Source organism: Lepidochelys kempii, chromosome 2 (assembly GCF_965140285.1).
Source record: "Lepidochelys kempii isolate rLepKem1 chromosome 2, rLepKem1.hap1, whole genome shotgun sequence".
NCBI classification, from domain to species: Eukaryota; Metazoa; Chordata; order Testudines; family Cheloniidae; genus Lepidochelys; species Lepidochelys kempii.
The window spans coordinates 195,985,917-196,274,274 of record NC_136381.1 but is presented as its reverse complement, the minus strand read 5'-3'; the positions used below and the strand labels follow the sequence as shown (position 1 = coordinate 196,274,274).

Below are 288,358 nucleotides of genomic sequence, written 5' to 3'. Positions count from 1 at the left end.
AGCAACTGAACGTGGTAGTGTGCTGTTTCTGACCTCAGGGAAAAAAAACTGACTGGTGGGATCACATCATTATGCAGTTATGTGATGATGAGCAGCGGCTCATTTTGAATGTGGAAGGCCACTTTCCAGGAACTTTGTGCAGAGCTTTCCACAGCCCTGAAGCACAGTAACACTAAAATGAGACCTGCTCTGACAGGGGAGAAGCAACTGGCAATTGCTCTGTGGGAGCTTGCAATGCCATATTGGTACCAGTCAGTGTGGAATCAATTTGGAGTTGTTAACCCACCATGGAAGCTGTTGTCATCCAAGTTTGCAGGGCCATTAATTGACTTCCACTAAGAAGGGTAGTGACTCTGGGAAATGTGCAGGACATAGTGGATGGTTTGCCACAGTAGGGTTCCCTAACTGTGGTGGGACAATAGATGGCATGCATATTCCTATCTTAGCACCAGACCACATTGCCAAAGAGTACAGAAACCAAAAGGGATACTTTTCAATGGTGTTGCAAGCGCTGGTGGATCACGTGGGGAGTTTCATCGACATAAGTGTGGGATGGTCAGAAAAGGTGGATGACGCACGCATCTTTAGGAGTACAGGCCTGTTCAGAAAGCTTCAATCAGTGACTTTCTTTCCAGATCACAAAATAACCATTGATGACGTAGAAGTGCCAATAGTGATTCTGGGAGACCCAGCCTACCCCTTCCTCCCATGGCTCATGAAGCCATAGATTGGCCACCTGTACAGCAGTAAAGAGCTGTTCAACAACAGGCTGAGCAAGTGCAGACTGATGGTGGAATGTGCCTTTGGATGTTTAAAGGGTCGCTGGCGCAGTTTGCTTACTAGGTTAGACCTCAATGAAAGCAATATCCCTATTGTTATCACTGCCTGCTGTCTGCTCCATATTATCTGTGAGGCAAAGGGAGACAAAAGTTTATGCAGGGGTGGGATGGGGAAGTGGATAGCCTGGAAGCTAATTTTGAGCAGCCAGATACCAGGGCCATAAAATGAGCCCAACAAGGAGTTCTGTATCTCTAGGAGGCTTTGAAACCCCATTTCAATAGTGAGCCAAAAGTAAAATGCACCACTTATCTGTGACGTGCCTTCCCATACCATCCCCTCCATCGCATCACTTTCTCTGTACCTCCTTTCTCCCCTCAACCCTCATGCTGGGAATAAATAAAGTGTTTCATTCTCTAAACATTGACTTTTTTAGACAAGCATAAAGAAACTGAAAGACCAGGAAAATAATTCAACCTTGGGCAATGGTGTGATACATCTGGGAAGGGAGAATCTAAGTCAGACTGTCTGTGTAAGCACAGAAATCTTGCCCATCAAAAGTCTTTGATTGGTAGCCTTTTGTTCCTAGTACCCTCCCCCAGTGCCTCCTGGGATACTGCACTTTCCCTCTCCCCTGCACTTCCTGGAATGTATGGGGGAAGGGGATTGGGAATACGGAAACATTTGCAAACCGTTCTGCAGGGGCTGCAGAGGGAGTCTAGCCTCAAACTCTTTTTCTTGAAGATCAACCAGATACCTCAACATGTCTGATTGGTCCTTCATAATCCACAGCATCTCATCCTGCACGGCATGCTCATGCTCCAGGGATGCTCTCCTGCTATCCATGTCTGTATCCAGTTTTTCAGACAATGAAATCCTCCAGGATCTTAGCTCCATGTCAGCTGTCCAAGAGGCGTTCATTATGTCATTGAATGTGTCATCACACATTCTCTTTTTCCGTCTTCTAATCTGCGAAAGCCTCTGCACTGGTGTGAAGGCTGTGCTGAAGGCCAAGCTTTCCACTGCAAAGCACAAACCTTTGTCTATGCATACCCTTGGTCTAGCTCCACGTCAGAAGCACAGGTGGGCAGGCAGACAATGCCCCCTTCCCTTGGTGACATGGATGGTGCTTGGAGACCAGGAACCAGAGTTAAGCCTCCCAAACTGTGGTCTTCATCCACAGTGGCTCTGTGGGGTGGGGTTTGTGGCCTCGAGAGAACACAAAATCACCACCCCCAATGCTGCTGGTTGGCCTGCAGATTCTGAGGTCAATGCCGATCCCTGTCACCCAACCCCCTGGCATGTTAGGGAAACCATAGTTGAGGGACCCATAAATTACCATGGGTGGGGGATCACATGCTGTATTGTTTGCAGTACGAACCCTTGTAATGAAAATGTCCACCATCTCCCCTAGGTGATCCTATGATATCAGTCTCCTGAGGGTAACAGAGCCAGCAAGAGAGCAGATGCTGCAAGCATCTGGGTATAGACCTGGTCCTTATGCTGCTATGCTGTGTACCACAATGATGCCAGCAGAGTTAATACTGGAGTGGCATGAGAAAGTGTCCTGCTATGGAGGAAGAAATAAGGCAGCCCTTTCCAGAAACCTTCTGCAAAGGATTGCAGAGTACCTCCATAAAAGTTTTCTGGAGTTTGCCAGGGAGGATTCCCAGGCCACCCCTGTGCACATAAACACTCTTTTCCAGGGGACACCCTCTGAATAGCTGGAATGGACACTGTGAATCAGATACCCACCGCACCTCACTTTTTCTTCATATTGAACATGAAATGTAGGCATTTATAACCCCTACAGTTTGATTGGAATTGCATACTCACCAGAGGTGCCTTCCCTGGCACCGCGCTCGGCCACAATGCTATCCTGAAACCGGCTGGATTGCTCCGGGGTTAAAAATAGCTCCTGGCTCTCAAGGAGAATGAATCCCCTGCTTTCCTGTCTCCCATTCTCCTCTTCCTCCTCTTCCTCATTCACAATGTCCTCCTCATTGTGGCTTGAGGTGGCCCTGCACTCAGACTCCTGGGAGGCAACCACCCTGTGTTTAGGGGTAGAGGTGGGGTCGCTGCCGAGAATCGCATGCAGCTCAGTGTAGATCTGTGATGCAGAACCAGAATGACTGTTTGCCTCCCTTGTTTTCTGGTACGCCTGCCATAGTTGTTTAATTTTCATGTGGCATTGCTGAGTGTCCCTGGTGTAGCCCTTCTCTACCTTGCCCTGCATGATCTTTTCGTAGATGTCAACATTTCTGTGGCTGGATCAGAGCTGTGCCTGCACAGACGCTTCTCCCCACAGCCCAATAAAATCCACCACCTCCTGTGTACTCCAGGCTGGAGCGCATTTGGGGCATTGAGTCTCCATGACTAGCTGGGCTGCTGAGCTCTCCACGCTGATCGAACAGGAAATGGAGATTCAAAAGTTCCTGGGGCTTTAAGAGGGGAGGGGCAGTTTCTTGTGTACCTAGCTGCCATGCAGCGGAGTTGAAAACACTCTCCAGAGTGGTCACAGTGGAGCACTGTGGGACACCTCCTGGAAGCCAACTCAGTCGACTTACACAACACTGTGTCTACACTGCCTCTCTGTCAACCCATCAGCATCAAATTAAGCACTATGCCTCTCATGGAGGTGGAGTAATTAAGTCAACGTAACAGGCAAGTTAGGTGGGTAAAAGGGACCTGGGAGTGTAGACACGTGCCTTATTAGGTTGACATAAGGCAGCTTCCGTCTACCTACGTTTCTAGTGTACTCCAGGCCTTAAAGTTCTGGTAGCTCGGCCTGGACCACTGCGGCAGAAGAGAAGATGAAGCAGAAAAAACTGGGTGGATTGTGATGCAACAGACAGACTGAAGTGATGGAGACAGACCAAGAATAGCCATGAATGAACTTTCACAATCTTAAAGCTGGCTTTGCTGTGAGGTTCTATCTGTATGATGACGTTTAGCATCTTATGGATCCCAACTTAATATTCCCTGAAGTTCCATTCAGAGAATTTCAGGGTATTAGATCTTAGATCTAAGTTTTCATAACTACTTCTGCAAAAAGGATTGTTCATGCATTTATTACAGTTCTTGTGCAATGTTGCTCATGATGGAAAAAATGGTTGTATTTTTAAAAGAATGAAATTGACATTGCAGGCATAAGTAAGTGGTTAAATGCACATGCAAAATTTAAAACCTATTTGAGTTCCTAACTGGCACAATTTGATTGACTAACTTCAGCAGCTAGAGCACGAAATACTGTATACAGAACTCAAGAGCATTTGTTCAGATAAAACTTGTTAGCCTGTTTCCCTGATGATTTGCATACATAAAAAATACTGATAATGCATTCTAGACAAACATCTCAAGTTGGTTTTAGAGATTGCTTTCCCAATAAAAAAAAATCATATTCTAATATCAAACATTTTAGACTCAAAGGGTAATGCAAAGACTTCCAAATGTCAAATACAGAACAGTTCACCACAAAAATTACCTCATGGTATTAAAATATACCTCCTACCTTAATTAATTTTATTATTGAATCTCCTATACAAAAATACAGAAAACAAGTTCTGGGCAAAAGAGTTCACAGTATCTAAACAAGATTTCCTCCCATGGAGTCAGAGTTCTGAACTTTACAGAATATCACAGCACTGCATATGTATTCTGTGCACTAAACCAACTATTTTAAAATACCATAGAGGCTTTTTAAAATATCTTGTTAAAGCAATAATTCTGCTAAAAATATTATTGTGCAACACAGTTATGTGATGGGTTTCTATGTTGTTCAAAAGAAGAAAGAAAATCGGATGAAGTAGAAGCCAAAACTCCAGAAAATTTATAGCAACTTTCTCTAGATGTCATGCAAAGAGAAATAAAGCACAGAGCAGGACAATACTAAGCTACACTGTGTAGGGCTATCATCACAGAGAGAATCATGTACGTCATTTGAAAACAGAGAAGATCCATTTAAAACTGGATCACTTCCCACTAAACAGCACACAGAGGGTACACAGTGGAGGCTGAGCTGCCTTACAAGCACCACCTCTGTAACCTACAGAGGGCACTCTGAATTTGCACAACTAGAATGAGAGTAAGGAGTGCACATTTTTGCAATTTAAAATTCCAGTTGCTTGTACAAAGAGCTTCCCATGGCCTCCTTCCACACATTTTGGTATTCTTGTAGATGCAAAGCACCCCCCCTCAATGTACAATGTATGAAAGATTGATGTAAATTAATGGCCACAATTAAGCAAATGCCAATAGACTGCTCTCATGTCACGCACAGTACTCCACAGAATTCATACTGTTGTCACATACATACTTTGTGTGTATAATGTCAGGAGCGGATTAATCTTTTGTGGGCCTGGCACCCAGACCATTGCCCTGCCCACTACTTCTCCCTGAGGTCCCTCCCCCACTTAGCCTCTTCCCCCTGAGGCCCTGCCCACCACTCACATGGAGGGAGGGGTTGGAGAGGAGCAAGTGGTGGGTGGGGCCTCAGGGGGAAGAGGCTGAGCAGGGCAGAGTCTCGGGGCAGAGTACAGGCGGAATGTGGGGTGGGGCCACAGTCTGAGAACCACGGCCCTTCTGCATGTGGGCCCAGAACCATGGCACCATTGTAAATCCGGTACTGTATAATGTATATACTTATATGCACATTTTTGGTGGATATTAGGCATATATTCTTGTGGGCAATCTTTTCACAATCAACCCTAAATACCAGCTCTGACTATTTTAAAAGAGTTTAAAAATGTTAAAGAAGACACTACCCTGTTGTTTTATAGCAGAAGAAGGTACGAGATGGATTATATAAAAATGTTAGATTAGTGCTGAGGCATGGAATTGCTGTGGCTCAATCTTGTGAGCCTTTTGCCTCATGATTAATGATTTGTGATTGATCCAACGCCCACTGAATTCCATGAGAGTCTTTCCACTAACTTGAGTAGAAGTTGGATGAAGCTGTAAGAGCCCAGCCTTGCTCCCATCGCAGTCAATGGGCAAAGCTCCATTGACTTTCTTTGGACAGAAAAAGGCCTATAGAGATATAAATATTTCAAGATGAAATTATAATCCACAGGATTTCTTTATAGCCGCACATAAAGCACAGTTGAGCCTAGTCCTGTGCCGTAGCTGGTAACAACAGATTTTTAAAGCTCATGAAATATCAAATTACACGTGGCAGATGGATTCACAACTACGGTGAGACAGAGTGAAATATTCATCAGAAAATTAAAAACACTTGAATTGTGCCCTGTTCTGAGCTGGTGGATGCTCCATGAAAACATGACATTGGCTCCATCTGTGTGTCAGCAAAAAGGCTAGTCCAGCTCTTCCTGGTGCCTTTTTGGTCTTGAAGCTGGATTTGTTGAGCGTCTTGGCATGATGGAAGTCTTAGTATTTCTTCTGGAGCTGATTAGCTGAGCCTATGCCCTATGTTTAAAATATGGTTTTTATTGACCCTCTTCTTTTTTTTCTCAGGTTCATGGGAGAGAATCAATGTGCACCAAAAGACAGAAGTGGAGGAATGAGCCTGCCATTACCAAAGACACTGGATGGGGACAGAGGACAATCACTACCTCCTTGTCCCAGAAATCAATCCCCGGTGACTGTTCGGAGCAAGGGTTTGTCTCAAGCCAGTTGTGAGGACAGTCTCACTTTTCTTGGTGAAAAGATATCAGAGTGATAGGCCTGTTATATGAACCGGAACAGAATAGAACACTGAAATCTTCAAAGTCAGGTTAAGTAGGATTTACAGTGTACGTAGACCTTGTAGTCACATTCTACACTGGGGTTTATGTCACCTCTGGTTTGTTCACATTATTCTCACTCCTTTACATAGCCCAGTACCTCATCTAACCACTATCCCACACTCCCTGCACTTACTTTAACATAACAAGGCCCATTCCTCATCCAAGGATCCCCAATTCTTGTACTCTTTGTCCTCACGTCCTCCATGACAGCTGCATTCAAAGCCTGCTTTCCACTCTCTTCCACTCTGTTCACTGCTTTTCCCCAGCCATCCCCTTCTCTGTCAAAAATGGTTTGTGTATGTTTATACAATATATGTGTGTGTGACAGGGTGTACTCACCTCACAATGGACAGGGAAGGGTTAACCCTGCACTGTGAGCTGAGGAAGCCATGCCCCTCCATCCCTGCTGGGCATGCTCCAACTGGGCACCAGTATAAAAGGGAGCAACTCAGCTCAGTCAGGGCTGGCTGCTGAGCAGGGAGGATGCACGTTGCTACCTCCAGCCCGGGAGCTGCTGAAGCCCCAGATTACAGAGGCCAGACCTGCCGAGACCCAGGCTGATACCCAGCTGCCTGAGAACGCCCGAGGGAGAGCAGAGCCGCAGAGAGCTGTACAGGCCAAGGAACCCAGAGACCTCAAAGATGCCCAGACTGCCACATCAAGAGCCAGGGTAGGAAGTAGCCCAAGGGAGACTATACATTGATCCGATTGTAGATGTGAGCGATAAGTCAGCGTGTTTTGGTAGGATCTCTGCTGACACAGTCATGAGTACACTTGCCGCTGACAGGGCCTTGGCCTGGGACCTCAGTGGAGTAGGGAGGGCCTGGGCCCCCCTATTCCAGCCCCCCCACCATGTGATGGCCCATCCTCCCTGCAGCCATTAAACCGCACCAATATTGACTCTGGCCATTAGGCCACACAGCCCTGAGGGAGAGGGCATCAATATTGACTCCAGCTGCTCGGCCACACAACCCTGTGAGAGAGGGCAACCATATTGAGTCTGGCCATTACGCTGCATAGCCCTGCAAGGGAGGGCAGCCAGATTGATTCAGAACACTAAGCCAGACTGCTCTGAGGCCAACGGTGGGCGGGTGGACTTAGTTGCAGGGCTGTAACACCCTCGCCCTGCCCCAAGAGGGTGACAGTGTACTTGCCCTGTGATAGTGAGTATTTTGTAAATAATGCTTTTTTCTCACCCTGCCTCTCCCTTCCACTCAAAGGACACATTGCACAGATGGCCACCATCCTATTTCTGTTTCTGCACAAAATGTTCTGAGAACAACAATGTCATATGAAAGTGGCCTTGCATGATTTTTTCCCCCTGAATCCATGTAAAAAGTATCTATTGTCCTGAAGAGCTGCTTGTTTAGGGGCATGAAATCTCATGCGATAGAGTGGAGACCATGTGTGTGTGTGCACGCATGCACAAAGTATCATGGGGAAAAACAGTATCCTTCCCTCCCTCACACAGCTCCATCTGAACCATTATCATGTATATACGCCTGTCAAGAGTCCAACCACTGCATACTGCTACAAACTGCAATGTCTCTGTGTTAGACTGACATGCTTTGAGCAGCTCTGAAAATTATAAACAGGAGTTTGAGCACATTCTGTGCCTCATCCCTATGGCTCAATTCCTGTCATCCATCAAGAATGTTTTAAAATAGTACACGTTTTTTGGTACTGCAAAGTCAACAGTGCTGGAAAGTTGGCAGGTATGCTTGTTTAAATAACGTTCCCAAGTAGTCTGTTGGCAGGTGTTTCCAGAAGACTTTAAGCACAATTCTTTGGATAGGATATGTGCCAATGTACATAGCAACAGGAAAAAAGTGTTTTCCTTTACCATAGTTGGGACACTGCAGGGTTTTAGATGCTAAACTGTATATTCATTTCAAGGGCTTATTTTGGCTTAAAGTCTGTCACCCTACAATGGTAAAATACAACATCTTCCTGCCTATATACCACGGGTGAGTTTCAGAATATGAGTAGGTTATCTTTTTGACAATGAGCCAGCAGCATGTTCAAGTTCATATGTTGTCATCTGTGAGTTTTAATTCTTTCAAGAGTAGTTCTCCCTTACCTGGGGTGTAAAGTTTTCTGAACTTCATGATAAAATGCTGTTTTTATATCTGGCCCAAAGATAAAAAAGATAGGGGGAGGTGAGCTGGGAGGCCCTGACTTCCTGGCTTTGATTTCTGTTATTGTTGAACCCAGTTTGCCTTAATTGAAACCTGTCCTGCAGATTTAAAAAAACCACATGACCGGTTTTATAATCCTTCTGGCATTCTGTCCACTGCTTTTCATTGCTGGATATGTGTTCTAGCCTTAAGATTCTCTCTGCATTATCTGGTATGGTTGGATGCATTCAGGCTCGCTCTCTGACCCCAAAATAGAAACGGTACCTGGAACAATAAACAAAGATCAAAGACTGAAGAAAACTGTAACTGAACGATATTCTATTTTAGTATTTGAAAATTAAATGTTTTTCTGTAATGTAGGCTATTTTGAGACCATGGGAGCAGCACATTTGCTTGTTAAACAAGCACTTAATAAATGAATATCAGGGCATCAAGTAGTCTGCAATTCTACAGGCATGGAATTTGCCACAGACTATGCCCCTTGCCACAGAACTGTGCTCCAGAATCTAAGCTTTCATTTAAAAATAATGTTACTAAGCCATGGTTATGAAGAAAAACACTTGAATCAAGTGTAGACCAATGCAAATGTAATTACTGAGTTTGCAGACAGGCTGAAACAATAGCTCTAAGAGGAGTGAACTGCTCCAATCCCCTCAGTGAAATCCTTATCCTGATCATCTTCTCCTTAGCCCATCAACTGGGGTCAGGTCATTGTGCAAGCATCTGCTATCTTCGTCTGTCCCAGGCAGTACTAAGGCCCACCTGCTTCTAATCTTTTTTGATGAAATCCAGCTCGGAATCTCAGATGACTATTGAAATAGTTAATGGTGTTGACATTTAATTTTAACAGAAATCAAGTTACTGTGTGTGTTGCACAAGCCCAGACTATGTTCCTCACCTTCTTAGGCCTGGTCTACATTAGGAAGTTTTACCAGCATAATTAAGTTAGTTCAGGGCATGAAAAAAATCACATCCCCAACTGGCATAGCTATGCTCGAAAAAACCCTAGTGTAGACAGTTATACTGGCAAAAAAATCCCTTGTGGTATAGCTTCCGTTCTGGGAACTGGTTTAAGCTGTATTGGGTGTGTCCACCAAGGAGTTTGCTGGTATAGCTCTACTTGTGCATCTGTACTTTTCAACCAGAGCCTTTTCAAGGCTCTCAGTTGCCAAAAGCCCCACATGCCCCTTAACCAGCTTGCAAAACTTTCAGCTTTCCCACTGGCAACTTGGCCACTTCTATGTTGCATTGCCAGTACAAAAACCTGAAAATATGGCCTAGCATAAAAAAATAGAGTTTAATATCATCGTATGATTGTACAAATCCTTTTCATATTTCATTCATTGAAAACCTACCTTTTTTCATTGAAATTAGCTGCCACATAATTTCCAGTCTGCTGCACTGGGATGTCACAGAATCCAGGAGGCATGGCTGCAGAGGATCCAGGGCCATGAAAAGCACCGTTCTCCCTATAGCCTGCCTGTGTAACTGACATCTAATGCATTGTGCTTGCTTGCCATCCTGAGGGGAACATCTGATTAGCAAAGGGACAGGGCTTCGTCAGTGCATGGGCATCCCTGAGAGTCTGCGGGAGACACTGTGGCTGATTTTCAGAACTAATTTCAAAACTGTTTTGGTCATTTTCTACGTGGCTATTTCACTTCCTCTTCTGCGCAGATTTTGTTTGGCCGGAAGGGAGGGGGCATTAGTTATTTGTCTTACCACAGCACCTAGGAGCCCGACTCTTGAAACAGGACCCCATTATGTTAAGTGCGATACAGAAATGGGGGGGATTTGGTCCCTACCCCCCAAAACTTACAATCTAAGTATAAGACAAGAGACAACAAATTTGTACAGAAAGAGGGGGTGCGCAATAATGAGACAGTATTGATCAGGATGGTAGGCAGTGATCTCGCCAGAGGTGACATGGTGGGGGGGGCATGTAAGGTGAAGTGTCCCATTCCTGCCCCCCACAGCTGCCCAGGCGGGGAGCAGAAGGGGTGGGTCCAGAGCCTCTGCCGGCTAATCTAGGATGCTGCCCGGTGCACTGCAACAGCTACTTGGGGGAGCACCTGGCTGCAGTGGCAGCGGGCTGCCTCCTGCCCAGGCTCGGCTTCCAGGGACCGCAGCCGAGTGAGCCAGAGGGCCCATGCCCTCCGGCATGCTCAGAGTTCGCCCCTGTCCCCAGAAGCCGAGCCTGGGCAGGGAGCAGGTTGCCGTTGCCACCCCTCTCCAGCCAGACACTCTCCCAGGCAGCTGGCTACGCTGCACGAAGCAGCGACCCCCCTGCCCCGGCCTGGCTGCCCTGGAGATCAGCCGAACATGCTGCGAGGGAGGCGGCACAGCGGGAGGACAGAGCGCCCCGCCCAGAGGTAATGGGCAGTGGGGAGAATGCGGGGAGCGGGGGTAGGGCAGGGAGGAGACATGTGGGGAGTTGTCTATGATCTCAGCACACCTGTGGCCTAACTCTTGCCAAGCTTTTTGGAGGCATTGTGGTAAAGGAAGATACAGAGGTAGCTTTGTGAATGTTCTTGGTGAGCTCTCCCACCCATGCAGGATTCTTCATAGTTGGGGCATTTGGCCGGTCTGACGATATTTAACTTATATATTTGGAATTTCTCCCAGTACCCTGCTTATAGATGTGTTCCTAATACATATTCACTGTTATTGAACAATGTAACTCCCAACATAGAGTTTAACTGAATCATTATTATCCCCACTTTAAAGAAGGGGAACTGAGGCACAAAGAGATTAAGGGACATGCCCAGGGTCACACAGGAAATCAGTGGCAGACTCAGGAGTAGCAATCAGGTCTCTTAAATCGCAGGCCAGTGCTTTAACTACCAGACCAACCTTCTCATCTAACTTTCATGCTTGTAAGAGTCAATCGTTCCAATACTCACAGAGGGTGAAATTCACTGTTGTGTTGGCTCTCTGCACAGGGATGAAACTCACCCAATAAGCAAGTAAAAAGTGGAAGCAAATTCATGTGTGAATATCTGTGGAAATGTTTGTAAATTTGCACAGTTTGGACCATTTAGATCAATAATAGGGTGAAAAATACTAGAACTGTTTTTTTAAAAACTTAATTCATAAGCGTTCTCCTAGTGTGACCCATTTCCAGGGGTTGCATGTGTTCTACAGTGCTATGCATGAAAACCCCTCCTCCTTCCCCATTTTATTTTAAATATCCAAATGAATGTGAAAGATACCTTGAAACTGGTTATTTGTTTTGCCTCAGAACAGGTGCATTCCCGTTCTCGCACTTCTGCTTTCCAGATCAGCCCCACAACAGTACTTCATTCCTGAACTAAAGGATTCTTTCTCGTTCTTCATGTTGATGAAATCTTTGCCTGCAGTTAATGGATTAAGACCACCACCAACATTCATTACTCATAGACCCAATTCCCTCCATTCAAGTCACTGAGTTTTGCCACTGACTTTATATGGGATCAATTCTGCTCACACTAAAGACTACCAATCTGCCATCAGGTGGTGGTGACATCTTTCCCTCACTACCAGCACAGGCCATATTTAAGCTCATGAACGGGTGCTGAAAAGCTCAGAACTACTTTATTAGTCCCCTGAGCCATCTGGTCCCCCTGAGAAAACGTGTCCCACACCACCTCCTCCAATCCTGAGGATTGGTCAGGCTGGGGCAGAGCTACTGTTCCCAGGAATGAGTGGCTTTTGTTTCCCTGAGAATTTGGGCCAGACACACAATCTCACCTTTCCTTCTAGAGTTGTATGCAATCCGCTTCTATTGAGGATGAGGGGGCAAAGTTGATTCTTCCTACTAGTAAGTGGTGGTGATTTTTTTCTTTGTACTTTTTTCATGCAAATTAAAAAGCAAGTCAATTTAAGAAACTTCATGTAGTTGCTTCATCTTGGTTGGGTGTAGGAAGTGGAGCTTTGGAGGGAGCTGAGGATCTTTTGAGAGAAGGAATTTCTTGGGATTTTGAATTCTTAATGGGACACTGATGTTTTCTTACAGATACTTTTCTAAAAGGAGAAGTATTCCTGGAAAGAGTTTCTCCCCCTAAGCATCTGGATTTTAAGAAACACTGACTGCAGGAGGCAAGGGTTGCACCAAAAACTTTCTGTAAATATGGTAAAACAATGTTTGTTCTGAAGAATCTGACAGGTAAAATGAGTATGAATACATTGAGCAATAGGGTGTATTGCTAAGCTCTCTGTCCTGTGATGGGCCATGCACCCACCACCAGCCATGATGGGATTGATGAAGGCCTGAGAGGACAATCAGGTTATCTGGTGTCACTCAGGAATGGGAAGGCCAAGGTTAGTTAAGAGTGAAGACCAGCTGGTGCAGCATTATAAAGCCAGGAGGCTGAAAGCAGAATGAGGCTGCAGGGGAAGGAAGCTTCAGGCATTCCTTGGGATGAGAGAGGTGATCAGGGACAAGGGGGAAGTCCAGGGAAAAAGTATACCTGAGATCCTGCCCTAGAGTAAGGAGTCTAACAAGAGGCTTGGAGGGGATAAAGTAGCCACAGGGAGTAGAGTGGACTCCTGTGATAAACTCAGAAACAGGCAAGGGAAGAGAAAGAGGCTGCGTAGAAAGGAACCCAGGAAATAGCAAAGGAAACGGGGACTGAGCAAACCTGGATTGCTGGTTATAGAATCCCTGGGCTCGTTCCCCTACCAGCCACTGGTATAAGGGCACAGAGCCTCGAGCTGGGGCTGGAGCTGAACACTATTTGCAGAAGGCATTTGGACTGTGGACTAAATGGGGTCTTCACCACAGGGCAAGTTTCCAGAAGAGAGACTATCGTAGAGAGCAGGCGGGCACCTGATGCTCTGAGAGCTACTTTCCCAGGACTAGACACATGGAGGCCCACTAGCAGCGAGGTGAGAACCATGTTACATGGCCCTTGTGCTCATCTGTGCACAGTCAGCTTGAGAAATTTGTGGGTATTTGTGAGCAGCAGCAGTATTGCTAAGTCACCAGTGGGAACGCAGTGTTAATGATCCTTTCGACTAGAAAGGAATTATTAAATCTTCTCGTCTATTAGGAGTTTTATGAAAAAAATGCAATACAGTGCAATAGCATCCTTCAGAAAAAAGATCACAAAAAGCTCTTGAGAGAAGAACGTGTCAGTCCTGGTTGAGTTCCCTTATGGATGGGACTCCTGTGCTGGACCCAGGCCTTTGGATCCCATGTGTTTTTAAGCCTAATAGGTCTGAGTAGCCTCCAGGACTATCTCCAAGTCCAGCCTCTGTCACACTCCTGGGGTAGAGATACAGTACCCTGTTCATTGGATGTGGGACCTTAGGGTCCTCTTGCCCAAGCTCCTAAGACCAGTGCTCACCCTCCAAGTCTTCCCAATATCTTAAGCACATTCTCCCTAGAGAGCCACCCTAGTCAGTATTCTGAATTGCTGCTTCACCCTTCAGGGACCTGTTAAAGCAAGGAACACACAGAACTTGAAAAATTTGTAAAACCAATCACCCTTTACACATAGACAGAGCACAGGAGATATACACATCTATGAAAAATAACTAACACCTGCATGCAAGACCCTCCCTCAGTATCCTCATCCCACTGGAGGGCCCTTTGGATCTTAGTCAATGTCCTTCCAGGGAGTCCATGATCCTCCTGTACTCCTTCTCCTCCTTCCCAGTCTTGTCTTCAGGTCCTGGTATCTACTTGCTAGAGAGAGTCTCCTTTTAACAGCAGTTTCTAACACCTTATGTCTTTCATTCTCCAGTCCTCTCTGGGGTGTGGCTTCCAACCCTCTGTTTTCCTTACAACAGATAAGTGTCATTAGCAAATTAATTGTCTTTGTCTGGTAGTCTCCATTGTCCTGCCTGAACAAGGTTATTCAATTGTTGATGGTCCTTCCCCATCCACGGACAAACACCTAGGTGCCAAACCCTTTCCCCTCCTCATAGCACAAGAAGGATGACATAATTCAACCTGACTGTTACATTAGATAGGGAAAGACATCACCAAGTGTATAATTGTACAGAGAGTCATACAATCAAACTGGAATTCATAGACATATAACAGAGAAATAAACTTTAACAGGTGCAATGACTCATACAAGTGAAAAGGGAAAATAATCTTTAGGGAAGGATCAGAAGACAGGAGGAATCTTAGACTACTAGGGCTCAACACACTGTAGTTCTTGGGAGTATCTTGTGGTATGCACTCATCTGAGCTTAGCAGTGGATCTCTGTTTACAGAAGATGATGAAATAGTCCTGCCAAAAGGTCCTTGACAACATGTAATTGTGAGGAATTTGCTTCCCCGTGCCCAAATCTGGAGCTCTGTTCAATCTTGTGCATGTGAGCAAGAATCTGGGTTATATGTCCAATCCCATGTACACTCTGAGATACCAATAGGAGCCAAGTCATTGTTCATATTTTTCCTGAAGAAAAATTGGGCACTTTAGAGCAAAGAAGATGCAAATCTTGCAAGTGTTTTTGTAAAACTTGTTGTTAGGGCTGAGTGAATCTCTCTGCTCCCTCCCAAATTTTGAAGGCGCTTCTACTGTGTTTGTGCCCTGTGCAGATTTGCATTTCAGAATATCCTAACAAATAAATTTACTATCCAGAACGTTCTCAGAACTGGTGAATTTTAAGTGAATATTTGCAGAAAGCAAATTTTGAACTCATAAGCAGTCATTAGTAACCTGTGTTTTAGAATTGTACCTATCCTATTAGGGAACAGGAAAATAATACCACATGTCCAATATGAGTCCAGTCAAAGCCACCCCACACTTCTTGAATTATGAATATTGAATGTTCTCACCCAGCTGCCTGCAAATGATCTATAGACTGAGAATTATTTGCTGAATTTAATCATTCAATAATTTTGAAAAGTGTATACACATTTGAGAAAATCACAATCTCTTCACAGACAATTCATGAACGGAAAGAAAAAAAGTACACTTAATTGATTGAATGATTTTCTGCAAAGGATATACCTAGCTCTACTCTTTACAGTGAGGCAGGAAAAGGATGCTCATCATAACAGCTAAATGGAAAAGTAAGAGGGGCTTAGAGTCAGCTGTAGATTAAAATGCAAAGGAAAATTACATACAAAGAACAGGATTCAAATGATGCGGCTAGGTACAGAGTATAATAGCTTTAGGTCACAGAGAAAGTTACAGCAAAGGGCTCATCATAAGGGCAGTACACATTTCAAATCCTTCTTGCTCTTCGTTGCAAAGCCTCCCCTGTTGGTGAAAGCAGAATGGTTGTACCATCATGGCAGTGTTCATCCTCTATGAATCACAGCTGCCTTCCTCCTGGCAGGATTTGAGTATAGCCACTGAAGAAACAATCGTCTCATTCCTGGATGGCGTGCAAAGGAAGAAAGGAAACAGTTTATCAGCAATAATGCATAATGGAGAACCACTTCCTATTAATTAAAAAAATAAAAATACAAAACTGTAACGTGAGCATTTCTGAGCTGGCTGATTTGCTAATGTGGAACACTGGCTGGAAAAAGGATGATAATGTGGAACACGAGGGCATGACTGCTGATCTAATAGAGAAAACATGCGGAAAATACCATGCAAAACACTGACCAAATGACTTCATGTGACTGGCAGGTTTCTTTTTCTGCAGCAGGCAGATTGTTCCCAAAAAACATTGGGCGTATACCTTTCTAATGGGTGAGGCAAATGTATAGGGTATCTTAGACCAAAAACACATAGTTTGTTTCCCATACTATAGCTGTCTCAGAGATACATAAGGCATAAATCCATTCTGGATGTGGAAGGGGACAAGGGTAACCAGGGCTTGATCCTGCAGTTGGATCCATGAAAGTGAACCCCGAATCTATGTGAAGCCCCACTGTAGGATTCCGTAGGTTTCTGCATGGGCACAGCACTTCACTTATGTGGGTTTGATTGCAAGATTGAGGCTTACCTGAGACATTTATTGTTCACACATTGCTTAAGGTGCTTGCAGGAGCTCTGTTTTACTCAAGTCCTGTTCCTTCCAACTGTCTGTGCACAGCAGTAAGAGCTGCACAGCACCCTACCCAGATTCTCTCTCTTAGAAGCTCAGCCCTTAAAGGCACAGGTCCCTCTATGTCACGCTACCCAATACTTAAAATCCATTTTTTTCTTTATTTTTCTATCTACCTACACACTGAGGGTAGATGCAGCTTGCTTACTCTATGCCTTGGTACTTGCACAGAACTCCTTGTAACCTATCATCACTTACATAGCTTGATCTTTACATCTAGTCCAACCCCCTTCACTTTTCATCTAGTCCAACCCCCTGCTCAAAGCAGGACCAACCCCAACTAAATCATCCCAGCCAGGGCTTTGTCAAGCCGGGCCTTAAAAAGCTCTATGGATGGAGATTGCACTACTGCCCTAGATAACCTATTCCAGTGCTTCACCCCCCTCCTAGTGAAATAGTTATTCCTAATATCCAACCTAGACCTCCCCTACTGCAACTTGAGACCATTGTTCCTTGTTCTGTCATCTGCCACCACTGAGAACAGCCAAGCTCCATCCTCTTTGGAATCCCCCTTCAGGCAGTTGAAAGCTGCTATCAAATCCCCCCCTCACTCTTCTCTTCTGCAGACTAAATAACCCCAGTTCCTTCAGCCTCTCCTCATAAGTCATGTGCCCCTGCTCCCTAATTGTGTTCGTTGCCCTCCACTGGACTCTCTCCAATTTGTCCACATCCTTTCTGTAGTGGGAGGCCCAAAACTGGACGCAGTACTCCAGATGTAGCCATAGAGGGGAATAATCACTTCCCTTGATCTGCTGGCAATGGTCCTACAAATGCAGCCCAATATGCTGTTAGCCTTCTTGGCAATAAGGGCACACTGCTGACACATATCCAGCTTCTCGCTCACTGTAATCCCCAGGTCCTTTTCTGCAGAACTGCCGCTTAGCCAGTCGGTCCCCAGCTTGTAGCAGTGCATGGGGACTGCTCACCCCCTTACTCATCTCTTTTCTAAACCAAACAGTCCCAGTCTTCTTAATCTCTTCTTGTTCCATACCTTTAATCATTTTTGCTGCCCTTCTCTGTACTTTTTCCAGTTGTAATATATCTTTTTTGTGATGGGGTGACCAGAACTGCACTCAGTCTTCAAGGTATGGGCATACCATGGATTTATATAGTGGTATTCTGAAGAAAATCCTGATTGAACCAATTTGTTTAACTGAAGTATAACAAGCATATATACACTAGTGGCCTGTGCTAGCTGCGGCAACAATATTATTAAGTTAACCACTGGGTTGACTCAGAAATGTCTTGTGGTTTTAAGAGTTGTAAGGTGTCTAGATGCTATGACAGTGGGCGCAATCCAAGTGGGGGGGAGAGAGAGAGAGCACATAGGCAGACCTACATACTAGTCTGGCATTGTGAAATGAGACCTTCGTCGTTTCCGTGTGTTTCACTGGAGTATATGCTGGCATGCATTTGGTCAGGCATATTTGCTCAGTCAGTCATTTTCTTAACATATTTTTTCACCAAGGCAGCATTTCTGTATAACTTCCAGCCTAGGGGGAAAAAATATTTGGCTTTAACGAAGATATTAAGTATCTGACTGGCTCATGCTGCTGGTCTAGTCCCTCCTGCTTTTATCTTCAGTGAACCACAGAAAAGACAACATAAGAGGTAAAGAGTAGGTTGGATGTCTGTCTCTTTCTATCCTGCACATAAGAAACATACAGTACATATTAAAAATTATTCTGAATAATAGTACCACCAGGAATATTGGAGCTACAATAATATACAGTTCTTGGCAAAATATCATGCTGGATCCACAGTCCAGCTATAATTATCTTGCATCGTAAATTTCATTTTCCCATTAGGCCCTGTTTTTTCACTCTTCCATGCTGGAAATATGCCATGTACCTTAATATAGGGTTGAAATCTTAATCCTAGTTTTATTAGGTCTATGAAACCCATATGTATTGTGCTATATGGGAATTAATCCCAGGTGACTGTTGGCGAACTGGTGTCTGTAGTTGTCAAGTATTAGTGTCCTTAAAGTAAGCATGTGATTTAGGTGGTTTTTTTGTTTGTTTGTTTTTGTTTATACTGCACACTCTGTTACATTTTTATGAGATAAAGACAAATGGAATGCTTGGCCTTAATCAGTTCAAATGCTAGTATTTCCTAACCCACATCACCAAGATAGTCTCACAGCTGCTCAGGCTTGTTCCAATAAGCTTTAAAATAATAATGGAAAGGTTTATAAATGAGAGAGACAATGTAGGTGAGGTAATAACTGCATTGGACCATCTTCTGTTAGTGACAAGTACAAGCTTTCAAGCTTCACAGAGTTCTTCTTCAAGTCTGTCAGTTCTGTGAATCTCTGTGTACTAGAAAATGGTCTAGTAAAAGATATTACTTCACCAACCTTGTCTCTCTCATATCCTGGGACCAACATGGCTACAACACTGCAAACAAGATATAAGAATAGTGGAAACCAACATGAGATTAGAGGCAACAGGCCCCAGTGTGTCCTAAACTAAACCTGTTGTAACTCTAGTCTCTTCATGGGGGTAACTCATGTCAGAATTTGGCCTATTAAACTGTTTTGGAGAAAATAATGCTAAAATGCGGAGGTGGGAGTGACTCTGTCTTTGTTTGCTCTTAAAGGACCCATGTCATTTTAATTTCGGTCTTCGGGAATAGGGTTGTGTGGTGCAGACAAAAAAAGTTCATGGCTTCTGAAATCTCAGACAACTTTTAAAAAGGAGGACGACATTACTGTGACCTGGGTACTTTTTCATTTACACAAGTAGTGTCCACAAGGGGGAGTTACAGAACAGCAGGCTAATGCATGCTGCGATTCACACCCTTGCAGTCACACCATATAGATCATCTATTTCGCTCAAACTCAGTTACAGTTAAACTCTGTCTACAAGGGCAAAAGCAAATCCTGCTGCCCTCCTGCAGCAAAGAGAGGGAGATTTTGGATGACTTCACAGGATGTGCAGAATCCAGAATAGCACAGGTTCACAGGGAATCCCTACCTGCTTGTGCAAAGATGAGTGAGGTACAGAGGGCAAAAGAAGATCCTTCTGCCTCATGAGGTGGTAGGGCTGTGGAGGCTGCTCCAGACATTGGGCTGGACTGGCCACCGTAGAGTGAGGCTGCTGTTGCTTCATGGCTTGTAGGGGAAGATTCCTTCCCCCAACACCATGGAGTTCTCCAGTGCCTGGCTGAGAAGCTGGGAGAGAGTATTGCCTCAGTGGAGAGAAAGTAGAGAATTCTTTCAGTGGACTTTCACTCCTCTTCTTCATTGATCATAGCTTCCCCCCCTTCCGCCCCAGAATATAGCAATAATGGTGGGGAAAGAGAAGAGAAATCGCCTCTGTCTTGGAAGAGGAAGATCAAGCAGCAACCCTTGCATTGTGATTTTTGCTGTAGATTATCCAGCAGGGAAGATAGAGGTGTCAGGCCAGTCTTGCTACTCCTGTTTCACCTTCAAAGTGAAAGTAGGGCCTCCCAGAGGCTGTACCAGAGCTGCCAACTCCCTCTGCCACTACACTGAAGATGTGCCACTTCTCCTGAGGTGCGGGACAGGGATCTTTTACTTCATAGGCCCTCTACTACTACAGTGATATTCTGCTTGCAGGGTGAAATTCAGCCCTGTGAAAAGGCCATCTGCAAGGCTTAGGCCTGAGGCCCAAAATGGTGCATCGGACTTGTTCTGGCTCTCTGCATTGTACCTCCAGTGACAATTTTCATGAGGAGGGGAGGGAAAAAGGCATAAGAAGATTCCATTGTATATCGGTCTCCTTCACTATAATTATTACTCACCCCTCCCCTTCTCCAGCCTACCCTAATGAGACAAAGATGAACAGAATTTAGGATTTCGAATCTGCCAGGTTTGAGAGAGTTCACACTTCCCCAGGCGGATTCCTACAATCTCTTTTTCATTATGCCTCTGTGGCTGTGTTGTGTTGGGGAGCAGGTGGGCAGCTACAGCTTGTTTTATTTCGCAGACTACCTGGCTTTATTTCCAGATTTGATTTTCTAGGAGATAAAGAACCTTTAATATTTTGCTAGAAAAGCTGATTGAGTGAGCTTAACAGAAGAATCAGGAGTGTTAATCAGAGGCTGCTCTACCTACAGGCAAGCTAGGCAGCTGTCTAAAGAGGCAGATTTGGCCCACAGACTGGGCTAAACCTGAGTGGCATTGTGATCCGCTGTGCCATGTCACAACATCACTCACTCAAGTTCGGCCTCGCTGTCCATCCATCACAACAGAGGGGAGGCTGGGCCAAACTGAAGTGTTATGGGAGGCGGCCTATGGAAGTGTTGCCTACAGCAGCAGATTGCCTTGAGTGGCCTCTGGTATTAACGAGAATAAATGGGGTTCTTTTTTAAAGCTCCAGTCATGCCTGTGTTGGCAACAAAGTGTGCCAAGAGGAGCTGCTTGTGAGGGATAATAAGGATATAGTGTACCAGTATTATCCTGTTATTCCTGTCACAGGATTACTGTACTGTGACTGTTCATTCACTGAATCCCATCACAATTTGTAATACAGTGTCATATAGTGGAATGTGAATCTCACTCAGATTAAATACCTCTAAAGGCCATGCCGTTCAGATTCTGAGTTTTAATGGAGTACTGGTATTTTTTGAAATGGAGAGTATGTCTGGAAATAATAGTTTCCCCCTTAAAATAACAGATGCTTGGTGACCTTTCCCTATGGGAAGTAAAAATCTGACACCAATAAGAATTCCTGTAAATGTGGTGAACTGTGCTGTTTAAAGAAAGTGACAATTAAAATGGAAAGGAATTTATTAAGCAATAGTTTCTCTTGCCAAGTTTCCTGCCTCTTGTCAACATTGTTTTACAGTCAGCCTGGGAAATTTGTGGGTGTTTACTAGCAGCCTCAGAATTGCCAAATTTCAAATGGGTATCTACCCATTTTAGCCTAACCTTTTACCTTGGCCAATATTTGATGCTGCAAATAAAAGCAAAATCCTTCAGAATGCATTTAGCCAAATGTACATGTGTTGTGTGTGAGAGAGAATTCCTTCCTGATCCTTGCATTGATCAACTTACACCCTGAAGCATATGATTTGATATCTTAGTGTGCATAACTAAAGTTATTTGGTAATACAATTATCCAGCTCTATTCAAAATCTAGCCACAGTATTTAATGCAAAGACCTCCTGTGGAAATGAATGAATTTAACAGGCTGACAACATGCCTCAGTAAAACAGCATTTCGTGTTATTTGTTTCATTGTTTGACCTCTTGTTGAGGTATTATGAGACATTAGAAAGCAAAAGCTCTTCAGTGGAGACATGAAGTCAAGCTTCTTTTTTTGGGAGGGGTTAGGGGTGGGAAACGGTTTATCACTCTATCAGATATTTTAAAGGCCAGTAACATATATTTGGTTCAAGCTAGGTGCCATGCTCCTTATTCCTTGATATATATTGTCTTCTAGTGAAAGGCAAATATGAGGAGGTTGAAAGAATTTTCTTTGAACTGACTATAACAAATCACCATGGATCAGACAAAGACTGCTGAGGCTAGAAAACAATATTCTGATGAAAACTAAGAAACAGACAACAGTGGAAAAAAATCTTATTGTTGCTTTGATTCCAATAGAAAATTTTTGAAACCATCTTCTGAACTCTCAAATTTCCTTTATGGGATAAACTATAAACCAGCTTTCTCTCTTTTTTAGAATAAGTATCCCACCCACCTCAGTTCCATTGACAATGGTTAAGAATCGACTCCATCTCTTTATCTGCACCCGCTAAAGAGCTGGGTAATATCATGCAGTAAAGAAATCTCTGTGCCATTGTTGTCCATTAATTGAAAATATTTTAAACGTCAGGTCACAAAGTGGTTTGCAGCATTTCGCACAGCTGGAGGAGTCATAAAACAGAAAGGGCAGCAGCTGTACAATTTCAAAGAATTACTGAGAAAGGAATTTTGGAAATGTAATGCAAGTATTTTCAGCTCTCCATCATCTGTCCTTTCTCTCTCTTGTGCCTACGCATGTTGAAACATTAAAAAATTACAGAGACTGTGTATCTATGTACATTTCCTGGCATTTAGAAAATTATGGGTTTTTTCATCTTTATATGGTGGATTTCCCAGCTCTGCTTTTGGTGCTAAATTGACCATTAAGAACCCAAAAGACTTCAGGGGCTTGATTCAAAAGAGAATTTAGGGGCCTAAATCCAACATTTAGGCACCACTTGTGGGGCCAGATCTGGTAGATGTGCTCTGAGCTCACCTAACCTGCACAAAAGGCTGCTGAAGAGAGAGTTTTCCCCCAACAGCCCAGTGGATAGAGTGCAGGTTCAAATCCAGGTTCAAATCTCTACTTTGCCTGATTTGGAACAGGACCTGGAACCAAGGTCTTTCATCTCCCATGTGAGCATCCTAACCACTAGGCTACAGGCTATTCTGTGGTTGGACCTTTCTCAGTCTGCCCTGTGAAAGTTGTTCCGCTTTGTATAAATAATTCAATATTTGTTGGGCCAAAGAGAATGAGAGTGACTGTGTTGTGAGATTGGGCTGACCTGGTTTAGGCACCTAACTCCAGGAGAGGGTTCACAACTGTGAATCCCGAGTGGAGGCAGGCACCTCCCTCAGGCCCATAGTTAGGCTCCTACCTTGCTTTGAGGAGTGTGACCTAACCCCTGCATGTCTCCTCAGCAATTCCTATTAGCTAGCCTAAGCGGCTCTCCACTCAGCATGCTGGCTTCTGTGAATCCCTGTTTTAGGCACCTACTCTCCTCATGCATTGCATGGGGAGCCTAGGTGCCTAACTCAAGGTTGTGGATTCCACTAGCAACAGGTGTCTAAATCCCCTTGTGAATCCAGCCCCAGATGCAAGGTGGGTATACCTGTTAAATCCTATAGTTCAGTCCACGCTGGGTAACCAAGGAAAGGCACAATCCTGTAAGCACTCCACCTACAGAACACCTATTGACTAGATCTTGTTACTTGAGCACCTGCTTATCTTAAGCATGCACTTAAGTTCATTGAAGGCAATGGGATTTAAGCGTATGCTTAAAGTTATGCACATGCTTAAATGCTTTATTGAATGAGGACCTTGAATGGGAGTTTCTTGAGTGAAGAACTCAGAGGCTATTGTGATTAATGCTACATAAATATGAACAAGGAATAGCTAAATAGAGGATAAAACAAAAGATGTGCAAAAGAAAATGGAATGGAAGTTAAGGAGTTTGGTAGCAACTAGAATAGTGATTTAGAAGCACATGCGAATCTGTCTTTGCTAAAATATGGACCTGTTTGGCTGAGACTTGGGAACGGGTCTGTTTTTTGCTCAATGAAATCCACATATCCTTGCACTTTTTTTTTTTTCACAAAAGTGGGCCCATTTTCAAGCTCAGAATAAAGTTCAAAGACAAAACCAAAAAAAAATCTGGTTTATTTAGTACATTTGTATTTTGCAACATATATTTCCCACACATCTACCCATTGCTGATGCTGCACAGAGGAGAACCAGCAACGGTATTATTTTTAAACTCTGCTTTTATTCATTATTCTGTTTGACAATTCTGCTAGCACTGCCAAGTGCTTAACTTCTGATCGTTTACAGGTACAACGTCTTTTGCAGTCTGTAGCAAAACTATTGACTTCAGTGGCAGCAGCAATGGATGCCAAGTATAATCAATCTAAGAGTATCAAACAAGTAGATAGACAACCGGGTTACTGCATAGGTGGCTGTGTTAGATTCACTATTAGTTTAAATTAGTTAAGCCACATTGCTGGGCAAGAATACACTTTAAACATGAATCAATATCATGTCAATTGCATGGGTAATATACTGGTGCAGTGGATAAAGGGATACCTTATGTTCTCTGACTCCCTTGCAAAAGCTCACAGGACAGGCCACAATCTGTCCCTTAATGAGTATATTATAAAGAAACTTAGGGTCAAATTTTCAGAAGGGCTCAGCACTCCCAACCAGGACCAGATTCTCAGAGGAGCTCAGCTGCTGTTCAGGCACTTAAATTAGTGACCTGATTTTCAAAAAAGTTTGACCAGATTTTCAAAAGTGCTCTGCACCCAGAGGCTCCTGTTGTTTTCAGTAGAAGCCGCTAGATGCTGAGGGGTTTTTTGTGATTTGTTTTTAAATTCTGGCCACTTAATTTAGGTTCCTAAATTGGAGGTGAGAGCTCTTGCAAATCTGGCCACAATTGTAGGTGCTGAACACTTCTGAAAATCTGGCACTCTCGGGGGAGGGAGGGGTGATTTTGCAAGGTGCTGAGCACCTCCTGTGAGGTGCTAACTGCCTGGGGTGAGTTGCTGAGCCTGGGGCCTGAGTGTGTCCAGCATTTCTATAGAATTTTATTAGCTTGTTTGTAAAACATATAAAGTGAAATCCTAGCCCTACTGAAGTCAGTGGGTGTTTTACCATTGGTTTATCAAATTTGGTAGGTTTCAGAGTTTAGACTAGTGCCTAGAGAACCTAATCAATTTTCTACAATTTTCATCTCTATTAAATTCCATAGACCTTTTCTGGAAGGGCACGAGGGACCAAGAGGGGAAAATATATTTTAAAGCAAAATGAACATGTTAGGCTTTCAGGTCTTTGATTTCTAAGCCTTCCCTTCTGTTGTGTCTCTGTTCTCTTTCCAAACACCTCCCTCAAATACATTTCTTTTCATCACAAAACTAATTTTGTGTTGTGATTAAACAAAATCTTGGCAACATGCCCAACATTTTCTTTCTGCAAACTTCATAGGACCAAAACTTACAAAAACACTGGTGAAAAGTGAAGAAAAATGGTTGTCAAAACAGTTGAAGCAAAACTGTGCATAGTAGTATGGAAATAATCAATGCCGCCTTCAGTGAAGTACACCTACCAAGCTCCTTAAAAATATTCAACGGTTCACCCAATCCTCGAGATGCCCACACTTGACCCTGAAGAGCTCTCAAATTATCATTCTGTCTCCAACCACCTGTTCCTGAGACAAATAACTGAGAAAGTAGTAACTTCCAAGCTCCAAAGACATGTGACATCAGCCAACATCCTGCATGCCTCACAATCAGGGTTCAGACTAGAGCACAGCACAGATGGCTCTAGCTCTACAGGATGACCTCCTCCTGGCCATGGACATGCTTACACTGCCAGGCCCCCTGTAGCCTTTGACACAGTGGACCAGAAGGTACTGCTAACCTGCCTATATCACATAGCAGGAGTAGCTGGCCCAGCACAACAGTGGCTTCAATCAATTCTCTCCAGCTGAACTCAGAGACTGGTAATGGGTATCTGTTCCTCTTCCCTGAAGGCCCTCACCTGCAAGGTCTCTTCGTGATCCATACTATCAACACTTCTTTTCAATCTCATTGGGAGAGATAGTGACATTCCATGGACTTCGCTGCCAACAATATGCTGATGACACAACTGTATATCTCATCCTCAACTGATGCTGCCACCACCACTACTAAAATGTCAGAATGCCAACAGGAAATTAGCTCTTAGATAAAGAGCAGCTGACTCAGGCTGAATCGAGGCAAGACCGAAGTGCTGGTCAAAAAGAGGAAATGCTTCAAAGAGCTGGCCAAGATGTTGTCCCCATCCCCATTCGCCAATGTGGTGGGAAGCCTGAGGGTCCTGGTTGACTCTTCACTGAACTTGGATGATCAGATACCATCTGTTTCCAGAAATTCCTTCGGTCATCTCCAGCAGGCTACGAAACTTCATTGCTTCCTCCAAGACAAGGACCTGGTCACAGTGATCCATCCATTTGTCACCTCCAGGCAGGATTACTGTCACTGAAGCTGGATGTGAGGATGATGCACAGGCAACATGGTACAAAATGTGGCTACCTGTCTTCTCCGTGGCTTAGGCTGTGCTCAAGTCCTGTGCTCAAGTCCCTCCACTGGCTCCCAGTCAGCTTCCAATCCCAGTTTAAGGCATGGGTCCTAATTTTCAAACTAGCACTGCCTGCCGCTCAGCAGCTCCCCTGCTGGCCACCTGCTACATCTCAGGAGAGGAAGGAATCACTCTGGCAAGTTCCCTTGCCTGCATCTCTGCCATGCGATGGGAACCTGAGGAGAGCAGGATAAGAGTACAGCTGGCTCTGTCCAAGCCTAAGGAAGTAGTTGATGTATTGATTGTGACTAGAGCTGGTTAGAGAATGAGAACATTTTTTGCAAAAACTTTCATGAAAAATGTGTCCCTTTTTTCCGTAGTAAACTTGAAATATGAGATTTTTTGACCAGTTCTTTTCTTAATCTTTTTGCAATAATGTGTTCAGCTCTGAAGAGGCTGGAGGCCACTGTTTTAGGGCTCAGACAACTTGATCAAATGTAATTACAGTGCCCATTCTCTCACAGCCAACCTTCCTCAGAGCTATTTTTTCCCCCACGTCTGCTACCCACTGTGACCCATGACACTTTAACAGTGAGCAACACTATTGATAATCCAGAGGTTCTAGTCTCCTATAAATAGCTACATAATGGGTAAGGGAAATTGTTAGGCCTTTGTGATTCTCTTTTTGTGGTTTGAGGTTTCAATTGTCTGCATTCATTTTTCAACTCTCTCCAGCCTGCCTTCAATTGTATATATCTCAATCTTAAAGGAGGTGATGGAACTTTTTAAGAATGTTGATTTTAAAATGAAGAGATTGTAGAAGTTCTTTCACTGATGCCTCTTTCAGTGAAGTGTCTTGATGACAACGCTGAAGTATGTTAATTTTCCTTTATGAATGCTGCTGTAATTGTAATCCTGGCAATGATTTTCATGACTGCTAATTCTCAGTCAGTGCAGGGAGCTACAGATTTTCTTCCTATGGCTATTTGTGCTGGATCTCAAACAATATTAAATTGCTTGAACACAAACTTATTTTTCCCCTTAAATTTGCAATTATTATGGCATCTGTTATGTTATATTTTGGATGTGACAGCAAAATTTTGTTTGAATTGGTCAGGGAAAGGTAACTATTTTGATTTGAAAATATTAAAAATGAAAACATTGAAAGGCATCATGGAAGAGGGAGGGAATCATAGAAATGAAGGGCTGGAAGGGACCTTGAAAAATCAAGTCCAGTCCCCTGTGTTTAGGCAGGACCAAGTAAACGTAGACCTTCCTTACAGGTGTGTGTCCAACCTATTCTTAAAAACCTCCAACTATGTGGAGTCCACATTCTCCCTTGGAAGCCTATTCCTATACCTTTATGTTAGAAAGTTTTTCCTAGTATGTAACCTACATCTCCCTTGCTGTAGATTAAGGCTGTTTCTTCTAGTCCTGCCTTCAGTGGCCATGGAAGGCAATTGATCACAGTCCTTTTTATAACAGTCCACCAGTCATGTTTTCTCAAGACTAAATGTGCCAAAATTTTAAAAAAACCTTTCCTCCTAGATCAGGTTTTTTAAACCCTTTATCTAAAACCTTTATCATTTTTTTTTTCTCTTCTGTGGACTCTCTCCAGTTTATCCACATCTTTCTTAAAGTGTGGCATCCAGAATTGGACACAGTGCTCCAGCTGAGGCCTCACCAGTGCCGAGTAGAGCAAGAGAATTACCTCCCGTCTCTTACATACATCACTCCTGTTAATATACCCCAGAATATTCAGCTATTTTGCAATTGCGTCACACTGTTGACAATTTGTGATCCACTTTAACCCAAGATCCTTGTCAGCAGTACTACGACCTAGCCAGTTACTTCTCATTTTGTAGTTGCGCATTTAATTTTTCCTTCCCAAGTGTAGTGCTTTGCACTTGTGTTTATTGAATTTCATCTTATTGATTTCAGACCAATTCTCCAATTTGTCAACGTCATTTTGAATTCTAATTCTGTAATTCAAAGTGCCTGCAAACCCTCCCAGCTTGATGTCATCTGCAGATTTTATAAGCATATTTTTCACTCCATTATCCAACTCATTAATGAAAATATTGAATGGTACTGGACCCATGACTGATCCCTATAGGACCCCACTTGATATGTCATCCCAATTTGACAGAGAACCATTGATAACTACTCTTCTGAGTATGGTCTTTCAACCAGTTGTGCACCTACCTTATAGTAATTTCATCTAGATCCTAATTTCCCTAGTTTTCTTATAAGAATGCCATGTGGAACTGTGTCAAAAGCCTTACTAAAAACAAGACGGATCATATCTACTGCTTCCCCCTATCCACTAGACCAGCAACCTTATCAAAGAAGGAAATTAGGTTGGTTTGGCTTTGTTCTGGAAAAATCTACACTGGTTCTTATCTGTAATCCTACTATTCTCTAGGTGCCTAAAAATGTATTGTTTAATAACTTGTTCCAGTATCTTTGCAGATATGAAAGTTAGGCTGATTGGCCTATAATTCCCAGAGCCCTCTTTGTTCTCCTTTTTAACAATAGGTACTATGTTTGCTCTTTTCCAGTCTTCTGGGACCTCACATGTCCTCCATGACGTCTCAAAGATAATTCTAATGGTTCCAAGATTGCTTCAGCTAGTTCTGTAAGTAACCTAGGATGACTTTTATCAGGCACTTCCAACTGAATACAGCTAACTTATCTAAATATTCTTTAACCTCTTCTTCCCCTATTTTGGCTTGTGTTCCTTCTCCATTGATGTTAATATTAATTATGGTGCATCTGGTCACCATTAACGTTTTTATTCAAGACTGATACAAAATAGTCATTAATTATCTCAATCTACTTGATGTCATAGTTACTAGCTCGCCTTCCTTGCTAAGAAGAGGACCTACACTTTCCTTCTTCTTTCTCTTGCTTCTAATATATTTAAAGTACCATACCTTTATGTCCCTTACTAATTGTAATTCATTTTGTGCCTTAGCCTTTCTGATTTTGTCTCCACATGCTTGTGCTAGCCTTTTGTACTCATCCTTAGCAATATGTCCACATTTCCAATTTTTGTAGGATTCACTTTTGATTTTCAAATCATTAAAGGGCTCATGGTGGAGCCATATTGGCCTCCTACTTGTCTTCCTATCTTTCCTTCCTATTGGGATAGTTTACAGTTGTGCCTCGAATATTGTCTCTTTGAGAAATTATTTTCTGAATTCCTTTATCGCTTGATTTTTTTTCCTGTGGGACCTTACCTACCACTTCTCTGAGTTTGTTAAAGTCTGCCATTTTGAAGTCCATTGTCCTTATTCTAATTGTCTCACTCCTTGCTTTCCTTCCAGCTTGCATTTTAAAATGTTGAAAGCTTAATAGTTAGGGTTATTTTGACAAGTAACTAAATCCAAAGAAGCATAGGTCAAACCACTGTAAAAAGGGAAGTATTCAAATGGTAGCAAAGAATGTGTCTAAAAACCTCTGACATACAGGAATATACCATCAAACATGCACATTATTCTTTGGAAAAATATATTATAAAGTGTGTGCAGTAGAATCCAGGGAGGCCAATGGGAAATGAGGATACTCAGACTCTCACTGCATTGGGCCCTACATCTCTGTGTCCTGTAAGAAGTAACCCAAGGAAAGGGCAGTTTTCAGTTCAGCAATATGACCAGCTGTTCACAGAGGTTACAGATAGGGAGAATGGTCAGATTGGGTACTGGGGTTTAAGTCAATGTAAAGGTTCAGAAAATTGTATAACTACAAAATCCTTTATACCCACCAAACTGAAATGATAGTAAACTACTGGATCTACCCAGTCCCTGCACTTCCTGAGTAAGTATTATTATTATTTACTATTTGTATTACTGTAGCATCTAGGAGCCGTAGTCATGGTCCAGGACCCTATTGTGTTAGGTGCTGTATAAACTAGAACAACGAGACAGTCCCCACCCAAGGGAGCTTACAATCTCAGAACTACAAGGCTGTAATCCTGTCCATTTCTCTTTACTTCAGCTGGAGGGAGAGAGCAAAATTTGTGAAAATGAGAGAGACAAGGAAGCACAGTGAAGGGGGGGAAGCGCTAAAAAAAGAGGGGAAATAAGCCAGGAGGAATGGCCAAAGGAACCTCTCCTTTCCAGCATGCATGAGCTAATGAGGGAAGAGCATTCCACCGCAAAACATCCACTAGATGCTGGATAATACTTATCCAGCATCTAGCACAATGTGGCCCTGGCCCATGACTAGGGCTCCTAGGCATTACGGTCATACAAATGCGTAATAGTAATAATAATGAAAGAAATAGGAGAGCCTTACATTTCAGCCATTTTATGACCATAATTGTCAGTTTCACTCTGCTGCTCCTCTCACTCACTTTAACAGAGTCATAGAGTTTAAGGACAGAAGGTCATCTAGTCTGACCTCGTGTCTATTACAAGCCATGAATTTCACCCGGTTACCACTGTTCTGAGCCCAATAGTTTGTGTTTGACTAAAACATACTTTGTGTTTGGTTAAAGCATAGCATACAAAACAGCATCCAGTCTTGATCTGAAGAGATCAAGATGGAGAATCTCCCACTTCTGTTGGTAGTTTGTTCCAATGGTCAGTTACCCTCCCTGTTAAAAATTTGTGCCTAATTTCTAATCTGAATTTTCCTGGCTTCAGTTTCTGGCCGTTGGTTCTTGTTATGTCTTTCTCTGCTAGATGAAAGAGCCTTTTAGTACCTTGTATTTTCTCCCCATGGTGTGCTTACATGTTGTATTTACTTACACATTGTAATCAGTTCATCTCTCAATCTGCTTTCTTCTGAGTCACATTCCTGTGGTGACTTGTTAGTTGGGCTTAAGCTTGGCATTCGCCTATTTAAGAGTGCCCACATAGGGGTTTGGATTGGTTTGGCTAAATCCAGTGGTGAGCTGGAGCCGGTTCAAACCAGTTCACGCGAACCAGTTGTTAAATTTTGAAGCCGGTTTAGAACTGGTTGTTAAAGGGGTGGGCAAACTCCAGCAGCCTGCGGGACCATCCTGTCCGTCCCGCCTGAGCTCTCAGCTGGGGAGGCCTCCCTGTGAATTTTTACTCACCCGGCGGCAATCCGAGCCTTCAGCAGCACTTTGGCGGCGGGTCCTTCACTCGCTCCGGGCCTTTGGCGGCAGGTCCTTCAGTGCTGCCGAAGACCCAGAGCGACTGAAGGATGTGCCGCCGAAGGCGCAGAGAGACTGAAGGAACCAGTTCTTTAGCTTCTGGTAGCTCATCACTGGCTAAATCAATTATAAAAGTGATTTTAATTAAACAGATCCAAGTTTTGTATGTTTGTCTAGAACACATAGGCCCTGCTTCTTGATTGGGGACCTCTAGGTGCTACTGCAATACAAACAATAAATAACACCTGATGTGTGACCATGGGCGAGTCACTCCTCTCACCACCTCTGTTTCCCCCTCACCCTTTACCCTGTCTTTTAGCCTGTAATCTTTTCAGGACAGGAACTGTCTTTCTGTATGTGTCTGTACAGCACCTACCACAATGGGTCAGATCTCAGTTTGGCTGTGTATGTTCCACTGTAATACAAGTAATAATAATTGGTAAAAAGTCTACACTGTAAACAAAGAAGAACAGCTACTGTTTGGTCTCAAAACATAGATCTTAAATGGATCAAATTGCTAATGACAGTGGGAAATAGACACAGCACTGGAGCTGGGATATCTCCCCAAATCCAATCAGCTAACCATGCCTTTTAAAATTGAATACCATTACTTTAACTGGATCTGCACAACATCAACAAGAAAAAAATGAACAAAGCAATTAAGTTAACCTGGCAAGAGGGTCTGTTATTTGCAACTATATGTAGCCCCACTTTATTCTTTGATTTAGTCTCCAACTTTAATTTCTATCACAACTACTTCTAACTGACAAGTCTTTTGAACTTTGCCACATACAAAAAAGGCACCATAATTCTTAAAGTTCCACACATTGCAAGTGCTACTAAGGCCTGATCTACACTTAAAATTAAGATTAACATAGCTACAGCGCTCAGGGGTGTGAAAAATCCATAGCTATGCTAACGTCTGGTGTAGATACAGCTAGGTCAATGGAAGACCTACCTACCATCACATAAAATCATTGAACCATGGGGAGATTGTGTTCCTAAAGCAACGGGAAAAAAAACCTTCCATCACTGTAGGCTGCATCTACATAACAGGGTTATGCAAATGTAGCTATACTGCTGTAATCGCTGAAGAGTAGGCATGGCCTGAGACTTACTAAGCCAAATAATTTAATGAAAGACTATAAAATTGTATTTTTGTTGAAAAAAAATCTCATTTTGAACATTTTAATGAGAATTTCTTTTTTTCAATTTTTTTCCCCAGGGAAATTTTTGTTTTTCTGGTTTTCCCTCTTTCCTTTCCCTCCCCACTCTCTCCATTTTTAGTAGCAAAATGGCAAAAGAAAAAAGGTGGGCTGGAGGAAAAGAGGAAGGGAATCAAAAAGTGAAAAACTGGAAATTATCTAGACTGAAATTTTCAAAAGGAAATTTTTAATGAAAAATTTGAGTAAATGAGACATTGTTCCCTATCAAAACAAGCAAAATGGAAATGATTCTGAAATTGTTCACAAAAATTTTTTACCAGTTTTCAACCTGCTCTAATTTAATAGATTAGGAGACTCCCTCAAGGAATACAAGACTAAACTGGTTAGCACAATAGATCCTAGCACACACTTTCCATGAAAAAGCACAGTTCTGTTGAAAGTCCAGTTAGATATAGTGATTTTGAATTTGGAAAATGGAGGGTAATTATCTAGGAAGATATTCATGAAGCAGTTAAACTTCAGTAGGGCAGTGGAGAAACCTCACATAGGTGAGCTAGCCACTGTCGCAGACACCCAAGACATGAAGGAAGCAACCAGTTGAGACCCTTACTAGAGCCTCATGTTTTCTGATGTTGTGAGTTAATTAGCTGATGGCCAGTTTTTCAGTGTATGCCCAATCTAGATATAAGCAGAAAAAACTGGACAAAGAGTTCATTGCTAACCACATGTAATGCCCCTCAAGGGAAACGAAAAGTCTCCACTCACTGTTTGGGATTCATTCAACCCAAAAAATTCTTCAAAAGGAAGGATGAGACCAAAGCATGGTTTTGTGAATGGCATATTAGTGTTAGGAGCTACTATGACAGAACCTAAAGAACTACACACTGCACTCCAAACTCTAGAAAACAGAGGCCAAGTTAAATCCAGAGCATGCATCATCTGAGCTGCTGAAATATTTGGAACATTCCTTTACCAAAGGAGGTCAAACTCAGCCCTGCAAAAGTATCAGCAATTACTGAAATCAGTGATCTGGAAATCAGTGATCTGGAAGAAAACATAAAATCATCATTGATAAACTTTGCAGATGACACAAAAATATGTGGAGTGGTAAATAAGGAAGAGGACATTGATACAGAGCAATCTGGATTGCTTGTGCCCAGTTTACCAAGCAAACAATATGCATTTCAATATGGCTACCTGTAAATGTATATCTCTAGAAACAAAGAATGGAGGCTATATTTACAGGATGGGGACTCTATCCTGGGAAGCAGTGATTCTGAAAAAGATTTGGGGTCATGGTGGATAGTCAGCTGAACATGAGCTCCCAGTGTGAGGCTGTGGCCAAAAGAGCTAATGAGGTCCTTGGATGCATAAACAGGGGAATCTTGAGTAGGAGTAGAAAGGTTATTTTTCCTCTATATTTGTCACAGGTGCAACTGCTGCTGGAATACTGTGCCCAGTTCTGGTGTCCATAACTCAAGAAGTACGTTGAAAAATTGGAGAGGGTTCAGAGAAGACCCACAAGAATGATAAAAGGATTAGAAAATCTGCCTTACTGTGATAGACTCCAAGAGCACAATCTACTTTAACAAAGAGAAAGTTAAGGGGTGACTTGATTACAATTTGTAAGTATCTACATGGGGAGCAAATATTTAGTTATAGGCTGTTCAATCTAGCAGAGAAAGGTATAACACAATCCAGTGGCTGGAAGTTGAAGCTAGACAAATTCTGACTAGAAATAAAGTGTAAATATTTAACCATGAGAGAAATTAACCATTGGGACAACTTACCAGGGGTCATGATGGATTTTCCATCATGTGCCATTTTTATATCAAGGTTGGATTTTTTTCCCTAAAAGATAAGCTCTGGGTATTATTTTGAAGAAGTTCTATGGCCTGTGTTATACAGTAGGTCAGACTACATGGTTACCATGATCCCTTCTGGCCTTGGAATCGTTCTCTAGAGTCCCAGTCTGGAGCTCTAGCTACTTGGCCACATTCACTCCCATGAGGGCACCAGGCTATCATGGTGAAGTGGAAAAGATATTGGGGAATGGTGATTTATCTTGCCAAATTTCTACCACACCTTGCAGAAATGTCACCACCACTAAGGAATCTACAGGAAGACCAGCAAAATGCAGCCTTCACCAATTATGAAGTGCTCAGTTGCTGGTGCAGATACATTGGTACAGTAGGACAGAAATAAAGAAGTAGCAATTCAGATGGATGCATCCAAATGAGGACTTGAGGCTCCGTAACTGAAGAAAGGGCAGCCAGTTCGTCATGCACCCAGGAGTCGCACACCATAGCAACAATCTGTCTGTGGATCAAAAAAGAGATGTGTGCAGTTGGATTTGGCTGTGAGCACTTTCAATATGTATTTAGGTATGTGGAAGGTTACAGGAGAGTCTGACCGATAACTTTTGGAGACAATTGTGGAAAAAAACCCCACCCCTTGCAGCCGCACCGCCAGCTTTACAAAGAATGAAATTGTGCCTGCAGAAATACAGTGTGGCTTAGCACAGATCAGGGAAAGATATTGCAGTCGCTGTTCCCCGAGTAGATATTTTCTGGCTGGCGTGGCAATGTTTGTCACCTGTGTCAGACAAGAAAATGACAGAACTAATGGTTGCAGCTAAGCAAGATTCCTGGTGACCCACAGTGCTGGCAAATATCATTGCTGGTTGGCCAAAAGAAAAAGTCTGAAAATGTTGTTTAAGCCTGTGATTCTCAACCAGAGGTACACGTACCCCCCGGGAGGAGGGGGGGGGCACACAGAGATCTTCCAGGGGATACTCAACTAATTTAGATCAGTGATTCTCAACCTGGGGTTTGCAGTCCCTGGGAGGTCACGGGACAGGTTGAGGGGGATCTCAAGTGCAGGGTCAGCATTAGGGGGTGGCAAGCAGGGCAACTGCTCATGGCCCCACGCCACAGCGGGCCCTCACAAAACTAAGTTATATGCTTGAGCCTCGCTGCCTGGGGCTCACGCTTCAGACCAGGCTCACAAGTGAAAAACAGCTTCAAGTGTCACACTGAAATGTAAGTACAATATTTATATCCCAATCAATTTATTTTATAATTATATGGTAAAAATGAGAAAGGAAACATTTTTTCAGTAATAGGGTGCACTGACACTTTTTTGTATTTTTATGTCTGATTTTGTAAGCAAGTAACTTTTAAGTGAGGTGAAACTTGGGATGTGCAAGACAAATCAGACTCCTGAAAGGGGTACAGTAGTCTGGGAAGGCTGAGAACTACTGCTTTAAGCTATGAGTGAGAGAATTCATGATATTCTGTGAAGATTTAACAGTTATGGATTATTTGATTTTTGTAAAGGTGAAAGACTTGTTGTTCCAAGGTGACTAAGATCAGAAATTACAAGATTGTTCAGAACACCTGAGAGTGGAGCTGCGCAAATAATGGATTTTTCAGTTTGCCAGCAATTCTGAAAAAAACTTGTCTTGGCTCAAACCAAACACCAATTTTTCTAAAAAAAAATTCAGCAAATCAAAATGTAGAAATAAAATAATTTTGGTTTGAACAAAAAGTTTCATGTTGACAAAATAGAAATATTTTGTTTTGATTTTTACTGGTTTTAAGCTTTTGATTGATTTTTTAAATAAAGTTAAAGGGAATTTTCAAATGAAGAGTTACTTTGAACCAAAAAATCAAAATGTTTCATTTCAGAAATGTCAAAATGAAATGTTTTGATTTTTTGGAATATTTTTAGGATTTTTTTCCGAACAGAAACAATTTGCTGAAACCGACACACATTCACAAAATGGTTCAATGTTGCCAACCCTATATTTTTTGCCGAAGATTTGGCTGAAAAATTTCACCCTGCAGTACATGGAGTAGAAAAGTGCAAGTACAGGGCAAGAGATTTGCTGTTATATCTTGGTATTAAAGACACAATGAAGAACAGGCTCACTGGTCCAAATATTAGAAAAGGAACACTACAGCCTTAACTCTTCTCCAGAAAGTAAAGACTGTCTGTGCCTAAAATCTTGATGGTAAACTGCAGCTTGGCACTGGCAAAGCCATATTCAACTCATAAGAACGGCCATACTGGGTCAGACCAAAAGTCCATCTAGCCCAGTATCTTGTCTTCCAACAGTGGCCAATGCCAGTGTCCCAGAGGAAACGAACAGAACAGATAATCATCAAGTGATCCATCCCCTGTCACTCATTCCCAGCTTCTGGCAAAAACTCAGAGTTCCAATTTGTTGCAGTCAGGGAGTGCAGGAAAGGACATAAGATACAGGGTTTAAATCACACAAAATTAATCCAGTTGGTCTTTATTGTCCCTCAAGAAGTTCCATTTCTGACCAGATACCAGTTTTGTTCAACGAAAAGGACTCAAATACTTTTGAACATATTATACATTTTTGGCAGAGTCCACAGAAAATCCAAGACACATAGTATTTTATCTCTGCTGATCACCTGAGCAGTTGAAATGCTAATTGCACTAAAATATTCATAAATGTAAACAACGCATTTCTGAAATTTTGCTTTGAGCAAATCTTGAGTTTATGGTTACAGTAAACTTGATACATTTTCTTCTTCAGTAAGAAGGGTGTGTCAAAATATTGAGACTTGCCAGATGATGCAATTACAGACTTGCTTACTAGTTCTGTTGATCGGAATGTATAAGCTGTTCATGCTTGAAGACATGCTTATTGTCAGCTGTGGGGCATTTCTTTTTCGTTTATCACCAGTAAAAATTGTTTTCCCTGCTTTAATCTCTCTAAGCAACATATTTAGGTGTATCTGCTGCTCATAGGTTTTGCCCCTGCAATTAAACAAAATATTATATGGCGCCAAAATATTATATGGCGCCAAAACATTACACTATGAAATCTTATATTTAACTCTATAAAAAAATCTTTGCATGATGAAAGATTATTTTTCCAGTTACTTTGGAGGTCTCTTCAGCAATCCCTTCACTTATGAAAACAATTCTATTGTGTATTATTTTCTCTCAGTCACATTTTCTCAAGTAAATAATATGTACCAAGAGTTTCAAAGAACATTTGGACAATGGAAAGAAAATAGGTTAAATGTGAAAAGCAATGAAGTGTGGTTGGTGAGAGGAACATGATCTCCAAATATCAGATGGTTCCCAAGGTCTCTCAAGGCTCACAAAACTTTTAAACTATAAATGCATTTTGTTTAAAGTTCTAGTGGTTGAAAGAATATTCTTCCATTAATTGCCTTCATTAATTGAAACCCAACAAGGGGAGTTGGTCTCAATGCCTAGCCCTAGCAGGAATGTCTATTTTTAGCCCCGTAGTATGAGCCTGAGTCAGGTGACCTGGGCTCTGAGACTCACTGCCGGGGTCAAAAAATGTTTGCAGTGTAGACATACCCTAAGTGAGTTGCTTATGGTTACACAGGAAGTCTGTGACAGAACTGAAAACAGAACTAAGGTTTCCTGAGTCACAATCCAATGCCTTAACCAAAAGATCATCCTCCCTCCATTTACAGACAAAGATAAATCCAGTGGAAACTTAATTTCACTGGTGGATTGTGCTGCCACATCCATAAATATCTCCTGTGCATGGGTTCAGATCTCAAAGGTCAACGTTTTGCCTTTATGACTTTTTCATAACTTATAAAACCAGAAGTCAGTGGATACAGTGTTTTAGGGCATAGAAATTAAATTACAGCTGTACAAAGTTTTACCTCTCACAGCATATTGTAGAACATCTTATTCACTGAACAGAAACCCCTGGCATGTCCCAGCTCCTGGGTGCACAATTAGAGCAGTCTTGCCCCAAGCCTGAGCACTGGTTTGTACACATGCTTTATACAATTTAATCCTATCCTCACTGGCCAGCTAAAGCTTGCTAGTATCGGAACCTCATTTGACAAGTGGTTTTTTAAACTTTGTTGTAAGGCCAATATAGATGGGACTTTACAGTACTAGCTCAACTGCAGACTTCCTTCACACACAAGTGTTAGACACATTTTTGTGGCACTCATCTAACACGTGAGAGTTTAGGAGACACCAAACAAGACAGATATTGGTAAATTTCACCTTAACAGATGTCAGAACACAAAAAAATCAGAGATCGTTGTAGACTTGGTGCCAGTTGTACACACAATTAGAATTTAGTGCAAACATACTTCTGCATGTACAAATTGAGCATTAATGTACTTTTGCATGTGTAATTTGTGTGTGCAGAAATTATACTGCACAAAATTAAACCCATTTGTGATTAGCACTCAACAAATGGAAACCAGGTTGACACACATCAGGTCAACATCCAACGTGTTTGGTGAGAGTTCCAGGGTCCCTAATTCTCTCTGTTCTCAGGACATTGAACAAGGAGGCGTTTGAGAGGAGTGAACAGAGATGTGAACATGGCCTCTTAGGGCTTCAGGTAAGTGATACTTTCTGAACATTTTGAAAATATCTGTCTTCTTACAAATAACCTTTATCACATTCCTTACAAACACAGGAAGTTGCCCAAAGGGTGTCTGGGCCGGAACAAGTTTGGAGCAGATTGGTGCTTCCATGCCACTCAGCAGGGACAGCCTGCTCAATTTAATTCAGTCCAAAAAAGGTAATTAATATGTTTTTTCTAAAAAAAATTCTCTTGAAGGAAGCGTATTTCCCGAACCCATTCCAAGATAGAGCTACATCCAAGAGCCATCCTAAAATCCACTATGTGAGAATGGGGAGTCTCTGCAAGAAACTCTGCCTGTCTAGGCCATTTCCTAGCTCTTCAGTCTCTGGAATTAATGATCCTGTGAGGTGTTGAGTGCCTTTTACAAGGTGCAGAACACCTTCAGACTACACCTGGTAAGATCAGGCTCTGGCTTTGCAAAGTAAGAAGAACATAAGAATTGTCATACTGGAATGGACTAATGATCCAGTCTGGTATCTAGTCTCTGACTGTGACCAGTGTTGAATCTATCAGAGGAAGGTGCAAAACCCCTAGCGGGCACTGCCTAATTGTGCAGCACCATACTAAATGGGGACTTCTTTCTGAAGTGTTTAGGAAAGTTAATAGTTAATAATTGTAAACCAACGGACAGATTTTTAAAGGTATTTAGGTGCCTAAAGGTGTAGGAGGGCACCTACTAGTATTTTCAGAAGTGTCTTAAGTGCCTAACTTCCCAATGAGACCTAACTTCCCAAATCCCAGGAGACCCTTATCTGTAGGCACCTAAATAGCTTAGAAAATGTTACCCTAAAAACCAAGTCCTGCTCTTTATGAAGTCAATGGCAAGAAAATAAGTCTCCCATTGACTTCAATGGGAGAAGACTCTGGCCTGGAATTTTAAAGGCACAGTACTTTTGAAAAAGACAAGAGATGAGCCAGAACTGAAACCTTGGTTCCAAATCCTAAAATTATGGAAAGGTTTTGATTGGAGGAGTAGATTTGCTGCTGGCATTTGATCCAAATGCCAAACCTTGGACACAAACTCCTCTGAACTTTGGGGAAAAATTGCATTTGGATCCAGAGCCAAACTTTACAGCTTGGGGGCCCTCTCTAAAAAGACGTAGACAACAGCCGGAAAATACTGATTGTAAAAGCAGATATGGTATTAATGAGTTCCCCAAACAGCTCTATGTACCATGCAAGTCAGGCCAGCAGTGCAGAACTCCTCAGACAGTGCCTGCTTCATTAGAGTTTCTATTTTAAAATCTTATGCTTGTTAAACTTTATTTCTATCAAACACTTGGAGCCCAAGTGAGAATCGTCCTTATACTGTGGTGTTGTGCAGCAGAAATAGGCATTACAATGGAGCCCGTGACTAGGAAGTGTCTGTGGTAAGCTGCCTCTTTTGCAAAAGCAGAAGGCACGACACATTCTTTATGGTGCCATAGCAGAGTGATATTCTGCAGCTACTGCAAAACCACCTATAACTCCTGTCTAGGGCTGAAAATGCAGTATCACCTCCTGAGCAGCTTCTGCAAAGTTAATTTTCAAAGCTGTACTCTCAGACTGACTCCTGCTTATCTAGTGTTTGCTACACACGCCGTTGGCTCTTGCCAGTTCTTTTCTGTTATCAGTCCTTTCACACCTGACAGATTAAATTGCCAGTCTATAATTGGCATCTGTTGGCATGGACTTTGACTCCATGGGTGATCTGGGGCTCAAGCACCCATGGAAAAAAAATAGGGGGTGCTCAGCACCCACCAACCACACTGGTTCCAGAGCATGCTGTACAAGGACTGGTTCCTTCAAAGTAACCAAGTCAATCCAAAAATGTATGATTTAATGTATAGCAAATGCAATGTAATGTATATAAAGGAGGAGGTTGTCTGTGTAACTTTGCATGTGTGGTATGCCCTATACCCACTCCCTACCCTTGATTCTGATCAACTCAGCATAGCTTTGCTGTATGCCAAATAAAGGAACGTGAGTAACAAAATCCAGATTTGAACTGACTGTGTTTTGGATCCCAGAGAACAGGATGAAGTGTTCTCCCAGAACTGGACAAGGTGTTCTGGATAAGCTGAGTGGAAAAGGTCTTGGAAAGAATCCCAACAATTATGGGTTGCAATGCAGAGGGGAGATCAGACTCCATGGAGCCTGATCTTTGCCATGCAGTGGGGACAGAGTGGGCAGACAGGGGCGAGGTTTGAGTGGAGCCTTGACTTTGCCCCCTAAATGTACCAGCCAAACCAGCATGGACTGGGAAGTCCTGGCACATTCCCCTTGTATCATGGATGGAATCAGGAACTGAATTTTGACTCTTGGGCAATACTCTCCTGGGATACTCTAAATAGCTCTGACACACATTGAGTTCTGCTACCCAGTATGTTTACAATCCAGAGTTTAAAGACACGTGCATGCACTGCATCTACTCATGATGATAATTTTCCCCATATCCCAAAACGAGAGCCTTTTTTACTTTAACAACATTGTCGTTTTATTATACCACTTTTCTTTTCTTTGTTTAAAGAGGGATAAACCTCTGGCTTGAAAGACTTCCTCTTGCATAGCATGGGGAAAGGTAAGGAAAAAACCTAATGCATTGCTTTTGTTGTCATAATTTATCACTGTGCTGGCCTTTTGCTTGAATGAATGCCATCTCCCTTGAAAGCAGTCTGTATTTGCAACAAATGGATGAGGGCAGAAGTTTGAACTCAGGGCAGAGCACAATGGGTTGCAGCAGGTTAGTTACATACAATAGGCCTGATTAATGACTGAAGATGTATCTGCACTACAATAAAAAGCCAGTGGCATCAAGTCTCAGAGCCCAGGTGAGTTGGCTTGGGCTCATGGAGCTTGGGCTGTGCAGCGAAAAATTGCAGTGTAGACATTCGGGTTTAGCCTGGAGCGCACACGTCTGTACTGCAATTTTTAGCCCCGCAGTCCAAGCCCTGTGAGCCTGAGCCAGCTGCCCAGGACAGCCACAGCTGTGCCACAGGCCCTTTATTGCAGTGTAGACATACCCGAAAAGACTGCTCTGACTCAGCACAGAAGGACTGGCCCTCGCACACAGCATCAGCAGGATGAGCGCAGTGCAAAGGTGAGCTTCAAAACCACCTTTGTGTGGCCTCAAACTTATGCTTTGGGTGTGCGGTTTGGCAAATGATCTGGCCCAATATTATGAGTTCTGGATGGGACCATAGTGTAAATCTCTGTAGATTACTCTCAGTGGGCTAAATTCATTGCTGATGTAACTCCATTAGAGTGCATGGAGTTGTGTAAGGGATGAATTAGGCCCAGTCTTAATTTGCCTCATACAAAATGCCTTTTTTAAATTTCAATAGTGTTGTGCTTTTATTTTTAAGAGAACAGAGAGGAGGAAATTATCTCATCACCACTCCAGATGCCAGTTCTTTCCCTTCCCTCTGGCTAGGTGATAACTGATAGCATTAAACTCAAATAAATCAAATTTATTAGGAAGTATTAATATATATTATTGGTTACATTTTAATAGACACTTGAGCCTTTCACCAGAGATCAGAGCCCCATCATGTGAGGCATTGTATAAACGTAGGCCTTGAGCCCACAGACCACATGACAGCAGACCCTCATGTCCCATTAATTTCAGTGAGACTCCATGCAGGTGTGATGCCTACTCATGAACATCTGAATGCAGGACTTGGGTCATTAGTGCTCCCAAGTGAACTAAGTTCTCATAGATAAGGCTACGAGTTTGTCACGGAGATCACAGAAGTCATGGATTCCATGACTTTCCGGGACCTCTGCAGCGGCTGGTGCGCCTGGCCCGGGGGCTGCCTGAGCCCTGGCTGTTGCTGGGGCAGTCTTGGGCCACTGCATCCTCCTCCCCAAGCAGCAGCAGGAGTTTGGGTATGGGAGGGGGCTCAGGGCTGGGGGTTGGGGCACGGGAGAGGGGGACAGCTCTGGGAAGTGCTTACCTCAGGGGCTCCCCAGAAGTGGCGACATGTCCTTCCCTCAGCTCCAAGGCAGAAGCGCTGCCACACGGCTCCGCGCACTGCCTCCACCTTCAGACACTGCCACTGCAGCTCCCACTGGCAGTGGTTCCCAGCCAATGGAAGTTGCAGAGCTGGCGCTTGGGGCAGAGGCAGCTTGTGGAGCCATCTGGTCACACCTTCACACAGGAGCTGAGGGAGGGACATACTGCCACTTCCGGGAGCCACACAGAGCTGGGTAGGGCGTCTGCCAGCCTGCCAACTCTTCATCCTCCCAGCACCAGCAGCGATCCCAGATCTGTGCCACCGCCCACCTCCCCCACCCAGAACCAGCGGGGGTCCCAGGCCGTCCCCCACGAGTACTCACGGCCCCCCCGGGCCACCCCCCTGAGCAGCTGTGCCCCTGGGCCACCCCTCCCCCCAAGATTTAGTCAGGGGTACATAGTACAAGTCATGGACTGTGAATTGTCACTGTGTGTGTCACTAGGACTTTGGGGGGTATATCCCATTGTTCTTTGTGCTCCAGTGAGCTGAACAGTTGAATGATTCTTTCTCAGTGAATTATGGGAGAATGTAGCTGTCCTTGTGGGTACACACAGGCAATTGTGGGTGGACACTGAAGGACTGTCAGCACTTGAGTGATTTAGCCTGTCTTCTCACTGCCAAATGGGCAGGTTACCAGTCTGAATGAAAGTGGAACTCAGGCTCTAACCCAGACCCCTCACTGTGCCAGCTAGCCTGGGTTGAAAGCCCCACTAAATTTGGGTGAGAGGATTTTGTGGGGGGAACTGAAGGGGATTAGGGGCAACACTTAAATAAGAACCAAGGTTAACTCTGCAGCGAAGACTTGCCCTGTTGAAGTTGCATCCGTAACTCCCCTAGTCCCTCCCTGCACATCCCTCCCGCCGCGGTGTATCTGTTAAACTGGTGTAAAAAGTGGCTTTTCTTACATGTGGTTTTCTTAGCACTCCCATCCCTCTCTCACTTTTATAGCTCATCAAAAATATGTTGTGTAGATTGTACTTTATCACGTCTATTCTATCTCAGTGTCAGACCTCTCACCTGCCCCTCAGTCTCCTCACTTTTATGTTTGAAAATGATTGACATAAAATAACATGAAACATAGGTTACATAAAGAGTCACCCCAAAGGGATTAATCTTTGTCAGTTTGTTCGCGTATAAAAAATATTCCTGCATCGCTCATTTTAGGTCTCTCCCACTCATTGTGTCTCACTTTGGGACCTTGGCATGTTCACTGTGCCAGTACTAGTGTATATACTTATATAGTGCTGGATTATGACTGACTCATATGCAACCACTTAATAGAGGGTGAGGGAAGGTAAGGAGCCTTCCCCCTTTGAAAGGCCCATGTAAGGGCTAGTCATAATTGTAGTCCCTGGTTTTCAGTGGGTGGGGTTGTTTTTGCAAAGCATAGGATCTGCTGTCAAGATGCTACCTACTTCCCTGGAAGCAGTGCTCTTGAAAGGGGGCAGGAAGGGGCAAGATTTAAACGGAGCTGTGGCTATACCCATTACCCACCTTACGGAGCGGCTAGTAGGACTTGCTTGAGTGGAACTGTACTGAATGCCTTAAAGGAGTTTCACAGTGTGTGCTCTCTGCAGTGCAAACAGAGAGCTCTAGAAGCTATTGTGCCTACCATGGGTCAGTGTGGCTCCACAGAGCCCCTTACTCTGGGTGTGACTAAATGTATGCCACAATCTAAACCAGAATGGATTTACAATAAACAAACTGTTGTTGTTGCTGTGTCCAAGTTAACAATCTAAAATTTCTGAATGAATGATTCACATACAACCATTACAGTAGAAGCAGTTTGTTCATCTTTCTCGCAGTGTGAGATTTTAAGGCAGATCAGAAATCTTAAAAAGGTAAAGGAGGGTTTTTTAGAAAAGAAAAAGCTAGCATCACACAGGGAGTCTGCCTCACTGTGAAAGCTCAAGTTAAGGAATTATTAAAGTTTCTCCTTCACTATGACTTCAACAGGCTCACTTGACTCCCTCATGACCATCCCTCCCCCATTCCTGGACAACGCCCCTCTCTTCTCAAGCTTTCTTAGCCCTGGTCTACACTAGGACTTTAGGTCAAATTTAGCAGCGTTAAATCGATGTAAACCTGCACCCGTCCACACGATGAAGCCCTTTAGTTCGACTTAAAGGGGTCTTAAAATCGATTTCCGTACTCCACCCCTGACAAGTGGATTAGCGCTTAAATCGGCCTTGCCGGGTCGAATTTGGGGTACTGTGGACACAATTCGACGGTATTGGCCTCCGGGAGCTATCCCAGAGTGCTCCATTGTGACCGCTCTGGACAGCACTCTCAACTCAGATGCACTGGCCAGGTAGACAGGAAAAGAACTGCGAACTTTTGAATCTCATTTCAGCGTGGCAAGCTGCAGGTGACCATGCAGAGCTCATCAGCAGAGGTGACCATGATGGAGTCCCAGAATCGCAAAAGAGCTCCAGCATGGACTAAACAGGAGGTAAGGGATCTGATCGCTGTATGGGGAGAGGAATCCGTGCTATCAGAACTCCATTCCAGTTTTCGAAATGCCAAAACCTTTGTCAAAATCTCCCAGGGCATGAAGGACAGAGGCCATAACAGGGATCCGAAGCAGTGCCGCGTGAAACTTAAGGAGCTGAGGCAAGCCTACCAGAAAACCAGAGGGGCGAACGGCCGCTCCGGGTCAGAGCCCCAAACATGCTGCTTCTATGATGAGCTGCATGCCATTTTAGGGGGTTCAGCCACCACTACCCCAGCCGTGTTGTTTGACTCCTTCAATGGAGATGGAGGCAACACGGAAGCAGGTTTTGGGGACGAAGAAGAAGAAGAAGAAGAAGAAGATGATGATGATGAGGTTGTAGATAGCTCACAGCAAGCAAACGGAGAAACCGGTTTTCCCGACAGCCAGGAACTGTTTCTCACCCTGGACTTGGAGCCAGTACCCCCCGAACCCACCCAAGGCTGCCTCCTGGACCCGGCAGGCGGAGAAGGGACCTCCGTTGAGTGTACCTTTTAAAATACTATACATGGTTTAAAAGCAAGCATGTGAAAGGATTAATTTGCCCTGGCATTCGCAGATCTCCTGGATGTACTCCCAAAGCCTTTGCAAAAGGTTTCTGGGGAGGGCAGCCTTATTGCGTCCTTCATGGTAGGACACTTTACCACTCCAGGCCAGTAACACGTACTCGGGAATCATTGTACAACAAAGCATTGCAGTGTATGTTTGCTGGCGTTCAAACAACATCTGTTCTTTATCTCTCTGTGTTATCCTCAGGAGAGTGAGATTTCATTCATGGTCTCCTGGTTGAAATAGGGTGCTTTTCTTCAGGGGACATTTAGAGGAGCCCGTTCCTGCTGAGCTGTTTGCCTGTGGCTGAACAGAAATGTTCCCCGCTGTTAGCCATGGGGAGGGGGGAGGGTTGAGGGGGCAGCTACGCGGTGGGGGGAGGCAAAATGCGGCCTTGTAACGAAAGCACATGTGCTATGTATGTAATGTTAACAGCAAGGTTTACCCTGAAAGACTGTAGCCACTGTTTTATAAAATGTGTCTTTTTAAATACCGCTGTCCCTTTTTTTTTCTCCACCAGCTGCATGTATTTCAATGATCACAGGATCTTCTCCTTCCCAGAGGCTAGTGAAGATTAGAAAGGAAAAAAAACGCACTCGTGATGAAATGTTCTCTGAGCTCATGCTGTCCTCCCACTCTGACAGAGCACAGACGAATGCGTGGAGGCAAATAATGTCAGAGTGCAGGAAAGCACAAAATGACCGGGAGGAGAGGTGGCAGGCTGAAGAGAGTAAGTGGCGGGCTGAAGACAGGGCTGAAGCTCAAATGTGGCGGCAGCATGATGAGAGGAGGCAGGATTCAATGCTGAGGCTGCTGCAGGACCAAACCAGTATGCTCCAGTGTATGGTTGAGCTGCAGCAAAGGCAGCTGGAGCACAGATTGCCACTGCAGCCCCTCTGTAACCAACCGCCCTCCTCCCCAAGTTCCATAGCCTCCACACCCAGATGCCCGAGAACGCAGTGGGGGGGCCACCAGCCAACTAGCCACTCCACCACAGAGGATTGCCCAAAAAAAAGAAGGCTGGCATTCAATAAATTTTAAAATTGTAAACTTTTAAAGCGCTGTGTTGCATTTTCCTTCCCTCCTCCACCACCCCTCCTGGGCTACCTTGATAGTCATCCCCCTATTTGTGTGATGAATGAATAAAGAATGCATGAATGTGAAGCAACAGTGACTTTATTGCCTCTGCAAGCAATGATTAAAGGGAGGAGGGGAGGGTGGTTAGCTTGCAGGGAAGTAGAGTGAACCAAGGGGCAGGGGGTTTCATCAAGGAGAAACAAAGAGAACTTTCACACCGTAGCCTGGCCAGTCATGAAACTGGTTTTCAAAGCTTCTCTGATGCATACCGCGCCCTCCTGTGCCCTTCTAACAGCCCTGGTGTCTGGCTGCACGTAACCAGCAGCCAGGCGATTTGCCTCAACCTCCCACCCCACCATAAACGTCTCCCCCTTACTCTCACAGATATTGTGGAGCACACAGCAAGCAGTAATAACAGTGGGAATATTGGTTTCGCTGAGGTCTAAGCGAGTCAGTAAACTGCGCCAGCGTGCCTTTAAACGTCCAAATGCACATTCTACCACCATTCTGCACTTGCTCAGCCTGTAGTTGAACAGCTCCTGACTACTGTCCAGGCTGCCTGTGTATGGTTTCATGGAGCCATGGCATTAAGGGGTAGGCTGGGTCCTTAAGGATACATATAGGCATTTCAACATCCCCAACAGTTATTTTCTGGTCTGGGAATAAAGTCCCTTCCTGCAGCTTTTGAAACAGACCAGAGTTCCTGAAGATGCGAGCGTCATGTTCCTTTCCCGGCCATCCCACGTTGATGTTGGTGAAACGTCCCTTGTGATCCACCAGAGCTTGCAGCACTATTGAAAAGTACACCTTGCGGTTTGTGTACTTGCCGGCTTGGTGCTCTGGTGCCAAGATAGGGATATGGGTTCCGTCTATGGCCCCACCACAGTTAGGGAATCCCATTGCAGCAAAGCCATCCACTATGACCTGCACATTTCCCAGGGTCACTACCCTTGATATCAGCAGATCTTTGATTGCGTGGGCTACTTGCATCACAGCAGCCCCAACAGTAGATTTGCCCACTCCAAATTGATTCCCAACTGACCGGTAGCTGTCTGGCGTTGCAAGCTTCCACAGGGCTATCGCCACTCGCTTCTCAACTGTGAGGGCTGCTCTCATCTTGGTATTCATGCGCTTCAGGGCAGGGGAAAGCAAGTCACAAAGTTCAATGAAAGTGCCCTTACGCATGCAAAAGTTTCGCAGCCACTGGGAATCGTCCCAGACCTGCAACACTATGCGGTCCCTCCATTCTGTGCTTGTTTCCCAAGCCCAGAATCGGCGTTCCACAGCATGAACCTGCCCCATTAGCTCCATGATGCATGCATTGGCAGGGCCCATGCTTTCAGAGAAATCTGTGTCCATGTCCTGATCATTCACGTGACCACGCTGACATCGCCTCCTCGCCCGGTATCGCTCTGCCAGGTTCTGGTGCTGCATATACTGCTGGATAATGCATGTGGTGTTTAATGTGCTCCTAATTGCCAAAGTGAGCTGAGTGGCCTCCATGTTTGCCTTGGTATGGTGTCCGCACAGAAAAAAGGCGCGGAATGATTGTCTGCCATTGCTCTGATGGAGGGAGGGGCGACTGACGACATGGCTTACAGGGTTGGCTTCAGGGAGCTAAAATCAATAAAGTGGGTGGCTTTGCATCAAGGAGTATTTCAGGCAGGACTTCACAGAGGGTTCCAATAAGAAATGGTGCACCTAAGTTATTGTTCTTATTGGAACAAGGAGGTTAGTCTGGCCTCTGATTGATTCATGGCTAGATTTACCTTGCTGCACCTTCTCTGTGAGTGACTGTAGTGTGACCTAGAGGAATGAGTCCCCTAGACCGGGGGGGTGGGGGTGGGGGGGGGTGGGGAAGCAAATGAATCTGGTCTATTTCTTGTTTTGATCCACTCCATCTATCTTTTACATCTTTGGCTGGCAGCAGACGGTGCAGAAGGACTGCATGCCATCCACATCTCATGGTTGCTCGGCAGAAGATGGTGCAATATGATTGTTATCCATCCTCATCTCTTGCCTGCCCGGCAGAAGATGGTACAGTACGACTGCTAGCAATCCGTATCGCTTGCCTGCTCACCATAAGACGGTTCAATAGGACTGACTGGTGGCCAGGAGCACCTCGGACATGACGATGACGGCTACCAGTCATACTGCACCGTCTGCTGCCAGAAGGCAATGGGTTGCTGCTACTGTGTAGCAATGCAGTACCGCGTCTGCCAGCACCCAGGAGACATAGGGTGACGGTTACCTGAGCGGGCTCCATGCTTGCCGTGGTATGGCGTCTGCACAGGTAACTCAGGAAAAAAGGAGCGAAACGATTGTCTGACCTTGCTTTCACGGAGGGAGGCAGGGAACGGGGGCCTGACGATATGTACCTCAAACCACCTGCGACAATGTTTTAGCCCCATTAGGCATTGGGATCTCAACCCAGAATTCCAATGGGCAGCGGAGACTGTGGGAACTGTGGGATAACTACCCACAGTGCAACACTCCGGAAGTCGATGCTTGCCTCGGTACTGTGGAAGCACTCCGCCGAGTTAATGCACTTAATGCACTTAGAGCATTTTCTGTGGGGACACACACACTCGAACATATAAAACCGACTTCTGGAAAACCGACTTCTGTAAATTCGACCTTATTCCGTAGTGTAGACATACCCTTACCTACTAAGACATTGGGCTATCTCACTGGTGGCACTCAGACTCCACAAAGGTTATACAGTTTTGTGGCATCAGGTGTGGCACAATGCCTCCACTAGGCCCCAGAACCATGCACAGTTTGAAGAGATCAGATTGTATGGAGATGTAGGCCTTCTCTACACTTGAAAGAGGTTTGCCAATACACCAGTAGAGCTATCCCAGCAACCGACACAGGGGAAACCATTTTTGTCCGTGTAGCTGTGTCTACACTAGAGTTTTGCCAGCATAGCTATGTGGATCAAGGCTGGGGGGAAAAGATACACACTCCTGATCAACATACCTATGCCAACAAAACTTTTAAGTGTAGACTAGGTCATAGACCAGCGGGCTCTTGCAATTAGATTTCATAGGTAACAGATCCTGAAGGGGAGAATCACAAGGATAGGGCTGGAGCTGTTGAAGTTGCAGGGGATGCAACAAACATCCACTCAACCCTTCATCCAAACTGGTCTTTTGCAGCAACCTCAATCACATCCCTACTTGTACCAAACTAGATAATTCCCAGATCAGTTTAGCCATCCAGAGTCAATGGGGCAAAACCCAGGGTGAGATTTTGTACACCTGTATATGGAGCACTAAGTAGGAGATAGAGATAGTCATTGCTGAGAGAAGCGCAGGTCATTCGTTTCCTAGTCACATTCAATCCATGGACACAGAGGAAAACTGACCTTATGAAGTTACAGCCCAGAAATGCCTCTTAATAGCAGATTGATAGTGTTATTTCTCTATATTTAATTAAACCGATCGTGCCTTCTTAATTATTTACAAGGGACCTGATTGTCAATAACACTGAGGCCCATTATACCACTCTGGCATTGTAAAAAGACCATAAAAGGGGCATAAATTACATTCATCCCTACTTTAATGGCTCTTTAGATTGTCAGTGGTGTAAAGAGGCCTAAGATTCAGGCCCAGTGATAAAATGGATGAGGATATCAACAACAAGAAAAGACGATGGCAAAACATGACTCTCAGGACAATTATTTACAAGATACAACTTCATTCCTGGTTCAGACTCCAATTCCAGTCACAACTGCTTCCAACTCCTATGTGGTTTTAACTCCGTCACACAGAATGCTTCAGACCATCAAAGCTCATTGACCATGCATGCACAATCACCACAGATCTTGAAGTACTTATAGGACTTAGGAAGAAGTATGCACCTCCTTTTAGAGATGAACAGCTGTGCTATTGTAAATATGCCTTTAAAAGCCCTCTACCATGAGATGACATCAGTTTCTCCGAGATCCTGGTCAGATGAGTCAGTTTAACATCATTGCTGTGTGCTACATTCCTGAATGAACATTGGGCAAGATATAACTTCTCTCTCCACAATAGTCGTGGGGGTTGAGAGGCTAGTTTCTAAAGATCAGCGCTTCACAAAGTATTGAGACACTTTCAGATTAGATTTAGGGATATGCACTCTCAATCCCCATATCCTCACAGCTTCCATTCGTTTCAGTGGTGACAGAACAGGAAAATCATGGCATGTTTTGTTAGAATATACTTAGATCCTCTGATTGCTGTGGAGGGCTGCAGAGACTCTGCAATCAACATTCAACTTACTTCTAATTAGAAACCTACAATAACAGACAACTTGATGACAAATAACACAAATACAGTGTAGCTTGCCCTTGGAACCACCGGGCAACTCCAAATTTTGAGCATCCACCTTAAAATACTCCTAAATTTTCCAGAATAATTTGGTTCAATATTTTTTAATCACTTAAACTAGGCTAACTGTTTTGTTGGTCACTTGTACAAATGCAAAGCAGTAGACTGTAAAGAAGAAATATATAAACATTTTTAGCTAGTGCTGTTAAAAGATTCCCAAAAGATTCGGGATTTTACCCAAACTCAGATATCATGGTCATGGGTGCAATCCAAGAGCCTGAAGAGAATAGAAGAGAATTCTCCAAACTCTTTGTTGCTGCAAATTTGGATTGGATTCTTCACTGAATAGGCCTTATTGTAAGATTATTTGTACTTTCTGCTTCTGGTCCTGCCAGAAATATTGCAAAAGTAATCTCTGGTATTTCAACATTTCTGTTTTCCCTGTTAGGGATCCTAATATGAAAATATTTTAAAAGAAGAGAAAGAAACTCAATGAATCTCAATTAGGTTTGGCTTGAGTTTGGATGAAAGTCACATGGGGATTTTAGAAGCCTCAATGCTTAAAAGTGTCATGTTAATTTTAATAACATTTCAAAACTTTATTTAGCAAAGTGACTTTCAGGAGTTTTGTCTGTGTACAGAAAGTATCAGTAAGATAAATCTTGAAGATAATGTAATTGTTGTTTCTTCTGATTTATTCAGGGATTGATAACACACTGATTGCCTCCTTGTGATAGGTGATTACACACAGAAGATGTTTTAATTTGATTATATCTGGGAGATAATGCTATGAGAAGTCCAAACACTTTGAATTAGTCCTTCATAAAACTTTGCAATTAGTGTAATCTTTTGTAAATGCCATTGCTTGAGGATGCACATTTTTACAGTGATGTATGAATTATTAGAAACAAGTCCACACTAGCAGAGATGATTACGCAAAGGAAAAAAGCTTGCATTTTAATAGGGGCTAAAACTCTGCACCCCCCTGATCACTTCAAAAAATGTAGCATGATTGTGATGATGTGGGATACAATCCAGACCAGTGAGGGAGCGTGTCACTGCCTGCTCTGTAAGCTTGGGTGCTTCACAATGCTTTGCTGCTGAAGCTCCCAACCTGGGACAATCACAGTCTGCCAGCATTTTGGTCACACCCTGAGTGTCTGTGTGCTAAACGGTCCTATTTCAGAAGCTCTGACCCCAGCAGCATGTCTACAGCCCCATGGTAGCATCCACAGCCTATGTTGATACTTAGAGTCACCCCAACATGCTCCCAGTCCCAAATTTTCCCAAAACTGTGTGCTTTGCAATGTCTGGCCTTCTCCTATTATTCAGAGAAATAATATGGTTAATTTGTTCCTCTAAACACAAACCCCAGAGTTCAATTACTTTGTTTCGAGAGGCAGGATGAAAAGTACAACCCAGACCAAGCTTCCCTCTCCTGCCCATGTGCGTTTCCCTAGCAGTAAGTGATGCAGCAGGCAGGCAGAGTTGTACGAAAGATCTTTAAGTGTGCTGAGTGGCCAGTGTTACATGCTCAGGCTTTAGATTCTGAAAGTTAGCAGGCTGGTATAAACCTGGATTCCGGATTAGAGCTGTGTGGAGGATGGATGTTCCATTTCACAAAGGGTTTTGAGATTTCAAAATTTGACTTTGTTTCAAGTTGGAATGAAAACTGAAAATTTAAAAATTATCTATGAAGGAGAATTCTGGAAAAAATATCATTAAGACCTTTTAAAATGTTGTAATTTAATATGTAGTACTAAATTAAAATTTTTCAACATGAGAAGTTGGTTCAAAACGAAAAATCAAAACGTTTCGTTCTGACAATGTCAAAACAGGACCTTTTGACATTGTCAGGATTTTTTACCCAGTGTTCTTCTGAAATGAAATTCTGGAAAAATCAACTATTTTGACTGAACGACATATTGAGGTTTCTCCAACCAGTTCTATGCCTGAGCCCCTGGGTCACACCAACTATGATCATGCTTGTTCTATTGATCTTTTTGATATTTATCAGTCAAGAAAATGTCATATATCTTAGATTGTACAACACACACAGATTTTAGAACGTTTCATCTTTGATGCTACCGCCAACACTACCTCGGCACAAACAATGTCTTGTGTAGGTGCAGTTGTACAGACATCTGGTTAACTTATTGTAACAGGATTCCTATCAAAAAGCTAATGAAAATACTGGCTTAGCTGGGTAATTTAGCAGCTCATCGGTGTGGGTGGGATGAGTTTGGGCTAAAAGTCTCACAGCACTATAAATACAGTTGTAACATTGATGTGGTGTCTTGTTGAAACTTGAGGAATGGGGATGCTAGAAAAACATTTCTTAAAGCCCTGGTCTACACTGGGGTGGGTCGATCTAAGTTAAGCAACTTCAGCTACGTTAATAACGTAGCTGAAGTCCATGTACTTAGATCCACTTACCGTGGTGTCTTCACCGTGGTGAGTCGACTGCTGCCGCTCCCCCGTCAACTCTGCCTGCGCCTCTCGTGATGGTGGAGTACAGGAGTCGACGGGAGAGCGCTCGGGGGTCGATTTATCGAATCTAGACTAGATGAGATAAATTGATCCCTGCTGGATTGATTGCTGCCTGCCGATCCAGCAGGTAGAGTAGACATACCCTGAGTGAGATTTGTGTAGTAGTTTGGTTGGCATGTGATAAGAATAAAATGGTATAAGAGGGTTGGGCTAGGAGAGAAAAACCCTTTTCCTGGGTAGTTTTTACTTGGATTCTTAAAATTATATAAAGTTTTAGCCTACACTGCAGTCAGAGATTATCCTGGAGTACTAGTCATTGTTTGTTTTGTTTTAATATAAGAACCTGAGTGATGTGAGGCATTAAGTTTATTTGTATTTTGGGTGCCTATCTGGATTAAGGCTAAGGAAGAAATTGGTCTCAAATATCTGGGTTCAACGTTTATTTATTATTATTTACTTATTTGAATTACCATCGTGCCTAGTCTTAAATCAGGACCCCAGGGAGCTAGGCACTGTACAAACACTGAAAAAAAAAAAGACAGTCCCTACCCCAAAGAGTTTACAATCTACAAAAAGCAAGACAATACATAACAACAAACTTACAGGGAAATAAAAGGAAACAATGAGACAATATTGGTCAGCATGGTAGGCAGTGACCTCACGTGGTCACCCCTGATCTTGTGTGGTCCTGACACTACTAGAGAGTAAAAGAGAAACTATAATATTTTAGGTTTCAGAGTGGTAGCCCCGTTAGTCTGTATCAGCAAAAACAATGAGGAGTCCTTGTGGCACCTTACAGACTAACACGTTTATTTGGGCATAAGCTTTTGTGGGCTAAAACCCACTTCATCAGATGCATGGAGTGAAAAATACAGTAAGCGGTATATATATATATATACACACACACACAGCACATGAAAAGATGGGAGTTGCCTTACCGGGGGAGGGTGCGGGGGCAGGGTCAGTGCTAACAAGGCCAATTCAATTAAAGGTGGAAGTGGCCTGTTCTCAACAGTTGACAAGAAGGGGTGAATATTGAGAGGGAAAATTACTTTTGTAGTGCTAATGAGGCCAATGCAATCAAGGTGGACGTCGGCCATTTCCAACAATTGACAAGAAGGTGAGAATATCAACAGAGGGAAAATTACTTTTTGTGGTGAACCATGCACTCTCAGTCTTTATTCAAGCCTAATTTGATGGTGTCCAGTTTGCAAATTAATTCCAGTTCTGCAGTTTTTCATTGAAGTCTGTTTTTGAAGTTTTTTTGTTGAAGAATTGCCACTTTTAAGTCTGTTACTGAGTGTCCAGGAAGATTGAAGTGCTCGCCTACTGGTTTTTTAATTTTACAATTCTTGATGTCTGATTTGTGTCCATTTATTCTTTTGCGTAGAGACTGTCCGGTTTGGCCAATGTACATGGCAGAGGGACATTGCTGGCACATGATGGCATATATCACATTGGTAGATGTGCAGGTGAATGAGCCCCTGATGGTGTGGCTGATGTGGTTAGGTCCTATGATGGTGTCCCTTGAATAGATATGCAGACAGAGTTGGCAACGGGGTTTGTTGCAGGGATTGGTTCCTGGGATAGTATTTTTGTTGTGCGGTGTGTAGTTGCTGGTGAGTATTTGCTTCAGGGTGGGGGGCTGCCTGTAAGCACGGACTGGCCTGTCTCCCAAGGTCTGTGAAAGTGAGGGATTGTCCTTCAGGATAGGTTGTAGATCCTTGATGACGCACTGGAGAGGTTTTAGTTGGGGGCTGTAGGTGACAGCTAGTGGCGTTCTGTTACTTTCTTTGTTGGACCTGTACTGTGGTAGGTGACTTCTGGGTACCCCCTTCTTGCTCTGTCAATCTGTTTCGTTCACTTCACCAGGTGGGTATTGTAGTTTTAAGAATGCTTGATAGAGATCTTGTAGGTGTTTGTTTCTGACTGAGGGATTGGTTGTATCTTAGAGCTTGGCTGTAGACAATGGATCATGTAATGTGGTCTGGATGAAAGCTGGAGGCATATAGATAAGTATAGTGGTCAGTAGGTTTTCGGTATAGGGTGGTGTTTATGTGACCATTGCTTATTTGCACTGTAGTGTCCAGGAAGTGGATCTCTTGTGTGGACTGGTCCAGGCTGAGGTTGATGGTGGGGTGGAAATTGTTGAAATCCTGGTGGCATTCCTCAAGGGTCTCCTTCCGATGGGTCCAGATGATGAAGATGTCATCAATGTAATGCAAGTAGAATAGGGGCGCTAGGGGATGAGAGCTGAGGAAGCGTTGTTCTAAGTCAGCCATAAAAATGTTGGCATACTGTGGGGCCATGTGGGTACCCATGGCAGTGCCGCTGACTTGAAGGTATACATTGTCCCCAAATCTGAAATAGTTGTGGGTGAGGACAAAGTCACAAAGTTCAGCCACCAGGTTTGCTCTGTCATTATCGGGGATACTGTTCCTGATGGCTTGTAGTCCATCTTTATGTGGAATGTTGGTGTAGAGAGCTTCTACATCCACAGTGGCTAGGATGGCACCATCAAATTAGGCCTGAATAAAGACTGGAAGTGGATGGGTCACTACAAAAAGCAATTTTCCCTCTCCTGATATTCACCCCTTCTTGTCAACTGTTGAGAATCGGCCACTTCCACATTAACTGAATTGGCCTAGTTAGCAGTGATCCTCCTCTTCGTAAGGCAACTCCCATCTTTTCATGTTCTCTCTCTCTCTATATATATACACACACACACACACACACACACAGAGCGTACTGTATTTTTCACTCCATGCATCTGATGAAGTGGGTTTTAGTCCACGAAAGCTTATACCCAAATAAATGTGTTAGTCTCTAAGGTGCCACAAGGACTCCTTGTTGTTTTTATAATGTTTTAGCAACTCATCAGCCCACAAGCCATATTTCCCCTTCCAGTGACAGATCCTGTCACAGCAAACTGTACAGATTTCATAATATACTGTACTTATTCTTAATTAGTACATACTGATGTTGCTATCTAAGGTATCAAAGAGTCACTGTAGTTTTCCTTTAAGAGGAGTTCAGACTTCATTACATATTATAACCTACTTCCCCCAAAACAACATACAAATATATTAATTTATAAGGTACAACATTTAAAAAAATATTCAGTTATGGCATTTTGTTCCTGTGCCATATAGCACCGTATATACAACAGTTGCAGAAAACAACAGCTGTGACCATTGAACAGAGATAATTATGAAAACTTCTTAAGCTTCTCTTCTGACTTCATCTGAGGTTTGCATTATTTGTTCTCCCTCACCTATATCCAACTGAAGTTAATTATTCACCATTTTGGGTTAGAAATAAATAGGCAACTTCAGTCTGTGAATAAGGAAATGGAAACTGTTCATAAGGAACTGGAACAAAGTAACCAGCTTTAGCATTGTTTTATATATTTTCAGTTGTCCAGGAAATCCTGACTAAACTGAGTTTGGGCCCAAGCATGGGAGCTTCGGGTGCTCAAGAAATGCAGAAACAGAGCCTTTGTGTGTAAGTATAACACAACTCAGGTACATCTTTGTGAAAGTACAACTGTGAATTGCACTTGTTTTTTGCTTCACCTCCTATGAAAGCTGGATCAGTTTTAGTCCAATTAGTTACTTTTCCTTTAGAGAGATCCAAGCAAGAATTCATTATGTTATGACAGGGATCCACAAGCTTTATCAAAGAGTTGCCCCCATCTTTTAAAAAAAAAAAAAAAAAAAAGTCTCACGGATCACCTGACCTACAACCATTCTTCCCCTCCCCTATTCATAACCATGCAACATTCCTTTGGCAACTATAGCAATTGCTTACATGGAAAAGTAACATTAGGAATGTATTTAATGAATTTATAGCTTCTTGTAATAATGCAAGTTGCACAAGGAAATAGACAAGAGCCTATGCCATGTGACTAACCAACTTTCCAGTCCACCAGCAAATGCTCTGTGATCCACAGTTAGAGTACTGCATTGCTATAATATAGATAATAAAAGGTATTAAATAATGTGTACTAAGTGACTAAAAATATGGCCAGTTTGCAGCACCGTGATGTTATGCTATTAATTGATAAAAATACCCCATATCTATACTCAAGTGTTACTGAGGCAAATTTCCCCCCAACTTCAAGAGGGCAGTTGTGTCTGAGGGAATCTTGAGTAAACAAAGCAAAATGAAGAAATGAAAAACCTCTTAGAAAAGTCTGAGAATTCACAACATAAACTGTGACGGCACTGTGCAAATATGTTTTTAAAACCAAAGTTACAAACAAACATGAGATTTTTGAAGCCAAAGATATTCACCAATTAAATATATTGTGTAAACCCTTCAAAGTCTATAAATAATTGATATGTGCATTTTGCATGAGCGCGCACTCTCTCTCTCCCCCCATTTTTGAAATACCTGGTTCTGCATCCATATCAAGTGCTGTAATCAAGACTCAGCTGAATCACCAAAATCACAACAAAGATCCTCAAATTATCTCCATGTGCAGCTGTTTATTTTCCAGTCCATACACAGCCGTATATGTGAGAGGAGAGTACAGCAGAACCTCAGAGTTATGAACACCAGAGTTACAAACTCACCACTGAACCACACACCTCATTTGGAACGGGAAGTAACAATCAGGCAGCAGCAGAAACCAAAATAAATTAAATAAATAAATAAAATTAAAGCCAGTACAGTACCGTGTTAAACGTAAGCTACTAAAAAATAAAGGGAAAACAGCATTTTTCTTCTGCATAGTAAAGTTTCAAAACTGTATTAAGTCAATGTTCAGTTGTAAACTTTTGAAACAACCATAATGTTTTGTTCAGAGTTACGAACATTTCAGAGTTACGAATACCTCCATTCCCGAGGTATTGGTAACTCTGAGGTTCTACTGTAATGTCAACAGCCCATGTACTAAAACTGAATATACTAAAAAAAGTTACTTCATATCTCATGGCAGTATTTTTAGTGACCTGCAGTGCCTATTCAGTGCAAACTTCCAGTAGATCTCATGGTTTGCAGTTGCTATATAGGCAGTGCAGAATCATTCCATTGCATTGATTCCATCCCTAGAATGTTATTTTCTGCTCACGCTGGTTCCTGCAAAAAAGCCTGGTTACTTGAGCTTGGTGAGGGAAGGAAGCTGATGAGTTTTACCCACCTTCTATATCCACAATGCATGTAAAACATCTCAAAGTCATGCCCCCTTACTGATGACGTAGTAGGTTCCTGAGACTGTTAAAGAAAAGTATGTGTGCAAGTGCACACATCAACACATCTTAAAGCTACCCACGCAACACATACGTCGCAGCTGGCAATCACTGCTTCATTGATCTTATTTAGAGAGTGTGTGTTCTAGGGTAGTGCCACATTTTGAAAAATTGTTCATGAACATATTTGTGAAAATGTTCACAATTTTCTTTCAGATGATTTTGCACCTGTGCATGTAGATTTTTGCATCAAAAAGACACAACAATGTGAATTTCTCCCTATTTTCATTGCTTCAAAAATTGCTTTAATTTCACGAGCAATTTGACCCCTTTTGCAGGCAAATTTTCATTCATTTCCTTTTGACAATTTTCTGCAACACATGCAGCCTCTTTTCAATTCTGGAACAAAATACCTGAGAGGCAGGTGACAAACTGTTATGACTGTGATTGCTGCTACCCACTAGCTTACTTCTAAAAATTGAGCACAAGCTAGTCTGTACTAACATTTCCTGTTATTACTGTCACTTCAACTTCCCTGCCCCATTATGTCACCTGCCTGCTATGTCTTCTCTTTCAGGCCCTGACTCAGCAATGTGAAACACACACCTGGAATGCCACCAGGGGAGACCTAGTGGAATCAACAAGCAGGCCTGTGTGCAGGGGAGCAGTCTGCCCACCTGAAACACATTGCAGGATCTGGATCCTAGCTTTTAAGTTCTTCAGGGCTGGGCCCATTTACTGTTTGTACAGCGCCCAGCACAAGGGAGCCCAATCTAGCTGCTGGCTATAGGCGCACCCAATAAACCAATAACAGGCTGCAAATGCAAGCCTTGATCATATGGCTGGGGGGAAACTCTCCCCTCTTTGCTTCCTAGGCAAGGCAACTACTTCTCTGCACGCAGCCATGCGGACAAGGCGCTGTGGCTGGCTGGAGGGTGTTTGCGGTGGCTCAGAGACCTGCGAGGGGCTGGCCCAGGGCAGCTGAGTGACAGGCGGCTGAGGAAGGGGGCGGGGAGCGAAGGGGGCGAAGGAACTCGTGTCGGAGCTAGCAAGTCCTGCCCAGCTGTTTGCGAAGTTTTAAGATTTCCTGTTTCCCTCGCGGCGCTGAAGCGAAGCGGAGTGAGTCAGCCCAGCCCAGCCGCGCGGCGTCCCGGAGCAGCCAGCCCAGCCACAGCTGCCGCCGCGGCGGCCTCGCCTCTCTCCCCGGCCGGCCCGGGGTGCAGCCCTCGCCCCCCCCCCCAGCAGAGGAGCCCCACTTCTTGCCTCGGCTTCCTATGCGGAGCGGGCTAGACCATGAGCCGGGATCTCCTCCGGAGCCTGTGGCTGCTGCTCGCTTGCTCGTGCTGGGCGCTCGTCGGCAGCACCGTCCCCCCTCAGGCGCGGGGCTCAGGTAAGTCGCAGTCCCGTCCCCCCTTCCCCTTCTTTGTCCGGGGCGGCGGCGACCCTCCAGGCGGCTGTGCAGCGGGCGATGCCGTTCGCTTGACAGCTGCAGGCGGCAGGGGAGCGGCGCTGGCGAGCCCCGGCTGGGGCTGCGGAGTTCGGGTGTTCGCCGAAAGGGGTTCGCCGGAGAGGCTGGGCGGGTCGGGGCTCGACCGAGGAGCCCTGGCCCGGGCGCTGGCAGGAAGCGCGCGGGGGGTTGCTCTGAGGCGAGCCTCGCCCGGGCCAAGCGTAGTTCGGAAGTTGGCTACTGCCTGTCCCGGGGTTATCGGGCGGCGCGCAGCGCAGCGGCAGCAGCAGCAGCAGCCTCCGCACCTGGCCCCAGGGTGAGCTCTGGGTGCTGGTGCCCCTCCGCAAAGGGGGCCGGGGGCCCTCCTCGCAGGAGCAAAGCGGACTCCCGCCCGCTGTCGTGCTTCTCGGGCTGTGTGTGGCAGTTGGATTAGGATTAACCCGCTCACCTGTGTGCTGCCCTCTGGGGCTGAAAAGCGCTTCTCTGAGCCCAGGCGGCACTGTTGTTCTAGGAACCTGACACCTGGGATGCAGGTAAAGGGCATTCAGAAAGTGGCGCTCAAACTGAGTTAATCTTAGATCCTATTAAAGCCCCCAGAGTATTATTAGGCTCCAGCACACACACACAGGCAGTGTGTATCCCTGATTTGCTGCCTGGGCCTTGCCATGGGTCTAGCTCTGTGTAAAGTGATCTTGCAAAGCATGCAGCAGTGTCTTAAAAGTTATTGAATTTTTTTTTGTACAGTCACTGCATGCAATTGAGAATTAAGCACTGGTTGTGAGTAGTTGCACTGAGAACTCTCAATTAATTTCCTGCCATTGCAGAGGCCTTGGGCATTGGTGGCACCTTGGTCTCTCCTGTATTCTGCCTATGGCACATACAGTTTAGTCTCCTGAGGACTGAAGTGCTTTGGTCTTTGGGCTTAATATAGGGGTATCTTAGTGAAATTTAATGGTCTGTGATATACAAGAGATCAGGCTAGATGAACTGATGGACCCTTTTGGCCTTAAACTCTATGAAACTTCAGGCATTCCTTCAGTATTCAAAGCATTCCTAAAAGTTAATGCCTGGTTTGTGTGGTTTTTCATTACACTTCACATCCCTGTGTTGGAAATTTTTAATTGCACTGTACATCTCTGGATATTTTTAAGGCCATGGCTCATATTACTGTTATTAATATATTTATTTATGTTGTGCAAAGAGAGAGCAAAGTGCCTTACAGACTTATGTGAAAACAAGGTTTGCTGGTCTGAAAACTTGCAAACTGGGGATCTAATCCCACAAACACTTATCCTGGTGAGATCTCAGCAGGACTACTCACATGTGTAAAGTTATCTGTAAGTGTCCAGAGGATTAGGCTCTAGAACATGTTATTGAAACTGGTGTTGCCTGTTAATTGTGAGGGGTCCATTAATAAAGGGATAAAAGACTTCAGATTGCTGCAGAACTGAATTCTAAATGTTTAGCTTCTAACTATTGATTTATCCTCCAAGGTGCATATTAGCACTAAACATCTATTCTTAGGTCTTTAAGATGTAATCACTGCACAGACTGTTTAGTGTTTCTGAGTCCTCAGATTCCTTCATTTGGTCTGTAGAGACCAGCAAAAACTTGAGAATTGTTCCATATTGATAAAATACACTACAAAGAGAACTACCATGTAAAGTCTCAATCCTACACATACTTTGGCACTTGAGTAACTTTGTGCATGTAAGTAATCCTGTTGAAGTCCCAAATATGTGTGACATTACTTGTGTATATAACTGTTTGTAGGTTTAAGGCATAAATATACAAAAATAGTTTAAACTTTGTGTCCTGAAGAAGTTCATTATCTGAGGGCTGACCATAATGTAAGAGCTTTACATGTGGTATGTTTAGCTTTGTTTGAATTTTGTTTACAATTATGTCATTTTTGACTAATAAGTGGCAAAACCCAATAAATGATGATTGTGGTAACTTTCATTTAATCATCAGAATAAAAGTTGCTCTGGGTAGGTTCTTGTGACACAAAGCCTCAGTGAAAAAGCAATGCATCATTTTTCATCTTCTTTATTGTTTCTTTTTTAGTATATTTTTCTGAAAACCAATTTAGACAGATTTAGTTTAGAAAACAGATAAAAACTGGAGATAATTTAAGAACATTTTTCTGTTCTCTGCTCACTCAAAAGAAACTTTTACTAAAAACGATATTCAGAACACAGTTAATATACTTTTTAAAATTTAGACTATTACAGTATCTGAAATATTATCATTTCATATTCTGTTACTCCTTAGGCATCACAAAGTTTGTTGAAAATACCCTTTTTTGTAATGATCTTGGCATTTCATAAGAATTTTAATAATATTTGTAGCAGGTGGACTTCCAAGCTAAAAACGTATCTGCTTTAAAAAAGATGCTCTATTATTATCTATAGACTAAAAGGCCTTTGCTCAACACCGCTAGTTATAATATCTTCACCAAATGGAAGAATAAAGAAATATTTTTGAAATTATTATGAATGCCACAATACAAGTTTAACTGATGAGGGACAGTGGGGCCAGGTATGTGTAATAAATCTGCACCTATGTACAAGAATGGAGTGTGACTTTTCTATTTTGGGTTCTACTTGAAGAACCTGAATTTATGTTTGGGGGTCTTGTCACACATCAGCCTTCAGTTCTGTAGAATGAAGGCTCAGCCCCTCAATCCAGTTAAACTTTATATTTTTGTCTTAGTTTTAAAAAACATCTGAGTACGTTTCCAATCATTATTTATGTATTTGTTCTAATGCCATCTCATAGTCTCTCAAATGAGAATAGTCTACATAACACAATCCCCCTGCACCTTTTTTTTTCCTTTGGTATTGTAGGGAAACCTGTGTATAGTACACTCAAATATTATAAAAACAATCCCACTTCTATTAAAGCCAATGGCAAAATTCTATTTATTTCAGTAGGAATAGGAGCTAGGTCATAGTGTGATTCCAGTTAGTTTTAATTGTGTTGCATCTTTGATTTTTGCATTTCCTGGACCATGAGAATAGGCTAGCAAATTTTACTTGACCTTCTAGTGAAATTCTATTTCAAGTTCTCCTGTATTATTGCAATTCTGTAATCTTTGGTTGGCAAATGCTGTTTAACAATGATTAAATAGATCCTTAGCTATTGCAAGTTGATGTAGCTTCATTGACATCAATGGATTTACACTCATTTACACAAGCTGGGGATCTGGATACTGTTACAAATGGAATGTTTAAAAAGTTAATGGAACTGTTTATGTTGGTTTTTAGGTTTTATTTTGTTTTGCACTTAGGTTTTGTAAAAACTTCTTACTATACATCTAAATTAAATCTGACGGTGGTCCTTCAAAACCATGTCCCTTTTTTCATGTGAAGAAAATTATTCATGTTTATTTGCACGATTGATCCTTTAGGGAGGATTTCCATCTATGTACTGTAAACATTTGTCATATAGCAGCTATTCTTCTTTCTGTCAGGGAAAAAAAAAAAAGCTCAGTATCATTGATGAGGTTTCCCAGATTTCCTCTGCAGGACGCTTTTAAGTGGATATTTTTAGATTCATGGTATGAGCACTTTTTCCTCGTAGTGCTGTATCACAGCTGCAACGCCATGTGCTGTATTCTCTTTGCAGTTACACCTGTTTTACACCACTATGATTCCATTGGCAGCTGTGGAGCTATGACCAACGGACACTGGTGTAAATGAGCAGAACTAATTCCTGCCTGATTCTTCACTGCCTTGCACCTAGTGGAGCTATTTTGCGTCCATGCAAAGTGAGCGTAAAATGGGCTTGATTCTGATCTGTAGCCGAGGCTCACTCAATTCAGCTGAGTCTGTGGAGTCAAAAGCTTTCAGATGCCTTTGAAACACTTGGGCCCATATGGAGCTCTTCGTGGCATCTAGCATGATTTAGGGTATTCTCAAGGCTACTCGTAAGTTCTCCTCATTTTTGGGGCCATTGTTGCAGTTTCAGATCACTGGAATGGAAACGTATGTTGAGAATGTTATCTTTTTCCAGGAACAACCCCTACGAAAAGGCAACATAGCCAGCTGTGTGTTAGCTCTACACCATCCAGCGGTTCCTCCACACTAGGGGAATTCTCAACTGAGCAGATCCCTTGGGTGTCAGCAGCTTTGCACCTCCATAGCAGTGCAGATCAGGTGGGAGACAGCTGAGTATCTGGCTCAGTTTGTACTGCTGTAAGTGACAACATGGCACTTTTAATGCAAAGCAGTGGAGAATCAGTTCCTCTGTGGTGAAATAGTAAATCTGTTTAAGCCCTGCCTTGAAAGAGTCAGTCCCTTGGCTTTCATCTAGGTTGCTTACTAGGTTTTAGGCCTCAAATCTGGTCAGGGGTATATTGTTTTCTACTAGACAGTAGCAGTAGAATTTACAAGTTCTTGTAAGCAAGAATAAAAATTAAAAGTGGATGATCTTTACTTGAACAAGCCTAATCCTAGAGGACGAAAATAGCCCAAAATATATTAGAAAGAATGTTTATCTATAGGTTATTCAGCTAGTCCCTTTTGACTTTCAGCTCCAGGTCAATGGGATAAGAGTTACTTTAAGAAATTAAGGACCCAATCCTGCAAACAACTTACTTCTGAGCATTTTGTTTGTTATGTGAATAGTCCGATTGAAGTTCCTGCTTACGTGAGTGTAAGAACTGAGATGGGTGTTGCAGCTATGTCAGAGTGCAAAGGGACTATTCGGTGTTGTGAACGAGACACTCCATGCTAAATGTTTGCATGAGTGGGCTCTAAGTGATGAAAACACAATTTTCAGTTAGTATTTTTCTTGGGTGTATTTTCCAGTACATAGACAGGACAGCAGAACTGATATCAGTTAAATGTAGCACCCACTTATCACCCACTGTCTGAAATGGTGCAACTGTAAGTAATACACAAAGTTTAGGTCTGACAAAAAGCTATATACAGAAAAATGGACTATTTCAAACATAATAGAACAATCAAACAGTTTTTCTAATTAGGGGCCATTGTGTGTGCGCTTAATTCCATCTCTGTTTGTGATAGGATTTAAGCACATGGTTAAAAACTATTAACTTCAGTAGGATTTAGCAATCCTTAAAGTTAAGCATGAGTTTAAAGTGAAGTCTCAGTTCAGATGCTTTCCTGAATCAGTCCTAATATTACTTTGGTTACAGTATAACAAAGTTTAGCAACAGTCCAAAATTGTAAGAAACGGTGGCATTGGAAGGAAAAAAACTAATTCCTAGTTCTGTTTTTTTTTACTTCTGTCTGTGTGTGTTTTAAATATCCCAGTTCCTTCATCTTTGTCTTCTTGTAATTGCAGTTTGTTATACCTTTATCTAAGTTTTCTGTTACATCCCATCTCCTCCCTTTATATTGATATTAGAGCCAGTTTCGCCCCTGGAATGATTGTTGAGGAAAATTCTTTTGCTGAAACAGCTGGCAGTTAGCAAGCTTTTCCTGCTGGCATCCATCCCTAAGTTACCCTGATTAGAATGGTCTTCTTTCATTTGTTCCTCTTGTCTTTTTTGGATGAGTGGCACCATTAAGAATGAATGGAGTTTCTAGTCTGTTTCATATCATAATAAAAACAAACTGTTATATTGTATATAATAAACCATAGTTATTTAGAACTGGTCCAATAGTCCAGTGTTCATGGGTCCAGTTCTTCACACACTTGCCTGAGAGTAGGTCAAGAGCAACTCCATTGAAGTAATGGAGTCATTCTAAAGTGATACTGATGTGAGTGAGAGGAGAATTGGGCTCAGTCCTCCACAGCTGCAGCCAGATGGGTTGAGTGTAAGGGTAGATGCACCTCTGTAACTCACAGGAGCATCTGGTTTCTGATATTGAAAGCATTTTTTATTTTAAACCTACATCCATACCAAGGGTTAATGTTTTGCATTTAACTCACAAGCTAACTTGAAACTATAGCTATTCGAAAGCTATCTCCCCCCCCCCCCCCGGCCTCATTCCGCTTTTATCAAAGGACTCTCTCTTTCGGTCTTCACAGAAGCGCCACATCCTTGAGACAACGCACCCAGCGGCTCTCATCTACCTTTACTGCACTGTGTGTTACATTATGAGCATGACTGAGAGTAGAATGTTCACTTTTCACAGGTGCAAATGACTACATAAGATACCAGCTGGTGGTGAATCAGGCTCATCATGTTTGTGAAGTCACGTAAACACTTATATTAGCTGGGATGGGGTGAGGGGGGTGGGGTATCTGCACACATTTTTTGTTAGGACTTAGGTGATAATATCTGGAGTCCAATTGATTTTAATATGGATATTGTATGTGATCATAATGGCTCCAAGATTATTATTTTTTATTGTTACTCTTTGTGTTACAGCAACAGCTTGAGACCCCAACTGAGAGCAGGGCCCCATTATTCTAGGCATTGTACAACCACCTAGTAAGGGACAGTCCCTGCCCCCAAACAGATGTACATTGACCTCAAATAATACAATGTAACAGTCCTTTCAGAGCCTTTGCATTGTGTGACCTAATATACTATTACAATTTATTATTTGTATTGCTGTACTGAAGAGAAATATTCTAAAGTAGGAGAGCACTACGTTCTATTAATATATGCTTTGCACTTATAGAATGCTTTTCCTCTGTACATTTCAAAATGTTTTTATAAAAGTGGTTAAGCACTAATAGCCTGATTTTTAAAGAGGGGGAAACTGAGACATTGAGAAGTTAAAGTGTGATCCTAATTTGAAAAGTAACTGTAAACATGACATTGTAGTATAACTGTTTTATTGACTCTCGGCAAATTCCAGATCAAATTTTGTGCTTTTTGTGTGTATAATAAATAAGCGTATATAACTGCCACAAGTTCAACCTGTGATTTGTAAGTCAAGCTGTGCTTTTTCTAGCTTATGCATTGTCACCAGTGATAGAGGTTCTGAAAGATAATTTCTGCCCTATTACACCTGTGTAACCCCACTGAGGCATTGTACTGTTGTAACTGAGGGCATAATTTGGCTCTGCAATTGAACTGAATTCAAAATTCTGTTGATGCAGGTGCCAAAATAAAATCCATCTCACTCTCCCATGACTGTATTGCCTCTTCCAAGGAGTAAAAAGGAAGAGAAATTTATTTTTGTTTGAAAAGTGAGTGAATTTGACAAAATATACCCAGAGACCAGGTCTGTTAAGTAGGAAGGTGTCATTTTTTCAAAGCAACTTGCCAAGTAAAGACACAGTATGGCTCTTACATGCACAGGGCACATTAATGGATGCCTTGGAAAACTAGCCTTTGTGCAAGCGAAGTACATCTAGGGCCAGGTCCTCATCTGGCATAAATCAGCATAACTCTACTGAAGGCAATGAAGCTACACCAATTTATATCAACTGAGGATCTGCCCCACAGAATTAATAACTGGCAACTGTGAGTTATGAGGCTCTAATTCCCTTGAGCAGACCTTTGTGATATCGTATCTTACAAGAGCCAAAATGATACAGTTCTCTTTCCCAGAACAAGAAAGTAATTTGGCTGCAGCATTTGGGACTCCCTGGAGCCTAGAGAGTAGAGATTTCAGGAGGCCACAGGAAGAGGGAATTTCCAGAATTCCAGAATGCTGGGACATGATCAAAGGTATGATTAAGGCTTTTAACTTGGGCAGAACCAAGGGGAGAATGAATTATGGCAATGTTGCAGATAGGGGAATAGGCAGACTCAGAAAAGGGAGCTGTGAGAAGCAAAATACTTTAATAGTATTTTACATTAATATAATGCCTTTCATTCCAAAGAACTCAGCATTTCAAAAATTATATAAGCATAAGAGGCACCTCACCCTTGAGAGGTAGGCATTAGCAAGGTGGAGTGAAGGAGAAAGACTTTTCAAACATAAACGGGTAAATGTTTATCCAAACTGTGCCAGAGGATTTTTGATAGGTCTCATCCAAAAGAGAGACAATTCACAAAAAACATGGTACTAATTTTGTTTACTTTGGAAGAAAGAAGGGCTGAGTCAGCTCTGCCAGAAATTAACCTGTGATTCCATTGAGTCTAGGTATTTCAGACCTGAGAGGTAGATAAGCCATTATCAATTTTCCTGCTGTCAGTATTCCAGCACTAAAAGTGTATGAGTCCGCATACCTGTTTTCAGACTTTTGGGGTGTCTGCAATTTCTGGATGACAAGAGGTTGAGGGTAGGAATTTTCTTAGCTCATTTCACTAACTATAGTAAGTGCATTTTTAATGCAATTTTTAGTATTACAGATCGTACAAGAAAGTGAAGTTTGGAACAGTCCACAGATAGAAACCATAACCCACTAGTAATTCAGCCATTTTCAGGGGCAAAAATAGAAACTCTTGACCAAGGTTCTTCAAAGTGACTAAGGATTTTGGGTGCCTCCACATTTTAACACCTTGTGTGGTTTTGAGATACTTGAAATGAGCTTAATTTTCAGACGATGGATGGCTCAGTACTTTCTGAAAATCATACCCTTCAAAGTTTCTCACATCAGGCACCCAAAGCCACTAGTGACTTTTGACATTGTTGGCGATAAAAGTTGCTCATTAATCTAGAAAACCCCTTAGGACCTGTCTATACTGCAGCTTGGGAGTGAGCTTCCCAGCTCAGGTAGATAGACTTGTGCTAGTGGGGCTTGCGCTAGCATGCTAAATATTAGCTGTGTAGATGCTGCCACACTGGGAGAGGCACAGGCTCGCCGCTTGAGCTCAGAGCCATGGGGTAGCATGAACTTGAGCTCAGGCGGCGAACTTGAGTCTCAGCTGATGCGGCAATGTCCACACTGCTATTTTTAGTGCACTAGCTGCAAATATATGTACCAGGGTGAGAGGTTTGCTCCCAGCTGCTATGTAGTCATACTCATGGACTTAGGTGGGAGCTGAAATCACTTAATACCCAGCAGGACTGGTCCTTATATTTATATATTTTTTTATGCCCATGAAAGAGACATCTCTATCTCCCAACTTCACAGAACTTGTTTGCGAGTTTTGGGTTTGGAGTATATCTGAAGCCATCATAATAATAATACTTAGCACTTTCCCCCTTAGATCTTGAAGTGCTTGTCGGTATGTCTAAGTATTTTATTTGCGTTTTTTAAAAAAATAGATGTATGGAGAGGGAATTATGATGTGGTGTAATTAGTACTTTTTCACTTAGTTTTTTCTCAAATTGCCTAGTCTTTTAAAATATTCCTTGGGTGGACAGAAATTGCTCCAAGTTTGCAATTTTGAGGCTGATCTTGATAGGTGCAAAGTACAGTAATTTTGCTTCCAGTCATTCTGGAACTAGTAATTAGCCCAGAGTAGCACTTCTCTGTTGTTTTGAGTAAGGCATTACATGACTACAAGGTGACTTGTGTTTTCCTTTGGCCCAAAATGTGAAGCAATATAAAAATATAAAAAACTTCTTCTTTATGTTTTCAGTGATTACATTGTAATTGCGCCCCCCGCCCCTTTTCCTCTGGGAACATATTATAAGAGCCCTTATTCCCAACTTGACTCCATGGAAATCTTGCAGCATGGCTGTGGGTGTCTTGATGCCAGACACCGCCTTCCCCCCGCCCCCACACACATACAGTGCCTGCTGAAGACCGCATAGGATAGGTCCATGATCAGAGAAGGAAATCTTTGAGATTTATCTTGTGGATTTTTCTTGAACCATCCTCTTTATGGGAGGGATATGGTGGGCTGTGGATTTTGGAGGCCACAGCTTCATCAACCCTATTGATCATGATTAGGAATGCTGTAATATATGAGGATGCAGAAGAGCTGTCATGTAGAGGTGACTGCTGCTCCACTGTCTCATTTACCTCTCATTGATTGGTTCGCAGCTCAAGCCAACATAATTTCCTTCCTCTTCATATTTCCACAAGGAAATAGATTCATAGATTCATAGATATTTAGGTCAGAAGGGACCATTATGATCATCTAGTCTGACCTCCTGCACAATGCAGGCCACAGAATTTCACCCACCACTCCTAAAAAAGACCTCACACCTATATCTGTGCTATTGAAGTCCTCAAATTGTAGTTTGAAGACCTCAAGGAGCAGAGAATCCTCCAGCAAGTGACCCGTGCCCCATGCTACAGAGGAAGGCGAAAAACCTCCAGGGCCTTCCAATCTGCCCTGGAGGAAAATTCCTTCCCGACCCCAAATATGGCGATCAGCTAAACCCTGAGCATATGGGCAAGATTCATCAGCCAGATACTACAGAAAATTCTTTCCCGGGTAACTTGGATCTTACCCCATCTAAAAACCCATCACAGGCCATTGGGCCTATTTACCATGAATATTTAATTACCAAAACCATGTTATCCCATCATACCATCTCCTCCATAAACTTATCGAGTTTAATCTTAAAGCAAGATAGATCTTTTGCCCCCACTACTTCCCTCGGAAGGCTATTCCAAAACTTCACTCCTCTGATGGTTAGAAACCTTCGTCTAATTTCTAATCTAAATTTCCTAGTGGCCAGTTTATATCCATTTGTTCTTGTGTCCACATTGGTATTGAGTTTAAATAATTCCTCTCCCTCTCTGGTATTTATCCCTCTGATATATTTATAGAGAGCAATCATATCTCCCCTCAACCTTCTTTTAGTTAGGCTAAACAAGCCAAGCTCCCTGAGTCTCCTTTCATAAGACAAGTTTTCCATTCCTCGGATCATCCTAGTAGCCCTTCTCTGTACCTGTTCCAGTTTGAATTCATCCTTCTTAAACATGGGAGACCAGAACTGCACACAGTATTCCAGGTGAGGTCTCACCAGTGCCTTATATAACGGTACTAAAACCTCCTTATCCCTACTGGAAATACCTCTCCTGATGCATCCCAAGACGACATTAGCTTTTTTCACAGCCATATCACATTGGCAGCTCATAGTCAACCTATGATCAACCAATACTCCAAGGTCCTTTTCCTCCTCCGTTACTTCTAGTTGATGCGTCCCTAGCTTATAACTAAAATTCTTGTTATTAATCCCTAAATGCATGACCTTACACTTCTCACTATTAAATTCCTATTACTCCAGTTTACAAGGTCATCCAGATCCTCCTGTAGGGTATCCCTGTCCTTCTCTAAATTAGCAATACCTCCCAGCTTTGTATCATCTGCAAACTTTATTAGCACACTCCCACTTTTTGTGCCCAGGTCAGTAATAAAAAGATTAAATAAGATTGGTCCCAAAACTGATCCTTGAGGAACTCCACTGGTAACCTCCCTCCAACTTGACAGTTCACCTTTCAGTAGGACCCGTTGTAGTCTCCCCTTTAACCAATTCCCTATCCACCTTTCAATTTTCCTATTGATGCCCATCTTATCCAATTTAACTAATAATTCCCCATGTGGCACAGTATCAAACGCCTTACTAAAATCTAAATAAATTAGATCCACTGCGTTTCCTTTATCTAAAAAATCTACCACACTCTGGAGGGGGACTGTGTTTTGGAGCACAGCGCCTGCCCTGCAGCAACCCCTTCCTCCTCCACCCCTTCAACCCTATGGAGCTCCATCAGTGTGGATCTCTGATGGGCGGCATCCCTGTTGGCCAAGGGAGGGAAGGATGGTGCCATGGTGGTGGCACAGTAATTCCTCAACAGAATTTCTGGATGAAAGCTCCAAGGCCATCAGGAAGCCCAGTCAGTCTTGCATTGTTTCTCCTCTCCTATACTGTGCCAAGTTAAACAAGACACAGGACTAATCTGTTTCCCCATTTCTCCCCACTTAAGAGCTTCGATGTGTTATGAGTCATCAAGGAGCAGCGCTGGTGCAAGGTGGCCCTGCCTTGTGTTACTTGACCATTTTATGGCTCTTTTCTATCATGGCTCTTTTGATGGATATTGTATTGTGCAGCTGAGTTGTACTTCCTCGAACTTTGCTATTTTTGCAGGTGTTAAGTGCAGTGTGTTTTGTCACATGTGCTTACCAGTGGTGTCAAATTGGAAACACTGGTCTCTGTCCTGGTTGGTGAAGGTTGGGGGTGAATGCTATAAGCAGACCATTGTTCATTTGCAATCATTATAAAGTATCTTAACCTTCAAAGCTAATGTTGATACATCTCTGCTACTACCACTCACCACATGCATCAAAGTAGAAGAAACTGGCATCTACATTTCCCCCCCCCCCCCCCCCCCAGCTGTAGTCTGGCATGGACCATACCCACCAAGATAACTGTCTTCCTTCCCATAAAATGTGAACTTTATTTTAAAAAATCATGCATTTTGTGCTCATTAAATGGAGGAACAGATAACTTGGACGAGTGCATACCCCCAGTGGTGCTGGAACCCTTTTAATAATGGAGGTGCTGAAAGCCAGCCCCCTTATCCCGTCCATACCTCTCCCCCCAGCTGGGGCTGGGAGCAGTGTTGTGTCTCCAGGGGGGAACCCAGACAGAGGTAAGGGGGCAAAGGCTAGGGGTGGGCACGGGGCCAGTAGCAGAGTATCATTGGACTGACGCTCAGTATGGATTGTGTAGAGAATCGCTGAAGTGGACAAGCATCCGTTCCAATGATTGGAAGCTGAAGCTAGACAAATTCAGAATACAAATGTGCAATTTTTTTTTTAACAGTGAAGGTAATTAACCATTAGAACAACTTATCTAGAGACTGGATAGATTTTTCCATCATTTGAAATCTTTAAATCAAGACTGGCTATCTTCTTAAAAGGTAAACAATGGCTCAAACAGAAGTTGTGGGCTTGATGCAGAAACTGCTGGTTTTGGCTCCTATCCTGAGTTATGCAGGAGGGTCCGACGAGATGAAAGGTCCTTTCGGGCCTTAAACCCTGAGAATCATCAGGTATTTGTTTAGCACCAAAAGGTGGTTTTACTTGTGTCCTAAGTCAGAATTTGGATTAGTATCTCCAGAAGCAACAAAGAGTTAAGCCACTCTGCTGACTAACCCCTATAAAGGACATTTCAAATATGTATGGACTATAAAATTTTGCATCCACAGAATTTTAAAAATGTATCCTTTCCCATGGAGAGTTTCTTTTTGTTTAAATTACCATGTTGTTGAATTTGGAAAGCTTAAGCATTTTTTGTGTTTTAAGGACCGTTCTGTTAAATGGATGTTCTCAGTTAATGCAGTGTTTGTGAAAAGTGCCTGACTGACAGCTCCAGAGAGTCAGCTCCTGTTGTTAGTGAACGCATACAGTAGCAGCAGAGTACGTTTTCCCACACTGCGATTTGCCCAACATTGAACAGGTTTTTCAGCTTCCATGTTCATTTAATGCTGAGCCTCCCTCCCCTCTGGGTATCAGTTGAAATGGTGTTTCTGTGATCTTATCATTAGTCCACTATGAACTTTATGGAGACCATCAAGTCATTTCATGTAGGCCACCAAAAGCTTAGAAAAAGTTTCCAGTTTCTCATAGACTTTAAGGCCAGAAGGGACCATCATAGAATCATAGAATATCAGGGTTGGAAGGGACCCCAGAAGGTCATCTAGTCCAACCCCCTGCTCGAAGCAGGACCAATTCCCAGTTAAATCATCCCAGCCAGGGCTTTGTCAAGCCTGACCTTAAAAACCTCTAAGGAAGGAGATTCTACCACCTCCCTAGGTAACGCATTCCAGTGTTTCACCACCCTCTTAGTGAAAAAGTTTTTCCTAATATCCAATCTAAACCTCCCCCACTGCAACTTGAGACCATTACTCCTCGTTCTGTCATCTGCTACCATTGAAAACAGTCTAGAGCCATCCTCTTTGGAACCCCCTTTCAGGTAGTTGAAAGCAGCTATCAAATCCCCCCTCATTCTTCTCTTCTGCAGGCTAAACAATCCCAGCTCCCTCAGCCTCTCCTCATAACTCATGTGTTCCAGTCCCCTAATCATTTTTGTTGCCCTTCGCTGGACTCTCTCCAATTTATCCACATCCTTCTTGTAGTGTGGGGCCCAAAACTGGACACAGTACTCCAGATGAGGCCTCACCAATGTCGAATAGAGGGGAACGATCACATCCCTCGATCTGCTCGCTATGCCCCTACTTATACATCCCAAAATGCCATTGGCCTTCTTGGCAACAAGGGCACACTGCTGACTCACGTCCAGCTTCTCGTCCACTGTCACCCCTAGGTCCTTTTCCGCAGAACTGCTGCCTAGCCATTCGGTCCCTAGTCTGTAGCGGTGCATTGGATTCTTCCATCCTAAGTGCAGGACCCTGCACTTATCCTTATTGAACCTCATCAGATTTCCTTTGGCCCAATCCTCCAATTTGTCTAGGTCCTTCTGTATCCTATCCCTCCCCTCCAGCGTATCTACCACTCCTCCCAGTTTAGTATCATCCGCAAATTTGCTGAGAGTGCAATCCACACCATCCTCCAGATCATTTATGAAGATATTGAACAAAACTGGCCCCAGGACCGACCCTTGGGGCACTCCACTTGATACCGGCTGCCAACTAGACATGGAGCCATTGATCACTACCCGTTGAGCCCGACAATCTAGCCAGCTTTCTACCCACCTTATAGTGCATTCATCCAGCCCATACTTCCTTAACTTGCTGACAAGAATACTGTGGGAGACCGTGTCAAAAGCTTTGCTAAAGTCAAGAAACAATACATCCACTGCTTTCCCTTCATCCACAGAACCAGTAATCTCATCATAAAAGGCGATTAGATTAGTCAGGCATGACCTTCCCTTGGTGAATCCATGCTGGCTGTTCCTGATCACTTTCCTCTCATGCATGATCATCTGATCTGACCTCCCGCACATTGTAGGCCACAGAACCTCACTCAGCCTCTCCTGTAATAGAACTATAATCTCTGGCTGAGTTACTGAAGTCCTGAAATCATGATATAAAGACTTCAAGTTATAGAGAATCCACCATTTACACTAGTTTAAACCGGCAAGTGACCCAAGCCCCATGTTGAAGAGGAAGGGGATCCTACCCCCGCCCTCCCTCCCCTGGGTCTCTGCCAATCTGACCCAGGAAGAAATTCCTTCCTAACTCCACATACGGTGATCAGCTAGATCCTGAGCATGTTGGCAAGACCCACCAGCCAGACACCTGGGAAAAGATTCTCTATAGTAACTCGGAGCCCTCCCCATCTAGTGTCCCATCACTGGCCATTGGAGATTGGCTACATGCCATTGTGGGCAGCCTGTCATCCCATCCCTTCCATAAACTTATCAAGCTCAGTCTTGAAGCCAGTTAGGTTTTTTTCCCCACTGGTCCCCTTGGAAGGCTGTTCCACAACTTCTCTTCTCTGATGGTTAGAAAACTTTATCGAATTTCAAGCCTAAACTTAACGATGGCCAGTTTATATCCATTTATTCTTGTCCACATTGGCACTTAACTTAAATAACCCTTCTCTCTCCCTGGTATTTATCCCTCTGATGTATTTGTATAGAGGAATCATATCTTCCATCAGCCTTCATTTTTTGGTTAGGCTAAACAAGCCCAGCTTTTTGAGTCTCCTCTCATAAGGTAGGTTTTCCATTCCTTGGATCATCCTAGTAGCCACTCTCTGCACCTGATCCAGTTTGAATTCATCTCTCTTAAACATGGGAGACCAGAATTGCATGCAGTATTCCAGATGAGTTCTCACCGGTGCCTTGTATAATGGTGCTAACACTTTTCTCTCTCTCTACTGGAAATAGCTCGCCTGATGCATCCTAGGACTTCACTTTTTCATGGCTGCATCACATTGGCAGCTCATAGTTCTTGTTTACCCCTAAGTGCATGACGTTGCACTTTGCACTATTAAATTTTGTCCAGTTTCTGTTACTCCAGTTTAAGGTTGTCCAGATCTTCTTATGTGATATTCTGTTCCTCCTCAGTATTGACAATACCTTCCAACTTTGTGTCATCCACAAATTTTATTAGCACACTCAACTTTTTTTTGCCTAGATCATTAATAAAAATGTTAAATAAAATTGGTCCCAAGACCGATCCCTGAGGAACTCTACTAGTAACCTCCCTCCAGCCTGATAATTCACCTGTCAGTATCACCTGCTCTCCGTTAACCCATTCCTTATCCACTTTAAATTCTCATATTAATCAACATCTTCTCCAATTTAACTAATAATTTCCCATGCCTCAAATGCCTTACTGAAATCCAGGTCAATTAGATCTACTGCATTTCTTTTGTCTAAAAAATCAGTTCTCTTCTCAAAGAAGGAGATCAGGTTGGTCTGGCATGATCTACCTTTTGTAAAACCATGTTGTATTTTATCCCAATTACTGTTTACCTCTATGCTCTTAACTACTTTCTCTTTCAAAATTTGTTCTAAGACCTTGCATACAATTGAGGTCAAACAGGCCTGTAGTTTCCCAGCTCACTTTTTTTCCTTTCTTAAAAATAGGAACTATATTAGCGATTCTCCAGTCATAGAGTATGACCCCCCAAGTTTATGGATTCATTAAAAATCCTTGCTGTTGGACTTGCAATTTCATGTGCCAGTTCCTTTAATATTCTTGGATGGGGATTATCCAGGCCCCCCAATTTAGTCCCATTAAGCTGTTTGAGTTCCACCTTGGACGTGGTAATTTCTACTCCTATATCCTTGTTCTCATTAGCCACTCTGCCACTACCTATAAACTCTTCATTAGCCGTATTAAAACCTGAGGCAAAGTATTTGTTTAGGTGTTGGGCAATGCCCAGATTATCTTTAATCTCCACCCCATCCTCAGTGTTTAGCGGTCCCACTTCTTCTTTCCTTGTTTTCTTTTTATTTATATGTATATAAATAAAAATATATAAATATATATTTATATTCTTTTACTGTTGGTTTTAATTTCCTTTGGCAAGGTCTAACTTTGCTTGGCTTTTGGCAGTTCTCACTTTTCCCCTGCACTTTCTGACCTACAAGAGGTAGCTTTCCTTGCTAATCCATCCCATCTTCCATTCCTTGTAGGATTTCTGCTTTTTCTTAATCACCTGTTTGAGATGGTTGCAGATCAAGCTGGATGAGCATCCCTTCCCCACAATATTTTTCCTCTTGCTTGGGATTCAGGATTCAGATAGTTTCTGCAACTTTGACTTAAAGATCTGAATGTGGAGGAGGCTTGGCATTACATTGCGTTTTTCAGTCCAGTCCACTTCCCTAGCTAATTCCCCCCCCCTCCCTTTTTTTAATCGTTTGCCCTTTTGGAATCAAGGACCCTAGTTGCAAACATTTTTTTTATCCTTTCATTTAGTTTAAACTGAATTAGCTCATGGTCGCTCAAACCAAGCTTGTCCCCTACAACCAATTCTTATGTGAAGTCCTTACTACTCACCAATACCAAATCTAAAATGGCATCACCTTTTGTTGGTTTGGCAACTATTTGGTGAAGAATTGTGTCAGCTATGATCTCCAGGAAAATCTGGGCCCTACTATTAGTAGCACTTATCCTCCAATCTGTTTCTAAGAATTTAGTCTCTCATAATCACACAATTCCCAGTAGCATTTATTTAATTAAAAACATTAAAGAGGTCTCAATCCATGTCCAAATTGATCCTGGGGGAAGCACTATCCTAGGGGAACCTCTAGAAGTTTTCTCCTGCAACGTGCTTTTTGGCCCAAACAGGCTCTGTCTTATCCATTCCATCACTTCTAATTTCTTTACAGTCTACCTTATCATTAATATACAATGTTACTCCACCACCAGTTGCTACTTTACCACAGCTGGATTTGAATCTGTGACCTACAAATGAAGGATTAATATGTGCCACGGCCAGCCTCTGGAACAATCCAGTTACCCTCAAATAGATGTATTGGTCCAGATCCTGAACTAGTATAACTTGGTGTAGCACCATGGGAGTCAGTGGAGCTACACTGATTCATACCAGCTGAAGATCTAGTCCCATTAATCCTTTATAAGATACCACAGAAAGTAGGTACCTTCCATATGGTACCATACTATATCATGTCTCTAGCTGAACTATACCATGTAAAAACTCATGAAGCATAGCCACATTTTGTTTTTAAAATTTTTTAATTGTTACAAGGAAAAGACAGTTGAACAAAAATTATGAGTCGGAGGGAATGTGTGTCTGATTTTGAGTTCTTCCAAGAAAGGTTTTCCTGATTCATCTGAGCAAGTGGTGTGTTTCTCAGTCTTACACCCATCCTCCTTTCTCCACACAACACCTCCTTTTACAGAAGTAATTGTTTTGCAGACTTTTGGTTGGTTTTCCCTTGCACTTCTAATTGGAATTTTTCTTTTTAAAAAGACATCTGAAGAATGCACATGCTGACTTTAAGAACTGTTGGGCTATTGAGAAAGAACTGGAGTACTTGTGGCACCTTAGAGATTAACCAATTTATTTGAGCATAAGCTTTCGTGAGCTACAGCTCACTTCAATCGGATGCATACTGTGGAAAGTGTAGAAGATCTTTTTATACACACAAAGCATGAAAAAATACCTCCCCCCACCCCACTCTTCTGCTGGTAATAGCTTATCTAAAGTGATCATTCTCCTTACAATGTGTATGATAATCAAGGTGGGCCATTTCCAGCACAAATCCTGGGAGAGTGGTCACTTTAGATAAGCTATTACCAGCAGGAGAGTGGGTTTGTGGGGGGGAGGGGGGGTGAGAAAACCTGGATTTGTGCTGGAAATGGCCCAACTTGATTATCACACACATTGTAAGGAGAGTGATCACTTTAGATAAGCTATTACCAGCAGGAGAGTGGGGTGGGGGAGGTATTTTTTCATGCTTTGTGTGTATAAAAAGATCTTCTACACTTTCCCCAGTATGCATCCGATGAAGTGAGCTGTAGCTCACGAAAGCTTATACTCAAATAAATTGGTTAGTCTCTAAGGTGCCACAAGTACTCCTTTTCTTTTTGCGAATACAGACTTACACGGCTGTTACTCTGAAACCTGAGAAAGAACTGTTAAGGTAGTCTTAAGAGTATGTAGGAGATAATCAGTCATTATCTTCAGCTTGGGGCATGCAGGAGACAGTGGGTTATGGAAACAGTGAAAGCTTATGCTCTAATAAATTGGTTAGTCTCTAAGGTGCCGCAAGTACTCCTTTTCTTTTTGCGAATACAGACTAACACGGCTGTTACTCTGAAACCCATCATAAAAGAATGCTTTTTCATTAAGTATTTTCCACGCAGGTAGATATGTTTTAAAAAAAATCAACTCTATCCATACAGTTCATGGTATGAGCTTAACTACAGTGTTGTTCTGCCTAAACATCCAGTATTATACTTCATAACCAACCTAGAACAGACTGCTTTCTCTCTCACACCTTCAGACAGGTAGACTAAATATTTCAGCCAGGCAAGTTCCTTCACACTGAGCTCTCTTTTTTTGAGAATATCCTTGCGTCATGCTGTAATGCCAGGCCTTTTGGTGCAGACAACTGAAGCACATTGTACAGTGACTAAAAGAATCCACTGCAGGCAGTAAGAAGTGTTTTTTCTTGTATGCACGTATGCATATTTGTTAGTGTCAGAGTGATGCTAGCCTTTAAATGTGAGTGTCATGTATGCCGGATTCCACAGGCATCTACGTGAGAATGTACCATAGAAGAAAGCAGTTTTACAACATGGTGTACAAATGTAACTTCCTTGTGTTCGTGTTCTAGAGTCAATGGTAGTGACAGGGCCCTTTGGCCCATTGGGCCCTTTAAAGGGTTTGGTTATGGAGTGAAATCCACATCCCACTGAAGTTATGGTAAAATACCCACTTACTTCAATAGGGGCTGGATTTCACCCACAAATTTTATTTTACTTTAAACCTGGTAACACCTCCTGCAGTGAAGAGAAATTTGTGAACAGCCTCATTTGCCCCCTTCCCCACATCTCTTGGATATCATTCAAAAACTTGTTTTTATGAGCTATGTCCTTTTCTCAATGCATTGTTTATAATTTCCATTAATGGTGGGAATTAGATGCATCCAACCTGACAGAAACAAATATAGCCCTCCATGCTGCTGAATTTGAGAAGGTTGTGTATTTTCCCCCCCAAATCCATTCAAAGTGATTTTGCTCCCAAAGGATTAAGTTTCAGTCTAACTTTACTTTGAGGAGAGCAATTTACTATTTTAACTGAGCTGATGGATTATGAAAGTGAATAATTTCTTTCTCATGCTATTCCCATCGAATCTGTCATTCAAACATTGCTGTGTATCAATGAAACTGTTTGCAAAAAGATTTTTCACAGTTTTCGAAGTTTTTCTTTACAGTCAACAAGCTCTGAACAGAGCTGCCACAAAAGCTTGTTGGCCCATCAGAGATTGACAGAGAATTTCCTTTTTGGTAAAATAAGTCTTTATTCCAATACAATTAATTTTCCAAGTTAGATTAACTAGGGTGGATCAGGAAAAGAGGTACATACAGCCTTCAGAAAATAAACTGTATAGAATTCTATAATATTAGAACAATTCATTTTATTGCAAACTAATGTTTTAGACCAATGCTGTAGCCCCTTTATAACAGGGGCCGGCAACCTATGGCATGCGAGCCGATTTTTAATGGCACGCTGCTGCCTGCCGGGTCCCAGCCGCTGGCCCCGCTCAGCCCGCTGCCGGTCTGGGGTTCTGGCTGCCAGCCCCTTGCTAGCCAGGGTCCCGGCAACAGGCCCCGCTCAGCCTGCTGATGGCCTAGGTGAACGGAATCCCAGGGCTGGCAGCGGGCTGAGCGGGCCAGCGGCGTAAGGTCAGCATTTTAATTTAATTTTAAATGAAGCTTCTTAAACATTTTGAAAACCTTGTTTACTTTACATACGACAATAGTTTAGTTATATGATATATAGACTTATAGAGAGAGACCTTCTAAAAAACGTTAAAATGTATTACTGGCACGCGAAACCTTAAATTAAAGTGAATAAATGAAGACTTAGCACACCACTTCTGAAAGGTTGCCGACCCCTGCCTTATAAGAATGTTTTTAGCGATGTGCCCAAAATATAATTCTAGATCTCACCTCCCCCACTTCTGCTGAAATTTGGAGAAGTTCAAAATCTAAGCAAAGGACCAAATTTTGCAAATGTCCCTATGTTTATACTGAGCTGAAACAAGCACCCCTGAATTTTAGTGCTTGAACTCTGGATCCAAATTTTGTAGTGGGAGCCCACTTTTTTTAAAATAAGGGAGGATCAGATTTTTAAACATGGTAACAGTGCACCCACAAAAATACAAATGCACTCATTGCATATGGAAAGTAAGTATTTGTACATGTGTATAAATCAGTGCATATGCATGTGTGCATAACTGCTGCCAGGTTAGAAGCACAATTGCCTGGTTAATGCATTTAAATACTCATTTTTCTAGGGCACCTGTGGGTCTTTACAACAGTGATTTGTGTAACTGATAAATATGAGTCCCATGGATATGCTGGATGTTTATGGAAAGTTTTATAAAAGTTTCAGGCGGGTTAGTCAACGCTATGCATGTGTGTATACATATGTCTCGTATGGGAATAGTGGAGATTCTCAACATGTGAATCACATCCCTCCCTTATTCCTTTCGCTGAAGTAAATTTATTCGGTCATTTCCAATCATAGATGGCTAGATTGATGACATCAGACAAAGAATAAAGTCCTCAGATTCATGAAGCACCCCATAAATCAAGGGAGGTACAAGAGTCAGTACCTAGAAGTGCTGCAAAAACTGGCACCATGGATTCTGGGGTGCATTGGTGAAGGAGCTCAATGAGGAATCATGGTTGAAAAAAATCTAGAAACAGTAGTATGCACTCTTCTATCAGAGTTAAAAAAAAATGTTAAACAGCAGCACTATAATTTTCTTACTCTAAACCGCATAATCTGAGCCAAAATCTTTTTAGGTCTTACATATGCCATTTATGTGTCTGGTGCATCATAATTATGAAGTATTATCAGTGCAGGAATGCGACACTTTAAGTTTTATGGGAACAGATGTAGCCCACTCAGGGTTATATTTTAGGAGTCCTTTTGATTTTCTTTTTTAAAAATCTAACATCCAGTCTTTTGGGCCTGATTCTGATCTCATTTAAATCAGTGAACTTACTCCCAAAGTATTAGGGTGGAAGTGAAATCAGAATCAGGCCCATTAATTTCACCGACCTAGAACTGTGAAAAATATTCATAACAAAAACTGAAACTCAGGCAACGTTTATCAAAGTTCACCAACTGTTTGGCCAGGCAAGTTTCAAGCAAATCTTCATCGGGCATTGGGTGAAAACTTCAGAGCCATCAAGTTTCACAAGGTTTTTCCCATAAAGCAAGGCAGAACTGGTGGTTTGGTTGAAAATTACTTCGTGTTTATATGTTGGTTGTAGTTTTGTTGATCCCAGGATATTAGAGGAATAACTCACCCACCTTATCTCTTTTGTGTTGACATCACATGTGTACCCCAAACTCATGGGGTGCACCTCACCCAAACCAAAATTAGGGTTACCAACTGTGACTGAAGCTATTCTGGGAGATTTTTTCCCCAGCATGACATAATTTAATTTTCTTAATATATCCTATTAAAATCTCCCACGTTGCTTTCAGTTGTCATCGGGAGATCAGTGATGCTTCCAGGAGATTGTAGGCCAATCCTGGAGGGTTGGAAACCCTAACCAAAACACTTGGAAGAGAGAAATAGATCCACTTAATAACACAGTACTTTTCTATTAGCCCTGGTCTACACTGTGAATAACATAGCTGAAGTCGACGTACTTAGATCGACTTACTGTGGTGTGTCTGCCACGGTGAGTTGACTGCTGCCGCTCCCCTGTCGACTCTGCCTGTGCCTCTCGTGGCGCTGGAGTACAGGAGTTGACAGGAGAGTGCTCGGGGGTCTATTTATTGCGTCTAGACTAGACGCCGATAAATCGATCCCTGCTGGATGGATCGCTGCCCGCCGATCCGGCACGTAGTGAAGACATACCCTTGGATTATACCTTCTCATCAAGAAAATATAGTATATTTTTACCAACATTGGTGCATGAGCCTCTCTCCAAATCCCTGTGCGGTAGGGAAATCTATTATTCCCACTTACAGTCGAGGAAACTGTGACACAAAGACATTCAGGTCAGAATTTTCAAATGCATCCAGTAATTTTGGTTGACCAACTTGAGACACTTTGGGTCTGATTTTTTCCAGAGTGCTTAGCAGTTGCAGCTGCTGTGCAAGTAAATAAGATCATCCGCTTCCTGCCGTCTCTGAAAATCTAAGGCCCGGATCCTCAAAAGTATTTAGGGATCTCTTGAGGATCTGGATGTAGGTGCCTCAAGATAGTTATCCCAAAATTGTTGCACCCAAAATTAGTTAAAGTGTGTTAAAAATGCTAGCTTGAGTGATTTGCTCCAGGTCACACAGGAAGTCCGTGGTAGAGATGAGAACAGAACCCCAAACACCAGACTCTCCCAGTCCTGTGCCTCAACTACAAGAACACCATTCCTCTCCTCTATGCTGGGTGAACTCTTTCTGGAATATCAGAAAAATGAGCCAATGAGCACTTCCTGAGAAGGATGCTTGGGAAGTGTTTAATTATTCTCACAATATGCAATTTCCTAGGATCAAAAAGGAATATTTTTTTTATAATTAGGTATCATTATAAATAAGTGTGTGTGTGTGTTTCTGTAATGCGCACCACAAAGGTACGAATGCTCTCAGTGCATGGAAAACTGTACCGAGTACAGTCTTCAAAAACTGTAATGTACCCACAGAATGAGTACAACTGCAGGACAGTCTTCAGACTGAAACCACTGTGTATCATGTAGCTTGATGTGTGACATACACCAGTGAGATCTGCATGGACATATTTCTTCCAAAGGCTGCAGAGAAACTTTGCTTCAATAACATTATACATATATGACTCAAAACAAAAAAACCAGGAAATTCGAATATAAGAATGATGCTTTCACTTTCATTCACAAAGCAACCCAGCCCTATTGAGGATGGGGTGTCAGCCATAGCTTTGAATTTCCTGTCTTCTGTTGTGCTTTATCACAGCCTTAATGTGGAATATAGGGGTTCTTGCTTCATTTCCTATGCTTAACTTTTAAGAAAGGTCATAAAATGCATATTGTTTGTTTGTGAGACCAGAGGGGGTCTCTTTTAACTTTTAAATAAGCAGTATTTAATCCTATGTAGACATAATCTGGGCTAGATTAACCATTTGTAAAATACTCTGTCAAGCATTTGTGAAAGGCATATTGCTCGTCCAGCTAAATATATATTTTAGTCCTCTTAAGGTACATGTACACTGCAGTAAAAGACTTGCAGCATAACCCCACAAGGGGGTGGGTCTCAGAACCTGGGTTCCAGACCGAGCCCAAATGTCTACATGGTTATTTTTAGCCCCACAGCCCTGTGAGCCCAAGTGAATTGACCCAGGCTCTGAGACTCGGTTATGTGGGTTGTTTACTGCAGTGTAGATGTACCCTTAGTCTGCACACTTTCCTTTGGGAGCCGTTATAGCCCAGTTCTTTCCCTCCCACTCACTCCTGTCATACTTAGTTCTGCTTCTAAGTATCTGTGCTTGTAGTAATCCCTAACTAAAATTTAACCACTTCTGTATGCTGTTAAAATAGAGAGATTCTTCCATTGCATGCAATAGTTAACTGAAATTTCTGACTCCTTGTTCCATACTCTTTTTTCTATTTTCCTTCTGCATGTATTATCATTGTTCCACACCTTTGGAAATAGCCGCTTTCCTCACTTTACAGTGCTATTTAACATGCTTGTCGCTGTTCATGGCACCTGCACTTGTATTTCCCCTCTCTCTGGTACAGCAAGGGCACTCACTCTCAGGTGTCCAACTCCCCTCGCCATCCCCTCTCTTAGGTGGAGAAACATCTCTCGCTCCCTTCTGACCGGGTATCTCCAGGTTAAATTAGTCCCTGTCTTCACTGAATTATTCCCAGCCGAGACAGGCTGCCCAAGCACACTGGCTTTGTTTCCTTTCCGTCACCATTAACTGTGTGACTGTCCACAATTATATGGTACCATGCAGTACTCCCTATGCAACCCTATTTTATTCTTAAAGTGAGAGCCCTACAGAGAAAACAATAAAAGAATCTACCCACACGTTATTAAGCTTACAAGAGACCACCCCGACCCTAACGTGGGCTCTGCAGGAGCAGCCCTTCAACACCCAAAGGGTTTCCTTGTGGTTTTGAGTTCATTATAGCTTTAGTTCCAAACAAGTACTTAGTTTTATGGGGCCTCCATCAGCCTAGTCAGTCCTACCAACCTTTCCTAAGGACTGGGGCCTTCCATGGACCAGGACTCTTGTCTGTTTGCTGGATCATGAAGGAGGCCCTGATCCAGTTTGAAACCAGGCTATTATCCAAAAACTCTCTCTTTGTCTGTTGGTCCCTGGAGAATCTAGTCTGAACTAGTATCTGCGCACCTCTCCAGGGGTAGCTTCAAAGGGTTGCTAATGGAGCAAGTACATTAGCGTCCCCCTCTTACTAGAAGAGTTACACACTAACACATACACAATTGCATTTTTAACACAATGGACCCCAAAGATTTTAAACCTAATTCCATAAGGTTTAACTTAATTCAGTAAAGTTTATCTTAATTCCATAAGGTTGGCCCAGGATATTGTTAGTCTCTCACAATGCTGCTGAGTGCCTTCCCATTTTGAAGATATCATTCTGCTTGTAGCATTGATCCTTGTGCAGTGTGGTTCAGGATGTGCAATGTTGTGCTCCAGCAGGAGAATGAGCAGGTTACACATAGGTGCAAGTTTTTAAAAATTATCTCTGGAGGATAAGCACTAAATGTGACACACAGCGCTGATTTGCAGCATGAATGTTTTGAGCTCTGAGAGGTAACCATTTTATGAGCATGGTATATGACCTGGTTGTTGAAGTGAAGTTATTGTACGCTGAGGTTCTAAGACTCTCCTGTATGAATGTATTTGTCTAGCTTAAGAGCGGTGGTGGGAAGAATAAATAGGAAGGCAGTGGTCCTAGATAAGCAGCCTCTCTGCCAACACCAGGGGCAATTACAAGATAGTGGCATGCTTCCAGGCTTTAGGCTGAAGGGAGACAGCTGTTCTTTGAGGCCTGGAGATCACTGTTCCCTCTAAGCTGTGCGCGTGTGCGTGCGCACACAGATCCTAAATCCCGTGCACACGGCGAAACACTGCACGCACAAAAAATTGCACAGAAGAAATTTTTTGCGCACACAGCCCGTCAAAAATTAGAGGGAACATCGCTGGAGATCAAAAGAACCCTGAACAGTTAAAAAGCCGTCCGAGGAAAAGAAGAGGATGGGGTTGCCAGGGCTGTCTAGGGAGTTGTCAGCTCTGACAGGGAGACAAACTGACACAGAGAGAGACTCTGTTGAAGAGCTCTATAAGGAGTTGGTTCAACCGTGGTAAGCTAGTAGTATGTAGTCAGTTTTATTGTTTTTAAGAAGTTTTCTCTTAAATGCTGATGTTCTAACACTAAATGATACTTTGCTTTAAGGAGGCTATTTGGTCACTGCATTAACCACTCTCATGGCTGCTGAAGGCAACAGAACTTGCCTAGGTTAGTCCTGCTAAAGTAAACCATGGTTGATACATGGGAGACTGCAACCCAGGGCCTGGTCTGAGAATGGGAGAATTGTGTGATTCCACCTTAAGATACCGGAGATGGCTAAGAGTCCTTGACCTGACAGGGTGTGCTTGGGGAGACTAGGAAGTGTTGTTAGCCCTGTAACTGTGAGGCTAAGCACAGTCTTCCTCATTGAGTGAAAGTCCATTTTGTGTCCTGCTCGCACGCACTCAAAAGTAGTGGAAGAAAAGGAATGGTTGTGTCTGAGGAGACATAGTGTTAGACGTTATTCTCAGGGTACAAATGAGACACTTAACTACATGCTCCCTTCCTTGACTTTTCTTCTACTATTAGCAAGAGTAGCTTGGCTGCACAGCAGTGCTCTAATTAAGATGTTGCTCTTGCAAGGTCTTGAGCCTTCTGGCTATGCTTCTGCAAAACATTTAAACACTGTGTTCAGTGCTGGTTCTCCTTCCCTCCCCCTCCTGCTCATCAACACAAAGTTAGAAGTCTCATTAACTTCATTGGTGCAGAATCAAACTGTGCGTATATACACAGCATTCTACACCTGCGCTTTGCTGGATCAAGCCCCTTGCATATATCAAACCACAGATTCACAACTCTGGAGTACATGAATATCTAGATATTACAGCTGAAACCTTTCAAAAACCCACTGATACCTTATGGGAAATATTGAAGACTGTTTTGTTATAACAGCTCTACTTATGTCATAAATTCCTGGGGGAAGGGAGCTGTTTCCTTTTTATTGCACAACTAGAAATAGTTTCTGAATTAGATTCTCTTTTCATGCGTTTATCTACTCCTGCTGCCCACTTCCCACCTGAAGTCGTCATGCTCTCTTTATGACCTCAAAAGCAGCCAATTGTGATGTCACGCATAGGGGGCTAACCCTGAGGATAGCTGCACCATTTTGGTGACTCCTGCATTTTGAAATCTCAAAATTTAAGGAGCACTTCTCATGATGAGTAAACTGAATTATTTTTAAAAGACATTTTTAATCCCAATTGGCATTTCTGAGTCTACTGCTGAATGAAGTTTGGTGTCAAATGTGACACAAATCTGTAGCAGACTGTATAGGAGCTAAATAGAGAAGAATATAAACAGATTCCTAATGAACAGGAGTAAACTTTAAATGTTTACTATTTAAGATATAAATATTTTGTTTAAATAGTGATTTTCAGTCCATTGGGCTCCCACGGCCTTGGTCACAATGATATCACATTGTGACTCAGTGCTAGGTCTAGCATCAAGCATTGGTGCAGTGTTGCCAACTCTCATGATTTTATCAGAAGTCTTACAATATTTGGTGTTTTTCTTAAGGCCCCAGCTCCTGGAGTCCTATGATTGCATGGGAATTTGTTTTCATTGATTAAAAACACTAAGTTTCTAACTCAGGATTGTAGAGAAAAGCTTGAAAAAGTGATTCAAGTGCACCCTAAAGGCCCCAAAACCAGGAAGCAAATAAAAAGAACCCAACATTTTTTTGAAATAGCTTATCCTGTTTTCACTGTTCAGAATAAATGCTGGAATAATCTCTTCCCTCACCCAGGGATCCTCAGTGCTTGGAAGGCCTGCCTAGAAAGGAAGGAGTATTACCTCCCTGACACCATGCTCCCTTCACTTGCACAATGTGGATGCTGTAGCATTCAGCCCAAATGGAGCTCTGCTGTGGGGAAGGGTAGGGTGGTGTAGAGGAGAGGGCAGAGCAGGAGCACTGCAGCACTCTCTGCAGCACTGTCTCCGGCAAAGCCTGGAGATTTCGATGCCCACATCCAGGCATGAAGCAAAAGAGCTTGATCTCCTCTATAGCGGCTGGTGTGTGGCTGCAAAGGGGCCCAACCAGAGACAGCAGGTCCTTCTGGAACTGTGCTGCCAGGAAGAAGAGGGACATGCACTTCTCTCTACATAATATCTCCTGTCTCTTTGATAAACGTGTCTTTCTTCCTGCAAATTCCCAAGGTCTGTGCGGCTGGGAGAGGCTGGGGTCCCAAATCCATGCTTCTCACAGCAGACAGGATAGTTCCACAAGAATTAAACCTCAGTTTTGCTGGCTTCCCCTTCACTCTCCCAGCAGGCTTTTCTAAAGCGGGGCAGTCCAGCTCACAGCTACTATTTTGTGTCTAAATCCTAAGTAATAAAGAATGAGAGAAGAGAAATGGCAGCAATTATACTTCATGAGTTATGAGCAGGATGAGTTTGCCAATGCTTTAAAAGTCTTCCCTGAGGCCCGAGTGAGGTTTTCAATGTAGATATTCCACAAAAAAAAAGCACGTTAGTTTTAGTTTTGTTTACATTTTGTGTGCTTTTCACAATCCTACTATTAGCTCACAATACTCAACAAATAAAAGGAACATAAACTATAGCTTGAGGTCTCAGTGAAAGTTAGACGCTTACACATGAGAGACACAATGCAAACAATGTGAAAACAGCCAATAGACTTTGGGTGAGGTGTACTGCATGTGTGTGCCTGGAAAGCCGCAGCTGGGAAGTGAGCCAAGGGGTAAAATTGTTATTCCACGATTCTTGCTCCCCAAAACACACAGCACTGATATTTCTAAGGCCTTTCATGTCTTGAGCTGTGAAGGGATTGTCCCAGGTCAGACCTAGGGATCGATAGGTATGGTCCATGTATTTTAATCTGAATTTCCGTCTCTACCTATAGCCACGTGTTTATGTCATGAGTGATCGGTGCTGTATTGGGTCTGTTGAAAGAACCAGGGACAATTAGAATACAGGAGGCCAAGTAAACGCTACCCCTTGTTTTGGACCTATTTGGAGGGCAAAAATACAAGGGAGAGACAAAATCTGGTCCTTTAAATCTGTGAGTCTAAATAAGAGAAACATTACAGGATCATATGAGATTATACTTGCCTTGAAAACAACTTTTAGAATGGCTTCAGCATAGTCTCTAATTTTTTGTGCGCAAATACTAGTTTACATGTGTGCAAATACTAGTTACATGGGCAGTTTCATTCATGCAAAATTAGAGGCCGTTTCTGCTTTAAAAAGGCCAAATGACTGTGTTTGCTCAACTGAATACAAGAAACCCTTAGGATGTTGACTGTAACAGCGTGAACAGGGGAATGGTGCAGTCGAGTAAGTCGAGTGATGTACAGCACGGAGAGAGTGACCAATGCATTCCCATCGAGGAGATCCCTACCAATGTTTCATCCTACAACCAGTGTGCAAACTTGTTGGAGACAGCCCTGAGCTACATAGCTTGGAAGCAGATCTGAACTTTTCTGGAGTTTTGGGTGTGTTCACATCCAGGGGTTTGGTATGGCCGGTTAAGAGGAGAGAGGGAGGCATGCTAGAGGCCAAGTTTGCATCTGGATACAGATTTTGGTTCATGTCCTTTGCACAGTTTAAAAGTCACCAATTTGATTTCAACATATCAATAAATGCTCGATTGGGGAAAGTCAAACTTCAGTCTGAGCCTTCAGGGTAGCCAAAGCAGAACTAAAGCAATGAATGGCACGTAGACACCTGCTAGAGCTGCATAACAATATCAAGAAAAACATAGTCCGTCTTTAAGGGCCAACACTTCAAACCAGCCTCTACTTGAATAGGAATATGTCTGCCCCTTGCCCCATCTGTTCCCATTGCATCTGTCTGGGTGGAATGGTATGGGGAATAGTGACTGAGGTACTGAACTCCTAGATTCTATCACCATCCTTTTCAAGGAAAATTCAAAGTGAAGTCAGACTGGATGTCCTAACTCCCCCCCCCCTTTTTTTTTTTTGGCTCCTGAATTGAGCTAACATTGACTATCCAGAATTCTTCCTTTGATTTCTCACTAACAACTGAATCATAGCCTAGGACTCTCTCTTGTTTTAGATTTGTGCCCTTGCTATGTACTGTACTTTAAAATGGGCTGCTTCCCCCAAACTGATTGTTCTAAATCAAGTGGCTTGGAATGGAGATTCCCTTCTTGGGGTGAATCCAGAGACATTGTCATTGGTTTGTTACAGGGGGTGAATCTTAGCAGAAGCTTGGCTGTCATCAAACACTGTGTATTTGAAACAGCTTATCTAAAGGCTTGTCTTCACTGCAGTGTTAGCTCTGTCTACAATCCAAGTTAGCCTAGCTAAAGTGAGAGAACAACACTCATGCAGCACACAGTGTGTGTAATAGGAGCACAGGGTAGCTGCGTCAGCACTGCATTCCTAGCTCCAGCATCAGAAACACTCAAGATTTTAACCCACACTCCCTGATGGACCAGCTGGCTCAAGTTTAATGCACCACTTAACTCAAGCTAGAGCTTTTGTATGTGAACAGAAGTCAGGTTAGAGGCAATGCTGAAGTTATATCTCAAAAAACAAACAAACAAACAAAAAAAACAGTACCATGAGACATGCCCTAAAATGCGAGCTCTGAAGTTGGAGCATTTTTGTATCATGTGTGAGGAAGGATGGCCTTGCAGTGAAGGCTTGGACTTGACAGAGTCTCCAGTTCTTGTTTCTGCCACAGTCTTCCTGTAAGACTTCAGGCAAGTCATTTTAGGGCCAGATTTTTAAAGGTATTTAGGCACCTAACTCCCATTGAAATACCTTTAAAAATCTGTGCCTAAGCTCTCTGTGCTTGAGTTCCTCATCTGTAAAATGGAGATAGTAATACTTCCTTTCTCCCTCCTTTTTGGTCTTGCCTATTTCCTATTTAAATCATAGGCTTTTAGAGTCATTGAGTAACTTTTAGTGTGTGTATGTACAGCCCCAAGTAGAAGGGAGCTCTAATCTTAGTTGGAACATCTAGGAGCTACTCTAAATCCAGCTAATAAATAGTGCCAATAAGGTACAGTGCATGTTTAAGTGAGATGCACTGTCACACACAGAGATGAGCAAAAAATTTGTAATGACTAATTTTAATAGATTTGATGTATTATACTAGATTAGATTGTGAGCTGCTGAAGACTGTTCCTTTGTGTTTGTATAGCACTCAATGGGGCTTTGATCCTAATTGCAAGCTTTAGGAGTTATTGCAATACAAGTAATTAATAAGATGAATGTTTATCTAAGACCTAAATTCTAGCTAGTTTGTAACATATTGCCAGCATGCTCTCCCCTAATGAAAACTCCCAGTCAGCTTATGCCTTCCTTTCCTCTGCACATAGGGCTTTCTCCTGCACTATTAAAAATCAGTGGGAGTTTTGCCATTGATCTTAATGGCAGTAGGACCAGAGCCATAGGGTCAAATCCACAGCGTGTTTAGAAAGGAGGCATTGCTTGGCTGAGGGAGGGAAGAGTGTGGGACCCCTTACTCTGACCCCCTTACAGTGGTGCAAAGATCTGCTGAAAATTTTAGCATCGGTGCTTTTTTATTCTGGCATCCAGCCACGTATATTTAATTCTTATTGAAAAGTGTTTCTAAACGTGGTAAATATTCCCAAATTCTGGGAGGCAATATTGATTGTAGTGCTTGTGGAGGAGTGGGAATTTTATGAATCTCCAATCTCCTCTTGTATGTTGACTAACACCATTTGGACATATAGCATCAAATTACTATAGTTTTCATCTACAGGTGGCTACAATGAAAGCATTGTAATCAGTAAAACCTGATATCTGTTTAAATTGGCTCTACATACTTTTATGGGTGAATTGTATTGAAACTATTATAGTCAGTCTTCTCCATCTCAGATAGTTGCGTATTATTTTAAGTAAATATGTCTCTACCTAGGCATTTTCTGTTCCTTGCAGTCATGTTGGGATCTCAAAATAGTATTTGAACTAAAAATATGCTTCCTGAAAATCATACTTGGGGCCTCAATGGGATGAATTGTCTCATCTTCCTTTACTGCTACCCATCCCAACAGTGACTGTGTCAAGGAGCAGTAGCCAGAAATTCAGCCTATGCGTCAACTGGAATTTAGAGTTTTACAGCATGTTTTCACTGCAGAGTTCGCTCAAGATGATTGGATTAGCAGCACAAAGTAGATGAGTCCTCCCTGCATTACTAGCACAAGTATCATCAGTACTCATGCTTCAACCTATGCCCCCAAAGGGCCAGCTGGCTCAAGTTGAACGCACCACTTAACTCGAGCTAGGGATTTTTGTATGTGGACAGGAATCAGAGTAGGGACAACACTCAAGTTATACCTCAAGGTAACAGTGCAATGAAGACAAGCCCACAGTGTCCACCCTGGGTTAGAGTTATGATGGTGTCTCCCAAGTACACTCCTTTCCCAGTATGCTGTGCTTATATCATCCTCTGTTGCCAAGCTGCTCAGAACAAAGTTGCAACATATTGCTTGTTGGCTCACCCCTGTATTAAAAATAAGGGTAGATGCAACTTTCTTCTTTTATGCAAATGAAACTCAAACTGGGCTCAGTCTTTCCTGGCACAGAGCACCTTCACTTCCATTGAAGTCAACAGGAGCTGAGGAAAACCAGGACTTGAGAGAGCACCAATGGTTCCTGGCATGTTGCTGGAGTGATCTTCCAGTTGGGCAAATTTGAGATATCCCTGACTTACTGGGGGGGGGGGGGGGTTGTGACTGATAGTAAAACTGTCCATTGTGATGAACTCTAATGCAGTCTGATATGCTGATGTTACGACGGTGTTTTATTTCTCTCTCTCCTCCAGCTGATGGTATCTTGCCTGTGGAACAAATGAAGGAAAATAGATACAAAATGCATGCTCTGTGTAAATTCTGTGATGTGGAGGTGACAACCTGCACACAGCAAGGTCACTGCAATAGCAACTGCAACCGCACTTCCATCTGTGAGAAGGAGAATGAAGTCTGTGTAGCAGTATGGTAAGTTCATTCTTTTTTATGGGTTAGGAGAAGAAGGTCTACTTCTGTCATTTAGAAGTTGCTCTTACTGCCAAGACATTCAAAACGTTCTTCTGGAACATTCAGTCTAAGTGCAGCCTCCATGACAGACTGTATTCTCTTGCCCCTGACTCTTCTCTGTGCTAGAATTGCTTGAGGTTAACAAAAATTCGGATATGAAATGTGTAAGGTTGGTGTTTGTTTTGTTTTTGTTTTTTAGACCAGTTTTGTTCCAGCTTATGCTGCTGTTGAAAAAGAGTTATGTTTTTCCTCAGCCCATTAAACTGCATCCACCCACAGCACACTGAAAGTAGAAACAGATTTGAGACTCTTAAGAGTAGATCATGGTTGTGTTATCTGTTGTGAATGGAGGAAAGCAACGTTTCAAGTTAAACCATTAAACAACAAACTGATGCTATCATTTAGATTATATGTGCCTATCACAGGAGCTTTATGTACAGTGTGTGGGTGGAAGTGCTTTACGTGTATAGTAGTGTATACATAAAGGAATCCTTTTTTCTATCTCCTGTTTAAATATAGTGACTCTTGGAGATTATTTAACTATACCTGAGACAAAAGAAACCATGGGCATGTAAAATTCAATGACGTGTGATGCGTTCCTGAGGTGTTTGATGAATCTAAGCTTTCAGTTCATATTTAGAATTAAATGGTTCTTGCCCTTCTAGTCATGAAGCCAGCATTGACAATGAAAACCAAAACATTCTTGTCTTTTTTTTTCAGTTCACAACCAGGCAGAAGCAACAGCATAGAAAACTTGCAAACCTTCCGTATATGTTACTGAATGTTAATGCTGAAGCCTAATTAGGAACATCTAGGTGAAAAAATGATCAATCATTAGAAATATCCTGTGAGGCCCATGGCTTTGTTACATCCGTTCACTTGAAAAGGTGCCCAGCATGAATGAACATGGACACATCAAATGTAGAAATAGTGCAATGTTCTATTCTGTGTCTGATGAGTAAAATAAATGTTCTGTGTGCTACAAAGTGGCTGCAGTGCAGTTTGAGGTTCTCTGGATTGTTAATGCAACTGTATTTAGAAACAGCAAAGGCAAGCCAGTTTAATGAATCAATAAATACAACTGAGTTGTCCTTCTAGTCCCATCTCTTATGTTGCATTATGAAATGTTAGAGGTGGACCAAAAAAGCATCAAAAGTATGGGCCAGATTCACAGCTGGTGTAAATTGGTGTCACTTCTGTTGAAGTCAGTGGAGCTAACTGGTTTGTAACAGCCCTATAGTTTCAGCAGTGCGTATGTATTTTAAAAATATCTTAGGGGGGAAAACACCCTGAAATTCCACAGATTTTGCAGAGATCATTCTTTTTTTTAATTAAAATTTTCCAAAGGTTTTTGGCATCTTTGCTGATAACCACAGAAACAATGTTGTGGGGGGGTGGATTTTTTTAAAGGGATCTCTTCACCACGAGACTGCAATGAGGATCCAGTGCTTAGCACATTTTACTTGATAACTGTGGAAGTTCAAGAAACAGGAACTAGACAAAAACAAGACACAGCACTGAACCAATTCAGATGAAAGGATGATTTACCTTTGCCTCAAATTTGAACCAAGTCTGTTTTGGGTTTCCAAGCAGTTCAGTTTAACTTTAGTTTGAATTGTTAGGGTGTTGTTTTTTCAAAAGCATTCAGTGCTGGCCTAACTGTGCTCCAGTTGAAGTCCCCTGGTTATATACCGAGAGAGCTGCTGCAGTGCACAAATCCGCAGTGTAGACAAGCCCACAGAAGGTAAAATTCATCCCTGTGCAATGAGGCTACAGTAAGACTATATAAGCTTAACTTTCACAACAGGGTGAATTTTGCCCAGAAAGAGTCGTAACTATTCTCTTGATAGGATTGTCTCCTTTTGGTTTTGGTTTTTAACTCTCCTTTTCATTTTTAGGAGACAGAATGATGCAAACACAACTTTAGAAACAATATGTCATGATCCTGCTCTGCCAGTCTCTGAACATAAATTGGAGGACCCTGGCTCAAAAACCTGTGTTATGAAAGAGAAGAAGGCAGCTGGTGGACTGCTGTTCATGTGCTCCTGTAAAGAGGAAGAATGTAATGATGAGATCATCTTTTCAGAAGGTCAGTTTAATTTCTCTTCTCCCGTCCCTCCTGCTGCCAGGCAACATGGGTTGTTTTCTAAGACTTTCCTGTGGTCTAGAACCTCCTCTTGGGGCAAATCCTGCCTCCTCAGCCACTGAGGAGAATCCAAAGAAGCAATGTAGTTCCATAAATTTCATTAAATTGAATTTGTGGCTCCCCGATGGTTGCACCCAATGCCTGAGCCAGAGTGCTTTCAGGTTCAATCCTACCGCATCCAGTGGGAAATCTTACATTGTGGAGTACCCATAACTTCATTCCTTAAAGTCGCTCTCTGTTAAGTTTGCATTCCATTTCATGCATGGAGATAATCAAATAATCCATAATCAGTAATATTTGCAGCTAATTTTACCTTTTTGTCTATTTGTGCAATGTCTGAAGAGCTTGTAATTTTCCTCTCATTTATTTGCTATTCAAAGTTGTTCCAAATTTTTTTTTGGGGGGGAGAGGGGGAAAGACACGGGGGACAGATGGAATTTTTGCATACTTGGTATTTAAAATCCCAAATTTCAGTTATATGCCATGCCATATAGTGAGAAATCTGGAGCCAGATCCTTGGGTCTGGATGAGTTCTGCTTTTGTTTTGCAGGCAGAGGCAGAGTTGGAGATGGACAAAGTTGGCTGTATGTAGTTCTTAGGCAGGGACTGAGGGGAGAGCTCACAAGGAGTCACTCTTGCATGCCTGCCCCATCCTAGGGATAACTTCTATAACCACGAGCAATTAAAGCTCCTGCATTCTGGGAGCACAAAGGTTTCTCCCTATGTACAACCCCAAGCGGGGATATTTCCAAAGGAGGAAGGGGGCCATGGCTCCACTGCATCAAGCCCCTTGCAGTGCGGACTAGCCACACCACAGGATCCAGGGTACACCATCTTAAAGGCACTATCCCTCCCCAAGTTCCCCAGGGTACTGCAGCTCTCCTAGTGTAAGCACAGCTCTTCTTCGAGTGCTTACTCATGTCAATTCCATTCTAGGTGTGTGTGCCCACGTGTACATTTGTCAGAGATTTTTGCCTTAGAGGTCTCTGTTGGACCGGCTATGGCGCCATTTGGAGTGCCACGCTCATGTGGCAGTATATAAGGCGCCTCCAGCCCTATGTCCTCTTAGTTCCTCCTTACCGACTGTGAAGGTTGGTTGGAGCGTCTGGTCTTGCTTAGCAAGAGCATTAGTGGTGTTTAGATTGTTCTCCTTTATGGTTTAGTACAGTGATTAGTTAGGACTTGACTACACTTGCGAGTTAGAGTGTATTAAAGCAGCCCCGGGCACCCTAACTCAGAACGCGTCCACACTGGCAAGGCACGTAGAGTGCTTGGGCTCCGCAGCTGGAGCGCTCCTGGTAATTCACCTCCACGAGAAGCGTAACACTTGCTGCACCCCGGCTGGAGCACCACAGCACCAGTGTGGATGCCCTGGACTACTAATGCACTCTGATTGGCCTTCAGAAGTGTCCCACAATGTCTGTTCTAGCCACTCTGGTCATCACTTTGAACTCTGTCAGACCCACCCTTTAAATTCTCTGGGAATTTTGAAAATCCCCTTCCTGTTTGCTCAGCCAGGCGTGGAGTTCTCTCAGCGAATCTTTCCAGATCACCATGGCTCCACGCGCCAGGCAGTCCCCAGTATGGAGCAGTGGCGAGGTGCTGGACCTCATCAGTGTTTGCGGGGAGGACACTGTCCAGTCCCAGCTGCGCTCCAGCCGTAGGAATTACGATCCCTTCGGGCAGATATCAAGGGACATGATAGAAAGGGGCCATGACCGGGATGCACTGCAGTGCAGGGTTAAAGTGAAGGAGCTGCGGAATGGGTACCGCAAAGCGTGCCAGGCAAACCGCTGCTCCGGTGCTGCCCCTGCAACCTGCCATTTCTACAAAGAGCTGGATGCAATACTTGGGGGCGACCCCACCTCCACTCCAAAGACCAACATAGACACTTCAGAGCCCAGTTCAACAAGGCAAGAGGAGGAGGAAAGCGGGAGCCAGGGTGCTGAGGAGGAGTGGGACAGCTTGGCATCCCTAGATGCATGCAGCCAGGAGCTGTTTTCAAGCCAGGAGGAAGATAGTCAGTTGCAGCGGACGGTGCTTGCAGAAGAACAAACAGCAGAGGAGGTGCTCAGTAAGTGGCTTTTATTCAGGGAAGGAAGTTGTTCCGTGCGGACTCTTGGGGCAAGGGGGGTTAGGGTTGCACGCATGCCTAGATGCGAAATAGGGCGTTGATGTGCTCTCACATCACGGTAATCAGCCTCAGTGATCTCTTCAAAGGTCTCATGCAGAAGCTGGGCAATCCGCTTGCACAGGTTCCTTGGCAGAGCTACTGTGCTCCTTGTCCCAGTAAGGCTAACAAGTCCGTGACGCTGTGTCATGACGGGCTGGGGGTCCATTGCTGCACATAGGCAAGCTGCATATGGGCCAGGGCCGAAGCCGCATTGTAGTAGAAGACCCTCCCTTGCTTCCCAGGTAACCCTCAGCGGCGAGATACCTTCTAGGATGAACTCATCCTGTGGAAAATGTGGGGACAGTGTTCAGTATAGGGGCCCCCTGCAGCTGTTGGCTGTCCCCAGGGTACAGAACCCCAGAGGACAGTACGGGCGTGAAATAATCAGTCCCCCTTGCCCGTGTGCTTGTTCACCATTTTGGGGCTCCTGTGGGTTATGTGCGCTCACTTTGGGACGGGCAATTTCTGTTATTGTATACACTGTGCTTGACATTAAGTACAGCCGAATCATTGCTCTGTCTGGTGTGAACAATGCCGCCTCTGTTAAGTGTTGCATTTTGGCTTTACAGCTGCAACCTTGAGATCCCAGCCGTCTTTGTTATCACCGGCCGAAAGACTCCAAAGAATCAGGAAGCAGCCGCGTTGAAGCAAAGAGACCATGCTGCATGAAGTAATGCAGCAGTCCCTTAATGAAAATCAAAAAGTGCAGGAGTGGCGGGAGAGTGAAAGAAGGGTACACTAGCAGAATGTGGATCGCTGGCACCAAAGCACGGAGTTGCTGCTAAGCATCATGGAGTTCCAAGCGGACTTGATACGTTGCTCATAGCAATGCAGGCGGAGCACTTCCATGCCCACCACCACCTGCAGCCCTTGTCCCAAAACTCTTTCCCTGTGCCCCCATGTCACTGCCAACCCACTTTCCACAACATCCAGTTGCCTCCAACACCTGTAGCTTCACCACCCAGCCCTGCAAACTACGACCCTTACCCACGGCACTCAACCCACATCACCATGCATTTTAGCCAGCAGAAGTGCAGCACTCATTGCACAGCACTCCAGACAGGAAGTCTGAGTATGATAACAGGACATACACAAATCTGTGATTGGCTCGTTCCCATCCCACCCCTTTTCCTCATCCCAAACAGCACAGATGTGTCATGCCCTTTCTGTTTCCAAAGCAGTTGTGTTTTTTTTCAATAAATGAATTTTTTGGCTTTGAAAACATTCTTTATTATTGCATTAAGTAAAAGATACCGTAGCCCATGAAAGCAACAGGCACTGCAAGTCAGTGTATCATACGTAGCAACCACAGATTCCTACTATCACTGGAACCACTGCACTTCACTCCTGTGCGGGGCACCAAACATTACTGGTGGCTTTCAGCCTCAAATTGCTCCCTCAAGGCATCCCTAATCCTTACAGCACCGCGCTGGGCCCCTCTAATAGCCCTGCTCTCTGGCTGTTCAAATTCAGCCTCCAGGTGTTGAACCTCCGAGTTCCATGCCTGAGTGAATCGTTCACCCTTCCCTTCACAAATGTTATGGAGGGTACAGCACGTGGATATAACCGTGGGGATGTTGTCATCGGCCAGGTCCAGCTTCCCATACAGAGAGCAGCAGCGGCCCTTTAAACAGCCAAAAGCACACGCCACAGTCATTCTGCACTGACTCAACCTGTTGTTAAACTGCTCCTTGCTGCTGTCAAGGCTCCCTGTGTAGGGTTTCATGAGCCACGGCATTAAAGGGTAAGCGGGGTCTCCAAGGATCACAGTGGGCATTTCGACTTCCCCTACGGTGATCTTCTGGTCTGGGAAGAAAGTCTCGGCTTTCAGCTTTCTGAACAGGCCAGTGTTCCAAAAGATGCATATGTCATGCACCTTTCCGTACCAGCTTGTGTTAATGTCAATGAAATGCCCATGGTGATCCACAGGCAACTGGAGAACCATAGAGAAGTACCCCTTCCGATTTATGTACTCGGAGGCTAGGTGGGCTGGTGCCAGAATTGGAATATGCGTCCCATCTATCGCCCCTCCGCAGTTAGGGAAACCCATTTCTGCAAAGCCAGCCATAAAGTCATGCATGTTACACAGAGTCACAGTTTTTCTGAGCAGGATGCAGTTAATGGCCCTGCAAACCTGCATCAACACAATTCCAACAGTCGACTTTCCCACTCCAAACTGGTTAGCGACTGATCGGTAGCTGTCTAGAGTTGCCAGCTTCCAGATTGCAATAGCCACCCGCTTCTCCCATGCCAGGGCAGCTCTCAATCTCGTGTTCTTGCACCGCAGGGTGGGGGCAAGCTCAGCACACAGTCCCATGAAAGTGGCTTTTCTCATCCAAAAGTTCTGCAGCCACATCCCAGACTTGCATGACTGTGATCCCACCACTCAGTGCTTGTTTCCCGAGCCCAAAAGCGGCGTTCCACGGTGGTGAGCATGTCCATGTATGCCACAAGCAATCTCGTGTCATATGTGTTATGTGAGTCGACATCATTGTCGGACTCCTCACTGTTAGTTTGTAGCTTAAGGAGTAACTCGACTGCAATTCGTGACATGCTGGTGAGACCCATCAGCATATTCCTCAGCAGTTCAGGATCCATTCCCGCAGACCAAAAGGGAAGACAGAGCGCCCAGTACAAAAAATGTTGAAAGATGGCACCAAATGTGGACAGAAGCACAGGGACTGCTGGGATGCGAAGCGATAAATCACAGGGCGTTGGGACAGGACCCAGAATGCCCCGCACTCCTACCCCCCAAGCCACAGCGCCAGAATAGGAAGATGTGCTCTGTGGGATAGCTGCCTATAATGCACCGCTCCCAATCCCGCTGCAAATGTGGCCACGCCAGTGCGCTTGGAGCTGACAGTGTGAACACGCTGCGGCGCTTTCCCTGCTGCAGTCTCCGAAGGCTGGTTTAACTCACAGCGCTCTACATCTGTAAGTGTAGGCATGCCCTTAACTGTTAAGTGTAGACACATTTATATTAGTGTACAGGTGCTTTATACCGGTATAGCTATTTGTATATGGGAAAAGGAGTAACAGTACCAGTCTAAATTCCCTTTATAGTTGTATAACCATGTCTGCACTAAGTGTTGTACTGGTGTAACTATTTTGGTTAAAAAAAAACACATACCCCCAGCTGACATAGTTATACCAATACAAAATCTCTGTGTAGACCAGGCCTTTGTTAAACTGGTGCAAAGGGCTATTTAGACGCGCTTATTTTGGCTTAAATCAGGCATATTTTCATAGACTACGTCTACACTACAGAGTCTGCTGGCATAACCCCTGAGGGTAGACTCATCATATGCCAATAAAAGGTGTTTTAACACCACCTCCTTGAATGGTGTTAGCTACATTGACAGAAACACTCCTGTATAGGTATACCTGCATCTATGTGAGGGTCGGGGGAAGGGGAGAAGGTTTTTGGCACAGTGATGTCTCTAGGAAGTGTGGTTTTTTTCCACGCTCCTGACCGACAATACAAGTTTTAAGTGTAGACCAAGCCATAGATTCTATGGCCACTGTGAACATCTAGTCTGATTTCCTGTGTAACACAGGCCATAGAACCTCTCCAAAATAATTCCTATTTGAATTAGAGAGCATATCGTTTAGAAAAACATCCCATCTTGATTTTTAAATAGCCAATAGTGGAAAATCTGTGGTAAATTGTTTTAATGGTTAATTACCCTCACTGTTAAAAATGTACATCGTATTTCCAGTCTGAATTTGGGTAGGTACATACATAGACCCAGATTTTTAAAGCTATTTAGAAACCTTGAGGCGTTTTCAAAAACAAATAGGCACCTTAAACTCATTGATTTCAATTCGGGTTAGGCAACAGATGCATTTGAAAAGCCCACCAGGCACCTAAATATCTTTAAAAATCTGGCCCTTTATATACTGTGATCAAATCACCCCCTTGAATTGTGGACACCTGAAGTGGACATAGTATTCAAGTAGTGGCTGCACCAGAGCTAAATACAGAGGTAATATAACCTTTCTACTCCTACTCATCGTTCCCTTGTTTATGCATATTTTGGTTTAGCTGAAGTCAAGTAGGAACAGATTTAAACTGAACCAAAAGCAAGCACTCTTAAACCAAAATAAGTGTGTCCACACAGGTTTTGTACCAGTTGAACCAAACCAATTGAACTAAACCAGTTTAATTAAATTGGTGCAAGTTTGTGAGTAGACAAGGCCTCAAACTGCATGGCAACAAAGTTTTCATCATGGATGGCAGCAGTTGATGCTACAGGTACTGTACCAGTTCCTGAAAACATACACACACACACACACCCCTATTTAATTTCTCCCACAGCAAATGATCAGACCCCATGATGATTTCACTTACTGTCAAGCCTCAAACACAATTTGGAGTCTTACAGGTGCACATGAGGCTTGCTTTGTGCATCCATTTTCCATGTGAATACTGCATGCTGTGCACGTACACGTGTTGCTCAAATATATGCATTAAAGAAGGTCCTTGTATTTCTGAAATGTCCTACATGTAGCCAATAAGGATTCACTCCTTCTATGCTTTATTAGGTGAGTAATCCTTACTCTCACAATATAGTAATTGAAGTAAATGATACCACTCGCGTGAACAGAGAATGCAGAATCAGACCCCAATACTAATCAGCGTCTTGATTTTATTTAGATGAGAAGCGAATGTGTTCCTAGTGAAAAGGTAACAACCATCTTACCATCCATCAGTTGTCTAGGATTTCTATACACCCCTATGGCTTTTAGCTAACTTGTTATAAATTAGTCATGTTAGAACGGTTTCTCCTGGGGTTATATAATTAAATGCAATTTGGGTATCAAACATGTATTCTCTGTTAATGGTTATAATGATAACCGTTCCATAAATCCAGCGTTGAATGCCTTATTCTCATTTACACTACAGCCCCTTTACATTGCCAGAGTCGTGTAAAAGGGCCTTAGTGCAAATGAGGATCTGGACTTATTACTCTAATTCCTTTCATTCTTAGAAGTAGATTCAGCACTTTCCCTGTGGGTAGGGTCCCATTGTAAGTACATAACCGGGAAAGCTATATGCTGCAATTGCCTGTCGTCTGAGAGTAGTTCAGATGAAAAATAAAATAATACAAAATTTCAATTTGTAACATTTCCAGTCCTTTCACAAACACAAACAACTCCAAGGGGAAAAAATTGAGGCTTTGTCATTCCTTTTTTATTCTTGTGGGTTAGTGTTTCTTTTAAATGAAAACAGCCCAGCTGGATTGATTGCCTGGTTAGCCATGGAAGGAAGACAAACGATTTTTACAGCATCAGACATGCGGTTTCCTGTCTGTGTTTAACTTTGAGTAGAACATCACAGCCAGCTAGTCCACTGCCCCTCCAGACAACTAGATAATAGCCTATAATAATTTTGCCTTTGGAATGACTGTCATCCAGCTCCATTCTGTACATTGCTCTTGTCTTTTGAATACCACTTTTTCTTGTATAGTAGGCTGTGTATTTTGCTATTCCTTTGCATATTTTTTTCTTTTTTGTGAGAGAATGGGGCAGGGTCTCCTTCTATGGCCTGATCTAAAGGCTGATTGAATTGACTTCAGTGAGCTTTGGCTCAGACCTCCAGAGCACTCTCTTTATGTATTAACAACAATAAAATTTAGATAATAAAAAAAATCATAATCATACAGCTGATAATCAACGTCTGTGCTGTGTACCTACTGCTGTAAGAGATCAGCTCCCAATCTCTTCTTCCTGCTTGGTACACATGCAAGATTGAAAAGGCAAACCAGATTCAGTTCCTTGTCTACTAAAAATATGTGCATGAGGTAGGAGACAGAAAACTGTGGCTGTAGCAGCAGGCTCTAATTTCCATAAAGAGGTTAGTTACTAGGCTCCAACGAATCACAGCTAAGCAGCTCGATCTTGTAGCCAAGTCAGTTTATGGAATTGTTGTCCTTTATCAGTCTCTCGTGGTGAATGGCTAGCCTCCCAGCCCCAACCTCTGAATAATGCATCATATTAAGACACGAAAATCAAAAAAGTGAGGATAGTGGTAGGTATTGTGACTCACTCAGTCATGGCTTTGCAAATATTTGGAATGGGTAAAACCAAATCAAATGCCTGTTTCTTCTGTGGATTTTAATTTTAAATTGCCAAGTTGTAGAATAAACACACACACTGAAACCAGATATGCGTCTAACTACACAGATGTAATTTTACTGCTGTGTGGTGCTTTTTGCTATTACCATTTCAATTAATATTTGAGGAATCAGTCTGAAGAATAACATTTTTATGCACGCGATCATATAAAACAATATCCTATAGCTCGGTGGGGAAAAAAAAGATCAAAGGAACAAGTTAACCACTATGAAACTCTTTGGTTTATTCTGCTTGCATTCTTTTTTGCCAAACAAAATTGTGGCTGACTGGCAAACAATCCACACCAATTAGAATTTTGAACCAGAGGTTTGTGGTGGAAAATTGCTCCTGAAAGCAAAACTCAATGCCAGGCTATTTTAATTATTATTTATTTAAATGTCTAATTTCAATGTTACCAGAAGCAATCCTCAGGAGCAAAAACATTGGGAAAGACTTGCCCCAAAACAGTCGGCTCGGAAAAAGGTTTGCCAGATGTTCAGTGCTGTTGTCATGGAAGAGAATGGGCGTTTTACAGTTGAGTTCAGTGGGAGCAAGATTGGGGTGGTGGGGTTTTGCCCTGGTGAGATCTAGCTACATAGCCCCACACATCACAATAGTTCATTCCAGAATTATTCATGAAAATGTCTGCACTTCCCCTCCCACAACTTAAATCATTCTGAAGAAATGAAACTACCACTAAGAATTTGGACAAATACAGGTTTCTTTCATTATTTTGCCAATTTCTTTTCTACGTTTTCCCTACTCTCCCTTCACTATGCCACTTCCCAGTCTCCATAACCCTGTCAAGTAATTTACGAGTGGGAGCGTTCTACCTCGCTGAAGAAGATGTAATGCCAGAGCCCTAAGCTAGATTGGCTGGCTGAAGTTCAATCTTAAAAGTTCCTTGAACCTTACCTTTTGCACAGATTCCTCATTGGTTGCCCAGTGTGGGAACATAATGTGCATTGTGCACTCCTCCCTCCAGCCTCAGGCCTAACCTGTCCTCCCTGTGCAGGTGATGCAGAGGTGGCTGGTTTCTCTCACTTCTGCAAAGGAAGTGGGAGATCAGCATGCAGTCCACGGGGAGGACAATCTCCCCTTTCCTGACCTGCAGCCTCATTGGCATGGATGCCTGTAATGGTACTCAGAATATTAGAGATTGCATCTGAAAACTTAGAGCCTTTAAGTAGCATCCTGTTGCATGTTACTATCTTAATAAATGCAGGTATAACCATGGGCCTCAAATTTGAACTGGAGTAAAAATGCAGAGGCTTCGTAACAGATCACTAATTTGTACCACATCACTAGCTCAGTTTCTTCTGTGTATTTAGTTTGGTGTGAACATTTCTCTTTCTTCACCATTCTGAAAACATCACCTACCCTATCTGAACATTTGTGAGGTTCACCATCTTACAGCGTTCAGGCTTCAGTAGGAGTATTGGGTATTGTACCTTTACTGTGAACAACTGGAATTTTTTCCCTGGTATGCTGCAAGATTAGATCATTGTTTTGGACATTCCATACATGTGTCTTCATAAGGTGGAAGAAAGCTTTAGTGCCAACCGTAATTATATTTAGCTTTTTTACATTTTAGACTGACTCATCAGAACAGTTACTTTGAAATGGAGTTCAAAACTTCAGTGTCAGAGCTGTGTGAACTATTTGTAAAGAACAATTTTTTAGATTAATGTAGATTAATAAATTAATTAATTCATTTTCTTTTGCCAACTATTACAAATTAATAATTTCCCCATATTTGTTCATTAATCATAGCTCTTTGTATCATTTGAGCAAATTACAACCTATGGATTATCTTGAGTATTAAGTGCTATGATTACTCATTGTTTACAATTGGTCACCTAGGTGACATGGTATTGTTTGTTTCCTGATTGGATGACCTAAACTATATAAACAGAAGGCTGTTCTGTCTTTTGCAGAGAGCACAGGAAAAGACTGAAAATGTTCCAATGTTTTCTAAGCCTGGTATCTCTCTCTGATCTCTAAAGTGCTTCCCTCTTCCCTGCCCAATTCCCCCTCTCCTCTCCTCTCCTCTCTTCAACACCTAAGTGGTTATATCTGGCTTCATAGATGGACCCCAGATTGAGAATTAGTCACAACAACATATTTTTTGTGTACAAAGTGATCATGCAAGTATGCTTATGCAATACATGAAGAACACCTGTGTGCGAACAGATAGCAGGCACTCCACAAACATTTATGTACAAAGAACAAAAAAAAAAAAGACATCATTACAGTTGAATTGCATCCCTCCAGAGGAATTTAGCAAACATGAATCTATTTTCCCATTCAACTAACTCATTCAGAAAGTAATTGTGTTCAAGCTCTGCCATAAAAGAGGTCAATTGCAGTGCATAACATTGCATAGAACCTCTCACCACTCATGTATTGGCATTGTTCTCCATGTTTTCTCTTCAGCATTTGCAGCAACAGTGACCTAAGCAGGGACTGCAGCTGTATGTAATCAAAGAAAAGTGTCTGAATCACTTAGAAGGATAAGAAGGAAACTGGAATGGGAAGAAGAAACAGAAATAAAGAGGAGGTCTGTTTTATTAAAACCATTATCTGCTCATTAGAAAAATAACCTTGCCGAGCTCAGTTATTTATTTTTGTAAAGTCAGAATAGGCAGGTATGATGGTCCTGGTTGGCATATTTGTTACGATTTGTATCACGTAAAAGCTGAATAGTGTAGGAATGTGGCCCACCTTTTATCAGGTTGTCATGGAAGAGATTTTAATAATTACAGACAGAAATACACTGTAACACTGGCAAGACCAATATTTTGATAGTTGGGCAATGTGAAACTAGGGCTTAAAATAAAAAAAGTATTTTATGTGTGGCATCTGCTGGAACATATTGAAGCGACGGAGGTTGATACGTTCAATAAAATCACTAGCAAACAGCAACAGACACTGAGTTGTGTAATTGAAGCATTCATAACATAAATCAGGATAAACCATGTAAGTGGGAGAGTATTATTTTTCATAACAGTGTAAGAAAGCTCTGCTGTGAACATTGATGTCAGAGAGAGATGTGTGCATGCACACATAATGAGAGCAAGAGTTGGAAATGGAGGGGATAAATAGGAAGCAAGATCGGATGTAAGATTTTTCTAAAAGATGGTTTGCTATGTCAGAGTATATAGAAATGACACTTTACTGCCAGGAATAATACTTTTATTAATTATTATTATTATTTTATTAACATGGGAACAATTTGTTCTTTGATGTTGAGTTTTTTAAGCCTCCTGAGCCCTAATAGAATACTTGGCACTCAATTTAAAAGGAGAAATTCTGCTTACAATTGATAATACTTCAATACTCAGAACAAATAATTAAGCAATCAATTTCAGCATGGATTTGTCAAGAACAAATCATGTCAAACCAACCTAGTAACTTTCTTTGACAGGGTAACAGGCCTTGTGGATAGGGAGGAAGCAGTGAGTGTGGTGGTATATGTTGACTTTAGTAAGGCTTTTGATGCTGTCTCTCATGACCTTCTCATAAACAAACTGGGGAAATACAGCCTAGATGGCGCTCCTATAACATGGGTGCATAATTGGCTGGAAAACTGTTTCCAGAGAGTAGTTATCAGTGGTTCACAGTCAAGCTGGAAGGGCCTCTTGAGTTAGATCCTGCAGGGATTAGTTCTGGGTCCGGTTCTGTTCAATATCTTCATCAGTGATTTAGATAATGGCATAGAGAGGACACTCATAAAGTTTATGGATGATACCAACCCGGGATGGGTTGCAAGTGCTTTGGAGGACAGGATTAAAATTCAAAATGATCTGGACAAACTGGAGAAATGGTCTGAAGTAAATAGGATGAAGTTCAATAAGGACAAACATAGGCAACTGGTAACTGCTGATAGTGGGGGGCACAATTTAGAGATTATGGTGGTTTGCAGCAAGGTTCAAGGCAGGTACTCAAGAGACAAAGGAGTTTTGGTTTCCAGTGCTACTTTTGCTGTCATGTTTTATGACATGTAATAGCAGATGGAGCAGTTCTAAAACAGAATTACAGATGAAGAAAACTGTTGTATGATTCATATGTGCATTAAAAATCTTTAAAAAAGTTGTCCTAGTATATGGTTAAGCGTTAAGACCAATTCATACGTGAATCAAGAGTCTTTAAAAAAAAAAAAAAGAGCGCTCACAAAAATTCTTATGCATTCTGTCATTTGCTTCTTTGGTGTGCCCACTCCTAACTTAGAATAAAGTGAAAAATATAATCCCACCACAACTGCATACAGCTTTATTATTACAAGCAAACCAAGGTTTGATTGAAAAATAATCCATATTTATTTTAATAAAAACACTGTTTGGATCGAAGTAACAGTGTTTGCATAATTGCATTTCTTTCCCATACTAAAAAAAATTTTTTTTTAAAATACGTGTTTTGTGTAGAGGTTGGCATAGGTACCCGTTAGGTTTTAAGTACCCAAATCTCTTGGGTATAAATTATTAGATAAATGACTTCAGATAAAATATAAAAATGCAGTTGTTACTGCACATCGCTGGCAAGTGTAATTTAGATGTTGTTGAAACAGGTTTATTAATATTGTAGTTTATTAACATAGCAGGCTTTTGCAAAAAAACACACCACGACGACTGCACCACAGTATTATTGAGACGACTAACTGGTGTTCTTAATCTGAAAGAAAACAGAGTAACTTCCTGTTTCAGGGTTGTCAGGTGCTAACTTTCCATTCATAATAAATATATGCCACCTTACTACTTCCAATACGGAATGCTTTAACAAAAATATGCCCTAATCCTAATATATCTTTATTCTTGTGAGTGGTGTACTCAAAAAAGGACTGAAATGTAAATCATAAACAATGTGCTTTTAAAATTATTACTGTTAGCAAATCCAGCTATTTTTCACAGTGGGTACTGTTCTGATTTTCTCTCCATGCATGATCATACTCTTGTGACAACTAACCATTAAGCAATACCAAATGTAAATACTTTAAAAATAAAGACCGTATCTTGTCAAAAGAATTGTAAGCAAGGGTCCTTTCTGCTTGCGAACCTTGTAATAACGTCCTTTATGTTAACAGCTTGTCCTCTTTGATCTGTAATATTGCCAAGTTAGAAACACAAGCATTGTAGTCCTCAGGTAAGTTTTCAGTTGCTGCAAGGAAGAAAAGCTTCTCTCAGCTGATTCTGTAGTCACTGAGATAGTTAAGTAAAGAATGTAGAGTTTCAGCAGATTTGGGAGGGTGTCTCACAGTGCCATTTCACAAAAGAATTGTCTTTTTTTTGAGCTGAGTAGGCTCCTCTTTCTCATTACTCTTGTCTGTGTTGCCATCTTTGAGCATCCGGGAAAAAAATTTGATTCCAGAGTTCAGATCATTTTGATCAATACTGTAAGTGGTGGAAATAGCACCTACACTTTCATTTGATGGGCTCTCGGAAGAGAGAATGTCTGCAAGGAACTTAAATGAACAGGTCATTCTCAGAAAAGCGGCCTTCTACCTCCTTAATAAGGATATCCAGAGTTCGGTACAATATTTCACTCCTAATAATAGTCCTGGGGTTTCCCAAAAGAGAACTTTTCAGCACCTCCCAGTTTTGTGGGAATAACCCCTTTGTGAGGCACACAAGGGCCAGGGTAACATTTTTTTCTGGCACAGTTCATTAATGTGATTAAAGGTTAGAGATGCAGAATCATTTCTTTAAATCCACAGTGTCTGAATTCAGCCATCACTATAGCTGTGTATGTAAAGTCTTTTGAGTGAGGAAGTTTAGATAGGTGGTTTGTATTAGCAAACTGTCTGCATAAAAAACATGAAGTACAGAAAATTGAAGTATTGCACATTTCTGAGAAATGTAGAAGCTTCAAGTTCAGCTTTCAAACCCCCGTGTGCAATTTCATTCAGAGCTTGAACTATTTCTTCGATATTTTCCAAAACATCTCCGGTAGCCTCAACTCGACAGCTCTAAAGAGTGTCACCAGTGATGAGCTGCCAAAATCTTAACAACGGGTTCCCCCCTCGCCCCACGAGGGGGTCGTTGCCCACCCCCGCCCCCCGGGACTCCTGCCCCATCCACCCCCCTCCCCTGACTGCCCCCAGAACTGGGCAGGAGGGTCTCATGGGCCAGCATAGTGGGTGCCCACCCCACCCTTAAGAGCCAGAGGCACCTGCCGGGGGTTGAGGTGGGGAGTCCCAGCGGTGCTTACCTGGGGCAGCTCCCAGGAAGCATCCGGCAGGTCCCTCTGGCTCCTAGGGTCGGAGTAGCGAAGCTGTGGGGGGAGCAGGGGGAGCGGCCGCTCCCCCACTGATCACATCAAAAGTGGCACCTTAGGCGCCGACTCCCTGGGTTCTCCACGGCTGGAGCACCACAGGGAAAATTGGTGGGTGCTTGGCAGCTCCCCACCCTGCGCCCGGCCCCAGCTCACCACTCCGCTCCGTCTCCTCCCCCGAATGCGCAGCCCCGCTCTGCTTCTCTGCGCCCCGGCTTCCCGTAAATCAGCTGTTCGGTGGGAAGCCAGAGAGGACTGAGAAGTAGGCCGCGGCTTCCCGCTCAGGCCGAGGGTGGCGGAGGTGAGCTGGGGCGGGGAGCGGTTCCCCTGCACGCCTCCCCCCATCCTCCCCCCCACCCCCGGCCGGGTTACCTGCTGCGGCGCAGGCGGCCCTCCTCGCGCCCCGTCCCGCCCTAGCTCACCTCCGCTCTGCTTCCCTGGGCCTGAGCGGGAAGCCGCCTTTGCTTCTCAGCCCACCCCGGCTTCCCGCGCGAACAGTTGATTCGCGGGAAGCCTGGGGGGGGCGGAGAAGCAGAGCAGCGCGGCACGTTCAGGGGAGGAGGTGGAGCAGAGGTGAGGTGAGCTGGGGGTGGGGGTGGGGCGGAGAGCTGCTGGTGGGTGCTCTGCACCCACCAAATTTTCCCCTTGGGTGCTCCAGGAGTGGAGCACCCGTGGAATTGGCGCCACTTTTCGCCGGTTCAATTTAGAAGCCCTTTTAAAACCGGTTCTCCCTTGCGGAACAACTGGTTCTAAAAGGGCTTCTAAATTTAACAACAGGTTCTAGCGAACCGGTGCGAACCAGCTCCAGTTCACCACTGAGTGTCACTGACTGATTTTAAGAGTTGTTGCCCCCCTGCCTGTAAAAAAATATTTTCTGAAATCATTTTTGCAGTTACTTCAATGCAAGTTTGTAGAGCCTGGAGAATTCTGAAAGCATTTCGGACAACTGGAATTCAGGAAACTATGTCCATTACACACAGATTTAATATATGAGCATAGCAGTGAACATAGCGAAAATCCTCTAGCTTACTAAATATCCATGTGGCCACACCTTTATAGGATCCTCTCATCCTGACGGTTCCATCATATCATTGGTCTGTTAGCTACAGGACTTGATATTTCAGCTCTGATAAGGTACTCTTGATCAACGTGGCAAGTGAAGCACCATCCGTCTGCAGGCTTGTAGAAGCCAATCAACTGCTCTTGTATTTCAAATGTCTGGTTGATGTAACATGCTATGAGCACAACTTGTTCATGTTTTGACCGATCCATTGTTCCATCTGCAATGATGGAAAACACTCCAACTTCTTTGACTTCCGTTATGATTATGGCTTCACAAGTGCTAGATTCAATCTCCATTATTTCATTCTGATGCGCGCTCTGTAGATAGAAGTATTTCTGTTGGTTAACCATAAATCGTTGAATCAGTTCATTGTCTGTACTATACGGATACATCAGTTTCCGCAAATTGCCTTGATTTGTGGAATCCATTCCCTCATCCCGTCCCTTCAAAGGTAGATGCTGGTGAGCACAAAATAAAGTACTCTCTATTACAGTTTCTAAATATGTTCGGTTGTCCTCCACTACTTCTGTTTTTTTTGATTGTCAGGCTGGGATGCAACACTCCCTGTTTTGCAGGACTGCAACCTATCCTTTCTTTTAGCAACAGCTTCTAGATGGGATTCATACTTCAAATGTTTGCAAAAATTTTCATTTGTTTTTTTTCCATGTTTTAAAACCAGTAATGCACAAAGCTGGTTCACTATCTGGCCCATTGCCAAATGTTCAACAAGAAAAGCAGAAAGCTTTGTCATCACGGACACTGTATTCATGCCTTTTATAGTCATTGTACCACACTTTTCTGAATTTTCTGGTTTTGTTCCTACAGGCACTGGCTGGAAAATCAATTACAGGCTGATATGGGCCTTCTTCAATATATTCTAAAGCTGCATCTGTTCCAAAGCAAGGGTCTCTTTATGGAAAGCTGCACTAGTCTCTGTATGAATATTTGGTTTGGAATCCAGAGTCTCACTGTAATGCTCGTTGCCGCTGTAAACATAATTCTGAACTCCAGAAGAGTCAGGTTCAGTTCTTGATATACTTGGTGGTGGTGATTTTAGCTTTCTTCATGTAAAAAAATTCCAGACTTAATTGTCTTTTTGCCATTGTGCAAAGCTAATACTGGGAACATTAGTAAATTAAATCAGTTTAAATGTAAATTGTCCTCAAACCACTTTTCAGAAAAACTAGGAAAAAAGCATAAGAAAATTCCCAGGCCTAATGAACACATTTGCAAATGCCACACTGCCTATAAAAGTTAGTCATGTGAGAACAGTTATTAAGGGGAAGGGGTCCCCCTCTATTCCCATCCATTCCCCCGGCCCCCGCTGCCTCCTCCCACTCTCCATGGCTGCCTCCCCAGCATCCCATCCATCCACCCCTTCCCCCTGACACCCACTGCCTCCCAACATATCCCTTCCATCCCCCAGACACCCTCCTCTGGCCACCCACATAATCCTCCCCCCCATCCCCCATTGGTCCTGCTGCTTCCCCCAGATGCCCACATAACCGCCCTGGCCTCCCCACCCATCCCTATGGCTTCTGGCCCCTGCTGCCTCCCCCAGACCCTTGCTGCCTCCCCTAGTCTCTCATCCCATCCCCAGTGCCCTCAGGACCCCCTTCCCATTGCTCCGACTCCCCAAGCTCCCTTTGCTCACCCCAGGCAGTGGCACTCAGGCAGGCTAGCCCAGACATGTACCTGAGCAGGTAATTGTGGCTGCGGGACAGAAGGCACAGAACTGCTTCCCCACATCCCCTCTGGCAGAGAGCTGGGCCGACAGCCTAGTCTCACTTCCCTGCTCTAGGTGCCAGTTAGTAGGGATAAGCGGGATTGCTAGCTGCTGGTGCCTTTCCCAGGCATGTCTCTGCAGCTGCGTTCCTGACTTCCCCCTGGCAGAAATCTGGGGGTCATAGTGGATCATAAACTAAATATGAGTCAGTAGTGTAACACTATTGCAAAAAAAGCAAATATCTTCTAGGATGTATTAGCAGAAGTGTTATAAGCAGGACACGCAGTAATTCTTCTCCTCTAGTCCATGCCGATTAGGCCTCAGCTGGAGTATTGTGTCCAGTTCTGGGTGCTACATTTCAGGAAATATGTGGACAAATTGGAGAAAGTCCTGAAAAGAGCAACAAAAATGATTAAAGGTCTACAAAACATGACCTGTGAGGGAAGATTTAAAAAATTGGGTTTGTTGAGTCTGGAGAAGAGAAGACTGAAAGGGGCATGATAACAAGTTTTCAAGTACATAAAAGGTTGTTACAAGGAGGAGGGAGGAAAAATTGGTCTCCTTAACCTTTGAAGATGGGACAAGAAGCAATGGGCTTAAATTGTAGCAAGCAAGGTTTAGGTTGGACATTAGGAAAAACATCTTAACTGTCAGGGTGGGTAAGCACTGGAGTAAATTGCTTCGGAGGTTGTGGAATCTCCATCAGTGGAGATTTCTAAGAGCAGGTTAGACAAACACCTGTCAGGGATGTTCTAGATAATACTTAGTCCTGTCATGAGCGCAGAGGACTGGACTAAATGACCTCTCCAGGTCCTTGCAAGTCCTCTTGTTCTATTATTCTACAGCTTATCAGTTATATAATGAAATTTTGGACAGACAAGCATGTAGGCTAGCAAATAAACAAAAGGTTGAGAACAAGTTTCCTCACACTTGGACAAGCCTAATAAGGGCCAAGATTCTAAGGTGCAATGCTTGGCAGTTTGAGGTAGGCTGCAAAAGTGGATTTAAGTAATCATTTTGCCCCTCCTTCCAGTCCTGGGGCCATCTGACTACCAGTTAGTCACATTAACTGTAGATTATTGGTCTCAACAGCTTTCACTTAAGTAGTAGGGAAAAATAATTCTCTCAATTGCAGGAATTATTGAGTGAAATCCTATGGACTTCTTCATAGTGGAAGTCAGACTACATGATCATAATAGTCCCTCTGGCCTTAAATATCTCTGAATCTATGCCCCATGCCAATAGATGGCGAGGAGCATCCGAGTGAGGGAATGTTATAGGAGCCACTACAATAGCTCCAGAGCACCTGAGGATTCCCCTGTGCATATGGAATCCTCGAGGGACCAGTTAAAATGGATTAATGCTGCTTTGTGTTGCTGGAGCAGTGCAAGACAGCTAGAGTAGGGCCAAGGACTTGGTGTATATTTTGCAAATAGCCTCTTTTTGGAGGACATGCCTTTGAGAAATGGGCAAGTTCCATTTTCCAGCAATAGTCAGTGGTCTGTAGATTGATTATTCTTGAGGTGTGACAATCCGGAGTATTCCCTTGTCCCATTGCATGGATTGGCATCACCATCAGAAAATAGGTGATCAGCTTCATAAATATCGGGAGCAGCTATCAGCGTTGAGCCAGTGCTGTCCCTACTACTGTGAATCTCTTCTCTTGTGTACATTAAAGCAGAGATCCTAATGTTGTGGTATTACTTTGTCCCTTAGTAGTTAAGTGCTGATGGTGCACTGTAAAAGACACAACATTTGCCCCAATCATTTGCCCCAATCAAAAAAATTAGGGTTTTTGAAGATTCTTGACTATTAACACAGGCTGCTGCAATTTTTCCATTTTCCCTGGCACCACAATGACATTTGCAACAGCCAGTATCAAGAGCTGTGGTGATGCCTGCATATCTATGGCTCCATGGAAATCATAGCATTATTACTTAGATGGCTCATCTCACAGCTCAAATAGCAGAGTCCAAATAGTGAATACTCACTATAAACAGTCGGGGGGAAAAAATGTAAGCCCAAATCTGTTCATCAAAACTATTTGATAATTACAAATAACAAAGTATTTGTAAAATCGTGGTCTGTTTGTGGCCAAATCCAAGGAATAAATCATTCCAATGAATAGTTCAGTTCTCCCTGCTGGGTGATTTCCCTAAATCTTTACATGGTAGGTTTTCTAAGAGCACAGAACACACAAGGGAATGGGCAACATGGAACTTCTGTTTACTGACAGTGGGATGGTATTGTCTAAATGTACTTCTTCAATAAATTCCATAACAAATTCCAGTTTTCTCTGCAGTGTGTTGCGAAGCAGAAGAACGCAATGTGCAATGAACTTCTCAGTATAGACACATACTGATAATATTTTTTGTTGAGGGAATGAATTCCATAGTATTTGGTTCTGTTGTCCCTGTGTTTGTTTTTCTTTATTCTTTCTTGGACCTGCTCATGGGCTAGAAGAACCCATTGCAAATACGAAAGGAGATTCTTGTCTTTTGATAAATGTACATGTTGTAATAATGCATTAATGACTTTTGATGGGTGAGAATGTCAATATTAGACAGAAATAAGCTTCCTCTTACTTGAAACCCTATCAGACAATCCAGGATTGAGTTACTCAGTTTACACATGATTGATAAACTTTTCAAACAGAGCCATGCCTAATATTCAGGTTAAATTCCAATACAGGAGAATTTGCTCTTCTTCTTAAAAGTCTTCTCATATTTCTGTCACTCGCTGCCTTGTGAACAGCTGAGGATTCCTGTCTGCTTTATTACGAAATCTATATCCATGATATAGGATGGAATTTTGGTCAGATTTTGGGGTTGCATGTTCCACTCATTCTAACTGTACACTGCTCCTTTTTTGCACATTGCTGGATGTCATTTTGAGAGGCTTTTCTATCCATCACACAGTATGGAGAAAGTGGAGGAAAAGTAGCTAACTCTTGCATAGTTAGTGGCATCTTTTTCTCAGAGCCTATGTCGGTTTCCTTTGTCATACTGATTTATTTACCGTGGTATACAAAACCTGAGGTAGTTGCACTGCCAATGCAAGCCATTCATGGGTTGTCTTCATCCACTTGTATTGGATTCCCAGGGACTCTTGTAATCAGTGAGTGAGATAACATCGTTCATATGAGCTCTATCAAAGTCAGAAATGAGGTTAGAGAAGACATTTCTATGCACCAAACCAGGCATAGAAATCCAATGGCGTGCAATAAAACGAAGGCTGCCTTCCTTCCCTAAAGTTTTTTCAACAGTGCTTTGCATGCTCGTGAAAGGTGTGAGACTGACATGGTTCTCAGTATATTCATAACAGGCGGTTTGATTGTGCAAGCTTCCCTTCTTACCAGAGTGCTCAGTTCTAGGGGGCAGAGGACAAGGTGGATTGATTAATATCAAGACTATTTAAATCACCAAGTGGAAAGCCCAAGTTTTCCACTTGTACTTAATTTATTTTCTAAAGAAAAACGCAGTCTCACTGGTTGATATAACCATTAAAATATGTTGATTTCAACTAAATGGAGCCTTTATACTAGTTTTGGTATATCTTTTTGCTGCCTAAGAGGGTACACTATAACTATATACATTTGTTTAAACAATTAGATAGCTTAATATTTTGATTCTTATTGTACATTTCAGTATGTTAGAAAATAGCAAATAATATATTGCTTATTTACTAGATAATTAACTTTTTTCCTCTTGATTCGTGTCAAGCTGCATGAGGATGGTAACTGGACTTTAAACACACACACAAAACAATATATAAAATTTATTTTTAATAAACAAAACCTTAAATGTTTTGGAAACATAAACTTCTCTAGTCACAACATGTTTCAGTTTACAAACTAAATGATAAGAAGTTTAGGGTCTTAACGTATTTAGTATTAAATTCAGATTGCATTGTAAACAGGTTTAATTTTAAAAAGAAAAACATTATAATTTAAATAAAATAGAAATCCAATTTAAATAAAAAAAAATCAACTATTTGGGTAGCTCATTCTTGTCACATCTGCTGAGGCTGCTAAAAAGCTAATCACTTAGCACCAGTTGTGTGATGTGATGTGGACTAGGTCAGCTGAGGAATTTGGACTGAGTCCCCCGCCACTCATTCTCATGATAATGACATTTAGAAATACATTTTCAATCCCAACCTCCATATGTGTGCCCAGAAATTCATACACTATTACTACGCAGCAACCAATACCTGAATGTGTATGTAAAAAAAAAAAAAAAAAAATTGAACACCTATGTATGTGCAAGCGTTAGAATTCACTCCTGCAACACAACCTTTGTCCTAACAGGGTTTGTGGGTGCATGCGTGTATGTGTTGGTGTTAGACATTTTCAAGTGTGTGCACTGGTGTTTGCATCTGCAAGTGGGGGGTGTCCATGCATGTGCAATTTTGTGCCTATGCAAGAGGAAGCCTGGCTGAAAAACCTATTCCATGTAGTCACTACCAACAGTTAGGGCCCTACCAAATTTCTGGCCATGAAAAACGCGTCACGGACCATGAAATCTGGTCTCCCCCCATGAAATCTGGTCTCTTGTACGCTTTTATCCTATACTATACAGATTTCACAGGGGAGACCAGTGGTTCTCAAACTGGGAGTCCTGACCCAACAGGGAGTTGCAAGCAGGGGGGCCCCAAGGTTATTTTTAGGGGGGTTGTGGTATTGCCACCTTTACTTCTGTGCTGATTTCAGAGCTGAGCGGTTGGAGAGTGGTGGCTGTTGGCCAGGCGCCCAGCTCTGAAGGCAGCATACGCCAGCAACAGCACAGAAGTAAGGGTGGCAATACCATGCCATCCAGTGTTCCCTCTAATTTTTTACATTCATGTGAGGAATGAATTTTGGTATGTGCACCAATATGGAGGTGATGTGTGATGGGGGTGGGGCCGAGGGGATCGGGGTGCAGGAGGGGGCTCGGGGCTAGGGCAGAGGATTGGGGTGTGGGGGATGAGAGCTCTGGCTGGGGATGCAGGCTCCGGGGTGGGGCTGGGGATGAGTGGTTTTGGGTATGGGAGGGAGCTCAGGGCTAGGGCAGAGGGTTGGGTGCAGCGGGTGAGGGCTCCGGCTAGGGGTGAAGGCTCTGGGGCGGAGCCTGGGATGAGGCGTTAGGGGTGTGGGAGGGGGCTCAGGGCTGGGGCAGAGGGTTGGAGTGTGAGGGGGGGGTACCGGTTCTGGGGTGGGGCCTGGAATGAGGGATCTGGGGTGCAGGCTGCCCCCGGAGCTGCGGCAGGGAGAGAGAGAACTCCCCCCAGCCCTCTCTCGCCTCAGCAGCTCGGGGCTGGGTGAGAGGCATCTCTCCCCAGCCACAGCAACCCTGTGCGGCCCTTGATAGCTTGCGGCGTGGCCACATGGCTGTGCAGCTTGCAGGGAACTTAGCACGCCACCCTTCCGCACTGCTGCCTGCAGAGCTGGGCGGCCGGAGAGTGGCGGCGGCTGCTGATGGAGGGCCCAGCTCTGCAGGCAGCAGTGTGGAAGTAAGAGTGGCGTGGTGTGGTATCACCACCCTTTACTTCTGCGCTGCTGCTGGCGGGACACTGCTTTCAGAGCTGGGCTCTCGGCCAACAGCCACCGCTCTCCAGTAGCCCAGCTCCAAAGGGAGTGCTGCTGCCAGACGTATGGGTAGCAGAACCGCACCCCCCATACAATAACATTGTGACACCCCCCCGCAACTCCTCTTTGGGTCCACTACCATTACAATACCGTTAAATTTCAGATTTCAGTAGTTGAAATCATGACGTTTACAATTTTTTAAATCCCATGACCGTGAAATTGACCAAAATGGACCATGAATTTGGTAGGGCCCTACCAATAGCTATTGGATGTGAACTGGCAACCTTTCGGAGACAGGTGCTGAAATCGGTCATTGATCGAACCTGTCCACTTCTAAATAGAGAAAAGAAATATTTTAAAGTCATTACTTGCTAAATGGATAGATTTATTAAGAATAAGCTTCCAGTGTGCTAGATGGTGCCAAAAGGTAAAGGGTGAGATTCTGCCTCGTCGACCTCAATGTGAGTTTTACCATTTACTTCAACAGGGCCAGGATTCATCCAAAATGCATAAGAAAAATGACCTCTTAAAAAACATGTATGTTAATGACTATATTTTCTTTGTGCCAGTCCAAAACACGGTGGTTCGTAAAACAAATGAGCCCTGTTTACAAATAAATATTGTGGTGTAACAACATAGTAAATTAACGTTATTTGCTATTTATTTACACGGTGCAGGAGGTTATGCATCATACTCTGTAGACAAATAAAATGGTAGGTCCCTCATAAACTTGCCCCAGAAACCATAATGATTGTTTATTTTAACTGGAGCTGGTTGATAGTTCTTGATGTTTGGAATTTCAACTAAACTTTGAATTTGGAAATTTTAAATTTAAAAATGGGGGAAATTGATGGAACTTTGTGAAATTCCTCACACCCTGTCCTCTTTTAAAAACAAAAACAAAAAAACCCACATTTCTAATTTTAGTATGTTTAAACTGCACTTTACCAGGTGCCATACCTATTATCTCCTAGTATGTAAATCTGAACCAGGATTTTCTTTTCCTTCCAGCAGATTCCCCAGACACAGATGACACTGTTACAGTGATGCTTAAAAGTCTCATTCCATTACTCGTGATCACCATTGCTGTGAACATTATCTTTTATGGCTACCGTATTCATAGGAGAAGGAAGCTCAACAAGGCATGGGAGAAGAATGTAAAGCCCAGGAAACATAAGGACTGCAGTGATGCTTGTGCCATTATGATAGATGACGACCGCTCAGACATCAGCTCCACCTGTGCCAACAACATCAACCACAACACTGAACTGCTGCCCATCGAGCTAGACACCCTCGTGGGCAAAGGCAGATTTGCTGAAGTGTACAAGGCCAAGCTGAAGCAAAACACATCTGAGCAATTTGAAACCGTGGCTGTCAAGATCTTCCCCTATGAAGAGTATGCCTCCTGGAAGACGGAGAAAGACATTTTTTCAGATATAAACCTCAAGCACGAGAACATCCTCCAGTTCCTGACAGCAGAAGAGCGTAAGACAGAGCTAGGGAAACAATACTGGTTGATCACCGCCTTCCATGCTAGAGGGAACTTGCAGGAATATCTCACACGACACATCATCAGCTGGGAAGACCTATGGAAGCTAGGTGGGTCTTTGGCCCGAGGGATTGCCCACCTGCATAGTGACCACACGCCTTGTGGTCGACCCAAAACGCCCATTGTGCACAGAGACCTAAAGAGCTCCAATATCCTAGTGAAAAATGATCTAACCTGCTGCCTCTGTGACTTTGGGTTATCTCTGAGGCTTGATCCTACTCTGTCTGTGGACGATCTGGCTAACAGTGGGCAGGTAAGTTAAAATGTTAAAGAGTAGCTTATATTGTGTATGTTGGTGTGTCAGTCTGAGTCACTTCCTGGGACAGGAGGAAAAATGACTGCTATGATAGCTATTAAATAATTATTAGAAATAAATGACAGCACTCATAAATAAAGAGGCTCAAATATGGACATAAAGGAAGTAGTGTGAGTAATGCCATATGGCAGTTTTGTTATGATCAAGTATTCTATGCACATACAGTACAATCATCCTATGTGAACTTACCCTGAAGTGCATATGGGTTACTTGGCTACTGTTTGGGCTGCTGCAAAAAATATTAGGAAGGTGTGTTTTAAATTCTTGAAATCTTGTGCCACAATTCCTGATTCTGATCTTAAAATAGTTTTATGTGATGAAACTCCATAAACTTCAGTGAAGTTACTTATGATTTACACCAGTGTAAATAAGATCAGAACCTGTCCCAGAGATCAATCGATAGCTATAACTTTAAAACACCATTGAGAAACCTTTTTAGGATTATGGTAATTTCTCCAAATGCAGGCAAATCTGAAATTGCCCAAGTGCTATAATTCCACAGTTATTTATGACTGTGTAATATGGATAATACTTATTTACTTCACATGGGTTGGAGGATTACTTAATGGTTTGTAGAGTATTTTGAAGGTGAGGTTATATAAGTGCTTTTGTAAATATCCGTTGTTATTGTGAATTTTCCTTCATTGTAAATGGACTCTGTGTATCAAATAGATTAGGTCCTAATGTAGGTCCTACATATAATTATGTCTTTCAACAGTTTATGCTCCACAGGTTGTATGCTTGGGCAAAGGAAAAGTGTACTCATTCACACTATAATTTTACTTTGTATGGGACCATTTTCTTTCTTGGCTAGAGAGTATTCAGAGTCAATCAGCATAGCTCCATATGAGTTAAGGGAGTTTGGCTGCTTTACACCAGCTGAGGATCTGTCCCTTAAAGTCAATATATAACAGTCCTGATCCTATTTATATCAATGGGCATTTAAGCATTTTCTTCAGTAGGATTGGGGTTATTATTCAAAGCTGGGAGGAGTGATCTCAAAACAAAAAAATCTACACATAGAATCAAATTCCACTCCTTTTTATACTAGAGCAAAACTAGAGTAAGCCTACTGAATTCAGTGGTGTTGTATCATCTTTACACTGGCATAATTGACAGCAGAATTTACCCAATAGGGCCACATTCGGAAGTGATGTGTAATGTGGTGTAACTCAGAGCCCCTTACGCTTTGTGTCCCTTAGACCTACTTAACCTCCACTCTGCTTATGTGTAAAGGACTCTGAGTTGGTGTCATTCACACACTGAGAAGAGATAAGAAGAGAAGGTATAAGATACTATAAAGTAGATCCACCCTACTTCTTCCTGCTTCTTGACATAGACTCCCTTACACTGCAACAAAGTGGATATTAAAGTGGTTTACTGACAACACTTGATTCTGAGCCTTCCTCTGGTGTTAATGTCAGCACCACCTTAGAAGTTCTGCATAGGAAAGAATTGAAAAGCAAACCAGTTTTCACAAAAGGAAGTTGTATTCATTATATGTCAATGTATGGGAAGTGTAAGGGAATCTCAGTGAAAGTAAGATAATGTGTATGTTTGTAAGGACACTACACCACTGGACACATCACCTCTGAATTTCGTCCATAGACTCAGACCTTTCCTACCAGAAAGTCCAATTTTTAAAGGTTTGTGATAGAGTTGGCCAAAATTTTCCATTCAGGAAAAGTTTTTTGTTTCGTTCTAAACTTCTTGTGGAAAATATTTCCCATTTTCTGACCAGCTCTAGGATGTAATGTTTGAGGCGAAGTGTACTTTGCAAAGTCATTGTAAGTGTGGTGAACCTACAGCAGATTTAATTCTCATCTAACCAGCCACCAGCTCTATAGCATGGATTTAACTATTATTGAATATATATAATACCAATGACCTTAGAAACCATCTTTCTCCTCTATAGTCTTTATATTCCATTTTCAGTCCACCTATTACCTGTAGGCAATATTTGGAGACAAAAGAGGTTTACTGACAACACTTGATTCTGAGCCTTCCTCTGGTGTTAATGTCAGCACCATCTTCGAAGTTCTGTATAGGAAAGAATTGAAAAGAAAAGCAGTTTTCACAAAATAAAGGTATATTCATTATATGTAAGGCTAAGATTTTGTCATGGATATTTTTAGTAAAAGTCACGGACAGGTCACGGGCAGTAAACAAAAATTCACAGAAGCCGTGACCTGTCTGTGACTTTTGCCGCTGCAGCTCCATGGTTTCCCTTGCCACCGCAGTGGCTTGGAGCTGTGGGGTTCCCCCTCTGCCCAGGGCAGCTGGAAGCTACAGAGTGACCATATTTCCCAAAGACAAAATGGGATACCCCCGGCTGCTCACCCGAGGTGTCCCCCTGCCATGCATCGCTGGAACCCCGAGGAGGGTCCCCTCAGAAGTCTGTCACTTGTCGCTGGAACCTTGCAAGGGCCCCTGTCACTGCTGTCACCTGTCGCTGGAACCCTGCCAGGGCCCCGGTAGCTGCCAGCTCCAGAGTCCCACAGCCCCTGGGGCTGAGGCAGAGAATGTCGTGGAGATCTCTTTAAGTCAGGGATTCCGTAATTTCCATGACCTCCATGACATAAACTAGCCTTAATTATATGTCAGCGTGTGGGCAGGCATACTCCCGCTCAAAGGAGGGAGAGTTTTAGTGAGCAGATTGGTTAACAACCATTGCCTTCACTTCTGCTTTCTCTGCCAACATGCCTTCCTTGTGTTCTTTAACAAACATTACTGACATATAGGATTTTTGAAATAATTAGATTGAGTTTATTATTTGTATTCCAGTAGCTCTCACGGTGCACTAGGTGCTGCACAGACATAGAAAGACAGTCCCTGACTCAGATTGTTTAGAACTGAAATTTAGACAAAGGACAGTAAACAGTGGGGTTGGGGAGTGGGGGATAAATGTTAAACAGTAAGGAAATGTGGTTGGTTTTATGTGAATTGAAGTTTTTTATTTCATCTACATGTTAGGTGGTACAGTTAAGTTATAGGGCCTGATTCTCCACTGCCATGCACCCTTGTGTAATCATCTGCACTGGTGACAAGTGGGTCTGAAGTGCTGCCAGATCAGAATGGCACAGAGCAGTGGTATAAATGGCTACATACATTGAAGGGCAACAGAGAATTAAGTCTGCAGTGTGCAGGGTAATGCCCTCCAATATTACAGTCTAATTTTATATTAAATCACTGTTTGAAATAACGTTGAGCAGCCCCACTGCACAGGTTTCAAGATTGGTTGTGTCATGTAAAACTGTCACCACCTCTGAACAGTACAGCTGTATGTCAGTCTTCAAATAGCTAATTTAGGTCCCAATCCTGCATACTTACCCACATGCTTAAGCATGTGAGTAGTCCCACTGGAGATTGTCTTTACAAGATCAGGCCCTTAATATGTTTAGGGCTTTTCAGGGTAGATTTTAGATATCTAATCAATGGAGAATTTGTAATTTGCAAGTAACTCTTGAGATATCTAAGAATTACCTCCAAAGTCCTCCCCTCTGATAAAAGCTATAATCAATATTTTGCCATCTGCATACCATGGTCACAATCCAAGCAATGCCAAAGCTGAAGAAAGCTGAAAATTGTTAGACACGTATAAAATTTATGATATGGGGTTTTCAAACAAAGCCTCAGGTTCTGTTTTTGATTCAGATACCTGATTCTACATTAAATATTTGCATATCTTTTATACTTTGCTTTTTAAACCGTGCCATCATCAGCAAAGGGAACAGCTAGCGTCATAACATCCAGTGAGAATGAACGTAATATATTTCATATTCATTTGAAACCCACAGAAAGGCACTGGATGTATGGAAAAAATTTTAACTCTTGAGTAATCGGGCTTACCTCTTTAAACATTCAAAGAACAAAAAGGAAAAGTCATTGGTGAAATCCCACAATGAAAAGCCACTATTGGATTTTTTTAGAACCTTAGATTACTCCTTCACAGGGATGCAAGAAGATTGGTGGTCTGTATAATGCCAAATTCTCTGAGCAACAAAGAACTTGGTCCGTATTCCTTATTAAAAATCAAATAATGTAGCTGTGGTTGAAATGGAAACAAAACTACAATAGAATGGAAAATGTGAACTACAGTTTCCATGCTTGAGCTGTTCCTTTTATACATGGCTACAGGTTGGCACAGCGAGATACATGGCCCCTGAAGTTCTGGAATCCAGGATGAATTTGGACAACATCGAATCCTTCAAGCAAACGGATGTGTATTCTATGGCTTTGGTCCTGTGGGAAATGACTTCTCGTTGTAATGGTGTTGGAGGTACGTGCGATGGGGTTTTATTATTAAAGGAATGTTTTGGCTCGATATGCTTGAATGACCGTGACCATTTTTATCTCTTTAATTGTTGTAGGAATTATCCTGCAGCCCCTGGGCATTGTATGCCTCTTTAATAGTTTTTCTTCTGAGCTTATTCTATATACAATACAGTCTGAAGCAATAGGTCTGTAAACTGCCCCCCCACCTCCCTGGAGTGTTAACTCTGAAACCTATTTATGACTGATCATTTTAGCAGAAACTTCCCTGGGTAAATCCCTAAGTCCTAATCTTTCTCCCGTACCTTAGATGGGTGCCAAAAGCTCAACTGCACTCCTGACAACTTCTATAATACAGTAACACATTGTAAGTATAAAAAACAAAGGGATATTGAAGATGTAGGGACAGAGTAAAATAAACTGAATGTAACATCAAAATAAATATCACAAAGAATGTCTACTGTGTTATTCATTTTCAGATGTAGTTCATTAAAACTAAATCTCCATTTCTGATATACCTAAAGCTGCCCCCAAATTTTCAGTATGAAGCTATGTATGGCATAGAAACCAGGAGCCTGGCCACAGAATTTATATGCAATGTGCTATGACGTACACAGGGCCTTGGCTTTGTCTCCCCTCTGGTCTAAGTTACAAGTAAAATGTGCTGGTGTCATCATCATACATAGCATTATGGAACATTTGTGTCCATCCTAAAGCTTCTGCCCAGTTTGGTACATTGACACTTGCACAGAAGGACTGAGTAACAGAGGTGTTGCAGATAACTTTGACAGATATCATGGCAAATATGCATTAGGAAGCAAATTTTGTCACTTCTTCCAAAACTATGGGGTCTCCTTGTCCAGCAGAACCAGAGCAGTAGTATTTCAAGGGACTGCACAGAGAGGGGACAACCTAGCAAGGTGCAGAGTTTCACAATGTGGGGATTCCTGCTCGGCAATGTGCAGATGAATGAATGGGAGGGAGACACGATCAGGCTGCAGATCTGCTGCTTCATGGGTCCTCTTGTCCGTGAAGACTTCTCTACTATTGAGCTGGAACGGTCTCTTCACAGCTGCATCATGGTTGGAGGCAGGGGTGAAAGTAAGTCGAGTGACTTACCGGTACTCTGGGGCCAGCTCTGGCCCCTGGAAGAGGCGGGGCCTAGGGCAGAAGGGGCAGGGTTGCAGGGGTCAGAGGGAGCCACAGACCACCCTGTAAGGTTGCCCCCCCACGGGGGTAGCAGCAGTAGCCCGAGGCTCCCCTCTTCTACCGCCCTGGCCCTTTAAATAGCCGCCGGAGCCCTGGGGAAGCGGTGGGGCTCCAGTGGCTATTTAAAGGACCGGGGCAGCAGAGGCAGCTGGAGCCCTGGCCCTTTAAATAGCCCCTGGAGCCCACGCTACCCCCACCACCGCTACTCCAGGGCTCCGGGGGCTATTTAAAGGGCCCGCAGCTCCCCTGCTTCTACCGCCCAGGTCCTTTAAATAGCCGCCGGAGCCCTGGAGTAGCGGCGGTGGGGCTCCAGTGGCTATTTAAAGGGCCCGGGTGGTAGAAGCAGGGGAGCCCCAGGCCCTTTAAATAGCTGCTGGAGCCGTGCAGCCGCTACCCCAGGGCTCCAGCAGTGGGGCTCTGGAGGCAATTTAAAGGGCCTGGGGCTCCAGCAGCTGGGAGCCCCAGGCCCTTTAAATTGCCCCCTGGGGAAGCTGGGCTGCCCCCTGAGGAAGCTGGACTGCCCCAGTACAGTGCACCGGCTCTTGCCGGTACGCCGTACTGGGACGTACTGGCTTACTTTCACCTCTGGTTGGAGGTCGGAGGAGCATTCCTCCACTCTAGCCTCTCTATGTATCTGCTGAGCAGGCAGTTCTGCAATGTGGCCTGGGCTCTGGGTAATGGATTCGCCCCTGGAACAACTATGTGAGGAAACCTGCAAAGCAAATATGCAATGGCTCAAAGCATTAAAAAAAAAAAAATCCAAAAACTATTCCAATACTTCAAGGAAGTATCGCTTGACAAACATTTTGTGGTTCCATAATTTAACCTCAAGCTTGCATCTTTAAAGACAAGCCCATCCTAATTTAACTCTTATGGTGCTGTGCATATATAAATACAGGCCATTTATTGATGCCACTCGCCCTTTTTAATTTGTATTTCATAAACAACAATGATGAATTTTAAAAGCAGAAATACAGGATCTTTGCTCTGTCTCTTGAACACTCTCTGTTTCTTTCATTTAGCAACTCACTGTTGTTTATATATATGGGAGCTGTTTGTTCAGGAATCTTTCATCCTTTTGCTGATGCCTGAGGTCCTTTCCTGTTGATATTTGCTGAGTACAGTGGAGTGGTGTTTGTGGTGAAAGCAAGCCTCACTGAAGCTCTGCTCACAAGGCAGCTGCTTAAAAGAGGATATGAGTATAGTTTCATAAGGAAGAAAAATGATCAGCTTGTCAGCTAGAAGAGAGTGACCCATTATAACCTTTAGAATAAGCACATAAGCTTTTCCTTTTCCTAACATTTCTTATCTGGCCCAACATCCCTGCTCTTTCTTGATGGATCTTAACCCCACTTCCTGGTTTTCTTTTTTTCATCCTACCCCTCAATCACTGCTTGTCTCCAAAAACAGACTTCTTGAACTTGTTTATTTCCTGATTTCAGTCATTTTCCCAGGAAGTGTAATTCTACAACATGATGGTGTGACATAAAGATTTTACTGTTCTCGATCTGGAGTGACCTTTTAGTCACAAGGGATAGAGCCAAGCCTTAAGCTTCTGTCCTAATAATTGAAGTATAACTCCCAGAACTTGGGCCCAAGGGATTCAAACACTGGGACACTGAGTGTTGCAAGCCCTTTCAGGCAACTAGAAAACTGGCACCACACTGCGATCCACAAAGCCTGAGTTAGGTGCCTAGGGTCCCTATCCACCACATGAGGAGAGAGAGGTGCCTAAGAATGGGATCCACAACAACCAGTGCACGCTAGGTGGGGAGACACCTAAGCTAGCCAGTAGGAGATGCCAAAGAGATGGGGAATAGCTCTCTTGGAGTCAGATGGCTTAGGCACCTCAATTGTTTCTTGTAACAAGGAGTTAGGAGCCTGCCGCATGCCACAGGTGGCAGCAGCAGCTGCTGGTGGTGCCGCCAACCTTATTACTTCTAATCAAGTGGCTAGAGTGTTTGCCTAGGATGTGGGAGACCCAGGTTCAATTCCCTGCTCCGCCTAAAGGGGAGAAAGCATTTGAACAGAGCAGGGTTTCCTGCCTCTCGGGAGAATGCTCTAACAACTAGGCTATGGCATAGCCTGCAGAGGACCTCCCTCAGTCTCTACTGTTGAAGCTGTTCCACTGTGGATAAAGAATGAAAGACTCATTGGAGCAGGGGGACTGGACCTAGGATCTCCCACTTCCTAGGCCCAGGACCTAACCACTGAACTGTAGAGTCATTCTTGCTTTTCCTCTCTGGCCCAATGACTTTAATGACCAGCCACCATGGGTCCCAGCAAAGACATCTGGCCCCAGGGAGGGACAGAAGCACAAACGCCAGTTGCTGAGATGGGGTGAGGGGACTGGACAGGTCACCTGCACCTAGGCAGGAGGTTGTCCGCACACACTGCACCAGCCGCCAAGGGGGCTGGGACATGGGGCACTGGACACCAGCCACTGAGGAACTGCCCTAGGACTGGCAGTAGAACCTATGTGGATACCCCTTCCCAGCCTGGAGCTGGCTCCCCCCCCCACTCGCTCCCCCTCCTATCCCTCTGCGCCCCGGGTCCCTCTTCACAGAGAGCAGTAGCATAGTCAGTGGGTTTTCTCATGTGTCTCTAAAAGATCATCTCTTGCCTCAGACACCCTGGCACCCAACTGGCAGATTACCTGACAGCGTTCATGATTATCTTTCCCCCATCTCTCTCGCTGATACCTTCTGCCACCATCACAAGTAGTTCCTTTCCTACCAGCACAACTTCTTTGGTGCATGAGGAATACATTCTTTCTCATATATGGGATACACAATCCAACAAGAGAGGAAGTACCCCTAATTTTGACCTTGGTAGGTTGATGTGACTGATGCTGGTGAATATAGTTGGGATGTCCAGGGGAGCCCTTGGAATTTAGAGACCCAAAATAGTTCTCTCTCTCCCTCTCTCTCCGGCAAAGACATGATTACAGTTTCAGTATTCCTGTCCCTATGGAAAGTGTATGAGAGGTTCAAAAGCAGGAGGAATCAGTGTAAGGTCCCGACAGTTATGCTAACGACTTTCTGGGGAAGCAGGTGGGCCTAATAGTTATTGTACCTTGACCCAGTTGAATGGCAGTTGCTTTATCAAAGGGAACTCTGTATTTCTCTGGAGAATGTTTTTGTGGGTGTGGAGGATTGCGTAGTGTGGGAGGTGCTGTATGGCAGGGCCTTTCACTGCAGAAGTTTTGTCACACACAGTCTCTTTAGGATGTGAATCCTTTCTAGGAAGCCTTTGTTTGTTTTTTAAAAACCCAGCAGTTGCATCTGTACTGGGAAGCTGCAGCAGCATCTCACTGTAAAGAGTGGTGCAGGTGGGTCTCAGCTTTGTGCAAAGGCCCTGCTGTTCAGTGTTGTTGTTTTGTTGTGCTAAATCTGGAGAAGCACAAGGGGGAGAGGGGGAAGGCAGAGATGTGGATAACGTTTGTCTGATTTTTCACTGGCATATAACTTAGAGGGCATATTTAGAAACCCAGCAACACTGCTTTTGGAAGAACCAACTACCCCACTCCACCGATATGGTATTTGGTATTTCAGTCAGCCCAACAGCTGGGCACCAGATGCTGCATGTTGCAAAAAATATAATTTTCCTCCCAAAGTCTTGCCTTTGGCGCGAGAACAGCAAGTGCAGTTTCTCTGCCAGCCTTCTAGAAAGAAATTGAAAGCATCTGTGTTTAGGAATGGAGCTGCCACTGGTCGGGGCCCGGGGAGGGCTCAGGTGCAACTCTTCTCAAATACAATATGAGGAAGTGGGGAGGAGAGAGAGACACTCCGGCGCATGGCTGACATTACTTGGGGTACTCAAGAAATATTACATTGCCTGGGGAGGAGGTTGGCTCCGGAGCAGCACCACAACTTTGGTTGAAACAGAGGGATTTTGGGACCGAGGGATTTGGAATGTGGGAGAAGGCTGCAGGTTGGGGTTGGGGTGTGGCAGGGGGTACGGGCTCTAGGCTGGAGGTGCAGGCTCTGGACTGGGGCCAGGGATTAGGGGTTTGGGGTGCAGGAGGTGGGTCCTGGCTGGGGGGTTTGGGCTGAGGGATTTGGCGTGCAGGAGGGGGCGGCGGGTTGAGGCAGGGTGTTGGGGTGCAGGAGGGGGTGAGGGCTTTGGGGTGAGGCTGGCGAGGAGGGGTTTGGAGTGCAGGAGGGAGCTCTGGCTTTGGGGGTGTTGGTTCAGGGCTGGGGTAGAGGGTTGGGGTGTGGGCTTACCACGGGTGGCTCATGGTCAGCGATGCAGCAGGGCTAAGATATAAATGTATACATCTGGGAACAAAGCATGCAGGCCATGCTTACAGGATGGGCACTCTATTCTGAGAAGCAGTGATTCTGAAAAAGATCTGCAGGTCAGATTGGATTATCATGAGCTCCCAGTGTTGTGGCCAAAAGTGCTAATGCAATCCTCTTGTATTTGGCACTGGTATGATCACTGCTGGAATATTGTGTCCAGTTCTGGTGCCTACAATTCTAGATGGATGTTGATAAATTGGAGAGGGCTCAGAGAAGAGTCACAAGACTTTTAGATTTCAGAGTAACAGCCGTGTTAGTCTGTATTCGCAAAAAGAAAAGGAGGACTTGTGGCACCTTAGAGACTAACCAATTTATTAGAGCATAAGCTTTCGTGAGCTACAGCTCACTTCTTCAGATGCATATCGTGCCTTATAGGGATAGACTCAAGGAGCTCAAGCTGTTTAGCTTAACAAAGAGAAGCATGTTCTTATAATGTTGGTTATGAGAACAGGCATCTTACCTAAATTTCCCCTTTAAAAAAAAAAGTCTATTCAACCTTTTGGTTTGGGTAAACTAGAGAAGTAATATCAGTCTGGGGAAATATTAGAAGAATGTAGATCAGCTTTTTCCTTCACCAGGCTAGCCAGCATTTGTGAGAAGGCAGTGTTGTCTAGTGGATAGAGCACTGAAATCTGACTCAGAAGATCTGGGTTCTATTCCCAGCTCTACCTGGCCAGCTGGATGACTCTGACTCGCTGTGCCTCGGTTTCCACAGCTGGAAAATGGGGGTAATGATGCTTACCTCCTTTCTAAAGTGCTTTGAGATCGACTGATGAAGAGTGTTTTGTAAGAGCTGGGCATTTTTATTTAAGTGTTAAAGAAAAAACGCAGTGATTAATAGCAGAACACTGGAATGACAGTTAAATAAACAGGGCCCATTTATCCCACTGTGCAGGGGGGAGGGTCACCACACCCAATCTCACCCTGTATTCCCAGTGGGCCTCATCCCAAACCCACTGAGACCAATGGGAGTCTTTCATTAACGCCAATGGACTTTCTGATAGGGCGAAGTGGGAGGGAATCCACCTCCTCCACTGCATCATCTTCCATGCCCCAGACTCCTGAGATCTGCACAGAGGGGCAGACAACGAGCAGGGTGATGGACATATACATATTCAAACAAGCTTTTAGGAATACCTGACACTGTTTCACTATGAGAGAGACAAGGTGGGAGACGTAATATCTTTTATTGGACCAACTTCTGTTGGTAGAAGGGACAAGCTTTTACAGATTCATAGAGTGGAAGGCCAGAAGGGACCATTGTGATCATGTAGTCTGACGACCTCTAAAACACAGGGCATAGAACTTCCCCAAAATAATGCCTAGAGCAGATCTTTTAGAAAAACATCCTGTCTTGATTTAAACATGGAGAATCCACCACGACCACTGATTATTATTATTCCAAAGGTTCATTATTATAGGTTTTCATCTTATTTCTAGTCTGAATTTGTCTAGCTTCAATTTCCAGCCATTCAACTGAATTATATCTTTCTCTCCTAGATTGAAGAGCCCATTATTAAATTTTTGTACCCCATGTTGTTACTTGCGGGGAGGGATAGCTCAGTGGTTTGAGCGTGGGCCTGCTAAACCCAGGGTTGTGAGTTCAATCCTTGAGGGGGCCATTTAGGGATCTGGGACAAAAATGGGAGAGTGGTCCTGCTTTGAGCAGGACTAGATGACCTCCTGAGATCCCTTCCAACCCTGATGTTCGATGATTCTATACGTATAGACTGAAATCAAGTCACCTCTTAACCTCTTTGTTAAACTCAATAGATAGACTCTATCGCTATACGGCATGTTTTCTAATTCTTTAATCATTCTCGTGGCTCTTCTCTGAACCTTCTCCAATTTATCAACATCCTTCTAGAATTGTGAGCACCAGAACTGGACACAATATTCCAGCAATAGTCATACCAGTTCCAAACATATAACCTCTCTGCTCCTATTTGAGATTCCCCTGTTAGCTCTTTTGATCACAGACTTACATGGGGAGCTCATGGTCAGCTGATGATTCGCCATGCCCCCCAAATCTTTTTAAGAGTCACTGTTTTCTGGGATAGAGTCCCCCATTCTGTACGTATGGCCTACATTCTTTGTGACCTGTCCCCTTCATTATTTACCATTCCCCAATTTGCGTCACCTGCAAACTTTATCAGAGACAATATTATGTTTTCTTCCAGATCATTGATAAAAATGTTAAATAGCATAGGGCCAAGAACCAGTCCCTGCAAGACCCCACTGGAACACACCCACTCAATGACAATTCCCCATTTTGAGACCTATCAGTTGGACATTTTGTAATCCATTTAATGTCTGCCATGTTAATTTTATATTGCTCTAGTTTTTAATCAAAATGTCATGCGGAAGCAAGTCAAACACTGTACAGAAGTCTAGGTATATTACGTTATCCAAACTTATTATCGCATCAAAAAAGATACCAAGTTAGTCTGACAGTATGTATTTTCCATAAACCCAGGCTGATTTGCATTACTCTCCTTTAATTCTTTATTATAGTTCCTTTGCTTAATAAATAAGTTAGCTTTAAATGCAAAACATATTTTGATAGTCTATGAGAAACGTTTTTCTTGTGTATCCAGCACATTTAAGGTAGTTTTATTTTAACAAAGTTAAAATGTTTTTGTATATTTAATTGAATTTGAATTTCCATTCACATAGAGCTTGACTTGAATCATAAGTAAAAGATTCTTGATCACCTCCTGAGAAATGCACCATTCGCTATCTTCTAACATAATAAAAATTAAGAGTATCCAGCATTGAACCATGAGCCTCCACGTCTGTGTAGCTCAAAAGCTTGTCCCTTCCACCAACAGAAGTTGGTCCAATAAAAGATATTATCTCACCCACCTTGTTTCTCTTATATCTTGGGACCAACATGGCTACAGCAACACTGCAAACAACTGTCTCACTATATCCCCCATAACAGTGGATGGTGCTGGTGTCTCTTAATGAGGCTGCCTTTTTATTGATACTTTCCAGCAGGAAATGGTTTCATCCTCCTACTCTCCCTCCCTCCCCCGCCGGCCTTCGTCTGTTCTATCCTCCTATCATGTCCTGACTGACTAGGACTGTAAGCGCCTTGGGAAAGGGACCGTCTTCTGTGTTGTTTGTACATATTGCAATAGGGCCGTGATCCTTTGACCAGGGTGCATAGGCACTGCCATTGTCAAATGATAAATAGTAGTAACATATAGATCAGCAGTCAGGGAACACCAATCCTATTAGAATTCATGACAAAACAGAACACTTTCCAAGGTATTGCATGGTTCTGATATTGATTTTAATTAGATTTGCTCATTAATTTTGGAAATTGAATGTCTCTGCTTTTTCATTGTGCAGGCATTGCATTGTACTCATGGGCATCAGACTGTCAAGATGGCAGTTTCCATTTGGTTTTAAGGGCTACACTCTGCTAGCCCTACTCCTGTTGAGCCGTCTTACTCTGCTGGTGGTACTATCTGTGGAACAAGGTACTAATCAGCAGGAGCAAGACTGGAAGACTCTGGCCCTTAATTGAGTGCTTATTTAATTATATTCAAGACTTAAAGACAGTGACAAACTCCTAAGAATTTAGGAACTGCCATGCTGGATCAGACGTATGGGCCAGTTGATCTAGTATTCAAACAGTGGACAGTACCAGACACTTCAGAGAAAGGTGTAAGAACCCCACCCCACCATTAGCATATGTGGGATAACCTGCCCCCACATTAGATCTCATCTTGATCTCCAGTATTTAGAGATTGGCTTAAGCTCGGAAGCATGAGCTTTAATATTCCTTCCATAAATTGTCATTATCAGTAAGCGTTGTAACCCTGGATATTTTTGGTATTCATATAAATATCAAATTCCTCTTTGAATCTTGCTAAATTCCTGGCCTCCACAACAGCCTGTAATAATGAGTTCCACAGACTACTTATGTATTGTATAAAAAAGTATTTCCTTTATCCGGTGAATTTGCCACCCTTCAGCTTCATTGAATGTCTCCTTATTCTTCTGTTCTCCCTGTCTCAGAACACAAGTTCATGTTCTACCTTCTCTATTGTACCATTCATTATATGAAGCACTTTTTATCATGTCCCCTCTTATTCGTCTCCTTTCTAACGTAAATGTTTCCAATGGTGCAATCTCTCTTCATACAAGAATTTCCCCAGGCCCTGGATCATTCTTGTCGTCTTTCTCTGAACAATTTTAAATTTTGAAATAGCCTGCAAGATGTGCTGCACGGTATTCCGGCTGAGGCAGTACCATTGATTTATCCTACAGCATTATTATAATGCCCTTATTCTTCATCCCATTCCTTCTTGTGCATCTTCTAGGTATCTAAATGCAGTCACTAGAATATCTTGTCAATTACATTTCAGTTTTTCTAATATAGGTCACATTTTGAAAGTGCCCTCAATTAACTCCTGGAATGAAACAATAGGCAATAGAACAGGCCAACCTCATAAATCTTTATCCAGTACCAGTATGTCATTAGGCATGTCCCTGGGAGTAAATTCTCCATCTGTTTCTAAAGAATCCACAGCGTTTTTCAGATTGTGTCAGCATTTACTGTAATATTGCCACTCCCAGAGATTTCTTGAATTTTCTCCAAAGGTCCCGTAGGGCTTAGTCCTTCACACACACACATACACAAAAATATGGAACACACAAACAAAAACTAGAGTGGAAAGACTCTGACCAACTACATAGTTCCAATAGAGCAGAATCTATCTCCCCCGCTCCCTTTTTAAATTAATATTTTGGAGAGGGGAAAAAAAGTACACTACTTTCTCCCAGTGATCATTTCTCTGTAGTGACCAGGAAAGCCTGTACTCCACCTATCAGCACTGCTTCTTGCCTTAATAAGCTGCACCTCTGAATTTCTCAAGCAACTGTTATCCTTTAGAGACCAGTCACATTCATAGGTAAACCCTAGACAGATTTCAGTTGGATGTCCACCCTCAAAGTGTTTTCCCTAGATTTGCAAACTAGGTCAGCCCAAAGGGGCCAGTCCTGCAGTTTCTCCTCAGGCAAAGCTCTTCCCTGAATGTGGACTCCTGGATCAGACTCCCAAATTGTTGAGAGTCACTATGATGTGGTGATTGCTGTTAAAGTGAGTAATTATTGGGGCATAATGCAAATGAGGATAGAATGAGCCTGCCAGGAAAAAGAAAAAAAATAGACTTACATTTTAGAAAAAGCCACAGGTGTGGCTTTATTTGAAGCTGGTCAGCTGGTACACCATGGGCTGTGGCAGTTAAACAGTTGATCCTACTTCTGTAAAGGGCTCTTGACACCAATATAACAGGCAAACCCATCTGAGTCTCTTTGTGTTTACTTATTCCCTTGGCAGAAGTGAAAGACTACGAGCCCCCATTTGGTTCTAAAGTACGAGAGCACCCTTGTGTAGAAAGCATGAAGGACAATGTCTTGCGAGATAGAGGGCGTCCAGAGATCCCTAGCTCCTGGCTCAACCATCAGGTAAGAACATGCCATGCAAGAGACTGTGGCATTCAGCCACTGCCCTGAGTAGGGATGATTCAGTCCAGACACAGTCCCTCATCCAGTGCCCTGGTGTCCAGAGGGCTGAACAGGCTGCACCAGCTGTTAAGAAAAGGGTGAGAGTTTCTTAAGTGGCTGGCGGTGCTGGTGCCGCTGCCCTTGCCCATCCACATCACACACCCCATTGCTCAGCACTGGCTTTCCTCTTCCAACCCCACCCCATTAGTGAAGGGCAGTGAAGTTCTACTGCACCCGTGGCCTCAGGAGACACAGTCTTTACCCTAAATGATCCACATTAACTAGAAACCACACCCAAATCAATCGGCCAAATCTCAGTGGAATATATTGCCCCATAAAGCACTCCCAGTTCAGGCTCCGATGGGTCAAAGGGGAGAAAATTCCATATGAGGCTCCCTTCAGCTGAGAAATAACTGCTGTCAGACTCCGAATTGTTCTCTAGGGACCATCAGCAAGAGCACGCCAGCTGATCTGATGGGTTAAGGCAACAGAGGAAGGACAGTCTCTCAGCTCGTTCAGGGCTTTGCAATGGAAGCATTAACAATCCTCTTCAGTTGTGAGCTCTGAACCTCTCTGTTGGCCTTAACCGGTCCTGAAGAACCTGGTTGGTCTCACATATGGTTAGTCACAGCCCTCTCATCTCAGTCAAAACCTCAGTAGGGACTTGCCACAGTCTGGACTACAGGGGTGTGAATTGTGGAGCGCTCTGACTGCCTTGTATAGACCCTGCTGGCTCAGACTCAGAAGTGCCTAGTGTGTGTTAACATGGGCCTGTTCGAAACCAGACTATGTCAATGCAAACTAGGTACCCTGTAGTTTGAGCCAGTGGAATCTACACGTGCAGTAAAAGAGTGCGTTGTATAGTTCACACCCTGGGAGACGGGACTGTGGCACTGTACAGACAAGTCCGGAGTGAAACTGTCTGAAAACCAGGCAAGGCTGTATATTTCTCAATGCCTGCTCTGGCTGGTACCACAGAAGCAGACAACCCAGTCCTGAGCCTGTCGATCACATCAGTGAAATAAACTGACAGCTGCTCACAGAAGAACACAGTCACCAGTCACTAACGAAGTAGGGCCAAATAAATGAGGGCAGGAACCAGCCTGATTGTCTCAGAGAAACAGGAGCAGGGAAACACTCCAGTTCTGCTGCCAGCACTAGAGCTGCAGATGCCCCATGAGCCTTAGAGCAATTGCTAGAGAACCCTCAGGACACTTTGCCCCTTGTCCAGCAACAGGCGAGTGCTTCTCACTAGTTGCTGCCCTGTGGAATCAGGGGGCAGGATAGTTGCTGCTCCCTCACGACACCATTATGAAGAGATTGCGGCCCGCCGGTGCTTATCCAACAGGCCCCCTACAACCGCAGACGGGGAAGAGCATGGTCTCTGTACTTGCAGGGGCTCTGCACAATCTGGCCATAAGTGAGGTTTAATCAAAAGGATAATTTAGGGAAATTGACAGCACTGGATTTGATCTCACTGGTAAGGAGCTTTACTAAAAGGAGTTTTGGTTCCCACCCTATAAATCCTCTCAACATTTCATGCGGTGCCACCTAAAATTCAGCAGGGCATTGACTTGAGTGGAGCTATCACAGTTTATCCAGGTGGGGATCTACCCCCAGAATTCTTTAATACTAATTTTGAAATCAGTAGAAGCTGCTCTTACTGTAATGGCTCCTTCATACTCATTTTCTTCATCTGCAGTTGTGTTTTGGTAATGAACCCATTATTCATAGTGATAACATTCTGGAATAGATTTACATATTGCAATGTTTTCCCCCTTAATGGGACTCGTTGCACTATTGATTCCAAGTTAATGTTTAATATTTAATTTAATTTACTGATTGTGATTTCAATGCCAGCAGAAAATGAATGTTATTTGTATACAGACAGTAACGTTCTGCTAGTAACATTGACATCAGGCAACATCACCAATTAGGGAAATTATATAATTAATGTGGTATTGTGAAGTGTTATTTTTTCAATAAAAATGTTAATATAAATCCTGCTTAATGATCTTCAGTGTCAGAAAGCAAAGCACACAATTTCCTGGCAAATATCTCGTTTATACAGATATTGCTAAGACACAGCTGGTTTTATTTCCAGTAAACATGTGCAGCAGCGTTGCAGTTACACCCAAATACCTGTGAGTAATGTGTGTCTGCAAGATCAGGGCTTTTGTTTCTACATAGAGCCAAGAAACCACAAGGACCTGAACTGGGGTCTGATACTTAAGTTTTGCTCCAGATTTCCCACTACCCTCTTCATGATCAGCTGACCAGTAATAGTGAGGTTATCATGTACCATAGCACACTTCTGAAACACACTGCTGGACTCTGCAGTAGTGGTCCACTGTATTTTATTCTACAGTAATGGTCCAAAACCTGTAGTAACTCTGCTGTAAACAGTGCTGTATTTTTATATAGAGTTCTCCCTACACTTCACATCCGATGATTATGAGACCAATTCTGTAAACACTTACGTACGCCAGTAACTTTGCTCACCTAAGAAGTTGCACAAAATTACTCACACACAAGTGTCTGTATTGCCTGAGACCTAACTGTCCTGTAAAGGAATTCATTGCTGGTGTTTCTGTGCCCGTTGCAGGGTATCCAGATGGTGTGTGAGACTCTTATTGAGTGTTGGGATCACGACCCTGAAGCCCGACTCACTGCGCAGTGCGTGGCTGAGCGTTTCAATGAGCTTGAGCACCAGGACAGACTCTCAGGAAGAAGTTGTTCAGAGGAGAAAATCCCAGAAGACTGCTCTGTGACCACCACCAAGTAGCAACAGCTCAGGCTTGTGTAAAGGAGGGAGGGTGCTCCTGAACTCATGCAGCTTGGAAAAAGAAGAGGTCCTGATCAATGCCTGGACTTGCTTCTTGTAGTACTGAGGATCTTGCCACTCCTTTTAAGTGGGGTCTCCAGAGAGGGACAAGAATTTGTGGGAACCAAAAATAGGGAGTTGGTGTCATACCGTGGCTGCCTTAGATCTTGTCATGGCTAAGCTGTGTTAGCACTTCCTCAGGAAACAAGATTTGACAATAGCCAATAATATTTGCACTTTATTAATGCCTGTATATAACTACAGAAGAGCTATTCTTATATATACAGCCATACTCTGGAGAGAGTAAAATGTGCTTCCAGGAAACTACTAGTACCTACGAGAACCCTGCCCATTAGGGAAACAAAGGGAGAGGTCTCTCATGATACCAGCAACAACGTGCTAGGCACCTCACCAAATGCATAGGAACAATAGGCAATAGAAAGGAGGCTTTCAAATCACATACTTATACATATCTTGCTGCTCTGTATTTTAGAGAGCTTGTTCACAGCAGATAGATTTGGGCCTCAGAATCTGTTTCAGTTATGCAGTAACTATGCAATCATTTCTGCAGCTGGTTTCAAAAGGTTTTGTATGTATTGTTCAGTGGGTCACCAGTGCACTCAGATGCTTAACTATGTCCCTCAAAATATTCCAAAAAATAGGGGTTGTGTTTTTGACTCTTAACATGTGTCTCCATACAAAGGTCATTCTCCCTTACACTTCATGCTAGCAGGCTGCAAAATATCAGAGGAACACATTTCCTTCCCCCTACCCTATGAAATCAGGCAAGGCTGATAATACTCCAGATGTTTTGCATTTGCTGTACATTCTGATGAAAGGCAGGACTTTGTTTTTATAGCAATACATGAAGAGTAAAAAAAACTTTTTATACACAGCATGTCTAATTTCTTGACACACAAGAAAAGCTATAGGGAGGTCAGACCATCTAGCCCAGTATCCTGTCTTCCTGCAGTGGCCAATGCCAGTGCCCCAGAAGGAATGAACAGAACAGGTAATCATCAAGTGATCCATCCCCTCTTGCCTATTCCCAGCTTCTGGCAACCAGAGGCTTAGGACAACATCACTGTCCATCCTGGTTAATAGCCATTGATGGACTTATCCTCCATGACCTTACCCAGTTCTTTTTTCAGTTTTTCTTCGTTCAGACTCTGTTTCATGCCTTATTTGCAAAAGCTAGGAAAGAATGTCGGTGTCCTCCGTTTCTGAATTCCCATGCAGATCGAACACTCTAACATAAGATTGTCATGTACTGCACCTACCCCGTAGTTAGAGCTGCTCCCAGCTATTCAGTATGACTAGCAAAATGTGCATTCCAAAATTCACCCATCAGACATTGCTTACATTCTTTTAGCCTTCCAATAGGGTTAGATTTGAAGTTGGCCTCATATTGGACTTTAAAGTAAAGCTTTCAGTATTTCCTAAGGGTTCTGTCTTCTGTGATCTGTGCTCTTCTCACAGAGGAATAAAATGTGCCATTGAAATTAACAAAACAATTCTCCATTAATAAATATATAGAGAAAGAGGTGTGTCCTGTGCAATTATAAAAGCCTTTGTCAGACCGACATTGATATTTTTCTAGGAGACTGCGCTATAAATCAATAGGAAACATGTTTATTCACATAGAAGTTAAGATTTATGGTGAAAATATTTTATTTAAAATGTTTTTGTATCTGCTTTTATAATAAACTACATAGAGATATTTAAAGAGTGGTGCAGAAAGTCAACAACTAAAACTGAATTCAGAAAATACTATGCCGGATTTTATAGGGGGACTATTTTAGCTGAATGGTGGCGCTACGGCCCAAAGGAATACAGCTTAGCTGCTTTGTGCTGCAAACATCAATACCGTTGTTACTATAAATGCCGTGTGGTCCATTGATGTGTCCTCTAGGCAGAGCTATGGCCCATTGACCTCTAGTGGTGGCTGTGGAGAATGCATTCCCGTAACTGCCTGGAGAGGAAAAGCAAACCATTTTCACAAACTGGATAGTAGCATAAGATTGTAGCATGGCCTGTTTTTCCTCACTCCAGGGTAGAGGCCAAGGAACAGCATCCAGTAGTCCCTGACACTACTGACATTTTTACTACTACATGTAAAGGGAAATTTTTATTTTGCTAAGGAGTATGTCACCTGTCCATCATGTGTGAAATAGGAACGTGGATATATACTCTGCCTTAGCAAATGTTTCATGCACCTATTTTCATTTTATGCCGTGTTTGTTTTGTATAAATCAAATGTTTATTAGAGTAAATAAAACAACTAGAGACTTTTTTTCCATTGGGATTTTCTTATCCAGACAAATTTTCCAGAATGAGGAAGGGACCTTGCTAGGGAAACGTGTTTCCTTAGAGAAAGCAAGCCTCATGCTGCTGCTATCATTCATAGTCCTCCCCTTCGCTCCAGGTGCCTGCGGGTGAAGTTTAGAGCACAGCTGCTCTGCTGGCCGCATGGCTACTCCCAGCCTATCCAGGCCACAATCATAGCCTCCTGCAGGGGGAATAGCCTATGGAAATTTAAACCTGCCCCCGAACTGCTAACCTCCGCCCACATCAATAGCATAGCCACACCTGCTGCCAGCGTGGGTGGGATTAGCCCAGTTTCAAACTGATGGCTGAATCCCAGGCAAGGCCTTACTTAGAACAGCCACATTTTGGTCTGATAGTGCAGTAACCCAGCAAGACACTTGCCTGAGCACCAGGTTAGAGGAAGGCCAGATTAGTTGGGCTGTGCCCGTGCAGCTTCTGGTCAGGCCTCTGAGCCTGCCAGTCCCAGTTGGGAATGATGCCCCTTCGGTAGAAGACAGGCCTGAGCCTGGAAAAAAATGGTACTGAGTGCCACAGTTTCTCTTTGAGCTGCAGAGTTATTAAAAGTACCTGGGCAGGGGGGTGGGGGGTGTGTGTGTGTGTGTGTGGAAGGGAAATAGGTTCCAGCCCCTGTGTGGCACTTCAGTGGTTTGACGTCAGGGTCAACAGGGACTCTGAGTGCTCAGTGCTGTGGCCTGTCAAGGAGCTCATAGGCTGTTCTAACCCTACAAAAACATACTGGCACACTGTTAGACCCCCCCACACACTAACTCGCAGCCCAGCCACTAAGATCTGTTTAAAGTCAAAAAGCCTGTGGCATAATCCAGTGTGAAAACAAACTAAAAAGCACAGCCGATACCTTTGCAAGGAAAACCTCAAGGAACATTCAGCTCTAAAGAAAGTAAGCACTCTGCTTTTAATATGTGCCAATTAACCCCCACCCATTTGTGTTAGCCTAAAAATTGCCATCAATACCCTTCTGCTAGTAACCTTAATTAGCCAGGCAATCACAGTTTAAGGCCAAAGTACAAAGCACACAGAATTCACCTGTAGAGGACAAAGCACGGGCCTTTGGTTTGCTGTTGAAGGAATACAGAATTGCAAAAAATTGTCTGTGTTACTGGTTTGTACAGCACCTAGCACAGTGGGGGTCTTAAGTCTTTTTTAGGGCTCTATGGCTAGTAGAAAACAAGTAGTCAATAATAATGCATGGCCCAGCCACTGAGCTGTACTCACTGCAACTCAGGAGGTAGGCTGGGAAGATGGCATTGAGGCTTGGGGAGAGCAGACTCCTAACACAACTTTGAGCAGCCTGTGCCTGGACCCAGCATCAGGGGGCTGACAAGGCAAAGGTGGTCCTGGCCCCACTCCTCTGTTTGAGGTTTCAGTTGTGATAAAACACTGCATATTGAAGAATAATTAAGGATGCTTCCTTTGCAGGTGTCACTAACAACAAGTACTGTACTAAACTTTCTACATGGATGCACTGGGCCTTGTCCTTGACCCCTTTCTGGCCTCTTTGGGCAAATGTTTATGTAAGCGAGTTTCATGAGCGTGACGGCTAAGGGGGTGGGGAGGAAGGGGCGCAATCCTCACAGTGCTTAAGGCCATGCTCAACTGTGAGAACTGCTCACGCATGTCACAATTGGCATAAGTGATTGAGGCGAGGGCTGTGCAGTCTATTGCAGGCTCAAGCCCAGAAAGCACACGCCACCCAACTGCATCACAAATAAATTTGAGAAAAGCTTACTCTGTTCCCAGGTAGACAAACAGGCAACATGTAACTAAGTACAACTGTCCGCAGAACTGGATGTGTTGCTACCACTAATTCTGTAAGAAATTATTTGTTCAGCTGTAATCTCTTCTTTTAAAAAAACACGTTAAACTAGTCTAGTATGGGCCCTGCCTGAACTTTCTTTGCTGCTTTACGGTGCTGCTTGCAGTAAGCAAGTTTGCATAATGGGGAAGCCTACGGTAGTAGCCCTCAATGGTAAGGCTGGCCAGGGGCGTTGCTGGGCCCAATCCTCGGTAGGAGGCATATCTGGAGAGCAGCGACTGCACTCTGCGTTCACCCCCTGCACAGCTCTGCTTGAAGGTGCAGGATTAGGGGTTTAGGCTGAAAGCAGCAGATATATCATTGTTATCTGAGTGCCACGTCTTGGGTCCAATTCATCCCTGCTATATCACCTCTGAAGTCGATGGCATTAAAGCCGGTATGAATCCAGCCTTTTGTTATCTAGAGCTTTTCCTGATGAGAAGTGCCACCCGTATTTATTTTGATGTATCTGTTTGTCACTGGAAGATGCTGCTATTTAATGGTGTAGTGGCAAATACCCCCAGAACTGGTATTTAATATAGGTTAGGATAGTTCACCATAGAGCTGAATACAAAAAGTTAAACCAGCAAACAAAATCCAGAAAAATGGCCAGCTCCATCAAAGCACTGCACGCAACTCCCAAATGATGTAATTTCATCCTGATTGCCAGTGGCTGACAATTCACTCAGCTATTTAACAATATAATTCATACTTTTAAGTCTAGACAAACAGAATCCCAAATGTTTGCAGGTTGTTCACCAAGGTTTGTGGCTCAGTCAGGAAAGCAGGTCATTAGGATTGCTAGAGGAGTCATTCCCATTATAAAATTAATTCATTCCAATTATGAATGAGATAGGGAGCACATAAAGGAAAGGAATTGAAACAAAGATAGGCACAGCCACCCGACCCACACTCTCCACAAGCATTCAGCTGTAAAATTAATTGCCCACTTTTCCTGAGGCCAACATGATTGATTTCTCTCCTAAGAATAATATAAAATAATACAGAAGTGCAGATTAGCACAGCTCTTACACCCATCAGGAACTAGCAAAAATGGTCAACCATCCTTCCCCCAATAAAATAAATAAATAAAAAGCAAAAGCCTCCTGTAAAAACACACAATGTTTCATACAAAGATTTCAGTTCCAAATATTGTATATGGAATATATTAAATATAAGGACACAGTAAACAACAGTACTCTTTACTCCAGTACTGCACTCGTGGTTACATGGTTCTGCGCAAAAATTGGTTATTAGCTATATTAAAACCTCTGCCAGAACAGACGCCATAAATGTAGTAGGCTAACAAATGATGCCATGGAGACTGGCAAAACTGCAAAAAATTGCTCCATCTTTGTGCCAGCCTTGAGCCCCTTTTCCTTTCATTCTCCAAGTCTCACCTCTGTGCCTTTCTGACAGTGCCTCAATGCATGAAGCAAAATGTGCTGTCCTCAGGAATCAGAGAGCAAAAGCAAAAGAGGAGTTAAGAACTCTCACCACCTGGAAGACCAGCCCTAAAATGGCCACTTTAAGGCTCCAGCTCTTGCTGCATGCCGGATTTAAAGGGCCAATTCCCAGAAAGGCACACTGAGAAAAAGAGTTCCTATCAAAGGACAATCCTACAGTGGTAAGGGTTAGAGAGCAGGTAGTTACAAAGGCAGGTGCTGTCTTTGTTTTATGTACCGCTGCTATCTCACACCCGCACCCTGTTTAGGAAGTCATCACAATCTCTTCTTTCAAATTCCGGGAATAGTTAGAGTTTAATTTGGGGATGAAAAGGGCATTTATTGGACTACATTCCCAAGCCAGCAGCTGTTGCCACTTGAGGGGGGATATCTGGCCACCTGACCAGTGGCTGGGAGAAGCACCTGGGAAACAACTCTCTTTGACGGAATCTAAATAGCGGTAATCATAATGGTGAATGTAACAAACTAAACAACTGAATCCGTTCTGATGGCAGTAAAAATGAGATTACCTCCTCCTGCTGCTGGCTGCTCCTCAGCAATCATCTAATCCTGTTCTGGAATGTTTGCATTTTCACCCACTGCGGGATCTATATGGATACAGGAGTCCTCCTCCCACAGAGATCCTTGCAGGATCAAAGTACAGGGAAAAACACTGTTAAAAAAATGGGGGGAGGGATGCAAGGGGAGTTTCCCATTTAAAAAAAAAAAAAGATAATTTTTGATGAAAAAAATATTTGAAAAATTTCAACCAACTCAAGTTACAGGGTTTCCATTAAAGGCTTTAACATCTTCATTGGCATTAGAGTTTTTCCAAGACCACATTTGCAATAATATTTTATGATCAGGTCCCAGTTACCAAGATCATGTTTTCTTTGAATGCTTTAAAACGAGCTTTATGTTGAGATATGTGTAAAACATTGCCATAATGCAAAGGGAAATTATTCCCTTCAAAGGGCTCATCCAGAGTAAACAGACAGACCATAATATTTTTTTTCTTTTTGGTCAGGGTGCATAAATATTTACATATGTGAGTTTGATTGGCTGCAGTACTTATCAGTTCACAACTCCATTGCTCAAATGGTGCTTTATAATAATAGTCACAAGACACAACAATTAATGAATATTACATCAAATGGAGGTTTAACCATCACCCTGAAATTATTTCCATTCATGGGTTTGTCACAAAACCTTTCATATTCTTTTTATTGTACCTCTTGCTGTGCAAATTTCCTTGTTTTGTTTTTCAGTGTAATTTCTGATTGATTATTGTGTAGTTACAGAATTAGCGTAATACCATCTAATTGTATATCTGAAGCAAAAACATCTAATTGTGTAGAGTTAGATTCAATTTAAAGAAAGAAAAACCCTGCACCACGATTTCTCATGAGTTGCACAGTGCATTTACCCAACAGGGCTGTTTTGAATGTATCCAACCTGCAATTAGCATGGGCAATTATGACATAATGAATATGTGCAATTGCATTATTTCAGCATGTAAGAACAACAACAACATTTAGCTTTTACCTTACTGCATACATTGCTGATATTTTCAAAGTGCTTTACAACATCAACCAACTCACCTATAGGAAAACTGGACTGTTCACAGGTGGAAGATATCTGGGGGTTGGCTAATTTCCAGGAGCCAGGTGCCTCACTGCATCTCGCAAAATGATCACACCCCAGTGTCTTGTTGAGTCAATGGAGGTAGGGAATGGGGAAAAAGGGCTGGATCTGGTTTGGGGCTATAAAAAGGAGGCTCTCAGAAATTAGAGGGACAAGCATGGTTCAGATGGATGGATCCACGAGAATACATACAAGTTAGAAACTAGGGGACGACTTCTGTCTGCAGTAAATCCCACTACACCACGAAATAGCCCTTCTCCTCAGGCTGATGCCGTCAGGTCCTGCCACCGCACCTCTCAGGCCGGGAAGCAGGAGGAGGAGGTAGGGTATGCTTAAAGAAGCAGCTGTAGGTTGGGGTCTTCCTGAGCTGAGAAAAGATCAATACTAAAGAGCAAACCTAGGCCCACACGGTGACAATGCAACCCAAACAGAGCCTCAACTCCATTTTTTCCCACTAGTCCCACTAATATGGATACCCAGGTTCCAATTCCAGTAATGGCCGATGGGCCAACAGAATATTCAATTTTGGCATCACTCCTCTGTTGTCTGGAGCAGTTTCCACTCAGGTTAGCATGGAGCAAGACAGGCTTGGCTAGAAACTCCGGCACCAAAAACAAAGAAAGAAAAACTAACTCTTCTTAGGCACCGAGCTGCAGATTACTTTTACGTTGTGGCTAGAGACGCTTACCATTCTGTGTTAGGGCATCCCATTTAACGTTCTGGACAGACAAGCCCTCTGTCTTACGTCTTGGATGCAGGGGATCTACTGAGTTTGCAAAATGAGACTGAGAGCTCTGCCCTTTAAGGGTCATAGGCTGTTAGGGGGCTTATTCCTTCACGCACTTACTTCCCTGGTCCTTCTCGCATGAACAAAGAGCAACAATACCCGAAGTCCAAAGGTGCAAACAATTCGATGTTTATTGGGGTGAACTTCCAGCAAGCATGATTCCAGTTTCCTTCCTTAGTATCCTCCTTCCCAGCTCTGACACCACAGAGCCTTACACCTGTGTCCCTGTTCCCATTCCTACCCTTAGCCAAACATGATTCCAACTTCCTTACTCCCATTCCCTGTTCCCATTTCCCCCTTTAGCAAAACATGATTCCAATTTTCTTACCCCCATTCCCTGTTCCCATCTCACACACCCACATGCCCATGCCCACCCCCACCCACACCCTTCCTCATTGACTACAGGTTATATAGTAAAACTTGAGTTCTGCTTAGCTATACCTTAACCAATCATTTTCCTGAAATTTAACTAACCAATCCTAACATATTGTAACATGATTATGTAACCAATTATATCCCACTACCTTAATTAGTGGTACACCCAGCAAAATTAATTATACAGCAGACAGGAACAATCACAGAACCAGACAGAGATTATACAGACAAACAATAGCAAAGTGGGAACTACAATGACAAGACAACACAGAAGTGAGGATTTCACATCCCAGCTATTGATAAGTGAGTTCTTGCCAGACAGGATTCTATCAAACTAAGTTTCCTTTTACATTTTCTAGGCACTTCCCTTTCTCTGGAGGTGATAGGAATACAATCCTGTCCTGATAGTGCCTAACCAGCCCAATAGCACCTTATTTCAATGTGACTAGTTTGGAATGTGAGGATGTGACCGTTCGCTTCCCAGCTTATGGCTGCCTCTGCTGCTTAGCCAAAGGCCTTAGCCTAAGAACAGGGCCTCAGACTGTCACAGTAAGAGAAGGCCCTTACACCAGCAGATAGTGATTTTGATTCTTTTATACCTCTATAATTAGCCAAGTGATAAGAATACACCTAAATTCTTAGAGTATAGGCCTTTACAGACAGGCATGAATATCTATATCCTAACACTGGACAGACAAGCCCTCTGTCTTACGTCTTGGATGCAGGGGATCTACTGAGTTTGCAAAATGAGACTGAGAGCTCTGCCCTTTAAGGGTCATAGGCTATTTGGAGAGCATGCTGATGTAGCATTTAGGGTTATAAGTGAGAAGACTTCAGTTCTGTGTGATGCCAATAAGGATAAACCTCAATCCCTTCAAAAGAGAAGTTTAAGGAGGACTCAGGGCAGATAAACCTAGATAGTCTGACTGTTACACAGCTTGAGACAGGGCACAGCAACGCCCTAGGCAGGCTAAAGAGAGTTTTTGATGGCATGCGAAACCACTCCCAGGTGATTTTTCTAGGAGCAGAAGCAGTCCATGCCTCTAAAATGGCCATGGTCTAGAACATGACAGATTCTGTCCTCACCAAGGTAGCCCCTTCTAAAATAACCCAGAAATAAGGGGTGGCATTTCTAGACACTGTACACTATTTAGTAGACAGACATTCTCCTAAAGCACAAAGGAGCTTTATTAACTGTATAAATAAATACAGATCACCTCCCCATCACCGGACGAAGACCCAGACTCCATCACCTCCCCAGAACAGGACGAAGACCCAGACTGGACTTAAAGTGATTAAACAATTTTGCAGAGTACAAAAATTTCTAAATGGATACTTTAAGAATCATTACTTAACCCTGTGACCAAGGAGACTGTTTAGCAACTGTGTACTTGCAAGACGCACATTTAAATATACCAGCAGCGTTAGGGGCCAGATTTTGGTACTCACTGACTCACACTACACCATGAGCAGACTATGGTGCTTCCAGTATGAGAAAGGGTATGATAACATTTCTTAGGGTTAGACTAAGTTAATCTTCTTTGCTTTATGGGGGATATGCATCCTTTGCTTGTAAAATTCTATCCAGACATATACTACAGCATTGACAAATCAAAGAAGCTTCTTTGTAGTACAAAAATCCAAATTTTGGGCTATGATGTTCAGTGCCCAGTCAAGCAAGCCCTCCAAACACAAGATTTATCCTGAAGTCAATCGGAGTTTCATGCATACAAATCTTGCAGGATCAGACACTATGCCAATCCTATAGAGGAATTCTTACTAGCAGGATCTCTATAGTCCAAGATTATTTCTCCTGCATGTGCTGTACCTGTTTTATGTGTGTGAAATTGCAGATGGAGAGAGAGGCAAAATTCCCAAAAAAATAATTATGCTCCAAGTTATTGCAATATGCATGCACATAGGGGAGGGCACAATTTGGCTCATTGTATCCTCAGTCTAAGAACTTCCTTTATGACAGATAACACCATAATACCAAATCCATGTACGTGAATCATAAAAGGCACACATCTAAAACGGTTTGGCTAGTGAGACACCAGTAATGATTAGAAAGGAAACCAAAGACAGTGAGTCAAATTCTGTCTTGAGTTATATCTGTGCATTGGAAGAATCTGGCTCAGTGCTCTGAATGATGGTAATTCCCTGACCAGAAGAGGAGGAGTTGAGTGATCATTTCATTTTCAACTGAGATACTTCAGAAAATTAACACTACCACTTGCTGCAAAGACTGTTTAACTTTTGCATTTGACAGTTTAACTGAGAAGAGGAGTAAAACTGTAACACATCCTTATGCCAGCTGTTTATCAAAAATAATATGGGCAGTATTCTTCTGTCGCCACATATTAATCACCCATAGCCTGCACCAGGGGTAGAGCGCACCTGACATTATCACACCCATGCTGCTTCTTCCATCTGGAGCACCCACCCTTTGTCCTTCTTTAAAGGCGACATGGTTTTTACATTTACAAATGACAAGCACAGCCTCCCTTTATAAGAGTGTCATTTACTTTACTTTTTATTCAAATCATTGACTAAAAAATAGACATTTTGCATTTATTAGGTCTAAATAAGCTACTATAGGAAAATGCTGTTACAGTCCTGAAGAAGGACCCGCTTATTACATACCTCAGGCGTTACAGGGAGCGGACGGCAACAGAGAAAATACAGAGCTCAAATAAGTTAATTCCATCATACTGTAAGGTTAACCTTCACCTTTCAAGAAAGCAAATACAGTACAAGTGTAAATCCAAGAAATATTTTGTGCAAACATTCAAAAAAAGTTCAATTTGGCTTTTGTTTAAAAATACAGCTACTGCTATGACAGAATTGGAACTATGGTGTTTCAAACAGACAACCAGAAGTGTACAGTGACTGTCTCAATCACTGGAAATAAAGGAAAGCAGTAATTTGTTAAGATGAATGTAATCGCATGGTGACACTTTTCACTAGTAGGAAAGACAGAGGACCAAACCGTCAGCTGGTATAAGCTGGGATAGCTCTATTCAAGCGAATGGAGCCAGGCTGGTTTTTATCAGCTGAGAATCTGGGCCAGAATCAGAAAACGCTGACACTTTCTTTTTAAGCCAGAAAAGGAGAATGGTTACTCTACAGCATCTATCTCAAGAAGCAACAACAAAGCAATTCTGAGAACTCAGCGCTCTTTAGGTTCTTTGCACACCAGTCAAGAGGGGGTGGCTGTCTACCAGAGTAATTGGGCGCTGACCTGCTGAGTGCTTAACTTTAAGCAGGTACTTGAGTCCTTTGCTGGATCAGGGCTTTAAATTATGTTTTTATGGTGGCTGGTATACCCAGAAGTCAAAGGTAAGGCTACGTTTTAGTCACGGGTATTTTTAGTAAAAGTCACGGCCTGATCACGGGCAGTAAACAAAAATTCATGACCTGTGATCTGTCCATGACTTTTACTGTATACCCCTGGCTAAAACTTGGGGGGGGGGGCAGCGCGGGAGGTGATGCGGGAGGCACAGGCCGGGGGGAGGGGGATGGGGGACAACCACAGGTGCTTGGGATAGGGCGCGGCCGGGGGGATACCACGGGTGCTCCAGTGGGGGCACTGCAGGTACTGGGGAGGGGGGTGGACCCCAGGGGGGTGCCTCGGGTGCTTGGGGGGGCCCTGTGGGGGGGGCACTGTGGGGGAGGGGGGCTGGGACAGGCTCCCTACCCGGCTTCTTTGCTCTACGTGCTGCTGCCTCCACTCAGCCCCAAGTCCTGGTTCTGCAGCTCCCATTGCCTGGGAACCACGGCCAATGGGAGCTGCGGGAGTGGTGCCTGCAAGCAGATGCAACACATGGAGCCCTCCCCACTCCAGGTAAGCACCGCCCACACCTCAATACCCAGTCCTTAGCCCCACCCCCCACCCCCAAACTCCTGCTGCTGGAGGGTCGGGGGACCCAAGACTGCCCCAGCAACAACCAGGCACACCAGCTGCTGCAGAAGTCACGGAGGTCACAGAAAGTCGCAGGATCTGTGATTTCCATGACCTCCATGACAAACACAGAGCCTTAATCACAAGTAGTGTTTGATGATGTGAACCAGTAAGTATTACAGGCAAAAACAAAAGGTTAGGTTATGCCAATGATTTTTATCAAGAACTCACCAATACCATCAATGATGGACCATGGCTCAAAAGTATCCATTCCCATATACTCTACAGAGGTCTATCAAGCTCTTGTTCCCATCTAGTGCACTGATAGTGTGACTGATACTGATGAACTTTCCACACTGATGTCTTGGAGACTAAAAATGGGAATGTTCTACAATACTGGATACTACCACAATACATGAATTGAAAACATCCAGCACTGCATTTAAAGACAGCTTTCAGCAATACAGATACATTACAACAAGAAAGTTCATATTGGTTAGTGCTTCCTCAGAGACAGATTATGGAACAAAGAATAAATCATCAAAGTAAGTTAGTGTCACAAGTGAAAAATGTGGCCATTTCCTTAAATTTACTGCTAGAACTCCCACCCAAAGATACATTTATGATTTCTATTTTTATGGTTGAAAGAATAATTTTATAGACAGAAAGGATTAAACTAGATCACTCACAAAATTATTTGTCAAAATATGCTGTAATTCTGAATAACTATAAAGGTTAGAATTTAATTTTGGTATTTCACTTATTATTTTTTTAACAATGTTCATATGCTAAAATCACAGACAAATTTTAACTTATACAGCAGCTTAAGTTTAACGCCAAAAAAGAATTGCACACTGATCACACGAGAGCTAGCGTTTTTTAAATCTGTAGGAAAATTATAAGGAACCATGAGAAATACAATGCTTTGTTACATCAATTCTTAATAAATAGCTACCCTGCATAAAAACCACACCCCTTTAAGATAAATATATTTTTCTAACTTTTTGGTTAAAATTTTATCATGCGTCTAAAGCTGCTAAAGAACTGCTTACACTTTAAAAAGAAAGGAAATAGGAACAGTAGTTCAGAAACTATACGTATCTCCTGTTGACAAAAAGTTAAAAAATGATACTCTCCTCATTCCAACATTCTCAGCTCTGCTAAAATCATGATAGGTTTATGTGTGGTCAAACGCTGATTGGGCCCATTTTGTGCTGGGCAATTTGCTGGTTTAGGGGCTTTCATTAAGAAAGCCACAGGACCCCTAGCATGAGGCCTTACTAGTTCAATCACCAACTGGGCCTTTATCCTTAAATGCATGCCAGGCTAAAATCTTAATGTATCAGAGATGTGCTTTGATTTTAATACTCACTGAGCTAAATTCATGGCTGACATAAGCAGGCATGACTCCACTGAAGTTAACAATATCATGCCCACTTATGTCAGTGGCCAATCTGGCCCAGTCTGTCCACCAGTACCTGCCAAATATCTGCCTTATTAGCCTATAGGAGATCATTCTCACAAGGTGATGCTTCTCCGAACGGTAGTGAGGGTGACATTTAGGCAGCTGCTGTAAGCAGTGGCACAGCTATGACCACTTGTAAGAACAGATGCTCAAGTCCAGAGGTACTCTACCTGCGAAATCCTTAGTATTGCTACTTGTTGAACTTTCAACTACCTGTTACAAAATATAATACCAGTAGGCTACAAGCATTCTTGATCGGTAAACATCAGGCATATAAGCAGCGCCTGGTGCTGCTGACCTACAGCTACAAGTCTCTGCCAAGCAAGTCAATCTCGTCCAGCAGGAAGTCCATGTCCTCACGGCTCACCTGGGGACTGATCACTACCTGGCGAAAGAAGTTGACTTTGCCACGGTGGGGTTGGTACCCTAACATCATGCTGCCTTTCTTCATCATTCTCTCTTTAATTACAGGAGCAACCTACAGTGGGGAAAGAGAACAGGTGTTTAAAGTTGTAAGCTTGAATCATATTTAGCACCAGGACAGGGGTTCTCAGCCTGGACGTTGTGACCACCTTGCCTTGCCGCTAAATGGGAGGGAGGGTCCCCAGTATGGAAAACGTGGTCCAGTTAGGAACAGATTGAGAACCATTGAGTTAGGACAAGATCTTGCCACCCTTTACTTACATGAATTGGCCCACTGATTTCAATGGTACAACCCACATAAGAGTTCTTTGCATGGATAAGGGAGATCAGGATTGGGCCTATGCATATCTCTATCTACCTATGAACAGCCATATTGGGTCAGACCAAAGGTCTATCTAGTCCAGAATCCTACCTTCCAACAGTGGCCATTGCCAGATGCTTCAGAGGGAATGAACAGAACAGGTAACCCTCAAGTGATCCATCCCCTGTTGCCCATTCCCAGCTTCTGGCAAACAGAAACTAGGGACTCTGGCCAATAGCCATTGATGGAACCATCCTCCATGAATCTAAAACACAATTTACATTTTCAAAGGTCTGTGCAAACACCGACTAATTAATCTTTACACTTCTAGTGTGTGACCTAAGTAGCTGAATGATGGTTACCAAAACCAAATGCCTTACTTAAGAGCGGCATTATCAATCAGCAGTATGAAATGTTGCAATGAGTAATACATCAATCAAGGCTAGAACCTATCCCTGTCTGGCTACTGCTTTTTGTAATTGTTTATTATAAACTGAAACAAATGTTGAGAGATAACTCAAGCCACCTGCACATTAACTAATCTCATTAGCTGATCTCAACTACCACCAGGCCTTGATGTCAGTGGAGTTACTCTGGATTTAAATGAGAGTGTGAATGAAGAGCAGAATCTGGCCCACAACCTTACAGTTTCAGTCCATGCCTGTTTCATCTTATATCATACCAATAACTCAGCCACACACAGTTTCCTTGGGCCTTTATGACCAGTCTGGTTACTTCTCCAAGCTGGTCATTAATCCCTCAGCACATGCTCTGAGTTTCAATCTTTAGGGCTAGCTTTTGCCTTTAGGCTCAGGCCTGAGCACGGGAAGGGTGTGGGGCACAAGGAGAAATAAGTTACTGCAGCCCTCAAAAGGTCACAGTTGAGCTCCCACACGTGCCCAGCCTGTGATTAGTGAAACTGACCTAAGATTCTGCCCCCTCCCCAACCACTCGCTAGGAGGAGACGTATCTGGGGAGCAGGCACTGCCCTCCGTGTGCACCCCCTGCACAGCTGAATAAGAGGCAGCTAAGTGCAGCATCCAGGTTGAAATCCTGGTTCCACTGAAGTCAATGGCAAAACTCCAACAGATTTAAATGGAGCCAGGATCTCACCCCTTAGGTTTTACTGTTTACTTAGTGACTAGTGCTGCCACACTTGTTCCCGTGAGCAGCATGTTACTCTGCAAGTAACCCCATTGCAAAGTAAACATGAATAAGACTCGCTGAATAAGGCCTGGTTTTCTGAACCAGCAAAGTATTTCACCACATGCTTATCTTTAGGCACGTGAGTAGAGCCACGGAGGCCAATGAGCTCTTCACATGCCTAAAGTTAAGCATGTGGTTACATTCTGTGCTGGACTGAGACCAGAGCAATCAGCTCCTGGCATGACCAAGCCCTTTATGAACATGACAAAGTCTTGGCCTGATTCTACAGGCTGGGGACTGACTGGCTAAGCAGCAGTTCTGCAGAAAAGGACCTGGGAATTACATTGGCGAGAAGCTGGATGTGTGTCAGCAGTGTGCCCTTGTTGCCAAGAAGGCTAATGGCATATTGGGCTGCATTTGTAGGACCATTGCCAGCAGATCGAGGGAAGCGATTATTCCCCTCTATTCAGCACTGGTGAGGCCACATCCGGAGTACTGCATCCAGTTTGGGCCTCCCCACTACAGAAAGGATGTGCACAAAGTGGAGAGAGTCCAGCAGAGAGCAACGAAAATGATTAGGGGGCTGGGGCACATGACTTACATAGAGAGGCTGAGGGAACTGGGCTTATTTAGTCTGCAGAAGAGAAGAGTGAGGGGGGATTTGATAGCAGCCTTCAACTACCTGAAGGGGGGTTCCAAAGAGGATGGAGCTAGGCTGATCTCAGTGGTGGCAGACAGAACAAGGAGCAATGGTCTCAAGTTGCAGTGAGGGTGATCTAGGTTGGATATTAGGAAAAACTATTTCACTAGGAGGGTGGTGAAGCACTGGGCTCGGTTACCTAGGGAGGTGGTGGACTCTCCATCCATAGAGGTTTTTAAGGTCCGGCTTGACAAAGCCCTGGCTGGGATGATTTACTTGGGTTATGTCCTGCTTTGAGCAGGGGGTTGGACTAGATGACTTCCTGAGGTCTCTTCTAAACACTAATCTTCTATGATTCATATTTTAGGCATTTTAAAATTTTTTCAACGTTTTCTACATTCAACCGTATCTTCAGAACAGCCCCTCCCCTCACCCTTTTTGGCGAGATTTTGGCTTTAAGCTGAGCAAATAGAGCTACAGATCCAGCCTCAGTTCCTGCAGTAATTTATTTCAGCTCTAAAAGCCTGTGGCAGAAAATGCTACTGGATCCAGAAAAGAAAAATGATGGTGCCAACCTTTATTTAATAGCATTATTTCTACATGGCACGTATGCACACACATTTCACTAGGTAACTCAAGCAATTTGTTTTGATATAAACATCTCATGGTTAGTCAATGTATTTTACAAGATACCATTCTACCACGCTAGTTTAGCTGTGGATCCTCATGATGATCTTGGCTTAAAATCAATTTTGGATTTAAAGAAAATATTCTTGGCTCTAGCTCAGGGTGGGCAAATTACGCACGGGCCAAAGCTGGCCCATCAGGGCTTTGGATCCGGCCTGCAGGACTGCCACCCCCATGGCACAGCGAGGCTAAGGCAGGCTCCCTGCCTGTCCTGGCCTCACGCTGCTCCCGGATGTAGCTGGCACCACATCCCTGTGGCCCTTGGGGGGGACAGAGGGCTCCACGCCCTGCCCTCACCTACAGGTACCTCCCCCGAAGCTCCTATTGGCTGGGAATGGGGAACTGTGGCCAATGGGAGCTTCGGGGGAGGTACCTGCAGGCAAGAGCAGCACACAGAGCCCCCTTCCAGCCGCAGGGACGCAGTGCTGGCCACTTCCGGGAGTGGAGTGGCACAGGGCCAGGACAGGCAGGGAGCCCGCCTTAGCCCCACTGCGCGCCACTGCCACCCCAGAGCCACTCCAGGTAAGCAGCACCAGGCTGGAGCCCGCACCCCAACCCCCTGCCCTGAGCCCCCTGCCGCACTCCTGCACCCCAGCCCCCTGCCCTGAGCCCCCTCCCTCCTGCCCTGAGCCCCCTCATGCACTCTGCACCCCCTGACCTGAGCCCCCAGCAGCACCCCGCACCTGTCCCCCACATTCATGGCCCTGCATGCAATTTCCCACCCAGATATGGCCCTCAGGCCAAAAAGTTTGCCCACCCCTGATCTGGCTTAATTTGTCTCTACCACTCCTTGTTGTCTTTGTACTAAGTCTACTTTTTTTTTATTTAGTGAGTTTTTTAAAAATTGATAGAGTTAGAATTTTAATTAAAATCCACAACGCGACATAAGTATGAATGAAGTACATTATGACAATGAATAACAATGCAGAATTCAGTCTATTCCCAGAAGTTTGCCTTTTGCCTAATAATACAAACAAGAGAGGAAGAGATTAGTAGTGAAATCAGCATTAATAAAGATTTGGAGGAAAGAGGACAATAACCACAACAAACCTGACAATGAGAATTTGAAAATTCAATACAGCATCAAAAGTTTTAAAGACAGATTGTGATCCCGTTGCTAATGCTGAACAGAACCTTGCATCATGTCCCATAAAAGCCAACGGGACTACTCATGGTTTAGGTATTACTCAGTGTGAGCAGAGGGATCACAGTACTAGTTTATAGCTGCAATGTGTGTGTAATTTAGGGCTTGTCTACACGGTGCACTAGTCTGCCCAAAGAGGTGTAAATTCTCATGTGCACTAGAGTGTTGCACACTAACTGGCCCATGTGGACCCCGGTGGCAGGCACTGTAAGTTCCCTAGTGACCATCAATGTATATCTGTTTCAAACAGGACTACATTAACGTGCACTAGGGAACTTCTAGTGCATGCTAGCTGGGGCCACGGGGTCCAGTTAGCACACAACCTGCTAATGAGCACTAGAATTTATACCCCTCTGGTGCAGACCAATGCACCATGTAGACAAGTCTCTAGAAACAAACGTTATCAAAGACAGCTCTGCCAATATAATATGTGCAAAACCACCACCCTCCCAACCTGGGTTTTTATCTGCATGACAAAAACCCCAAGGACTTGCCAACCTTGGTTGTTTTATAGTATGAGCTACATTATGCTCGTCTCAGGCTCTGTCTACACTACAAGCTAGTGCTGTGATTCCCATACTGGTGTACACATAACTCACGCTAGCTCTCATTCAGCTAGTGCAAGTATAAATAACAGTGTAGCAGCAGTGGCTGTTTCTTGGCTGAGCCATACCGAATACAAACTCGCCCTGGGAACCGATGGGTCTGTATTTGGCATGGCTCACACGTGCCTCCATTGCAGATCCTGGTGCTATTGCAGCTACACTGCTATGTATTTACACTTGCGCTAGCTCACTGAGAGCGAGTGTGAGATGGGCGTTCACAAACAGCAGAATCACAGCAATAACTCCTAGTGTAGACAACCTCATTTACTCCATACTCAAGAAAAACTTCCACTGAAGGACTGCTGGATATGGCTGTGCCACATGAGCCATCCTTACTCACTCTCCTCTGCAGGTAGTCACACTGCAGGTAGGTATTACTCAGCATAATGGTGGCTGAATCTGCCTCTACGCTTGGGACCAAAGCCATTTCAGTACTGTCGCACAGTGTGAGCCTTGGGGCAGAATTTGGACCTTTGAACTGTCCTTGTACAATTTTCAAATGTGAGTTGGACAGGGTAGGGTTTTGTGAGCTTGTACATACAGGTTTATTTGCTCCAAATATGCCCTCTCAGACACAGAATATATTTGGCATGATGGAAATTCTCATGCTCCAATTTGGTTTGAATGTCCTGGTCCCTTTTACCATTACATCAAGTTAGTAACAGTTCAGCTCTTCCACTCTTACTACTACTTTATACTGCACTCAGAAGGAGTAATTATTTGTACTCAGGTAGTGCTCAAAAGCCCCAGTCAAGACTGGGGCTACAGTGTGCTGCTTGCCACACAAATACAGAAGAGAGACAACTTCTGGTTTACCCCACAAGTGGTCCCAGTGGACATCCTCATAGAACAAAGGTGTAACAGTGGCAGACCTGCACCCTTATTATAATAATTTCTCAGGCTCTCCTTTAAGATTCAAATGCCATGGGCAATTTTAATATTTATTGATGTTCTATCAGTTATTTCTTCTTTTGAAATGGATTCCCTTCATCTCACTGAGTGCCGTTCCAGCATGCGTTCTGTAACTCGCCACCTCAAACTGTGCAGTAGTACAAACAGAGATTGTGAAAGCAGAAATATTGAGAGCATCAGCGTCAGCAATACTGGGATAAATATACTGTGCTACAGCAATGCTGGTCTCATGGAAATAGGAGGTAGAAAATCTCTTAAATTATCTAGTTTATCATGCTGCAAATGAAGGCCTGTCCCCACAACACATTCTTAAGTGTCTCTTTCCCTTTGTGCACTATGAAGCCAAGCACTTTCTACTTACAAAGCACAGCTGCTGGTTTGCCATCAAGTATTCTGAAGGAACATGGCTGGGTTGTGGTAACAATTTCACCCATGATCATTTCCACTTGGGGAAAAAAAGGAGCAGAACATAACACACAAACTCTAAGCACAAGCCTCAGAACATAGGCATTAAAGGTTGGCTTGCATGTAGGGCCTGATTTTCAGAGGTGCCAACCATCCATAACTGTTCGGAGCTGCCGGTGCTCAACAGCCTGGAAATCAGACCCTTAGTCTATAGGACCTGATTCTGTGAGGAATTCAATGTCTTGAACTTCCACTGAAATAAATGTGAAGTCAATGGGAGCAGAGGGTGCTAAACTACTGGCAGGAGCTGCTCAGCACCTAACAGAACAGACCCCTAGGAAAGCAGTTTGGTAAGAGTGAGACTGCTTCACCTTTCCAATTATTTTACTCCTGGATTTACTTCAAATTATAAATCAAATTCTTTATTTTGCACTTCAGAGGAATAGTCTCAGAATGGTAAGTGAAAGGCAATCTTAGCCCTAAATTCTTTAGCTCTCTCAACAGCTCAACTTGGGCCCTTTGGCAGTGGAATTGCTCCAGGTCTGCTGTGCAAGATAAGGCAGGTGCTAGGGAAGCTATTACAAGGAGCGCACACCCTCTGCTCTGCATAGCCTCCCAGAGCACTGCTACACAGGGGAATTTGGGGGTCTAGACTGGGGGATAGCTACGGAAGAAGTATCTGCTGCAACCTGTATTCTTCTCCTAACTCATAGCAGCTATCCAATTATTAGGCTGGGTTAGCAGCCACAGAGTAGTACAGCTCCTCCTCCAAAGTTGTCCAGCACCCAGCCCTGTTACTCAGGTTGGGGGGAGTTTAGCATTAAGGTTTTAGTTGCCTGCATTTTAGAGTCCAGTCTGTGGCTGACACCTGCACATATTTGTGAGGAAGTGGGTGCAAGGATCATCCTGCCCTGCACAGCCGCCAAGACAACTCCCTCTATGCACCCCACAGGGGACAGAAAGCAGTGAGGGAAGGAGGCCGGGCCTATAAGGACAGTGCAGTTTGCAAACTCCTCATGTGCATCAGGGTGCTCTGGGAATGACGGTCTCTCCCTGAAGCTCTCCTCTCACATGGGGTAGCTCTGCATGACCCCAATGCAGGGCTGTGCCTTTAAAAACACTATCTAGTCCTTCACTGGCATACTTGATGGTATTTAATATTCTTCAGAATGGTGAAAACTCCCATCTGAGCTCAAGTACAGTGTCTTACAAATAAACTCTATTCAGCCCCCAGCATTAAGGCCTAGCCATCAGAAGAGTCGAGCAACTGCAAATCCTGTAGTCGTCAGTAAGAGATGCAGGTGCTCAGCATCTCTGAGGATTAATTCGTGAGTTTTGACACTAAGATCCTCCAAGAGAAGCTGAAGAAATGTCCATTCAAAGCCATCCACTATTACACCAACTACCAAGGTGTAGTAGGTGTCACTTCAGAGTGACAATGCTATATGAACAATACAAACTCCTGGAACAACTTCCTGGCTCATGGAGGAATGACTCAGGCATTTGTTTCCGTGCAATGGGAAATCTCAAAAGTAGCTAGGTTGAACACCTGATATTTTAACCACAGCACTCAAGTGGGACCCTAGCAATCCAGCGTAAGTCACTCAGCCTCATACTCTGCAATATGGAAACTTAATGAAGGTTTATTCTAATGAAAAATAAAACAAAATCTAGATAAAGGGGCTTGGTCAGATGTTCTGTACTAATCATTCCAAATCACATTGACACATTGATAAATAAGTTGTAAAGGAGTGGCCCCCTATTACAAGACTGTGATTCTGTTATTTTATTGGTTGCAAAATATTTAATATGTTTGGGCTACAGAGAACAGTAACCCAGCTCTCTTGTTCTGATTAGACAGATTCACTAGGCTACTGTTCAGAATATCCCCACTGCCTTAACATTCCTTGGTTGTGGGAGAATATCTGTAAAAAGTGAAAGAAATTCTCCTCACAGGTCAGAATTTCCCCAACAGGCATGTAACACCTCTTACATCTATACAAGAGCAGAGTAATGGCCAGCCTGGATGAGACTAGTGTTCCTTCTGGTGCAGTATCCGGTCTCAGACAATGACAAGTACCAGACAGCCCCATATTGGACAATTATAAAATAACCTGCCTATAATGGAAGTTTCTTTCTAACCCCTAGCTTATGTTCTGACGCATGAAGATTTATATCCAATGATAAAGGATACACTTTCTAAAATAACTGTGGATGTTCTCATTGATATGGCCAACAGTTTTAAGCCTAATAAACTCAGACAAAATGTGCATAAAAAAGAATGTTCTTTCATTATCTTTAGCTATATCCCCTTTCAATTTCATTGATTGTTCCCTGGTTCTTAGTAAAGAAGAATGCCTGATTAGTTTCTCTACACTATTCCTTACTCTGTATACTTCTTTTATGGGACTCCTCTCTAGACAACACTGTCCAATATTTTCAAATCTATTCTCTCTCCAATATATTTTCCTGCCTCAAATCACTCTCGTTACCATCTCTGAAAGCCCTCTATTTCTGCTCATTCAGAACCAAAGGCACCTCTGAACTGCTGTAGTATTATATGCTATGGGCCCAGTCCTCTTATGTGCTGAGCTTCCACAGCTCCCATTCAAAACAGTGGGAGTTTTTAAGAGTGTGTGTATTTGGAGACCTAGACTTTGTGACTTTCAAATTTATTTTGTAATTAATGTCAGGCACTCCAGAGCTAAGGCAATAGTGATCATTTATAAATTGATGAATAAATGGGAAGAAAAATGTTGGAATAGCTTATGAAAAGCTTTTTTGGTAGAATTTCCACCCTAAATCAAAGCATAAAGTACCAAAAAACTCCTGATGCACTTGTCCTGTCTGTAAAGTTTGACCAGGAATTTCACAGGTACTGTAATAAGCATTAGTCTAAAGAATTTCACAAAGACACAGTGTCCTCCAGTACTAAGGTTAATGTTAGTATCTTGGTTGAATAATATTTTACAAATCTTCCAGATAAACCAGACAGTTCCCAATTTACTGCAAGCTCATTCACCAACGAAGGACTGCCCCACAATGTATTTTGAAGTGTTGCCTTCCCTTCAGGCACATTCTCAGCCTGGGCTTGGCTGTCATCTCTTGCCCCTGGGTACCCTCAAGACCTGCCACTCCTGGGCAAGCTCACTGTTCCCTGCGGGAGTTGGGCTCACTCCCAGGGCCCTTTCAGAGTCTATTGCCAGTCCACGGCACTGCTCTACACGTCCAGCAACAGGGCACTGATGGAGAGCAGACGTCCAGAGACCATATCAGGGCTGCAGTGTCTGTCTGCCCTAAACAAAAAGGTGGTGGAGGGAAGGGAAGGCTAATCATTGCCTTGAGCTTGGGTCCCCTGGCTATCAGGCTTTCCTAGTAACTTCTCTACTTGGGAAAACTTTCCCACCTTGCTCCATGGCCAGCTTCACCTTTTTAAGCTCCCCTTTTCCAGGCAACACATGCTCTGCAGGTGCACCTAATTGGCACTGCCTGAGTGCAGGGACGTTCGTTAGGCTTGCTGTCAGTGGGATGGGGGCATGTCCCATCACAGTACACACAGCAGACCTTCTACTTACAAAACACAGCTGCTGCTCTGCCAGCACTTGTTCTGGATGTTCTAGTCGCAGAACATGACAGGGTTCTTGTAACAATTCTACCAAGGATCCTTTCCACTGGGGTTAAAAAGGGAGAAGAATGAAGTTGGAAGATGCAATCTGGGGGAATTTAAGAAGCCTAAATCCTCCCCTGATGACTCTTACCAAAGGAAGACAACTTGCCAGGGACCACTCAAGATGGAAGGCCATTCGACACACCACCATAGCTACAACATAGCCATGTGAATCTGCTGCTTCTGCTTCACTCCAAAGCTATTCCTATTTATGTTAATAGTAACCTACATGCACTGGACCAGATTCTGCTCCCACTGATTTCAGTGGCAAAATTCCTCATTTACTTCAATGGGAGCAGAATCTGGCTATCTAAATTTTCTCCAGATCCACAATTAAGACGGTAGCTTACAAAAAGATTTTAGCTTTAACTAGGAAAAACCACTTGTAGTTAAATCCATATACTTTGTAGGGATCCACAAGAGTCACTTTCTGGAAGGTCGCAGGATACTGGCAGATCAACTACAGTATTAAGGATTTCAGCTGCTCAGATGATGAATCTTTCCAAAGTTTCAAGTATCAGAGGGGTAGCCGTATTTGCCACTCTTACAGATCCAGACTAAGAGTCCTGTGGCACCCTATAGACTAACAGACTTATTGGAGCATAAGTTTTCGTGGGTGAATACCCACTTCGTCGGATGCATGTATTCACCCACGAAAGCTTATGCTCCAATACATCTGTTAGTCTATAAGGTGCCACAGGACTCTCTGCCGCTTTCCAAAGTTTGGGACACTGCAGTAGAATTTGGCAGTAGACATGTAGTGGAAAGAAAAAAAAAATCTCCCTGCTGATAAAACTCAAGAAAAATCACAATTTCATAAAAATGTAAACCATTTTCCATTCTTGCCTTAGCTATTTTGCTAAACGGAAGACAAGTTTATACATGAAACAGTCTCATTTGACTACAAAAATCTGTTTTGGCTACAAAGGAGGCATTCATGATTCATGATTTTGCCTTAAGTATTTGGCCATTTTTGGTTATGCAAAACTGCTTGCTGCTAGATTGGCTGGACCAAATTCACAGATATTTAAAACAGAATGAGTTACTAACCTGGGCTCTGAGACTTGCTGCCACAGGGTATTTTTGTTGTTGTTGTGTAGACATACCCTCTGTCTCCCTGTGGCTCAGTTCCTCATCAGTAACGTGGGAACAACTATAATTTCCTCTTCCCTCACCCTCATTATTGGACTGTCTTGTCTGTGAGATTTCTCAGCAGGGACTATCTCTTATTAGATGTTCATACAGCACGTCGCACAGCGGGGCCCCAATATCACATGGTTTCTCTGGATGCTACTAGAATATAAACAACATTTACCAACAAATCTTGCGAACAGTTGCCACACCACAGCTGCCAGTTTTTTTCCTATTCTGAATACAGACGATGACTATGGAACCAAAGATACCAATGAGTATTAACTGTCGATATACTGACCGCTGTATACAAGTAAGCAAACAACTTTATTTGGTTGTTTATAATCACTACACTAACTCCCCACCATAAATATATGGAAGCAATGGCTCTTTCAAAACATTTTAAAACTAAGAAAACATTCTCCATTGTTTAGTAACTTCTTGTCTTTGTGTTGGAAAATTGGTTGCAGACTTTCAATGAAAGCTTTTTCTTTTTTGGTGATAATTAAAACCAAACCCCGACTATTTGTCAGATGTCACCCCAAGTGGGACAAGCTAAATACCAAATGTTTGCACTCCCAATCACAGCTTTGTTCCTGTAGCCAAGGCGCTCTGTAAAAACCCAAACATGTTTTTCTTTTGTCTAGAATTTGTTCTGGGCCCACAGCCCTAACCCACTAATAAATTATGACAAAACATGACTGCGCCAGCATTTCCCTCGTGTCATACCATACGACAAACAGAGAAATAAATACAATTTGTAAAAGTAACAGTAAACCACTTCCACATTCTTCAGAGCTACTAGAGAATCAAAGTGAGAAATGGATGCCTCTGTATTTTTGCTCTGCCACGGATGTTCTCTGTGCATTTTGATCTGGGGGCTGTGGTGCTACACCTTCCATAAAGCGATCTGTGTGCGCTCCTCCCATTTGTTACTTTCTGTGACCAGGAACATGAATTAATTATAAAAATTTCTTGACCAATAATATATGGCAGGTTGGCTAAGCTTCATCTTGCTTCAAACAATTGTTTTAGCCATTCATTTATGCAATGATTACAGCTGTCTAATGCATCACCTTTTTATTGTGCGTCTCTACCCAATATTGCATTTGACTTATCCTTGATTAAACCACAATATTTACACAGGGCTCCCAACCAATCCCCTTACTAGGGTCCTACCAAATTCACAGTCCGTTTTGGTCAATTTCACGGTCAGGATTTTAAAAATTGTTAATTTCATTATTTCAGATATTTAAATCTCAAATTTCACAGTGTTGTAATTGCAGGGGTCCTGACCCAAAAAGGAATTGTGTGGTGGCTGTTATTGGGGGGGAGGGGAGTTGCGGTACTGTTACCCTTACTTCTGTGCTGCTGCTGGCAGTGGCGCTGCTTTCAGAGCTGGGCAGCTGGAGAGCGGCAGCTGCTGGCCGGGAGCCCAGCTCTGAAGGCAGAGCCGCCGCCAGCAGCAGCGCAGAAGGAAGGGTGGGGCATGGTATGGTGTTGCCACCGTTACTTCTGCGCTGCTACTGGTGGGGTGCTGCCTTCAGAGCTGGTCACCCAGCCAACAGCCACCGCTCTCCAGCCACCCAACTCTGAAGTCAGAACAAAAGTAAGGATGGCAATACCACGACCCCCCAACAATAATCTAGTGAGCCCCCCCATAGCCCCTTTTGGGTCAGGACCCCCAATTTGAGAAATGCTGGTTTCCCCCATAAAGTCTGTATAGCAGAGGGTAAAAGCACACAAATGACCAGATTTCATGGACCGTGAAGCATTTTTCATGGCCGCGAATTTGGTAGGGCCCTAGTCATTACAAAGGTGAGATCTAGCATTTAATGTGAAGGGATTCATTTCACTTTACGTTTTCAGAAAACTGATTTAAATTTATGGTACTCATTTTTAAAAAGGATGAGGCAGGAGAGAGAGTGCAACTGACTCAGCATTTACAGATGAGTGCATGGTTTTCTACAGAAACTACAGAATGCAAACCACCACAAAACAAAAAAAATCAACTTTCTGCTGATGGCATCTGACTCAGATAATGAAAATGAACATGCATTGGTCCACACTGCTTTGGATTGTTATCGACAAGAATCCATAATCAGCACGGACGCACGTTCACTGGAATAGTGGTTGAAGCATGAAGGGACATATGAATCTTTAGTGCATCTGGCACGTAAATATCTTGCAACGCCAGCTATAACAATGCCATGCAAACGCCTGGTCTCAATTTCAGGTGAGACTGTAAACAAGAGGTGGGCAGCATTATGTCCTGCAAATGTAAACTAACTTGTTTGTCTGGGCGTGTCATAAATATAAAGGGAAGGGTAAACACCTTTAAATCCCTCCTGGCCAGAGGAAAAACCCTTTCACCTGTAGAGGGTTAAGAAGCTAAGATAACCTCGCTGGCACCTGACCAAAATGACCAATGAGGAGATAAGATACTTTCAAAGCTGGAGGGGGGAAAAAACAAAGGGTTCTCTCTGTCCGTGTGATGCTTTTGCCGGGACCAGAGCAGAAATGCAGGTCAGAACTCCTGTAAAAAGTCAGTAAGCTATGCATTAGATTCTGTTTTGTTTAAATGGCTGATAAAATAGGTTGTGAGGAATGAAATGTATATTCCTGTTTGTGTCTTTTTGTAACTTAAGGTTTTGCCTAGAGCGATTCTCTATGTTTTGAATCTGATTACCTTGTAAGGTATTTACCATCCTGATTTTACAGAGGTGATTCTTTTACTTTTTCTTTAATTAAAATCTTTTTTTTAAAAACCTGACTGCTTTTTCATTGTTCTTAAGATCCAAGGGTTTGGGTCTGTGTTCACCTATGCAAATTGGTGAGGATTTTTATCAAGCCTTCTTCAGGAAAGGGGGTGTGGGGCTTGTGGGGATTTGGGGGGATAGAAGTTTCCAAGTGGGCTCTTTCCCTGTTATTTTTGTTAGACGCTTGGTGGTGGCAGCAATAAGGTCCAGGGACAAAAGGTAAAATAGTTTGTACCTTGGGGAAGTTTTAACCTAAGCTGGTAAAAATAAGCCTAGGGGGTTTTTCATGCAGGTCCCCACATCTGTACCCTAGAGTTCAGAGTGGAGAAGGAACCTTGATAGGGCGATTGGCTGAACAAGAGGTAGGCCCTGGCTGGGATGATTTAATTGGGGATGGGTCCTGCTTTTGAGCAGGGGGTTGGACTAGATGACCTCCTGAGGTCCCTTCCAACCCTGATATTCTATGATTCTATGACTTGCAGGCTCTAAAATTTTACACTGTTTTATTTTTGAATGCAGGGTTTTTTGTACATAATTCTACATTAGTAAGTTCAACTTTCATGATAAAGAGATTGCACTACAGTACTCGTATGAGGTGAATTGAAAAATGATTTCTTTTGTTTTTTACAGTGCAAATATTTGTAATCAAAAATAAATATAAAGTGAGCACTGTACACTTTGTATTCTGTGTTGTAAATGAAATCAATATATTTGAAAATGTAGAAAACATCCAAAAATATTTAAATAAATGGTATTCTATTATTAACAGTGCGATTAATCATGATTAATTTTTTTAATCGCTTGACAGCACTAGTGATTAGGTTTTCCTATCTTTCAATACTGGCAAAGGAAGGTTCCATGCAGGAATGAAACAACAGCTTGTCATCTTGAAAGAAAGAGATACCAACAAAAAACATCCCTTTTTACTTTGTATGCATAGGGATGAGCTTGTGTTTTCCTTCTCCGCTGGGAAAAGGAAATCACAATGCAATGTGTGTGGTGGGTGTATGTTACAGTAAGCAACTTACATTATTTGGTGACATAAGTTCAAAAACCCAACACACTTCTCCTGTAGAAAAATAAATGTCTCTTCAGAAATTTGGAATGGTTCCCTACTGTTAAGAACTCTTATTCCGTTTGCACGAGCCAGCTTCTGGCATAAGGTACATATGTAGCAACACTCTGTATTTGCATTACAGTAAAGATCAGAGAGCTGCAATGAGCCTTTGTTCATTTTTTTACACTGGATCTAAAGGCAAAATGAGCATTAAAACAAAGCCAGGTTCTTTGTATCCTTTTCTATCTTGTAAAGGAGAGTAATGACCTTCATGGAGGTTGCTGACAGTTTCTCTGCAGGGAAAAAGTGGACTGTTAAGGGAGGCAAGACTGTCTGATCTGATCACCCTATTTAACAGAGAACACATTACTCACCCTCAAAAACCAAAATCAATAATTGTGCCTGGTTTTATTCCTCACCAGTAATTCTTTTTACCTTCCTCAGACTCCTGTTTCAAGCCCTGATCCGGACATGAAATGGGCACTGCCAGACCCCTCCTTCTCCATGGACCTCTGCTGAAGTCAAAAGGGCTCCGAGAAGGCAGAAGGGTCTGTCCACATGCATCTCATTGCAGGATCGAGATTGTGCTAAGGTCACACCATTCCCTCTTCTCCTAATCTCCTATCTATATTCAGCTATCAGTGGTGTGTTGTATCTGACATTTTTCTTCATGACGGAAATGAGAAATGTTACAAAGTCTCTATGCTTTAAAATGATGTGTGATCAGGGACTTGAAACAATAAAACAACCCCACAAATGCATGAGATTTCATGGCATGAGTGGGTAGGGGTGTGTGTGTGTGTTGGGGGGAGGGCGGGGGAGAATAAGAGGAATTGCTGAAATAAGAATTTACACCTGCAGCCTTTCACAAACTGAGTAAGCAAAAGATGCACAAGCGCTTCTGGAATTCCGGTCAACAGTGTTAATCATATGGGGCTAGATTGTGGCAGCCCTTAGACAGCTGAGTTGTGGGTAGGATGAGAGGGAGAAAGAAACTTCCTATATAGCCTGTGTAAGGCCTTGGCCGAAAGTGCAACCTCTGCCCTCCAGGGACTTCTAACAAGATGTTCCCCACACCCTGCAAGCAGCTCACCTGAAAGTGGGTGAGTATGCATGGAAAATAGGCAGGAAGCAGCCCTGGCTGGCCAAGAAGTGGGGGTGAGGGGGAGGTGAGCGGCATCCCATAATGGGGCCTAGAAACTTACACTTGTGAGTATGGAATGGGGGAATTCCAGAAACTTTTTTGTTTCTCCAAGACCAGTCTGTGAACTAGATTTTTACTATGGGCAGCAGCTAAGTGCTACAATCTACACCACAGTCAAAGTAACTGAAACGTACCACCAGAAAAATAACCCTAATGCAACCAAAAGTTTCAGCGGAAAAATGGTTCTAACAAATGTTGTATGCTGTACTCATCAAAAGCGGTGTACTTATCATTAATAACCCATACTATGTTTTGTATAGATGTCTGGAAACAATATGTTTAACAGAAACATAATAAAGCTAACAAAATTCTAGATCTGTTGTGGGATTCCTTGCCACAAGCAACCTATGGCAACTATGCAAGGGTGACATTTAGCCCTGCTGTAATATCACCTTTACTTGAGTTGAATTAAGAATGAATTTGGCCCCATGACTTTAATTACCTTGACATACTTGCAAACCCCCTGCTAATCTTTACTCTTGGTGCCAACAGAATTATTTGTGTGAGTTGAGGCTACTCACAGAAGGCTTTGCAGGACTGGCCCAAAGGGCATCGTGCTCATTTCTTGTAGCAAAGGCAGAGAGACCGGCCACCAGATGGGTTTCAGAGTAACTGTTATTGCTCTCATTAAATACATTATAACTGATCATATAAAGTCTTTATTGCTTTACTATAAATAGGAGTAACAACATTTTTAGTTTTGTGGAGCATTGTTATAGGAATATTTTAATTAAGCAAGCAAAAGCTTTAAGCTTTCATATTTCTAGTACTCCATATGAGCAAATAAATATTAATTAATATTTTTAAAATGCAGCTTTCAAGTTCACTGTACAACACTTCAGTCTGGAGACAGGATTGCAAGAATCCCCTTTTCCTTACACATCTCCAAGGGTTGAAGGTCCAAAGGAATTCTGAAACCTGCTCTGGTATCTGCTATATTAACAGAATTAAAATTTACATGTAACATTCTTTTTAAAATATTTATACACCAAATCACCTTCTTTTGAAGAGATGGGTGGAGTTTGGAGGATGACAAGGAACAATCTTGTCTGAGATTTTCTGTGACTTCTGTATTGTATTTGCAAACTCTAGGTCTTAGTGCTTCTCTGGCCAAGACCATGGGACAGAAATGAGTGTGGGTCACAAGACACAATTTGTAAGGTATTCTGCCTCTCACAACTTTTGCCTATGCAGAAGTGTTGCTAAAATTGAGGAAGCTCTACAAAGATCCAAACAGCCCTTCCAGTCATCGGCATGGTTCCTCTCACATCCCACGGCACAGTGGGGAGGGTCCTGAAACTGGAAAGGGAGCCAAGCTGGGCTGGGTGATGGCAGGTGGCTGTGATGGAAAGAGACTCTGTCAGGAGAAAGACAGGTTTATAGGCATATGATGGGGGAGGGAGTCGGAAAATGGGAGGGACTCTGAGAGGATAGGAACAGAACCAGATTTCTACCAGGGGACAGGAGGGCTGGAAACAGAGGCGTTTACAGGTGATGGAGTGGATCAGTAGCATTGTGCAGCTGCACAACAGGAATACGAGCAAAGATAGGGTGCTGAGTTTCAGGGACTCAGGAACCAAGTCAGACTTCAGGCTGGTGAGGTTGGTGGGAAGAGATGGGAAGGCTCTATAGTTAGGATGAAGAAAAGGAGTACTTGTGGCACCTTAGAGACTAACTCAATTTATTTGAGTATAAGCTTTCGTGAGCTACATCTCACTTCATCAGATGCATAAAAGTGGAAAATGCAGTGAGGATGTTTTTATACACACAGACCATGAAAAAATGGGTGTTTATCACTTCAAAAGGTTTTCTCCCCCCACCCCACTCTCCTGCTGGTAATAGCTTATCTAAAGTGATCACTCTCTTTACAACGTGTATGATAATCAAGGTGGGCCATTACCAGCACAAATCCAGGGTTTACCAAGAACATTTGAGGAACGGGGGGAGGAAGGAAGGGGGTAGGAAAAAACAAGGGGAAATAGGTTACCTTGCATAATGACTTAGTCACTCCCAGTCTCTATTCAAGCCTAAGTTAATTGTATCCAAATTGCAAATGAATTCCAATTCAGCAGTCTCTCGCTGGAGTCTGGTTTTGAAGTTTTTCTGTTGTAATATCGCAACTTTCATGTCTGTAATCGCGTGACCAGAGAGATTGAAGTGTTCTCCGACTGGTTTATGAATGTTATAATTCTTGACATCTGATTTGTGTCCATTTATTCTTTTACATAGAGACTGTCCAATTTGACCAATGTAAATGGCAGAGGGGCATTGCTTGCACATGATGGCATATATCACATTGGCAGATGTGCAGGTGAACGAGCCTTCAGATGTTCTTGTTAAACCCTGGATTTGTGCTGGAAATGGCCCACCTTGATTATCATATACATTGTAAGGAGAGTGATCACTTTAGATAAGCTATTAACAGCAGGAGAGTGGGGTGGGGGGAGAAAACCTTTTGAAGTGATAAACACCCGTTTTTTTCATGGTCTGTGTGTATAAAAACATCCTCACTGCATTTTCCATTTTTATGCATCCGATGAAGTGAGCTGTAGCTCATGAAAGCTTATGCTCAATTGGTTAGTCTCTAAGGTGCCACAAGTACTCCTTTTCTTTTTGCCAATACAGACTAACACGGCTGCTACTCTGATAGTTAGGATGGAAAAACCCAGGGTGGAGCAATCTGTGCTGGCCTTATGGGGTAGGAGCAGGTGAGAACTCAAGCAGGAAAAACTTTGGGAATCACATTCTTGATGATTTTCCACCTGTAGGTTGGTATAAACTTTCGCTCAAATTTTGCTTTTGTGCCTGAACATCACAGTGTTTGGGAGATGTAGAGGTGTCATCTCACCCATCCCCAATAGCCCCATCCAGTGTTTTCAGTCCACATTCAGTGAGGCAGAAAATACTGGACTGAATGTTGTCTAGCTTTTTCCCATTGGCTGTGCCACAGGGCCAGCTCACAACACAAGGAATCATCCCTTTGCATGCTTACCGAGGACTTGAACCCTTCTGCAAATTGGGGGTTGCCTTTAACCTTAAAAGTTGCCAATTTCATGCAAAAGTCTTAGCTCTACTACCAACATCTTTGCTGGTTAAATCACCAATGCAGTAATTTTCTAAATTTCCCTACAAGCAATTCTGTCTAGCTTTGGGCCCCAGTGCACATGCTAAAGTGCTTTGCTAGATCAGGGCCTTTGTGATTTACTTGTCAACAGTGGGATACCAAAGAGAGAAAAGGTAAAATAGTTTCAAACTCTTGCTTTTGCTGAGTTTCTGCACTGAAGTTGTATTTTTACTGAATACCGTGATAAAAGCAAGCCTTAATAGAAACAAATTGCATTATTCTGGCTGAGTAACCTTCCTTATTAGCCAGTTTTTAAATTCCAAAATTCCTATGTTAATTAAAAAAACCCCATGTGAGCAGGACTCCCTGAACAATCTGATGATCTTTTAAAGTAGTTATGACCTAGTTTAGAGAAGTTGCCTTTGATAGTTTGCTAAACTTCCCTTCCTTTATTGAAGAGGTCTGTACAATTTAATAGAGAACAATAATCTTTCTGTAGCGTTTTTGAACCATTCTATTTATCAGTGACTTAGGGTGAGATTTTCACAATGATTCTGCATTGGCCTAACTATGCTCCCATTGAAGCAATGGTAGTTTCATCTCTGACTTATAGGAACAGAGTAACACTGAGCACTTTTGAAAATCCCACATAATTCTTTATTAAATTTTGTAAAATGCCTTAAATATTCTGCTGAAAGGATATAATTCTCTAATGAGTTCTATATGTTTTAGAAGAATTCCTATTGGTTATAACCATATTACATATTATAGGTAAGGCCCTACCAAATTCACAGCCATGAAAAATATATCAGACTGTGAAATCTGGTCTTTTGTGTGCTTTTACACAATTATACAGATTTCACGGCGAAGACCAGCATTTCTCAAATTCGGGGTTCTGACCCAAAAGGCAGTTGCAGGGGGGTCACAAGGCTTAAGAGGGTCACAGTATTGCCACCTTTACTTCTGCGTTGCTGCCTTCAGAGCTGGGTGGCCAGAGAAGTGGCGGTTGCTGACCAAGGGCCCAGCTCTGCAGACAGCAGCACAGAAGTAAGGGTGGCTATACCATACCATGCCATCCTTACTTCTCTGCTGCTACTGGTGGCGGCTCTGCCTTTGCCTTCAGAGCTAGGCTTCTAGCCAGCAGCTGCAGCTCTCCAGCCGCCCAGCTCTCACAGCAATGCCGCTGCCAGCAGCAGCGCAGAAGCAAGGGTAGCAATACCGCGACCCCCATCCCCATACCTCCTTTTTGGGTCAGGACCCCCATAATTACAACACCATGAAATTTCAGATTTAAATATTTGCAATCATGAAATTTACAATTTTTAAAATCCTGTAATCGTGAAATTGACCCAAATGGACTGTGAATTTGGTAGGGCCCTAATTATAGGACTTCTGGATATTTTTGACTAATCAGATCTCTTTATAGAGTGATCTACACATACATACATACATACATACACACACACACCTACATCTACTGTATGTTCATGGGGAAGAAACTTATTCCATTTCAATCCCATTGAGAAATTACTTCTATTTAAACAGGGATCTATTTTTAGGTGTCCTAAAAATACTAAAATCCAAAGTTCTAGAAGACTTTACACCTCAGTCCACAATAGAAAGCTGGATGGTTTTGAAAAAACATTACAGGTATTACCATCAGCATACACACAAGATATATCTCAATGCAGAGGTGTGTACCACAAAAGCATGAGACAAATATGCAGATGCAAATCACCATGCAGCACCAATTTTTCCACCATCATTAGCAATGATTTTTGAATATTTCTGCAATCCTTTATACAAGCAAACCTAATGGGAGTTTTGCCTGAGTAAAGGATGTAGGGATTAGACCCCAATCCTTTTTTGTAATTGGAGTGGAAATAGTGCTTCCCACCAATATACTACAGCAAAGTAGAAGGGCAATTGAACTCTACACACTCCGATGCTGGTGACAGGGAACAACTAAGTGCTACTGTGTGTATTAAATGAAGGCCAAACTCAAGATTTATTGACCTGAGAGCAAAAAGGTCAATATTTATTCAAACAATGAATCTTGATATCTGACTCTAACAGATGTTAATCTGTGTATTATAAAATCCATCCTAATTACGCTAATTACATTCAGTGTACTCATGAGTTCTGTGCCAATATTCATTACTATTGCATAGGCTTCTGATAATTAATCTAAATGCTAGGAGATGAAAATACTTATTTTTGCTACTATAATTTTATATTTGTACATTTTATTGGGTCCCCTGAGTTGAGTTCCCCCTTCATGCTACTGCAGATAATCCTTCTATTCAAACCCCAGCAGCAGCATAGCCATGCATTTACACCATTGTCAAGCTCTAATTAGATTTAAACCTTAAAACTCTTGGAGCCAGATTAAGATATTTTTAGGCACTATGGAGGAGTTGGAGGGGGGAGGGGTGGACAAATGGAAAGAAAGTTGCTTCCCCAAAAAAGGCACAGGTGAAAACTGAGTACTTAGGCCATGTTATAGTGCTTTTCATTTGTAGATCCCAAAGGACTTTACAAATGTGCTTCTTAATCCCCATTTTATGCAGATGGGGAAACTAAGGAACATAGAGGTTAAGCTGCCCACAGTCAAATAGAGATCAGCAACAGAGCTGGGAACAGAACCTAGGGCACCTAGTTGCCAAGCCAATGCCTTATCTGTTGGGCCACACTGACTCATAGCAGAATTTTACCATTAATATGTATGCTGCACTATACCTTCAAGACTCTTCAAGCAGGCTGTGCAAAGACTCCAGGTGCAAGAAGTCAGCTTCACAGAGCCAGAGACTACACGCTTCCCCCACAACTGAAAGCAAGGTATGGAAATTCTACAAGTCAGTGCAGCTATTGCCCATATTAGCCTGCTACTCGCAGACTATGGAACACACTGCGTGGGCCAAAGTCACTTATTCATTGAACCAATGGCAACAGGTGTGGATGGCAAACAGACTGGGGGAACTTGGTGCATCATGGAAGCACAGCCAATGTGTGCACTGAACTGATGTTTCCAATGCTTTTCCTATAGTATTTAAGCCAGCAAATTATTTCCTGGTCTTTTTTCATTGCAGTTTTTGGAACTGATGCTTTGGAACATTTTATGTAACATGTACTCTGCCTTTGACTGTGGCAGGAGAGCACGTAGCCCCATACACACCACACAACTGTGCCTTTCAGACTCAAGAGGCCTAAATGCAAAACAAGTCCAGAACACAAGGGAAAAAAACCAAAAGGCACCAAAGAAGCTTCAGATGAGTTGCTCTGTAAATCAGGTGTTCTATAAGTCTCACATGTCAAAGGTCACTAACTTAAAATAATCAAAGTGAATCAACACCAGGTTTACAGGTCAACTTGAGTCTGAGGGCCATCTCTTAGCAGGAAGAACAGCTCAGGGGAACATGTAGCAGCCCATGCCCACTTTCCTTTCCATTTCCAGAGACAGATTTATAAAATTTGGGGCATACAAATAACCCATTACAGTTGCCAAGCTGGTCACCTGCAAGTACCTGCTGTGTGCATGTACACAGACTATTTGAATGTATATACTCTGTACATGCAAATGTAAGCATGCAATAGTGCAGATCTAACTTTATAAATCTGACCCATGATGGACTCCCAATTAAAAAAACCCAACTATTACATGGCATAACCTCTCCATACCCAAAGTCCTATGGGGCACTTACATAGCCACTCTGCATGCATCCGATGAAGTGAGCTGTAGCTCACGAAAGCTTATGCTCAAATAAATTTGTTAGTCTCTAAGGTGCCACAAGTACTCCTTTTCTTTTTGCGAATAGAGACTAACACGGCTGCTACTTTGAAATCTGCATGTAGAGTGGCTACAGAATAAGGCTCTCCTATTAACATTCTAGAAACTCTAAACTGTTATTTTAACCCCAGATGATTTTCATTATAACCAGATTAAATTAACAAAACTAGTGTATCAATCATATCATGTGCTCAGCAGCTTGGAATCTTGCTTGACACTGTATTTCCTATACATAGATCTCCACTTTAAAAATATTTTCTATACACATCCCAGTTTCCTTTTATTTATTTTTAAATTCTGCAATCATCTGTGAGTGGATACTTATCAGTTACCTCTATCACGCTGCACAGCCAATTCACCTATGTCACTGATCTCCCTGTACAAACCTTGTCTTAATTGCTGGCCTTTCCAGAGATTATGATTATGATTCAGTTTATTCTGAAGATGTAAATGCCATCCATTCAGTAAGTTTCTGGACTAGATCCTCAGCTGTACCAGAATTATGCTCAGCATGCAAGCTAATTTAGAGCAGCCTCAGAACTGCTCAAAGTTACATAAAATGATTCAACACACCTGTTCCAAGAACTGCAATAAAAATGGCCAGGAAATAATCCTGCTAAAATAGCATAGAAAAGTCCCAGTTCAATGGCACACACTAACATCCTCTCAGGGATTGTTACACAAATGAGGGATGACAGGAGACCACTACATTTCAGCCACTGCCACACCCACTCTCATCTCCAGCACATCAGAGTTATACAGAGCTGTTTACACCAACTCTTAGCCACTCTGAGAGGAATTCCCAGCTTCCCATTTAGCGGAATTTTATGGGTTCTCTGTTCCTCTCAAGAGGCACATTGGGGCTGTAGTGGAGGCCATAAGGTAGCCCTCTTGATCTTACAGTCCAGAATGTTGTGCGTTTTCCTGAAGGGAACCACACATGCACAGTATTCATTGACCTTTTCTAGATATTTTCAATGGTTGACAGTATTTATTAGTCTTCCCCCCGCCATCACACAGAACTCCTTCCACAAGCTCTAAACCTGAAAGTTATTTTCCAGCTTTTACCAAAAGGAAAGTCTTTGGCTGATTCTCTGTTATAAAACACATTTTCCAGTTATATAAATCTAAAATTCGTCTTACATTCTTTCCCTTAGAAACTGGCAATGCTCTCAAGACACAGGGATGAGAATTATTATAGGGATAGTTTTTATAATTTTGGATCTGGCAGTATAAAATGTTTCTCATCAGTTCAGTTTGAGTCTTACCAAAATCCACCCTCAAACTTTCTGAACAGAACTTCACATTTCCTCTCATTACCTAGTACTACATATTTGATCACATGATAGTAGATTTCTGTAGTCAGAGACTGGATTTCAGGCTTTTGCAATTAAATGGAAACTGGTATATTTGAATTCCTTGATTGTGGCAAAGACACTAATCTGATGCCAGTTTAAGTCATGAGACATTTCATGGATATCTGGTAATGACAGTGGCAGAAGCATTTCCTTGGTTTTATCAAATAACTTGATAATTGCAGTAACAATATCGTAATGATGTACCAATTCCACAGCACCTTTCAAACTCCTTGCTTCTTCTTTACTCTCTAAGAAGATTCTGGAAAAAAGATTAATCATTCTGGGACGGAAAAAAAAAGTTTAAAAGCTTGTCAAGGAAAATAGTATCATGTATTTTCATTTTCTGCTGTGGCAGTGGTAATTTAGGGAAGGAGAGGAGACTAACAACTTGGATTGCTTTTGATCTCCATCTAGTGAGTGAATTAAAGAATTGCATGAATGTAGGGAGTGACTTCCTGATTTGGAATTAAGCAACAGTACAGTTCTTTATATTGTTTTAAATTAACCCTCAACAAAAGACTGAGTAAGCTTGAAAGAGCAGGAATTTCCAAATGGCCACGGTTGTCTGATGAAAGCCAGATGTTCTGCAATGATCTTATTTTCTAATCTCTTTGCTACATTCCTTGCTCATTATACGATGTTTGCTCAAAATTCTACTGGAAATATATATTATTTGATATATTTTTCACTTCCAAAATCCATTCTGTTGGGTGTTTTTACTATCAAAAATGTGTGTCCTTTTTGTGCTTCACATCATCTATAATGCTTATCTGTGCATCAGAGACACTATCTCACAGTCGGTGGGTCAGTAACACAACAAACCTGATAAAGGACCTCTGAGCAATTTCACTGTGACAGTCCCTGGCAGCTTTAGGCTTAGCAGTGATGTAGATGAGTCAGGCAAGCTTGGCTAACCCTGGACTGCGTTGGCTAAGTAGGTCTAGGTTCTGGCCAGTGGCCACTCCCTTCAGAAAACCTATTACCAGGGACTCCTTACATCAATCAAAGCACTGAAACTCAGTGGCAAAATCATTACCTAAGAGCTCCTTTGATCATGCTGGCTCTGAATGAGGGTTCACACAGCATGCACTGAACTCTTCAAAGTCCTGTCTCAGGATGTACTGGGCTCAACATGAAAACTGGGGTATATTCTTTCAGGGCACAGCTTCTTCTGATTGTTCCAATTCCCTGTACAAAGCACCAAGTTCACCTACAGTATTATGGTACTAGATACCAATGTTGAACAACAATATAGTAGTCCAAAACTTTGGTCAAAAATCGAGAAGGAATATCCCAAGAAGTTGCAATACAATGCTCAAGGCCTCTGCCCTGCAGTGAACCAAGAATGGCTGAAAGAAGGATACGGATATCTTTCCATATAAAAAAGCAGCTTCCAGAGCTCCTGATCCACAGATACCCCAAGTCAGGGAGTACTTACCTCCCTGCTTCCTATTAGATGCCATGTCATGTCAGTTCCCCATGGCCACAAAGGGAATAATTACAGACCATCTGTAGAGCCCTGGGCAGATGCAAAAATTTGGATCCGCATCTGTGATAATTTACTTGTATCCGACCCATGATCTGCACTCCACCTTTTTATATACATCTATCCACATTCGCATTTGCATCTGCACCAGCCCCCTACCTCACTAAGAGAGCCCTGCATGGATACCAAAATTGGATCCACATCCAATCTGCAAAAATGTTAAAAACAACCGCAATCGCGTCCGCAGATTAAGATATTGCCGGATATAAAGCAGATATTCACAGATTTTCAGGGCTCTAACCATCTACTCAGGCTGAAAGCCATACATAGCAATTGGTCATAAGGGACCTCTCCGTGTATCCTTTTAAGTCTTCACAAAGGCTGAGTAGTTTCTTCCTTGGATGACTGACAGTTCAAATGTCTTCAGTTAAAAGTATATACTAGTTTCTCAAACATTTGTGGATTCAGTTCTCAGTGGATATACATGCTATGTTGAATATAGGATTGTATATCTTTACAAACATGCTTTCACATTTCATTGAACACCAACCTCTCAGTGATAACTACATTCAAAGTAAATATATACTTTCTATTCTAAATCTTAATACTCTGTATAAAATTACATATTATAAAAAAAGGACAGCAGCAATTGCTCCTTGGAAGGTTGGAGAAAATTCACACATACTGTAGGATCTTCCCTAACAGCAGCTTGTCTCCTCAGAAAACAGCACACTGTGGACACATCGGTGAAAATTATGTTCATATAAAAACTGAAGAGAATTTTTTTTTTTCTTTTTAGCAATAGATTTTGCATGACTGCACCCAGCAGACATTAACAGTGTGTATGCTAATTAGTAGCTCAAACCTATTCCTGTTGTTCTGGTGCCCCCTAATGGTCTTACTAGTTCACTACCTGCTATGGCTTCAGATATTTGTTGAGCAGAATTTTGCAGGGTTAAAAATGCATGTGTGGCTCTATGTACAGTTACAGTGGTACTGTTTATGTATCAGAATGGCTGCATTCTGAAAACAAGTCTAGCTGTTAAGATTCAGCATAGATTTCAATACATATTGAATGCCCAAGCACTAAAGCCGTTTAAGTCCTTTACCAGCTTTTAACTGGCATGAAAAATGAATCACAACTGAGAGAATGCTTCACTGGGAAGCTCAAGCAAGGGATATGGAATTTTCCATAGAATCATAGAATCATAGAATATCAGGGTTGGAAGGGACCCCAGAAGGTCATCTAGTCCAACCCCCTGCTCAAAGCAGGACCAATTCCCAGTTAAATCATCCCAGCCAGGGCTTTGTCAAGCCTGACCTTAAAAACCTCTAAGGAAGGAGATTCTACCACCTCCCTAGGTAACGCATTCCAGTGTTTCACCACCCTCTTAGTGAAAAAGTTTTTCCTAATATCCAATTTAAACCTCCCCCACTGCAACTTGAGACCATTACTCCTCGTTCTGTCATCTGCTACCATTGAGAACAGTCTAGAGCCATCCTCTTTGGAACCCCCTTTCAGGTAGTTGAAAGCAGCTATCAAATCCCCCCTCATTCTTCTCTTCTGCAGGCTAAACAATCCCAGCTCCCTCAGCCTCTCCTCATAACTCATGTGTTCCAGTCCCCTAATCATTTTTGTTGCCCTTCGCTGGACTCTCTCCAATTTATCCACATCCTTCTTGAAGTGTGGGGCCCAAAACTGGACACAGTACTCCAGATGAGGCCTCACCAATGTCGAATAGAGGGGAACGATCACGTCCCTCGATCTGCTCGCTATGCCCCTACTTATACATCCCAAAATGCCACTGGCCTTCTTGGCAACAAGGGCACACTGCTGACTCATATCCAGCTTCTCGTCCACTGTCACCCCTAGGTCCTTTTCTGCAGAACTGCTGCCTAGCCATTCGGTCCCTAGTCTGTAGCTGTGCATTGGGTTCTTCCGTCCTAAGTGCAGGACCCTGCACTTATCCTTATTGAACCTCATCAGATTCCATAAGGTATGGTTTAGAAATTTCAAGGTTAGTGTTGTTTATAAAAAGAACCAGATTCACAAAACAGAAGCCTGCTTGCAGGGTTGACGGAGGACATGAATTTCCACAACCCAGCTGAGATGCCACACATCCAGCCAGATTGCAGGAAAGCCCTGCAATTGCTGCTGCATCCCTCTTCCCCAAAGAAATACTAATACTGCTGCCAACCCAGCCATCTATCACTACAACCCACTGTCATCCCCCACCCCAGATACCTCCAGCACCTCCCACCATATCACTCATTACTTGGCACCCCCAAACACTCTCCAGCATGCACCCATCCCAGGAAGAGCTGCCAAGTTTTGTGTAGCTCCTTGTTCTACCTTTGTCTGAGTCACAGTATAGAACACAAGGTATTGCACCCAACCCTAGGTACCTATTGGGACCTCACTATGACCAAAAATGATGAATTAGTCACTTGACTAGCAGTTAGAGGATGAGAAAGTACTTTCCAGTCCATTAGTAACTAAGGAGGACGTTAAAGAACATCATCTACTAGAGATAAACATTTTAAACTTAGCAGGCCCAGACAACTTTCACCCAGGAGTCTGAAAAGAGCAGACCGAGGAGATCTCTGGCCCATTGTTAAACATTAAATTGATGTTAATGTTTAATAGATCTTGGAATACTGAAGAAATTCTGTAAGACTGAAGAGTGCTAATGTTGTGCCACTATTTTAAAAAGGGCAAGTGGGATGATTCAGGCAACTACAGGCCAGTTAGCCTGACATCAGTCCCAGGCAAAACAATGGAAAGTCTGATATGGGATTCAATTACGAATTAAATGATAGCTATTTAATTAATACCAGTCAACATGGTTTTATGGAAAACAGGTCTTGTCAAATCAACTTGATTTCATTCTCTGATGATATAACAAGTTTGTTGTACTTTATTAACCAATGCCTAAACACCTTTAAAAATCTGGCCCTTAGGTGTTCTGATGCTGAGTGTTGCAGTGCCTAACTTTTAGGCACCTAGAAAAAAAAAATCACAGGAACACCACTGTGATTTACAAAGCCTGAGAAGAGCACCTAGGCTCTAAACAATGAATGGGGAGAGACAGGCACATTAGAATGCGATCCACAAAGCAGCACACTAGGCGAGGAGCCATCTAAGCTAGCCAATAGGAGATGGAAACCGGAGGGGTGTGCTAAGCCCCACCCCTCTCACAGAGATAGATGACTAAGACCAGGCAACAGGGCCATGCATATCTCTGCCAGCGATTCATTAACTGGGAAATATGGGCGCGCCTGTGTCTAACTCACAGTGGGGCCTGCGCTGGTAAGTGTGCTCAGAAGCCACCTACCTCCACACAAAACAGTTGTGAGGGAGGGCAGAAAGGAGGATGAGGACCTCCCTTATGACCTTTGGGGATGTGAAAGAGCACTGATTCAAGTCCCCCCTCTGCCTGATGAGAATGGATTTAAATAGGGAACAGCCACCTTTCAGGTGAGCGCTCTAACCACCAAGCTATGGGATATTCTGATGTGGGTCTCCCTAAATCTCGCCTCCTGAAGTTGTTCCACTTTAATTAAATAACTGAATAATGAAATATTAATTGGACCAACAAAAGAGTTAGAATGACTCTATAGCCCAGTGGTTAGGGAACTCACTGAAGAGGTGGCAGATGTCCATTCAAAGCCCTTCTCCTCATCTGGCAAAGGCAAAAATATAGGCACCTACCAAACTTTTATTCCAAAAACGTAGGGACAGCATGAGTTTAAGCACCTCCAGGCTTAGGCATTAGCCAAGCAGGAGTTTTGTGAATCTTAGTTGTGCCTAAAAACAGTACTTAGGCTCCTAAATCTTAGCATTAGACACCTCAGTACCTTTGTAAACCTAGCCCATAGTCTTAAGGCTTTTGACTTATTACCACAAGACATTCTGATTTAAAAACAAACAGGATTAAAATTAGCATTACACAATTTCAATAAATTACCCGCTAAATGGATTAAGACCTGACTAAATAAAGATTTCAAAAAGTGATGGTCAATGGGGAGGCATCATTGAATGAGGGTCTTTCTAATGAGGTTCCATGGAATTCGGTACCAGGCCCAACACTATTCAACATTTTCACCAATTAGCTGGAAATAAATATAAAATCTCTGCTGATGTAATTTGTGGGTGACACGAAGATTGGTGGAGTGGCAAATAATGAGGAGGCCAGTGCAGTCAGACAGCGTGATCTGAATCTCTTGGTAAGCTCTGCTCCTTGAAACAAATTGCTTTTTAATACAGCCAAATGCAAAGGTTACATCTAAGAAGGCGGCATGCAGGCCATACTACAGAATAGAGGACTGTGTCCTGGTAAGAAGGGACTTTGAAAAGAATCTAGGGGTCAGAATGGACAAACAACTCAACATGAGGTCCCTACATGATGCTGTGGCAAAAAAGGTGAATGTGATCCTTGGATGTATAAAGAGGGGAGAAGAGAGTAGAAGTAGGGAAGAGGGCATGCTAGAATACTGTGTCCAGTTCAGGTATCCAGATTTTTAAAAAGGATGTTGAAAAATTGGAGAGGGTGCAGACAAGAGCCACAAAATTGATTCAAGAGCTGGCGACAATGCCTCACAACGAGACTTAAAGTGCTCTATAAGTTTAGCTTACCAAAAAGAGGATTGAGTGGTGACTTCGTTACAGTGCATCAGTACCTTCATGGGGAGAAAATATTAGGTACTAAAGGGCTGTTCAATCTAGCAGAGAAAGGCATAACAAGACCTTCCAGCTGCAAAATGAAGCCACACACATTCCAAGTAGATACAAATTTTCAACAATGAAATAAAGGTGGAAGATGAGCTTTGTTCCAGTATTTGCTCCGCAATAGTTCCCAGAGGCACTCTTTGGCTGCTCAGGCAGAATGCTTCCAGAACCCACTACTTCTTCGTGGTCTCTCAGCATACTCTCCACACAGTGGCTTAAAGCAGCAATCTAGCCATACCTTTATATTGGCAGCCTTTATGTAATATCTAGTTAAACCATCGTTCCCATTATATGAGTAACTTGGGTATATTTTTGCCATCTCTTTCAAAAATTCCCCATAACAGAACTGAGTCTTGCAACCTAGTGCCAGTGTTCTGCAGTACTGGTCGTGAGCAACAGGTTCCATTTCCAGGACCAAGTTCATCCCTGGTGTAATGGAGTCCCCCAAAGGAGTTACTAGGGGCAAAATTAGCCCAACTTTGTCTCACTTTCTGGGCTAGCATGGCAGATCCCCCCTAAGAGGTGGGAAAAACCAAAGGGAACATTCATATGGTTAAACAGTCACTGTTTTCTGGATGATTAAGGAGAAGCTCCAAAAGGGAGTCCAGTCTGGTCCTCTGGCAAACAGATGACCCGAGGGCTTCCATGTTTACGAGTGAAAGAACCTCACGGCTTCTACCCAGGAGAAGATAAATTGTCCAGCTCATCAACGTGTAATTACTTCTTTCATCACTGACATTCCACCACACCGGGCACATTGTCATCATTCATTAACTTTACACTGAAACCAGCAGAATGCTAGGATGCACCAGGCACTTACAGCACACAGCTGGTGCCGGTTACCCTGGACAGGAATGGTACAATCAGCTGAGCTGACCGGGTAGCAATGGAGTGGTTAGGTATAAATTAGGGGTGTAAACACGGTTTAAAAAGTTAACCACTGAAATGATTAAAAATATTTCATTTAAATGGTTAACTGATTAAGCGGCTGGGGCCGATCCAACTGGTGCCGCTGGGCCTGCTCTAGCCAGGGAGCGCTGCTCTGGAGGCACTGCTCCAGCACTCCGGCCAGGTGGTGCAGGGCAGCTGGGGTCAGCAGACTGGGCAGACAGCGTAGGGCCACTGGGGTTGACGGACTGGGCGGCCAGATCCGGGCCACTGGGGCCGGCCAGCCCGCCAGCCCAGGGTTAACAGTTAAGGCCAGACTTAACCGGTAAGACTACTGCTTATGCAGCTAACATTTTACATCCCTAGTATAAATGGGAATGAACACTACAGCGCAGTATTAATGACTACACTAATATGGTGAAAAGGTTTGTAACCAGAGACAACCTCTATTCTTGTGGAAAAGGTTTGTTCAAAAAGCCGATACCAATAGACAACCCAGTGTTCATTACTCATTTATAAGATTGTGATTTACAACAATTATTACTTCTGACATTTAAGTAACTTCATAAATATTTTACATAACCGAAGACACTCCTGTTACCATACACCGGCAGTAAGAGAAACTGCCTTTAAACTGTGCAAACAAAGACCATTGCAATCTGTATTACACAGACACTTTGTAATCCTTGTGAGGAAAATTATTCACTAACAGTTAAGTGACTGCTAATTACAATTTTGCTTCAGCCATGTTTGCTTTTTCACTGTGGATGAAATCTACCCTGTGCAGAAAGGCTACACAAGGTCCAGGCATCACTTAAGTCCCATTTAAGCTCCTCAAAGTTGAAATATTGAATGTTAAATTTTAGAAGGAATAATCGCATCCAACAGTTGAAAAGCCACAGGCTTTGTTGTCAAAAAATATCTGTTGAGCAATTGTGAACAGTGAACAAATCAGTAAGTCACAGTGTGTTTGCAGATAATTCAAGTACAGAAAATAAGGGTTACACTGACCCAAAAAAAGGTGTTCACCCAGAATCATCATCATTGTCGCATTTACCTCCTCAGTCTATGAATCCTCTCTCTAATTCAAACTGTTTCAAGATAGCATTTATTCTTCACTTATCCTCTTTAAAAAACTCCCTCAGTGAAGTTCAGCCCCTTTCCCCTCCCACCTCCAGACATGCATGCTTGTCAGTAGGCAGAATTTCTGTGTGGGGACTACAGGACAGTTGGGGGAATGGAATCCACTCCCCAATCCACAAGCAGAGAGCTGGGCATCTCTGCAACCCCTCTAACTGCTCTTTGATTTCCTGGACTGAGAAAGGGGCCACACTGCCTAAGCAGACCCAGAACTATAACTATTGGACACATGTAACTGAAGACCCAGTTTCATGCCCCAGATACCCCGCCAGGCTCCCCCTCTTGAGGAGTCAATGCAGAAGTGCTGAGCAAAGGACATGTTCAGTTTCCTATGTGCCTCTTCTCAAATCCCCAGCATCCAGAACAATAATAAGGCAAGGTACTGACAAGGCCTTATGAATACTGCATACAATTCAAGTCACCCATGTTCAAGAAAAAAACATTCGAAACTAAAACAGGTCCAGCGAAGAGCTACTAGGATTATTGGGGAATGGAGAGCCTCTCTTATCAAAGCAGACAAAAACACCAAGTCTCATTTAGCCTAGCAAAAATAAGGCTGAGAAGAGATATGATTGCTCTTTGTAAATACATCAGGGCGGACTAAATACTAGTGAGAGTGATGAGCTACTTAAGCTAAAGGACAACATTGGCACAAGAACAAATGGGTATAAATTGGCCATGAACAAATTCAGGCTGGAAATTAGAAGGTTTCTAACCTTCAGGGGGTGTTCTGGAACAGCCTCCCAACAGTAGTTATGAGGGCAAACAACTTAATTAGTTTTAAGAGAGCTGGACAAATGTATGGGTGTGATTATATGATGGGGTTACTTGAGATGGTAGGGGCAGGGCTCAGCACCCCTGGGGCTCACTTTTGGTTTGTGTCTTATGTTCCTAAAAGTTCATGCTTCAGGGCTTCAGCTGACCAGGAAGGGATTTCTCCATCATCAATATATTGGGGGCAGAGGATCTGGTCTCCTTCCTCTGAACAATCAGGGATGAGCATGGCTAGAGATGGCACAATGCAAGCTGTAGCCATTAATTCTGTGCATTAAAATCTGATCTATATTTGTTAAAAGAGAAGAAAAGGCCTTTAGTCAGGTAAAATCTGGGCACAATGAATAAAGCTTCTAGCGAGCTCAAGATTCCAATTACTTAGACATTCTTGGGATGCTTCAATTATTGAGTTCTCCTGTGATGTATATCAGGTTTCATTTTGATCCCTAGTCCATTAAACATTTTCTGTGACACATTCAAAATAACTGCAGTTTGGAGTTCAGCATGTAACTCAAACTTGTTTTTCTTCCATCATTGGTTATTAATGTGTGTACAGCATGGAGAAAGACACTGCATAATGAAGAGGTGCACAGAGATGCACGAACACAATGACACTTTATAAAAGAAGCGTATAGCACCGTACAGAAGTAAATAGAACTAAGTAACACAAAATTAACCTCTTGTTGAACCTTGGAATCCATCTTCCCGGGGGGAAAAAACCCACTAGAGCAGGTATAAAAGATCATATTAAATACCAACTGATATTTTAAAACTTCAAAAGGGAATGAAGGAGTAGAAAGTAAGTACTCAGATTTAAGCAGAGCAAAAATTATGCTGTTTGTTCAAAGGGGCCGGATGGAGTCAGGGATCCAGACACACTAACTGAAGCTGACCGATTATGCAGAGTGTATCACCATGCACTGGCTAATACGTAAGCCTCAGAATTGAAGATATTTGATGGTAAATAGGGCAGGAATGACAAAAAAATTACTTTCTGCAAAAATCATACTGCTGACACAAAATCCTCTGCTGCCTGGGAGCCCTAGTTTTTTTTTTTTGGGGGGGGGGGGGGGGCGGAGGTTTAAGTAGCTGACAGTAAAATAAGTAGTAAGACGTTGACTATGCTTATCAGAGAGAAACTGGCAAATGCAGGAGATGTAATAATCCAACATCTTTTTCTAAAAATTGAGGTTTAACTCAGTGCCACTAGAGAGTCACCATTACTCCTAACCTAGTTCTACCACCGTCATTTCAAGAACAGTAATGTTTATTCTAGATAAGTCTGATAAAAATCATCATATCTGAAAAGTGTGATGAGCAATTCCTGAAAGCCTCCTGGAATCTGTGGCAAAACATGTAATTTTTGTTCCATTTAATCTCTACAGCAATAGCGAACGGATTCTGGAATGCGGCTGAATATGGCAAAACATGTCCAAGAGTTGCTATTATTGAGCTATTTTGAAACAATTATGATGAATCAGTAAATGCATGCATGCAGGGGTAGGAGTCAGGAACTCACATTCTAACCCCGCTCCATCTATGGAGCGAACTACTTAATCTCTTTGCCTCAGTTTCCTCATTGGTAAAATACTACCTCATTAATTACCTAACTCTCAAGGGTGTGCTCAGGATTAGCTAATGACACACATTCAGCCTAAATTTCCACTAGTTTCCTATGCTCTTTAAATAGTGTCAGCACTAGCAATTTTTAAAAAAATTCAGTCTATTTTCTGGCTGGGTGGTGTTGCACCATTCAACTTGCATGGTAGAGAGGGCTGGTTAATCCAGGACATGCCAATTTCTTCTTTGTTCCTCTTTTCAGCAGATTCTGCTCGTGACTATTTTCTCTCCATTCCTCAAATAACTCCTAATACTCCCAGCCTGATTACCACTGTGGCTCTCCAGTTTTACACCACTGTAACTACTGAAAGCAATGGAGTAACTGAGCTGGTGAATCAAAATCACTATTTCCTTATTAGAATGCTTAGACAGTCTACCTTTCTAACTCTTCGTCAACATAAACACACTGACGGAGGATATCATGGCTCAGAAAAGCGTGTCACAGGCTTTCTACCATGGCCTCATTTCCTATACGAAGAGACAAAGACTGTCTGAGAACTCACTTATCTGGGACAGACGTGGAGACAGATTTTCTTCTTCCTTACTTCTACCCGTGAGTAAAGGGAGGGCAAAATTCTATTGTTCAGACCTGGTAAAATGCTGCACCCACTTCAAATTGACGCAAAAGACTATTTTGTTTTTATTTAGGCCAGGCCTACACTGCAGACCTATCCTGGCATAACTATATCGCTCAGGGGTGTGAAAAATCCACACCGCTTAGCAATGTAGTTATACTGACCTGACCCCCCACGTAGACAGCGCTATATCAACAGGAGGTGGATTAACTACGCTGACAAGAGAAGCTCTCCCATCGGCGCAGCAGCGCCTTCACTACAGAGGCCCAGCTGCATCAATGCATCTGCCCCATTGTTGCACTGTACGTGAAGACAAGCCCTTAGAGAGAAGCCAGCCACAGGAGAATGCCAGTCCACAGCTTGAGGTGCCTTTCCCATCAGGCAACACAATTTGGAATGGCACAAAGTGCAGGGAAATGAAGAATCCAGCCCTACCAAGCCCCAGCATCCTTGGAGTCTATGGTCCTTCAGTTTGGGAAAAAAAAAAAAAAAAAAGGCTCTTTACCCTCTTTCTCCCAGGAAACACCCCCATAAAAGCTGTCCACACTGAGATATTTTGAAATCCAGAGGGTTTATTTTAATTCAATGCTTTTTTTAAAAAAAAAAATATCAATCTGCAAACAGTATTTCATGTGCTGTGGAAGTGTCCTTTCAACATCTGGAATGGAAGTATGAATGAATTGGGCCTTTTGAGGTTTTACTAAGGCTGCATAGAAGATTTAGAAGGCCCAGGCCAAGTGGAAGCAATGCCTTCTGCAGTGGTTTATCCCTCCCCCCCCACACCACAAAAGTCCCAGTCTTGTTATACGCTATAGCTCCGCCCTAGAGGGTTCAGTCTTTCACTTTGTTTCTGCCATTCTCCCCAACCTTGGTGTTTTAATTTCCTCTTTGTCTCCATCCTCCCTAATTGTTTTCCTTCCTTTCTGGTCCCTCTTCCATGACCATTTTGGCCATGATGGGTTTTGCCACAATCGAAGACTGTGACAGAGTGCAGGGAGTGATTAGGGGAGCCTGCACTCTGGTCACTTAGATGCTAATTAGTGCCCCAGGAGAAGCTGATTGGGGGTAATTATCTGATCAGGCTGGTGGGACCCATCAGTTGGACCCATCAGTCCAGGGCTGATAAAGCAGGCACAGGAAGGAAGTGGAGGGGTCAGAAGAGGGAGGAACAGGGCTAGCTGAGTCTAGTCATTCAGGGGCCTCAGACTGGGGAGACCTCTCTGCCCTCAGGTCCTGCTGAGAGGGCCTAAAGCTTGGCTAATATTGTATATAGGCATGGGACTGTGGTGATACTGGTGAAGAGAAACTGACAAAGTTTCACTGAGAGCACACCCGGTGGAACCTGTGTGGTTTCTAAGGGAAGAGGACAGGAGTGGAGACTGGCCCCTGTTACACATGGGGGGTTGTCCAGGATTGTGATTCCCCCAGCTGTAGTGACAGAGGACTAGATAGGGAAAGCCGGTGCAAAGAGACAGCATTTGGGTGATGGAGCAGACACTACTATGGTTAGTGGAGCAACAAATGGAGATGCAGAAGGCTATGCAATTGTTCCTGGCATCCTACTAGGTGGAACGACAGTCCCTCCTTGCGTGGAAGGCTGAGCAGCAGAAGCGTCCACAAGAGTTTATAAAAGAACAAGCACAAGCACAGCAGCAATGCATACAAGGTCTGGTGAGTCTCAGTACCAGGAACAGGGGAAGAGTTGGCTGCAGAGAAGTAGGTCTGAGCAGCAATGTAACCGCCGGCAATGTTACCCTTCAAGTGTAGACATACTCTTTAAAGCTAGTAGTCCTGGCATTGTCCCTTAACAATTCTCAAGCAAAGGGGTGGCTTATCTTGAGCCAGTCTTTCCTTACCTGCCCGTTTTTGAAGACATTCTCCAGTTGCATTAAGTTATTATAGTCATGCAGAAAACAGCCCGACAAACAGTATTAATAAATTATTACAGAGCATCTCCCAATCCATCATAGCTATGACTGTCGGGCCAATCCCACTCCCATGGATTTCAGTGCAAATCTCTCCATTTATTTTAATGGAAATTGGATGAGTCCTTATATAAGGACTCTTTGGCTCACACAGACTGATTCTACAGCCCATGAGACTTTGCTGAGATTAAGAATTACTCATGTAAACAAGAGTTTACAGAATCAGGACTGCAACACCTACTCTCCCGAAGTACACATTTTTAAAGTCAAATTTCTTAATGAGGAAAAGGGAAATGTAAAGTAATGTAAAGAGAGTGATGGGGTAAAAGAGAAACTCTGAGCCCAAATCCTGCATCCCATATGCAGACAAAACTCACAGTGATACCAAGGGGCCATTTGGCTGTGCAAAAACTTGGCCCTCTTGTTTAATGTAGCAGCTGTGAACTGTGCCATTAATTTTTTGCTGTCCTAAGATAAATAATGAAGGGGCAAATACTAGTCATCCAGACTATTCTAGGTCTTGCATTTCTTGCCCACTCAAAACTCCTATTGCAGTCAATGGATATTTTGGGTGTGCAGAATTGGACCCTTGATTTATATTTGATTAATACTACAAGACTCGGAAGTTGCCAAGGCAACCCTATTTCAACCCCCTTACGTTTCTGCATTGATAGACAACTTTTCAGTCTATAAATGTATCAGAACACTACTCATGTGATAGGCTCTTTTACCAACCTCGCTATCCGCTAACCAGAAACATGTTTTTCTCTAAAAGGTGGGTAGGGGTGGGAAGGAGTTAGTCTGGATAAAGGGGGAAATAACACACCAAGGTTTAGGTTTTATAGCACAGCTACATACGAGTGCAGAAAAAGTATCTTACACTCATAAAATGCTTTGCCTTCTGGTCATTGAAATATAATCAAACTAATTTTTGTAAAACTTGACCAAAAAATCCTATAAAGGACAGCATCCAAACACAAAAAGGCAAAATCCAAATAAACTTTCAGACTAAAAGGCCAGTATCAGAACTAAAATAATTTTGTATAGAAGCCGTACAGACATGACAGGAATATGATGCGTGAACATATATTGTTCAGAAATACAATACAGATGAAATTCACCCCAGTGCAAAGGACCCACCACATGGTCAATTACATCACTTAAATCCGGCTTTCTGGGCTTACCTGGTGTCTAGTATGTTCCTTTGGTCCTCTGCACTGGGATAAATTTCATCCTACATGAACACATAAAATTATGGCCCATATCCTCTTCTGAGCACAGATTCCAATGGGCCAGTAGAATAGGGAATCAACCAGAAGAAAGTTACTACTACCTTTTCTTGGTGCTGGTTTTATGCTTGTCCCAGGCCCAGCAGAGTTTGGACCAGCCTGCAATCTCCTCTAAAATATACTAGCTGGCAATGTCATTGGTCAATAGAGGAGATCTGGAGAGCAACATGCTCCAGCTGCACCCCTGACAAACCCCTTCTCCACCCCAACATGGCCCTGGACAGGAGGCTGCAGGGGTGGCATGACCAGGAACCAGCTATGAAATCTCAATGCCTTGTGGGGATTCTCTCATGCAGCAGTAATCCCCAGCTACAGTGATGGAACCAGTTTCCTTCCTCTGTGCTGCTGGGGCCCTGCAAACAGAGCGGGGGGGGGGGGGGGGGTGCAGAACCTGACCCCTCTATGAACAAAAATGCACATGGATACCTGTAGTTATGAAATGATACCATTTGAAGTGTAGAGGGGGCTGGGTTTAAATTTCCACTTTCCTTTCCCTCCCCTTCCCATATGGTAGGGAGCATCACAGTTTTCAGTTTTCTTTCTTTATCATGTCTTTAATTAGCTCTATATATTCCATTTGCTCCCTTTGTTTTAAAATCATACCTATTTACAGTGCATTCATAAAAGAATGAGCAGAAAAAAACCACCAGGGGGCATGTACGGTACTAACAAAGCTATTCAAGGCTTGTCACTTTATCCAATGAGCTGCATCAATTCCAGGTTAGAAGCAATTTCCTTTATTTTGCAGTGAGAAGCATACAGAGATCCACACTAATTTCCTATTTGATTGTAACAAAAGCTTCCCATTTACCAGGACACGCCACTTATTTTTTTTTTTTATAAGCCCAAGAAAGAAATCCCTCCTATCATCTTCTTTTACTTTTTCAGAATCTTGTTTTAAAGCATTTGGTTTGAATCCATTTTTGCTCTGGAGTTTGTGCTGTGTGCCAGGAATTCAAGAGGCGTTTTAGGTGATATAAGCTCTTTAGAGCAATGACTCTCTCACACTGTGCATGTGTACAGGTCCTAGCACAATGAGGCCCTGGTTTTCAATGGGACCCCTAGTTGCTACTGTAAGCTTGAAAATATTTTAGTCTTTTATGGTAAAGTGCTGAATGCTCCAAATAAAGCCCATTTCACTACATTACTAATGTCTGGCAACCTTATTTTTCCCCTCCACCTTCATTGTCTTCTGCTCTTTAAAATGCCCCAGTATATACTCCGATGAAGATCTACTGTTGACAGTATCATATCTGCTTCTAGTGGTATAGCAAGTCCATTCCCCCTCCCCCCCTCCCCCACCCACACACAAATTTTTGCATTTATAGGAGCCTGCATTCTAGTTTTATATTCTGTACAAATTTACAGTAAGCATTAAACGGAAAAATGCTTTGAGAGAGATAACAGGTTGTGCAGGACAACAATAGCTGTGACATCAAAATCAGATCACGCCATGACCTCAGCCAGTCCTGACTCATGCCCTGCACCACGTGGGCCATGAAATCTGGAGTAAAGCCAACGTGCAGGTAAGCTTTAAGGTTACTTTGCACCACTCTAATGGCACAAAGTCCCCTTAGCAAGGCTGAGTATATGGTCCCAGTGCTGTTAGCTTAGCATCTTTCACAAGCACTAAACTTAAATAACCTTAGAAAATCATGTATAATTCTGAGTTCTATTGCTGATTATGCAGTGTAATAAATCAGTGACCTGCACAAGGAATTTCTAACATACATCCTCACTTAATTATTCACAGACTTGCAGATCATCAAAAAAGTAGATGACTGATCTTTGTCTAAATGAAATAATTTACTGTGTTTAAGTATGGTATGAAAAGATATTGTAAATTAATTTTTTTTAATGTTCGTTTTAGTGAAATAATGAAGATATTCAGGAAGTGCCAGCAGTTAAGAAGGAAATCGTATACATCCCCACACTGAATTATGATGACATGATGCAACAAGCCTCTTAAATCTTCAGCTATCTAGGTCTTAAGCCTCTTGGCAAGGATTGCACTCCTTACTACCCTCTTTTCTTCCACCTTTTCACTAATTAGTTTAGTATTAATTATTAGATTAATTATTGTAAATTATTTAAATCAACAATGAATCATGGAACTAAATTATACTATGTTAAAGACATTAACCCCCAGGTGTTCGAATCTTTCAGCTATATTCTTTTCTGCTTCTCTCTCTCATTGAGTGTCTTTGTTGCACTTTGTGTCCCACATTTGCCTCCCCCCCCGCATTGTTGGGGATGGAGAAATAAAATAACCACATAGCTGCTCCCTGGATTATTGGGAAGGCGAAGGAAAACACTCTTCCCTTCCTTTGTACAGAAACTCCCTTTCTTTCCTTCAAATCCTTTCTTACAACCCACTTTCTACTGGGATGCACAGTCCCGTTCCAACCTTATAAAAGCTAACTTAACAAAGCTAACAGAATGGGATATGTTGCGGTATTTACACCACAGCCCTGATAGGTGGTGCGTGGAGCTGCACTGCTCCACGGGAAGCACTGGGGAGACTCAGGAAGGCATTCTCTGTGTGCCTTAAGGTGCTCACTCTATTCCATCTCTACCCCTTCCCTCCTCCCTAGTGCACCAGCCCTTCTACACAAGTGGGCACAGAGAAAGGTGGGGGGCCATCACCTCCCCTCTTCTATGCTCCTCCCTGCCCCGTTTTCAGAGTCTTGCTCACGGAGGGCACAGGCACTGTTACAGTGATAGGCCATTGACAGTTGTGTATGGAGGGGAGAGGAAGCATCTTGCGTTAAGGGGTCCTCATGATCTGACCCAACATGAGCGGCGTCTTGCGATACGGAATATGGAAACCTCTCTTTCCCCCCCCCCCCCGCTTGGGGCCATAGAGCACCTAATGTACTTTATAAGCTTCTTGGTGCAGGGACCATGGGCCAGATCCTCAGCTGATGTAAAACAGCATAGCTCTGTTGCAGTCAATGGAGCTCTGCTGACTTTTACCAGCTGAGTACCTGACCCATTTTTGCTTATGGGGCTTGTAAAAATGTTAGGTAATACTTTTTCTTTTCTTTTTTTTTTCTTCCTTTTTTTATTTTTTTTTAAAGAATAATATATTTGGAGGAGAGAAGATCTCATCCCAAAAGACAGAAGTATCCTGCTTTAATTCAAAGGGGGTCTTTTTGTGTTGTGAGCACCATTGGGAGAAGAGCTGGGCTCTGCAGAAAAGATTTCCTAGCTGTGTCTAGGATTTACATATCCTCATTCCACCTTGAAATTCTACTGCCTAGTTTAATGTATGTTAAAAGGAAAAGCAGAACAAGCCACCCACCAACAATCAGCTAGGCTCACTTTGTGGCAGAGTTTCTTAGTCAAGAATACACAGATATCCCAGTTTCCATTACTTTTCTAATTAATCTTAACTGTTGGCTCCTCTTTAGTTAATTTACTCTGATCAAGGAATTTAGTACATTTTCAAAATATTAGTAATTTTCCATAAGAGCGACAAAAGTTACCAAAAGTTACTTTTTTTCCATTCTAGTCCTACTTCCTTTTATGGGTTGCTTAACATCAGAAATGTATTCTTAAGCACATCTTCCCTTACAATATCCATTGATAATGCAAGACAAGTCCCAAGGACAATGTTAAGTGTATGAAATAGGTAATGAATGCTCTGTCTAGACAAGAGATACAGACAATACTGTTTCTCTTCTCTCAACTCCATCGTCTAACAGTTTTGATAGTAAACTGAATACTTGCGTAATATCTGCTTTTGTTACATTAAGAAAGAAACTTAATTAGCCTTGTCTAAATAGAGAGCATAATAAACTTAGAAATCCTACTAACATCTATTTAAGGATTAAATAACATTCTATTGATGGGTTAATGGTGGGCACATCCAGGAGCTAGTTCTCCTTCTTCCCTGGCAGAAGGGATAATCATAATAAACCAGTAAGCCATATGTGTACTACCCACCTGATGGAGCTTCTTCCAGAACTCAGGTCCTTCCTCCATTTTTCTTAAGCTTGATGGAATGTACCAAAAGCAAATGTTCGCATACTCTGGCTGAGTAAGAGAAAAAATGATTGCTTATTTCTCTCTCATGTCACGTCATATTCACGAGAGCGGGTCAAAAAGTTCTATTATATTTCTGTGAAATTTTTCAGCTAAAACATTTGAGCTTTAGAAAGTTTCATCAAAAAAACCTCACCAGATTGAAGGTGCTTTTGTTTAGTTGCCATAGTAAAAAACCGCAACTGCTGACTTTTATATTTTTTCACCCCCTTTACTCTTATACAATGCCTACACCCACCCCTGCTTTCCCCATCCCGGACGGGAAGGGGAGTCTTCAAGGTTTTACACACACACACACACACACACACCTTCCTTTTCCAGTGGAAAAAAGGAAGAGGGAAGGGAAGCAGAGAGAAGGTGGGCATTTTAGCAAAATTTCAAAATTAAAACTTAAATTTTGATTTTTCCTTAATTTTTAATTTCAAGTAAAAAAATTGAAATTTCATCAATTTCATCAAAATTTCAACAATTTTGTATTATTTCAATAATAATGCACAAAAAAAAAAATCAGAAAAATTTGGTTTCAGAAAACCATTTAAAAAACCCTTGTAATGGCAATTTTTTTGACCGCCTGGTACTCATACGGTATAATGATGGACCTGATGCCAGAATTCCATGCGTTTAATAAGAGTCCCAAACTCCTTGAGGTGATGTACAAGTCCTGCCCAGGAGACAGTCTCTCAAAATTTCTGAACGTGACTGTGGAACAAAGGAAGACTCTACTTCTCCACCCCGCTCCCAAGTATCTCTCTTAGGTTTTATGCTCAATTCAGAGCTTGCTGTGAGTCTCCCAACATCAACAATGACCATTCACAGTTGGTTAAAATTAGGACACTTCATATTTATGAGGCTTCTGCATGTAGGATTCACAAATTTTCCCAATAGGCCCCTACAGATTCAGCCCAGTCTCTTCTGGGACAAATGAAGGACACATAGTACCATCCAGAGAAACAGTTAATGCATCCCAGTTCTGTTCAAACTTCCCCAAAAAACTCCACCTCCTTAACAGTGACCTGTCATGTCTTTGCAATTCAGTGCTCTACTTGAGGGGGGGCAAAGGATGGAGAGGATTAGAACATACCTCCCCACTACTAAACCCTACTATACCCACAGTTCTCACTGATGCTGGCTGAAAAAGAAGGAACAAATATTGAAATAGGGAAGAAGATAGCTAGATCACACCATCATTTTGCCCCAGTGCAAACGCTGCTGGTAGTTCCAGACCTCCTCCAAAGCACGTGGAGACTACCTAGACCATGCCAAATTCTTTCATGAAAGGGCACTGGGAACTATTTATAGTTGCTGACTCACTTTAAACTGCATTTAATACATTATTTGATCATCAAGGAGAATATCATTATCAGCAGGACGAGATCAGCAGACTTGCCACCTGCTGCCAAAGAATGAAATTAAGTTCAGCTCTAAAAGTCTCAGATTTCTCCAATAGGAATGGATCAAGCCCTGGACATATAGTAGTTTCCTCATGAGCTGAAGCTCTAGCTGACTAATATGGGGTTTTAATCTCAATTCTGTTTCAGGGCAGAGGGTGCACGCAGTCCGTGGCTTAACTTCCCTTCATCAGATGCAGCCGTGACTCAGTTTCCCTTCATTCACTGGGTAGGTTAACCCTCTGACTATGTGAGAAAAACTCTTACCTTTTCCAGAGTCAACAGAAGTCTAAGAAAAACTGGCTCCACTTAGCCATTTTTCACATAGCTTCCAGTCCCTTCCTCAGGGCCTGAACTATCTTACCCCTTCATGCAGCGAGTGAGGGCAAAGCTTTTCTCCCACCTTCTCTAGAAGTCCCAGCCTGGGGCCTCTAAACAATAAACAATTGCCCAATCCCGCCATCAGGCTCTTTTGCCCCAGGTAGTTTCCTTCATGGGCTTCCTTGCACAAACCTAAAACCCTCACCCTTGGTGCAGGACTGACACTTCTGGGTCACTGGCAGCCTTTTCCCAAATGGGCAGCTTACTCCTCCTTAGGGTTCTTATTCTTCTGCAGGCCTCTTCCCATCCGTTCCTCCTTCCCACAGCCCCTCCTTGGCTACTTTCTGCAAGTCCCACCCATACTCCTGCACCCCGGCACTGGAGAGGCTCACCAGCAGCTATGGCTGCTCTCTCCAGGTTTTTCACTCTGTAGAGGACCCCACATCAGATTGGACCTCTTCCCTGAGCTCTTTTACATCTCTGCCTTCCCTTTCCCAGCACACATTGCTGCCAAGTTGTTTACAATTCCTACCAGTTCTTCTGGACTACAAGTTCCAGAACACCTTGCCACTCAAACAGGCTTGAGACAAGCCAAAAAACCTTATTACCCAGGATAATCCTCCCCCACCCGCACCTTTGTGCTCTTTCCAAATTAGCAGAAGTTTACTGGGAAAAATTTGTTTAGAATTTCTTTCCACTTCCACTCCAACCATGATAGTTAATGGATAATCAGCAAAAAAGCAGCACAAATATAAACCCACATTTCAATTTTAAACAATTCACTTGTTTTTGTTTTTTTGTTTTTTTTTAGTTCTCTTTCCACCCCGTTGCTCTGCATGGGTCTGCTGCTCCCTTCCTCCTCCTGTCCCTTTTTTCTCCCCCTATGCCTCTGCCATCCTGTTATTCTCCATCTTCCTGCCTACTCTGCTCCTTCTCCCATTGCTGCCTTTCACTTACACACACACACACACACACACACACACATCCTCTAAATAGACTCCCCTCGTCGATGTCCCCAGGTGCTTCCTCTAAATAGACTCCCCTCGTCGATGTCCCCAGGTGCTGATCTCATTGGCCAAAGAGCTGAGCAGGGGCAGGAGCCGAGATCCCTGCTACTCAGCACATTCTCTGCAAACAGGATCTTCATCAATTTACTTTGCCATGGAGTAAATTGGAAGGGAAAAAGAAGTTATCAGTAGAGCTGGTTGAAAAGATCCAGTTGTTCTGCCCTGGAAATTTGGGAGTGCAGGGGAAACGGTGCACAGGGTGGGGGGTTAAATGAAGAAGAGTCCACTTTCAGGACAAAAGTTTTAACTGAAAAATTCCAACCAGCTCTAGTTCTTAGCCATAGCTCTAGGATGGGTGGTCCTTTTGCAACCCTACCAACTGCCATACAAGGGGATTACTCAAGCCATACGTCCCAATACCTACACAACCCCAGAAGCAAGGGAAATGGACAGACTATGTGAAATATGGACAATATGATGTGGTTTAACACTTCTGTGCATCAGCAATTTACAAAGTTTATTTAAATATGCACCCAAAATACAGACGGACATTTGACAAAAACACAAACTCAGTTCTATAGTCACGTACCTCCAACAGAAGCTGGAATCCTTCTCTTTTCTTAATTTCATCTACTAGATATCTGTAAGTAAACACACAATGTTACAAGATGTAACAGAAATACAGGATATGCAGGTAGCAAAAAATTGTCTTGAACAAGTTTAGATTTCTTAATAGCAGAGCTTAAAAATAGTCTCTATCTGCTGTAAAAATACAACAGCTAATGGGATAACCAGCTCCCGAAAATAAGTAAAGACTGGAGCCAAGTGGTGAGTGATGGTGTAGACCAAATGCTGCCCACTTTCAGGGGGAGCAGAAGTAGGGCCTACCTGTATTAGAATTGTGAGCTGCACTGTACACTGCACTGTAGCAACTTTTTCCAACATTGAGGGCTTGTTTACACTTAAAATGCTACAGCAATGTAGCTACACTGATGCAGCTGCGCCGCTGTAGCACTTAGTGGAGACACGATCTACATCGACAGTGTAGGTACTCCACCACCCCGAGAGGCAGTAGCTTTGTCAACGGCAGAAGCTCTCCCATTGACATAGTGCTGTCTACCCTGGGAGTTAGGTCACTATAACTGCGTCGCTCAGGAGTATGGATTTTCCACACCCCAGAACAACATAGTTATACTAACGCAAGTTGCTAGTATAGACCACGCCTGAGTTGTTCTCCATTAATAACTCACTTTCTGTTCCACAGCTGAAAGCTCTGTGCTGTCAGAAGTAGGCAGTGAAGTGAAATGAGATGACATTTCTCTCAGTCCTGCCACTGCCCCCAGTTCTCTTACTCTCTCCTATTCTTCAGCAGCATGGCCCCAGTGCACGGGGCCTCTCTCTCTCTCTCAGCAACCCCCCGGTATCCTCACAATTCCCCTTTTACACAACAATATATATCACTGATGCACAATAATCCCTGGGAATTCTCCAACAGTGCACTAAAAGAAAAATTTCCTCTTTCACTAGCAGCAGAAACACACTAATGTAATAAGCGAAAATTGATCTGAACCAAAATCCTGGATCCAAAAACCCTCAAATTACAGAAATATTTGGATCTTGACCCAAACATACAGCAGGCACAAATCTTCACAGAATTCTAAATCAAAAAGGGTGGATTTCACCCCATCTGATTGTCAGAAGACTTTGGGTGTGGATCCAAAGTTTGCAGCTCAGTTCCATCTCTAGTCATAAAGGTAGTAATTAGAGCTGTGTGTGGAAGATGCAGGTTCCATTTTGTAAAGGATTTCAAAGTTTGGCTTTGTTCCAAATCATAATGAAAACTGAAAATTTTATAATTCTCCACAAAGGAAAACTCAAAAAAAAAAAAACTGTTTTGGGTCAATGAAAACATTTCATTTTGATGGAATCGAAACTTTGCAACATTGGCTATTTTGTATTATAACATTTTTAAAAAATTAAAACAAGGTAATTTCAAAACAAAAAATCTAAAGATTTTGTTCCAAAAATGTTGAAATGGGACATCTCACTATTGTCGGAACTTTTTTCCACATTTTTCTTCTGAAACGAAACAGTGGTAAAATCAACCTGATTTTGCGACATGTTTGAAGTTCAACAGAACTGCATATTCCAATGCAATATGGTTCCATCAAAGTTTTTCCGACTGGCTCTAGAAGTAATGCACCAAGAGTAGAGATAGTCAAACTATTCATTGTGAACAATTTGTCCACATTTTGCCTTTTTTTTTTCCTGTTTGTGAATTGTTCAGAGTTTCATTTGTTATTCATAATTGTTCAAACTATTGAGGCTGAAATTTTTTTGCTCTTTGAAATGAGCTCTTTGAAAGTTGTTCACTGCCTGTATTTGTTATTCACTTTTACTGCTGTGCAAGTAGTCACCTTAGCCACATGGTATTGTTTCTGTGCCCTAACTCGATCAGTATAACTGTAATAAGGAGTGGAAGTGTGTGATCAAGTCACCCAGTATTTGATTTTCTGAAGTTAGGAGGAGCAACCCTGCAGGATTAGGAAATGGTTAGGACATTTAAAACCTTTTTTTCCCCCTAGACCACTTGAGTCAGGTCTTGCCTAAGACATCACTTCTAGAAAATTTTAACTATTGAATTATTACAGGCTGGGATCAGATTTTAAATTACAACTGACAGCCCGACCCCCGCACCTCACCGCCCGCTGCTGACAGCTGGAACCCCGCACCTGGGGCTGAAGCATGTAACTTAGCTTCCCAGGGCCTGCTGTGGCATGAGGTCCCAAGCAATTGCCTTGCTTGCCACCCCCTAATATTGGCTCTATACTTGCAACCCCCTAAACCCGTCCTGTGACCACTAGCTTGATAAACATTGGTCTACAAAGTCTGTTTAATGTTACACAAGTTACCATCTCTATTTAGCTTATGTACACATATCACAAAGAGTACAATTTAAAAAAAATGCAGAAATGATAATCACAAAGCATTAAAAACAGACTCCCCCTTCCTTATTTACAGCATACACAAACATTAATTCTAGAAAAGAGTACCAGTTTTTTAAAATGCAGAAATGATCATTTTAAGTTGCAACAACAGCAATACTAATGGTAACCACAACACATAATATGCAGAAAGTACAGTACATACCACAATGGTAGGTACAGCAGCACTCACATTTATAATAGCTAGAAAAAAATCTGACAGTTTGTGTTGTTTTAGATGAGAGGTTCTCTTCTTCATTGTGTGGTCATGGAGTTGCTTCATCATCAGCAGTTCAGAGGGGTCGGTATCAGGCTGTTGCTCTACGTACTGAAGGAAGAGGTTTCCTGCTATTGCAGCATCACAGTGAGAATTTTTTTCCATCAATCCTTCCTCAGCAGGCTCTTCAGATACACAGTCGCTGTCAGCATGTAGTACAGTCTGTATGATTTTGGCATCATCCAATAAGGGATGGCCAAGGTAGTTAGTATCATTTTCAAGCCAATCTGCAACATCATCTTTGTCGACTTCTGTGCAGCCAGGAAGTCTGTGGAGAAGATCCACAAATGCACTGGTCTCTTCTTCAGCTGCCAGTGCTGTTGTTGCAGCTGCAAGGTCATTGTTCTGAATGTCAGCAATAACTTCAGGCCACAGATTTTTCTACAATTTTTGTAAGGTTGACCTGGAGATGTCTTCCCATGCTTCTGCAACCCCGTATACAGCTTCCTTGATACATTTTTTTTTTCCAGCGCTGCACCATATTTCCTTTGTTCTTAGCTGCTTCATCAGACATCAGTAGTCGATTAAGAAGATCCCGTTGATAGCGCTGTTTTAGACTTTCCAGGACGCCTTGGTCCATAGGCTGCACAAGAGAGGTTACATTTGGAGGGAGAAAAAAACCCAGAAGTTTGAGTCACCTTGGAAGGTGAGCCATCAGAGTGAGTGGTTGCATTGTCCAGCAGTAAGATAGCTTTCAATGGTGTTTGTTCAAATGAGCTCACATGCTTGGAACAAAAGTTTTAAAAAACTCGATCACAAAACAAAACACTGTCCATCCAGGTTTTTCCCTGTGATTTGTAGATGACTGGCAAAGCATCCATCTTTAAGCACACGCGGATTCATTGCTTTACCAATGATAATTAACGGGAGCTCGTATGTGCAACTAGCATTAGTACAGGCCAGGGCTGTCAAACGTTCTTTGCTCTGTTTGTAGCCAGGCACAGATTTTTCCATTCTGGCAGCAAGTCCCGTCACAGTTGTAAACTTGTTCCAGAGACAAGTTATGTTCAGTTAAGATACTTGCCTTTTTTTTTTTGGTCAGTCAGAAATAACTCCTGAATCAGTAGACAGCTTTTCCCAGGTGACTGTTAGTTGTCGGATGTCATGACGCTTTTTAAACTGACTGAACCATCCCTAACTAGCACAGAAACATGGGTCCCCTTCTAAACCTTGATGAAAGCCTTAAGCCTTCTCACATAGTGAAGGACCACTAATAGGAACGCCTCTCTCTCTTGCCGGTATAAACTACAGATAAAGGGCTTCATCTAGACCAGCATCATTCAGTTTCTTCATGGTCTTCTAGTGTGCAGAGTTGTTGAGTTATTCATGCAATATTTAAGAATTTGCTCTGCATTGTGTTTTCGATGTCCAATACTGTGTTTCTCCCAATGCTATAATTTTGGGCTATTTTTGCTAGTGACTCCTTTTTAAAATTTTATTAATAATCTCTAATTTAGCATCCAATGCCAGTACTACACGTTTTTGCTTAGTAGCGTCAATCGTTTTACAAGACTGAAAACATGGCATGCTAACACTACCATGGAGGTGATATCAATTTCCCATGATGCTGTGTGCGTGCGGGTGGTTCTGTTAATAAGAAGAGCCACATAATGGAGGCTCGGATAAACTGGGTTCTATGGTAATTATATGTTGCCATATTCACACAAAGTAATTACATGTGACATTTGCACGCACAGCCCCAGCTGCAAAGGTTGCAGCCAAATCCTTGTCAGGCCTATTTAATTGCTTCTGAGGCTAAGTCTACACTATCAATTATGTTGGCATAACGTATGTCCCTCAGGGGTGTGAATAAGCCATCCTCCCCCCGAGCGACATAAGCTACACCGACTTAGGCACCGGCATTGACAGCACTATGATGCGGGAGAGCTGCTTCCGCCGACACAGATGTGGCCACTCATTGGGGGTGGATTAATGCAGCTGACGGGAGAGAGTGCTTCCATCAGCTTAGAACAGCTACACGAGAGAGCTTACAGCGGCACTACTGCATCGGTGTAAGCTCTCTAGCGCAGCCATAGCCTGAGTAAAGGCACTAGGTAAGGGGTTTTGTGCGGCCCCTGCTGTGAATGGAGTGGTTGCATACTTCTATCTGTCTTCTTTAACTACAGTGGCTCCAGGACACTGGCCTGGAGTTTGGAGAACATTGTTCCCATGTCACTGTATTGTTGTTAATCGCTGTGTCCCATTCCACACACAGCAATATTCCATACATCTAGCTACCTGCATTTATTGAATGTACTTTATCTCCGGTTTGTTCGGTCAGCAACTGCAAATTCGTAATGCCAGCATGAGTCTGTGTGTGCAGTCAGCATGATCAGACCCCATAAAAGTCCTTTTGCCAGGATTCTGGCCAGGGTCTGGGAATATTTCAATAAATCTGCCCGTTTGTTGCGATACTTAGGCATTTTTCTGCTTGTAACTGCTTTTACTGGTTATCGCCACATACAGTGAGCACAAATAGAGGGAGGAGGAAGAAATCTGTCAGAACACCAACTTTGGGCCCTGTGTACCTGCCAGAGGAAAGTCCCAATATGGGCACCACCAGCACAGTTTCATTGTCACAGTCTGGCACTTCAGCTGAGATCCTGCAGAGATTGTTTATCCAGGGGCTCAATAAAGAATACCTTAGAGAGCATACATTTTTCAAAGCAGAGCATGGGGAGTTGCCGTGTTGTTTGTGGTTAACCAGACTTGTGCATGTGACTCATTACCCTTAGTGTATATCCATATAACCCGATTGCCATGACAAAGTGCTGATGTCAGCTCTGAATGCTGTATCTAACTGCATGCTGCTGAGATCCTTCCACCCGTCTTATCAAAATGAAGCCAGCACTGAATCTCTCTTTCAAAGTCCATTTAGATCAGCAGTTATGTTCGCATTATAGTTTGCCACCTGGTCACCATGATCAACCACAGTACTGTTCAGGTTGACAAACCGAAGCATAGAATAAAGAAAGATGCTTTATCATTATTGCACCAAGGATTAGACTGATTTTATTATGGGCTCGTTAGCAAACTGGGCAAAGACCCACCATGCCTCTGGAGGAGATATTTTTGTGGACTTAAGTGAAACAAGTTTGGTGACCGTGACTACTGGCTAGATGACATTTGTCTATATCATAAAACTACAGCACCGAGCACAACAAACAATCTGCTCAGAAGAGGTCCTAGACTGAAATAGCCAGTATTCCCTCATTCATTTAAAACAAAACTTTACACGAAAACACAACACCAGTCCTCGTTTTTGGATGACCTAAAATGAGATCACCTTGTTTTTGAAAGAGGTTAGCAATTTTAAAATAGTGTTAGCAAGACGGTTTGCACTGTAGAATAGCTCTCCCCCCATGGCTAGCATTTTGTCTTTTTTTTTTTTTTTAAATCACCCACTGAAACAAGGTTAAAAGTGGTGTGTCGCTGACATCTGATGTTTCTCTGACCACTGTTCACAGCCAAAAAATGGAGCCACTAGAAAATCCATCACTCTCGATTTCTAATGTCTGGTCCATTTGGCACCAGTGGTGTACATCTTTCCATCATTGACAGTGGAACTGTATTTTTATTATCCCTGGACTGTGGAATCACAGAAGGGGCGGAGTCCTAGTACAACAACTTCATAACAGAGCAGAAAAAACAAGAAGTATTTGAAATTAACACTGCAGAAAATGAGGGGGATCCAGTAGTGAATGAAGCTAGGTTTCAGGAGGAGGGGTCCCTTTAGAAAAGGAATCAGACAGAAGTGATACGAACTGTGGAGATGATGGTCTAACACAACATCCAGATGTGATCGCAATCTTGTGACATATTCTAAAATGCAGCTTATTCCACAAAGCAATAAGGGAATCTAATTATTTGCCACCAGGACTAAATGTAAAGAAAATAATCTCCGAAGTGATCAGCTGAGCACTCTGTCATAAGTACTTTAAAAATAAGTCCTTTCAAGTAAATAGCTTAGGAGCACTCGGATTTGATCTAAATGAATGCTATGAAAACACGATTCACCTCTTTTTAAAAAAAAAAAAAAAAAAAAGGAAGAAATCAATGCAACGGCCAATGGGCAGAGTTTGATGCAAAGGAAGCACAGAATTGCAATCAGATTAAAACCTTTGCAACTCTGCCTGGCAGTGGAAAAATTCTCACCTTCAGATTGTAAGGTCAATGGACTAGCTCCAGGTCATATTCAGGAACGCTAAAATATCATCTCTACAGCATCAAAGTAAACCCTACTGTAACATAGCAAGAAAAAGGCTGCACAGTTAGTCGTGGAGTTATGAAATCTGTTTTAGTGCCCAGGGAAACAGATGTCTCAGCTCCCAAGTGCCCGTGCCCATGCAAAATCAAGATAGCAAAGCAGCTACTGTACAGAATATCACTGGTAGCTGTTATCTGATTAAGGCAATTTCATTAAAAACAAAACAAAAAACCCCACACTGTCACTTAGAAACACCACCAGCTAAATCCTAACTATCAAAGAAGGTATTGATCCCACCATTAATCTGTACATTCTCAGTCAGATGACCTGTGCCGGTGACCTTGATGTGGCTGAATCCTTCTACTGATAGCAGAAGGAACTGACGCGCTCTGTATACATATATTAACAGAGGGCCCTGAAGTGCACACAAGACTGCAATTTACTCAGAAGACTCTAGGGACATTTAAGCAGCAGAATCACGACAGTAGATTTAGTTTTCAATGACTTCCATCTAGCGCCACCTTTTTTCTGTATAATACACATATTTTTAGGCAATTAATGTTTTAGCTTTGTCTTTATATGGAAGTGTGGAAGAGGAACTGTCCCTTTAACTTGCACCATTGTAAACGCTAGGGTATTACTCTCTCTGACATGGTATTTGGCATCAAATTAAAAATAAAATATTAACATAGGTCTGATAAGTATTATTATTTATATTTATTATTTGTATTTTGAAGCCAAGGAGCCCCCGTCATGGATCAGGACCCTGTGCTAGGACCCTGTGCTGTACAAAAAGAACAAGAAAAAAAAAAAGGACATTATTTTAAAAGATCAGTGTCCATGCAAAATAACCCATATAAATAATTCTCTTCCTAGAGCCTCTGGCAACACCATCTTGGAAGTGCTCATTGAGGGAGAATTTTACACAGTGCACAATGAGCTTATGGAACTTACTGATACAAGACAGAGGTCAAGAACTTAGCATGGTTCAAAAATAAAAAAGGATTGAAAATTTATAAGGATAACAAGAACATACAAAGATACACTAGTAGAGAGGTTTTGCAGGGATGCTTTAGGGAAGAAGCCAACCTCTAATTAATGGGGCTTAGAAAGAAAAATTCCCTGTGGACCAGGTATTCTATAAGATCCTGCTGTACGGTTTCTTGCATGTTCTTCTGAGGCACAAGATACAGGCCACCAATGGAGTATGGACTTGATGAAGCACTTGTGAGATCCACTATGGTAATCCCAACCTTAATTTTTAAATCCAGGTTCTGCACCTGACTTTCAAGAACATTATAGCTCATGCTCAAACATATTTTAAAAACAAAGCATTAATTTCAAATGCCTCTTGGAAGCACTTGCAAATGCTAGAGTGGTGGGATTTCTTGGCTGCTGCAAGGAGCGAAGCCACAGATGCTAACACACTTTAAAAACGATGGCACTCTACATATTAAAACCTTGTCTGCACCAGGGAGTTGTAGGGGAAGGGGAGGAAAACCCACTCTCCCTACAGATGCCACCCCCAATTTGGTGGCATAAAAGAGCCATAAAGGGGCTGCAGTGGCCCCAGGGAATTTCCCCAGCATACACTGTCTATGGCATGGAGCATGAAAGAAGGCAGGAGGAGAATGGTAAATTCACCTCCAGCTGGATACAGCACAGAATCTGGCCCAATGTGTTTTGGTATTAATGAAAAACAGCAGCGCTTATTCTAAATTAGATATCTGAAATAAAAAGGGTGTTCTTCACTGGACCACATCAGTTTCCAGATCACCACCATTAGGCCTAATACAGATTGATGGTTTCCCTTTAATTTGGGCCCTGAACTTTATTTTATCCCTAATTTATCAATTATTAGAAGATTTTAAAGTTACAAAGGTTTAAGTGGTTTCAGGATAGACCAGAGGCGGGTAAACTACAGCCCGCGGCCACATCCGGCCTGCGGGACCGTCTTGCCCGGCCCCTGAGCTCCTGGCCCGGGAGGCTGTCCTCCCTCCTCCACAGCCATGCCATTGCACGGTGCAATGCTCTGGGCAGCGGGGCTGCAGAGCCTGGCCTGACCCGGTGCTCTGTGCTGCAGGGCACAGCTGCCTCTCTTGGTGCAGCTGCACTGCCAGTCACCGGTGCTCCAGGCAGCACAGTAAGGAGGCAGGGTGTAGTGGGGGATTGGATAGAGGGCAGGGGAGTTCCAGGGGCGGTCAGGGGCATGGATAGGGGTCGTGGCGGTCAGAGGGCGGGGAACAGGGGTTGAATGGGGGCAGGGGTCCTGGGGAGGCAGTCAGGAAGGAGAGGAGGGGTTGGATGGGGCGGCGGGGGGCGGTCAGGGGACAGGGGGGTTGCATGGGGTGGTGGGGGGCAGTTAGGGGCACAGGGCAGTTAGGGTCGGGGGGGGGTGGATGGGGCAGGAGTCCTGGGGGGGGCTGTCAAGGGGCAAGAAGCAGGGAGGTCAGATGGGGGCAGGGGCCGGGCCATGCCTGGCTGTTTGGGGAGGCACAGCCTCCCCAAACCAGCCCTCCATACAATTTCAGAAACGCAATGTGACTCTCAGGCCAAAAAGTTTGCCCACCCCTGGGATAGACAGTGCGCTGCAACATTGTTCTGGAAGCTTCAGTCAATTAAAATAAAAAAACATTCAAATTTGAGATCAGGTACCTAGCTAAGGCAAGGGCTCGGTTTACTCTTTCCTCAAGTCCTGTAGTTCCCAATGCCTTCCATGTCATCCAGAACTTAAATGCATCTGGTCGTCTGCTACACTGGATAGACTTGTCTCCTGTGTCGTAGCTGACATCATAGAACTTGTCCTGCTGGAACAGGTAGGAGGCCTTGGCAGAGTAGCATTTCTTAAGCAGGTCCTATTTTAAAATAAAATAAAAGTTTAGACTGCTGCTGTGCATTTAAAAAAAAACCCTTTGAGAGTTTCATAAGCAACATTATAAGTAGGAAATTCACTTTCAATTAAGAACGGATGTAGAATAAAAGCTTGACTACAGAATTTAATCTGGATTTGCAACTGTGTGTTTAAGTGGCAGCCATGCTGCACGTTTTCTAAGTAGATCATGAAGCCTATAAACATGAAACCTCACTGAACATCTCATATAAAGAACACAATCCATTTTTTAAATTTCAGTGTGCCTGACTAAAGGTATAGTTCATATTTCATTTCTCCATATCTGTTGCAAGTTTGATTATGAAATGGTACAAGGTGTCTGGCAACACTTTTATTAAAAGTCTCTATTTCTGTAACAGAATGTACAGGTTTTAATCTGCATTACAATACATCACAGATAACTCTCTTGAACTGGTAATAAAACAGAAGAAAATATCTCAAGACAAAATCCAAGGGATATAAAAGTGATACGAGTTACCTACCAACATACGTAGAATAAAATCTGTTAGGAGGATGAGAGAATAATAAAAGGGAACTACATTCCTCACTTCAAGTCACTATGTCTTCCTCCTTCTTTCCTTGTTCCTTCAATTCCCCTTCAAACTTTGTGCTATGGACTTGATTGAGGGGCACAAAAAGGGAGAGCACTCAAGGTGGCGTGTGTGGGGACTGGACACTATCAATACCACTAGCTTCCCAGAAGGGCCAGCAAATCACCACCCTGTCTCACCTCCATACTCGCCAGCAAAACTGACCTTGTAGGGAGGAAGCTCATGCTATCACCTTGGAAAAAGTGGTACCGTAGCTGCTCTCCCCTTGCTCTCCTCGGAATGGTAATGCTCCTCCTCCATACCCACAAGTTGGAGCAGTGGCTGGAAAACCACAATTGGGCCCTACATTTGTAAGATTTAAGAAAGCATCCTCTGTCCTTTTAGGAGATTGGAAGTCATGGTGACAAAGGCAAGCAGATGGAATCTTCAAATCAAACAAAAGGTCAGACACTGAGCCTTTTCCAATCCCTAAAGTTTCTTATAGTCTTATGTTCTTCTGAGTGGCCACACACCAGCTACAGTAATCTACCTGTACAGCCATTGCATCACATTAAGTCAGTTTTAAGAAGAAAGCTTGCTCTCATGGGTGGACATCTAAGTCAACTAGCAGAACAGATAGTGCTACAGTTTGAAAAAGAAGTAGTGGTGTTAAAAAAAAAAAAAAGTGAGTTATTTGGTTTGGCTCCTATGGACTATGCCTCACAATTCTTTATAGTATTTCAGTTGTGAGGGTGAGGCAGGTATGGACACGGCGTTATCAAAATATAACATAGCTGCATTGCAGAGGGTGTAAGGAATCAGAACCTGCAGCACAGCCAGTCTCCAGGCAATCTGAGGAGCGGATCTGGCCTGTGGTAGGCTGCCTCATTGGCAATAAGAGTCAACAGACTAGTTCTTAAACCCAGCAGCAGCAGTTTGGTGGCTGCTCAAAGCATTCGCCCATGACTGTGATAGCTTCTGGCTTGGAAACAGCCCTGCCCCTGTTTTTCCTCATTCCATGTAACCTGGTTCTGGCCCATGGCTCCAATTACTGATGTCTGGCTCCTACTGTAGCCACCAGGGCTCACTCTTACTCTAACCACCAGTCAAAATCACCCACATCCCTGTCTCTGACAGAGAGCATCAAAGGATATTAGTTCCCCTCATGTCATTCTTTCCTATGGAAAATAATGATGTCTATCACAAAAAGACCTAACATGGTGTGTAATGTTACTGCAAGCCATGGAAGGTCACTCGTGGAATAGACGTGAAGAACACCAGTTATGGAAAAGGTAACTGTCTTACCTCAATTGATGTGCGTGCTCGCCCGCCACATGCACCAGTGCCGGAAATTTTTCCCCTAGCAGTACCCATAGTGGGGAGCGCCCCCCAGAACCCCCTGGAGAGGCGCCTGCCTGGCACGGTATAAGGGGAGCTGCATGCTCCTCCCCCCCCCCCCCCCCCAGTTCCTTCTTGCCAGACAACTCTGACAGAGGGGAAGGAGGGTGGGATGTGGAACAGACATGAGCAACACATCTCAAAGAACACCAGTTACGGAAAAGGTAACTGTCTTTTCTTCAAGTGATTGCTCATGTGTATTCCACAATAGGCGATTCCAAGCTACATCTGTTGGAGGTGCGTAGAAGTTCACAAGTTCCCAGGTCGGAGGACAGCCCTGCTGGACCCGGCGTCATCCCTGGTTTGGGGGACAATCACATAGTGCGAGGTGAACGGGTGAACCGAAGACCACATGGCGGCCCTACAAATGTCCTGGATGGGGACATAGGCCGCGAAGGCAGACAACGAGGCCTGCGCCCGAGTTGAGTGTGCCCTCACAATGGGTGGCAGGGGGACACCCGCCAGCTCATAACAGGAACGGATGCACGAAGTGATCCAACTGGCACGCTCTGCCAAGGCGACAAACAGTTACGAGGACTTTCTGAATGGCTTGGTCTGCTCGAGGTAGAAAGCCAGAGCCCGCCGCACATCGAGCATGTGGAGACGGCGCTCCTCACTGGACGCATGAGGCTTGGGGCAGAGGACTGGTAGAAAAATATCAGAGACAGAGACTGGCAGAGACCACCTTCAGTAGGAACACGGGGTGCGGGCGGAGCTGGACCTTGTCTTTATGAAAGACCATGTACGGCAGCTCGGAGTTCAGGGCTCTGAGCTCCAAGACTCGCTTGGCAGACGTGATTGCAACCAGGAAGGCCACCTTCCATGAGAGACGAGACCAGGAGCACATGGCCAGTGGTTCAAACGGGGGCCCCGTGAGACAAGCCAACACCAGGTTTAGGTCCCACTGCGGGACCGGGGTCTAGAATACGGAAAAAGACGGTCCAAACCCTTAAGGAACTGGCTAGTCATAACATGGGAAAATACCGTGTGCCCTTGCACCGGCAGATGGAAGACTGATATGGCTGCCAGGTGCACCTTGACTGACAAGGACGCCAGGCCCTGGGCCCTCAGGTGGAGGAGGTAATCAAGGATAAGCTGGATGGGGCGGTCACTGGGGGAGACACCCTGGTCCACCGCCCACCTAGAAAACCGGGACCACTTCACCAAATAAGCGTGGTGAGTGGAGGGCCATCTACTTTCGAGGAGGACATGCTGAACCTGGTCTGGGCACATCCTTTCCTCTCCACCTAACCACTGAGCAGCCATGCCACGAGATGAAGATCTGCCAGGTTGGGGTGGAGGAGGCGGCCCTGGTCCTGAGAGAGCAGGTCCGGGGGGAGTGGCAATGGCCACAGCGGAGCTACCGCCAGGCCTGTGAGGGTCTCGTTCCAAGCCGGGGCAATTAGGAGGACCCAGGCCTTGTCCGTCTTTATCTTCTCCAGGACCCTGCTGATTAGCAGGAACAGGGGAAAGGCATAGAGAAGCCGGCCTGACCAGGACAGGAGAAAGGCGTCGGAGATAGCGCCCCTCCTCGGGCCCCCCTGGAGCAGAACCGGGGACATCGCCAGCTCTGCTGAGTTGTGAACAGGTCCACCTGGGGAGTTCCCCACCTTTGGAAGAGCCAGTGGGCCACTTCCAAGTGGAGGGATCACTCGCGAGGAAAAGTCCCTGCTCAAGTGATCCGCCAATTCATTCCGGGTGCCCGGTAGGTAGAAGGCCTTCCGATGGATGTCGTGGGCTATACAGAAGTCCCACAGCCTGAGGGCTTCGCAGCAGAGGATCAGGTCCCGCCTTGCCTGTTCATATAGAACATTGAGGCCATCTGCTGCTGTCTCTGGACTGGGAGGAGCGGCAGTGCCGGGATCTACGACGACCACGGGACTACGATCTCGACGTGGAGGACCAGTACTGGTGGTAACAGCTGCTCTGTGAACGGCCTTGAGGGGCAGACCCGCAACAGCGAAAAACCAGCGATCGATGCCCAGGGCTGCGATGTCTTGGTGGAGACTTGGAGCAGGAGTCCGAGTTGACGGCATCAACAACTGTGCCGTGATCAACTGCAGTACCCTCTCCAAGACGAGGACTGATGGTGAAGCCCGCTGCAGTCCCAGCCGATAATCGCTCCTTGAGGATGAGCAGTGCCACAAGTCCCGGACGGACAGAACCCAGCCAGACAGTCTAGTTGGCGTTGTGGGCGATCCACCTGGACTCTGCCCCGAGCAATTGCTGGGCAGTGATCGGTCGGGAACGTTCCCTCGACCCTTTCTCTTTAGGTCCGAGGCTTAAACAACTTGCAAATCTTGTCCCGGGCCACCTGGCACCTTTCGCTGATATGGGTTTCTCCCAAGCAGCGCAAACAGTCTGCGGGCAGGTCACTTCTTGGCATTGAATACCTACAAGAGCTGCACGACTTAAACCCCAGGGCACGGACCATGCCACGGCCTGGGCTCACTGACTAACTAAACTAAATAAACAGCTAACTAACTACAGGTACTAACGCTGAACGAACGAACGAACAGTTCTGGGGACGAGCTACAGCAAAGCAGGAGCACAGCAGTTCCGATGCACCTTCACTGGCGGCAAGAAGGAACTGAGGGTGGGGGGAGCTTGCAGCTCCCCTTATACCGTGCCAGGCAGGCGCCACTCCAGGGGCTGCGGGGGGCGCCCCCCTCCCATGGTTACTGCTAGGGGGAAAACTTCCGGCACTGGTGCATGTGGCAAGCACGCACACCTATTGTGGAATACATGAGCAATCACTCGAAGAAGAAATTGCTATCACCAGAACTGAACAGCTTCATAATTGAATCCGTCAGACTACAGACACAGCAGGTGTTTAAAAAGTAGTCCTATCTACTTGGAGTACAGTAACTCCCTGCTTTACGTCCTCTCGCTTAATGTTGTTTCGATCTTACATCCCTGCTAAATTACAGAACATGCTCCATAAACATGCTCCATTTAAAGTTGTGCAATGCTTCGCTATAACGTTGTTTGGCTGCCTGCTTAGTCCACAGCTGGCAGCCCCACATCAGCTCCCCTACACCACCCTCCCTACAGCGGCACCCACCCTCCGGCAGACCCTGCGAATCAGCGCCTTCCCCCACCTACCCCCGCCTCCTGCCCGTGGCAATCAGCTGGCTTGTGGCGTTCTGGAGGGAGCGGGGAGGAGCGAGCGCACAAGTTTCCCCTCTCTCCCCTGCCTCCCGAATGCCACAAACCAGCTGATTGCCATGGGCAGGAGGCAGGGGAGGGAAGGGGGGAGGCTGTGCAGAGTCCTCACTCCTCCCCCCACCCTCCTGTCCCCTAAACATTGCATGCCAGCTGATTGCTGTGGGCAGGAGGGAGGTGGGAGGAGCAAGGATGTGGCACGCCTCTCCCTCCATCCCCAGCCTCCTGCCTGCTGCAATCAGCTGGCTTGCAGCGTTCCGGAAGCAGGGGAGGGCGGGGGAGCCTGCGCACTGAGCCCTCGCTCCTCCCCCCTCCCTCCAGAACACCGCAAGCCAGCTGATTGCCCGTGGGCAGGAGTCAGGGGAGGGAGGGGGGAGGAGCGAGGACGCCACATGGAGAGTAAAGGGGGAGGGGAGAAGAGGTGGGTTAAGGGTGGGGGCTTGGGGGAAGAGGTGGAGTGGGCGGGCCAAGAGTTAAGTCCCCGGCCCCTGGTGCTTGCAGAGTAGGGGAAGCTGCCGCTGCTGTTGTGTGACGTGCTTCTCCTAGCCTACAGCACCTTCAGCCTCCTTGCCTGCCTCATTGTCTCCAGTGCCAGTGGGCTATGCCTGTGTGGGGTAAGGCAGGGGCACCTCCCAACTATAGTACTGTACTGTATGGCAAAAATTCTCTCTCTCTCTCTCTCTCTCTGGAACCTAACCCCCCGCATTTACATTCATTCTTATGGGGAAACTGGATTAGCTTAACATCGTTTCACTTAAAGTCGCATTTTTCAGGACCATAACTACAACGTTAAGTGAGGAGTTACTGTAAATGCTAATTCCTGGGAAGGTTACTCAGGAGAAGAGAGTGATTAATTCATGACGGGAAAAATGAAACTTATTTCACTCTATCAGTGTATGCAAGCAGAAACAGGAGAAGTATTGCCCACCTATACCTCCCCAGAAATACCGGTGAGCCATCTCTTTTCCATCTACCTATCCTGCTGATGCACTAGTGCAACGTGCTGAAGTAACTCTGCTGAACACAGCACCTCCTGTCAATCTGTGACAGCACCAACTAAGTCCAGCTGATTTTTATGCAGCATAGCACATCACCGGGACAGGCAGACAGAGAAGTCACCAAATCATATGGAAGATATGGAAGGGATGAAAGAAACACACCAGCACAATGCAGTGAACAATGGGGAGAGGCAAAGGAGCAGTGGTTGCAAGTCGACCTAAAATTTAGTGCAAAGGAAGGAAATATTTAGCCCTAACTGTTTAATGAATGCCACCTAAAGACTAAATACTGCTCCCATCCAAATGGATGAGAGTTTTGCCATGGACTTTGATGGGAGCAAGATCAGTCTCCAAATGCTGGAGACCACTTCATCCTGCATCTGAGTGACTGAGCAGCTTACTTCATGATCTAAAGCAAATAAGTTACAGGAACACCACGTGAAAATTCAACCCTGGTATAACTCTGTTGAGTTTAGTGTCATGGGTGAATTTGGTCCCATATCATTATTTGTCCTTTGTGACATTGTATACATTTTTTACAAGTCCCTACTTTGCATCGGAGAGTGTAGTAAAAATAACTTGCAATTGCTTTCTAATTATCTCCACTTCCATAATACAGCAATGACAGACCCCAACTTTAAAGTTGCATTTAAAAGATAACAGGAGGACTTACAGAGTTGTCTTTCACCAGAAGAGCACAGCACTGGATTCCTGCCATCAACATTTTATGGGGATTCCAGGCAACAGAATCAGCCCTGGGGAATTGAGGAAAGAGGAAAAAAACAAATGATTACCCTATAATCACAACTGTAAATAGTGAAAAATACCCATATATAGTACAAATGCCTATAACAGATTTCTGAATCTTCCCCCCTGCCCCCACCTACAAATTCTGTGGTCTCTTCAATTAAAACAATACTTTGGACATACAAACCCCAAAGAGATTCTTAAGCAGTGCCCCTTCCCAATTAACGCCCTTCCTAGGTGTTCCCATAAGCCATTAAACTATTTACCTGTGAATGCCATGCAGAAGCTTGCGATGCTTCCTTGACATCAAAGCTGAGCCACCCCAAGATGCCTGTTGAGATATTTACATAACCAAGACAATGTTATTTGTATATTCTAATGCTCTATAAGTATTCCCACTGCATTATTTTATAAAGCCTCAATAATCCATCTTATTCGAAAGCAATACTCTGTTTTAAATGTGTGTGATCCTTGCTCATGGTGCCTAATTGTATACTCAGTGACATCAATGTAACCATGTTGAAATCAAGTTGGTTGCACTGGTGTCTAAGAGAGCCCAAATCTGCAAATCTTGTTCACTCGCTCTCTGTAGCACTTACATGAGTAGTGCCATTGACCTCAGTGACAATACTCTCTCAAGTAAAGGCTACTCTATGTAAGTTGCAGAGTCAAGCCCAAAATTTGGACCACTGACTTTTACTATGGAATACAACGTCTGCAAGCATGTGACAGCAGCACCTAGGGTCTGATGTTGCATCACTGAAATCCATTATCAGAGGGGTAGCAGTGTTAGTCTATATCCACAAAAACAACAAGGAGTCCAGTTCTAATTTTCACTCCATGCATCTGAAGAAGTGGGGTTTTTACCCACAAAAGCTTATGCCCAAATAAATTTGTTAGTCTTTAAGGTGCCACAGGACTCCTCGTTATTTTACTGAAATCAATGGAATTTTTAACATTGATTCAACATGAGCAGGATTGGACTCCAACTACCTAATAGCTGCAATGAATCTATAAGTCTCAGACATTAATGAAGAGTTTCCATGCAGCTATGCATGGAAAGGGAGATTGTGGGGCACACATCACATAATGTGCTCAAAGCCTTTTGTAAGAAATTATTACTAGTAATAAAAGAAAAGGGCTCCGTGTTGAAGGCATTGATCTTGCAAAGAGCTCCAGTCTGGCAGAACCCATGCTTGTGCAGAGCAGGGACTTAAGCAGGGATCCACACAGGTACAGGGACCCACCCATGCAGAATCCATTGCAGAACTTGCACCCAAGTGATTTAAAAACGCATATGCAGAATGTTTGTGTTAAAATGTACCTGGCAGGGATTTCTGCCTAAATTGGAAACATTTTTCCAGGAACTAAAAAAAAACAAACAAAATTTTGTGGAAAATTTCAGAAAGCCTCACAGAAGAGTCCTATTAAAGATCAATATTTTTTCTGAATGGGTAATGCAAATAAAATGGTTTTTATACATATTTATGAAGCAATTGTTATACGATGGATATACTGTTACTGACTGGAAGTTAGGCCAAAAGCCATGTGATAGGATTGCTGTTACTGATTGAAAGTTCGGTTCCCATCCCTGCACAGCTCTGGAATGATCAAAAGAAGTGGAACCACTGCTGTTCTGCTGTATGAGGCCAGAAACCAGAAAGGCCATTTAGAAGGATTCCACAGCCCCCTTCATGTTGAAGAGCCAAGCAAAATGTTTCTCCGCTCAACAAGAATGCTCAGGGGATTGTGGGTGGACTAGAAGAGAGGTAGGGGTGTGGTCCGTGGGTCATCAAATTATCTAGATTCATTAGCAATGAATCCCACACAGGGGTGGGGCACACTGAGCTATGGCCGCTACTAGAGCCCAAAGATAGCTCTAGGTGCTATACCTGTATGTTGGGGGAAGGGGAGATTCTGAGGCCCCTATATCCTACCTTGGCCCAATTTTTTCAGGGAAATGTGAATTTCACGCTAAGGGTGAAATCTTGACCTGATTCAAGTCACCGGGCACTTGCTCAGCTCCAAAAATGGACAAATTCATACAATTAGATTACTCAGAGGATTAACACACTGTGGTAGCATTTCACTTATGAAGACCTGATTTAAAACATAACTTTAGGTCATAGCAAGTGACCTAGACGTAGTAGTTTCAGTCTGGTCCCCAGACACTGTATTTAGCCTCACCCTAGGAGAGGTCTCAGTCCCGGCATACTATTAAATTAGGGGCTGAGGTGCACTGGCACAGCTGTGTGCTGATGCCTGAACAACCCACATCTGCACAGTGCCTTCCTCTTACTGAAGTCCGCAAAAAGGAAATGCCAAGACTGGATCCTGAGAAGTACTGAGCATCCACAATTTCTATAAGTGTAATAAAGTAGAAATACCGGATCCAGGTTTTCAAGACGCAAGTATGGGAAATGCAAGTATTCATAGGAGCAGCTGCACGGAGGTAAGTTGCATCAGGTGGTCTATAATTTATCTATATCAGTATCTGTTTCAGAGGCAAAAGGCTAGAAATGGTATCTGTCATAACTGGGAGATAGGAACAGTGAAGGCACACCAGGGAATGAAAGGTTAAAATCATGTCTTACAGGCACTTATATGGCTCACTCTACGGCAGTATGAGAGTACCATACAGTCTTATGTATGTATCCTCAGAAAACCCGTGAAGTAGGAAAGTGCTATTATTCCCATTTTACAGATGGGGAACTGAGGCTCCAAGGAAATAACTGACTTGCCTCTCAGATCATACAGTAAGTCTGCAGCAAAATAGTGAATTAAACGCAGGTCTCCCAAGTCCTAGGCTAGTGCCCTCACCACTGGACTACTCTTTTTCTCATACAGGAAGGAATCAAATTTCAATAATAATACTCCAGCTGTGAATCTCAAAGTCCCACAACTTCCCTGTAACTATTAATAGTTATTATTCCAATTTTACAAATGGGAAAGGAAGTACAAGGAGGTTCACTGAGTTTCCCAAGATCACACAGCAATTCTGTGGAAGAGCTGCAAATAAACTTCATTTATGCTAAATGCCCACTCATTGGCTAGGGGACTGATCCGACACCCATTCAAGTCATCAAAAAAGCTCCCATTAATTCAGTGGAAGTCAGATCAGGTTCTAAGACAATACAACTTTAATTATGTGTGTGATAACAAACTGAGCTTTTCATTTTTATTCAGAGTTCCTCTTTAGACAATACAGACAAAAATCATCACATAAGGCCCTGCATTTCATAATCAACAAGTTAACTCTTGAAATACAGCATAACTCTTTAAAAAAAAGAAACACACACAAAAACCACAAAAAGTTCTGCATCCACAAACACAAACTTGTAATTTAAAGTGTTGTGATTTTTTTTATATTTGGAGAAGGAAATCTAATGAATACGTAGTTTCCCTAGTATTGTTTGACACAGGGTAAGATTTGGAACTGAGTTATACCTGTGTAAATCTGGAATAACTCTACTGACTTCAATTTTAGACAGCATGGTGAATAGCTCTTGGGATTGAAGCCAATGGCGTGACTGATTCACACCAGTGTAACTGACATCAGACTATGGCCCTGCTGTATAGAGCACTTACATCTACTCAAAATCATTTGATTTTAATTGTTCTTTATTTTTTCAAAACTATAAACAGGGCCATATTAGGTGTTCTCTTGATAACCACTGGACTGCACAATGCATAAATCAGCACAGAACTAGGCTTTTAGCGTTCAAACGCTATTTTTAGTGTACATGGGGTTGCTGTTTCTTTTCAGAATGGCCTCTGATCACCATGACTCCTAAAGATTATTTCTGAATTACAAGTTCCTGTGTTTACTTGTTTTCTCTTTCTTATATTCATCACTGATCATATTACAAATATCACTTGAGTTCTTTTCTGCAGTTACAAGAGTAACCACTCCACAATTCTGAGCTTGAATAGATATATATGGCTATACAAATTAAAAATATAGGGTTACAACCCCTCTACATGCACACACAAATACCTACCACTAAAAGCGTAAATAAACCAAAGCCCCACTATCAGCCTACAGTAAGAATTCTCAAACTTTTTCATAATGTGGGCCACATCTTAATAGCAAAGTTGCCGTGCTCACCAAATAGCCTCCCATTCATAATCGTGCAGGACACCTCCCCTTCCTCTGGAAATCAAGTAAGATCCCTGAGGCAACTACAGCAATTGTACACACGGAAAAGTAAAATTTTCCTAATATTAAATTATTATTTTTAGCTTCTTAATATGATTTATCAGCTGGAAACAAGAAAAGCCAGCTCTCTGCAGGCCACTAGCAAGTCCTCCTCAGACTGCAATTTAGGAACCACAGGCCTAGGACAATTATCAGATGAAAAATATTAGATTTAATAAAGCAATGCCCTAACCATGCTATTTCTCCAGCACTTCTATTAAAATGAATAGGGCCAATCCATCAAATCAATGGCAAAACTCACTGACTCAATTAGAAGCATGATCAGGTTAAATATAAAAAAAGTTTGTATTTAAAACTCAGGTCATTGCCATTGCAAAAATCTTAAAGTGTTCAAAATCAAAACAAACAAAATTAAATCTTCCATATAGACCCAGGTCCAGATTTTCCTCTGACTACATCGGTATAAATCCTGAGTAATTCCATAGACTTCAGTCAAGTTATTCTGGATTTATACTAGTGTAATTAATAAGCAGAATCTGGGCTACAAGATTTAATTTTAGATTAAATCATTTTAAAAAATTAACTCTTCGTGTTCATACCAGTAACTCAATGGTTACTCCAGACAGAGATGATAAATTCAACTTTCCAAACTTTCACTTGTATAAGATTAAAACCTTATCATACAATGAAAAAAAGGGTTAGAGAACATTTTATTCTGAGCAGCCCAGGAAAGTTTAAGTGGGTCAACAGGAAAGCCAAATCCACGAATGTGCGACAGCCATCAGTTATTGCGATTAATGCAGATTTTGCTCTCATTTAGACAACTATAAACTCGTTGACTACAAGTCTTGCTAGTCTCACTGGGAACATTTGACTTTGACCCAACTAACAGTAATTATGCTATATCCAGCCCATATTAAGAAGTTGAAAGAATTTGAAGGAATATTTCTATACAATTCTCCTCTTCAAAAACTGCATCGGGTTTTGTTGTGTCTTTTGGGTGGGAGGAAGGAGTGGGAGGCGGTTTAGAAGCATTCTTAAAGTACAATCTGGCAATCTGCAAAAAGACTTTGACCAGGTTTCAAAACCCACTTCTTTGCTGGTTTTCAGCAGGCAGAACTTAGCAGAGAAAGTGGCTGCATTTCTGCTGCACATGCAAAGAATGGCAAATGGAATTAAACTCCTGTCTAATTTCTGAGTGCATGGAAATATCACAGCTGCTGAAGAAAGCATCAACAATGCTGAAGCAATACTAACAAACTACATGGTATATAAACTAACTTACATCCACATGCAGCCAAAGGCCATGTTTTTCACAGATATCAGCTATTTTATCCAGAGGATCAAATGCTCCCAACACAGTTGTACCAGCTGTGGCACAGACCAGAAATGGTGCTGCCCCCTGTGAAATGATCCAAAACAAAGAAATGTCATTTGCACTGTTCACATCCTCTAATATGCATGCTGAGCTAAAATATAACGAGGTCTAGAAAAATAGGGCAGGCATAACAGTGTCTACATTTTAGTTTCTCAGCAGTAAAAGGCTAACATATGAGGTACTGTATTTTAAAGTGCTGACTTTCAAAAACCAGCATTCCTGGATGACATATGGTTATGGGCTGGAAGCCACTAGATGCAGACTATATTTTGACAGTTCTGAGCCCTGTAAAGATGAAAGCATGCTGGATAGTTGACATCTCTCTTTTTTCACTCTAATTGTCATTTCACAATCCTTTCCCTCACACTACTGTGTTTGCTGCAGTTCTGCCGAATACTGACGGCACCATTAGCTCAACTATCAGGCAAGGAAGTGACTCCTCATCTCTCAGGGGATCCCACCTGCATTACCTTGCAGTGTTTGTATTCTTCACCCTGCTTAGTGCAGAGGTAGACTGAGCTTGGTAACATTTTCTGCCTTAGCAGGTGCCAGCATATTCTAAAGCTGGAACAATTATCACTAACCCGAATGTCAGTGGCCCACAGCAAGTCACTGTGTCTGTCCTACTCTTCTAAAAATAGTAAGGATTATAGGCAGTGGTTAAACATATAGCGAGATCTTCTTCCATCTCTCTCTCAGACAGATTAGATAGATTGAGTAGTGAAACCTTTGGCAGCTTTGAGGTCTCTGGCAATTCTCTTTCCCTTTTGGCCTCAGCGGCAAAAGTTTTCCTTTTTAGTTAATCCTAGCAGGGTGATTACAATAGTAGGCGGAATTCTGCCCTTCCGATACAAGCTTGTAGCTCTTACTGATGTCAGTGAGACTTGCACATGCAACCAGGTTTGCAATTACTTAGAGAAGCTAAATTCATCTCAAGCAGCACTGAGCGATGGAATTCTCAGGTCAATGGGAGCGGTTAGTCCTCTGCACCACTCAAGGTCATGCCCAAACTGATATTAAACTGTTGAATTTGGGATTTCATCAACTACATGTTTAATTTTAGGCTAACAAGAGGGACCTCTCTCCGATTTATTTTTAGGGCCAGATCCTCAGCTGATGTAAATCAGCGCAGCTCCATTCATTTCAATTTATAGCAGTTGACAATCTGGCAATGTGATGTTTTATTTCGAATGAAATCCAGATCAATCACTTACTTTTAAACATCTATTGAAGACATATAGGCTTCATTCACAATTACACTAAAACAACCTTACACCTAACCATGTCAAAGGGCCTTGCGGGGGGAGTCAATTTTACTTACACTTCCAGAGCAGTGTAAAGTGGCCTTAGTGTAAATGAGACTCAGGCCCATATGTTCACAAAAATCTCAATCTGTAATGTCCCTCTGAACTTTTGTTCATTCCTCTCACAGTCTAAAACAAGTCAACTAATCTGAAACACAACAAAAGAGCCTGAAACTAAAGTACCCAGTGAAGCAACACTTCCGCCATGGCAATAACTCTATGTACTGATTACATTTAACAAAAAATAATTAAAGAATCCCTACTGGTCTGCTCCCACAGTAAACGAACAGGCAAAGCCAAAACTCCCACTGAAGCCAACAAGGGGTTTGCCAGAATTAGGCCAACAGGATTGGGTCCTCTATGAATTCTTGATAACGACCATAACATTTTTAGTAAGTAAGGGAAGCATGTTTTTATTCTGCTTGCCGCTATATTTAAGCAAATCCTCTTTTCTGAGTTTTTTTCCTTTTTGCTTTAAGTTCCAGGTCTAGTTGTATCTTGTTAGTAAAGAGGCCTAGGGTTTTTGTCTATTATGCCTTATGCAGTGTTAGTCCCAGGATATTAGATAGACAAGGTGGGTAAGATCATATCTTTTTTTGAACCAACTGTTGTTGGTGAGAGACAAGTTTTCAAGCTTACACAATGCTCTTCTTCATGTCTGGACTCTATGGAAGCTTGTCTCTCTCACCAACAGAAGCTGGTCCAACAGAAGATATTACCTCACCCACTTTGTCTCTTTGTTATGCTTTATAGAACACTCATGCAGTTCCACCACTGCAGAATTGGAAAAAATAGTCCTCTGGTGTGATAAGAATATTTACTGCAATTCACCGAGACATATTGCTGTGGAAAAAGTAGAAAATGGCATTTAATCAAGGAGAGAGGTACTTACAGAACCTAAACTGAAATGAGAGAACCTTTCAAAGTGCTTGTCATTCCCATTTCAAGGCAAATGAAACAATAATAAACATCAAAGAAAGAAAATCTGTAACCAGAACATTTTTAATAAGGAAAAGGTTTTCTTTTCTATAAAAATCAGTGCAAAACAAATGGATTTAGCCCACTCTTATTTTAGGTGCTTTTCTTTAAAATCATCCCAAAAAAAAAATATCTATCAACAGTTCATTCACAGGCCAAGAAAGGAAAGTCCTTTTCTTACCTGAGCAAGGAATTTTTCCCTATTAGCCCAGCTAATGTATTACTTTTTAGTTGCCCAGTTTTATTTTCACTTCTGCTTTCTCCTACCTGCTCAAAATGAGTGAAGTGTAGCTCTTCTCCTTCAGCTGTCTGGGAGAGGGGAGGGGGGAAGGAGGAGGAATTTGTTTTGCTATACAATTAAGCCCACAATAAATCAGTAGTCAGTCAACTAAATATGGTACACAGTGGGGAAATAACTGTCAGTTTTTGGTTAAGGATATACCTGTAAGTCAGCCCTTATTGAAAGCTCAGTGTCTTTTTCATTTACTCAGTGTGCAAGGCAGGATGGTGCAAGGCAGGTTGGGACTGTCACTTCTGACTTCATTGCAAAGTAGGTGTAAGTGTCAGCCCCATTGTGTGTGGTCCAGCACATTAACATCCTAGATGACACACCAGCTGTCTGTATGCGATTCCCAGATTGAGAACTAAGGGCTCAATCCCAGCCCTTACTGCTTTGATGCACAAGTTGGGTGCATAGAGGAAGGCCCAGGTAGCCAACCCAAGGAGAGATGATCTGCATCTTAGGAGTCATGTTGTAGCCCCCAAGCTAGCGAGTTCATAAGCTACTGTCAGTAACAAGCACTAACTGGCAAACTGTCGGCACACACTTTGCTGCTGCTCAAAGGAGCAGCAAAATACATCCCACAGTGCATTACCCTATCCCTGCAAATGCTACCCCCACCCATCTTCCTGGATGTCAGGATCCCTGGAGGAACATAAACACTGGATGGAGTCTCTGATCCCTGTCACTGCCGTGAGCGGGGTGGAATGTGATACTACATGCTAAGACAACAGGCCTTTATTGCACATACTTCCTAATATTTGCTGATTCTTCTCTTATAGCTTTTGCTACAGTTAAGATTGTTACATTATAAATCAAGAAAGCAGCAACAGTTTAAAGCAATGCATTCATCATGTCAATTTACGAAGGCTTGAGGGCAAACGGAATATTGTGAGCGGAAAAGATGTACGAGAGTCCTTCAGAGCAGCATTACTTGATCTCATGATTAACACGAGCAAAGGCCTTGGGAAACGTTAATTGCCTTGTACAGCATATCCCCCGGAATTCCTGACTTACTGAACAATTTGTGGCAAGCAGGTTGCACGCATAAGAACATGTGTATATGAACTGCCCTATTGTAACTTTCGCTCACTCTTATTCCCCTTTCCTTCATTCAAATGCACAAGCGCGCAGCCTGCATACTCGCTCTCTCCCCACCTCTCACCTCTTTCCTGGCCCGCTGGACTTGTTTCTCCAGTTCCTCAGGTATCATCTTACCTCTAAGGGACACAGATTTAAAACTTTTTCAGTTATGTTCAAATAGGTTACTTACTTACAGCACTACTGCATTTTAAAAGGATCAGACCATGGCAATGGCTCCGTTTCCTTACCTTTCATCTGTTGTGATGAAGTAAACATTCTGCGTGCCAATCCCCAGGAAAGAAGCTGCCTTGTTCATGGAGTAATGACACTGAGTAAATGAAAAAGACATCAAAAAAGTAAACAAGCAATTTAAAAAAAGCTTGACATGGCGCATAATGACATCAATATTTGACAAAGGTCACAACACTAACTATATTTCCTAATACAAACAACAAATTGTGAATGCTGTGCAGAAACAAAATAGCTAAAGTCAAATGACATGCACTTAATGGTACAGTAGATAAAGAGGCAAAGAGTAATGTGGTTGACATTTAAGATATTGTTATGGTATCTTTTTATCAGTATCTTCACACAAATGTGCACACAAAAACCTGCTTCTCATTTATACTAAAGCAGGGATTCTCAAACTGGGGGTCAGGACCTCTCAGGGGGTCACAAGATTATTATATGGGGGGTCGCGAGCGGTCAGCCTCCACCCCAAACCCTGCTTTGCCTCCAGCATTTATAATGGTGTTAAAGTGTTTTTAATTTATAAGTGGGGGGGAGGTCGTGCTCATAGGCGTGCTATGTGAAAGGGGTCACCAATACAAAACTTTGAGAACCACTGTACGCAGCACAAAGGGGCCATAAAAGTAGAAATAAACACACACTAGTCCACATTACACCACTCTAGCAGTGTGAAGGGGCCTTAAAGTGGGTGTTTACATTATGAGAGTGGTATAAAGTGGCCTTAGTGTGAATAAGAATCAAGTTAACAATCTCTGCACTGTAGTTTGCAGTTTTTCTTCTGTTTAATGCAAAGATTCAAAGTTTCATATTTTATCATAATTCTAAATTCCATATTTGTGACCTAGGGCTTGACTACTCATGGAGTTATTCTAAAGTAACTCCATGTGAAGACACTTACTCCAAAATAAGAGTGCCTTGTTCTGATTTATCTTAGTTCACGGTCACAGTTAGCTATTGCACTTTAAATTCACACCCTGCCTTAATCCAAATTAACCTTCAAGTTTAGACAAGCCTTGAGGATTCGATCCTGCAAGGTACTGAGAAGCACCTGCAAGATGCTAAATGCATTCATCTCCCATAAAAGCTAGTGGATACTGATGAGCCCTTAGCATCTCACACAAGCTCTCAGTATCTTGCAGCATTAAGGCTTGCCCTAAATCTGACAGAACATATTAAAATTGCTCTTGTTGGAAAACGGAAGCAAATCCTTCATGTTATTATTTTAGGGGTTATAACAACAACATACATTCCAACAACCCTGACGACGTCTAGAATTGTTTCTTTTCATACAGGAGATGAAGCCAGGTGGTTAATTAATTCCATTTTCTTCCACAGGGTTCACACAAATGCAGTTACAGAGGAACATAACTATGAAAAATGTACAGCACTTTAATGTGTGAGTATGAATATATCAAGGGTATTCAAGCCTGTCACGCTTATTTTGATGAGATGGATCATCTCAAAGGGTTTTCTTTTTCTTTTCTTTTTTCTTTAAACCAGGAAATTTTTCCTTTCAACTAAATGAACACAAAATACTAACAGCTAATATCAGTCAGTCAATCTTTAAAATGTTTAATTTTCTAACATGACACATTCACAAAACCTTTAGGATTCATTCATTTAGACTACTGCAAGAATAATAGTATACATAGGTGGACAATTAAGCTTGTGTTACATCAAATTACATCACTAACTGGTAATATATTATAGATCTGCAATGTTTTTTGTTCATGAGAGATTCAGATTCCAGCAACAGAGAGTTTCAAATTATTTCTGAATGATTAAATAAATTAATAACAGCAATTTTAAAATATAAAAAAGCTAGCTTATACCACTGACTTTTAACACTAGGTTCAAATGAAAAGCACGACACTGAGTCACTTGGAATAATCAAATTGCTCCAGAAAGCGATGGATCTGCAAAATCTAGAAGTTGGTAGATAAAAGCAGATCACCGAATCACAGTGGAGAGGGGCAAGGAAGAAGAACATAAGTGCAGCTTCAGCATTTGAGATACTGAGAGACAAAAATAATGGGAACTGACTGAATCCCCAAGAAAAACAACATGTAGCTGTGTCATTTCTGGACTTTAAGTCCAATCTGATCCCATTGAAATGGAAGATGTGCCACGGATTTCAATGGGAGCAAAAACAGACCTTAAGTGTATGGCCAGAAACTATCACTATAAAAAGGATAAGAGTTGTGCCAGAGCATAGCTTTGGAGTGCTTCCACCACGGGACTAAAAGAAGGTCTCCAAAATATACTGGCTTCAAAGATCTCTCTTATTATTTCCTAAACACACTAATGTAATAAGTTACATAGCACCATATTAGCAAAAGATACACAGGTATTTACAGAAACTAGAGTCAAATCTACAGTGTCAATCCTTTATAACAGTGCTTAGAGTTCCCATTTTAAGTAAGCTCTTTGCAATCTTCTTTTGAGGAAGATATAATATCTGTAATCATTCAGGTTGGAAAAAGAAACCTTTTCAAACCACAAGACCAAATTGAATACTAGTACATTTAAAATGGGGTGTGGGGAGAGTATATGAGATTATTTTGACTAGGGAATGAAAGACTTAGTATTTTTTGTTGTAATTCCAAACACTATGTAACCTTGTCCTGCACTCATGCAGACAGAATAAAAAATTAATATTTACTTGTTTTTGAAAAGTTTTCTGGAAACCAAGCACATAAAGCAACTATGTTATTATGAGATGGCTTTATTACTCATTATGTCTATTGTAACCTCAGTAGCAGATCAGAGGGGTTGCTTAATATCGTACTCTCATACTTAGTTTACATGAGGGTGGGCAAACTACAGCCCGCGGGCTGGATCCAGCCCATCAGGGCTTTGGATCCGGCCCCCGGGATTGCCAGCCCCATGGCACCGCGGGCCCTGCACCGCTCCCAGAAGTGGTGGGCACCACATCCCTGCAGCCCCCGAGAGGGGCACCAAGGGCTCCATGTGCTGCCCTTGCCTGCAGGCACCACGCCCCGCAGGTCCCATTGACAAGGAATGGGGAACCGTGGCCAATGGGAGCTTCGGGGGAGGTATCCACAGGCGAAGGCAGTGCTTGGAGCCCTCTGCCCCCGCCTCCCCCAGGGGCCACAGGGACGTGGTACCGGAGCGGCGTGGGGCCAGGGCAGGCAGGGAGCCTGCCTTAGCCCCGGTGCGTGCCGCTGGCACCCTGGAGCCACTCCAGGTAAGCGGTGCTGGGCTGGATCCCGCACCCCAAATCCCTCCTGCACCCCCTCGCACAGCCCAACCTCCTGCCCTGAGCCCCCTCCTGCACCCCCTCGCACAGCCCAACCTCCTGCCCTGAGCCCCCAACCCCATGTCTCACCCTGCACCCCCTCCTGCCCCCCAACCCCTGTCCTGAGCCCCCGAATACACCCTGCACCCCCTCCCACACCCCAACCCCAGCCCTACATTCATGGCCCTGCATGCAATTTCCCCACCCAGATGTGGCCCTTGGGCCAAAAAGTTTGCCCATCCCTGGTTTACGTGTATGATCAAGTCACGTCGGAGGGGTTCCATTTCATCACACCAAAAAACTACCAGCATTAAAGTATCCATTGCAATTTCTCATGCATTTCTTTTCTTCTCTTATTCTCAATTTCACTGCATTCTCAACTTTCTGGCCCACCACAATGTTCTTATTCCCGAACAAAATCAGATAAGACTCAAATATAATGAAAAGGAAAGTGATAAAAATGTGGTTAATGACTGTAGCTTGAGTTGTACTCAGTTATGTATTACAGGTTCAGAAACACTAACTAAAACTCAGGAAGGCAGGATACTAATAATTTTTCTGCTGCTACCTCAAGTGATACTGAGGAACTGTCCAGCAACGATATGTGCAGTTTCCTCCATAAACCACCATTTTTTCAAGTATCTAAGGATTTTGTATCTTTTTGAGTTAGAGTGTATGTTATCTAAACTTACTTTACCTTTCAGCAAAAGAGCAGAGACTGCCTATAATGGCATGTAACCAACCTGTGACTGTGAGCAGCAAATGTCCCATCACCAGCCATTGGTGATGGAACACTAGATGGGGAGGGCTCTGAGTTACTACAGAGAATTCTTTCCTAGGTGTCTGGCTGGCAGGTCTTGCCCACATGCTCTGGGTCTATCTGATTGCCACATTTGGGGTTGGGAAGGAATTTCCCCCTGGGTCAGATTGGAAGAGACCCTGGGGGGGTTTCGCCTTCCTCTGCAGCATGGGGCACAGGTCACTTGCAGGTTTAAACTAGTGTAAATGGTGAATTCTCTGTAACTTGAAATGTTTAACCCATGATTTGAGGACTTCCCTAACCTCTAGCTGAATTATTGGTCTATTACAGGAGTGGGTGGGTGAGGTTCTGTGCCCTGCAATGTGCAGGAGATCAGAACAGATGATCATGATGGTCCCTTCTGGCCTTAAAGTCTGAGAGCAGGTCTATATTAGAAGTGCTACATCGGCGTAGTCTGGTAAAGATGCCTTATGCTGATGGGAGAGCACTCTCCCATAGGCATAATTACACCACCTATGCAAGAGGAAGACAGTGCTTAGGTCACTGTAGCCTGCGTCACTCAGGGGATGTCTTTTTCACACCCCTGAGCGACGTAAGTTAGGTCAACTTAAGCGGGAGTACAGACCTGCCCTCAGTCTAACACCTCCTGAAGAACAGTACCACATTGACACTGAGTGCCTGCCTGAGAACACCACTGCTGTGCAACACTAACAGACCACCTCCTACAGTGCTAGAAGCTCAAATGTAAGACATGGCTTTGAGACTAAGCCATAAAATGAGGGCCGTAGACCACTCAGTATGCTCTGACCACTGTTGATGCTGAGCAGTATCAGCTCATTGTCTCCTTGTGCTCCTCCATCTCTTTGTCTTATCCACTTCTTGTCTCTATTTAGATAGTAAGCTCTGCAGGGCAGAGACCAATCTCTTTATTGTAGGTTTGTACATCACAACGGGTCCCTGGCCCTTAGGTACTATTCAATACAAATAAACAAAACATGATTAATAATAGAAAGTTGTCATTATGGTGTATCAAATTCTTGAGTTTAAGCAGTTTTTCATATAACTGCAATAATCAAATCATATCTGAGGCAAACTATTTTGAAAAACAGAAGTGAGATAATACCAAATCTGGGTGGAACAGAAGTAAACATGGGTCAAAAATTAGGATCTCTACTAAAATATATGTCTCCTCCCTTTTAAACTGATAAAAATTCTAGCACTTCTGTACAATGCCAATTAAAATAACTAAAGATATTACAACAAATGCTAGGGGCACAGGTAGAAGTACTGGGTATGTAGGTACCAACAAGAGAGAGGAAGGATGGTCTTGTGGTTAAGGCAATAAAGAGGGATTCAGGACAGCTGGGTTCAGTCCCTGACACTGCCACAGAATTTTTCTCTGATCCTTGGGCAAGCCATGTGATCTTCCTGTGTCCAGGTTCCCATTTGAAAAACTGGGATGATAAGTCTTTGCCTTGTCCATTTATACTGTAAGCTTTTTGGGGCCGTAAGCACTTAAGGGCAGGGACTGTACTATTACTGTATTTGTGTACATTTCCAAGCAAAATGCGGCCCAGATCTCCACTGGGGCATCTAGCTGCTATTGTAATAGAAGTAACAATAATAGATAAATAGATACCACCACCTGTGCCAATCTAATCTCAAACACAACTATACTCAACCTAGTTTATTTAAAGGGTTGTGAATGTCACAAAGCCCAAGGGGCGGAGATGTAGGTGGGAGAAAAGAGGCTCTAATTAAAGGCTGAAGCTCTGAAGGAGGATTAGTGCCCGTGGGCATCCCTCCTACTCCAGTCTCCCACCTGAGTTTTGCATATGTTATGTTTGAAAGCTTTAAAACAGGAAGAAGTTTTTAGATTCTTTAAAGTAGGTTATTAAAGCAGCGTTGTTCAGAGAGCTTCAGTGAAAGGTTTTGCTAGGATTCTCTTTGTTGGATTTGATTCTCCACTCCAGCCAAGCTGTGCTCAGAGCCAGTGGAGAAGGGGGACTGCAGGGAGCCAGTTGTAGCTTTCTGACTATTGACTGCCTGGCCCCAACATAAGCTTAAGCTGCAGGATAGTAGCTTTAACTTACATTACTGATGGATGTTCCTGCTAGACCTTATGTCAGTGGGAAATCAAACATAGTGGAGCTCTGTTTCACCACAACCCCTCCCCATCCTGCCCCTGACACAACCTCCTCTTCTCCCAACACCAGAGATAGGAAGGAGGTGGAGAGTTTCTCTGTACAGGGGGAATTCACCACCAGTCATCTCCACACACCATGTTTCCCACTGTATGAAGACGACCCTTTTATTATGCTTGAAACAGCATTCGACACACAATCAAACAATGGAAATGTAAAAGCACATGCGGAAGAAAAAAAAACAGTTCATTAATTAAAAGTCTATAATGAATATGGGTGCAATTTCTTTACCTCTTCCGATGTAAACAGGACTAGTCTTGGCAACCCTGAAAGCCCCTTTTCCTTTATGTCAGGACAATATTTATACCTAGCTAAGTTCATAGCATACATATTAGAAACAGAGCCACCTGTAAAAAACAAACAAAAAAACACACAAAACATATTTGATTATATTTTAGAAATTCAAACAAACAAGTACCTCTTGGCACTCATCTTGTGCTGTTAGCACCTAGCTCATAAATTAAAACCACAAAACTAGCCTGTAACTATATCGCTCATAGCCCAGTCCTTACTCAGCAGCCTGAGAGATGAGAGAAGAAAAGGAGGCTTTGCTGCTTGCTTGGAAGGTTAAAGGATCTGGGCTGTAGTGGACCAAATGGCAGGGGAATGATTCCAGAAACCAAGTCCTCAAAGAGAATGTCTGGGCACCAGTTCCTTCTGGTATACATTGTGGGATCTCCAGGGCCTCTGCTGATCTCAATGGTGGCAGTACACCAGAGAGAGAGAGATGGTCCCTTAGGCAACCAGGTCTCAATCCATTTAGGGAGGAAAGGGGAAAGACAATGAGGAGGAATTGAAAGGAGTTGAAGATCTCTAGGAGACGATCTGGAAGGGAAATGGAAGAGCTCAAGGAGACAGATGGGATTTTTTTTTAAAGCAAGATTGGCTTATATGAAAAATCAGTTTTATGGAAGCTAAAATAATCAAGATACAATTAATGCACTAAAGAACCTTTTAGTGTCCTCAGGTATGTTTTGAGTAAATTTTCTTAAAAAAAAAAAATCTGCAGAATATGCAGAGGTTTTTCTAAAAATATACAGAATCTAGGACAACCAAAAAAAAAAATCCACAAATTTGGTACAATTTCCCACAAATTTCCCATGTCTTTAATTATGGTTAATTTACTTTTCTACCACTTATTGGTGGGATACATTAACTATTTCTCACCCCCTCCACTAACTATATTTTAACATTTTCTTCTCTTTCACAGGAAGCAGGTTGAAGAATCTTACAGCTTGGTTTCTTGATGCTAATAACTCGGGACAGAAAGATTTTGGGGCTAAACTGTTACATTCCATTCTCCCTGTGCACCTGTATCTGAAATATATTGACAATATTGCTACTTTTAAAAAAAAGTATTAAAATGTAGCCTTTAAAAAAAAATTAACCCAGAAATATTTCATGGTCTACCTGCTCATATCATTTCAAAACAGTATCACACCAAAAGGAGTTTGCTCAAGTCATTCCTACTAAGATAAACATGGACACCCAAAATGTAGGCAGTGTACACAGAGGTGTACCCTGTCACACCACTGACTGGCTTTCATGCATACAGTTACAAAGATGCTGACAGAAGAGAAGAGTAACCGGGAATGGTGAGCACAAGTTGTACATGTGATACCCACTGATATAAAGATGTAAAGTGCAGGGGTGCACTGCGCCTGACCCTCATGTGGGTGCATGGGTCAGGCATCTTGCACAAGGGACAGGCTCAATCACAGCCCTGTGCTAGAGACTGACAACCAGCTCAAAGGCTGTCCCCTTCGTAGCAGTCAGTGGAGCTGGCTAGCAGTACAGAACGGAGCACTGCAGGGTAGTGCAGTATATGAACCCCTCCTACATGCTCCAGAGACACAATCACCCTCCGAGGTAGTACAACTTCACCCCACATCTCAGCGCCGGGCTCTATGTAAACTATATAACGTGGCCCATAACAGCTAATACATTGCTTGGAGGCCTCCTGCAATGTATTTTGTAAAGCACTTGTGGCCCTCTGAAACTATGACCACTTTAAATAACCCAATCTCACCCCAAATTCAATCTGAGTTACTTAGCTCATACTCATAGAACTGGAGCCTGAGACAGCTGCCCACTCAGGTCACTAAAGGTGATCTTATCATTGATATTAATGAGAACTGGGTGGGCTCCAATTCCAGGGTCTCTAGAATTCGTTCTGTGTAATTTTTTTTGTTAATTGATCCATACAGCTGCTTTTGTTTCATGTGACCATACAGATTCATAGGATTTTTATTACGATGGTCTAGAAGCTTGGGTAAAATAACTTTATTAAAGCCAAAAGTCCTTGCGTCATCTGATTTTGTATGCTTTTTTGCGTACACAATACAAGTTAAATAATCACAAAATTCTTAATCTGTAGTTCTCTGCAGTTTCTATAGGTTAGTTTGAAATTCGGAAGATGGAAGGCTGTTTTCTTACCTGGATTAAATATGCCATCACCTTCTTTCCAGCCGACAAATTCAATCATTCTCTTCAGGACTGCTTCTTCCACTAACAAAAACACGGGGGACACCTCATATGTATATCTGAATAAATATAAAAGTATCATGATTGGCAATAGACTGCAGAACTTATGGTCACAGGATGTCATAGAGATTAAGAATTTAGCAAGATTCAAAGAGGGACTGGAGATTTATATGGATAACAAGAATATCCAGAGTTTATAATGTTAATGATAAAAAAAAAGTTTTGGGAGGAAGTTAAAATCTCAGGCTTCTGGGTTTAAGCCAATCTCTAACTATTAGGGGTTAGGAGGAAACTTCCCTCGGTGGCAGTTTATCCCACATGAATCTACTGTGCAATTTCTTGCACCTTCCTCTGATGCATCTGGTGCTGAATTTCAATATACCGAAGGTCTAATCCAGTATGGCAATTTCCTCTGTTCCTAACAGCATCATAAAACTGACCTTTACATTTTCAAAGCAATGCATAGGGATTTCAGTCATGTGATTTAGATTAAATGAATAACAGCTAATAAAACCATATGCTCCTGGGAAAAATTACCCATTTTATGTAAGTTACCCTTTTGTTTACTACACCTTTACATCTGCCTGCCCAACCAAGAAGCCATTTGTGCTCAGTTCAGTGCAGACTATTTTAGGGGAGATACACACACTGTGCTCTCTCATGGAGACTTTACTTTTGTTCTTTTTTATTATCTTGTTCTCTTCATCAAAAACAAAAGTCACTCGGGTTGAAAATGTGTATGGAAAACATAACATCCATGAATGTAACTAGACAATTTCTTGTGGGTGTTGAACTGTAGGAGCTCTTGTTGCTTCTGTAGTTTGGCACCCAAAACACTAAAGGCTCTCCCTACCTGAAGCAATTGTACTTGGACCCTAGACTTCAGTTCTGTCTTCCCCATATTGCTTGTTTATATTCCTATACAACATTTGTGCAAATTCATTGTGGTGCCCATACTTAATACTATGTGGAGCAAATACTGAAGGTGGCTGAAGGACTCCACCGGGCATGCTTACGAGAGTTCAGCTAACATCAGTCCTAACTTTGGATCAACTTTAAAATACCAGTCCCAAAATGGGAAAAGTTTATTTAAGGGCATATAACTTTGGAATGCCATGGACAAGAAAGAAAAATGGATCAATTTAACACTTCATACCAAACACACACAATGAAAACAAAAAAATAACATTTGTACAAGCTGCACCTTGAACACCCGGGAGCAGATTGAATCTCCGTTATAATGGCATAAATCCCAAACAACACCAGTGAAGTTACCTTGTATTTACATTGGTGAAAGTGAGATCAAAGTCTTGCTCATTGAGAGGACAGCCTTTATCTGAATAAGTTTGTTTTTAAAAGTATATCTAAATAGCATATCTAAATCCCCTAAATAAGAACAAATTTACAGGTAAAAGGGATGACAAACAAAAGCCCTTCAGTGGGGAATCTTTACTCCAAAATTAAAACCTACAGACTGAAAAAGGCTCCAACAGCTTAGCCAAGTTTCTGTTGAAGTACATGGTTATGTGATGCAGAACCAAATTCTGTTATCTCCAGGTTCCTGCTAGAAGTCCTCTGTGTTAATGTAAAGAGAAACCTGAAGTGGGTATTCATAATTTTTTAAAAATCTGGATTATAATAATAGCGTTCCAGGGTTATCTCAATGAGTACAAAAGAGAGACACTTACACACTTGGGTTTAATGCTTCTGTAATGAAACGAGCCACTAAAGAGTAATAATCAATACCAGCATACAACTGATTGAAAAATCTTGGATGATCTGCAGATTTAAAAACGAAATGTAAGTACTCCTGTATACGTCACAAGTGAAAACAAACACAACAGCATCTCTACTGCATGACTACAGGATGCAGATATATAGATTAAAACATTCTACATGGTCAAACAGCAGCATTTTACTTTATTATCCCTTTTGTATCCATGTGACTCTCCTTTCCCCAGATTGGCCAAACTTTTCACAAAGGGTGAAATTCGCAACTGTGCTCAAACAAGGTGTAAGTGGGACTTAAATAGCCTTCTTCATAGGGTTGAATTTATTAAGGCTGCTTGAAAACTTCCTGCTGAAACTTTTGAAGGAAAATTTGGTTTAGTTTAAACAAAAACTTTCTATGAAAGTACCAGTTTTTTCCTCAAACATTTTCAATTTTTTATTGGAAAACTGAAAGCTTTTTGTTGAAAACAAAAAAAAAATAATAATTCAGTTTTCAGTTTTGACCCCCCCCCCAAAAAATTTCCACTGAAAATTTTAATAAAACACAATTTTTCTCATTTTCATTTATATTTTCTGCTGAAAAAAACTCCACCATTTTCAGACCAGTTCTAGAATATACACATACAGCCTCATCTTGAGAGACAGGAGCTGAGGGCAGTCTGACTCTGCACTCTACATTTGGCTTCCTAAATTTCACTCTCCATTTTAACCCCGCACTTAACTTTTATCTATCCCATCAGTGTTCTTCTTTCCTATCCCTCCCTGCCAATTTGAGGGGAAGTTTTCTATTTTTTAATTTCCCTGTTAAGTTACTTTAAAGAGCCAACCTGTCTGGAAATGCTTTTCTAAATGTTTCTTTTTTTAAAATTGTGTTTCTTTCCCTTACCAGAATTTCTGAGATATCAAGAAAAAGAGAAACTGTCTTTTACCCTATTACCTTAATTTAAGAGGCACCATTTGGGGTTCTGCATTATTAAATAAATGAGAAATTATGTTAAAGTTCTCATCATAAAATCAATTCAATTCAGGGTCCACTACCATCTGGACTACAGTTCATCACATTGTAACTAGCTATTATAAAACCGGGTGAATTCATGACAGACTAGAAGTCTTAAATCTGAAGCTTTTGCTAGCTTTTATAGTTAGGGTAACGTTATTTGTGCACCTTGATTTTGTATTTAATTCCTTTTCTAGGGTGGCACAGTGCAACAAATGAAAATGTAAAAAAAAGTTACAAAATGAAGATAATATATTCCTCTGACATTGTAATGACATCTGCATATTAATATTGCCTAGGACTCTTCAGATAAGCACAGCTAATTTCTGTGTTCTTCAAAAACATATGCTCACTCTCAAAAAAAAATTTTTATTCTGTAGCAACAGCATCTTTAGCAGGAAACATACCCAGTAATTTATATCAAATGCCCTTCACACCTTCTCAAATACACTGTGCGTATAGGATATGTAGCTATGCTTCTGAAATTCTAACTAGGCTTTTGATACACCACCCTATTTCCTAAACAGATGTTAATCATTTCTTTTCTGTTGATATTGGTTATACAGAATGCTTTTCATCAAGTTTTCCTGCCTGAGGCCAATTCTACAAGGTGCTGGGTGCCTTTTCTGAGATGCTGAGCGCTTATTCCCCATTGTCTTGAGCAGGAATTGTGGCTGACCAGCATTTTACAAGGGGATACGCAGCAAGTAGCAGGATTATGCTCCAGGTGAAATCTGTATCCATTTGTGAAAAAAGACAGTATATACCTCACTCAGTCACCTGATTACATTTAAAAAGCGATTTAAAGCATGCATTAAGGTTTTGACTTTCCTTTTGCAAACAGACTGTTTGCTATGCGTTAACAGTAACCGCAGTGCCATTCTTGACCAACCGCCTGACTTAACCTTGCCTTATTTGCATTAAATGGCAGTGACTATGACATCACTACTCACCAACCAGACAGCAGGAAGTCCTATGCAAAGGTCTTGGGGATTCATAAAGGTCTTTCTCCTGCCTGATTTGGTAAATTGTTATATCATATTCCATACCTGTCTAGAGGCCAAAGGTGTCTTTCAGGAGACTTTAGAATAGCAGAGTCTCCCATTAACATCAATGGTAATCCCTCGCAGGATTTTTTTAATGTCATCATACAGATTTTAGTCCCCCTCAGAAATCCATCTGATCACTGTGAGGATCCAGGTGGCTTGGCAGGTATGATACTCTCATTTTACAATAAGGACTAGATATGAAGGAGAGAAGAATTACTTATGCCAGCATTTACTCAAACAGCTATAGAACAGCCAATTAAAGCATTCATATGCCTTCATATAGTTACAGGCAGGTAGAAAATGTTGACATAGCAAATGTCACCTAGTTTCCTGAAGGGTAACAAAGTTTAGGAGAAAATACCCTGACTTCAGCATTTTTGATGATAATAAGGTAACACAATTAGAACTCAAATTCCTACTAGTTTTGACGCTGTATCGTATAATGTCCTGGCAAAGTTGCAAGAGTCTCTGATGGGGCTCTCCGGTATCCCTCATTTCCAGATCGAGAAGTTTTTTCAGTTTTTCAGGAGGCTGCCATTCACAAACCTAATGATGGGGGAAATGTCAGCAATGAATACATGTTGGCTGAGGTGAAGACAAACGTTATGGTAATAAAACCTCACTCAGCAATGGATTCTGTAATGTAATGGTTTCCAAAGTAAGAAAATTGCACTTAAAAGTGCAGCACTACTCTGAACAGCGACTGTAAAAATGGCCTCATGGGATCCTATTTTTATTGTGTCTCAGGGACTCCCTGCTCAAACCTGTTCTGGTTAAAAGCAAAAAGATTATTTTTCTAACAGCCAGAGCTGCAAACTCATCCTGGAATCTGGAAACCAAGATGAGTTGCTTCTGGTTTGTATATCTTTATTAGGCGTAATAAACCTGTAGGCCAATTCTGCCTTCAGCAACCCCCATGATATGCCAGTGTCTTCAAATGCTGTTGTGCCAAGGGCATGGAGCTGGCTCATGCAGCCCACAAATGGGCAAGGCCGGCCTACCTGTCCAGCACCTCTCTCAAATAGCTTCTGCAAATAAGGGTGCTACAGAACCCAGATAAGTCTGTAATACTGCCTCCTCCAGTGGTAACATAGCTACCTTTCCTCAGGGTTGAATCTGCCTCTGGCACAGATGCTCTTGCAGGCACAACAAATTCAAGGGTAAATTAGGCCCCAAGACCAAGGGGGAAAAAAAAAAAAAAAAAAAAAAGGTATTCCAATGTAATGCAGGCAACGTTTTCTTGCAAATGTATATTTTAATTTAATTATGCTATTAAAAGGTTTCATGATGCCACATTTTTAAATCTAGGCAGCTATATTTTATTTCAAAACCTAACCACGCCGTCAAAGCAAGTTGTGCCCTTTATGTGCTATAAAACTCAGCTATCTTGGAAAGCTAAAGTTTGTAATCACTCATATCTATTACAATATATTTTCAAACTGATTCCAAGGCTTTACCTTCTCTGTTACATCAGCAGCTTTCCGTATGACCTCCTCCATTATGATCTTACAGGCCTCTTCTACAAATTTCTCTCCTGCTTTTGAATCTGTTATCGGGCCGTTCAGAATGACACCATTCACCAAGACAGCATTCTTCTTCCTCTGGAATATATCCTGTTTGTTACTATCAACTGTAAAAGAAATGTGATTTGGTTAAAGTGATGCGTGATCAGCTAAATCAGTGGTTCTCAACCAGGGGTACATGTATCCCTGGGGGTACGTAGACATCTTCCAGGGGGTTTACCAACTCATCCAGATATTTGCCTAGTTTTACAATAGGCTACGTAAAAAGCACTACTGAAATCAGTACAAACTGAAGTTTCAGACAATGATTTGTTTATACTGCTCTGTATACTATGTAAGTACAATATTTATATTCCAATTGATTTATTTTATAATTATATGGTAAAAATGAAAAGCCAACCATTTTTCAGCAATAGTGTGCTATGACGCTTTTGTATTTTTATGTTTGATTTTGTAAATTTTTAAGTGAAGTAAAATGTGGGGGTACACAAGACAAATCAGACTCTTGAAAGGAGTACAGTAGTCTGGAAAGGTTGAGACCCACTGAGCTAAACCATTAGCTGGAAAAAAAGCACTCTCTCACTACTAACAATGTATTAAACTCTGTACACGCAGCCCAGTGTAATTAATGAAGTCCTTAGGGAAACAATTGCCATGGATCTTTGCATGCATTAAGAATGCAGAATTAAACCCTAGAATAGGAAGGGAACAGCTTTAAAAATAGAAATTATCTAATTTCATTAATTTTTAGATAGATAGATAGGCCAGCCAGAAGGGACCATTATGATCATCTGATCTGACCCCCTGTATAACACAGGCCATTGAACTTCCCTTAGAGTAGATCTTTTAGAAACACATCCAATCTTCATTTTAAAATGGTCGTCGATAGAGAAGCCACCACAAACTTTGGTAAATTGCTCCAATGATTAAGTCCTCTCACCACTGAAAATTTACACCTTATTTCAAGTCTGAACTTGACTAGCTGCAACTTTCAGCCTTTGGATTAGGTTATACATTTTTCTGCCCATTGAAGAGCCCATTATTAATTATTTGTTCCCCATGTAGATACTTATAAGTTGATCAACTCAGCTCTTAACCCTTTCTTTGTGAAGCTAAACAGATCGAACTCTGAGTGCGTCACTATAAGGAGTAGTTTTCTAATCCTTTAATCATTCTCACGGCTCTTTTCCAAACCCTCTCCAAATAATCAACATGCTTCTTGAATTATGGGCACCAGAACTGGTCACAGTATTCCAACAACATCACACCGGTGCCACATAACTTCCCTACTCCTACTCAAGAGTCACCCGTTTTGCATCTCAGGATCACATTAGCTCCATCACAACACCCAAATCTTTTGCAGAATATTTAGATAGTGGTAACATCCAAAACATGCTAGGAACCTTCCACATACAGAGGAAGACATGGTCCCTGCCCTGAAGAGCACACAGACTGAAATAAAAAAAAAAGATGCGGGAGGTGACAAGCACCTGGCTTATTAGCTCCATATTAAGCACACTAGGTTTCTTTGTCCTCTGACCCTTCCTCCACCATTCAGCCCTTTTTCTTTCCTCATGGAGCAATTCCCAGCATCATTTACAGCATTCTTATGCCCTTAACTCCCTCCCTCCATCCCAACATCTAGCCTGATTGTTCTGACCATACCACCTTTGTCCCTCTCCTTCAATTCTTCCACTGGCTCCCCCTTCGCCACTGCATTAAGTTCAAGCTTCTCACAATTGCTGAGAAAGCCCCTTCCCAGCTTTACTCCTCCCTACTTTCTGCCCTGGTCTCATCATTTCACCCCACATCTGATCTGCTCTCCAATGATGCCACATCTTGCTTGTCCACTTCTCCCACAACCATCTCAATGCTTTCTTTCTTAACACCCTATGCATTGGATGCACTTCCTGAGGTGCTCCACAAAGCCCTTCTCATCATCCCCTCATATAGATTCTTCCTGAAGCCACACTGCTTGTATATCATTAGGAAACTACCTGACTAAGGCATCTATTTACCTACTTCACTTATTTATCTCATGAGAGAAGATCAGGAGTCCAATTTTGACTGAGATGAGCATAAAGTGGAGGGTGAGACATTCAGGAGGAGATGTCAGAGAAATAGGCTGAGATGTGAGATTGAACAAAGACAGGCCAGAAGTGGAGAGGTAGTTTTGCGGCTATTCATGGATGCAGAAGTGGTAGTTAAAGCCATGTGAGTAGATAAGGTTACCCTTAGATAGTGAGCTTGGAGTGAAGAGAGGGTCTAGGACAGAGCCTGTGGGAACTCCCATTGGAAAGTGATGAAGGGGAAAACTACCAAACAAAAGAGACACACTGTACAGCCAGAGATGTGGCAAACAACCCGGTACTTCAATAGGGCAAGAAGGGTCAACATCTCAAGCAGGAGGGAGTGGTCAGCAGTATCAAAATGCAGCCGAGAGGTCAAGGAAAATGAGAATGAAGCGGAGACCCTGAGATTTGAATAGGAAGAAGTCATAAGAGACCTTGATTAAAACAGTTTCGGTCGAATGGAGAGGACAGAAGTCTGGTTTGAGAGGGATCCAAGACAAAGTTGGGGGAGAGGAACTCAGGGTAAAGATTGTAGACTGCACATTCTATGAGTTTGAAGGTGAAGGGGGAAAAGGTAGTCAGAGAGACAGGCAAAGTATAGTGTCTTCACCTCTTGGCACCCAGCACTCTTTCACATGTAGGAAGCATTGAGAAAAATTCTGCCAAGTTTTCTGAGTTCATTATCCCTTCCACTATTGACTTTACCATGAGAAGGAATGGTAGGGCATGAAGTTGATTTATGCAACAATATCCCATTATTAGTCTTGACAAAATTCAATTTTTATTTTTTTCATAATTTCAACAGTTAATATTGATGTTTATTTTTAAACTTTTTTCACTATTTTTATTAATTTCAATATTCACAATTTTGGGAAATTAAGGGGTGTTAGACAATAATTATTTAATTACAATAAACTAGAAGATTCAAAAAGTTAAAGCTTTGTCATCCTTAAAACACAAATGGGCTGACAACATCACGTCAAAATATACAAAGTAAATATCCTTAAATCAAACTCCAGTAAGTTTGCAAGCAGCATTTTTCTTATTTTGCCTATCTGTAAATTTTTATTAACAAATATATTTTTTCACGATTGTGTGTGTGTACAGTGAAATCAACATTTACCAGCATTTACCAATAAAAATCAATCCTTCCAAGCCTGCTCATGATGTATTAGGATAAATCATTACTCTATAGATCCCTTATGATTATTTTGTCTCCAATCATACAAGACAAAAAAGCAAGAAAATCCAAGGTCAAGTCTGTCAATCTGGACTTGATTTTGAATCTATGTAAATCAGGAGTAATTCCACTGACAAATTGAGAAACACTGGCTTAAAATCAGAGATACTAATTCAGACCAGTGTTCCGAGGTATTAGATCATTACATATTACTGAAGGAATCTCTAGAAAAGAAAGCTCTGGCTCCACAAAGGAGCTACTCCTACACATTGCTCCATGATCCCATCAACAGTTTGGCTCTTTAAGGAGCAGTGCTTATCACTGGCTCTCTTGATTGTGCCTGTGAAATCAAAAAGTCCTCTCCAAAGTGACGAGGAAACTACAGGCATGGCACAAAAGTGAATGCTGCAAGGGGCCACATTAACTTATGTGCCAATATTCACTGGGTTACAGGCGGTGGCTGTTCCTGGTCCCACCCTGGCATGATCAAGAGTTTTCTAGCCAGGATCCTGCATTATTGCCATAGAAGGGCTCGCCTAGACTTCGGTGGAGTGGGGAAGCAAACTGTGGAAGCACCACTCTCCCTCTTCACATTCTTTTTAACTCTCCAGTCAATTTTTAAATTCTTTTTTAAAAAACTTTTCAATCTCATGTTGTTAACTTTCTGCAGGCACAAAATAGCTACTCAATTTTCCTCTCATTATTAGGACATATAAAATCAAATTCTGACCTGAAGTGGCCAGTCAGTCCTCCCATGAACTACCAACTTTAATGGAAGCTAGTATGCACATCTATAAAAGTATTATTTGTACTATTAATATTGTTCGAGAGAAGAATATGACTCTTAATTGGTAAATTTAGGTTGATAACATGCCCTCTTGTACCAAACTTAATATACCAAGCTTTTTCATTTTAATTAAAAAGATACTTGTTCTCTTGTAGATCCAACATAGAACCTTGCGAACAGGCAAGTAATATTCCATCCCTTCAACTGAAAGCCACATAGGTCAATTCCCATCTTGCCTTAGAGCACAACTCAGCAGGAGCATTGTACACAATTTGCAGCTTTGAAAACTCTCAGGGGGTTTTCTCTATGAAAACTAAATTGATAGATTTCAGAAGATTTGCAGGACCTGGGTTTAGTGAGGAATGGGAAGACACCTACCTGCTCTTCGGGCACACTGAACAGTGAATTAGGGATTATTTTAGGATTTAGATTCAGTTCTCCCTTTGATGTACGTATGACCTCCCATAAATGTTAACAGAATTTGCACACACAAGGGAAAATACTGTCCCTCTCTCTTCTACAGATGATGTGAGCTTCACATGCAACACCATTCATTTAGATCTACAGAGCAGGGGCTGGGACTAGGGCTAGGATCTGAGGAGGCCACAAAAGGGATAGAACAAACCCTCATGGGACTCTGTGGAAAAGTTAGTGCAGCCTTGTTCTACAACCATGGGGTTGGTTGTAGGGTAACAACCTTCCCTTTCCCAGCCTTGCATTTTTGCAAAGACAGGTTACCGGTCCCCAGACAGATATTTGCAGATCTTGGGGCAGAGAAGAACACTGTGGAGACAGCTGATTATTTCCTGCTTGTCCCCCCAACCCCACAGAAAGGATTAGACTTACGTGCAGATCGCAGGGGACATCTGGCCCTTAGTTTTTATTCAGTCCTTATTCAGGTAATCTCCCATTCCTTTAAATGGGAGTTTACTTGTTTAAGGACTTAGTAAGGAGGGTAGAACTTGGCCCTGGGTACATTCTTAAATTAGTCAGAAGAACAACATGCTCTCCATTTACACAATCAATTTCTCAGTAACTTTTGGATATAGACTTCCACGTCGGCCTATGAGCCAAATTCTAGGCTGGAATATACCATATGGATGTGGCCTCAATGGAAATTAATACGAACTACAAATTTTTGCATCCAAAAGCAGAATTTGGCCCTAAATACACGTTTTCTGTGTTGGCTGGGTTTGAGTTTTGCAGACCAAAATGTGGACTTAAAGTATTGTGACTCTTAAAAATATCACAAGATTTGCTGTAAAAAACTGCTGTTTTACTTCAAGCCCCATTTGCTACTCTTACATGAGAATCTGAGATTTCAATTTTTAATATTTTTATAGTAAATTGTATCCCTCATGGTTACGAGAACAAAGCTTGAAAACATGACCAGAATGTACCCTAAAAGTTCAAAAGACAGAAGGCCAGGAAAACCCCAGAACTATTTTTTTTTTTTTAAATCTCACAATTTTTAAGCAAAGCTTATGACTAGGGCCCATCAAATTCACAGCTATGAAAAATGCTTCACGGACTGTGAAATCTGGTCCCCCCTCATGCAATCTAGTCTTTTGTGTGCTTTTACCCACTACTATACAGATTTCCCGGGAGAGACCAGCATTTCTCAATTTGGGGTCCTGACCCAAAAGAGGCAATGGGGGGGGTCACAAGGTTATTGTAGGAGGGTTGAGGTACTGGTACCTTACTTCTGTGCTAACTTCAGAGCTGGGCAGCCGGAGAGCAGCAGTTGTTGGCTGGGCAAACACTTCTGAAGGCAGCATTGCAGCAGCAGCGCAGAAGAACGGGTGGCAATACCATACCATGCCCCACCTTTACTTCTGTGCTGCTGCTGGCAGTGGTTCTGCCTTCAGAGCTGGGCTGTGAAATTGACAAAAATGGACTGTGAATTTAGTAGGGCCCTACTTCTGGGGGCCCAACTCATGGTGGTTGTTTTTTTTAAATGTTCTGGATTGGCAATACTGGACTTGAAGCAACCTTTAGTTTTCACTTTTAAATGACATGGTAGCTGGTTTAAATTGTGTGCTCTTAATACCTGCTTTTCCAAGCCCCAGAGCCAACAACGTCATTTAAAACTGTATGGAAGACCCAAAGCTTTTAACTGTACTTTTCCTTTTAAAAACTATTCCAAACATCATGGTCAAAAGAGCATTACTTTATTGTCTATATCTAGTGGGCTTTCAAAGCCCCTTCTAAACAACTGAGTTTTAAAAACACACACAGTGGGTCTAAGAAAGCCCTTTGTGTTTCACAGGTAGCCCACATGCTAAGACAGCATCTTCCCCCATACATTTCTTATGTAATAGTAGGCACATGATCTACAGATGGTGTGACAGCGACAAACTTCTTTGTTTTGCATTTTAAAAGCTAGAAGCAGCATTCTAAGCAGAGTCAGAGAGAAGGCACACACAGAAAGTGCACCAGCAAGTGCAATTTCAGGTAAATGGCTCAAGCATAGAAGCAATACTAAAACATTAGCAAATGGAAGTGCTCTAAATCTGAGATTAAGGATTACTGACTGCTCAAGATGGCCTGTGACAAACAGAGGGCCTGATCCAGCTCCCATTCAAGGCAACTGGGGATTTAGCCATTGGCTTCAGGGGGAGCAGTATCAAGCACATAATTCTGAAAGTACAATATTCTACCTCAAAACCTTAATATTTTCAAACCAGCATTCCATTTTTATGATCAATATTATTTTCCTGAAAAGCAAGCATAAAATTTGAGCACCTAAAGTTGAAACGATACACTCAAACACAAAATACTCTTTGATGTTACCATCTTTTTCACCATACAAGCCTTACTAACAGTGAAATATGTGATTCTGTGTTTGCATAAAATAGAAAAACCTTTGCTGCTATATTCTTACTCTGCAAAATTAAACTGGAGCCTTGTGCTTGACACATTCTAACAGCATTTATTTGAGTAGAATAAAATGCCATGGGGAGATTTACTACTTACAGGAGGCACAGAACAAGAGGGGGATGGGTAAGAGGTTGCACTGTAAGGGACACAGCTTGTCTCTAAATATAAAGTGCCAAATCCTGCTCAGATTACTCATGAAATAGTCTCATGACTAAGTGAGTAAGTAGAGCGGGATTTGACCCAAAAGAGTAAATTACAAATTGTAACAAATTAATTTCACTAACTTCATCTGCATTCATCCTAAATAGATTTTAATTTTAAATCATGGATTCAACCTCTCAAAATTGTAAAAATTCTTTCTTGTATTAAATACTAAAAGTACTCTGCATCAAGTGAATTAAAAATAAATGGACAAATTCAATTTTGAACTGTCCGCCCTCCAGCGTACACTGGTTTGTTGTTATTGTTATGCTGCACATTATAATATTAAAACTTAATCTGTGTTGGCCTATATGATCATTGTTATGTATGCCAGGGAATTCAATCATGATATAGATTTTTTTTAAATAATTGCTTTGTAAATGTCCATGATTCAAATAAAGCTGGTCTGGTGATACGGCAAAATATATTGTTTTATAGCAAACCCATTTCTCTGGCCTGCTACTAAGGAACAGCTAAAGACGACAGATGAAAAGTTTGCTAGAATGGATCATACAATGCTCAAAGTTGCAATGTTATGGGGTCGGAGTGGTGTGATACAGCTGCTCTGGTGCCCTGGGTGGATCACCCAAGTGCAAAAGAAATCCTCAAGCATTGCAGAGTTGGCACAGTAGCTTCTATACCACATCTCCTCCCTGCTGCTGGTGAAGGGGACATAGCCTGAGGAAAGGAGGTATGGACAGAGTGCTTGCCGTTGGAATGCTCTAACTTATACCTAAAGACCGTCCCTGCACACAGCAGCCCCAGGATTGTAATAGTGGAAAGGTGAACCCTATAGTGCAGAGTCTGAACCGTAGACCTCTTTTACCAAACACATACAAATCCCAGAGTTGGCAAGAAGTCACCTTGGCCCTGGACGTAGGATAGTGCAGCCTCTGGGCTACGCTAAGTTGTGCCTGGCTGCAACAGTCCCTGTTCCAGTAGACAGGAATCACTGAAGTTGGACTATGCTTTGAACAAGCCTTTTTACCCTCCGACGTACCTGATTTGCTCTATATGACAGGAAGGATTAGGCGGAAATGGCATGGACATGGCTATACCAGCCATATGCCGCACAAAGATTCCTCTGTGCTGGGTAATCTGTTGTCAGGCAGCTAAAGTGGCAGACTGACATGAAGCACCCTCATCAGGAGCCACATCCTGCCCCTCATTGTTTCCAGAATCCTGAACAGATGCAGTCTGAGTGTGAGTGCTTACAAAGCATTATGCCTCTGCCCAACCACCCTGATCACTGAGTACTTACTAAACATGACAGTATCAAGTAGGACATTTTAAAAATGAAATAAAAACAAACAACCAAAAACAAAGTCGCAGGGTTCTACACTGTAGCCGGAGCTCAGGAGTGGATGTTAATATTTAAGAATGACATTTTGATGTCCCAACCAAGTAACTGAAAGAGTGATTCATGCTGTAATATTTCCAATTAGGAAAAGAGGCTGAAGAAAATTGGAATTCATCTTAATTTGAAACTGAGAAATGGCAGGTGTGGAGAATGAAATAGAAATCCTAACTCCATGACCCCAATGAGATGCAGCCTGCTTATATGTTCTAACATTTAACAGTCACAAATGATCTAACAAGCGTATCAGACACAAAATGGTTCTTATTTAAATTAAAAATGGTCACATTAATAATGAATATTTTTTGCTGAACTAGGGTGACCAGATGTCCCAATTTTATAGGGACAATCCTGATTTTTGGGTCTTTTTCTTATATAGGCTCCTATTACCCCCCACCCCGTCCCGATTTTTCATATTTGCTGTCTGGTCACCCTATGCTGAACAACCAGTGTTGTCCTCTTTCCTTTCTGTAGAAAAGCAGATATATATCTATCAGATGTGATAGAAAGAAAAGTACTGCATATGATATTTTCAGGTCCATGACATGTTCAAATAGCTAAAATTTGATTGGCGGTTCCTATCCATTGGTCCCAAATCACCTATAGAAATGCCCTCTGACTCCTCTGCTATTCACTAGGTCATCATGAGAAAAACTGAACATAGGTCCTTTTAAATGGAGGTTTTCCTACATGATTTTAAAAGCAATGCATGACAGCCTTTAATTTTATGCAAGTGTTGTATTCTTGTTTTGGTCATTTAAAAACATTAAATATTTAAACAGCAATCTTTGCAAATTCAACTGAGGAAGCAGTCATTTAGTAAAACAGCACTCATGAATCAACACAAGTTAAAATGTAGAAGTACATAATTAAAAAGGAAACTTCACATTTCTTCTCTATGTGGTTATTTTTTATTAATACAATTGCAGCCAAAATAACTGTTTCCTGACTTTTTTAAAAATTCATACTGTACATTTTACAAAATTTCTGCTTCAACAAAGCACATTTTAACGGTGGTGATCTTAGTCCTTATGCTAACTACATTTGTCACATTACCTTCCCTAAACTCCTCTAAGAAAGGGAAGTTCTATCAGCGCTACCAGACTTTCCGCATGACCTTGGGCAAATGACTTCATCTCTCTGCTTCAATACCCCACATGTAAAATGGGGATGATTGTGTATACATACATATATATATATACACACACACACACACCTTACCTTTACCTATAATATCTACATAGATTGTAAACTCTTGGTGGCAGGGACCATCTCTTTCTGTGTATATGTAGAGTGTCTAACCCACAGTAGGGCCCAGATTTCCGTTGCGGCCACTATATATAAATAATCATAGCGTAGCTGTTCCTATTTTTGGAAATGGGAAGACAGGCACAGAGAGGCAATGTCATACAAGCAGGTCCATAGCAGAGCCAGGATTAGAATTCACAGCTTCAGTCTTCCAGCCTCATTACACCAAACTCTTGTCAAATAAAGCTTTGGGCACATCTAGGGGAAGCCCCACGTTCCATGCACCATTAATAACACTGCTAGTCTGACAAGCAGGGCACAATCATTGGTTGGGACCCCAGCTGGACTCCATAGATCTTACTCTGCATAGGGCCAGCTATGCTTTTAAGTTATTTAGCATACATGTGTGTTTTTTGCAGTACCCCTCCCCGAACTTCAAGAGGCAGGAATGATGACAGTGCACATGAATGGCTCCCAGCCAGACCCAGACAACCCTCAAGGGAGAGATATTCAGGGTCATAGTAGCCTAGAGCCAGGAGTGTCATGCATGCTAAAATCACCAGCTGGCTGGACAGAGATCACATGGTTCAAGACAGCTGAAAAGGCAGCCACAGGTAAAGGCAGTACACAGCTTTCAACTCTCCTGTACTTGTGACCTACCTTTCACATTTTTCCCAGCTGCCCATGGCAGGATGAGTGCAGGCTTTTCTTGACCATTCTGATTACTTCCCTTGCATAATTTGTCATTTCAGGTCAGCTTCTGCATTGTACTAGATGAATGTTATATATGCGCGTTGCCTGCTGTGTCTCATTTTGCCAAATTTCCAAGCTCTGTAATACCATATGTTCGCACCAAAGACAGCAACAATACTGTATGATTGAGTAGTGCTTGATAGAAAAAGAGGTTTCAGAAGACCGACAGGGTCAACATGGGAGACACATTGAGACACACATTGGCAAAACAGCTCACATAGTCGGGGTGGGGAGGAAGCATCAAAGGAGAGAACCATGCTTCGTAAGACCCTGCCATTTTTCAGTAAAGGGGAAATCACACCTATGAGGATGCCTAATGTTGCATAAGACTGGGCTGCTGAGATCATAGAATATCAGGGTTGGAAGGCACCTCAGGAGGTCATCTAGTCCAACCCCCTGCTCAAAAGCAGGACCCATCCCCAACTAAATCATCCCAGCCAGGGCTTTGTCAAGCCTGACCTTAAAAACTTCTAAGGAAGGAGATTCCACCACCTCCCTAGGCAACGCATTCTAGCGTTTCACCACCCTCCTAGTGAAAAAGTTTTTCCTAATATCCAATCTAAACCTCCCCCACTTTAACTTGAGACCATTACTCCTTGTCCTGTCCTCTTCCACCACTGAGAATAGTCTAGAACCATCCTCTCTGGAACCACCTCTCAGGTAGTTGAAAGTAGCTATCAAATCCCCCCCTCATTCTTCTCTTCCGCAGACTAAACAATCCCAGTTCCCTCAGCCTCTCCTCATAACTCATGTGTTCCAGACCCCTAATCATTTTTGTTGCCCTTCGGTGGACTCTTTCCAATTTATCCACATCCTTCTTGTAGCGTGGGGCCCAAAACTGGACACAGTACTCCAGATGAGGCCTCACCAATGTCGAATAGAGGGGGACGATCACGTCCCTCTATCTGCTCGCTATGCCCCTACTTATACATCCCAAAATGCCATTGGCCTTCTTGGCAACAAGGGCACACTGCTGACTCAGTATAAGGCAAAGCCTCAGATAAGGCAAAGAGTAGCGCACACAAACCAAGGGCAAGCAGAGGGACATTCTGAGACAGCCAAGTCATTAACAGACCAGCACTCAGCTGATCCCTCCATAGAGTTATTGCTACCTGAATAAATAAATAATTTTTTGCTCAGCAAGGACTACCAACACCTAGTAATTCTGATGGTGTGCAAAAAAAAAAAACACAAACACATGATCCTTAGTTTTTTAAAAAAAAAACTAAAATCTTATTGTTGCTTGCCCGTATTTAGTAATATTTTCATAATAATAATAATGGCTGTTGATTAATCGCAGTTAACTCACATGATTAACTCAAAAATTGTGATTAAAAAATTAATGAATTACCATTTTAATCAGTGTTAAATAGAATACCAATTGAAATTTAAATATTTTACATGTTTTTCTACATTTTCAAATATATTGATTTCAATTACAACAGACTATAAAGTGTACAGTGCTCACTTTATATACTATTACTTTTATTACAAATATTTGCACTGTAAAAATGATAAACAGAAGAAATAGTATTTCAATTCACCTCATACAAGTACTGTAGTGCAATCTCTTTATTGTGAAAGTGCAACTTACAAATTCAGATTTTTGTGTTACATAACTGCACTCAAAAACAAAACAATGCAAAACTTTAGAGCCTACAAGTCCATTCAGTCCTATTTCTTGTCCAGCCAATCATTAAGACAAACAAGTTTATTTACATTTGCAGAAGATAATGCTGCCCACTTCTTGCTTTCTGGTGACACTGTAAATAAGAACAGGCATTTGCATGTAGGATGACCAGACAGCAAGTGAGAAAAATTGGGATGGGGGTGGGGAGGGTAATAGGACCCTATATAAGAAAAAGACCCCAGTTTGGGACTGTCCCTATAAAATCGGGACATCTGGTCACCCTATTTGCATGGGACTTTTGTAGCCCAAGATATTTACATGCCAGATGCACTAAGGATTCATATGTCCCTTCATATGGAAGTATGGGCTGGATGAATGCACTATAAGGTGGGTAGAAAGCTGGCTAGATTGTCGGGCTCAACGGGTAGTGATCAATGGCTCCATGTCTAGTTGGCAGCCGGTGTCAAGTGGAGTGCCCCAGGGGTCGGTCCTGGGGCCGGTTTTGTTCAATATCTTCATAAATGATCTGGAGGATGGTGTGGATTGCACTCTCAGCAAATTTGCGGATGATACTAAACTGGGAGGAGTGGTAGATACGCTGGAGGGGAGGGATAGGATACAGAAGGACCTAGACAAATTGGAGGATTGGGCCAAAAGAAATCTGATGAGGTTCAATAAGGATAAGTGCAGGGTCCTGCACTTAGGACGGAAGAACCCAATGCACAGCTACAGACTAGGGACCGAATGGCTAGGCAGCAGTTCTGCGGAAAAGGACCGAGGGGTGACAGTGGACGAGAAGCTGGATATGAGTCAGCAGTGTGCCCTTGTTGCCAAGAAGGCCAATGGCATTTTGGGATGTATAAGTAGGGGCATAGCGAGCAGATCGAGGGACGTGATCGTTCCCCTCTATTCGACATTGGTGAGGCCTCATCTGGAGTACTGTGTCCAGTTTTGGGCCCCACACTACAAGAAGGATGTGGATAAATTGGAGAGAGTCCAGCGAAGGGCAACAAAAATGATTAGGGGACTGGAACACATGACTTATGAGGAGAGGCTGAGGGAGCTGGGATTGTTTAGCCTGCAGAAGAGAAGAATGAGGGGGGATTTGATAGCTGCTTTCAACTACCTGAAAGGGGGGTTCCAAAGAGGATGGCTCTAGACTGTTCTCAATGGTAGCAGATGACAGAACGAGGAGTAATGGTCTCAAGTTGCAGTGGGGGAGGTTTAGATTGGATATTAGGAAAAACTTTTTCACTAAGAGGGTGGTGAAATACTGGAATGCGTTACCTAGGGAGGTGGTAGAATCTCCTTCCTTAGAGGTTTTTAAGGTCAGGCTTGACAAAGCCCTGGCTGGGATGATTTAACTGGGAATTGGTCCTGCTTCGAGCAGGGGGTTGGACTAGATGACCTTCTGGGGTCCCTTCCAACCCTGATATTCTATGATTCTATGATTCATGCTTCGGCCACCATTCCAGAGGACATGCTTCCATGCTGATGACGCTCATTAAAAAAATGTGTTAATTAAATTTGTGACTGAACTCTTTGGTGGAGAATTGTATGTCTCTGGCTCTGTTTTACCCGCATTCTGCCATATATTTCATGTTATAGTAGTCTCGGATGATGACTCAGCACATGTTCATTTTAAGAACAGATTTGACAAAAAACAAACAAGGTACCAATGTGAGATTTCTAAAGGTAGTGACAGCACTCAACCCAAGGTTTAAGAATCTGAACTACCTTCCAAAATCTGAAAGGTATGAGGTGTGGATCATGCTTTCAGAAGTCTTAAGAGCAACACTCTGGTGGCATCTGACTCAAATCATGAAAATGAACATGCGTCAGCCCGCACTGCTTTAGGTTGTTATCAAGCAGAACCCGTCATCAACATGGATGCATGTCCTCTGAAATGGTGGCTGAAGCATGAAGGGACATATGTATCTTTAGCGCATCTGGCATGTAAATATCTTGCAACGCCAGCTACAAAAGTCCCATGCAAATGCCTGTTCTCACTTTCAGGTTACACCGTAAACAAGAAGCGGGCAGCATTATCTCCGACAAACATAAACAAACTTGTTTGTCTAAGCAATTGGCTGAACAAGAAATAGGACTGAGTGGACTTGTAGGCTCTAAAGTTTCACACTTTTACTTTTGAATGCAGGGTTTTTTGTACCTAATTCTACATCTGTAAATTCAACTTTAATGATAAAGAGATTGCACTACAGTACATGTATTCGGTGAACTGAAAAATGCGATTTCTGTGTTTTTTACAGTGAAAATATTTGTAATAAAAACAAAGCGAGGACCATACCCTTCGTATTCTGTGTTGTAACTGAAATCAATATATCTGAAAATGTAGAAAACATGTAAAAATATTTAAATTATATTGTATTCTATTATTGTTTAACAGTGCAATGGCAAGATTAATCGCAATAAATTTTTTTAATCGCTTGACAGCCTTAGCAATAATCAAAAACATTTACTGAAAAGCAGCTAGTTAGCTACAAATGTGCCTACTCTAGGTTTGATAAGCTGGTTCCCTACTAAAAAAAAAATTGAATTTTCTATAAGCATATTTTTAAAACTGGGGACACTAAAAGTGTCTCTGCCTTTAAATATTTACTTCTTGTTTGTTTGGATCTCATTACATTTTCAGAGGTGTATTCCTCTTTTCACTCGTGCACTTAACTCAGTGATACATGTGCATTCAAAGTAGAATTAGACCCCTTAGATTCTGTGACTATAAGGAATCAATCATTTTATGATCACATCCCCTCAAACTGCCTTCCATCTTCACTACCAATTCCTCCCTCTTGGTCAGAGTCAAATCTAAAATGGCTGTGACCCTGGTTACTTCCTCCACTTTATGAAACAAAAAGTTGTCCCCAATACATTCCACAAATGTATTGGAAATTTTGTGTTTTGCCATATTACTTTTCCAACAGATGTCTGAGTTGTTAAAGTCCCCCAGTATTATCAGGACTTGTGTTTTGAATATTTATGCTATTTGTTCCAGAAATGCCTCATCCACCTCCTCTTCCTGATTTGGTGGTCCATGTAGTCACCCTTATTTCCCACCCTCCCCTTATCTTTACCCAGAGACTTTCATGTGGTCTGCCTCTCACTTCCTTCGGGACCTTAGAACAAGCGTGTATGTTCTTGATGCATAATCCAACGCCTCCTCCCTTTTTATCTTGCCTGTTCTTCCTGGACCGCTCTATACCAATATTCCAGTCATGAGACTGGACACCAATTAAGTCATAATTTAGCTTATGTACTAATACTTCCAGTTCTTCCCGTTTACTCTCCCTTCTCCTTGCATTTGTGTATAGACCGCTAAGATTCCTTCCATGTACACACATAAACCCCATTATTGCTAATAAGAGATGCCCATGTGCACAGAGGACAAACACACAGAAATATTGGTGCAACTTGACTGTGTCCAGCCAATTCTTCTTAAATGGCCAATTCTGATGCTTTACAAACAATTGCCTCCAACAACCTCTGCAGTCCGTATCTGCAAATGATCAAACAAAAAGAGTTGCTGGAAAGTTAACTTTTGTTATTGCAAAGTTGCAAGCAAAAATGTTTTTGATGTATATTTTGGACATATGTTAAAAAGTTACTGTCCTACATTTGAATATTTAAAAGGAACACAAATGCAAGTCTGTATTTCAATTTTTCCATGCTTCATGTTTAAACATACTGTAAATGTTGATGGAAATCTAAATGCCCTTCAAATAACAAGACAGCTTACATTAAGCAGGAAGGAATTTAGGCATATGAAATATAAATTGTCAAATAAGCAATAAGAACAGTTAACATGCAATAAGATTCCCAGTGCATTATAATGTGACAATTTCTAGCTATGTAATTGACAAGGTATCTTATTTAATTAAGACATTATTTATCATACTTCTCAAATGTCAGGTTAAGCTATCTTACTAAACACTCTCTAAATGCCAAGAAAATTTTTTGTAATTTTAATGAAGTTTGCATGTACTTATGTATAACGGCTTTGTTCTATGCTATCTTGATTTTTCTTGCAAGTAATTGATATTAACATACGATGGCATGTCTCTCTTGTCAAATGAGATTTTAAGACACAGAAAGGGATTTATCCTGCAGTCCTTACTCTGGTCAAGCTACCAGGCAACCTTAACTTCTGTTGCATTTGCAAGGTTGTACATTACACAATTTTAGGTGGAAGCATCCTGCATGAAACAGATGCTCTCTGGCTCATCTCTCCATTCTGCCAGCAGCAGCTACAGTGTAGCTCCCCAATCATGCACTATTCACACAGAAGAGCAGCCAGCAGTTTAGAATTAAAAGGGAGCATATTGCATAAACTGTGCTCCCTGTCCCCTGTGATTTTTGGCACAGATTCTCTTCTGCTCTATTTGATGGGCTAGAAGGGGTTCGTACGAGACTCTTCTAAATGGGCTCTAAAGGCTGAGTCTATGAAGGGGGATCTCAGCTTTCGTGTTATTAAAAAATATGTAAGTTTCTGGGCCTGTTCCTTGCCAAGATAGACTGGCAAAAGTTAATTGACGTGAGCATGCACGTACACACAAACATTTAGTTTTTACATACAACTTGTTAGTTGAAGTAGGGGTGTATCCCAAAGAATCATCTTGCGGATTCTCCCCACAAGCATTAAGTTGGTCCTGTTCATAATGGGTCATAATTTATGGAGAAAAACTGGGCTACAACTGACAGCAAGTGATTTGAACTTGTTTCACAGCCTGTCCAAAAAAAATGCTAAGGTTGGCTCTGCTTGTTAAAAATTTTCAGCCCTTTCTGAGAGCTCCCACTATTGCTGTGACTGCAGTAGCTGCTGCGAGAGCTCTAGATACATACCAGGGATGAACCAATGTCACCCCTGCAACTCTTTCCACTTTGCCAAGCATGGCAGTAGTGCAAAATGAAAGTCATACTACTGCTGCACTGAGTGGGAGTGCTGTAGTCACTGCACCCCACTTCTCCTCCCACTGGTGCCTGCACTTGCCCTACTAGGAGTATTAAGAGCAGGTACTGGAAAGGAACATGGAGCCATTTCCCACCAGCCAGAGGAGAACTACCCATGCATCAGCCCAAAGATCAGCTCTCAAAACTCACACATACTACAGGAGACCTCCAGCAGTCAGGGGAGATCTGCCCACCTCAAGAACTGAAGAGGACCCATTCTCCAACTGACTACCCAGCCCATCACTGTGGGGACGCACTGCCCACCTGACCTACCCCAACTACCTAAGTCGGCAGGACAACATGCCTGCAAACCACAGCCACGAGTGGAAGTCACAGAGCCACCCACCTATCACCACCACTGCTGCTGTGAAGAACACCTGCCAGATAGAGAAACAACTTAGAGGACCTTCAGTGAAGTAATGGGCAGAGGGACGCATAGCTGGTCAAAAAGTACTATGCAAGATGGTGGAGGGATGGAAGATGGAATGATTCTTGGGTATAGGGAAAAAATATGAAAGTCGCAGATATTTTTTGAGGAGAGAGGTGGGGAGAGAGCACAGAAGTATCTTACACAAGGAATGTCATGTGCACGGTTGACTAGGCACATCATTTTAGAGGGAGCCCCTTATTTAAATTTTTATAAACACCAAACACCATTGCACACCAGAAGGGAGCACAAGGCCCGCTAACTGTGCATTTGAGTGAGTCTGACACTTAAATTAGTGGTCACTAAAAGTTTTTTTTTGAGTTTTGTGTCGGTAGAGAAAATTAAAAATTTGTTTGAGATCAGTAATTTTCAAGGAGGCTCAGTCCCATGTGGGTATCTCTCACACAGTAGGATGTCTGGAATTACAGTGTACACTACGGCATATTTCACAACATACCAGAAATGTCATGTAGCTTTATGACATTCATTTGACTTATGGGAATCTAAACAAAAAAAAAAACCATGGTTCTTAAATAATAAGAATCCAGAGCTTTCATTTAAAAGTATATTTTATTGTTATTTTTGCTGATTTACAATTTTCCCCCCACAAATAAAATGCTCAAGATTTAAACCCCAAAACAATGTAAAAAAGTTGAGATCCTGGGAGGTGGGAAGAATCTAGGACACAAGCTCTCAACCTGTGGGTTGCAACCAGGTTTCAGGGGTCTCAGCAACCCTTACTTTATGACTGGAAGGAAGGGGGCTCCAAAACCTTTTTTCTGTTGTTACAGGGTCATGGTATGGAAAAAATTGCACTGATCTAGAATATTCTTCTTGCATTTATGGGAAGTACCTTTTTTTAAATTTCCAGACTAGCAACAGTTTCCCCCATTATTTTTTAATGAAGTATAAACATACTTGTGTACAACAACTTTATTCTACACTATCTGATTTCTTGCAAACATAGCTTATTGAATAGAACAGAATAGAATAGAATCAGGGCCAATGGGGATTAAAAATGAATGAACAAAAGACCAAACTAATGGTAATGTAAAAAAAAAAAAAAAACAACAAGAAACAGACTAGCCTAGTCATTAATGTTGTAGACATCAAACAAGTAGATAGCTTCTGCTACATGGGTTCCATCATAACATGGGACAATCGCTATGAAGATGACAAGAACAAGCAGATAGCTACTGTCAGCAGAACGTTCATGTGCCTTATTAAAAAAGTTTCAAACCTTAAATCAGTGTCTACGACAGATAAAACCAGATTATACACAATGGTCATTGTACCCACATTACTTAAAGGTTGTGAAACATGGGTACTGACAAAAGCATCTGGAGCAAAAGCTATAAACATTTGAAATGAGGTGTCTGCACTATATCATAGATGTGACATAGCATTTCTTAGCCCTGGTCTACACTGGGGAGTGGTCCACCTAAGATACACAACTTCTGCTACGTGAATAGCGTAGCTGAAGTCGGCGTATCTTAGGTCGACTTACCTGGCCGTGAGGACAGCGGCAAGTCAACCACTGCCGCTCCTCTGTCAACTTCGCTTCCGCCTCTTGCTTGCTGGAGTTCCGGAGTTGATGGGGAGCGCATTCGGGGATCAATTTATCGCGTCTAGATGAGACGCGATAAATCGATCCCCAATACATCGATCGCTACCCGCTGATCCAGGAGGTAGCGAAGACCTGCCCTTAGGCATTCTAGCCATCTATAGAAGACTGAAAGTACAGAACATGATTACAATCATCAAAAGGCAGCAACTACAATGGTTTGGCCACGTTGCTAGGCGTCAATGAGACAGTGGTATAACATGGTATTCAAAGCCATCCAGGCAGCACCTGATTTTCAGAACAATCAGGCTCAAATGGTGGTTCAAAACAAATGTTGATGGAATCTGCTCATAACCTTGGCCCTATCCAACCTCAGCACTGGGGAAAGGAGAGGATGATGATGAATAGTTTTTTCCACTCAAGAAACCAGTAAGTTGCACATTTCTAAATTTTTGCAAGTTAATGGTATAGCAGTAAGCTAAATGGATAAATGCACCAAATTATATGCTCTTGATAGTTATCCTGTCAATCCTCATTAAAGGTACCAAAATTATATGAAAAATAGGTCTCTCATTCCTAACTTCTATGAACTTATGTTTTAAGCTTTTTTTGTCCATTACCTGTTCATTTAACAGCTTTCTTCCTTTTAATATAGCTCAGTGTACTTCTATAATAACTTTCAGGTGTAATAACTAATGCATTTATAAAATAGGTTTATTTTTCTTTTCCTAAGATACTTGCTTCAAAGAGCATCATTATGTTTCTGCGCATACTTATGTCCAGAGCAAGGGGTGGTTGGAGGGGCTAAGTATTATTCTTTAAAGAGCACTTATTTTAACAAAAATACTGAATTACAATATTCTATAGTGCTTGTTCAAAACACTAACATTTTAAAGGGTTTTTCATAGATTACTGGAGCACTTTTATAAAGAGAGGTTATTTATATCCAACACCCATTCATTTTGATGGGCTCCATAAATTGATGTGAAAGTTCCTTCTATAGGAGGAATACATCAAGGAGAACAGCAAACCACCTTTCACACCATTATCACAAGGAAATTCCTCAGAACGCTCCCAGCTTCCCCCCCACCCGTGACATCCCAAAGATGCCTTCATTCCAGGCACTGCCCCCCAGCTCCAAAGGCAGATGATATTTCAGTGTGGGAAGGCAGGGAAAGGTGCACTCAGTAGAGTTGCCAATTTTGGTGGACATATTCGTGGAGGTTTCATCACGTGACAATCTTTAATTAAAGATTAATCCAGAGGCAATGTGTGGTGTGGAACACACAGGGTCACATGTATGTCTGTCTGTCTGTCTCTCTTTCCCCCTCCCTCCTTTCCCCTCCCCCCACCCGATTTCTGGGACACCCAGCAGTGAGGAGGTAGTGGCTCCCCCTGGTGGCAGCACTCACCATGTGTCTGTACAGCGCAGGGAGGGAGGAAGCAGCAGGGCAGCTGGCTGTGGGCTGAGCTCCCTGCTGCTACTTGGTGCTGCTTCTCCTTCCCTGCTGCTGGAGTCCCAGTGCTTACCGCTGCCTGCTTTGCAGACCATCCACTGAGGTGAGTCAGGGGAGCATCTTCTAGATCGGGAAGAGGGCCTGCTACATAGTGCTTAGCACCAGGTAGCTCAGGTGGAACCCCATCCAGCCAGAGAGCCCCAGGGAGCAGGCTGGAGGCGGGGGAGGAGAAAGAATGGGAAAAGGGAGACAAGGACCCTGCAGCCTCCAATGTGCCTATCGAGAAAGTGTTGTGGGGGCATCATATTCCCCCCTCCAATAAAAAGTGTCTTGCTAACCGAGACACTCAAACCCTGAGCTCCATCACACCATGGTGCCACCCACCCTCATAGGTGCCAACTTCTGCTCCTGCCAGTGGGTGCTCGACCCCCCCCCCGGGCCCAGCCCCACCCCAACTCCCCCCCTTCCCCCAAGTCTCCACTCCCTCCCTCTTCCTATCCCTGCTCTGCCTCCACCCTGTCCCCAATTCCACCCCTTTCCTCAAGTCCCTGCCCCACGTCCTCCCTTGAGTGCATGGTGTCCCTGTCCCTCCCCCTCCCTCCTGGAGCGCCGCCAAGGCAGTGGGCAGAAGTGCTGGGAGGGAGAGGAGCAGGAATGTGGCACACTGAAGGGAGGAGGTGGGGGGGAGCTTCGCTGCCAGTGGGTGCAGAGCACCCACTAATTTTTCCCCGTGGGTGCTCCAGCCCCAGAGCACCCATGCAGTCGCTGCTTATGCCCACCCTGCTGGCACAGGAAGGACTGTGCATCCCAGCTGTGTTGCCCCTTTTGTTTGTCTTGTTTTGAACACTTGCTAATTGACTGAGGCTAGTTCCATCAGGGAGTGATGCCCGCAAGCTCTGCCAGGGGCTGGGCAGCCAGAGAACAGGAGGTGGTAGTTGTTAGTGTCTGTTGTCTACCTATATATTAAGTTTCAGGGAGTGGAGACAGAGGCAACAAGTGGGGCGGTCGCATGCCCCCAGAGAAACTTTCAATTATCCCCCCCCCAGCAACTCGCCACAGTTAGGTGTCACCCTGAGCCCCGGCACCTGTGGCCTTAGCACTGCATAGCCCCAGCACCCCTGCGCTTGCCGCATCAGTTATGAATGCAAAAAAATTGCTTGAGCCCTGGCCCTTGGCAACCCTCGCACCCAGGGCAGGCTAAAGAAGCCACTGTGCTGAGAACGGGGGCAAGTCCCCCCCCAGCCCAAGAAGCCTTCCCCGGTGCAGAGGGGACGCGTGGCAAAAGCCCACCCCCAGCAGCTACACCCCCTCCCCGGAGGCAGCCCAACCCCCAGGTTTCCCGCCACCCGGGGAACCCCAGCTCCACCGAGCTGAGGACGGGTCTGAAAGGGGCGAGGGGTGGCCAGCGAGCGGATCCCCAGCCACGACCCCCTCCCCTCCCCGCGGAGAGGCAGAAGCCGGCCCTGCTCCCGCCAAAGGGAAGAGCCAGAACTCAGGCGCTGCCCAAGGTCGCCTTTACCCTCCATCTCGCCTCCGGAGCCGGCGCTGCCGTTCATGGACGCGCCCCGTGCAGAGCGCGACCCAAGCGCTGTCCCGGCGGCGGCTGCTCGGGTGTCCCTCGCCCTGCGCCGGAGCCCGCCCTAGGCAAATGGCCGCAGGTGGAAGGCGGCGAGGCGAGCGTCTCCCGTCGCGCAGCCTCCGCAGCCCTGACCTGCCCCTCCAGCAACAGCTGCTGCTGCCGCCCGGCCCCTTCATTAATAACTTGGGCGCTGCTGGCTCCCTGCCGACGCGGGGAGCTGCTGGCGCCGCGAGGGGACGCAGCGGGCCCCAGTCCCCTAGTGCAATAAATCCCCGCGTGGGCGTGGTGTGACCGGCCCTGGGGCTGCGGCACGGGAGGTGTTGGAAGCGCAGAGCTGTTCACACAGCACCCCCCGCAAACACACACACACACACACACACGCTTTGATTGAATTCCCCGGGCAGTGGCGGGGTCCCTCTCACGCGCAACGGGAAGGTTGTTTCCAGGCCCAGTCCTCGGTTTTGCCTCTCAGTTACTGATGAGCGGCACATGGTGCGGAGAGGGGGGAGGAACAATTTGAATAAGGGAGATTGGAAAACAAACGGAGCGAGATTGGAGTTTACTCACTGGAAACACACCCCGCAAAAGCCTGCCTGGGGAAGAGAGCGCTTGTCTTTCAATTAATCCTCGGGGAGGGGAGCTGCCTCCTTGTCTGGGAGATTTTAACGGCCTCAGGGAAAGGCGTGCTGCAAAATCCTTCCACCTAAAGCAGGGTGGGAGGAGAGTTTGTGTTTTGTATATTTGGGTTGTGTTACACCAGGGATTTCCCAACAGCCCCCCTGAATTTCCCCAACACCTTCCCCGCCCCCCAGTTTTGTGAACTAGTTACATGCAGGTTTCAGAGTAACAGCCTTGTTAGTCTGTATTCGCAAAAAGGTGCCACAAGTACTCCTTTTCTAGTTACATGCAGTGTTGCCAATTTAGTGATTGGAAATTTTAATTGAAGCTGAAACATTAATACACAGGTTAAAAGCATATAAGTTGTATGATAAAATGCATGTACCTGAAGAAGTATAATAGATGTGAAAAGCAGGAACATAGACAAGCTTTCTTATACTGTTGTTTTTATTACAATGTCAGTGTGTTCATTTCGGCAATGTTGGCCAACCTGATAATTTCAAATTATAATTTGTAAACAAAGTATAAAAGAGCTCTCCCTGACAGATAGTGATGGGGTGGGGGGAAAGGCTTCAAGACCAGATTATATTTAATTCACACCTAATCTACCTAGGTATCCAGTGAACAGTGCTGTGTTGCCCAAGTGATAGATTTTGGCTGGGGTTGGGTTACAAATCACTTGAAGGGGGGGGGGGTGAAATGTTGTTATGCTTATTGTAGGATTAAAGGGCAGTAAAACTGTACTTAGGCTGTGCTGATTGAGGGCATCAAGAGAGAGGGTGGGGACAGGTGTTTTGCTTGATGGTCTGCCTGAGTCACCAGTACTATTTGACCTGCCCTTCCCCAGTGTTTAAAGACAAAGCTGATTAGGCTCCATAGATATTCTTTTGTTTTGTTAAGTGACCACTACAGCTGAAATCACTGACAATCAGGTCTAAGTGCTTAGACCTGCTGTGGGACAGTGTTTCTGTGGAAGAGATGGCCCAGTCTGCACTAGCAGCGAGGTTCCCCCACTAAGAGTTCAGCTGAAATCACTGAGAGCTGGGTGGAACCTCAAGACACCAACTGCAGAGGTCACAGTGGCAGGTAGCAGCAGAGGGTGATGGCGCAGGGCCATTGACAACAGAGCGATGGAGTGAACGGTGGCACAATGAAAACAGCGGCCAGAGCGAACAGGAAGCAGCTGGAGGAATGAGCAAGGTGCCTTCTTGCCCCCTAACTGGGGGGTGAACTCATGTCAAAGCACCTCTGAACTCTGAGTCTCCACTGTCCAAGGACAACACCAGTGAGTGTTAATGAGGCTGTTAAGAATGCTGGAGACACAACACAGTTCATGCGAACAAACATGGCTGTGGCATCATACTTTCTATTTAAGCAAGAGATACCACACACTACAAACTGGAGGCCAATGTTAAGTGCATTGTCACTTGTTCATCCTGAAGTTGAACACTGGTTCTGAACAAGACCAGCAAATGCTCACTATCTTTCTGCAAGAAACTCAACTGACTGGCCAGACGCATGTGGTGCAACAGTGAAAGACTTAACAATTTAAAAAGTGAGGAACTCTCTCACTGCATTCAGAAAATTTGCATACATGGCTGATGAATGCACCAGTGCAAATGGGCATCAAGTATTAAGTCATTGTGTACATTATCTTGATGTCAGTGGTAGGCCAGTAGATGCATTTCTAGATGTTCAAGTTATAGAAGACACATCAGCTGCATCTGTGACAACCCACATCTTAGAAGAGTTAAATGCTTGTCAATTGGACCCCAAACAGATGGCTGCTTGTGTATTTGATGGAGCTGCAAATTTCTCTGGAAGACATGGTGGAATTCAAGATTTGCTCAGAGAAAAGTGTAACCCTAATCTCTCCTATACACTCTGCAGGGGCCATCTACTCCAACTAGCTCTAGTACGAGCTGCAGACTCTTCAAAAGACATTTAAAAAGCTATAAATTTAATGTCTTCATTATATTCTTTTTTCAGCAAGAGTCCAAAAAGACTGAATATCTTGGAAAATATAGAAGATACACTGGGACTGAAGTTCAAATTAGTCCAACCTAGGAAAACCCTCTGGCTTTCTCATGAGTGATCCTTGGCTGTTGTCTTAAAATTACTCCAGCCGTTATTACTAGCTTTAAGTAGTGAGGCTGGTGGATTACTTTTGCTATTATGTTCAGAGAAGACTATTGCCATTCTCTTTCTTGTAAGTCTACTGTTGAAACCACTTGGGTCATTAAACAATGCCATCCAGGCATCTGCTACAACAGTAGTAGATCTTTGTCCAGCAATAGAAGCTACATTTGGATCAATTAGGGGGCTATCCATTGAAAAAGTACTGGAAGAAGCAAAGACTTCAGTCCAGAAGTTGACTAATGAAGGCATTTGTATTGAATCCTTAAGTGAAGAGGACAAGAAGTGTTTGTTAAGACAACTGAAAAAGTACACAGACTTGATTCTTAAAAATCTACAACGGTGACTTCTAGATTCTACTCAACCTCTGTGTAGCTTTTACAGATCCCTGTCCTATAAAACACTGACAGTTGAGTGGAGTGAGGCACTACCAACAATGGGGCTGCCATGTGCTCAGGACAGAATAGAGAATTTGAACACAGAGTGGAATGTGATATGACGAATGAATGAAGATTTGACTTCAACTTCTTTTTTATCGTCACTAGTGGCTCGACCTGATCTTTGTGCTATGTTTCCTGTGATGAAAGTAGAAATTCATCTCATGCTACTTGCAGTCACAACAACTACAGTTGACTGTTCTTTTTCGTCATTGAATAGAATTTTGTCTTTTGAAAGACGTCGCTTTCTGCCTGATCATGTGAATATCAATTGAATATTGAATAATTATAATTGAATAATGAGCATATCAATTGAAGGAATGGAAGTACCGGATACATGAGAAGCCACCAAAGATGAACACATTGCATTCAAGAAGTTCATTAACAGAGTTGTGCAAAATTATAACAAGAAACCAAGAAGGATGTAGATGTAGTGCTTCATAGAAGGGCTTGAGTACCCAACTTTAATTTGTATGATGATTTAAAAACATTAGTAAAAACTGAAAAATGTTTCATGACCATTTTATTAGATTTAACTATTGTGCCACACAGCCCACCTTCACCCTCATGGTCTCACCCCTCATCGGTCCTGACCCCCGCTCCCCATAAATTCAAACACACAAACACCCCCCCTAATTTCAATTCCTGGGGAAAACAAGGGTTGTGTTGTTTGTTTGTGGGTTGTGTTTTGTGTGTGGTTCTTTAGCCACCTAAATAATATTGCAAAACGAGTGGAGCTCCCTAAATGAAAGCGAAAGTGATTAAGTTTGATGGTGTTTGTAGGAAGTAAGGAAAATATAGGCCTGGGCGGGTTGAGTTACTACAGGGTCAGATCTGCTGAGAATTGCACCAAGGTAACGCCAGAGTAACTCCATTTAAATCAATGGAGTGATATGTGAAGTGAGAAGAATCTGACTTTGTGGGTATAAATAGCAAGCACAAAAGGGTGGAAAATTGGGAATATGGCAATTAGGGCATTATCCCGAACTGTGACAGTGTGCATCAAGGAGATTTCAAAAAACTTCAGAGGGAGATGTTCAGTGTCTCCAGGATGCACACATGCTCAGAGCAAAAGCTTTCCTCATAATAGGGAGATTTTTTTAAATGCCTTTAACACTGATCCAAAATGAAGAATTCTTCCATTTAAATGAGTGTAGATTGCATGGCATTGGGGAGTGATTCCACTTTGTGATTTTCTGGAAAGATGAAGCCACTACTGCATGAAGTTGTAGTGGAGTGAGATAAATGCCAATATGTTCAGGGGACAGCAGCCTAAAAAAAGCCACGGCATACTCTGCCCAGCCATTAGGGCTATTTTAAGGCCCTTGCTGAGTGAATTGTGTCTGACCTCATTACTGTAGTTCCTTTCAGGCCACTGATCCCATTCTTCCCTACATGTGAATTCCCAGTTCTAAGACCTAAACTTTTCCCTTTAATTCCATAAGAGTTGCCACCTTTCCAAAAAAATAAAAACAAGCTATGTCTGGTACAGACTATTAGAACTGTGGTAGTAAGGAGGCAGGAACAGTATCCAAATACTTAACTGATAAATCCCCTACTGGCTGATGTTTTTCACTAAAATTCAGGCTGAATTAAACTTTGGCAAAGATTTTTCAGATGTTCTTTAGATCTCCAGAGGTGAATTGCACATTTATTCATACACAGTATCCTAATTTGCATTGCTAAAAAAAAACCAAAATAATATAACCATTGCCTAGCTTCAATGTACCCGACAGTAAAATGTCCTTAAAGTTTCTAAGTTATAGATGATAATTTTCTAACACAAAAGGTATCCAGCACAAGGTAATGATTTTGGACCTTACTATGTTGGATAAAGATGAATTAATCACTGGACTGGAAGCAAGTTGTTGCTTAGAGACCAGTGATTGTGATTTGAGTACATTCAATTTGGGTAAACAGAGGACAGTCCCAACCAGTAATGTATGTACTTGGTGCTTCAAAAGGCTTAATTTCCAAAGCTGAGGAAAATTATGAGTGAACATGACAGGGAGGAAAAAATTTAGATAGGAAAATTTGAATTAAAACTGGGAATTTTTAAATTAGTTTATTAAATGGCCAAAAGCCACAATTCCACAATAAAGAAAGAGGACAACTTTGGCTAAAAGCCCATCCTGGGATGGTGGGGGGGGGGGGGAGAAAACCTGGATTTGTGCTGGAAATGGCCCACCTTGATTATCATACACATTGTAAGCTTTACATAAGCTATTACCAGCAGGAGAGTGGGGTGGGGGGAGAGAAAACCTTTTGTAGTGATAATCACCCATTTTTTCATGGTTTGTGTGTATAAAAACATCTTCTGTATTTTCCACAGTATGCATCCGATGAAGTGAGCTGTAGCTCACGAAAGCTTATGCTCAAATAAATTGGTTAGTCTCTAAGGTGCCACAAGTACTCCTTTTCTTTTTGCAAATACAGACTAACATGGCTGTTACTCTGAAAGGAGAAGGTAGCAATTAGAAATAAAAAAGCAATGTATAACAAATGGAAAAAGAGGAAATAGATAGCAAATCAATTTAAATTAAAAGTTATAAAGTGCAAAAAATTAATAAGGGAAGTTGAAGACATCCAGGAAAAGTCCATGGCTGGCAGGGCTAAGGACAATAAGGAGTTTAAGTATATTAGGAACAATAGAAATCCTAGCAGTGCTCTAGGCCCATTACTAAATGTGCATAGTAAAAAATTATTAATGATGCAGAAAAGGCAGAATTGTTCAATGAATATTTTTTTTCTGTATTTGGAAAGAAACAGGATGATGTACTTGTATCACATGAGGATAATGAATTACTTTCCTATCCATTAGTAACTAAGAGGATGTTAAACAACATCTATTAGGGATAAACATTTTAAAAATCAGCAAGCCCAGATAACTTGCACACAATAGTCCTAAAAGAGCTGTCTGGAGAGATCTCTAGCCCACCGATGTTAACTTTTAATAAATCTTGGAATACTGGTGAAATTCAAGAAGACTGGAAGAGTGCTAACGTGCCAATATTCAAAAAGGGCAAATGGGATTACCTGGGTAACTACAAGCTAGTTAGCCTGCCATCAACCCTCAGCAAAATAATGGAAAATTGAGATAAGATTAAATTGGTAAGGGATTACAGGACAGAAATATAATTAACGCCAGTCAACATGGTTTTATGGAAAATAAGTCTCATCAAATAAACCTAAGTTCATTCTTCAATGAGTTTACAACTTTGGTTGGTAAAGGTAACTGCATAGATGTAACACATTTAGATTTTTGTAAATCATTTGACTTAGTACCCCAAAATATTCTGATTAGAAAATTAACATAGTACAATATCAATAAAGCACATATTAAAAGAACTGTCTAAGTGACAGATTCTGAAACATAGTAGTCAATGGAAAATCATTGCCAACTGGGGGTATTTCTAGTGGGGTTCCACAAAGATTGGCTTTATGACACTATTGAAAATTTTCACTAATGATGTAAGCACATATAAAATTATTGGTGATGAAACTTGCGGATGATGCAAAGATTGGCAGAATGGTAAATAATAATGAGTACAGGTCAGTCATACAAGGCAATCTACATCAGCTGGTAATCTGGACCCATTCAAACAAAATGCATTTTATTACAGCCAAGTGCAAAGTTATACATCTAGGAACAAGATATGTAGGCTTTACCTAAACAATGAGGGGCCGTATCACGGAAAGTAGTGACTTTGAAAAACATTTAGGGATCATAGTGGACAAGTAACTCGAACATGCACTCCCAGTGTGATGCTATGGCAAAAAGGGTTAATGCAACTGTAGTGAGGCAGAGTGGCCTTCCTCCTGACTGGAGAGCGAGGGAGCACTACACTTGGTAGAGAACATGGGTATCGGCTCCGCCAGTTTAGGAAGGATGGAGGTCGAGAAATGGATTAAATGGCTTGCTGAGAGCCAGCAGCAGCAGCAACAACTGCTGAAACAGCTCCAGAATCAGCAACAGCAACTGATTTGAAAACTGGGGACCCAAAACCGTGCGCAGCAACAACCGTACTTGCAGCAGCTTGCGGCACTTCTGCCGACCCCAGGGGGCTCCAAGCCCATGGGTGAAGTGGCCCCAGCTAAGCCGATTCTTCTGTCCCAGAGTGCACAGGGAAGTGAAAGACTTTTGTGACTCCTGTGCTGAGTGCCAACGAGCAGCCCTGAGGGGAGTACCGAGGGCACCCCTCATTCCGTTGCCAGTGGTTGGTTCTCTATTCGACAGGATTGCCATGGACCTCGTGGGGCCCCTCCCAAAGAGTGTCATGGGATTCCAATACATCCTGATGATCCTAGATTATGCCACACGCTTTCCAGAAGTGGTTCCCCTCCAAAACATCACAACCCGAATGATCACTGCGGAGCTCTTGAAAATATTTGCCCGGGAGGTCCTGACAGACCTAGGGACTATACATCGAAGCTCCTTTGCGAAATCTGTAGCCTCCAGGGAAATAAAAAACTGCAGACCTCCATGTATCACCCGCAGACGGACGGCCTTGTGGAGATTTTAACCAGACACCGAAGGAAAAGTTGCAAAAATTCCCTCCGAAAGACCTTCACCAGTGAGACCAACTTATCCCATCCCTATTACTGGTGATCCGGGAGGTCCACCAATTATCAACCAAATTCTCTCTCTCTGATTTGTTATATGGTCAGCAGCTGAGGGAACTGCTAGACCTTATGCGGGAAAATTGGGAACAGGCACCATCTTCATCACAGGGCCTCCTCCAGTATATCCTGCAGCTTCAAGAGCTGTTAATCATGGAAGGGACCTGGCTAGAGAGAACCTGCAAAGTGCTCAGAAAGCCTAAGAGCAGATGTATAACAAGGGTGCCCGCGGAAGGACCTTTGATCCCAGTGAAAGGGTGTTGCTCCTACTACACTCTGAAGGATCGAAGCTCCTATCATGCTGGCAAGGGCCTTATGAAATAATTTGCCAGGTCGGGTTGGTCACCTATGAAGTGTCCCAACCCGACTGGAAAAAAACCCAACAGGTCTACCATGTCAATTTGTTAAAGGCATGGCAGGAGTGCAAGAGGCTGTTAATTGCGCCGTACCCCATGGAGCCAGATCTCAGACCCGAGCTCCCAGACCCAACCAACTTAGAAGGACCACAGCTGGGGGACACCCTGACTGAGGAGCCATGGAGGCAAGCCTGGAGTCTGTTGAAGGCAGAGCATATTGACAAAATCAGGAGAAGTCGTGCGAGAAACACAAGGCGTTCAAATAGTTGAGCAGGAAGTCCAGACCATGCTGGAACAAGGCGTAATCGAACGATTCCAAATTGATTGGCACAGCCCCATCGTTCTGGTCCCGAAGCCAGATTGGACCCTTAGGTTCTGTATCGATCTTTGGAGAATCAACACCATCTCTAAATTGGATGCATACCCGATGCCACAGATTGATGAGTGGCTAGAGCACCTTGAGGAGGCCCCGTACATAAGTATCCTGGATCTCACAAAAGGGTAGTGGCAAATTCCCGTGGACCTGAGCTCCAGGGAGAAAACTGCATTTGCCACCCCGACTGGGTTGTACCAATTCACCCGGATGCTGTTTGGTCTCCACAGGGCCTGGCCACCTTTCAGCAGCTGATGGACTGGGTCTTATGACCCCATGGTGCCTACACCGCCGCTTATCTCAATGACGTAGTGATTTACAGCAGGCACTGGGAGGAGCATCTCAACCAAGTAGCCGCCATGCTCAGAGCTTTACGCAACTGCCAACCCTAAGAAGTGCAAAATTGGGTGGCAGGAAACCACCAACTTGAGGTATACCATCAGGCAAAGCCAAATATGACACCTGATAGGAAAGGTCCAGGCACTGTAGGCCTACTCGTCCCCCACCACAAAGAGACAGGTGCGACAATTTCTGGGGCTTGCCAAGTACTGTCCCCTCTTTGCTCCCAACTTTGCCTCGATAGCAGCACCACTGACAGAGCTCCTGAAGAAGGACAGCCCCTGATGCGTGTGTTGGACGGACGAGTGCAAATGAGCCTTCCAAACTCTCAAAGACCAATTTTACCAAGAGCTGGTGCTCTTCAGCCCAGCCTTTAACCAGGAGTTCCTGTTACAGACTGACAGATTGGAGGTGGGCCTGGGGGCTGTCCTCTCCCAGGAGGTTAATGGAGATGAGCACCCCATATTGTATTATCAGCTGCAAGTTGTTCCCCCCGAGAATGGAACTACTCGGTTGTCGAGAAGGAAGCCCTGGCGGTCAAGTGGGCTGTGGATGCCCTAAGATACTACCTCCTCGGGGGTCCTTTCATGCTTGTGGCCGACCAGGCCACAGTTACGTGGCTGAACAAGGTCAAGGAAATGAACCCGCTCTCTAATGCGCTGGTATGCAGCCCTATGCTTTCACGGTGCGTCTTCGAGCAGGTAGAGACCATACCAACGCAGACTTCTTCTCTTGGTTGGGGGAAGGAGACATTGCCATCTCTGATTCCCCAGAGACAGACTTGAGGGCGGAGGTTTGGAGGGTGTACTGAGGCAGAGTGGCCTCTCTCTGGACTGGAGAGCGAGGGAACACTACACTCCCCCTGGTTGGTGTGTTGCGGCTGGATCTGCGCCAACCCAGTGGCAGACCACTCTGCCATTGTTAGGGCCCTGGGCTGAGATGCGGTGGAGTTAGGTGGGCCCTCATCCCCCTGCCACCCGATCCCTGGGGTGGCCAACTCCCCTCCCTAGGCGTGGAGGCCTGTGCTTCTTGAACACCTCTGCCAGCACCCTGGACTTTCTGTTGGGTGCTTAACCCTTCTCAAGACCTTAGACTGTGTGGATGTTCACTCTATCTGAACCCCGAGACTGTGTGTTTGCTGGCTGCCTTAGCCTACAAGCTGAGATGAAAGCCTGGTCCCTCCTCTGCCCCACCAAGGGCTAGAGCTATTGACTGTGTGTTTGCTGGCTGCCTTGGCCCGGAGACTTAGGCCTTGTCTACACTGCCACTTTACAGCGCTGTAACTTTCTCGCTCGGGTGTGAAAAAACAGCCCCCTGAGCAAGTTTCAGCGCTGTAACGCAGCAGTGTAGACAGTGCTACAGCGCTGGGAGCTTCTCCTCTCGTGGAGCTGGAGATGCGACTACACAGCCACATTGCGCTTTAACGTTGCTAGTGAAGACATGCCCTTAGGCTACAGCCTGCTATCAGCTCGGCCCCACCCCGAGTCCTAGGGCCTTAGACTGTTAATTGCTATCAGCCCCAGTTGAGACTATGCTGGTGCTAAAGACTATGCTGGGTGCTGCCCCGCCCAAGGGTGGGGACAAGAGCCCCAGCTGTTGTTTGTTTGCCTCTGTTAGATGGGCCCAGAACCATAGACTGCTTCCTGCTCAGCCCCGCCGGTGCAACCTGAGCCCAAGCCGCTCTTACCCAGACCTGGCTCTAGCTTCTGCCCTGGCCAGGGGGAGAAGGGGCAGGGCCTCAGGAGAAATAGAAGGGGCGCGGGGCCGGACCCATAGTGAAAAGTGCCCCTGCCTTTGACTCCACCTCATGCATGAGCTAATGTAGCACCAAAGGAGTTACATTTCAAACAGCTGTCTGCATTTATGAGACCCATTACCATTAACCTATGTGGGGTCCAGTATATTCAAAAAAGTGTCTGTTGGTGAATAAGCCATAGTCTCAGGTCTGTAGTTGCTTTTTTAATGTTATTCGTTGGGTCAGAGGTAGTTGTGTATCCAAATCCCTTTTCCAAACAATTCTCAAATTATCAATCTTTGGCAGTTTTTTTTGGCCAGAAAACCATAAAAGGATACCTCTGGCCAAGTAAATCTAGGAAGTTACCTCCAAAATAATTAAAGTTCTAGAGGTTCTGGAGCTCCCAGTACATCCAGTCCAAATATATTCACCAGTAAATGCTTTAACTGAAGATATTTCCAAGCTCTGAAGCAGGGGGAATCTATGATTTTTATTTTTTTTTTTTACTATCAGTAAATATAAGGAGAATTTGCCACTGATAAACATCAGCTCAATACAATGCCATTTTTAATTGATTATAATTTATCTATATTAAAAATGTGGCCATGCCAGGTATGTAGAATTTTGAATGATCTAAATCCAGAAGCTTTCCTGCTAAGCACTAACAGAAATATCTGATTTTGCATACTTCATGTTTGGACAAAACTCCCATCAAAACACAAGTATGTGAGTCACCAGTTTTCATTCTCCACTACACTAAGCTGACCAGATTTCAGTTTGGCTGGGTCATAGAAGACTCAAGGAGGAACTGGGAGAAGGGGTAGCAGTATGAACCAGTGTTAAAGAGATGGAACTCCAGACTCTGCTCGTGTAATAATTGCACCACAAGACCTATATGTTAGGATTAGAAGTAGAAAAAAAACTTTACATTAATGTTGAGGTTTCCTCTTCTCTTTTATTAAAAAAAAAAGTAATTATTTTTGTTTGCAATTGCATTTTTTGTTGAGGCAAAAATATATGTACATATATTTATAACTGCACTGTTTTTGAACCTTGAAAAAAATTAATTGGTATTCTGAGGTTATATCCCAACCATAATATTAAAATAGTGTGGTACCACTTATATTTTTTAGAAGTATAAAATTGACTTTTGTTGCCAAAAATTAAAACAAAAAAGTAGTCACGTGACACACTACATACAACACAGGACAACATACATGACATACAGGACAAACTTACAATTGAAAGCATTTGGTACCAAAATTATATTTATAACTATACGAGTCAAGGCTTTAGGAACTCTGTTTTCTAAAACGCATTTCTTTAATAACTAACCGGTAAATAAAATAATTAAATGTCTAAATAAGCAAGTTATTACCTTTTTATTTAAAACTTTTAATAATTGATAAAAATTCATATTGTTTGCCCACTTTGTTGTATTAATTTAGTAACTTAAGGCATTTTCCATTTCATTTTATTGCTTTATTTTTAAAAATTCTGCTATATGGAAATAAGGAAAACTCATGTTTTATATATTAGTCAATAGTTAGGATTAGAAGCAGAGTCTGCATTTCTGTTGCTTAGCAACCACATCTTCAAGAAAGTTAGGAGTATTTCCAGCTATTGCATTCCTGACGGGTTACAATAATTAATTTACTGGGCTTATTTAAAATAAAGTTGTGACATTCCTCAGCGTGCATCCTAAACTGATGTGTCCCCTTACCTGAAATGCCCTTTACATTGCTTTGCTAGTGAACAGCAAACTCCTCCAGGCTCTGCTCACTCACAGCCACCAGCATGCAAAGTCACTCCCAGCTGAGCACATGAATGTTGTGCCCAGCCATTCATGAATTACATACAGGATGACACCTGCATATCCCTCAGTCCCAGCCTTGCCCCACAGAAATGTGCATCTTGTACCATTCAGTAGCCCACTAGACCATACAAGCTCATAAATACTCCATCATTCCAACAATGGGAATGATTGTACACCAGTCTTGTTTTCTCAAGTGGAGATTTCCCAAAAACTTCAATCAAACACACTGGTTTAGATAAAACAATAAAACTGGTTTATTAACTAGAGAAAGATAGATTTTAAGTGATTTAAAGTGGTAAGGCATAAAAGTCAGAATTGGTTGCAAAAGAAATAAAAAGATAAAACCACAAGTTCAATCCTAAACATTATCAAGCTAAACAGGATTTGAAGCAAACACTTTTCTTAACACACCACATGCTGCAGACAGTTCACAGTTCAGTTCACAGGCTGGATTTCCTATCATCCTGGGAACATTCCTCTTAGTTCATTGTTCTTCAGGTATTCATTGATGTTATGAGAAGAGATATATAAAGTGGAGAGGATAGGGGCCTGTGGAGGTCACTGTCCTTTATTTTTATACCCACCTCCTGTCTTTGAGATTTACCCTCCTCACCCCACACCCAGCTGGCGTGTAGATAAACAGGTCCTAGCGTACGTGAGATTCGTACCATATCTGGAAGGAAATGTAAATTTCTTGTTTACACTTCCCTGTTGCTGAAGAGTGGCTGTTTAAGTGATAGCCCACTTGATTTTGTTGACACCTGTCTAGGGTTGCCAGTGTGTCTTTGTCTCTTAAAAACTAGAACGACAGCATATTTCAGTAACAATCATACATCAAAATCTCATAATTTCACAAGCTGTACAAATTTCAACACAGTAATATTCAGTAGATTATGAGTTTTCAAATGATACCTCACAAGGAATACTTTATACCAGGCATGACCAAACTGTGGCTCATGAGCCACATGCGGCTCTTTTACAATTAAAGTGCGGCTCCTGGAGCCCCCCATCCGTGTACTCCCCATCCCCCAATTTCCACCTACAAGACTGGGCAGGGGGAGCTCTGGGCTTCTGCCCTGCAGTGGGGTGGTAAGACTAGGGGCTTCTGCACTGCAAGGGGGGGTGTCTAAGGGCTTTAATCCAGAGGGGGGGAGTATCGGGAAGAAACCCCACACCCCGGCAGATGCTGCCCCACAGGGCATGTTGTGCATGACATGCAGCTCTTGAACTTTTGAAGGTTATTGTACGTGGCTCAGAGGGTCAGTACGTTTGGCCACTCCTGCTTTATACAAAATATAACCATATAAAAGTGGTGAACATGGGGTGCAGGGTGTCACAAAAGTGTTTACCTTGTTTTCTCTTTGTTTGTTGTTTTGTTTTCAGTTGCTTCATCTTTTTGAGCAATGGCAGTTTCGGTAATAACTTTAACTTTCAACTTTTAAAAGAGAAAGTGCAGAAGTGAGGAAAGGTGGGGGAATGGGGGAAGAGTAACCTAGAAAGGGAGGGAGACCTGAACCAAAAGAGATTAGTTAACCCTGCGAAGTCATTTTATGGTACAGGCTAGCAGCAGCAAGTTTAGCAATTAGAGAGGATATAAAGGAAAACTTGACCAGTATGTAAAAATATTTGAGAAAGGTTATATTATTACCTCTGAGTGAGGGATGGGATAAAGTGATTGGGAACCTGTACTTTTGGTTTTTATTCTGGTTCTCAGAGGAGAGTGAGTGTTGTTACCTGCTTTTGCAAAATCTAATTTGTTTCCCCAGTGTTCGTTGCTTTTGTATGCATGCCAAATTGATTGCAGGGCTGCCCTTCTCTGCTGCAGTTAACTGTTTCTGGGCAACTCCATGTGTTAATGCATCAATTCGAACTGTTAAACCGCTTACTCTCTGTTTTTCACTTTGAAATTCTTTTTATATCCACTCCACTGCGATCAAGTCACAGCTCCAGTCTCTTAAGGTGGTCTGTTAACCCAACTGTTCAATCCTTCCTCTGATTTACAAATCCAGCATCTACTTCTCTCTCCTGTGCACTTACTTCTGCCATTTTGACTGGCACCAGTCTAGGTTTTCATTTAGGTTTTACTGGAACCTGGCTTTTATCAATACAGTGGTTGCAATACAGTGGCCCCTGCCCATGGGTTATTAGGTGGCTGGTCTGAGTCATTCCATACGTCCCCATTACAACACTCATTCCAATCATTCCATGTTCCATCTTTTAATGCTGCTTGGGCCATCATTTTCCATATCTGTTCCCACTCTTCAGGCACAGGGTAGCTACCTGAAGCCTGCTGTTGCCCATCAGTATTTATTTATAACAGAGGATGGAACTTCTCTGTTTTGAAGATTCTCTACAGTTGTTTCCAATTTTCTATTCTGTTTCTGTGTTTGCTGTAATGTATCATGTCTCCAGTTTGTGAAAAGTTACTGGCACAGGATGGAGTTCAGGGTCACATGAGCATATCACATGTCCTTACATGGCTTGATGACTCACAGGGGTAGCCATTGGCCCCTTGGTGTCTGAAGCATCTGCAGAAAGAGCTATCTGGGTGGAATGAGTTTTCTTCTATGGTCCATTGTGAGAGCTCAGTGTCTTTAATGGGCCATCAACACAAAGCTGTCTAGCCTGGATGGAAATCTTATATGGTGTGTGTTGCCCAGGCATATAGTACATGTACCAGTGTATACATATACCAGTGTATAGCCAATATTCATAACTTCAGAAACAAAAATTATACATGCATATAAACAGGATAATCAGACTGAGCAAATCATAACTTTTCCATTGACACCTTATATGACATGATTGGTATAAGATTTGTTGCAATTGTATAACAGTGGCAATATCAATGATATGAATGATCATACTTCAATTATACAGCATCACAGGGGCAAAGAACCTCACAGGAGGTACTCAGCACTTTGCAGGATTTTATTGGAAATCAGCACAGTATTTGGTCTTTTTTATTTAAATTAAGTCTTCTTGGACAGAAATTGCTCTCTGGCAAAGAACCTCATGATAAAAGAACATCTCATAATCCAGGAGTATGATGGCACCTGGCACCTTGTAATTCACAGGGATTAGAGCACGCCCACAAATTAAAATTCTGAGAATAAACCAAGTAAACTGAGCTGCAGTTCAAACCAGGGAAGGAAAGCAACAGTGGGAGCAGACGCACAAGCACATTTTGAATTACAGGGCTATAATTTCATTTCAGAGGCTCATTGATTAAAAAAAAAAAAAAAAACAACCCACAACCCTCCAAGCTTCATCTAATGGTTTATGACATTACCAAAACCCTTTGATAGTCACGTAATTCAGAGTTGCATATTTTACTGTGTTCTAGACAGAGAAGCCTGGGGGGGAAATGTCTAATAAAAACTTCGTCATTGTGTCTGTGTTTGATGTTATAACAAACAAACAAACAAAGACACCAGAAGAGTAAAAGAGGCTTATGTGCCTTTTGGAACTCAAATAATTAAAAAATTCAAACTCTCCAGTGCAAAGGGAGTGTGATAGAAGAACCAGACACAAAGGGGAGAGATTGGAGTGGGCAAAGAGACACACACAGAGAAAGGGAGAAGAAACAAACAGGAGAGAGGAGATTTGTTTTAAGTCATGTACATTACTGAATATGATTCCCTCAAAATGTACATACATGTCATAGAAAATTCCAACACTTTTGCTAGCTCTCGTGGTTTTATTGTGAGTCTCACACTACATGGTGTTTTACTTAAAGCCTTAGCTCCTGGAGACAAGTGATTACATAAGAATCTCATTTTTTACTAAGGAAAAAAAAAGAAAGCAAGTTTCTAGCTCCCAGGGATGCAGAGAAGAGCTTGAAAGTGTAACCTGAGTCTCAAAAAAGACTCAAAAAATAAGAGGGCAAATAAAAAGAACCCCAAAATTATAACTCATTTTAAACCTTTTGTGATTTTGAAAATTTGGGATTGGCAATACTGAACTCTCCTAATTTTATCATGTCATCAGGACTCCACTTTGGTATTACAACCTGGCTGTTTCATAATAGGGAAGATATATCCCTAACTTTCAAGCCTGGATTTGTGCTGGACATGGCCCACCTTGATTACCATGCACATTGTAGGGAGAGTGGTCACTTTGGATGAGCTATTACCAGCAGGAGAGTGAGTTTGTGTGTGTATGGGGGTGGGGGGGTGAGAAAACCTGAATTTGTGCTGGAAATGGCCCACCTTAATTATCATGCACATTGTAGGGAGAGTGGTCACTTTGGATGAGCTATTACCAGCAGGATAGTGAGTTTGTGTGTGTGTTTTTTGGAGGGGGGTGAGGGGGTGAGAGAACCTGGATTTGTGCAGGAAATGGCCCAACTTGATTATCATGCACATTGTGTAGAGAGTTGTCACTTTGGATGGGCTATTACCAGCAGGAGAGTGAATTTGTGTGTGGGGGGGTGGAGGGTGAGAAAACCTGGATTTGTGCTGGAAATGGCCCAACTTGATGATCACTTTAGATAAGCTATTACCAGCAGGACAGTGGGGTGGGAGGAGGTATTGTTTCATATTCTCTGTGTGTATATAAAGTCTGCTGCAGTTTCCATGGTATGCATCCGATGAAGTGAGCTGTAACTCACGAAAGCTCATGCTCAAATAAATTGGTTAGTCTCTAAGGTGCCACAAGTACTCCTTTTCTTTTTGCAAATACAGACTAACATGGCTGTTACTCTGAAACCTGTTACTTTTATAACTCTCTCTTCTCTTAAATTACTTAGGAAGTTAGAGTTATAGTTTGAAGACAACTACATCTGGAGAACTGAAGTCATTACAAAGGTAGCATTAAAGAGAGAGGATGGGCTTGTGGTTAAGGCACTAGGTGTCACCTCAGCAGATCTGAGTTCAGTTCCCAGTGATACCACAAGCTTTCTGCATGGTCTTAAGCTGATTGCTTAATATTTCATTGCCTCAGTTCCCCATTTGAAAACCAAGGATAACACTTCTTTTCTCCTACCCTTTGTAAACTCCTTAGGGCAGGGACTGTCATTTACCATGTGTCTGTGTAGTGCCAAGCACAAGCAGCCTTCCATCTCTAGTGGGGGGTCTCTGGTGCTATTGTAATAAATTTGGCTGCTTTAAGTTGCCTTTTGTGAAAAATTTGAGAAAAAAATCATGCAAATGGGGCAACATTAGAAATTATGTGTGACAAAAGCAGACCAAAATCAATCATGGCATTACATTGCGGCTTAGGCAATAGAACCAAAATAGAGGCTAATGTATGCATTTTACAAAAACTAAAAATCCAAATAATAGAAATAAGGTTCAATTCACAAAGAGTCAGCTAGATCAGCATCAACAAAACAATAACTAGGCTCTCTTATAATGGCTCAATTAAATATATATATATCTTGTAGAGATTGTTGATTCAGGCTTTTGTAAATATTCTCTAGAGGAGAAACTGTAATCCATCGGGGGAAATTAGGTGTGTGTGGAATCTTTCCACTCTCAGTGTAATGCATATTTTAGCATCAAGAAAAGGTTTGTTTGCTTGCTTGCCTTTCCATATCAAATAACTTGAAAGACCCCACTGGCTGCACAGAAGAATAAGGACCAGAAAGTTTTCAACAGGCCAAGTGTCTTGTGACCCCTGTTTAGCATAAAAAACACAATTCTGGATGTAAACTAGCTATAGCATGTGAGACATGCTATTTGTGGGATCAGGATTTATATCCTTTGTAATTTACAGCCACTAGAAGGTGACATGACTCCAGTCCCCACACCACACAAACACACTTAAGCAGGTCTAACATTCCATCCGTCAGAGGAAATAGTGAGAGAACAGTCAGAAGTATAGATAGCTACTGAAGAACCTATATGGAATAAAACAAAACCGATACATTACCTTCTATTGCATGGAATTGTTTTAAGGAAGGATGGGCTAATGAACAAGTTCGAATACTCCACATACAATCCCAGTTTCTGTTCCTATTTCTGTTAATATTAAAGGAGAGATTAAGACCACGCTGAATCAAAACAGATTTTAAAAAATAATTCAGGTGGGGGGAGGAGGCGGCAAGAGTTTGTGGGGGAGATTTATAAAGTAGAGCCCTGGCCAGTATAATGGAAGATTCCAAAGAGTCCAAATCATTGAGACAATTGCAGGATGACACAAAAAGGACATGTTTATTTTCATTTGTTTATAAAGTAGTCTCTAACATTCACAACTAAAATGGCACCCACATCCACTGCCAAGCACAAATGCAGTACTGTACTTGTTTCACACACACCAATTTGTATACACATTGTAGGCTGGACTGAGATCTGAAAATCTGACCCCAAAGGGACAGCTTCAAACCTGACATAAGTTGTCATTCAAATCAGTAAGAGTTGCGCCCAATTCTCATGGCCCAAAATGTCTACAATGAAGATAAAGGAACAGCTGCTCTATGCATGACCCACAAAAGCTTCTCAGATTCATAATAGATGATACCATGGCTATGAGTCAATCCAAAATCATGCATACAGCAAAATGTAAGTCCCAAGAATATAAAGAGGGAAAAGCACATATCTTCTCTGTTGGGAAGGAACTGGCTTGGCTTCAATCTGAGTGTAAGCAGAAGCAAGGCTAGTACTTCCAGTTTTGCTCCATAAGGACTGCTTTTGCCAAGGAAAATGGTGAAAGAAAGCATTTGAATCTGTTGTTAGTGTTATGCTTATGCACACGGGATCTTTTTCAGGGAAAAAGGTAATACACCACATTTATTGAGAATACAGCAGTTAGCATATGCTTTTCAGTCACACACACACACACACACACACCATGCACACAGTCCTGCAAGTTGATGTTTATAGTTACCAGTCCAGAGTCTGACTCAATCTAGTGGCCAGCCAGATTCGTCACAGAGGGGAGCTGGGCTCTGTCGGTCGCGATCCGAAGCTCCTGGAGTTGTGGCAAGATGAACCCAAAGTCCCATGGCCAAGCACCCTGTTCTTATAGTCTTTTTTTCTCTGTTGAAGTCTATGGATTTTGCTGTGTCAGTTTGTGACAAGTTACTCCTTAATTGGTGTTATCGTTTGATGTTAACATTCCAAAACACCTCCGAGAGGGTCATCCTGTCCTGGTTTCAATTTAATCAATTGTCTTGTCTTTAGGGGTGTCAGCCTCCACCCCAGGGTAATCAATCTGCCCTTCCTTAATTATGGATGTGTGTTGATGGTTCTCTGGTGTCATTAAGTCTCTTCACTCCTTCTTCCTTGACCATCTGGCTATAACAATGGCCTTCACACCTTATCATTTCCTGATGCATACATTCCTCATTCACACAAACAGTCATTTACAGAGACGTTCAGACAGAATAACATTTTGGAAAGGATTATATGGTTACTAAAGGGATTACAAAAGAACTTTACACAACTTAGTTTGCAGTGTATACAAGAAGCAAGACCTTATAGCAAATACTGTAATGAAATCTTATCCTAAAACAAAAGGTGATCATAATCAGCCATAAGGACTATTTTGGTCTATTCCTGCCTTGAAATCAAAAAGGGTGGCTGGCAGGATGATCAAATCATACATTAATACATACTACATTATTATAACCGTCAATCATTATAACCTCTAATACAAATATAAAATCCTACTCCTACATTAGGGGTGGAAGCAATTTTAAGCTTTGTCTACACAGGAAATTTTTATTTATGTATAATCTAAAGTGTGAATTTAAATGGAAAAAGTTATACTGGGATAAACTCCTGATGCAAAATTTCTTATTCCATTATAGGAGTTTCCACACTACGAGTTATACTGGTATAACTATATTAATGAAACTGGTAAAACTTTCCCAAGTAGACATGGCCAAGTGACAGAAGTGAAGGAAGTTTAAACCAGCAGAGCCCTTTCTTTGTTTCAGGTCACATTTTCACTTTGGCTGAATACATTGATAACTGTATAATAGAGCTAGAGTCTATGCTACTATACTTCTACCCAGCCGCTTCCCGCAAACAATTTGGAAAAAGCAGCATTAGTAACAGTGGCATTAACATTGTTCCTCACTAAAGAGAAATTCACCTGATATTTTTAAAAATTCTTCCTGCAGAAAATTAGGAAACAACTTATAACCATTGCAGAGTAACAACTAAAACTTGAAAGCACAAGTTCAAAGTACTGGATCCTTCAGATGAATTATGTAGACTCTTTTTGATTAGGCGTATTGGGATAAGACTGCTGGAGCAAGTAGGAGAAGAGTAGAGGCATTCGTTATCTCCAAGAATACGCTTCCACTGATCAGTAACTGGAAGTGACTTCAACAATTCAGCACTGTTTCCATCCTGGGATGCCTTCCATTCAGACCTTAAAAGAGTTCTTCACATTCTAAGACCTCCCTGCTCTTGCGGGTTCTCTGAATTTAAGAGGTAAAGAAATGTACAGTATGAGCACTCACTGATCCAGCTTTATTCAAAATAGTACAACACAGATGACAACAACTCTTCAAAGGGAAGGAACCAAAGTAGCATAAAGCTGAAAACAGTTACTTCATAAACAAGCTAATTAATTCCCAAATACAGGGCCTGCCAGTAGTGCAATAGAAATTCATCAGACTGAACATCAACATATGTTTTAGAGAACATACTGGTACAATTTACCAATAAATTGAAGTGTGTGGACGATGTCACAGGTGCATAATCTTAAAATGTACAAATATACATATTAGTGAAAATTAAACAAAGATTAAATGCACAGTTTTAACACACTGCTTCAGTACTTAATCATGTAAAATAATACAATGTTATGTATAGGGTTGCCAACTTTCTAGTTGCACAAAACCAAACACCCTAGCCCTGCCCCGCCCCCAAAGCCCCACCCCCCCACTCACTACATTCCCCCTCCCTTGGTGGCTTGTTCTCCCCCACCCTCAAACACTTTCACTGGGATGCGGTAGGGGGTTGGGATGAAGGAGGGGGTGAGGGCTGGGGGTGTGGGCTCTTGGGTGGAGCCAGGGATGAGGAGTTTGGGGTACAGGAGTGTGCTCCAGGTTTGGGGGGGCTCAGGGATGGGGGGGGTTGGGGCTCAGTGTTGGGGCTCGGGCTTACCTAGGGTGGCTCCCAGTCAGCAGTGCAGCAGGGGGGCTAAGGCAGGCTGCCAGCCTGTCCTGGCACCATGCTGCACATGCCCCAGAATCAGCCAGCAGGTCTTGGTCCTAAGCGGGGGGGCCAGGAGTTCTACAAGCGTCGCTCTCACCCGCAGGCACCGCCTCCGCCAGTGCTTCAGGTGGAGACAGCTCACAGAGCCCCATGGGCCCCCCCCCCCATCTAGGAGCCAGACCTGCTTGCCGCTTCCGGGGTGCAGCGGGGTGCCAGAACAGGTAGGGACTAGCCAGCCTTAGCACCTCCAACTGGACTTTTAATGGCCCAGTCAGCAGTGCTGACCAGAGCCACCAAGGTCCCTTTTTGACTGTGTGTTCCAGTTGAAAACCGGACACCTGTCCACACCTGGCCAAACCATTTATGGGGGGTTTTATGCCTACGTGTGTTATACACAAGTTTATGGGGGTTTTATGCCCCATCCCCTCCCCCAGCCCTGAGCCCCCTCCAAGTTGTGTATAACACACATAGGCATAAAAAAACCCATAAATGATACATAGCCATTCAATTATATACAACCAACTACAGTCCATTTAAACCAGTTACATTCTATCCTGAATGCATGACTGATATTGAACTAAATAATGCCAATAACAATATAAAAACAAAATCCTAACATTTTACCCCAGATGTAATGATACTGCATACTGCAAATCAATTGCCCATTGCTAAGGACTTGTCTCCACATAGCTTTTGTAATGCTCTAACTATATTGGTTTAAGAGTAACAGCCGTGTTAGTCTGTATTCGCAAAAAGAAAAGGAGTACTTGTGGCACCTTAGAGACTAACCAATTTGTGAGCTGTAGCTCTCAAAAGCTTATGCTCAAATAAATTGGTTAGTCTCTAAGGTGCCACAAGTACTCCTTTTCTTATATTGGTTTAGAAACCAATGTAGGTAAAACATAAAAACTTTTTACGTGAATGCAATTTTACTGGTATACAGGTGCTTAAACCAGTATAGCTTATTCCTGTTATGGTACAAAAGTGCTTATAATCAGTATAGCTTATTTTTATTAGTCTATAGTTATGACTAACTGATTCCTCCACAAAGGCCAAACCCTATAGTTTAAATGTCTTCAAATATAAATAATGAATCTGATCTCCTGTTATGAGTATCAGTAAGCCAACTTGTTGCAGAATAACATTCAAAATTATTTCTGTGTTTTGCAAGATGACATTTCAAGACTACTTGCCTCTTACTAAAGTATTTGAGTATCAAAAGATGATCTTATTGTTTTGTTGACTCCTCTCTGCAAGTCTGTTAATGATTTTTCTAATTCCTTGTTACCCAGTCCACTTACAGCAACAGGAAAGGTAGCAAGGGTTCCCCCCCTCCCATTCAACCTAGTTGTATAAGTGTAGTAGTAACAATTATATCCATCCAGATGTCAAATATCCAGATTCCTGAGAACCCTCACCATTACAATCAGTTCCAACCTGAGGGCCATATTGTACCATCATTTTTCAAGCAGAAACCCTTCTTGATATCAATGGGGATTTCTGATTAACAAGTAATGTCTCTACCTGGCCCTGAATATCTTTCATACTTACTACTTCAATTTCATCAAGTAACTATCCCTAAAATCCATTACTCCTTCAGACTTTCAGAGAGGATTGCAAGGGCAGAGTATTTTTTTTTTAAAAAAAAGAGGGGGGATGAGAAAAGAAAGGCAGAGGTGTTTTTATTTATGAGTGTCTGACCCAGTGTAGGATCATTACAAAATGTAACAGTTTTTAATTGTATTCCATGGCCTATTTTTTTAATATCCTAATTGTCACAACAATAAAAAGCCAAATACTAATTAGTTTTATAATAAGATAGACTGCCAAAAAAAAAAAGAAAAAAGAAAGCGCTAATTAGTTCTTTCTCCCTTCTCAGTCAAAAAAGTTAATTCACTTGGAAGGTTACAGTGAAATTGTAAATAGGGATGCAGTCAGGGACTGTTCAGAATCTACTAATAACCAAAAACAATCAAGAACTTGCCTTTACTTAATACATTACATCAAGCCCACTGACTCAGACCTATCATGAGTAGCTGCTTTTCAAAGACAATTTGCGGATGGGAAGCTGGAACTCCTATCTCTCCAAGTCCAATAGAGAGTATCTAGTAAGTTGCGTGGAGAAGTTGCCATAATTTCTGCTCAAGGCTTTTATGGTTCTATATGGCCATTAGAGAGTTCACTGCCCATGTCCTCCGCTAGGCTGCACGCTTTTCCAAAATTCTCTGCACAGCTCTTAGTGTTGGAGGATGGATTGAAGGCTTCCTCTACCTTCTTCTCTGCAATCTCTGACCATCTGCTCCCATCTGTGGGCTTAAGGGCTGGAAGCATATGAACCTCAGTGGCCTGGAAATATCATGGGATAATTTAACAGACACTGTCAATGTTGTGAAGCCTAGAAGTTAACATACTCTGACAGCAGTTCCACCTCAAAGGTCTCAATTTATAACTGTGGCAAAGGACAGCATGTGGGAAAGGACAGCTTTTCCAACTGATCCTTGATGGTATGGGGAACAGAAAAAAAAGAAGACAGATGAATATGCTGCATGACAATGGACAGACAGCACTTGTGCCAGTTCATTTGCAATGAATCAAACCAAAGTTTCTCTCTATTTCATGCTGCAGCAAGGACTAATTTAAATCAAAGACACCTTGTTTGCTTGTTTTCTAGAGGAGATGTCTGTAAAGGTATAGAACATGTTTATATGAAATAGGTTTGGTGGTGGTCTCTGTCTAGTTAGTTTCTAGTACGTGTGTCCATATCACCAAAAACAAAGCCATAATTGAACTAGCTGACCACCTTGTTGGCAGTCTCAGAAATGAAGGGGCCTAGGAGTAAACGGGTATGGAAAGTGAACTACCCTTACAACCCCCGCAGGAGGAGGAGGTCCCTCTAGTTTATTGTTTAGGCAGACTGAGGGACTGTTGCCAGGAAGTTGTTCTGTATGTCCTGTGCCTGGCCTGTGGAAAGAAAGGAATAAAGTCTCCAGAGCCATCAGTCTAGCACAACTCACATTATTTCTTTTTTAAGATAAACAACTGTAGCAGAACTTGTATGATCCCCCTTCAGACGCCTGTACTGCCTTGGTTTCCTCTTCCCCCCAGGGAATCAAAGTTCACACTGCAGATATTTTCATAAAAACCCTCTCCATCTGGGAGTCTGATTTACTAACATAAAGTTAAAAACAACACAAATCTGCCACCTGGTCTCCTGCTGGGTCACAACCCTTGGTGTGGGGCTCTTCCTCCTATCTCTGCTGAAGTTAAGTTCCCCTCCCAGCTAGCTTCCTCCCCCACCAACTGGCTGGCTCCTCCTCCCTGCAAGCTTCCACTCCCTCTGTCTTGGTGCACTACAGAGTCATCTCCACCCTGCTGTCTCCCCTCAGCGGGCCTAGTTCTGAGTCACACGTTCTCATCATGCGACCCCCTAGACTAGTCACAGAGGAGGCCGATTCCATTAGAGGGCTAGCTCAAGAGTGTTTTCTTTAAAAAGACACTGCCTTGAATAGTTTTAATTTTTGCGGTGAATTCAATTTGTGGCTTGCTACATACACACACCAGCTGTCATCTATACTATCTATTTTTAACCTTACATATCATAGATTCACTGAGTTTAAGGCCAGGAGGAAACAATGGATCATCTAGTCTGACCTCCTGTACATCACACAATTTTGTCCAGTTACCTCTGCATTGAACATGGCAACCTGAGTTTGACTAAAGCACATCTCCCAGAAAGGCATCCAGCCTTGATTTGCAGAAAGCAAGAGAAGGAGAATCCATCTCTTCCCTTTTTCTAGCGGTTAATCAGCCTTGCTGTTAAAAACTTGTGCCTAATTTCTAATTTGAATTTGTTTGGCTTCAGCTTCCAGCCATTGGTTCTTGTTATGCCTACCTCCAGTAGAGAAAAGAGCCCTTTAGTACCTGGTGTTTTATCCTTGGGAAGAATGAAATCACCTCTCTATCTTACTTCTGATAAGCTAAACAGAGCTCTTCAAGTCTCTCCAAGGCATCTTCTCAATCACTGAAATAACTTTTGTGACTCTTTCCTGAACCCTCTCCAATTTTTCAACATCCTTTAAAAAAGTTCACATCCGAACTGGACGCAGTATTCTGGTATTGGCCACACTATACACAGAAGCAAAATCATCTTCCTGCTTCTACTCACTATTCCCCTGTTTATATAGTCAAGGATCACATTAGTTCTTTTTGCTACAGCAACTCAGGTTAAGTTGCTTGTCCTTTATGACCCCTAGGTCCTATTCAGAGTCATTGCTTTCCAGTATACGGTCTCCCAGTCTGTAGACAAGGTCCGCATTCCTGGCTTCTAGATGTATAACTTTGCATATGGCTATATTCAAACGCATTTTGTTTGAATGGGCCCATCTTACCAAGTGCTTCAAATCGCTTGGTCTGACCACCCTGCCAATCTTTGTCATCCGCATATTTTATCAGCAGTGATTTTAGGTTTATTTGCAGCTAATTAGTGAAAATGTTGCAGGGTGGCATACAGCCTAGGACCAGTCCCTGGGAAACCCTACTAAAAACACCCCCACTCAATAACAACTCCCTATGGGCAACTACTTTTTGAGATCTGTCAGTTAGCCAGTTCTTAATCCAGCTCTACTAATATTTTATAATGCTAATTTTTTTAATCAGATATTTATGTGGTACTAAGTCAAAAGTTGCAATTTCATCAAAGAATGAAATCAGATTTGTTTGAGAAGACCTATTGTCCATAAAGCCACAACGGCATTAATGGTATTCCTATCTTTTGATGTTTTAATCAGTTGCATTCCATTTCAGCTTTTTCCTTATTGTGCCTAGGACTGATGTCACCTGTCAGTGTTCAGAGCTCGCTGTTCCTCTGTCCCCTCTGTTATCTCAGTATTGCTGCTATTAGTACATTTCCACTAGCAGTAGCAATGCTGATAACTCTAATAGTGACAAGCTGGTGACAGCTGCCGGTGTTGTAATCACTGTGGCCCAGCTCTACACAGGTACTGAGGTACCTAAACCCTGGATATAGGCACCTAAGTCACATTTTTAGGCTCAACTGCAATCCACAAAACATCTTCTCAGCTGTTGCAAACCCTATAGGCACCTAACTTCACTCAGCACCTAACTCTTTGATCTAAAAGTTCCCTAGCTGCCTATGTTTCTGCCTCTGGGCATAAGAACTGCCGACTCCTTCTAGGGTGCCCAGATGTTCATCTCCTGCCTAAGCCCCAGAACCATCCATGAATGGGAGAAGATAGGCAGAAGAGCTCCTATCTTACTCCTGGGGCCTGATCCACTAGACCATGCTGAGAGGCTGCCTGCCAGATAGGTCCCATTCAAAATCCAGCTGTTGGAGAAGGTGGAAGTGGTGCCCATCTTATCATTTTGAGCCTCAGGGTTTGAGCACTGACCTGGTATGTTGGAGACCCATGTTCAATTCCCTCTTCTGCATGAAGGGGAGAAAAGATTTGAACATGAAAGTGTGCTAGCCAGTAGGCTATGAGATACACTAATGTAGTACTCCCTCAGTCTCTCCTGTTGAAGCTCTTGCAATTTGGGTATTTAAAGAGTAATTGGGCCAGAGAGCAAAAGTGAGAATGAATCTTAATCCTGATGGTTCAGGCATCCCTCTGGGAGGTAGGAGACCTTGGGTCCAGGCTCCACCAGGTCTTTAATTATTTAATCCACAGTGGTACAACTTCAACAGGAGAGACTCCCACCTCAGCATATTCCACAGCTCAGTGGTAGGACCACATTCCTGAAAGATGGGGGAAGATCTCTGTTCAAATCCTTTTCCCCCTCTCCTGCAGAGGGGAGAATTGAACCTGGATCTCCCACATCCATACTCTAGCCACTGGACTCAGAAGCTATAAGGTGGGTGCATTTGGATGTCTTGTGTGGTGTGAAGCAGTCGCCTTC

General features: G+C 42.9%; 2 protein-coding genes across 4 annotated transcripts; one reads left to right on the top strand and one right to left on the bottom strand.

Annotated features, from left to right (window-relative positions):
- The first annotated feature begins 60,270 nt into the window (after positions 1-60,270).
- TGFBR2 (transforming growth factor beta receptor 2) lies at positions 60,271-141,221 on the top strand. 3 transcript variants are annotated; one of them, XM_073333374.2, is made up of 8 exons: positions 60,271-60,632; positions 68,170-68,289; positions 93,666-93,837; positions 95,775-95,965; positions 119,949-120,736; positions 124,937-125,078; positions 135,938-136,065; positions 138,710-141,221. In XM_073333374.2, exons 1-8 carry the CDS (start codon positions 60,536-60,538, stop codon positions 138,887-138,889), a joined length of 1,818 nt encoding a protein of 605 aa, XP_073189475.1. In that variant the 5' UTR covers positions 60,271-60,535; the 3' UTR covers positions 138,890-141,221. The 3 variants fall into 3 exon arrangements, with proteins under 3 accessions (XP_073189475.1, XP_073189474.1, XP_073189476.1); XM_073333373.2 differs by having other exon boundaries at positions 60,272-60,632; positions 119,946-120,736; XM_073333375.2 differs by lacking the exon at positions 68,170-68,289 and having other exon boundaries at positions 60,273-60,632; positions 119,946-120,736.
- Positions 141,222-151,987: 10,766 nt separating this feature from the next.
- Positions 151,988-260,982, bottom strand: GADL1 (glutamate decarboxylase like 1). Its single transcript, XM_073333370.1, has 15 exons — positions 260,840-260,982; positions 238,734-238,906; positions 237,696-237,822; positions 235,188-235,278; positions 233,452-233,558; positions 231,247-231,362; positions 224,792-224,871; positions 224,626-224,680; positions 220,806-220,922; positions 215,628-215,692; positions 215,288-215,369; positions 208,289-208,488; positions 198,755-198,806; positions 195,351-195,440; positions 151,988-153,164 (listed from the first exon to the last, which is right to left on the bottom strand). The coding sequence occupies exons 1-15, from the start codon at positions 260,874-260,876 to the stop codon at positions 152,991-152,993; spliced, it is 1,566 nt and encodes a 521-aa protein (XP_073189471.1). The 5' UTR covers positions 260,877-260,982; the 3' UTR covers positions 151,988-152,990.
- Positions 260,983-288,358: the final 27,376 nt, after the last annotated feature.

Coding starts and splice junctions, on each gene's coding strand:
- GADL1 (XM_073333370.1), bottom strand. CDS start 260,876: ATGAACGGCAGCGCCGGCTCCGGAGGCGAGATGGAGG. Junction 238,907..260,839: donor CTCCGGAGGCGAGATGGAGG/GTAAAGGCGACC, acceptor TTTCTTTTACAG/TTGATAGTAACAAACAGGAT. Junction 220,923..224,625: donor TCCAGCGGGCCAGGAAAGAG/GTGAGAGGTGGG, acceptor ATCATTTCACAG/GGGGCAGCACCATTTCTGGT.
- TGFBR2 (XM_073333373.2), top strand. CDS start 60,536: ATGAGCCGGGATCTCCTCCGGAGCCTGTGGCTGCTGCTCGCTTGCTCG. Junction 120,737..124,936: donor ATCTGGCTAACAGTGGGCAG/GTAAGTTAAAAT, acceptor ACATGGCTACAG/GTTGGCACAGCGAGATACAT. Junction 136,066..138,709: donor GCTCCTGGCTCAACCATCAG/GTAAGAACATGC, acceptor TGCCCGTTGCAG/GGTATCCAGATGGTGTGTGA.